This window comes from Gorilla gorilla, chromosome 9, assembly GCF_029281585.2.
Source record: "Gorilla gorilla gorilla isolate KB3781 chromosome 9, NHGRI_mGorGor1-v2.1_pri, whole genome shotgun sequence".
Lineage (NCBI taxonomy): Eukaryota > Metazoa > Chordata > Mammalia > Primates > Hominidae > Gorilla > Gorilla gorilla.
This window is the reverse complement of record NC_073233.2, coordinates 125926403-126210305: the sequence shown is the minus strand read 5'-3', so window position 1 is coordinate 126210305 and position 283903 is coordinate 125926403. Positions and strand designations below refer to the sequence as shown.

The following is a 283903-nucleotide window of genomic DNA, read 5'->3' as shown; positions in this document are numbered from 1 at the left end:
CACAGCTGGTCTGCATTTGGGGCCACCTCTGTTTTCTGAGTTCCAACACAATGGATTTTTGTGGTTGTCTACCTGTTTTTGCTCCATGCCCATGTCATCTTTCTCCTGTTGCTTTCTGTTTTCTGCACTTCTGCATTCTCCTCTCTTTTGGTAGAATTTTCTCTTTTCTTCCCTCTTTATGATGTTTTATTTTTTTCTACTCAGCCTGCCGCCTTCTCTTGTTCCTGCCACCCTTTCTGCTCTGGATTCAGCTAGAAGATTTTATGAGTGACTGAAGAGTTTCTAGACTGCTAATCCAGGGATAAACGCTATCTGTCTTTTTCCAGGGTTAGATTCCCAGCCCAGCCTACTTCTTAACTGCATGTGTAATCTTCATCCCCCTCCTACCGATGTTTCTGTGCCGCTTCATTAATCTGTAACGATGACCCACCCTCTTTCCAGACAAGGAGGCATCTTTTCTCGTTTAGATTCCTCAGCTCTTTAGACTTCTCAGTCATTTTGCTATTCAAAAAATGACAGATGAAATCCGAGGCACAACAAAGTTATCATGAAAACCTTTTCCTTGAGAGCCCCATGTCTGATTGTTCATATTAGCTGTTATTTGGTGGAAAGAACACTAGATTTTTAAGAAAAGTTCTGGTTTTGCCACATGGTAGCTGTGCAACCTTGGGCAAATCATTTACCTTCCTCGGGTTCTTAGCGTCCTCACTGGTAGAATGGGAGTGCTTCACAGGGGCGTTATGGAGATGAAACAATCAGCAGGAGAGCACTTTGTAGATTGCACTCGGATGGCAGGGTGAATGAGCAGGGATGGTGTCCTGATTTGTTTTTAAATTCTTCAAAGGTAAACGATTGTTAAGCGTGGAGATTTGATTTGGTTTGTTTCTGCCAGGTCTCCTGGAAAGCTACAAACTAGAAGAAGTGCAGGAATCCTTGTGGTAACAAGGGTATCAGTTTTTGTCCACAGAGGGTCCTAAGGAATTCCGACTCCCGTTTTGAAATTGTATCCAATCCAGTCCCAAGTGAATGTGGCCCTGGGGTGGTGCTTTGAGAAGTGGAATCACTGCAGGACAGTTTCAACATTCACTTCCCAGGCAAGCCTAAAGCCTGTTTTAAAAGGGCGTGTGGGGGCCAAACCCATAACAGTCTGGGACATTTCAGACTGGCACCACCTCCTCTAGCTGTTTCCGAGGCCATCTAGAGGCCAGAGCCCAGTCAGATTAACTGAAAGTAAAGAGAGGACTGCGGGAGTTTGGGACCTTTGTGCAGACGTGCTCGTGCTCATTCGTGTAGAGGGCGGGAGAGAGGAAAGGAAGGAGGGCATTGGGAGCTGAGGCCCCACCTTTCATTTCAGAAAAGTGCACAGGCAGAGCGGGCTGAGTCACAGGCACAGGTGAGGAACTCAACTCAAACTCCTCTCTCTGGGAAAACGCGGTGCTTGCTCCTCCCGGAGTGGCCTTGGCAGGGTGTTGGAGCCCTCGGTCTGCCCGGTCTGGTCTCTGGGGCCAAGGCTGGGTTTCCCTCATGTATGGCAAGAGCTCTACTCGTGCGGTGCTTCTTCTCCTTGGCATACAGCTCACAGGTAAGAGCCGGCGGGCTTCCCTCAGCGTTTCCTCCTTCACTGCTCACCCTATAAAGTTAGCTAATTGTCTTAGAAGTTGCAAGACTTTTGTTTGGGAGCCTGAGCCACAGATACAGTTTGTTTTACTTTGGGTTTTACTGAAACCAAAGTTGGTGGACTGTTTTTGGAGAACTGCTCTCGGACAAACAGGTTTAGGTGTGTTCAGCTGCCAGTGATTCAGGCACAGAGAGGGCTTTCTAATCTCAGGTTACATGCCATTTTTTTGTGTGTGGCTGTTCTCAACCTCCCACTGCTGGCAGGACTTGGCATTTGGATTTCTGTGTGTGGGTCTTGTCTGTGACTCTCAGCAACACCAGGAAAGTGGAGATTGTTAGAGAGAGACCTACTGTGATTTTGAAAGTGCCCCAACACACACATTCTAAATGTAAATATCAAGGTTAAAAAAATGCCACGTGGTACAAAGGTTCTAGGGGTGCAGGCAAACATAAGCTGTCTGGAGTTGATTAATTCAGTTTCTGTAATAGACTAGTAACAGTACGAAATCCACATAAGGACCCATCTGGAAAACTTACCTGCTAGGAGACCACTTTACATACAACACATAACGCTTAACCTTAATACATAATATAATGTCTAATCAATGTTATGATTCATTTTAATTTTTTGTTTATGCTTTCAATTCTATTTGCGGATGTTTGTAGTTTGTTATAACAGTTTTGAAGTCAGTACCACGAGGGGAGGCTATCATGCTGTGGAGAAAGTAAAAGCACTACGAAGGCTTGCTGTGTGGTAGTTTAGTTGTCACATGGAATGGGAGGGTCCAGGCTGCATACAGGTAGGAGTATGTAGATTCTGTGTGAAGTAAGTTTGGGAGATGGGGCATCTCAGTTTCACTTTACTTTAAGTCCTACTCAGATATTTATTTTGGAAGTGTCAGCAGAAGTTCTCACAATACTACATCCCCTGTTAACCCTTCTTTTTCTTCTTTTTCATTGCAGCTCTTTGGCCTATAGCAGCTGTGGAAATTTATACCTCCCGGGTGCTGGAGGCTGTTAATGGGACAGATGCTCGGTTAAAATGCACTTTCTCCAGCTTTGCCCCTGTGGGTGATGCTCTAACAGTGACCTGGAATTTTCGTCCTCTAGATGGGGGACCTGAGCAGTTTGTAAGTAGATTATCATCATTTTCCAGGGTACTCTTGTTTAGGGAAATAATAAGCCAGTCCATTTCTCCTTTCCCTTCCAGTATTTTTCTTAGCAGCAAGCACAAGGTTAAGCTCGGAAACAATTCTTGGGACAGAGACTGAGAGGCCGTTGAAGGGGAAAGCAAGTGACAGAGCCGCAGACAGGACAGTTGGGTTTGCTGGTGTTTCACTTCCACTCCCACCATCTTGGCCTCCTTGCCTGGGTGCTGAGTAAGACCTTTTGCCATTTCCCCTCTCTAGGTATTCTACTACCACATAGATCCCTTCCAACCCATGAGTGGGCGGTTTAAGGACCGGGTGTCTTGGGATGGGAATCCGGAGCGGTACGATGCCTCCATCCTTCTCTGGAAACTGCAGTTCGACGACAATGGGACATACACCTGCCAGGTGAAGAACCCACCTGATGTTGATGGGGTGATAGGGGAGATCCGGCTCAGCGTCGTGCACACTGGTAGGTTATGCAGGGAACAGTGGTTTTGGAAAGGATGAGAGCTTGTAGAAAAGAAAGGGGCAATCTTTGTTAAGGCTGAGAGAGAGGGACAATCTTTTGTGATGGATAGAGAGAGGGACTAGCCCTTCAGAACTGGGAGCCTCAGAGGGAGACCGAAGAGTTCTGGGGTAAAAAGAGAAAGGCTTTGTTTGGCTGTGGAAAGAAACAGAAAGTAAAGCAAAGGAACTCAGAGAATCCGTTACAAAAATGGCATTGAGATTGTGAAAGGGAGAGGGAGCAATTCTTTGAGGAAAGGCTTACAACAGGTCTGTTCACTCACTTATTTATTCGAGATGCTTATTGAGTACCTACTCTAATGCTAGGCACCGTCAAAAGTGCATGACATACACTATCTCATTGAATCCCCACACCACTCTAGGAGGCAGGTACTAATGATGGGAGCTAACACTTACTGAGTACTTCCCAAATGTCAGGGGCTTTACATGACACATTTTATTTAATCTTTACATATCTCATCAGTTTATTGTGCATTTAATGCCTCCCATCTTGCCAATGAGGAAATGAGGCTCACAGAGGTTAAGTCATTTGCCGTGAGTCACGTAGCTGATAAATGGAGTAACTTAGGACTCAAACCCAATCAACTTTGAATCTAAAACTGTGCTCTAAATTGGTGCATTGTATTGTCTGCATCCCTATAAAGGATAATCTGGAAAACCATGCCAGGCTACAAAGAGCAAAGTACATGAAACTTATGAGTCGTAGATCTGGGTTTGAGTCATTGCTACCATTTACCAACTATCAATAAGTCTTATTTTCCTCATCTGTAAAGTGAGAATAACACAGTGAGGATCATGGTGAGGATAAAATGAGATAATAAACGTGAATATGTCCCAACCTCTGAATTGTACTTAACAGCTACCATACATTGAGTGTTTATTTTGTACAGGCACAGCAAGGAACAACTTACATGAATTATTTTATTTTTTATTAAGAACTCAAGAAATGAATATCATTATCTCTGTTTATACATGAGGAAACTGAGGCTCAAAGAAGTTAATTACTTCAAATCACACAGCTAAGTATTTCAACCTAGTGCTCTCTGGTGTGTGCTCTTAACCAACACTACTCCAAACATATAAGCCTATGCAGTGGTACGATTTCCTTTCATTCATAGTACAGTTTAAAACCATTTCTCAACGCCCCACCAATAGAGGGCTGTGTGACCTTGCAGAAGTCATTTGAGTATTGAAAGAAATAATGTAATGGTTTTGGGCCTCAGTTTCTTCATCTGCACAATGAACAGGTTAAACAAACAAAAAATCAGTGGTTCTTAAACATATGTGGGTAATTATTCTTTGAGAATCAAATAAAAGCCTTGGCCCTGCTTCCCATAAAACAGTGGAGACATACAAAATGAGACATGGATTCTGTGGGCTTGCAGACTACCTTCCATCTTCTTCCCCATCCTCCTTCATGGAGTCAAGGCTGGGAATCCTGGGCTAGACATTCTCTAATGTCCTTTCTGGCTCTGAGGGCTTATGGAAGTATCATCAGAAATAAAGCTAAAGGACAAGAAAACCAGGGTTCACAGACTCTAGTGTGGCTTAGGGGACCTTCCCTCTGGTTTCCCTTTTCCATCATTTATCCACTAGACTGTAGCTTCTGATTTACTTTCCTATCCTCTCAGTGGCATGAGCTCCTCGAAGGTGATGTCTTTTTTGGCTCAGCATTTCTATCACAGTGCCAGGAATGTAGTAGGCCCCTAATAAATCTGAATAAATAACTGACTGAGTGAAAGTGGTGAGAAGTCAGGGAGAAATGGGTTGGGCACTACGTTTGATGAGGTTAGCAAAAACCTTACCCCGTAAGTAGTTCAACCCACCCAGTGGTTTTCAAAGCTGCATCAGAATCACCTGGAGGACCTGTTAAAACACAGATTGCTCAGCCGCACCTCTAGTGTTTCTGATTCAGTAGGTCTGGGGTGGGGCCTAAGATTTCCATGTTCTCCAGTGATATTGTTGCTGTTACTTCGAAGACCACACTTTGAGAACCATTAAAGTATGTGTATGGTTTTCCTATTGCTAGTAGGATTTACAAGGTAATATATTATTTTATGCATAAAGGTAGGATAAAGGAAGATTCTATCTATTGATTAAATGCATCCCTATTATGTCATTAGATTTCATTGTAGTCCTCTTCTTTTTAGAATCCTAATTTAATCTTTTTCTCCTTACAGTACGCTTCTCTGAGATCCACTTCCTGGCTCTGGCCATTGGCTCTGCCTGTGCACTGATGATCATAATAGTAATTGTAGTGGTCCTCTTCCAGCATTACCGGAAAAAGCGATGGGCCGAAAGAGCTCATAAAGTGGTGGAGATAAAATCGTAAGGCTGGGCAGTTCTGGGAAAGTTCTAACACTCTTATGGCGACTCTTGGTATTTTGCAGTGGGCTAAATAGTTGCTGAACAGATGTTTTTCCCTTTAAGTAAATCCTATATAAAAGAATTCACATTTGCAGGACAGATAAATTAGGTATGAACTAGTAACTTTACAAAAGCTTTCTTAATTTTACAAAATATTTCCTTATGGGATTTCTTTACTATGTGGGGGCGTTGATTTTATAAAAATCTGCTATGTAAAGCTTTCTAAAAAATCCCTTATGTTTAAAGTGAAGCATACATTTGTAAAAACCACTGGGCTAGGCAGTCAGCAGGGCCACTATGAGTCAGGGCTTAGGAAAGTCTGTTGTGCTGATAGCAGGTGTTCATTAAATGTATTTTAAAATTGAGATAAAATTTACCCACCATAAAATTTACCCTTTTCATTTTCACAAAGTTGTGCAGCAATCATCACTAATTGCAGAACTTTTTAAGCTCCCTCCCGTAAAGAAACCCCATATCCCTAGCTATCACTCCCTATTATCCCCTCCTACCAGCCCCTGACAACTACTCATCTACTTTCTGTCTCTATGGATTTGCTTATTCTGGACATTTCATTTAAATAGAATCATACAATATGTGGTCTTTTGTGCCCAGCTTCTTTCACTTAGCATAATGCTTTCAAGGCTCATCCTTGTTGTAGTATGTATTAGTATTTCTTTCCTTTTTATGACTGCATAATATTCCATTGTATGACTATACCACATATTGTTTGTCCATTCAATTGATGGGCATTTAGGTTTTTTCTACTTGTTGGCTATTGTGACTAATGCTGCTATAAACATTCATTTACAAGCTTTTGTGTAGATCATATGTTTTTAATTCTCCTAAAAGTGGAATTGTTGGGTCTTATGGTAACTCTGTTTAGTTTTTGGAGGAATTGCCAGACTGTCTCTAAACAGCTGGACTATTTTGCATTCCTGTCAGCAATATATGAGGGTTCTGATTTCTCCCCATCCTCCTCAACACTCATTGTCTTTTTTTTTTATCATAACCATGTATTAGGCCGTTCTTGCGTTGCTATATAAAAAAACCCTAAGACTGGGTAATTTATAAAGAGATTTAATTGGCTCACGGTTCTGTGGATGTACAAGCATGGCGCCGATGTTGGTTGGCTCCTGAGGAGGCCTCAGGGAGCTTTTACCGATGGCAGAAGGCACAATGGTAGCAGGCATTTCGCATGGTGAGAGCAGGAGAAAGTGAGAGAGTTGGTGGGAGGTGCTACATAGTTTTATATGACCAGATTTTGTGAGAACTCACTCACTATTGAAGACAGCACCAAGCCATGAGAGATCTGCTCCCATGACCCAAACACCCTCCACCAGGCCCCACCTCTAGCAATGGAGATTACAATTCAACATGAGATTTGGGTGGGGACAAATACCCAAACTATATGAAGCCATCTAGTGGATGTGAAGTGGTATCTCATTGGGGTTTTGATTTGCATTTTTCTAATGACTTGATGTTGAGCATCTTCCCATGTTCTTATTGTCCATTTGTATATCTTATTTGGAGATGCATACATTCAGAGTTTGCCCATTTTAATATGGGGTACATTATTTCACTTATTCTTGTTGAACTGTAAGAGTTATTTAAGGGATACTAGTTCCTTATCAGATATACAACTTGCAATTTTTTTTCCCATTCTGTGGGTTGTCTTTTCATGTTCTTCATAGTGTCCTTTGAAGAACAAAAGTTAAATTTTGATGAAGTCCAGTTTATTTTTTCTCTTTTGCTGCTAGTGCTTTTGTGTCTTATCTAAAAAACCACTGCCTAATCCCCAAGATCATGAAGATTTATGGCTATGTTTTCTTCTAAGAGTTTTATAGTCTTAATTTTTACATTTAGATCTTTGATTTGAGTTCGTTTTCGTATACGGCTGAGGCAGAAGTCCAAATTCACTCTTTTGCATGTGGATATCTAGTTGTTCCAGCACCATGTATCTCATTTCCTTAATAAATATTTAATGAAATAAACAGACCTTTTTTTTTTTTTTTTGAGACAGACTTTCACTCTGGTTGCCCAGGCTGGAGTGCAATGGCACAATCTCAGCTCACTGCAACCTCCGCCTCCTGGGTTCAAGCGATTCTCTTGCCTCAGCTTCCCAAGTAGCTAGGATTACAGGCATGTACCACCATGCCCAGCTAATTTTGTATTTTTAGTAGAGATGGGGTTTCACCATGTTGGTCAGGCTGGCCTTGAACTCCTGATCTCAAGTGATGTACTTGCCTTGGCCTTCCAAAGTGTTGGGATTACAGCGTGAGCCACCACGCCTGGCCAAACAGAACTAATTTTAAGAAGCCTAACAAACCCAACTCTGAGGTTCTAGTTTGAATAGAACCAATAAAGATGACTTAGGTCAACACAAAACTTTTTATTTTTTTTTGAATAACAAATATAAATTAGAGGTGGGATACTAATGGTAAAATAAGGTGCCTGCTTTAAAACTCTGGAGTTCCCGAATCAGAACCCAAACTGTATTCCCTTACATTCTGAAAAGTCTCTAAGTTCAGAGGTGTGAATATTATTAATTAGATGGCACCAGTTTAGCTCTGTGTAAACTTCAATCTACTCCCAAGTGCATGTAATTCTTCCAAAAATATGGGGGAAAGATACCTTACCTGAAGCTTCTGTGGGATTTGCCTACTTGCTTCTTGTCTTGTTCACCTGACATTTGGTTTCTGCTTGTTACAGAAAAGAAGAGGAAAGGCTCAACCAAGAGAAAAAGGTCTCTGTTTATTTAGAAGACACAGACTAACAATTTTAGATGGTAAGGTTCACAAATAGGTTGATTTCTTTCTTCAGCTTTCTGACATGTCCAGCCCATCTCTAATGAGGACTCCCAGATCATCACTTTATGGCTGTTAGGTGTTTCCCATATGAAATTAGAGGAGCTGGGTCAGGGAGACAAAAGTCTTCTATTAGTCTTATGGATAGCTCCTCCTTGAGTGTATTTTGTGCAAAAGATTAAGAAGCTGGACTCTACTGCCATTAAAGCTGAGAGAATCCTAAGTTTATTTGTGGCTTCGGGGTTATATTTATTACTACTACTAATAATAAATATTCAACAAGTAAATAAATCTTTTTTAAATCAAAAGATTAGTATCTGCTTATTCTTTTTTTTTAATTGTAAACCAATTATGGTATTAAGAGAGTGACTCAATAGACATATCTGGTAGTTTTTACAGGAGAGCTTTTGTACTATTTGGAATTGATTTCAACTCCTCTCATTTAGTTATTGGCACTAATAACTACATGAAATGAATCCAGTTTTAGTAGTGTATAATTTTATTTTTCCAGTTTTCAGGTTCATCAGGCTTAAAAAGTAGGATAATTTATTTTTCTTGTCTTTGTTTTTGAGACAGGGTCTCAACCTGTTGCCCAGGCTAGGGTGTAGTGGTGCGATCTCGGGTCACTGCAACTTCTCCCTCCCAAGCTCAAGTGATCCTCCTACCTCAGCCTCCCAAGTAGCTGGGACCACAGGTGCGCGCCACTACACTCAGCTAATTTTTGTACTTTTTGTAGAGACGGGGTTTCGCCATGTTGCCTAGGCTGGTCTCACCTGAGCTCAAGCAATCCACCTGCCTCAGCCTCCCAAAGTGTTGGGATTACAGGCATAAGCCACTGCGCCGGGCCAATTTATTTTTCATATGCTCAGAATTTCTCCCATTCTCTGAAATAGGTCCACACATTTAATTTCTAGATGTTATAAATCCGGACATGCAAACTTAAATTTTACGCTCATAAGAAAGTTCTTGATATTAATGACTTTATCCTGTAAAACTCTGGCTCTGTTACACGGGAGAAAATTTTTTATAGACCCTTATTAGTTGCAAAGAGGGTCACATTTTTATAGGCTAAAGCTCCAGTGAAAGACCTCAAGGATTTATAAAATAGAATATGGAGAAAAATGATTGTATTGTAAAACCAGAAAACCAAAATTAACATCAGGGAGTTTTTTACCAACCAACAGCTATTGTCTTTTTAAAGTTAAGGGGATTATCTAACAACTTGGGGTCATGGAAAATAAATATGGGAGATGTTTTAGATCAAAAGAAACTTAAGAGATGAACACAATCAAAGTGCAGTGTGTGATCCCCAACTGGATGAATAATAGTGTGAACAAGCTAGTTGTAAAAACAAGCTTGGAGGGGCAATTGGGAAAGTCTTGAATATGAAAATGTTAAATATATGGATAATATTAGGGAATTATTGTTAGTTTGTATTAGGTATAGTGATGGTATTGTAGTTATAAAGAAAATGTACCTATTTTGAAAAATTCTTACTGGAGTATTAGGGGTAAATGTCAGCAATTTACTTTAAAAGCATAGGAAAAAAGCAAATAAAACAAAAAAGGCTTCAGAATTAGGTGATGGGGGAGATGAGGGGAGAAAAGAAAAGAATGAATTAATGAATTTAAGGGATGGGTAAATTCCACATACTCTGTTCTCTACTTTTCTATATGTCTGATTTTGTTTGTAATGAGAGTGAGAAGTGGGGAGAATATGGAACGTATGTGTGTGAACAAGTTGTGGGTCATCATGCAAGGTACTTAGAGGCTATGATTTAAGGATACTAACTCTGAAAATTATGTAATAAGGATTAGGAAACTTCTTTTAAAAATTAAATTGGGGGAGAATATGAATACTTTCCCTCAGAATATTTTCCTTCTAATAACATAGATGTAATTCATAATGCCAAGTATTCCTATTGTACTCTTCTCAAATATATTATCCATTTAAACTTTTGTTTTGTGTTTTAGGAAGCTGAGATGATTTCCAAGAACAAGAACCCTAGTATTTCTTGAAGTTAATGGAAACTTTTCTTTGGCTTTTCCAGTTGTGACCCGTTTTCCAACCAGTTCTGCAGCATATTAGATTCTAGACAAGCAACACCCCTCTGGAGCCAGCACAGTGCTCCTCCATATCACCAGTCATACACAGCCTCATTAAGGTCTTATTTAATTTCAGAGTGTAAAGTTTTTCAAGTTCTCATTAGGTTTTATAAACAAGAAGCTACATTTTGGCCCTTAAGACACTACTTACAGTGTTATGACTTGTATACACATATATTGGTATCAAAGGGGATAAAAGCCAATTTGTCTGTTACATTTCCTTTCACGTATTTCTTTTAGCAGCACTTCTGCTACTAAAGTTAATGTGTTTACTCTCTTTCCTTCCCACATTCTCAATTAAAAGGTGAGCTAAGCCTCCTTGGTGTTTCTGCTTAACAGTAAATCCTAAATTCAAACTGTTAAATGACATTTTTATTTTTATGTCTCTCCTTAACTATGAGACACATCTTGTTTTATTGAATTTCTTTCAATATTCCAGGTGATAGATTTTTGTTGTTTTGTTAATTAATCCAAGATTTACAATAGCACAACGCTAAATCACACAGTAACTACAGAAGGTTACATAGATATGAAAAGATTGGCAGATGCCATTGCAGGATGAATCACTTGTCACTTTTCTTCTGTGCTGGGAAAAATAATCAACAATGTGGGTCTTTCATGAGCAGTGACGGATAGTTTAGCTTACTATGTTTCCCCCTCAATTCAATGATCTATAACAAGAGAGCAAAATCTATGCTCATTTGCAGATTGGAATCATTAAGTAATTTAATAAAAAGATTGTGAAACAGCATATTACAAGTTTGAAAATTCAGGGCTGGTGAAAAAAAATCAACTCTAAATGATGATAATTTTGTACAGTTTTATATAAAACTGAGAACTAGAAGAAATTATTAACTTTTTTTCTTTTTTAATTCTAATTCACTTGTTTATTTTGGGGGAGGAAGACTTTGGTATGGAGCAAAGAAATACCAAAACTACTTTAAATGGAATAAAACCAACTTTATTCTTTTTTTCCCCCATACTGGTAGATAAAGCAAACTTTATAAGTGGGCTACTGAAAGAAAAGTTACAAGCTTAAGATACAGAAGCATTTGTTCAAAGGATAGAATACATCTAAAAGTTTAGGCTCAAGATCAATCTTTACAGATTGATATTTTCAGTTTTTAATCGACTGGACTGCAGATGTTATTTCTTTTAACAAACTGGAATTTTCAAACAGATTATCTGCATTTAAATGTATAGACCTTGATATTTTTCCAATACTATTTTTTAAAAAATTGTATGATTTACATATGAACCTCAATTCTGAAATTCATTACATATCTGTCTCATTCTGCCTTTTATACTGTCTAAAAAAGCAAAGTTTTAAAGTGCAATTTTAAAACTGTAAATTACATCTGAAGGCTATATATATCCTTTAATCACATTTTATATTTTTTCTTCACAATTCTAACCTTTGAAAATATTATAACTGGATATTTCTTCAAACAGATGTCCTGGATGATGGTCCGTAAGAATAATGAAGAAGTAGTTAAAAATGTATGGACAGTTTTTCTGGCAAAATTTGTAGCTTATGTCTTGGCTAAATAGTCAAGGGGTAATATGGACCTGTTGTTTAGTGTCTCCTTCCTAAAGAGCACTTTTGTATTGTAATTTATTTTTTATTATGCTTTAAACACTATGTAAATAAACCTTTAGTAATAAAGAATTATCAATTATATAATTTGTGTATATACATATCTAGAAGTTCTACATTGCAGGGAAAACAGATGGATATATATTTGATCTTTACCAAAAAGTTTTCTTAGTAGAGACAACCTGCAAGTCAATAATGGATACAGTTAGTTTCTAATGGGTAAACAGAAGTATACGGATTTCCACAGAATTTTCACACTGTTTTGGATAGCCGGGAATTGGGCATAACAACACTACTTAGTTTGAGGGCTCTTTCAAAGAAAAGTATCAAAGATTCTATTTAGTACTTTGCATTACACTTTTAATAGGGAAAACTACTGGCTTTCAAGTCTAGTAAAGGAATGGAAATTGAAAAATGGAAACTTATTAATTCTTCCCCAAAGCGAAAGCATACTTTTATTCTCCTCCTGCTTTCATTGACATGTGGCAATTTCCAGGGAAGAGGCTTGCTGATTATTAAAGCAGTGTACTTATTGTACCATCTCTTTTTCAGAAGTATGTGACGCCATCTCACTTCAAGTACTGTGATAACATAACTTTCTTACTTTTCCAACCAAAGACACAGAAATCCCAGTTCCTCTTTTCCTCTAATACGGGCTGTAATGATTTGATCATCATTGCCACTGCCAAAAGTAATTTAATAAACACCCAATTTTGGATGCTGCAATACTTACACTAAAAAGGACACCAACCAATGAGGCTTGTGGCACATATCACTACAAGCACCTGATATATATTTATCTATACTGTATGATCTCCCAGGTGTTTCTGAACTCTAAATTTACGGTAGTGTATTCTGAGAACCTTCAACTAAATCTCGAGACGTAAAAACGATGTCTGACATGCAGTCAGAGCATCAAAATTATTTAGTTCTGCAGAATTCCATAAAAACAAAATTGTAATTATTCCAAGTCCGTAGCCTACTTCATTTTCAAGCAAAAGAGAGCATTTAGCTCCCGCCTGAAAGTTAATAAATCTCTGGTCAGTGAAACCAGGTGTGGTTCTGGAAAGAAGCCAGGTTCCTATGGTAACTTCGGATCGCCATTTAAGTTGTCTCTCGGCCTCCTGCTCTGACGTCACTTCCGGTGTTACCTGTGTCGTTACTGGGAGCTGTAAACAAGGTGTGCAAGCATCTGAAGAGCTGCCGGGATGCAGCAGAGAGGAGCAGCTGGAAGCCGTGGCTGCGCTCTCTTCCCTCTGCTGGGCGTCCTGTTCTTCCAGGGTGAGTGCTCCGGCTGGCTACGCTCCACTTCCGGCCGGGGGGTTAGGGAAGATGGTCGCTTTTCCGGTTCCGGGTGGGGAGGGTCTCCAGAAAGCCCCCGCAGAGCTCTGGGAAGGAAGGAGGGAGGGAGCGGGACGTTGGGACGATGTCATCATCACCCCATTGAGGATAGTTGGTATTTTGTCAGTCCTTTCCTGAGCCTTGGGAGCTTTTTCACCTTGCGTGACCTGTCATTGTAGTTTGGTGATGGCATACTTGATGGAACCACAAAGAGCTCTGGCTTTGGGGGCACCCGGTGTTATTTTGTGGTGTTATTATCAGTGGTTGACCGCTGTGGTTTGGGCGCTGTATACCCTGATTAGAAAGAAAACAGTTCTAGCATTCAGTAGTTTGCCCCAGTAGTTTTGGGAAACAAAATCATGACAGTTGGTAATTTTATTTTTTGTAAGTGATTATTGTGGTCTATAAAATGAAGTATTTGTTAGTCACAGAAGGGATGTGATGTGATTCATTATAGAGAAGCATATCGATGAAAAAGCAACTGCTTTAGCATTTTCATAACTTTTTTTAATACAAGAAAGAGCGTATAAATTCTGTTAAAATTTATTAAGTAATATCAGAAGTAGGGTATTCACACTGACATTCACATCTTAAAATTAGGTGAGTTTTGCTTTCATATAATTTTCAAATTGCATAAATTTCAATCCAGCCTAATTACCTTCATCTTAAGATACAATTATTTCCTGGATTTTGTGTATGTGTGTCTTCCTGGGAAATAAAATATTAGTATATCTAGTATTAGAGTGAATTGCTAAATGTATAAAATTTCCTTGAGGGTAATGGGGATTTCTGAAAGAGATATTTAATATTATATAAATATAAAGACTTTAATGTAAAGACTTCAGATGTCCTAAATCTTAGCAGTTAAGGCTGGAAAGTTTTTAACTGGTGACTAATATTCATGTTGCCAGCACACCCCCGATCCCTCCCAGCTGCCTGTGTCATCATAAGTCTCCAGTTTTTTTTTTTTTTTTTTTTTTTTTTTTGAGACGGAGTCTCGCTGTCGCCCAGGTTGGAGTGCAGTGGCGCGATCTCGGCTCACTGCAGGCTCCGCCCCCCGGGGTTCACGCCATTCTCCTGCCTCAGCCTCCCGAGTAGCTGGGACTACAGGCGCCCGCCACCTCGCCCGGCTAATTTTTTGTATTTTTAGTAGAGACGGGGTTTCACCGTGTTAGCCAGGATGGTCTCGATCTCCTGACCTCGTGATCCACCCGCCTCGGCCTCCCAAAGTGCTGGGATTACAGGCGTGAGCCACCGCGCCCGGCCAAGTCTCCAGTTTTTAAGCTAAATTACTTTGCAGTATGATATTTAGGCTGGCCTACTGTCACTCCTAATAAACCCAGTCCTCTCTCTCTCTCTCTCTCACACACACACACACACACACACACACACACACGAGAAATATTCAGATATTGTCTTATTGAGAAAAAAAATCTGGAAATGGTGTTTTCTTAAATCTAATGTCATTTTGCTTTGAAGAGCATCTGTCAAGTCCAGCAGACCATATAATTCAATCAAACATTAAAAGTTGATTTTACAATCTCTATGTACTTGTGGAATAGATTTTTTGCCTTTTTAAAAATAACTGGTGGCAGGGTGCGGTGGTTCTTGCCTGTAATCCCAGCACTTTGGGAGACCGAGGCAGCTGGATCACCTGAGGTCAGGAGTTCGAGACCAGGCTGACCAACATAGTGAAACTCCGTCTCTACTAAAAAATACAAAAAAATTAGCCAGGCATGGTGGCGGGCGCCTGTAATCCCAGCTACTCGGGAGGCTGAGACAGGAGAATCGCTTGAACCCAGGAGGCAGAGGTTGCAGTGAGCTGAGATCTCGCCATTGCACTCTAGCCTGGGCGACAAGAGCGAAACTCCGTCTCAAAAAACAAAAACAAAAACAAACAAAAAAGAAACAACTGGTTTATCATATTATTCACATGCCATACAATTTACTGTCTTAAAGGGCATAATTGAATGGTTTTTAGTATATTCACAGTTATGCAATAATTACCACTATCAATTTTAGAACATTTTCATCACCCCAAAGAGAAACTTGATACCCATTAACAATCACTCCTCATTCTCCATTTCCCTTAGCCCCTGGCAAGCACCAGTCTAATTTTTGTATCTATTGATTTGCCTATTCTGGACATTTCATATAAATAGAATAATATCTGTAATCCCAGTACTTTGGGAGGCCGAGGTGGGTGGATCATTTGAGGTCAGAAGTTTGAGACCAGCCTGGCCAACGTGGTAAAACCCCATCTCTACCAAAAAATACAAAAAAAAAAAAAAATTAGCCAGGTGTGGTGACATGCCCCTGTTATCCCAGATTCTTGAGAGGCTGAGGCAGAAGAATCACTTGAACCTGGGAGGTGGGAGTTGCAGTGATCTGGGATTGCACCACTGCACTTCAGCCTGAGCGATGGAATGAGATCCTGCCTCAATAAATAAATAAATAAATAAATAAATAAAAATAAAGTAAATGGAATTACACAATATGTGCTTTTGGTAACTGGCTTTTTTCACTTTGCACGTTTTCAAGGTTCATCCATTTGTTTGGTGTTTTAAATCTTATGCGGTTGAGTTTGGTTTCATGTCAGTGTTTATTTGCCTTTTGTTTTCAAAGATAAGACCACTTAAATTATTAGATTATTTGAATTCTCCTTAAGTTATAAGTCTGGTCCTGCTATATCAGTTATCTAAGTATTTAGAAATGGTAGACTAGGGGACCTAGGTTTCTTAAACTTTTCTCTCTTTTACTTAGGTGTGCAATATGAATAAAATATCAGTAGATTTGTATTTTAGAAAATGGGGCATACAAGATTGGGGGCTTTATTGACACATTTAATTCTTTCATGTGTAAAATTACTTATGTGAAAATGTGATTTTCTTGTTTTTTCCCCAGACTAAAAAGTTTGTGTTAATTATTATGAGTATTTCTATAGTTGGCTGTTTTTTCCTGGCAAGAATGCTTTTCTGCTCAGATGAAGAGATAAAGGCATTAGGCCCGGGATGGACATTTCTGAGTGAATTAATGTTGGATTGGTATTTTTTTTATGAGTGGAAGAGACAAACTATCTTACATCCATTGGTTTTAAAACATTTTTAAATTTCAGTATATATATGTAGAGAAAAGTACACATGTCATAAGCCTATACAGCTCAATGAATTTTAAGAAACTGAACACACATGGGTAACTAGCACCCAAATCAGGATATATAAAATGTTCCTTGCATTCCAAAAGCCTTCTTTTGTGCTTCTTTCCAGTCATTATCCTTTCTCCCCAAAAAGGAGTCAACACCCTGATGTCTAACAGTATAGAATAGTTTAGTTCATCCATGGATGCAGTGAGCCAAGATCACGCCACTGCACTCCAGCCTGGGTGACAGAGTGAGACTCTGTCTCAAAAAACAAACAAACAAAGAAACAAAAAACAAACCTAAAATATTAGTCTGTAAAGATTGATCTTGAGCCTAAACTTTTAGATGTTTTCTATCCTTTGAACAAATGCTTCTGTATCTTAAGCTTGGAAGGACACTGGGAAACTAAACACTTTTAAAAGGCACTTTTCTTTCAATAGTCCACTTATAAAGTTTGCTTTATCTACCAGTACGGGGGAAAAAAAGAATAAAGTTGGTTTTATTACAGTTAAAGTAGTTTTGGTATTTCTTTGCTCCATACCAAAGTCTTCCTCATTCAAAATAAACAAGTGAATTAGAACCAAAAAAAATCAAGAAAAAGAAAAAAGTTAATAATTTCTTCTAGTTCTCAGAGTTTTATATAAGACTGTACAAAATTATCGTCATTTAGAGTTTTTTTTTCACCAGCCCTGAATTTTAGTTCATCCATGGATAAACTATTACTTTTCTTATTTTTCTTTAACTATACAATTAAGACCCCACATATCCAGTATTTAGATTTCAACAAAATGACTTTAAATGTTTATAACTTTTTGGCAAAATCATGCTCATAAATATGGAGTTCAGATATATTAACAAGGAAAAAATTGGTAGGTAGGTGGGTTTATTGATGGTGTACTTACTATAATTTAGCAAACAAAATTTGGTTTAGTAACCAAAATTTACTATAATTTAGTCACCAGAATGTGTAATTTTAATGCTTATTTTGTAATAATTTTTGTTTTATAAAAAGGAAACTGGGCTGGGCGCGGTGGCTCACGCCTGTAATCCCAGCTCTTTGGGAGGCCGAGGCGGGTGGATCACGAGGTCAGGAGTTCAAGACCATCCTGGCCAATATGGTGAAACCCTGTCTCTACTAAAAATACAGAAGAATCATTTGAACCCGGGTGGAGGATGCAGTGAGCCAAGATCGCGCCACTGCACTGCAGCCTGGGCAACAGAGTGAGACTCCGTCTCAAAAACAAAAACAAAAACAAAAAAAAAAAAGAGGAAACTGTTGGTTTGGTCTAGTTGAATAAATATTACTATACTAAACATCCACAATATGCTAGGCTCTGTTTTGGTGGGATCAGGATCTATTGGAGAAGACACAAGTCAACAGATGATTTTAGAGTCTGATACTAAGAGGGAAATGCATTAGAAACCATGAGGATGGAGAGAGATGCTTTGATCTGGCATGAGAATAAAGGAAAGATTTCCTGGAGGTGAAGTTAAATCGTGAAAGAGGAATAAGTTTGTTAGAGATAGGGAGTGAAGAAAATATTAGATATAGAGAGGAGCATAAACAAGGCATGGAGGACTGGGCATGGTGGCTCATGACTGTAATCTTAGCACTTTGGGAGGCCAAGATGGGAGGATCACTTGAGCCAAGGAATTCAAGACCAGCCTGGACAACATAGTGAGACCCCATCTCAAAAAAAACAAAAAATAAACAAGGCGGGTGTGGGGTGGGGGGCATTAAATAACTTTCCAAGCAGGTTTTCTGAAACTCGCTTTGATTGGATTAGCTTAGATCACATATTGACCTATCTTTATGATTGGGAGGATGTGATTGGCTCTCAAGAGCCAATTAAGTATTAATACACCTCTTCCTATGTCAGCATTAGGGACTTAACCTGTGTAGCTTGAAATTGACCATGGTAGGAGTATTTGCACCACAGAAATTGTCCAACCCTATGTATGTGGACCTCTTATTTTTTGTAAAAATGTTTTGCTGTTTACCAGGACACCACTAGATGTAATGATTGGTTTAGGTAAATCTGAGTCAGCCTCAGCTGGCAGTAAAGTCAGTTGCTGTTTACTTTTAGTTTTCTCCCCTCCCACCAGACTCATTCTTTTCTCTACTCTACTCTTTGGAAAGCTAACTGTATAGAGTACATCATTCAGGCTCTCTTCCTCTGGTTTCCAGTTAGATTTGGCCAACGGGAGGCATTGGCAGGAGATTGGAGGGCAGGAGAGAGATCAGGATATTTATTTCCTGCTCCCTCCCTCTCTTGGTGCCATGATCTGTAGTACCTGTATCCCTCTAACAACAACCCCTGTCAGGTTGCCCACAGCTCCCACTCTTACCAGGATCTAGTAACACCATTTCCTCCCTTTGCCCTTCAGACCTGGGGATGGTAAAAGCTTTGTGCTGCTGTCAGCTTCCTTAAACTTGGGAAAAGTCCCTTCGAAAAGTGGCCTAGGCTGAGCATGGTGGCTCACGCCTGTAATCCCAGCACTTTGGGAGGTTGAGATGGGAGGATTGCCTGAGTTCAGGAGTTTGAGTCCAGCCTAGGCAACATGGGAAAACCCCGTCTCTACCAAAAATACAAAAAATTAGCCAGGTGTGGTGGCACATGCCTGTGGTCTCAGCTATTTGGGAAGCTGAGGTGGGAGGATCACTTGAACCTGGGAGGCAGAAGTTGCAATGAACTGAGATCGCGCCACTGCACTGTAGCCTGAGCAACAGAGTGATGCCCCGTCTCAAAAAAAAAAAAAAAAAAAGAAAAAAGAAAAGTGGCCCATACACTTTTCGCAATCTCAGCTGATTGTGCCTTCCATTTCCTGCCTGGATCCTGACTGATAGTGTCATTTCCTCCTAGCTCATAGGCTGTGTGGGAAAAGGTAGGTATCAAAAAAAAAAAAAAAAAGGGTATTATTAGGAGATCAGGGGAAATGGATGTTGAGCTGGCAACAAACAAATGTTTACCACATTTGATTTGAGGTCCTGTGGGGGTGATATTCAAGAGAGTATATCTGGTAACACTTGAACACTCAGAGGCAGGTCATAGCTAGTAATATAGATTGGGAAATCATTATCCTGTTAGTGGTTGTTAAATCTACAAGTGAATAGGATTGTCCAAGGAAAGCATGTTGAATGACTGTATATTCAGGCTGGAGCTCTAAGGAACACCAGTGTTTAAAGGACGGTTAAGAAAAGAACAGCCTTAGATATTTGATACATACTGTCAGAGATGTGGGGAGACAGAGAGAGAGTGAGTACGTGTGTGTGTATGTGTAACACAGTCAGTGGTAGAGTTGGTTGGAAGGAAACTAAAGAGATTCTGATCTTAAATTGTAACCCATATCTCTTTGTTCTAAACCAAGGGTTGACAAACATTTTCTGTAAAGGGCCAGAGAGTATTTTAGACTTTGTGGGCTACATGGTCTCTGGGGGCAACTATTCAATTCTGCAAAAAATGCAGCCACAGATAATACATCAACAAATGAACATGGCTGTGTTCTAATAAAACTTTGTTTTAAAAGACATTGTAAATTTTTTTTAGCTGTTTACCAAAAGACCACTGGATGTCATAATTGATTTAGGCCAATCTGGTCACACCCAGAGCTAGCAGTAAGGTCAGTTGCTAGTTGTTTTTAGTTTGTTCCCTTTCCACTAGATCCATTTGCTTCCATTTAGCTTATGGGCCATAATTTGCTCACCTTTGCCCTAAACCAACTGCTCCCTTGACATTATCCCTTGGGTATCTCAGAAGCACCTTAAATGCATCCAGAATCAAACTCCTGTTCCCCTGCCAAGCCTAGTACTTTTCTAGTCTTCCTGTCTCAGTGAATGACATCAGCAAGTCAGAAACCTGACAGTCATCCTTGATACCTCCCTTTCCCTAGCATTCCACAGCCATACTTAGTTCAAACTTCCCTTCTTTCTTAATTGACTATCGTAGTAGCCTCCTCAGTAATTTCCCCATATTCACTCATTCACTTTTTCTTTTTTTTCTTTAAGAGACGAAGTCTTGCTCTATTGTCCAGGCTGGAGTGCAGTGGTGCGATCTTGGCTCACCGCAACCTCTGCCTCCCACCACCACGCCTGGCTAATTTTTCATTTTTAGTAGAGACGGGGTTTCGCCATGTTGGCCAGGCTGGTCTCGAACTCCTGACCTCAGGTGATCCACCCACCTCGGCCTGCTAACATGCTGAATTTACCCATATTCACTCTTGATTCCTTGTAAGTGTCTTCTCTAAAGTGATCTTTTTTTTCTTCTTTTTTTGAGATGGAGTCTTGCTTTGTTGCCCAGGCTGGAGTGTAGTGGTATGATTTCGGCTCACGGCAAGCTCTGCCTCCTAGGTTTAAGCCATTATCCTGCCTCAGCCTCCTGAGTAGCTGGGATTACAGGCACCTGCCACCATGCCCCACTAATTTTTTGTAGTTTTAGTAGAGATGGGGTTTCACCGTGTTAGCCAGGATGGTCTCGATCTACTGACCTCGTGATCCACCTGCCTCAGCCTCCCAAAGTGCTGGGATTACAGGCGTGAGCCACGGCGCCCGGCCTAAAGTGATCTTTTAAGAATGCAGATTTCATCAGATCTCTTCTTGCCCAGTCCCACAGTTAAGTACTTTCCATGGCTTCCTATTACACTAAGGATGAGGACCCAAATCTGTAAGGTCCTGCCTGGTCTGTTTTTTGTTTACCTCCCAGCCACATCTCATTCTGTTTTCTCTCCCTTTTGTGTTTTTTGTGTTGCAGTCATACTCCTTTTCAGCTCCTTGACTGACTGAGCTCCTTCCTGGTGCAGGACCTTTGCATGTGCTGTGTCCTCTGCCTAGAATGCCCTCCCTCTCCTCACCTTGTTACCTTTTTCTTCAGATCTTAGCTCAAGAGTAACTTCCAGGGAAGCTTTCATTAACCACTCTCCTCTCCCCCATCATAACAGGGGCCGTACCCATAGCCACTTTCTTTTTCCTTCCTTCATAGTAGTTATCCAAGTTTGTTAATTACGCATTTGTCTTTATGATTACTTAATTAATGTATCAAACTTCTGCTGTATTTCAAGTATACAAGGGAGTGTATTTATTTTGCTTGCATTTAATTCCAAACCCAGAGGATGGCACAAAACAGATGCTCAAGAAATGTATGTTTGAAGAATGAGTGAATGAATGAATGAAAGCATTGTCATACAAACTTTGGGATAGAGAAGTTCAAGAAGCAATGAGTCACTGGTAGAGGACCCAGTAAAATAAGTATAGAAAGGTGTCTACTGGGGTTTTTATCCCTCAGATTTTACAATTTTAAGATATACGATGCCTTTTACCAGAAGTGGTAGTGGAGTTCAGTTGTACCATAAGGTCCATAAGTGAATGGGAAGAAGGAAATGGAGACCTCAAGTGTAGACCACTCTTTCACAGACTTGGCTTAGAAAGGAGAGAAAGGGCAGTAGTTGGTAACTAGAGTAATATTACAGCGTTAAAGAAAGATTTTTTAAAATTGCTATTTGTTTTTAAGGATGGGAGAAACCTGTGTATTTAGAGGCTGAAGGGGAGGGGTTGAAGGCAGTAGAAAGGTTTTTTTTTTTTTTTGAGACAGAGTCTCGTTCAGTCACCCAGGCTGGAGTGCAGTGATGTGATCTCAGCTCACTGCAACCTCTGCTTCCCAGGTTCAAGCGATTCTCCTGCCTCGGCCTCCTGAGTAGCTGGGACTACAGGCATGTGGCACCATGCCCCGCTAATTTCTTTTGTATTTTTAGTAGAGACAGGGTTTTGCCATGTTGCCCTGGCTGCTCTTGAACTCCTGGCCTCATGTGATCCGCCTGCCTCGGCCTCCCAAAGTGCTGGGATTATAGGCATGAGCCACCACACCTGGCCTAGAGAGGTTTTTCTGCTAAAGCAGGGAATGGAGGGGATGAATCCAGGCAGAGCAGAGGACCTGGCCTCGCATAGGAAAAGGGACACCACATCCTTTCAGGTTGGAAGTAAGGATGGGAGCAGATGCAGGAATGTGTGTGCCTGGGCCATTTATGTGGCCTCGAGTTTCATGACGATGTAAGAGGTAACACTTTCTTCTGAGAATGAGGGGTTTGGAGGTTGCATGGAGGACTAAGGGAGAATGACAAGGGCTTGAGGAATCATGGAATGGGAAGCTAAGCAAGGCCAGTTAAAGGTTTGCCAGGCCTCGTTGAGGACTCAGCTGTGGGAGATATTCACGCATTTCTTATGGTAATTGTCCAGTCGTGTGATTTTTCTTGTTCACAACTAGCCTTGTCTGGTCGTCTAGAGCTGAGCTTTTTCTGAAAGGGTGCAATGGAAAGATAAGAGTGTAGGGGAGTTAAGAGTATTGAATGTACTATAAAAAAGGTGATAGGAATAAAGTGGGTGATTTACAAGCATGCTTTGTTCCTATACTAGAATTTCTGGTGACCTGTCCACCTGTTTCTCTCAGTGTCCCTCTGCCTGCTCCCCTCCCTCTGAATTTTTGCCCTGAAGGTGCTGACATTTAATAGAGGAATAGCCTTTGTAACTAGGTGCAATCGATGGCATCTGTGCCTGTGCAGGATTATGTACCTAGTGTTAGGAGGAGAAAGGGCGATGAACCGCATCAGGGAATTTGGGAAGGCACCGCAAAGGGGGCCGATATTTGAGCTGGAATTTGAAGGTGTGTGAATGTTGGGATATGGTGTGGTGGGGAACAACCCAGGCAGGATTATTAGAGGTGGGGAGAGCCTTTCAGACAGAGACCTGTTCAAAGAAAGGCTCAGTGGCATGAAAGGACACAGTACATGTGGGACATGGCAGGACATTCAAGTAATGATGGAGGGATTGGGAAGGTAGATGGGATGCAGTGACAGAAGTTTAGGGCTAGATTGCCACTGTCTGAATTTTATTTTGTAGTCCAATAGGAAATTACTGAAAGTTTTTGAATATGTTTGGTGTTCATTTTAATAATAATAGCTAATGTTTATTAAAGTTATTATTCCAGATGCTGTGCCAAGCGTTTCATGTTGTGAAATGAACAACACGATCATAATGAAGAATTATCTTTTTTGATTGTAGTGGCTCTTCAGAGTGATCCAGTGAAGTAGATCTTGTTATTATTCCCATTTTCCAAGTGAAGACATTGAAGCTTGAACTGGTTAGGTAACCGAGATCACGGTCTCACAACCAGAAAGTAGCTGAGCTAGAACTCAAGTCCAGCTTTGGCTAATTCTAAATCTGTATTTCAAATCTCTATATTATACTTATGTTTTAGGATAAAGGAATGGACATGGGGAGAGTGTAGATTGTCCATTCATTTCCACCTTCCAGTTTTTAGAGCTAGATCTTGAGTGATGAATAAGGATTTTCTTACAGTGATGGGTCAGGATTGAGGGCCTAAGAAAGTGGGGACTGAGGGATAAAAGCTTTCCAGCAGACGGACCACATTTGCAAAGGCACAGAAGGCAGGGCAGGTTCAGCATGGCAAAGTCGGAAAGGGTGCCATAGGCAGACCAGAAGTAATCTTCATCTTTGGGAGGGTCAGATTCTTATGAGTTCTTATTAGTGGGTTCAGTTTTGGTCTCCTCCTTTTAAAAGGAATGTCAACAGACTGGATTGTCTAGAGAGGAGCAAGAAAAATGATTCAAAGCTGGCAGAGGTAAAGGCAGTGGAACTGATGACTCATAACTGTGACAGGAAAGGTTGAGAGTGTGTGGGCAGGACTGAAGAGGTGGCAATAATGACAATGACACTGTCTAACACGCACTGAGCACTTACTCTGGTTTGGGTAGGCTTCTTAGTGTTGTATGTGTTTTAACTCTTTTAATCCTCACAGTGGCCTTCTGAGGTAAGTACTGTTATTATCATTCCCATGAGGCTGAGAAGACTGAAGAAGTACGGTAACTTACTAAGGCTGCAGAGCCGGCAGGTGACAGGGCCGGGATTCGAACCCAGACCCTCTGGCGTAGGAGCCGTGGCCTGCGTGCTCAATCACAACACCATTCTGCCTGTACCAGAAGCACTGCTGATTTTCAGGACAGCGTGTGGGTTTGCACTTTTCTGAAATCTTGCTGCTCTGTTTATCTTGGCCACCAGAAGATTCATGGCTTCTTGAGGTAGATAAGGAAGCAGGAAGAACAAAGTACTGGCAATGTCATTTCCTAAAATATGCCCCTGTAGGGAAAGATAAGTTTTCGTTCTCTGAAAGCAGAAGGAACTGGTTAGAACAAAGTGCCAGCCCTTTTCAGGGAGATGAAGTGTCAGAGTTGGATAAATGAGTGGTTTTGGAAGATGTAAGTCTCTAGTGGGTTTTAAAATGGTACCTTATTTTTACTTGCTAGAATGCATTTACCTATTCTGTTTTCTTCTCCATGATTTACTTTTAATGGATGTGTGATTCCTCACCCAGCTTTAAGAAAAAGGGAAAAACTAGATAGTACCTTGGGGGCAGTTTTAGAAAATTATTTGAAATAAATTCTCCCATTCTTACTTCCTATTCTCATTTTGCTGTTGATGAGGCAATGGTAGCTTCATGATGCAACCATGCTATACTTGGGGTAAGTCCCTTAGACCACAAAAGCTGCCATATTCCCAGAGTGTGTGTGTGTGTGTGTGTGTGTGTGTGTGTGTGTGTGTGTCTGCAGGGGATGGAAGGGGATGGGTGATGTTGCCTTTTAGCCAGCCATGGGCAGACCCATTGTTTGTACTTAATTGAACCACAAGCCTGTATTCGGGAAAACGCTGGTGTGACCAGATTTTAAATTTTTACACAAGCATTCAGTTGTGATTTAAGATTAGAAAATGATTGAAAAATGCTATCTTTGATTAATGCAGATATCAACTCCTTGTCCCTTGTGGGCTTGCCTGAGAAGATAGTTGTTAATATTTATTGCTCTGGCTTTTTGATGAGGGCTCTAAAAATAATTGTTCACTCACATCTGTATATTCCACCCACATGAATGCATTTTAAGTGTTTGGGTTTGCTTTGATTAGGTGTTTATATCGTCTTTTCCTTGGAGATTCGTGCAGATGCCCATGTCCGAGGCTATGTTGGAGAAAAGATCAAGTTGAAATGCACTTTCAAGTCAACTTCAGATGTCACTGACAAGCTTACTATAGACTGGACATATCGCCCTCCCAGCAGCAGCCGCACAGTATCAGTAAGTGTGTACTTTTTCGGAATGTTCCTTTGGTCAACAGTTTTGGAATTGTTTTACTGCAAATCATAGGCATGCCTGAGGCCATCTCATCTTAGAGTAGAAGATGGGCTTCTACTTTAATAGAGATAGATGAACTTTTATCCTATATGACATTCATTTGGTCACGCAGGACCCCACGTAAGAATTCTGTAAATAAGCTGCAGGAAAAAAGCTGTCAGAAACTCAGAGGAAATGTGGTTTAATTTTGTTTCCTCTTTGTTGTTTCTTTTTGCATTATTTCATAGCTTCATTTTCAGATTTAATGTACTAAAAAGGGTACCTTCAGGACTATTGAATAGAAAAATTCTATGGGTCCAGTCTTGGACATCCTTTCTCTTAAGGCTGCTCATTTTCTGTCATATTAAGTTGTCTCAGTGGGTGTATCTGTTTGCATATTTGCGCTTTGTGGAGTTATCTTGGCACTTTCTCCCAGTGTATAAACATCTGCATTGATTTATATGGCTACCTTTGAAGGAAATGGTGGCACCTCGTGTTGGTGACAGATGTTGGTGACAGATGGTCTTGCAATATTGGAAGCAATATACCTTATTGAGGTATATTAGTCACACATATAAAACACATTTATGGTCCAAGTTTCATTGTAGGTGTCTAATTGAAGATTAAAATGCTATAAAATTTTTTTCTCTTTAAGCTTCCAGCAGTATCCTTAGCTCAGGATAGATGTTATTCAAGAATGTGAATGTCGTAGCTGTATGGAAGATTGTATTTAAGTATTGTTAATTTATTTATCCCATTTCCTTCACTGGAAAAATGTCCTCTTTGACTTTCATGTATAAATAAGCTTTGCATTCTGTGTTAGGAGCCATTATAGAATGCCACGTAGCTTGAGGCTAGGTAGGGGACTCCAGTGAAAGAAACTAGGCTGTATTCATGCTCCCCTCCCACTTTTTTTTCAGACTTGAAATAGTTCACTTGATTCTGAGTGGTCAGGAAACTGTGGCTGGCCTTATTTGGCTCTGCCTCCTTGGTAAAAAGTAGGACAGAGCAAGCAATAGGGAGCTTCCTGGGTCAGAAACAGCAGCTCTCTTCTAGTGCTGCTCTCTGCAAGGCTGGTCAGAAAATCAACAAACTCATACAAGTTGGAATTAAAGTTACATAACATGATGTTGCAGTCATGGGGTTAGTCAATCAGGATTGTGTCAGATTAATCAATTTGCAAGGGATATGAGTTTCATGAACTTAACATTGAATTTATGGGCTAGACTAATCTCGAGGATACACAGTGGGCTGTGTTTTGTCAATAAGGAGTTTCAAACTCTTTTACACTGATGCTGATAATTAGTGGTAGGGATTCCTTACCTCCCTCTTTGAAATGTTCAACACACTTATTATTTCTCGTTATCTGTCTTTATCACTAAAATGTAAGTTCCGTGAGAGTAGGGACTATGCCTGCATGGCTCCCACCATATTCTTTTGCTTAACAATGCCTAGCACATTAGAGGTCTGCACCAAATATTTGTTGAATAAATGCATGGACAAATGAATGAATAAGTGAGTCAGCATCTTTTCTGGGAAGTTGCTTTTCAAAATTGGGCAATTCAGTGGTTGTAAACACCCCGGTTCCTAAATGGGAAGGTACCAAGTAACAAAGAAAGAGGAAAGCCTGTATTTTGCATAAGCCATATTGCATAAGTCATATTATATTGTAATACCTGCCTGGCCTGCCCCAGGTATAATTAGGCTTTTGGTGATGAAGTGTCTAATCAAGGCTTTTGGTAAGTGTCTGATAATTAGGCTTTTGGTGATGAAGTGTCTGATCAAGTCCTAGGCAGCATTATTTTAATTCAACATATATTCACTGAGTACTTATCAGGTATTAGACTTAGGGATTATATTAATTGTCAAGATAGATAACTTGAGAGAGGCTGAATTATATTACAACCTCCTTGTGATTTTGAGAATAAGCAAAAATCTCCCTTTTGTCACTTACTAGTTGTATACCGTAGAGCAACTCACTTAGTCTTTTGTTTGGCTTTGTTTTCTTTCTTTCCTTTTTTTTCTTTTTTTTTTTTGAGGCGGAGTCTAGCTCCGTTGCCGAGGCTGGAGTGCAGTGGCACAATCTCAGCTCACTGCAATCTCCGCCTCCTGGGTTCAAGCAATTTTCCTGTTTCAGCCTCCCAAGTAGCTGGGATTATAGGTGTATGCCACCACACCTGGCTAATTTTTGTATTTTTAGTAGAGATGGGGTTTCACTATGTTGGCCAGGCTGGTCCTGAACTCCTGAGTTCAAGTAATGCGCTCACCTCGGCCTCCCGAAGTGCTGGAATTACAGGCGTGAGCCACCATGACCAGCCTGTTTCCCTTTTTATACATTTGGAATAATTATACCTGCCTCATGTAGTTCAGTGTAGTCATGAGGCTCAAGTAAGTAAATGTGTGGAAATTATTTGCAAACTGTAGAGTGCTATTCAAATACGAGATGCTACTTTAGAACAAAGTTTCCCAACTTTGGCACTGTTGACATTTTGAGCCAGATAATTCTTTGCTGTGGGTGCTGTCCTGTGCATGGTAGGATGTTTAGTAGCATTCCCGGCCCCTACCTACTAGATGCCAGTAGCATCTCCCCAGTTGTGACAATCAAAAATGTCTTCAGATATTGCCAATATCTCTTGGAGGGTGAAATTGCCTCTGGTTGAGAACTATTATTTTAGGGTTCCAGGGAGAATTTAGAAGAGATTCAAGGGTTAGGATCCCAGAAGTCTCTCATCGGGCCTTTTTCTGATCAGTTTTATTAACCTATAGGATGGAGGTTAAAAAAGCATAAAAAGTTGCCCAACTGAAAAAAAACACACCATTATACAGTTGTATTTTATTTTGGACCTACTGAGCTTTATATTTTCATTGCATTTTCCAAGTTAACTTTTTCTCTCATGGTGTTGCTTTCTTAGATATTTCATTATCAGTCTTTCCAGTACCCAACCACAGCAGGCACATTTCGGGATCGGATTTCCTGGGTTGGAAATGTATACAAAGGGGATGCATCTATAAGTATAAGCAACCCTACCATAAAGGACAATGGGACATTCAGCTGTGCTGTGAAGAATCCCCCAGATGTGCACCATAATATTCCCATGACAGAGCTAACAGTCACAGAAAGGGGTAAGCTCATTGCCACCAACCTTCTTCTGCAGTGCTCTGTGACTGCTGTGGTGCTTTCTGGAGAGCTCGATGATAAACAAAGCTGTCTATCTTTGTAAGCCAGTTGGGTCATTAAATCATTGAATCGAAATAATTTTTCTGCCATCCCAATATGTATGTTGGGGTGAATTTTTAATCTTTATTTTGAAAACTGAATTTTCTCTCCAAATTTTGTCATAGTGTCTCCATTACCCTTTTTTAAATTTTAACTTTAGGTGACCAAAGTTCTTGTGGAATGCACGGAAAACCCCTGAGTAAATATAGGGTTGTTATCTCTGTGAACTAGAAGTCATTCCAGTTTTCCTAGCATGTTCATACTCCCAGTTATGACATAGTGTTCTTGCCTGTGTCTTGAAAGGGTAGCCCCTCTAACGTTGAGAGGTAGTGCTTTTCTTTATGCTGCAAAGAACAGTAGTTTCCCTTTAGTGTGAAACAGGAGGAGAGTAGATTAAGGACTGATTTTTTTTTCTATGTTATTCCCTGATGACGATTAAGTGGTCATGCTAGTCCTTAATTGGATTTGAGCCAAAGATTTAGAGGTACATTATGGGTCATTATAGATTCGTCATCATTTCTCAAGTCTTTCTCAAGTTTCTCTCCCTTGCTCTTTTCCTCCTTCTCTCCCTCCCTTCCTTCCTTCTTCCTTCTCATCTTCCCTTCCTTTCTCCTTCCCTTCCTCTCTCCCTGTCTCATTTCTTCCTTCTCTTTCTCTTTCTTGCTTTCTGTCTCTCTCTTTCTTTTTTCTTTTAAAGGTAATAACTTGTAGGTTTCAAAGAGGAGCACATTCATACTGCTGGCAGAAGAAGAAAATGATACGGTTTTGCTGGAAAGCAGTTGGGTAGTATGAATTAGTGCCTTAAAAATATAGGCCCTTTGATCTAGTAATTCCATTGTAAATTTCATCTTAAGGAATTAGAGCTAAAGATGAAGATTTATGTACAAGCCTGGCTATCCTAATGTGACTTGTAGATTCTAAGAATTCGAACCAACTTGAATGTCCAGCATTAGAGGATTAGTTCTATAAATTATTCAATATGATAGAATGCTATGCAGTGATTACACATCACATCTGGAAGGAATTGTTAAATATTTATCATATTATAAGTAAAAAAGGAGGTTAAAATAATATATAATATATGATCCATACTTAAAAATACATATGCCCTCCTTGCACCCCATACCCAATATCCCTAGAAGAAGATTAAATGGGTAGATACCAAAGTGTTCTTCCTAGGTAGTGGGATTATCGGTACATTTTTATCCTTCATTGTACTTTTGTGTATTTTCTACCTTTCACACAATGATTTATTACTTTTGTAATCAGAAGAAATATAAGAGCAAAAGTAGAACCTAGTTGCTCATGTCGCAGGAGGCATATTTGCACGTCCCTGTGTTTTACCTTCTCTTTCTCCACCTCTAGGTTTTGGCACAATGCTTTCCTCTGTGGCCCTTCTTTCCATCCTTGTCTTTGTGCCCTCGGCCTTGGTGGTTGCTCTGCTGCTGGTGAGAATGGGGAGGAAGGCTGCTGGGCTGAAGAAGAGGAGCAGGTCTGGCTATAAGAAGTCATCTATTGAGGTTTCCGATGAGTAAGTCCAGCAGGAGCCCTGGGCAGCAAGCCTGTTTCCTCCTTAGCGCCCTACCCAGACCCCCACATCCACACCTTCCTTTCTTCTGGACCAAGTTTAGTTCTGCTGGTGAACTTTCTTTTCGAAGAGAATAGTTCTGCTAAGGGGCGCCAAAAGGAAGGTTGAAAGTGATGTGTGTGAATATTAATTTGGAGAGAGATGGGGGAGTTGATATATGGTCCTAGTCTTCTGCTTTGGAAATCAGATTGTACAGTGCCATGGTCTGAATAAATTCTGAAGTCGATGTTTCATTCTTTCAATTCCAGGTCAATTATTTTTCCTTCACCTTGTGTTTGGCACTGAGCTGATGATGTCTCCTGACAGAAAATGCCTGAGCAATGAGAGAGGCTTTAAGAATAGCTGTGGAGGGCAAAAGCGATTTGAATAAGCGAGATCTTTTCTTGGTCAGCATATGTTCTGAAGGGAGGGGCTACATGGATCGTGGTTATTAAAAAGATTTATTAAACATTATTCTGCCAGTAAGCAGGCATGATCTAGTATATTCCCTAAAAATAAATGTAGTAAAAGGAAATCAAAACAAAAATCTACGTAAAACCCCTTCTCTCCATTATCTATGTCAGGGGAGGGGAGTCTTACATTGAGAAGGTCCAAAATGCAATCTCTGTGTGTGTGTGTGTGTGTGTGTGTGTGTATGTGTGTGTGTGTGCATTTATTTAATGATAAGACAGCACCCTGTGCCATTTCCAAGGAATCTGTGGCTCAAAAAAGACAAAGAACTCTTGGTAAAAATGCTAATGTCTATTTCTAAGCCTGGTATCCAAAACCCCTTATGATTTTACTCTAAGTCACATTGTTCCCTGACATCTCCCCACGTCCCAGCTGCCATGAACTTATTTATGTGCCCTAACATACTATACTTCATTCGTATATTTTTCCTAACTCTTTCTCATCCTCTAAGACCCCTCCTTTTGACTTGCCGGGAATGCCCTCTTTCCTTCTCTTGTTTGCCTGGAAACTCTTTCTTATCCTCGAAGACCCAGCTGAAATAGCCCCTTCTCTTGAGTTTCCCTGAGACCTCAGGGGACAATTAGTCACTCCTTACTCTTTGCTGCTGCAGCAGTTTGATGTTAACTCTATTAAAACACTTATCACACTGCATTATAACATATTTGTTAAGTTTTAACAGGTCTCTCACCCCCATCATGAGCCCTTCACAGGCTCAAGTTTTATTTATCTTTTTACCTCTAGGCTAGCACAATGCTCAGACTTTGTCAGTGCTCAGTACACTTCTGAATGAGGGATAATTTATTGAGCATTTATTATGTGCCAGGCACTATGGTATGTGTTTCACATGTATTTATTTTTTATTTATTCCTAACAACTGTGCTTTAAGGGTGGGAGGTAATATGTGCATTTTTTGTTTGTTTGCTTTTTGATATGGGAGTCTCACTCACTCTGTCACCCAGGCTGGAGTGCAGTGGTGTAATCTTGGCTCACTGCAACCTCTGCCTTCTGGGTTCAAGTGATTCCCCATCTTAGCCTCCTGAGTAAGTGGGATTACAGGTGTGTGCCACAACGCCCAGCTAATTTTTGTATTTTTAGTAGAGACGGGGTTTTGTCATGTTGGCCAGGCTGGTCTCGAACTCCTGACTTCAGGTGATCCACCCACCTCATCCTCCCAAAGTGCTGGGATTACAGGCATGAGCCACTGCGCCTGGCCAATATGTGCATTTTATAGATGAGGAAACAGGCTTCTGGGGCTTAAACAATTTGCCCAGTCACCCAGCTAGTGAGTGGAAGAACTGGAATCTGAAACCAGACCTGTCTGATTTCAACACCTGTACTTTCAACTGCTCTACTCTATTGAGGATAGTGGTGATTCAGATTTGGTTTGTCCTCTTTTTACAGCACTGATCAGGAGGAGGAAGAGGCGTGCATGGCGAGGCTTTGTGTCCGTTGCGCTGAGTGCCTGGTAAGTGCATGCCATTCCTTCTGCTTACTGTTGATGTCCCACTTTCCTGCTTACTGTTGATGTCCCACTTTCCTGCTTACCTAAGAGGATCCATCCTATGCCCTCAGAGGCAGCAGAGGATATGCAGGTAGGTCCAAGCAAGATATGAACCAGCATCTTTCCACAAAGCATTTTGGACTCAGGGGACCCCTACCAATTCTAACCAAGATTTTGTTTCCTGTCTCATGGGCGTAGAGCAGTGGTCTTAGGTTAGGGAAGGGGGCCACGTAGAGTAGTTTCTGCTGACTGACAGAAAATCCCAAAACAGGAGTGTCCTATGCCACTGAATTCATACTAGGAGACTTCCACTGGCTGGACTCGACCCTGAATTTAACTTTTCTACTGAGCTGTAGTATTTTTCAGGGAGTTAGGGTGATATAACCTTTTAGGTAACTTGATGTCTTTTATCAATAAGAAATACCACCCTGGAAGGCCCAAGTTTTGATTTAAATGTCAAAAGGCTGTCATCCCTCCTGCTTTGAGTACTCACTGTGACTAATGACAGAATCAGAGAGTCCAGTTAGGAGGCTGGGGTGGGTATCCTAGGATCCCAGCAGGAGGGAAGACTCTCTGATGTGGTGCAGTTGGAAACAGGTCACAAATAACTTCTGATCTCATATGATACATACCTGTCATTGCCTCCTGTTTACTTATTGCCAGGCTCACACTTGGCTCGATGATTAATGGTGGTGTTTTTTGTTTTTCTTTGTCTCATGCACTTGAGTATCATAGGGAAGATGAGAGAAAGGTTGGTAATGCCAGTGCAGAGGACCTAATACCAACTTTTGGAGGCTCGGATATTTTTAAGAACGCAAAATAAGTTAATGTTCATACGGTTATTATCCACATTTCAGATATTAATCCATTCAACAGTGATTTGTTGAGCATCTGTCACGTGCCATATGTACTGTTCTAGGTGCTTAGGAACCAGCAGTGAACAAAACTGAGAAAAATTCCTACCCTCCAAGAACTGAATGTTCTTTGCCTGGAAAACTTTCTCATCCTCTAAGACTCTGTTGAATTGGGGTACAAATACTCACAAAGTTTTTAAAAATAAGTAAAATATATAGTATATGAGATGGTACTTAATGATATGGAGAAAAAAGCAGAAAAGGGGGATGGGATGGCTGGATGGGGGTGTGACATTAAATAGGTTAGGGACAACCTCAGTGAGAAGATACTCAAGCAAACACCTAAGAGAAGCAAGCCATATGGCTATTGTGGAGGAGCGTTTCAGGCAGAAGAAGTGACTGGTGCAAAGGCTCTGAGGAGGGGCCATGATTGGCATATTCTTGGAGTAGCAAGGGGGCAGTATGGCAGAAATGAAGACAGCAAGGCGAAGAATAGTATTTGTTGACATCAGAGAAGTAACGCAGCAGCTAGATCTTACAGAACCTTATAGATGATTTTGATGACCTGGACTTCTACTCAATGAAATGGAATCCATTGGAGGGTTTGGGAAGAGAAGCAGTATCAACTTATGTCTGTTTAAAAAGTATTACTCTGGCTTTTGTGTTGAGAATGGGTGGTAACGAGCAATGACAGAATCAGAGAGTCCAAGTAGGAGGCATTTGCATTAATCCAGGTAGCTGAAGATGCTGGTAGTTTGGACCAGGGTGGTGGTGGTGGAGGTGGTGAGGAGTGGTTGTATTCTGATTATAGTTTGAAGGTAAAGCCAGAAGGATTTACTGCTTCTGCATTTATATATGAAAAAATGAGAGGACTCAAGGATAGTTCCAAGATTCTTGACTTGAGCAACTGGTAGAATAGAGTTACCATTTGCTAATATGTGGAAGTCTGTGGGTGAATCAAATTTTAGGAGGAAGAACAGAAGTTGGGTTTGGACATATTAAGTTTGAAATACTTATTAAACTTCCAAGTGGAGATGTGGAGTAGGCAGTTGTGGGTGTGGAGTTGAGAAGAGAGGTCTAGACTGGAGATAGAGATTTAGGAGCCATTAGCAGATAGAGACTGATACAGACATTTCCTCCAGGGAAATGAATGTAAATAGGGAAGGGGTCAGAGGACAGAACCTGGGCCCTCCAAGATTTCTAGGATGGGGAGATGAAGAGGAATTATTAGTAAAGAGGCTAAGAAAGAGCGGCTAGTGAGGTAGGAAGAAAACCAGGAGATTTTGGTATCCTGGGAGTCAAGTGGAGAATTATTTCTAGGAAAAGAGAGTGATCAACTGTGTCATTTGCTGTGGAGTCAGGTGAAGTAAAATGAGAGCTGATAATTGATTATTGGATGATTTGGGAATATGGAGGTCATTGGTGACCTTGGCAAAAGGATCTTCAGTGGAATAGTGGGAATGAAAACTTGTCTGGGGTGGGGTCAAGAAAGATTGCAGAAAGATGCGTTGGAGGAAGTGGGTATAAACACCTCTTTCAAGGAGTTGTGCTGTGAAGGGATGCAGAGAGACAGGCAATATGTGGAGGGCAATGTCACTGGTGGCTTTTCTTTTTAAGATGGGAGAAAATGAACACATTTGTATGCAGATGGGAATTATGTAGTAGAGAAGGAAAAAATTGATGCTGCAAGACAGAGAGGAGAGGATTGCTGGTGTAATGCCAGGATCTAGTGCATAAGTGGAGTGGAGATGTTGACCTTAGATAAAGTAAGACAGGGAGAGTGTATAAGAACAATAGGGAAGGCCAAATAGATAGATCCAGATGTAGATGAGTGGCCACATGTGATGGAGCTTGTGGAAATTCCCTACTAATTGCTTCTCTAGTCCCAATCATGGGAGAAAGCAAGGCTGTCAGCTGAGAATGATGGGAAGTGCAGGTGTTGGAAGTTTGGGGAAAGAGGGAAGGGTATGAAATAGTCATCAAGGAGAATAAATAGACTAGAGAAGTGCGGTATGCCAGATAGTGCTAATGGCCCACTTGAAGTTAGAAGTAATGAATATGAGTATGAATAATAATAATGGTAACAGGAGCTAGTCTTGAATGAGTGCTTATGAAGTGCCAGGCAGTGCTAAGTAATTTACATATATTGCCTCATTCAATTCTCATAACAGTTCTATGAGGTGTATTTTTATTATCCCCATTTTACAGATGAGGAAACTGAGGCTTAGAGAAGTTAATAACTTTATCCAAGGTCACACAGCCACAAGAGGTGGAACTCAGTGGTAGACTGACACTTAGTCTAAATTCCTAACCACAATTTTGCACATTTCTGCAAGAGAGTGAGGAGAGGATCGCTGGGGTGATTCCACTGACACTTGTTTTGCTAAGAAAGGGTGCGGTAGACGGGCATCTTTTCTTGTGTGTTGAGGTTTTAAAAAATATTCACCAAGGGAAAGGAAACCACTACGGCTTCAAAGCACAAATTAGCCCAGTAGACACCAATTATATTGAGGTCCTGTGAAGCTCCGTGGGAATTTAGGTGTATTGAGTCAGTGGCATTTCACTGTGGCTGTCTCCCCAAGCCAGGTTCCATTTGGAGGATCCTAACATGTGGTCTTTGCCTAAATTCCAACTCTGGAATTGTGTTTCACACCTGCTGTTTTTGTCCCTCCAGGATTCAGACTATGAAGAGACATATTGATGAAAGTCTGTATGACACAAGAAGAGTCACCTAAAGACAGGAAACATCCCATTCCACTGGCAGCTAAAGCCTGTCAGAGAAAGTGGAGCTGGCCTGGACCATAGCGATGGACAATCCTGGAGATCATCAGTAAAGACTTTAGGAACCACTTATTTATTGAATAAATGTTCTTGTTGTATTTATAAACTGTTCAGGAACTCTCATAAGAGACTCATGACTTCCCCTTTCAATGAATTATGCTGTAATTGAATGAAGAAATTCTTTTCCTGAGCAAAAAGATACTTTTTGATTCGTCTTTGCTCTGGAATGTATTACATGTTTTCTTCCAACTGTTTGAAGGAGAATTTTGAATGTTTGCCACACTGCTGATACCCAAATAATTTTTTAAATGAAGTGGAGCTTGTGGCTTCCTGATGTGTCACCAGACAAAATATTCGCTTGGTATATGTATTCTTTGTTTTTTGCTCCATGTACACTTTCAGCTGTGAGTTAGTATAGGGCGTAAACTTACAGGTTTAATGACCTCAACCTCAGTTGTGTTTGGATAACTTAGGGTATATACCCTTAGTTTCCTTAGAGTTGGTAGGATCAAGTCATTGGTTTGCTTTGACTGGGTTTTTAAAGTATTAAGTACAGTGTCATCAATTTACAGTTAAGGAAAGGAATCATGAAGTAGAAAAATTATTTTCTTTAGTCTTGCTGGTACAATTTGGGCTAAGGAGTCTTTGTTATTTTCTGTCTTGCTTTTTTTTTTTTTTGAGGCAGAGTCTCACTCTGTCGCCAGGCTGGAGTGCAGTGGTGTGATCTTGGCTCACTGCAACCTCTGCCTCCTGGGTTCAAGCAATTCTTGTGCCTCAGCCTCTTGAGTAGCTGGGATTACAGGCATGCGCCACCACACCCAGATAATTTTTGTGTTTTTAGTAGAGACGGGGTTTCACCATTTTGGCCAGGATGGTCTCAATCCCCTGACCTCGTGATCCACCTGCCTCGGCCTCCCAAAATGTTGGGATTACAGGCATGAGCCACTGTGCTTGGCCTGTTATTTTATTTTCTTATAACTACAACTTTTCTTCTTGAATTTTCAGGTCAGAGGCAAGAAAAACTCTTTACAGGTTTTTAGTGGGGGACTTATGGAGTATTTCAGGAGTTCTTTGCAATTAAATCGTCTTTTCACTTGTATTGTTTTTCAAAACTTTGTTGATTTCTAAAATGTGCCAACTGTGAGTAAACTATGGTATTTGCAAGTGGTTTTTACATAATATTTGAGATGAGGAAGTGAGATTGTGCATGACATACTTCTCCTTTGTATTCTCTCAGTGCCTTATAGCAGGTTACTCCATTCTGCTATGACAACTTGTTTCAAATGTTAATTTACATAGGATTTTTTATAAGCCATTAAGGCATATGTATAGCATATCAGTAAAGATGGATGGTGCATATATAAATAGTCTTCTGTAATAGTGATTGGATTTACTTCTCAATTATGAGAGACAAAAATTATCCCCTCACCTGTCTCTATTCTTTCAACAGGTTTATCCCTTTTCATGATTTTTCATTAGGTGGTTCAGGAAGTTTCCATATTACAGCACTTCAGACTGTATATGTTAGTTTAAAAATCACTTTTCTCTCTCTCAATTTCTTTCTTTTTTTTTGAAGACTTAATTTAAAAAATTTGGGTTGTTAGATCTGTATCATAGATTTGGCCTGGCCTCTTCTGTTAACCTAGTCCACAGATGAGCGAATCTGGTTAGTTGAAGGACATTGTGATTTGACTCTGGTCACGCGAGGAAGTAGAAGAGGCAAAGACAGGACCGGCAGTTTACATTTCCAGTGGTTAAACCTCACGGTACTTTGGGACTGCTTGTGAACTTTTGTGGTTGTCTGAGGCCAATCTAACGTGACCATTTCTGACACCTCAACAGAGAGAGGAAAGCAACATGAGCAATGAGAGTAAATAACTTGGGCTCTCAGAGATTTGAAGATAGAGATCTCATTGTGAGGGGGACTATTTTGCAGGTCCTCATTTCTCAAGAAAGAGATGGTGTTACAGGAACCCACTGAAAGCCATATCCCATTAAATGAGGAACCAATTTTGGCTGGGCCTTCTTGTAATGTCCTTGCAGGTGTGTTGTGAAGATTAATGCAGGGTAGTATGTTTGTAGATTGACACCTAGTCTAAACTTGAGGTAATTGGTGCTCTGTGAATACTCAGTCGTGTTCTTTTATAGCCTTAATCATGATTTGAACTAGTCCCTTGCTTTTTAAATGACTGAATGAAGTCCTTCGTGGTAAGGGAGTATGTTGATAACTTAGTTTACTATATGGGTTTGTGGTCGCATCCCAGTCATCAGCTGCTATCATTTTCCTTCTTCATCCCTTATACTGAGATTTGGGTTACAGCTTTTTATTCTTCGAAGGATCACAAAGCAGTGTACAGACACCTGCCTTCTTTAAGGATGAAAGGAAGATAAAGTGGTTTTTTTTTGTTTACTTATTTGTTTCACCTCTTGTTTGAGTAACTTCTAAGGTGCTATTCTCTCTCTCTTTTTGCTACCCCATGAGCTCTTGTCACAGCCATGGAAACCAGCCTCGTTTAGAAAGGGAACTTAGTTCAGAAGGGGTTAAAAGCCTTCCAGAATTTTTCTTTAGCTGCTGAAGTTTTTACTTGTGGTTACATGACTTTAAGTTTTATGCATTACGCTCTTAATTCTATTACAAAATGTGGACTCACCAATTGCTTTGTGTTTTCCATGTGACCTGTTACTTCAGGCTACTTGGGGAACATCTTAGTCCTCTGCAGCTCCTGAACCCAGCACTGGTGCTTCAAGAGAGAAGGTAGCACGTCTTTGTTCAAAACAAAACAAAACGACACTTCTGGAGGCCACATCCTGAATATGAGTGTTCTACTAAGTCACTCAGTTATGGTTCTAAAGGGAAACTGTAAGAAGACCCACAAGGAGTGGACCAAGACTATTATTTAATTGCACAACTTGAAACTTTGCTGCCAGAAGAGGCAGCTCCATTCCTTTGACTCCAGTGTTGGGCTGTTAACTGCTGCACCTCATTGCCTTTTTTTGTTTTTGTTTTTGTTTTGTAGGAGGGTAGGCACTGTTAGGCCATATGCACAAATATTGTAACTCTTGGTATCTTTACTGCATCATAGTCAATAAACTTCTTTGCACCCTTTGGCTACCTTTTGGTGTGTGCATATCTACATAAAAGGTGGGAGTTGTCATGTGAAAAAGATGGGGGTTTGTGGTATTAAAAGCTGAATTAAATTTAAAAGAGTTTAATTGAGCACAGAATGATTCATGAATCAGGCAGTCTCCTGAGCCAGAGTGGACTCAGAGACTCCAGCGCAGCCACGTGGTGGAAGATTTATGGACAGCAAAAGGAAAGTCATGTACAGAAAACAGAAGTGAGGTACAGAAATAGCCGGATTGGTTACAGCTCGGTGTTTGCCTTATTTGAATAGTTTGAATCATTGGCCATCTTCGATTGGCCAAACTCAGTGACTGGCACAAGAGTAGACTAGAGTCCGTATACTATTCCATTTACGTTATAGTTCATGATGTACAGAGAAACCTTTAGGCCAAACTTAAAATATGTAAGGAGGCAGTTTTAGGCTAAACTTGATTTAACAGTGGTTTTCAGCATCGTGCAACCAGTCATGTCGGAGCTGTACCCCCGCAAGAACCTGCAGAGATTCCGTGGTGTGCTGGAACCAGCTTACATAGCAAGAGCTGATTACAGGCTGAGTATCCCTAATCTGAAAATACAAAAGAGTGGGTGCTATTTCAACTCCAAAATCTGTAACTTTGAGTGCCAACATGATGCTCCAAAGAAATGCTTATTGGAACATTTTGGATTTTCAGACTAGGGACGTTCAACTTGTATGTATTCGGCAAATATTCTAAAATCTGAAAAAAATATGAAATCTGAAACATTTCTGGTCCCAAGCATATTGGATAAGGGATACTCAACCTGTATTAAGTTTTTTAGGAATTTTGCAAGCCAGTTGTTAAACTGTTGGTAGCTTGAAATAGGCTATGATGGGAATATTTATGCTGTGGAGATTGCTGGCTCTCTAGCACATCACTTCTCAAGGACCATGCAGCGTAGTGCTTGGGAGCAAACGTTCAACAGCTTTTCAGATGATACAGGACAAGTTCCATGAGTCTGCCCATGCCTAGGTCAAGCCAATCTAGCCGAGGTTGAAGGTGCGTACATTGAGAACACCTATTTTGAAGTGGTGACTAAGACTGAGAGGTATCTTGAAATGAAGAAACCTTGAGTTCTAATCTAGGATGTCCAAGTCACCCAAGAGGTTCTCTATGGGAATCAATGGCTGCCTGTATTCTGGAAATGCTGATATCACATGGCCAGAGGAAACTTTCATGTCTACGTGGTGAGTTGGAGGACTGGGCAGGCGTATCTTTGGAAGCAGGGATTGGGTGATTGCCTGGCGAGGTTGCACCTCTGTTTTGAGAGGAAAAATAAAAGAGGTTGCTGTATCTTTAACACAGAAGGTTTTGTGTTAATATTACATTTATTGTATTTTGTTTGCATGAAATGGATTTCTTTCTCAGCACCTATTTGCCTGGTGCCATTCAAGCTCCTACCCTCAGAGGGCTTGTCATCTAAAAGGGGAGATGGCACCTGAAGAGGTCTGAGTGTGAGGTTCACCTCAGTAGGTTGAATTTGTCACCTCTTTTTAGAATGAAAGTATACATAACAATTGGGTAATGGGCCAGATGACTGAAATGAGAACCTTGATTTAGAGGTTCCTGTTTGCATCTCTGCAACCACTTCAGAAGGCACGTGTTTGGTTTGCTCTGAGCCTAACCTAGAGTGCTCGCAGCAGTCTTTCAGTTGAGCTTGGGGACTGCAGCTGTGGGGAGATTTCAGTGCATTGCCTCCCCTGGGTACTCTTCATCTTGGGTAAGCAGTTGCTTTGAATTTCTTAAGCCATTTTTTGAACTTTTCTCACACAGAAGTGTGCCAGTCCTGAAGGCTGGTTGAATTGGTAGTCTCTCAGGATTGTGAAGCTGCGATTGCAGAACTCTTGATCTCTGCAGGGGGATGTCATAAAGTAGTCTAATGGGTGCTGTTTCAGTTACTGTCGTGTAGAGTAACTTAGGTGAATCTCCTCAGCAAAAAGAGGAGCAAAGTTTCATCATAATAAGAGTATGTGACAATGAGGATGACAAGGCTTCAGCTTTTAAGTCACCCGTGGGTTTAGGTGGAGCTGTGACTGGCTGTTCTTGAGCTCACAGCAGAGCTCTTTCTTCACTGTTTTTCTTTTTAGAAGACAGTTTTTAATTTTATTTTTAAACAAATTTTATTGTGTATATTTAAGGTATACAACATGATGTTGTGGGATGCATGTAGATAGTAAAAAGTTTACTATGGTGAAGCAGATTAATATATCCATCATTTTACATAGTTATACCACTGTTTTTCTTCTCCCCATTATAGACAAGCCAATATTTAACCTTTAGAAGCCCGAGACTTAAATCTCCCAAGAAAGCTAGGCTACTGTCCATACTTGTTACACCCTCAGCACAGCCCTGACCTTGGGAAAGGCTGTTGCAGGATGGTTTAGGTATAACCTACTCTGAAGAAGGGAGCAGGAGTAAGGACCTCCAGGGTCCCATTCACGTAGACCATTAACCGATGTGACCTAGACTGTGTTACAGAAGCCACGTGACCTACCAGTCTGTATTCAATGGCTTAACAATGGAAAATGAGGGCATATTTTAAGAGGCATAGCTTAGAGTGGTTATATGGACTTGTAGACCTAAAAACATCTGAGAGCCTAGAAGTGCACAGCAGTGTGCAGATAGATTGAGAGGACTTGGCTCTGCAGGTGGACAACACTCTGTGAGTAAAAGAAGGCTGTGCAGTTGTCCGTTTGCTCAGTGGTTAGTTGTCCTTACTAGGGACAAACACTGAGAGACAGCAGCTCTCCCTTATTTTGTCTCATGATATTGTAATTTGGGGGGTAACTTTCACATCTTGTATGGTAGTCTCATTGTAGCATGTCTCTTTTCTGAAGATGTCTTTTCTGTAGTAACTGCCAAGGAGAATAACTCCCCTACACTGTTTAGTAACTTTAAAAAATTGACACATAATAATTACACACATTTATGGGGTGCACAGGGGTGTTGTGATACATACAATGTATAGTGATAGGATCAGGCTAATTAGCGTATCCATCATCTCAAACTTTTTTTCATTTATTTGTGTTAGGAACACTCACTATCCTCCTTCTACCTCTTTGAAACTATATATCATTGTTAACCATAGCCATCTTAAAGTGGTATAGGACACTAGAACTTATTCTTCCTATCTAGCTGTAATTTCGTTTCCTTTGACAAATCTCTCCCTATGTCCCTTCCCCTCTAGTATCCTCTGTTCTACTTTTTACTTCTATGAGATCAATGTTTTTAGCTTCCACGTATGAGTGAGTACATTCAGTGTTTAAGTTTCTGTTCCTGGCTTATCTCACTTTACAGAATGTCTTCCAGTGTCCATCTATGTTACTGTGACTCACAGGATTTCATTCTTTTTAATGCCCAAATAATATTTCATTGTGTACATATATCACATTTTCTTTACCCATTTATCTATTGTTGGACATCTAGATTGATTCTATGTCTTGGCTATTGTAATAAGTGCTGCAGTAAACATGGGAGTGCAGATGTCTCTTCAATATACTGATTTCCTTTTCTTTGGATAAATGCCCAGTGGTGGGATTGCTAGATCATATAGTAGTTTTATTTGTAGTTTTTTGAGGAACTTTCATATTGTCTTGGGTGGCGACTAGCCAGGGCTGGTGTCATGGGTGGTAAAGGTATTTATCAAGACAGTCATAAGTAAAGAAAGGCAGATTTATTACAGAAGGTGTGAAAATACATTGCAAGGTTGCTGGCAGAACAGCAGGGAAAGGGCTGTCTGCAAAGAGGCAGGGACTAGACAGAAGTTTTATAGGGTCATGCTGGAGGGGGCTATCTGTGGAACGAGGTCACTGTGCCCACAGAGGTCACTGTGCCCTTGGGTTGTTTGATTAGCTATCTCTCAAAACAATCGTTCATTGTTCTTCCCCACCCCCCCAACCCTCCCCAACTTGGGGCCCCTTCCTCATTGTTGCTTACTTATCAGGACTCTACATTCCACCCCTGGCAGAACAACAATGACAAATCTTTGGCATTGGGCAGAGGTCTCATCTTCCAACTGCTTCCTGCTGACCAGGGGCATAGAGTTCTCCCTACCTAGGATTGTTGATCTGTCAAGAGATCCATCATGGATTGTGGGACCTAGGATATTGGATTTTGCTGGAGGAAGGGTCTCGTCAGAGAGGGGGAGCATGTCAAGGCAAAACTGGTGTCCAACTGAATTCTGGGGAGACTCGTAAAGGTAGCAGGCATCATTGTGGAGAGACTGATATCCCATTCACAGCATCATTTGAAGGTGAAACTGCTGAATTCTAGTAGACACAATTTTATTTCTTAAGCCAGTTACTGAAAAGATGAAGAAAAACCTTTTGCAGTCTGACTATTTTTCCTTATTGAAAGCCCATTTAGATAACCTGGAAGTTACTTGATGAAAAAGTGTTTGAATTTAAACACAGCATAGGGAACCAATTTTAGACAGACTATTATACCTTAATTACATACAACATTCCTTTTATAAATTTCTTTCATGAATTTTCTCATGACTTACACCGGTCATGACTATCTATGATAGGCTTGGACTTTCTGACTTGTCCTAAACTTCCCTCTTTCTTAACAATCAGTCATTTTACTTTATGACAAGAATTTACCACACAAGATCCGTTCTTATATAAAATTTCTTTCCTTATAACTCTCGTTATCAAAAATACCTCTTCACCTTTATAACTTTCTTCTTCTTTTTTGTTTTCTTATTTTTATTTTTATTTTTTTGAGACAGGGTCTCATTCTATCGCCCAGGCTGGAGTGCAGTGGTGCGATCTTGGCTCACTGTAACCTCTGCTTCCCGAGTTCAAGTGATTCTTGTGCCTCAGCCTCCCAAGTAGCTGGGACTACAGGCACATGCCACTATGCCTGGCTAATGTTTGTATTTTTAGTAGAGATGGAGTTTCACCCTGTTGGCCAGGCTGGTCTTGAACTCCTGACCTCAAGTGATCCACCACCTTGGCCTCCCAAAGTGCTAAGATTACAGGCATGAGCCACCACACCTGGCCTTCACCTTTATAACCTTCTTTATGTCCCTCTTATTTCCTCATTCCTTTTACCTTGTTTTATATATAGCCTTTTTTTTTTTTTTGAGATGGAATCTCACTGTATCATCCAGGCTGGAGTGCAGTGGCAAAATCTTGGCTGGCTACAGTCTCCACCTCGTGGGTTCAAGCGATTCTCCTGCCTCAGCCTCCCAAGTAGGTGGGACTACAGGTGTGTGCCACCACACCCAGCTAATTTTTGTATTTTTTTAGTAGAGACAGGGCTTTGACATGTTGGCTGGGCTGATCTTGAACTCCTGAACCACAGGTGATCTGCATGCCTTGGCCTTCCAAAGTGCTGGGATTACAGGCGTGAGTTACCACGTCCGGCGTATATGTAACCTTTAAATAACCTTTGAATTAGACAAAAAATGTTTTCCTTTTGTTAGGAAGTTAAGGGTTATACTGCATGTTGCTGTGCGAGTTCTGTGAAGGGGCCACATATGAGGAGGTTATCCCCCCTCAAGAGATTGGTAGGTTAAATTTCTTGCTAGGGTGTGTCTGTATAAGTGTGGGCTACTTTTAAACCCCCAAGATAGGACTATCTAGGTTGAAGCTATTGGTTAAAGATTTAGGTAGCTTTCCTGGGAGAAACAGGGGTATTAGAGGGAAAGATGAATTCACAAGTTGGGTAAACATTAAGTAGGCACCCATCTTGGAAAGGTATTTTTGCCCTAAAGGGGTGTGGGGTATTTGTATATTACCAGGGACTGGTGGGAGATTGGTAATTGGTCCCTTAAATAATATAAAGGGGTATGGATTTTTTGGAGGGAGGGGGTGCCACTTGTTCTCATTACCCAACAGGATATGGAGGAGAGTTGCTCAGAGAAGATTAGTATAGAGTCACTACAAGTCATTTATGTAGCCAAAATGATAACTCCAAAATTTCTAAAAGGCAAAAATCTTTACTTGCTGATAGAGGGGAGAGTCAACTTTCCAAGCAGGTCGCAATAAAGACAGCATGATGCCAACTGAATCTATCTCCTCTCTCCTCCTTTTTCTGTTGTTTATTAAAAGGTAAACAAAAATCTCTCATTTTAAAATATTATGCAAAAATCTTGTTTATGAGAGAAAGCAAAATTTCACCTTTGCATTAGTATATTATTAATGTTAAATCCAATTCTTAATAAAACCTTATAAACAAATCTATACAATCATAGTTTGACCATAAGGTAAAACGTCCACAAACCTCTCATAATTCTTTACAATTTTCTGTTAAACAAATAAATTCTCTAGAAAACCATTATTCAGACACATGGGCCCGGATTCTGGCCCTATATCAGTGTGCTTTTATTTCAGTGTTCGACCTATGGAAAAACAAAGTAATCCCCTTTAAATCTTAGCCAACCTGCTTATACCCACAGAACTGTTCACAAGATTAACCCTTCACAAACCCTTTTCAACTTGCTTAAACCATCAGTTTTGTCACATTACTCTTTTTTTTTTTGAGACAGAGTCTCACTCTGTCACCTAGGCTGGCATGCAGTGGCACAATCTCAACTCTCTGCAACCTCCGCCTCCCGAGTTCAAGTGATTCTCCTGCCTCAGCCTCCCAAGTAGCTGGGATTACAGGTGCTCACCACCACACCTGATTAATTTTTGTATTTTTAGTAGAGACAGGGTTTTGCCATGTTGGCCAGGCTGGTCTGGAACTCCTAACCTCAAGTGATCTCCCCACCTCAGCCTCCCAAAGTTCTGGGATGACAGGCGTGAGCCACCATGCCCAGCTGTCCCATTACTCTTTTAGGTGAGGCCAATAGTTAAAACCCTCTGAGCTAGACAAAATTACGTTCTCTTTAACAGAAACCATATTCACACGCCTTCTTATAACCTCCCACCAAAACACATTCTTTACTTACACTGTCTTTATTTTTTATGTTATTTACACTGTCTTTATTTTTAAAAATCATTAGAGTCACGTGACCTGAAAGAGATTAAAGTTTCAATTTTTTCTGATAAAATGTTTGATTTTAGTTTCTTTAAGCCAATTAATTAGAGCTCTTTTACATAAATACTATACATACAACACATATAAATACACAGACAGACAGAAATGGAAAATCAAGACAAAATTCCATTGACTGAGAAGTTCTTAGAGGGAAAGCAGGGGCTTTTTGTTTGTTTAGATGGAGTCTTGCTCTGTCGCCAGGTTGGAATGCAGTGGTGCGATCACAACTCGCTGCAGCCTCAGCCTCCTGGGCTCAAGTGATCCTCCCACTTCAGCCTCCTGAGTAGCTAGGACTACAGGTGCCTGCCACTACATCCAGCTAATTTTTGTATTTTTTTTTTTGCACAGATGGGGTTTCACCAAGTTGCTCAGGCCGGTCTCAAATTCCTGGGCTCAAGCGATCTGTCCACCTTGGCCTCTCAAAGTGCTAGGATTATAGGCATGAGCCACTGTGCCTGGCCAGCAGGGGCTTTTAAAACAATATCTGTATACATACAGCCCAAATATCATCTTTAATTAAGTTGATTTCTGACTATGGAGTTCTCAAAATAAAAATCCTATAAAAATCTTTTATTACCAGATTTTAGCCAGGACAAATGGCCAATATTTCTGGCTTTTGAATCTTTACCTAAAGGTAACCTCCTATGTGAAATTAATAAACCTTAAGTAAGGGGATAACTTAAACAGGGACACAAAAGGTGTCTCCAAAGAGATGGTAAGCAATTTACAAGATCTAGAATTGCCCCAAAGGTAACTCAGAGAAAAGAAAATTTCAAGACAGGAAATTAGGAGCTGTCCATGGAGGGGAAAAGAATCAATAAATGATTAAACCACAAAAGACTCACTTTTGGAGCCAGGAATTGAACCCAGGGCACCACTGTGAGAGGGCAAAGCTTTAGCAGTTGAGCTACAGCAGGGGTCCCCAACCCCTGGGCAGTAGACTGGCACTGGTCCATGGCCTGTTAGGAACTGAACCACTCAGCAGGAGGTAAGTGGGGGGCAGACAAGCAAGCATTACTGCCTGAGCTCTGCCTCCTTTCAGATCAGCGAGGGTATTAGATTCTCATGGGAGCATGAACCCTATTGTGAACTGCACATGCGAGGGATCTAGGTTTCATGCTTCTTAGGAGAATCTAATGCCTGGTGATCTGGAACAGTTTCATCCCCAAATCATCACCCACCCTCCCTGGTCTGTGGAAAAATTGTCTTCCATGAAAAAATTGTTTTCCATGGGGAAAAATTGTCCCCGGTGCCAAAAAGATTGGGGACCAGTGAACTATAGTGCAAGGTGACTGCTGTTGTTTTTTTCCGGGAGGAGTTTAGAGCATTTGCAAGCTTGCACAGGATTTTAACTGCTCAAGAGAACTTTCTAGGACTAGTCATGTTATTATTACGCATGCTTCTTTTAATTTAGCCTTTTCCTTTTAATGGTGTACTCAGTTCCAATGGTGACTGAATCTAAAAGCCTGTTAAACTCCAGATAGTGATTTTCCAGATTTTTACCATATAAGCAAAAGGTATTTCCAGAAAGGGGTAGAGGAGGCATCTCTATGACAGGCAGCTCTTGAACTCAAGGGGAAATGGATAATTTTACTTGCCACCTCCAGAGTCACCCTTGGCTTTGTTTTGCTGTGATTTGGAATTCAGCGGGGTCAGAGAGCCCACTTCAGTTTAAGGCCATCAGGGGCTAGAATTCTGTCCTCAGGGCCTTTCAGCCCTCAGGACAGTCCCATTTTCAGCAGCTGAGCTTGTGGCAGAGGGTACAAGCTGCGTGGGGCTTTTCCCCATGTATCCCATTGGGGCAGTTTGCCTTCCAGTGGACTGGCCATCTGCACTGAGGGCACTTACCTGGAGAAGTGTCCTTAGGGCAACCTGGAGGGAGCTGAGGGCTTCTAAATCAGCCAACAATTGAGCCTGCCTTTTGTCCCTGCATTTTTCTTTCTCCTTAGCCCTGTCCTCCTCATTCTGCTCTTGGTTATAAAAGACCGAGGAGGCTAAATTGAGGATTTTTTTTTTGCATAGGGACCACGCTGTATTACCCAAGAAAGGTAGATGTTTCTTTTTGAGAGTCTGAGGGTTAAATTTGTCTCAATGTTTTAGGATGCAATGCAGAGGTGAGTCTGAAGGAACAGATGGGATTTGTCCCATGGTGGGACTGGAAAATGATGAGCCAACCTCTGGGGGCTAATGTCCGCTGGGGACACAAACTGCTTTCTCTTGAGGCTTCTCGCTGAGGAAAAGCGTTCCACTCACATCCACTGATGGACTTGGGTGCACTTTCTAAAGGGCATCCCAGCTATCAGAAAGACTTCTCTGCACTGGGGCCTTGCACTGGATGATCGGTTCAGGTATGAGGAGAGGGGAGGGGAATGGGGAGACTCACTGTTCTGAGGTTGCTTAAGCTCACCTAGTTTGGGAACATCCAGAGCAGGAGGTTTGCCTGTCTTCATGGGGAGAATTTAGAGTGAGAAAGAGGTGGGTCTGAGTTCCCCAAACCATGCGTGCCAATTGTGACACATAGAGGGACTTTTGACCAGAAAATGTAGGAGAGGGTTTTCCTCTCTCCGGGGCAAGGCAGACAAAACTCTTCAGCCCCTGGCCTTCAGGCCACACCAGGAAGTGGCCCTGGTCAGTTGTCATAAGTCACCAGAGGGATACTAGAGTTTGTTTCAGTTGAAAACTGAAAAGGAAAGCAAACTCTGATTGGGTGGTGACTTCTCACCAGGACCTTCTGGTCCACAGGGAGCAGCCCTGGCCAGGACCTTCAGCTGTCTCCAAACTTGGATGCTGTTCACTGAGATAGTGGAGTTGGAGGAGAGGCAAGGGAGAGAGTAGGGGAGAGGTCCCCAAGCAATCCCCTTTTGGATCACCAAAATGTTGTGGGTAGTGACTAGCTAGGGCTGATGTCACCGGCAGCAAATGTATTTACCAAGACAGTCATAGGAAAGAAAGGCAGATTTATTAGAGAAGGTATGAAAACATGTTGCAAGGTTGTAATGGGCAGCACAGCAGAGAAGGCACTGTCTGCAAAGAGGCAGGGGCTGAAGGGAAGTTTTATAGGGTGGTGCTGGAGGGGGCTACCTGTGAAAGAAGTCATTGTGCCCATAGAAGTCATTGTGCCCTCAGGTTGCTTGATTAGCTATGTCTCAGAACAGTTGTTCATTGTTCTTCCTCACCTGGGTCCTCCCCAGCTGGGACCCCTCCTCATTGTTGCTTACTTAACAGGACTACACACATACTGTTCTCCATAGTGGCTGTACTAGTTTGCATTCCTACCAATAATGTATAAGAGTCCCCTTTTCTCTGCATCCTCACCAGCATTTGTTATTTTTTTGTCTTTTTGATAATAACCACCCTAACTGGTATGAGATGATAACTCATTGTGGGTTTGATTTGCATTTCCATGATTACTGATATTGAAAATTTGTTTTCATATATGTGTTGGCCATTTGTATGTCTTCTTTTGAGAAATGTCTGTTCAGATCATTTGCCCATTTTTAACCCCCCTACACTATTAGTAATAGAAAAGAAGATCCTGATAGTTATAACCCCCTAGAAGGACAGAAGGTATTTGCCAGAATTTATACTGTGAAAGAACCATGAGCTCAGGTCAAAATATTTGGCCAACAGATGAAATAACTTACTATGAAGAATTATCTCCAAACATCTGCTGAGGAGATAAATCAGTATCTGGAAAGAGAAGGAAGCAGGGTAGAAGTTGTGAATGTCAATGGTGTCTATTATCAAGGTGCTTAAGGTGCTTCTGAATGCTTTTGCTGGATTTTTTTTAAAACTGAAATTCATTTTATTCATCTACATATGAAATCAGAATTTTGTTATTCAGCTAAATATGTATACATAAAATTCAGAATGTGTGTGTGTTGGTGAATATATAGATAGGAATTTGCAAATATCTGTCAACTCACTAGGAAATTCAAACTTGAATAGTGTTCTTGGTAAATGTCCAAGGTGTTATGAACTCATTTGACAAGTAGTTACTGAGGATGTCCCCATACCTCACACTATGCTGGCACTGGAAGTGTGGTGGCTCATGGGCATGGCTCTTGGCTTCATGGAGCTTATAGTCTTGGGGGTGGAGGTAGAGAGCAGGGTCTTAATTAAATGAGCACACAAATAAATAGATAATTAGACATAGTGGCCCACGCCCTAAAGGAAAGGTAGAGGTACTATTAAGACATGTGGCTGCTGGGCATAGCAGCTCATGCCTGTAGTCCCAGCCCTTTGGTAGGCTGAAGTGGGTGGATCACCTGAGGTGGGGAGTTCGAGACCAGCCTGGCCAACATGGTGAAACCCTGTCTCTACTAAAAGTACAAAATTAGCCAGGCGTGGTGGCTCATGCCTGTAATCCCAGCTACTCAGGAGGCTGAGGCAGGAGAATCACTTGAACCCGAGAGGCGGAGGTTGTGGTGAGCTAAGATCGTGCCATTGCACTCCAGCCTAGGCAACAAGACTGAAACTCCATCTCAAAATAAAAAAAAAGACATGTGGCTTGGGGACCCGTCCTGAGATGAGTGGTTGAAGAGAGGTTTCCCGAGGAAATGATATTTAACTTGAGATGTGAGCGAGGAGCAGGTGTTAACTGGGTGAAGGCCTGAGCAAGGTGGATTGGAAAACCATTCAGTCAGGAGGAGCAGATTAATCTTGTTTAGACAAATAAAGTTCAGAAAAGCTTTGCTCTAAAATATTGATTACTTTCTCAAATGTGGAGGAAGAGCATAGTGTGGCAAAGACACAGGCTCGGATCCAGGATGCCTGGGTTTGAATCCTCGCTCTGCCACTTGCTCTGTGTTCTTAGGCAAGTCACATTGTCATTCTCTGCCTCATTTCCTCATCTGTAAAACCTCATGGGGTTGTTGTGAGGATTAAATGAGTTAATGTGTAAAGCACCCAGGGCCTGGCATTAACCTTCTCTGCTTTATTACATATCAACTACTGATTTCTAGTGTGCTGCTCTATTAAGAAAAAGGTCTGATCTTTTAATATTGAAAACAAGGCCCTGTGATTTTCCCAAAGATCAAAGAGTTGGTTAAAGGAAGATCTGAGCCCAGAAGAGCATTTAAAAAAACTTTTAGTAATTTTTCCGCTAAAATCATTGCTTCTCTCTTCACTGAGTTCTAGAGGTGCATCCGAGTACGTAGAACTGACAATGAGCGTCTTCGATTCATGATACTCATGTTTCTTAGCATTTGTTTGAAGATGGTTTGGGTGTGGCTCTGAGTTACTCGGCTTCAGTGCCAAGATTCAGAATCTTTTTAGAGTCGCTGGCTTCCTCTTAGAATAGAGTGGAGCGGGGACTGCTGCAAGATGCCTTTAAGTTGATTTCAACTTAATGGTCACATTGTCAGCTATGAGCATTTATCCAGTATATGCCAGGCATTTTACCGGTGCTGCCCCACGGTAACAGGACACACATCTAAATAAGGCACGTATGGTGCTGCCTTTTAGAGTCTGCAGACTTGAGTTGGTGGCAGACATATAAATTAGTCATTACTCCTCCATGCGGTTGGTGAGCTGCAGGGGGAATGTCCCACTGCTAAGTGCTGTTTTCTGGGTAGAGGAGGGAGCACAACCAACTCTCTGGGGAAGGCAACAGATGTCCCAGATGTGATGAACTTATGTTAGAACATACCATAAAGGAATCCCCTTATGACCTTCATCCATGTGTGTATGGGGCAAGGTGGGTGGCATGGAGCAGGAATGGGGTTTTGGTTATGTTGAGAGAGGTCTGTGTTTTCATTAGAGGTTCTTTTGTTTAGGGGAAACTATGTGACTCCTGGTATATCTGGCTCAGTGTAATTATTATCCCCATTGTTACAACAAGGTTCAAAAATGGAAACTTAAGTTTCCTGTTCATTCGGACTCATCATTTGCCATTCTTAGAAAGGTAGAAGCTCAGAACCTGAAATCTCCCCTAAAGCTACAAACTCTGTTTCTGACTCTTATCTGTATAAAGAATCTTCCATGGTAATGCTTCCTATTTTCAAAGCACTGTTATCTACGTTATACTATTAGATCCTTTCATTATCAATCCCTTTTAAAGGCAAGCAAACAGGTTCAGCAAGATCAGCTGACTTCTCTGTGTAAGTGAGACCTAAGGTAGGAACCTCCTTGAATAGCTTGACTCTGATTTTCCAGGTAGAGGATTTTGTTGATTGGAAAATACGATTAAGGAATGTCTTAAGTAATCAATTTTTTTTTTTTTTTTTTTTTTTTTTTTGAGACAGAGTCTCGCTCTGTCGCCCAGCCTGGGGTGCAGTGGCGTGATCTCGGCTCACTGCAAGCTCCGCCTACCAGGTTCACGCCATTCTCCTGTCTCAGCCTCCCGTAGCTGGGATTACAGGCGCCCGCCACCATGCCCGGCTAATTTTTTGTATTTTTAGTAGAGATGGGGTTTCACCGTGTTAGCCAGGATGGTCTCGATCTCCTGACCTCGTTATCCGCCCCCCTTGGCCTCCCAAAGTGCTGGGATTACAGGTGTGAGCCACCACGCCCGGCCAAGTAATAAATGTTTATTAATTAAAATGGCTACCGTATGTGCCAGATGTCCCAGCAGAGCTGGGTGGGGTACCTTGCTGTTAATGCAAAAAACATATCTTTCCTCTTAGCAGATTCTGAGGTGGAATCTCCCCAGCGGCAGGGTGGCCAGAGGTAAAGACCACGGCTGAGGCCAGGAGCAGTAGCAGGTGGGAACTCAAGACTGGTTGCACTGTAACTCCTGAGAGTCAGGGTTCTTCTGTTTAGCTAAGAAAATTTGGGGGTGTTTGGTAGAACCGTGAATCATTTTCCAGGGGCTGGTGAATGCAATGAAATGAATACTACAGAGATAACATGCATATCAAACACATACTTTTGTCCAATGCACAGCCCAACTGTCATTCTAGCCACACTGCCCTGCCTTTAAAAAGTTAAAAAAAAATAAGATAAAAAGTTCACCATGGGCCAGGTGCAGTGGCCCATGCCTGTAATCCCAACACTTTGAGAGGTTGAGGTGGAGGATCACTGGAGCCCAGGAGTTTGAGACCAGCTTGGGTAACACAGTGAGACCTCTCTACTACTTAAAAAAAAAAAAAAAAAAAGTAGCAAGTGTGGTGTAGCATGCCTGTAGTCTCGGCTACTCAGGAGGCTGAGACAGGAAGGTTGCTTGAGCCCTGGAGATCACGTCACTGCACCCCAGCCTGGGCAACAGAGTGAGACTCTGTTCCCTCCCCCAACCTCTTCCTCCCAAAAAAGTAGTAATTCTAATTTAGGTGGAGAGATGGGGAAAAATTTCAGGCCGGATATCCTATAATTTTTTGTTTGTGTGAAACACACAGGTAGTGGAAAATCTAGGGTTGTCATCTCAAGGGCATCCTGCAATCATTTGCTTTTTTTCTCTTGAAAAGCAACTTTCATCTAATCTTCCCTTATGGCCAATCTAAAGCAGCCCCCAAGTGACTCTTCAAACACTACTCTGTTTTGTTTCATCATAGCACTTATTGACATCTGGTATTTTCTTATTCATTCATTCATTTATTTGCTTCTTTTTTCTCCACCTCCCGCTGCATACAAACTGCAAATGAGCTGGGACCTCGTCTGTTTTTCTTGTTCGATGCTGCATACCAGTGTCTCAAACAGAGGCTGCTCCATATAGTCCTTCACTATTGGTTTTTTAAATTAATGAGCTTCTCTTGACATGATTTTCTGATTTTTGTTCTTTTATCTTAAGATTTGAAAGTTGAGAGCAGCATGTTTTGCCCACTGAAACTCATCCTGCTGCCAGTGTTACTGGGTAAGTAGAAGCTAAGGGACTCCGTGGGGTATTTGATTTCTCCTGAGTTCTGTGCATTATTAAAAGCCAATTTTACATATTTTCGATTCCCTTGGGTTTGATGAAGATGGAAACCCTAATGTGGAACTTCACAGTTTTGTTGAAGCAGCTGTTTTTGAAGCCAGCTAGCTTATGGTTTCTTGGGAAGCTGAAGCTTCCTGTTTCCATTAGAAAGAGAATGCATTTGGGTCCTAAAGGGTGTTCTGGGACCCTCTTACGTGACAAAGGGAAAGTTTCTCTGTGGTATTCCTGCACTTTAGATTGTTATCTTTAAAACCACAGTTCGCCTTGAATCAGGAACTGAAATTACCAAAGAGAGACCCAGAGCTGTTTTTCATACTATGGCCGTATCAGCCTTCTTGTGGTTCCTCAAATGGACTGAGCTCTTTCCCAATTTATGGTGGTTTCCTTTGCCTGGAACCTTCCTCCCAGCACTTCATCCTAGCAAGCCCGCCCGATGCTTCCTTACCCTTCAGGTTTCCCCTTATGCTCCACTTCCTTCTGAGGAGCCTGACCTGGCCATCTCCTCAGACCAGATTGGTCTCCTGTTTATGCCTCCACCTAAGTGCTGAGCTTCTCGTTGCTCATCTCCACTGGTTTGTAGGTTTTCATCCTTTTCCCCCATGCCTTTTTCTTTATCCCATGGGTGTAGTTCTGGAAGGAAAAGAAATTAATCAGGTGCTTTGCTCTCATAGCCTTTTCTTTTTCTCTTTATTGTTATTTTTTGAACTTTGGACAGTGATTTAAACCCTGACTCAGCAAAGTATACAACAGGGTTGCCTTTGCTCCTATTCCAGGCAATCCAGAGCGTGTACAAACATGCACACAGGCACGCACACCAAAATGGTGTTCATTAGATACTTTTTCTCAAAGAAGCAGGGTTATAATCATCTCAGAAGGTATTTAGACATTTTCCCAGAGGTCTGTGGAGCAGCCTGCAGGTTTTTGCCTTCTGATCCAGAGAGCTACCAGTCCAACCCCTGTATGTGGTGACTTGGTGGCACTGGGGGTTTTGTAGTTTTTTGCGGAGAGGTTTTCCTTTCTTGCAGAAAATCTCATCTTCTTCAGCTGTTTCTCTACCAAGATTGCCCTTCAAACATCAGTTTCTCTTTGCTTTGGTTGCTGTTGTTGCTTCCTAGCAGTCCTTCATTTAATTCTACACACAGTGTTCTTAATATTAAATTCGCTTATTACACTTTCAATCACACATGGAGCAGCTCAATTCTTCCTTACAGGAAAATTCCAAATATTTGTTGGAGCTAATTTTGATTTCTTTCAAAATAATTCCCTCTGAAGGGTTTAGAGTTGATGTTTTCTTTTGTGTCCTCCCTGCTGTGTGAGCCTGCTGTTGGGGCAGGAAGTTAACTGTCTTCTCTCAGGGAAACAGCTTGGATGAAAAGACTGGCACATTTTCTGTTCATTCCCATCACTTGGCTCTTCTCTGATTTGAACTGGGCAGCATCTAAATGTATCTTTCTTGATTTTGTTGTCTCTTTGCATAGAGCATATCTTGTGAAAACAGAAATATCCATGTAATGGTTTTTTCTTGTAGTGACCGCTCGAAATTGCTTGAGCAACATAGAGATAATGGGCAGGGGTCCCTGTGTGAAGCACCTAGAGGCTGGAAAGCCGATGGCAAAGCTGGAGGGGTGAGGCAGGGAGAGGACAAACACAGTGGAAATGCAGGAGGAAAGCTGTGCTCTGTGGTGGCCTAATTACAAGGACCTGCCCTACAGCCAGAATCAGCCAGCAAATGCTTTTGTAAAGGAACTAAAAGAAAGGGAAAAGAGGAAGTAAACAAAAGGTCCCTTTTCAGAGAGGGAACCAGTGGGAGACTTAAGAGCAAGGAACAACCCATTTCGTCGTTATGGTAAGTGGAGGTGAGTTTCTAAATTGATGATCAGAAAGGAGAGACTTTTGGGGTTTCCCTTATTTCTTTAGAAAGGTTGGGAGGAAGAATTGCAGAAAAGTGTAAGGGGCTAGATAGGAGGAGGGAGCCAGAGAGCATTTATTGTAGTATGAAGATTGCAGAATCCTTCTGATGAGCCATATAGGTAACTAGAGGACAGGGATGCCATGCTGCCTTTGAACATGCCTCCGAGGACTTTGTCTATGTTGGATCATCCAGGGAGAGGGGTGTTTAGTACTCCATGATTGAAACTGATTTTTGTTGTTGAGAGTATTTGTCTAAATGATGTGTCCTCTTGCCTTTGACTTCTCTAGATTATTCCTTGGGCCTGAATGACTTGAATGTTTCCCCGCCTGAGCTAACAGTCCATGTGGGTGATTCAGCTCTGATGGGATGTGTTTTCCAGAGCACAGAAGACAAATGTATATTCAAGATAGACTGGACTCTGTCACCAGGAGAGCACGCCAAGGTAACGTGGGGGAAACATCACTATGTAATAGAAGCCCCTGACTGCTGGTGTCAGGACAGAGTGGTGTAAGAGTCAGGCATCAGATGCCACCAGGAGGTGTTGCAAGAGCCAGGGCTTTGGAGATTATCAGAACTGGGCCTCGTCCTAGCTCAGGAACTTGGTTATGTTATCAGCTGGGTAAGTAAGTTACTCAACCTTGCTGATCTTAGCTTCCTGAGCTGTGAAGAGGAAGGCAATTACAATAATGGTAATGCTTACCTTTCAAGTAGTTAAGGGGCTGATGGGAGACACAAACATGAAATGAGAGGTTCCTTGTTCTTGCACATGAAATTCTTTAGTTTCCTTCCTTTATCTCTACCCTTTGTTAAGTAGCAGAAGCTGGTGAGAGGGGTAAATTCCTAGGTTCTAGAAAGGAGAGCTCTGACCTAGGCATAAGAACTATAGCACAATGACCTTTTTTGGGGTGGGGAGGAGGACAGATTCTTTCAGTGTTTCACTGCTCCATGTATGTGCTGGGGAATCATCATTTTCTCCTTTGTGGCTGCTTAAAGTGTTGGGATTAGCAGATGCAGCATGGTGGGCGAGGTTCTTTCATGGAGCTCTTTGGAATGAGGAACAGTGCATTAAGCCTCATCAGACAGTCTGTATGGATACTCGTATATCAGGATCATTTGTGAAAAACATCCCAAGTAGTTTGTTACTAACAATAAAGTCCTAATGTTTGCAAACAAAATATTGTTTTTGTAGCTCAGAGCACATTCCCTGTTGTCCCTATAATGCTACTCTCACTCAAATTTTTATTGGCCTTTATTTTTATACGAGGGATAAACCCATGGTGTAAGTAGAAATAAGAATTTCTGCCGGGTGTGGTAACTCATGCCTGTAATCCCAGCACTTTGGGAGGCTGAGGCGGGGTGATCACTTGAGCTCAAGAGTTCGAGACCAGCCTGGGCAACATGGCAAAACCCCATCTCTATAAAAAAACAAACACAAAAATTAGCTGGCTGCAGTGGCATGTACCTGTAGTCCCAGCTACTTGGGAGACTGAGGTGGGAGGATCACCTGAGCCTAGGAGGTGAAGGCTGCAGTGAGCTGTGATTGTGCCACTGCACTCCAGCCTGGGTGACAGAAGAAAACAATACAGAACCAAAACCAAAAACAAAAGAATTCCCCAGGGCCCAGCCTGGAACCATTCCCTGTGGATGACTCCTTTTGTGTTACGATACTGCTGCCGGGAGGAGGGTAGAAATGAGAAAAGTGGCAGCCAGCCGGCCATGCCTGGAATTCTTACGCCAAACCACCCACAGCACTAGTGAAAATAGATCATGCATTTGAATGCCATCTAATCCGGGGCCGTGGCAGAAAATAGGGTGAAAATGAGAGATGGTTTTCCAAAGTTGTAAGTTAAAAACTGTAGAGTGATCTTCAGAGTGGGTGCTATATTTTACCTTAAACTGTAAGAAATAAAATGTGGACTGCATTTCTCCATTTGTCTTTGTAGAAAGGGAGTCGCAGAGCTTGTGCAAGTTAGACTGTTGCCTGGCACATTATTTTTATTAACTGGGTACCAAATGCTTTTGGATCATGATCATGATGATAGCTCTGCTGCCCCCACATAACAGAGTCTTTGGGATGCAGGCTCCTCGGTCTGGCACCTCTTTTGATTGTCTCCAACACTGTTTTGCCCTTCAGGACGAATATGTGCTATACTATTACTCCAATCTCAGTGTGCCTATTGGGCGCTTCCAGAACCGCGTACACTTGATGGGGGACATCTTATGCAATGATGGCTCTCTCCTGCTCCAAGATGTGCAAGAGGCTGACCAGGGAACCTATATCTGTGAAATCCGCCTCAAAGGGGAGAGCCAGGTGTTCAAGAAGGCGGTGGTACTGCATGTGCTTCCAGAGGAGCCCAAAGGTATGCAAATACTTACTTAAAGAGGGCCCAAGAGGCAAGAGATTTCATGTGCAAGAGGCAAGGAAACTGATTATCTTGAGTAAATGCCAGCCTTTGGGCTAAGTACTTACCACAGAGTGAATCTTCAAAAAAATGATCATAATTATTTCAGTCAATAAAAAGAGTTATTTTATTAAATAAAATATTGATAATTATTGTATTATTACTTTAAACACTTTTCCCCCTCACAAAAGCCCTGTGAAGGATGTTTTGTTCGCATATATGTCCAAATATATTTTGGACACATATTCAATGGAATAAATAGTACTTGAACCCTGGCACCTCTGACAACAAAGTCCATGTTCTTTTTACTATGCCCTAATACCTTTCATCAGTTATCCACATTGATGCTATATCTGTATTTTATAGGTACCCTATGTTAGGTGTTCTGGGGGATAGAAAAGAAATAAGCAGGCCAGGCTCAGTGGCTCATGCCTGTAATCCTAGCATTTTGGGAGGCTGAGGCAGAAGAATTGCCTGAGCCCCAGGGTTCAAGACTGCAGTGAGCTATGATGGCACCACTGCATTCTAGCCTGGGTGACAGAGCAAGACTCTGTCTAAAATAAAAAAAAAGAAAAGAAAAGAAAAGAAAAAAAAAGAAAAAGTCTGGGTGTGATGGCTCATGCCTGTAATCCTAGCACTTTGGGAGCCCGAGGTGGGAGGATCACTTGAAGCCAGTTTGAGACTAGCTTGGGCAACATGGTGAGACCCTATGTCTTAAAAAAAAAAAAAAAATAATAATAATAGCTGAGCATGATGGCCCATGACTGTGGTGGTCTCAGGTACTGGGGAAACTGAGGTGAGAGGATCACTTGAGCCCAGGAGGTGGAGGTTGCAGTGAGCTGTGATCGCACCACTGCACTCCAGCCTGGGTGACAGAGCTGAGACCCTGTCTCTTAAAATAGAAAAAAGAAGAAAGGGCCGGGCGCGGAATGGTGTGAACCTGGGAGGCGGAGCTTGCAGTGAGCTGAGATTGCGCCACTGCACTCCAGCCTGGGCGACAGAGCCAGACTCCGTCTCAAAAAAAAAAAAAAAAAAAGAAGAAAGGAGCAGATCTTTCTAACTCTTCTTTGCACTTTATTTTTCCATTTATAAGTGGAAGGAGTAGGTGGTTTTAAAATTTGTGCTCTGTAGAACCTTAAGCTCCAAAGAACATGAAGGGTAAGAGCGGGGCAGGGATAGGACCCTAGGCTCCCACCTGCATTGCAACCAAAGTCCTTTTCCTTTTCCCTGTTGTATTCATTGGGCTGCCAGGTAAGATTTGGTCTGAATAAGGATTCTGCTGCTTGCAAGCAGTTTGAAAGGGAGAGTATAAGCTGTGGTGGCCCGAGTCATTTAGAAAGTTTTTTTTGCCTCTTTGACTGGGTATTAGTTGAAAGGAATGCAGCTGAGACTGTAACCAAAGGAGGCATTATGCTTCCAGACAAATCTCAGAAGTATTGCAAGCAACTGTAGAAGCTGTTGTATTAGGCTCTAAAGGAAAGGGTGGAGAGATTCAACCAGTTAGCCCAAAAACTGGAGATAAAATTCTTCCCCCAGAATCTAGAATATGGAGGCACCAAAGTAGTTCTGGACGACAGGGATAATTTCTTATTTAGAAATGGTGGCATTCTTGGAAAGTATATCTACCGAAATAAATCACTATTGAAAAAGCCTCATGTGAAGCCACTCATTCCACTGGAGTTCTGAAATCTTTCATTGTGTAAATAATTTCCATGTCTCTCTTTTATAATAAACTAATGATATCCAAACTAACGTCAGCCAGTGTCTCTAAAATTTAGTTTTGCTTATTGATATAAAACTTACAAATAAAAATACATAAATGAAAGTAAAAGTTTGCAAGCCACAGAACTAGATGCATTCTTTAAGAGTGTGGAATAGAAGGAACAGTCTGTGACCCCAGGAGAGCTTGCAGTGTAGTTAGGGAACTAGAATCTGGGACCATTTCCCGCCTGCAGCTAGCTTAGGTCCTTAGCCTCCCAGCTTTATTAATGAGCTCCTCTGGTGCACCCTGCCTTCCTCTCTTATGACACTCATCACACCTATTCACTTGTGTCTTCCCTGCTTGCCTGGGCGTAGCCCCTGGCACAGAGTAAGCAATTAATAAGCATTTGTGGAATGAATGAAATTATTGAGTTAGCATCCCTTACTTGAATCTGATTTCTAAAAAATGGAGTTGTAGTAGGTGGCCTCTGGCCCCTCTCCTAATTATCCTACTTTTTTTTTCATTGTCATTTTTCTCTTAATTCCAAAGCTCTTGTTCTCCAGGAAGAAGAAGCAAATCAGATGCCTGTGCCCAAGGATTCTCTCTCTCTCTCTCTTTTTTTTTTAGGTGGGGTCTTGCTCTGTCACCCAGGCTCTGGAGTTGCAGTGGTATGATCATGGCTCACTGTAGCCTTGAACTCCTGGGCTCAAGTGATCCTTCTGCCTCAACCCCCCGAGTAGCTAGGTCCATAGGTGTGCATCACCATGCCTGGCTTTGTTTGTTTGTTTAAGTAGAGACGGGGTCTCCCTACGTTGCCCAGGCTGGTCTCAAACTCCTGGGCTCAAGTGATCCTCCTGTCTCAGCCTCTCCAAATTGCTGGTATTACAAAGGATTCTCTTTTTGCTTCCTTTTTCTGCCTTTGGTCTCTAATGCCATGTCTGAACACTTGTCCATGCAAGCATAGCCTGTTCCTGCTTAGAAGGGACACAGAGGGAACCACAAGGAGTCAATTTCAAGAGCTGAGGAATCCATGGAAACAGGCTAGGGCAATGTTAGAGATAGTCAGATATTCCCCCAGTGGCTAGTGGAGCAAGCTGTATTTTTTTTTTCTTCCAGCTAGAATGGGAATAGATCCAACCCCTAACAATTTTGCCTAGTGGACCGTGCTCCAACTTGCTTTATGTAAGTTGCCTCCACCAACATGGCAACTCCATTTTTTGCAGTCATCTATAATTTTCTCTACAAAGTTTACCCTTCAGTTGTTAGTCTCTCTATGATTCTACCACTTCAATTCTTTTTTTCATAGTTCTTAATTTAAATACTATAGATGAAAATAATAATTAGATTAATGGCCTCTGCTTTTGCTCTAGAATCAGCCATCCTTCTACTTATGTGGGGTGCCACAGTAGAGTGAGTGAGAAAACTCGGGCTTTCCTTTCACTCAGACCTGGGCTTAAATGTTGGCTTTACCTTTCCTGGCCATGTGGCATTGGGTTCCTTTACTTTCCTTCTCTGTAAAATGGGAGAATAGTCACACAAACCTCAAAATATTGTAATGACTAACTAATCTACTGTGTATAGGGTGTCTAGCACATGGTGGTGCACTGAAAGGACTCAGAATGTTCAGTTTTTATTATTGCATTTTAAAAATAGAGTTTAATTCTTAATGTGCTGATAGATTTAAAGGGAGTTTGCTTCCTTACTGGTATTCTTTGGAGTAACTTTTTTATCGCTTTCAAAATAATTCCTTCCATAGATTTTAGAGTTCATAATATTTTCTTTTGCTTTCCTCCTATTGTGCATTTCTCCTGCTGGGCAGGAAGTTACTCTTCTCCCAGGGAAATAGTTTGGATGAAAGGGTGGCTTTTGCAATCTGTTCCCTCGTGATCTTTGCTTAACACTCTTTTGAAGGAACTCTGTGCACTTAAGACCTAGACTTGTGTCTTCCTTATACACCACCTTGACTTTCATTGCTTAATCAACTTTGTGGTTGATTTGTATAGAGCATTACTGAAAAATCAGAAATGTCTTTCTACTTCTTTTCTTTTTCATGGGCCACTTAAAATGACTTATGTAATAAACATATGGTGGGTCAGCTGCTTGTACAATAGGCAGAAGGAAGAGCCTAGGAGTTGGAAAGCCAGGAGCAGGGGAAGTCGGGAGGGTGGGGGCAGGAGAGAGCAGGATTAAAACAGAAAGAAAAGTCAAGGAGAAAGCTGTCTTTTGTCTTGGCCTAATTAGCAAGGAGTCCTGTGACTTGTACCAAGGCCAGAACTAGGTCCTAGAATAAAAGAAAAATAATAAAAGAAGTTGAAGAAAGTTATCCCTGGTTCATTTTTTCAGTTGGGAGAGTCAGTGGGTTAAATATAAGAATGAGAGTTTTATAACTTTCCACTTCCTGTTTATGCTAAGCAGATGTTGGTGTCTAAGATGATGAATATAAAGTGGGGGCTTTGAGATTTTCCATACTTCCTTTAGTACAAACTTGATGTGAAATTAGAGTTCATGGGAGGAATTCTGGAAAAGGGGAAAGAGAAAGGAATTAAAGAGGACCAGAAAGTGTTTATGGTGATATGGAGACAGCAGAAACCCTCAGGCTTGGTACATGTGGGCAGCTAGAGGGTATTCTCATCTTGGGGATGATGCTGTGCTGGTCTGAGGGAGGAGGCTCTGAGTACTTTGCCCACGTGGGATCATCTGGATCACCTACAGAGGGAATACGTACAGTGTTTGGTGGTGACAGCAATTTTTGCTGCTGAGGGTCTTTGGCTAAACATGATCTCTTCTAGAAATTCTTTGACTTCTATAGATTATAACTTGAGTCTGACTTGATTTACTGTTTTATCCTCAGAGCTCATGGTCCATGTGGGTGGATTGATTCAGATGGGATGTGTTTTCCAGAGCACAGAAGTGAAACACGTGACCAAGGTAGAATGGATATTTTCAGGACGGCGCGCAAAGGTAACAAGGAGGAAACATCACTGTGTTAGAGAAGGCTCTGGCTGATGGTATCAGGACAGAGGTAGAATCAGGCACATGAGGAGGTGTTGCAAGAGCCTGGGCTTTGGTGCTTATCAGAACTGGACCTTCTCCTAGCAATTTCAGCTTTCTGGTGGGAAAGATAACTCCAATGAAGAACAAGAACAAGAAGATGATGATGATGCTTAACTTTTTGGATGCCGATATGAGATTGTACATGTAAAGCATTTTGTATAAGACTTGGCCCCTGCATTTTAGTTTCCTTCTTTCTCCCTTTTCCTTCATATAGAGTCCATGGGAGAATGAGGGAGATGATTTTTGTGGCCCAGCCAAGAAAGCAATGGGCTAGGCATAAAAGTGATTACACTTTTATTCTTACTGGGGTTAGTTCTGTGAGTTTTCATCTGTGCCCCATTGCCCCATTTATGTGATGGAGGGAATTATCATGGGTACTTCACGTGTTGGGATTGATTGATCCTGGGGGCCAGGGTGAGGGGTATTTTACGGGAACTCTATAAAGCAGGAAAAAGCAAGTTTATTCTTTAGACCAGTGGATCTCAACCACGATGTGGTCGTATATTTATGGGTCAACATGTGCTGTGGGGATATCCCCAGTAACTTGTTATTAATAAAAGTTAAGTTGCAAAATTTATTAAAGACTAACTTTTATAAATTAAAACATATTCCAGGTCATCTCTCTAACAAAGTCATTTGCACTTGATTCCTCTATGCTATCTGAGTGGGTCACAGTGGGTGACATCATGATGGAGTATGGGGAATTACATCTGGTCCCAGGTTCACCTCTGAGAGCTTGCCATACATTTAAATGTCATCCATTGAGTGATTCACAGGAGAAAATAGGATGAGAATTGACATTTTGAGGTTGTGAATTTGAATCACGAGAGACAAAATGTTAGGGGCCAGGTCACTTCATTCATGTTTGTGTCTACACACCCATTAACTTTTCTTAAAAGCTTTAAAAAAGCAATCTACGTGGCTTTTTTTTTAATGCCAATATTCATTTAACAAGTTATTTTTAAAGCATCTGCTATATGAAGAATACTTAAAGCCCCAGTCCTGATGGGAAACTTACAACCAAGATGGAGGAGATACATGTAAAATAATAAAGAAGTATATAATACATCAGGCAATAGTAAGAGCCTACGGGGAACAATAAAGCAGGACTTTGTGGGTTTTGTTATGTGAGTGCTTGGGGAGCCCTCACTGAGATGACATTTGAGGAGAGGGAGTGAACCCTGCATATGTGTAGGGGGAAGAGTGTTCTTGCAGTCATAGACAGTAGCAAGTGCAAAGGCCCTGCAGCCAGTATGCAAGGAGCAGCCAAGAGGTCCATGTGCCTGGAGTGCAGTGACCCAAGTAGGTGAGGGAAGAGCAAGTAGAAGTTGAAGTCAGAGGAAAAGGGAGATGGGCTGGGTCATGCAGGGCCTTGCATTTTAGTAGAAATGGGAGTGGGGGCCATGAAGGGTTTTGAGCACAGGAGTAACATGATTTGACTTACATTTTTAAAGGCTCATCTGCTGAAAATAGATTGTCATAGAGAATAAGCAGGGAGATAAGTAAGAAAGCTGTTGCGGGAATCCAGGTGAGAGATGAGCTGGACCAGAATGGTATCAGTGGAGGAGGTGAGGACTGGCTGGATTGGGGATATATTTTGAAGGTAGAGGTGATAGGATTTGCTGAGGGATTCGATGTGATTTGTTCCAGAAAGACAGAAATTAAGGATGACTCCGGGATTTTTAGCCTGAGTATCTGGAGGAAAGCATTGCCATGTACCAAAATGGGATGGACTGGAAAGAATTGGTTTGGGGGAAAGATGAAGAGTTCAGTTTTAGACATGTTTCAGGTTCCTATTGGAAATCCAACTAGAAATGTCATCAAGAATAAAAGTATACTTTTGCTTTTTTTTTATTGGAAAGGTGCACAAAATGAAAGTCCTCCTTTTCTTATTCCTCCATTCAGATGGAAAAACTGTTCATGGCTTGGTGATGTCCTTCACAAGTACACACGCATGCACATGTGTGTGTACACGACTTTGTGTTATTTAATGCTTTCTGATAATACCCTTACTGCCTTCACCTAGCAGGGCCTTGGAGTCCTGAGATCTTCCCTCCCCCATTTTCTCTGCTCCCCGCTCCACTCCAGTCCTCACAATATCATACTTTTTGCCTTTCACTTCTAGGAGGAGATTGTATTTCGTTACTACCACAAACTCAGGATGTCTGCGGAGTACTCCCAGAGCTGGGGCCACTTCCAGAATCGTGTGAACCTGGTGGGAGACATTTTCCACAATGACGGTTCCATCATGCTTCAAGGAGTGAGGGAGTCAGATGGAGGAAACTACACCTGCAGTATCCACCTAGGGAACCTGGTGTTCAAGAAAACCATTGTGCTGCATGTCAGCCCGGAAGAGCCTCGAAGTATCTAACATTTGGCTGGGGAGCATTGAGGGACCTCCTGGCTGGTGCATGGGGCCGGGACTAGAGTGAGGCCGGAGAGGTTCCTAGGATGCAAAATTGAAGGAGGCATCCCTCTCAGGTGCTGACTCTCGCCTTGCACAACCCTGAGAATGATGCCTCCTTAGTGGTGGCTCCTCAGGTGCCTGGCTTGCCTCACCCTAGTTCTGGCCCTGCTGCTAGGCCAAGGAGAGGGGAGCTAATTTAGTGAATACCAATCCTCTGACAGACCCCACTCATTGCCAGGGTCATCTACTGATGTAAAGATACAGAAGCTCAGGGAAGGATCGGAGTTGATGTCCAAAGTCAGCATACTTGGTTTCAAGGGAGGTGCTGTATGTGTTAGAGTGGAGCAGGAAATGATCCTAAGCTAGTGAGAGACAGCCAGGAACAGAGAGGAACATGCAGGCACCAGAACCAAAAATGGAGGGGTTTTCTGATCAGAGGTTCTGGATTCTGGCAAACAGTGTGCATCAAGGCCAGTGCTGTGTAGGAGAGGAAAGACTTGATTGTGCTGACAGAGAGAGGTTGATAAGTGAGGGGTTAAAGTTAAACCATAACCCAGTTAGCAATCAGGATGTGGCCTGTGGACTTTGCCTGTCGCTAGGGCCTTCAGGAGTTGGCTGTGGTTGGCTGGGGGCAGGGAAGATGGGGTGAGGATGGAACATGCCTCATACCTCAGGCCAGAGACCTAAGTCTGTGGAGGCACCTTGTCTCCAGCTGGAGAGGGGAGCACGGCAGATCTGTGTGCTTCCTTCTCAGAAGTCCAATTCACAGAGAAAATCGAGCCATTATGGGGGCTCATGCAGCTTCTCCACCCACAAACATATCTATGTCTCCCCCATTCTTATCTCTGCCCTGCCATCCTGAGGCAGAGGAAGGTCCCTTCTGCTCTGGGCTTATCTGGCCCCCTGTGCCCAGGTGGTATCCTTCTCAGGAACCTTACAACATGGCTCTTTGAGCTCACTTTCTGTTGGTTTCTACCATTCAATGGATACATTTGCTCAATTCTACTACTTCATTACTCCAGCTCCATTCTATGTCTTTTTTTCTTCAGCTCCATTCTGTGTCTTTCTTTTTCTTAAGATTGCTTTCCTGAGATACAATTCACATACCATACAATTTGCCCATTTAAAGCGTTCAGCTCAATGGTTTTAGTACATTCAGAGTTGTACAACCACAACCACAATCATGTGTTTCTTTCTCAACATAGCCAAATAGCTTGCTAAAGGTCTGTGTTTGGTATCTTACTGTCTCATCTCCCATTAACTCCTCAGTGCACTGCATTCTGGCTTATTCTACCTCTACTCCAGCTTAGATCACCAATGGCACTGCAATTATCCATCCTCAGCCTTCTCTCCTTCAGTAGCATTTATATGCACTCTATGTTGGACACAGTTCCACACACACCCATGGATATACTTAGTCAACTCTACACAAGTTTTCCACAAATCCTTCATATGCAACATGTCTAACCTACCCTTGCACACCCCTCCTCAGCCCATCTCCCCAACCTCAGTTGTCTAACTAGATGCCTGGGGGTGTGCTTGATTCTTTCCCTTTCCTGGACCCCTGATCTAACAGGTCAGGTCAACAAGTCCTTGACTCCTACTACAGACTCTTGAAGTTGTCTTCCTTGCAGTCTGTCACTGCCGCCTTAGTTCTGGCTGTCTTCATCTCTGTCTTGAACTGTAGGCCTCTAACCAGTCTCTGCTTTCTCTCTCAGCCACTGCTCCTCATTCTTCACGCGGCTCTTGGTGCCATCTTTCTAAATCACATTAAGAACTTTCTCTTCCACTGCTAATAATCTTTCAATGTTTTTTTCATTGCCTGCAGAAAAATGCCAGATTCTTGGTTGAGATAGTCAAGGTCCTTCCTGACTTGGACCCTGTCATCTCTCCAGCGAAATTCTCCAGCACACCCACAGATGCCACTTTTGTGTCAGACCCATTGAACTCTTTCTAGTTTCTAAAATCATCATCCTGTCAGGCCTCCAGATCTCATGCAGAACATCCCCTCTTGTCCTTCTCCATATTGTCTGCCCAACAAACTGGATGTTTCCTGTAAGTCTTAGGTTAAACTTTAGAAATTTTGCTGGCAAATTCTCACTTGCTGCATATAAAATTGGACACCCTTTTTTCTGCGCCCCTCTGTTCCCCATACACACTTCTGTTGTAGCGCCTACAGCAGCCTGTAGTTTTCTGTTGACGTGTTTGTCTTCTTGCTTGGAAGCAGGGACCACACATCATCATTCATCTCTGAATCCCCTGTACCTAGTGCTGTCTGGCCCTGAGGAGGTGTTTGCTTTATGTATTTAGAAAGAACCATGCAGATGAGTAGAAGGTTCCATATGGGCAGAAGTACCTCCGGAGGCTTTACTTGGTATCATCACTGTGGGGCTGAGTCTTGCGGCATGAGTTCTTTTGAAGACAACCACTTGCCCTAAGGAAGATCAGCAGCCTCTAAAATGCCTGTTATTTCTGGGTCACTTGTTAAGCCAAATTTTAGAATAGAATTGTTGATGTGAAAGGAAACTTTACTAGAGGTGAACTGCTAGCCTCTTCTCCCACCCACCTTAATCTACATCTTAGGGTAAACGAGGGGGTTAGACTTTGGTTCTCAATCTCATGGAGACAGTGTCCCTAGTGTCCAGATATGGGGTGGAGTCTGGCCTTCCCCTCTGCTTCCTGGCCTGGCTGGTGCTACTTGGTATAGGGCTGTGGGGCTCTCAGCTCTTTGCTAAAGTATTGAGACCCTCTCCTTGCTTTTCTACTTTCCCAAGCACTGGTGACCCCGATAGCCCTGAGGCCTCTGGTCTTGGGTGGTAATCAGCTGGTGATCATCGTGGGAATTGTCTGTGCCACAATCCTGCTGCTCCCTGTTCTGATATTGATCGTGAAGAAGACCTGTGGAAATAGGAGGTACAGGGCTGCCCCCACCCCTTGGATTGGGAGGCTGGGGGTGCAAGGCTGCCTCTACCCCAAAGTAGAACAGGGTGATAGGGCCCTACTTATGCCATTCTCACAGAAGGGGGTATTTTTAAATGGAGTCATCTGTGGTAACCCTGCCCACTTTGCTTACTGTGCCCGGGAAAAGAATTTAATATTCCTATGCTCTCCTCATTCACTTTGTTATTATGCAAAGACTACAAACTCCCTTAGAAATGGGGGTCTCAGTAGGGCATAATTCAGAGCATAAATCCTACACAAGAACTATCATGGTACCATTCACTGCCTAAAAGATGATTTTTAAATTATCCATACTGTACGTTCCACATAGAAGCTAAGATCTTAAGGGTTGCCAGTGGTTTTATCTAAAAGACCACATTCTAATTATGAGATACGATCTTTGAATGGGTGCCCTCAGGTTCTAAATGAATTATTATTAAAAGGTGCTTTTGGCCGGGTGCGGTGGCTCATGCCTGTAATCCCAGCACTTTGAGAGGCCAAGGCGGGCGGATCACGAGGCCAGGAGATCGAGACCATCCTTGCTAACACAGTGAAAAGCTGTCTTTACTAAAAATGCAAAAAATTAGCTGGACGTGGTGTCATGTGCCTGCAGTCCCAGCTACTTGGGAGGCTGAGGCAGGAGAATGGTGTGAACCTGGGAGGTGGAGCTTGCAGTGAGCCGAGATCACGCCACTGCACTCCAGCCTGGGTGACAGAGCGAGACTCTGTCTCAAAAATAAATAAATAAATAAAATAGTAATAATAATAATAATAATGTGCTTTTAAAGGCCTGAATTTCATCGGTAGTTCTCCCAGGGTCTCAGAAGTGCCCAGATGCTCCAACAGGGACACTTGTGTTCCACTGGCTGTTGGCAGATCCATGTCCCTCGGTTTATCCAACTATCGATGGAGTATGCTTGTAGTGCAGATTGACTCCCTTGTTGAAATAGTGTCAGTGGGAAAGGGCCTCATGAATAATCCTGACTTTTGAGTGTTCTTTCCCAGTGGGTCTTGGATCCTGCAGAAAACACTTGTGCCTGCTAAGTTTTCACTTGCACTCCCTAGGGCTTCCTGATTTGGTTTTGAACTTGGCTGGCCTCTCTAAAGGTCTTTGCTCTGGGCATGCTCGGAGCACTGAGCTAGACAACCTGGATTCCACTCTCAGCTTACTTCCCCTGTCGGGACCTCAGTTTCCCGCCAAAGGAAAGGTAGCACTTCCATGTCTAGTTGTTTATTCTAAAGAAATAATTAAATGGATATGCTGAGATTTGTGCAAAACTGCAGTCTTGCTTATAATTAAAAATATGGATAATTGCCAGTGTCTGTCAGAAAGGCAACGATTCAGTGAACCAGTGTTTCACTCAATGAAACACTCCAGATCCCTCTACGTAATGACATGGAAAGATATACAAGGGGTAAAAATACAGAATTTATGGTATGACCTCATTTTTATAAAAGGGAAAATAATATGATGCTCACTCCAGCAGCATATGTACTAAATACATTTTATGTGAGCTTATGCTTACACTGAGAGAGGCTTGGAAGGACAGTTGTAAAATGTGGGTAATTGTGTGGAATTTGAAATGAAGGAGAAGGTGGATCCCATGGGGTGAGGGGTTGCAGGGAACTTCCACTTCCAACTGTCTACGTTTCTGTATTATCTGAATTATTTTACAATGAGAAGATACAACTTTAAAAGCAGAAAATACAATGAAAATATTTCCACTGAGACCAAAACATATGGTTTCATTTCTAGCTTGAACCTTGAATTTTTTTTTTTTTTTTTTTTAGTTCTGCCTTAGGCCAAAATAGAAAAAAAGAAAGTATGTTCAGAAGGCAAATGGTCATGAGATCAAAGGCCAAGGGACCCCGACAGGGCAGGCGCAGAGCTCCAGGCTTGGGGCTTGGGTGGGGTGTTTGTGGGGGTTATTCTGCTCCGCCCCCCGGAAAGGCCAGGAGCCCTTCGGATTGGCGTCTTGGTGAGCTCCTGCTGCCCCCTGCTGGTTCCGCGGCACTCCCTGGTCCTCAGAAATGTAGACAGGATGGTCAAATGGAATCCCATCTCCCCTCTCTTCATTCACTTAAAATTACCTCACCCATACGGACTGAAAGTGGCTTGAGTGATAATAGAGAAGTTGAAGCTGTTTTTCAGCCTAAATTATCTCCAGAACGGCTTCTTGTTCTTCATTAGAAGAGATGCGCTTCTCAGGTTTCCAGGTGAGCCGGGTAGCCCTGGCTGTAGGAGTCCAGAGAGAATAGTTCCTTCTCTGGTGTCTCTCTCTTCACAAAGCCAAGAGGGGATCTCATGTAGGGACCCTTGAATAAACCATGCCCGCTGGTTAATTCCACATGCTTTTCATGTCTTGCAGTTCAGTGAATTCTACAGTCTTGGTGAAGAACACGAAGAAGACTAATCCAGAGATAAAAGAAAAACCCTGCGATTTTGAAAGATGTGAAGGGGAGGTGAACACACGCTTCAGCCTAAAACACTAAGTAGATGCAGGCCTGGGCCGTTCTCATTCCCCCGGGAACCATATCTTACCCATTGTATGTCGCAGCTTGCAGGCCAGTGCTTGGCACAGAGCGGGGACTCAGGAAGCCTTTGTCACTAAAGTAAGAGCCTCTGCGGAGTACAGTGCATGGGGCCGGCTGGGCCAGCCCCGGGCAGCAGATCTTGGTATTGGGCTGAGGAAAGAGCACTGCGCTTGGAGTCGGAAAGATCTGCCACCTCCCTGAGTCTCATCAGCAAAATGAGGATAAGGATAAAGATATTATAGTTGCCCAGCCTGCTTGACAGGGTTGTTGTAAGGTTCACATAAGATGATGATATGCAAATGCTTTGTAACCTAGGAGGTGCTATTTGTCTAAAGTCTAATGGAGAATTATAATACATTCAGGAGTTAAGGAGTTCTAATGTTTAAAATGAAATAGTCTAAGATCTTAGCAAGAAAGGATTAAGAAGGACTTTTCTCTCCATATTGATTTTGTAATGGATTTATAAATAATTGCTTCTAGAGACTGAGAAATGGATTGGTTTTCTTTAACTCCTATTCTTTCTTTTCTTTCTTTAATTTTTAAAAGACTCTTTGAATAGTTACCTTTCTCTATTTTGGGCTGTTTTTGTCCCAAGAGTAGGATTTTCTCCCAGTAGAGTGCAGTGGTCCAAGAATGGGCCACTGGATGATACTGCTTTACCAACGAATGACAGGACCATGAACCTCACAGTTGTGAGGTTCAATGAGGGCTGGCCCTGCCACATAAATCCTCTGAGGGAGATGATGACAATTCACTGCTGATTAATGCCATTCTGCCTTTACTGTAATTAGAAGGAAATAACCCCAGAATACAAGGAATTTAGCAAGATAAGGAACCCCTGCTGCTACCTAAACATCCATCTAAACAAAGATGTTTGGCTTTTGAAGCAAAGTTTGGTTCTTAAGACTGTGTTCTTTGACAGTTAATTTTCAGGAAGACTGAAGACTGAATTATCATTGTTGAGAATTCTCTAGGTCTCAGTAACCCTCTGAACCAGCAGTTTGGGTGGTCAATGCCCAGCAAATAGGAGTGGGTGGCCTTTTCTCTGGTGTATAAGATTCATCTAATTTTTAGGAATTTTTGTACCATTTTCCCCCTCTAGAAACACATTTACTCCCCAATAATTGTACGGGAGGTGATCGAGGAAGAAGAACCAAGTGAAAAATCAGAGGCCACCTACATGACCATGGTGAGAATGATTCTGGCCCCAGCCGAGCCAGGTGTCAGAGGCTCAGGTGGTGGTGGTGGTGGGCGTGGCTGGGTTGCCCAAGGGAGGCTGCTGAGGGCCGTGATTTTTCTAAGTAGCAGAAAAGTCTGAGAAACTGAAGTTCTGCTGGATAGAAGAGTGATATCAAACTTTCTTACCCAAGCTCAAGGATTAAAGGTTATCACCAGAGATTATTTATGTTAGTGGTGAAAAGAAGTGAAGAGTGGCCTTTACTGGGGGCAGGGAGGATGTCTTTTGCCTCATCAGTTCAATCTAATAAAGAAAACACAGCTGGGTGTGGTGGCTCATGCCTGAAATCCCAGCACTTTGGGAGGCCGAGGTGGGCGGATTGCTTGAGGCCAGGAGTTCAAGACCAGCCTGGCCAATGTGGCAAAACCCCATCTCTACTAAAAATACAAAAATTAGCCAGGTGTGGAGATGCGTGCTGATAATCCCAGCTACTTGGGAGGCTGAGGCATGAGAATTGCTTGGACCTGGGAGGCGGTGGTTACATGAGCCGAGATCCACCAATACACTCCAGCCTGGGAGACAGAGTAAGACTCTGTCTCAAAAAAAAAAAAAAAAAAAAAAAGGCCGAGCATGGTGGCTCACACCTGTAATCCTAGCACTTTGGGAGGCTGAGGCAGGTGGATCACTTGAGGTCAGGAGTTCGAGACCAGCCTGGCCAACATGGTGAAACCCTGTCTTACTAAAAATACAAAAAAATTAGCCAGGCATGGTGGCGGGCACCTGTAATGCCAGCTACTTGGGAGGCTGAGGCAGGAGAATTGCTTGAACCTGGGAGGTGGAGGTTGCAGTGAGCTAAGATCGCGCCACTGCACTCCAGCCTGGGAAACGGAGCGAGACTCCTGTCTCAAAACAACAACAACAACAAAGAAAATAGGATAAATAGGATAAGATCCTTGGGCAAGTATTGTGTTGCTGTGAGTCATTTTCCTTGCTATCAAAAGGTCAAAGTAGGGTTCCTTCCAATGCTTAGATTTTGTTTCTTAACTTTGTGACTTATTATACCTTCTCATAATCTAACTGCCAGCCAGGCTACATGCTGGATCTCATACAATATTTTGGAGTCTGATTCCTAATTTCCCTTTGCTTAGACTTCTGTAGCCCCTTAGAGAACTACAGTGCCTGGAAAAGGCACCTCGGGGCGTGCAGTGAGTGGGGGTAGGGACAAAAGGAGTGAGCTGGCGATGAGCACGGTGCTATTTGTAGACTAATTATAGGCACCCAGCCTATTAAGGAGCAGTGTTCTGTGGGTTTGGGAAGGCTGGCCTCCTCTGCTTGTGGAATGATGGGCTTTGTTTGTTCCTGTCGCACCAGCCCTGAGGACACATGACTCCCAGCTGATTGCAGCAGAGAGAGGTCTGCCAGGGAAGTGTGAGATCAGAGGCCTGGCCTGGATCCACTGAGTGAAACATTAACTCCACCCTGAAGTTGCAGCTGAATGGAATCATTTTCCCCCTGTATCTTTCTCCCATACTGTTATGTGATGCTGCAGTAACTTGCGAGGCCTCATACTGGCTCCTGGAGACCTGCTGATACAGCTGCCTTGTGGCTACTGCTGAGTGGGTCACCAACCAGGGTGGCACTGTTTGCAGAACGTCTCCGAGGTGGAGATGATGCAGGAGGAACAATTGTCTTCACAGCTAACTTCCCCAGGTTTAATGCTAGGCGATTATAGTTTTGATTCTGTTGAAAACACCATTCCTGTCCTCTTGATCTAGATCCAATAGAGTAAGAGGAGAGGCCTGGGCTGCAAACTCAAAGGCTGGCAGGGGCCAGTCAAGTTATTTTAAAATATGATGTGCCAAGTTAAATAAGGCTGTTGGTGAATTTGGTACTGCAGGCCACTTATTTGAGACTGCATTTGTAAAGGTGTTCTCTGATAGGGAGCAGGGGTAACAAAGAGCCTTTGTTTTTTGTTGTTGAATTGATGAAATTCATGTAAATGTAGTGGCACCTTGCTGTTTTCCCTTTCTGAGGCTGTACACACAGAGGTTAAGATCACAAGCTGTGGAGTTAGACGGACCTGGGTCCAAATTCTAACTCTGTGTTGCAGCCAGATGGTCTTGGGCAGGTAACTTGGCCTGTCTGAGCCTCAGTTTCCTTATCCTTAGAAAGGCAATAATAATACCTACCTCCTGGTGGTAAGGATCACATGAGATAATGCATATGAAATTCATTACTGGGCCGGGCTCATGAGAAGAGCTCAATGAACAGCAGCTGCTATGATTATGGAACTACTTCTTACAAGCATGTTTTGTTTCTTTCTGCCCTTCCCCCACAGCACCCAGTTTGGCCTTCTCTGAGGTCAGATCAGAACAACTCACTTGAAAAAAAGTCAGGTGGGGGAATGCCAAAAACACAGTAAGCCTTTTGAGAAGAATGGAGAGTCCCTTCATCTCAGCAGCGGTGGAGACTCTCTCCTGTGTGTGTCCTGGGCCACTCTACCAGTGATTTCAGACTCCCACTCTCCCAGCTGTCCTCCTGTCTCGTTGTTTGGTCAATACACTGAAGATGGAGAATTTGGAGCCTGGCAGAGAGACTGGACAGCTCTGGAGGAACAGGCCTGCTGAGGGGAGGGGAGCATGGACTTGGCCTCTGGAGTGGGACACTGGCCCTGGGAACCAGGCTGAGCTGAGTGGTCTCAAACCCCCCGTTGGATCAGACCCTCCTGTGGGCAGTGTTCTTAGTGGATGAGTTACTGGGAAGAATCAGAGATAAAAACCAACCCAAATCATTCCTCTGACACATTATTTCTAAATAAGTGTTGTTTGTGGAAATCGTCTTATTTTTATGCCTCGGTTGAGGGGGCAAGTAAAGTCCTGGTGAGGAATTTACAGTTAGAAACTTTTGGAAAAACTGAAGTTCCTGGAGGAAAGCCAAACCATGCTAACACACTAGAGGCTGGTTTTGGTCCTGGGAAAGGTTTGGGGTGAATGGGTTGGAAGTAGGGTATGAATACAGCTTTGGGATTTAACTCAGTGGTTCTTCATTCCTGCTGGTGGCTCCTTGCGGGGCCTCACCACATGCCTCCTAATTTGAAGTTTCTGGGTGAAGTTTAGGCATTTGTCTTTCTCGATACTCATGGGTTGCCACAGTGGACAGCCACTGATTTAATTCTTGGTCTGAAATGTGCGGTTCCTATACTTTTGGTTGCTATTGTAAGATTTGATAAGGTTAGTCTTAAAAATCCTTTGGCAGGGGGCATCCAAATTGGTAATGAGGAAGTCAAACTGTCTCTGTTTGCTGATGACATAATCATAAACCTTGAAAACCCTAAAGACTCATCCAAAAAGCTCCTAGAACTGGTAAATGAATTCAGCAAAGCTTCAGGATACATAATTAATGTATACAAATCAGTAGCTTTGCTGTACACCAATAGCAACCAAGCTGAGAATCAAATCAATAACTCAATCTCTTTTATAATAGCTGCAAAAAAAATTAAAATACTTAGGAATATACTTAACCAAGGAGGTGAAAGACCTCTACAATGAAAACTACAAAATACTGCTGAAAGAAATCATAGACAGCACAAATGGAAACACATCCCATGCTCACGCATGGGTAGAATCAATATTGTGAAAATGACCATACTGCCTGTATTTAGTTTGTTTTCATGCTCCTGATAAAGACATACCCGAGACTGGGAAGAAAAAGAGGTTTAATTGGACTTACAGTTCCACATGGCTGGGGAGGTCTCAGAATCATGGCGGGAAGTGAAAGGCACTTCTTATATGGTGGTGGCAAGAGAAAATGAGGAAGATGCAAAAGTAGAAACCCCTGATAAAACCATCAAATCTCGTGAGACTTATTCACTACCATGAGAACAGTATGGGGGAACCACCTCAATGATTCAAATTATCTCCCACTGGGCCCCTCCCACAATATTTGGGAATTATGGGCGTATAATTTAAGATGGGCTGGGCACAGTGGCTCCCGCCTGTAATCCCAGCACTTTGGGAGGCCGAGGCAGGCGGATCACAAGGTCAGGAGATCGAGACTATGGTGAAACCCCATCTCTACTAAAAAAAATACAAAAAATTAGCCGGGTATGGTGGCGGGTGCCTGTAGTCCCAGCTACTCGGGAGGCTGAGGCAGGAGAATGGCATGAACCCGGGAGGCAGAGCTTGCAGTGAGCTGAGATTGTACCACTGCACTCCAGACTGGGCAACAGAGCGAGACTCCATCTCAAAATAATGATAATAATAATAATAATAATAATAATAATAATAATAATAATTTAAGATGATATTTGGGTGGGGACACAGAACTAAACCATATCATTCCACCTCTGGCCCTTCCAAATCTCATGTCCTCACATTTCAAAACAAATCATGCCTTCCCAACAGCCCCCAAAAGTCTTAACTCATTTCAGCATTAACCCAAAAGTCTACAGTCCAAAGTCTCATCTGAGACAAGGCAAGTCCCTTCCACCTATGAGCCTGTGAAATCAAAAGCAAGCTGGTTACTTCCAACATACAATGGGGGTAAAAGGTATTGGGTAAATACACCCATTCCAAATGGGAGAAATTGGCCAAAACAAAGTGGTTACAGGGCCCATGCAAGTCTGAAATCCAGCAAGGCAGTCAAAATTTAGAGCTTCAAAAATGATCTCCTTTGACTCCAGGTCTCACATCCAGGTCACACTGATGCAAGAAGTGGGTTCCCATGGTCTTGGGCAGCTCCGCCCTGTGGCTTTGCAGGGTACAGCCTCCTTCCTGGCTGTTTTCATGGGCTGGCAGTGAGTGTCTGCAGCTTTTCCAGGTGAACGGTGCAAGCTGTTGGTGGATCTACCATTCCGGGGTCTGGAGGATGGTAGCCCTCTTCTCACAGCTCCACTAGGCAGTGCCCCAGTAGGGGCTCTGTGTGGGGGCTCTGATCTCATATTTCCCTTCTGCACTGCCCTAGCAGAGGTTCTCCATGAGGGCCCCGCCCCTGTAGCAAACTTTTGCCTGGGCATCCAGGCATTTCCACACATCTTCTAAAATCTAGGCAGAGGTTCCCAAACCCCAGTTCTTGACTTCTGCGCACTCGCAGGCTCAACACCACATGGAAGCTGCCAAAGCTTGGGACTTGCACCCTCTGAAGTCATGGCCTGAGCTCTATGTTGGCCCCTTTCAGCCATGGCTGGAGTGGCTGGGATGCAGGGCACCAAGTCCCTAGGCTGCACACAGCACGGGGACACTGGGCCTGGCCCATGAAACCATTTTCTCCTAGGCCTCCTGGCCTGTGATGGGAGGGGCTGCCATGAAGACCTCTGACATGCCCTGGAGACATTTTCCCCATTGTCTTAGGGATTAACATTCAGCTCCTTGTTACTTATGTAAATTTCTGCAGCCAGCTTAAATTTCTTCTCAGAAAATGGGTTTTTCTTTTCTATCACATTATCAGGCTGCAAATTTTCCGAACTTTTATGCTCTGCTTCCCTTATAAAACTGAATGCCTTTAGCAGCACCCAAGTCACCTCTTGAATGCTTTGCTGCTTAGAAATTTCTTCTGCCAGATACCCTAAATCACCTCTCTTCAGTTCAAAGTTCCACAAATCTCTAGGGCAGGGGCAAAATGCCACCAGTCTGTTTGCTAAAACATAAGAAGAGTCACCTTTGCTCCGGTTCCCAACAAGTTCCTCATCTCCATCTGAGACCACCTCAGCCTGGACCTTATTGTCTATATTGTTATCAGGCTTTTGGTCAAAGCCATTCAGCAAGTCTCTAGGAAGTTCCAAACCTTCCCACATTTTCCTGTCTTCTTCTGAGCCCTCCAAACTGTTGCCACCTCTGCCTGTTACTCAGTTCCAAAGTACCTTCCGCATTTTCAGGTATCTTTTCAGCAATGCCCCACTCAATGGGTACCAGCTTACTGTATTAGTTGGTTTTCTTTTTTCTTTTTTTTTTTTTGAGATGGAGTCTCGCTCTGTCACCCAGGCTGGAGTGCAGTAGCGTGATCTCGGCTCACCGCAAGCTCCGCCTCCTGGGTTCATGTCATTCTCCTGCCTCAGCCTCCCAAGTAGGTGGGACTACAGGTGTGTGCCACCATGCCTGGCTAACTTTTTGTATTTTTAGTAGACACGGGCTTTCACCACATAAGCCAGGTTGGACTTGATCTCCTGACCTTGTGATCCACCCTCCTTGGCCTCCCAAAGTGCTGGGATTACAGGCGTGAGCCACCGTGCCCTGCCATTAGTTCGTTTTCACACTGCTGATAAAGACATACCCGAGACTGGGAAGAAAAATTGGACCTACAGTTCCACACGGCTGGGGAGGCCTCTGAATCATGATGGGAGGCAAAAGGCACTTCTTACATGGGGGCAGCAAGAGAAAATGAGGAAGACGCAAGAGCAGAAACCCCTGATAAAACCATCAGATCTCATGAAACTTATTCACTACCATGAGAAGAGTATGGGGGAAATCGCCCCCACGATTCAAATCGTCTTTCACTGGGTCCCTCATGCAACATGTGGGAATTATGGGAGTACAATTCAAGATGAGATTTGGGTGGGACACAGAGTCAAACAGTACCACTGCCAAAAGCAATCTACAAATTCAATGCAACTCCCATCAAAATACCTCCACCATTCTTCACAGAAATAGAAAAAACTATCTCAAAATTCAAATGGAACCAAAAAACAGCTTGCATAGCCAAAGCAAGATTAAGCAAAAAGAGCAAGTCTGGAGGCATTACATTCCCCAACTTCAAACTATACTATAAAGCCAGTCATCAAAACAGCATGGTACTGGTATAAAAATAGGCATATAGACCAATGGAACAGAATAGAGAACCCAGAAATATAGCCAAATACTTACAAGTCAACTGATGTGTGATAAAGCAAACAAAAATATAAAGTGGGGAAAGGACACCCTATTCAACAAACGGTGCTGGGATAAATGGCAAGCCACATGTAGAAGAATGAAACTGGATCCTCATCTCTCTCCTATACAAAAATCAACTTCAGATAGATCAAAGACTTAAATCTAAGACCTGGCTCCATAAAAATTCTAGGAGATAACATTAGAAAAACCCTTCTAGACATTGGGTTAGGCAAAGACTTCATGACCAAGAACCCAAAAGCAAATGCAACAAAAACAAAGATAAATAGATGGGATTTAATTAAACTAAAAAGCTTTTGCACAGCAAAAGAAATAATCAGCAGAGTAAACAGACAACCCACAGAGTGGGAGAAAATCTTTGCAATCTGTATATCCAACAAAGGACTATTATAATATCCAGAATCTACAAGGAACTCAAATAAATCAGCAAGAATAAAACAAACAAACCCATAAATTAGTGGGCTAAGGACATGAATAGACAATTCTCAAAAGAAGATATACAAATGGCCAAGAAACATACGAAAAAATGGTCAACATCACTAATTATCAGGAAATGCAAATCAAAACCACTATGCCACACCACCTCACTCCTGCAAGAACAGTCATAATAAAAAAATTTTTTTTAAATTTTAAATTTTAGATGTTGGCATGGATGTGGTGAAAAGGGAACACTTTTACAAGGTTGGTGGGAATGTCAACTAGTACAACCATGATGGAACAGTGTGGAGATTCCTTAAAGAACTAAAAATAGATCTACCATTTGATCCAGCAATCCCACTACTGGGTATTTGCCCAGAGGAAAAGAAGTCATTATATGAAAAAGATAGGCTGGGCATGGTGGCTCACGTCTGTAATCTCAGCATTTTGGGAGGCCAAGGCAGGTGGATCACGAGGTCAGGAGTTCCAGACCAGCCTTGCCAACATGGTGAAACCCTGTCTCTACCAAAAATACAAAAATTAGCTGGGTGTGGTGGCACATGTCTGTAATCCCAGCTGCTTGAGAGGCTGAGGCAGGAGAATTGATTGAACCTGGGAGATGGAGGTTGTGATCTGAGATCGCACCACTGCACTCCAGCCTGGGTGACAGAGCAAGACTCTGTCTTGAAAAAAAGAAGAAAAAAGATGCCTCCACATGCATGTTTATAGCAGCACAATTCGCAATTGCAAAAATATGGAATCAGCCCAATTGCCCATCAATCAATGAGTGGATAAAGAAAATAAATATGGTATATATATATACACCATGGAATACTACTCAGCCATAAAAAGGAATGAAATAATGCCATTTGCAGCAACCTGGATGGAACTGGAGAACATTATTCTAAGTCAAGTAACTCAGGAATGGAAAATCAAACATCGTATGTTCTCACTTATAAGTGGGAGCTAAGCTATGAGGATGCAAAGGCATAAGAATGATACAAATAAACTCTGAGGACTCAGAAAGGGTGGGGAGGTAAGGGATAAAAGACTACACACTGGGTACAGTGTACACTGCTCAGGTGATGGGTGCATCAATATCTCAGAAATCACCACTGAAGAACTTACTCATGTAACCAAACACCACCTGTTCCCCAAAAACCTATTGAAAAAAAAAATCCTTTGGGGTTGGGTGCAGTGTCTCATGCTTGTAATCCCAGCACTTTGGGAGGCTGAGGGGGAGGATCACTTGAGGCCAGGAGTTCAAGACCAGTCTGGGCAACATGGTGAGACCCTCATCTCAATAAAATAAAGTAAAATAAAATAAAATAAAATAAATAAAATTGATTAGCTAGGTGTGGAGATGCATGCCTTTGGTCCCAGCTACTCAGGAGGCTAAGGTAGGAAGATCACTCAAGCCCAGGAGTTAGAAGCTGCAGTGAGATATGATTGCGCCACTGCACTCCACTCCAGCCTGGGCAACAGGCTGAGATCCTGTCTCAAAATAAGAAAGAAGAAAGGAAGGGAAAGGGAAGAGGAAGGAAAAGAAGAAACTAAAGAATATCCTTTGGTTCTGAACAACTTCCAGCCTCTGCGGATCAGCCTGGGTTCAGCTCTGGTCTCATTTCCTTGACTGCCACAGACTCTTATTCTCTGTAACCCTTTCTTCATATTTAGCCATGCAGGGCCAGATAAAGAGGAGGTCTTTTCTGTTTTTCTGATTTCTGATCCAGTGTTAAATGGGGCTACACTTTTTTTTCCTTTTTTGAGACGGAGTCTCGCTCTGTCACCCAGGCTGGAGTGCAATGGCGCTATTACGGCTCACTGCAACCTCTGCCTCCCAGGTTCAAGTGATTCTCTTGTCTCAGCCTCCCAAGTATTACAGGCAATTACAGGGATTACAGGCGCACACTGCCACGCCCGGCTAATTTTTTCTATTTTTAGTAGAGACAGGGTTTCACCATGCTTCCCAGGCTGGTCTTGAACTCCCAAGCTCAGGCAAGCCACCCGCCTCGGCCTCCCAAAGTGCTAGGATTACAGGTATGAACCACTGTGGCTGGTGGGGCTACATTTTTAATGATTTCCCCCAACTCTCCAAACATTAGGATCCTCTCATAACACACCGGTTATGTTCTAGTTTAGACATGGATAAGCATCATTAAATTCTTCCTTCCTATCTGCCAGCTCTCGATGAGGAGTTATGTCAGGGTTTTCCATATGGGTATTGAAGGCAGTATCCTGTCCCAGACATACCAGGGACACATATTGGTGAGACAAGTAGAGGGGGAAGAGGACTTTCTTATATCTGGAGTATTCATGGAGAGGAAGTGGTTTCATTTCTGGGCTATTAAGTAACTTCTCTCCTGGAATGAGGGACCCTTTTCCACTTCCTCAAATATTGTGTGCATTGGAAGATGGCCTTCAGGATACAGAGTTAGGTGGGTGGATGGTGATTTTACATCTGTTGCTCAGGGTCTAAGAAAATAATTAGGATAAGAGCAGGAGGATGGGCCGGACAGCTTAGCCACATGATCCTCAGCAGGCACTTGGACCGTGAAAGTGTAGGTGTGCCCAAATTCAAATTTGATTCATTCAGAGATTGGCTTCCATTCTGGGTTTGGCAGTTGTGACTGAGGGGGAGGAAGAGGAAGCCCACATCTCTGCTCCAAGCCTTCTTCCCTACAAACCTTCTTCTTATCCACAGGCATGGAGCCAAGGTTGAGGGTGGAAGTCCACAGTTGTCAAACACTAATTTCGCCTAAAGCCAAAGCAGCCCTACAGGGGACTGGGAAAGAGACCGGCTTCTCTCTCAGCCCTTCTGCTAGAGGTGGTTTGTCCATTACACCCAGGAACATGAAGGGAAATTGTGTAGGGAATGGGCTTCAAGATCAAATAGTCCTGGTTCAAATCCTGGCTGCCTCTTCCTCTTCAATATTGCAAAGTGTGTTTAAATCCTTTGAGGCTGTTTTCCCTATATGTAAAATGGAGACTCACAGAAGTTTGTTAGTTTGTTTGTTTTGCAAGGACTGAATGAGGTAGTATAGAGGATAGTGCCTGGCCTGAGCCCTCCCTTTCCTTCATATGTGTTTTTCCAGGTAGATGTATCTTCTTAACGTCACTCGGAAATGAAGAACCCACTCAGAAATAGGTTATTTTATCTTCTATTTAATGCTAGTCAATCTTTGCTATTCAATCTTAATAACACAATTAACAATAGGGATGGACAATATCTTCTGGTGATTCAGTGCCCATCTCTTAATTTTGATTTCTATGGACAAAAAGCGCTTTACCAAAATCTGTAAATCCCTCTTCCTATCCAAAGAAAGACCGAGTTAGGAAGCTGAACTTAGGCCAAGGCTTTGTGTAGCTCTGAGGAGACAGATTTTGAAGGACTGGAAATCTACTGAAGATCCCTGTAGTAGAGCCTTTGGAAAGCAGTTTTGTTACCTGAATTTGTGCAGTATTTTAGATCCCTGGAACATCAGATGCTCTCATATTTTAAGGTTTGCAGAAGTACACAGGCCTTTGCCAACAGAAAGCAGCCCCAAGGCTGGAGGGAGTGGAGCTACTCATGAATAATGGAGAACCTAGCAGCTTCAGAATTTGGCTATCACAACTGAAAACAGTTCTGCCTGTCCACTGGGGATCGGTAGAAGATGAGCTGAGTCTCCTTCAAAAGGCTGCAGCCTTTTGTCGGCCAGGCGTGGTGGCTCACGCCTGTAATCCCAGCATTTTGGGAGGCCAAGGCGGGCGGATCACCTGAGGTTGGGAGTTTGAGACCAGCCTGACCAACATGGAGAAACCCTGTCTCTACTAAAAATACAAAATTAGCTGGGTGTGGTGGCACATGCCTGTAATCCCAGCTACTCAGGAGGCTGAGGCGAAGAATTGCTTTAACTCTGGAGGTGGAGGTTGCAGTGAGCCGAGATTGCGCCATTGCACTCCAGCCTGGGCAACGAGCGAAACTCAGTCACACACACACACACACACACACACACACACACACAAAAGGCTGCAGCATCCTGCCAGCCCTTTAGTTGTCTCTTCCTGGTTGCCCCCCACCAGTGTCCTTTTCTCCCTTTTGACTAGTCGGTATGCTCACCTGTCTGTTGGTAATGGGCCATTTTCCTTCATAAAACACTAGCTCTGTTTGTGTGTGGTTGGAGGGAGCCACTGAGTTAGCTCAGTTATTTACAGCTGCAGAGCCTTAGGTTGCAGTTATCCTCTTAATTCAGCATAAACAAAGTTTCCCAGGACCACTGACCTTCTGTCCTGGCCAGCTAGTTTGCAGATGTGGTCTAGGGAGGTCAGGCAATCTGTGACCACTTCTGTAAAACCCAACTACCAGAACATCTCTTCTTCAAAAAATAAGGGAACTTAAAGTTTTCTCAGAAAGCTGAGAACTTTCTCATTTCGTAGATGGTGCGAGCCATAGTGATTTACCTGTCTGAGATCTTTCAAAGCTGTGTGAACTCTGTCTTGTATGTTCATGGCCTTCTGTGTGCTGGTGCCATCTTGTCTGCCCATCTATACTTCATTAAAAAAAAAATAGTTTTAGGCCAGGTGCAGTGGCTCATGCCTGTAATCCCAGCACTTTGGGAAGCCCAGGCTGGTGGATCACCTGAGGTAAGGAGTTCGAGACCAGCCTGGCCAACATGGAGAAACCCCCCATCTCTACTAAAAATACAAAAAATTAGCCGGGCATGGTGGTGAGCCTCTGTAATCCCAGCTACTCAGGAGACTGAGGCAGGAGAGTTGCTTGAACCTGGGAGGCAGAGGTTGCAGTGAGCCGAGGTCATGCCATTGTACTCCAGCCTGGGCAACAAGAGTGAAACTCCATCTCAAAAAAAAAAAAAAAGTTTTAATGGTATTTTTTTTATTTCAATAGTTTTTGTAGAACAGGTGGTTTTTGGTTACATGGATAAGTTCTTTAGTGGTGATTTCCGAGATTTTAGTGCACCCATCACCTGAGCAGTGTACACTGTACTCAATATGTAGTCTTTTATCCTCAGCCTCCTCACAGCCTCCCTCCAGAGTGCCCAAAGTCCATTACATCACTCTTACACCTTTGAGTTCTCATAGCTTAGCTCACACTTATAAGTGAGAGCATACCATATTTGGTTTTCCATTCCTGAGTTACTTCACTTAGAATAACGGCCTCCAGCTCCATCCAAGTTGCTGCAAAAGACATTACTTCATCCCTTTCTGTGGCCAAGTAGTATTCCATGGTGTATATATACACCACATTTTCTTTATCCACTCATTGGTGGATGGGCACTTCTGTTGGTTCCATATCTTTGCAGTTGTGAATTGTGCTACTATAAACATACACATGCATGTGTCTTTTCCATATAATGACTTCCTTTCCTTTGGGTAGATACCCAGTAGTGGGATTGCTGGATTGAATGGTAGTTCTACTTTTAGTTCTCTTTTTTTTTGAGATGGAGTTTTACTCTTGTCACCCAGACTGAAGTGCAGTGGCGTGATCTTGACTCACTGTAACCTCTGCCTCCTGGGTTCAAGCAATTCTCCTGCCTCACCCTCCTGAGTAGCTGGGATTACAGGTGCCTGCCACCACGCTCAGCTAATTTTTTGTATTTTTAGTAGAAATGGGATTTTGCCATGTTGGGCAGGCTGGTCTTGAACTCTTGACCCCAGGTGATCCACATGCCTCGGCCTCCCAAAGTGCTGGGATTACAGGTGTGAGCCACCACACCCGGCCTACTTTTAGTTCTTTAAGGAATCTCCACACTGTTTTCTATAGTGGTTGTACTAATTTACATTCCCATCAGCAGTGTAAAAGTGTTCCCTTTTCACTGCATCCACACCAATATCTACTGTTTTTTAAGTATTTAATTATGGCCATTCTTGCAGGAGTAAGGTGGTATCTCATTGTGGTTTTAATTTGCATTTCCCTGGTGATTAGTGATGTTGCATGCCTCATTTTTTTTTTCACAACAGGAACCCTCTGCTCCATGCATTGTTGTCTTTCCTGCTGTTGGTGTACTTTTGCCTGGGATGACACTTTCCTTTCCTTCTTGCCTCCCCACATCAACATTCCTTCAATGCCCTGCTTTAGATCACTCGCCTGGGTGATCTCCTGCTTCTCACCTCTTCCTAGATGTCTCTGCACTTGATCTACTTTTGTCTTTCCTTGTCTTCTAATTGTTTCATGGGTGTGATACTTTATTTTCTCTTAGAGATCTCAAACTCTTAGAAATTCTGCTTTAGGCCAGGCACGGTGGCTCATGCCTGTAATCCCAACACTTTGGGAGGCCGAGGCGGGTGGATCACTTGAGGCCAGGAGATTGAGAACAGCCTGGCCAACATGGTGAAACCCTGTCTCCACTAAAAATATAAAAATTAGCCAGGTGTGGTGGCACAGAGCTGTAGTCTCAGCTACCCTGGAGGCTGAGGCACAAGAATCGCTTGAGCCTGGGAGGTGAAGGTTGCAGTGAACCCTGATCTTGCCACTGCACTCCAGCCTGGGCGAAGTTTGAGGACAAAAAAAAAATCTGCTTTAGGTCTTTTCTGTGACCCTTGTAGCATTTGACCCCAAGGGGGACAATCCCTTGTCGAGTAAAATTCCTAGGGAGTGGAGGGGAACAGCATGCACAGATTGCAGCTGGACCTGGCTCCCATTCCCAATTCTACCACACCTTGACTGGGGAGGTCAGGCTGATGGAATTTCTGCCCCTTCTCCAGATGCAAAGTAGATATTCACTCATTTTCATCTGCTCAAGGACCAGTAGAGGCCCAGTGCATGCTCAGAATAAGACACAATCTCAGTACTTAAAGAACTACAGTCTAGCTGGGGAGGTCAGATGGGTAAGTAACTAATAAAAATACTCTTTGACTCCTGTTAGTTCAATATAAGGTGTCCCTGGGTTCCTATGTCTCCGGGAGATGGGACTGCACTCACCGTGCTGTATTGTGAGTGTATGCATTTATCTCCCTATCTAGAATGTGAGCTCTCCAAGGGCGAGCTGTATCTCATTCATTTCTTGGTCTCTAGCTCCTAGCTGAGTGTCTAGCACATACGGGCTGTTCCATAGATATTTGAGTTTGTTCTATGAGAGATCTGATTGATAAATGAGTGAATGTACCCAGGATCACAGGAGCAGAGAGAAGAGGTATTTAGAGCAGGAGTAGGTGACTTTGGAGCACATTTTTGAAGAAAGACCATGAGCTTGATGAGCAGGCAAGAGACAAAGGGCATTCCTACAAGGGAAAACGGCGAAGGCAAAGACAGAGATGTGAAGCTGCATGCGGGGTTAGAGAAACCTTGCCTGGTAAGGAAGGGCTTCAGAAGCGTGTGGGGCAGAGAAGAGAGGCATCCCTACCTCGTGGCTCATGAACAGACTGCTATGTGCTCTGCAGATCACCAGAGGCCAGCATTTCATCTGAGGCTTGTTCCTGCTTCCTATTCCCCTCTCCCTGAACCCCCAAACCTGGCTTCTAATGGCCCCTTGCTCAGGGTGTGCAAACCTCTTGATATTGGCTGAAGGCAGTGCTTCTCAAGCTTTAATATGCTCAAGAATCACCTGGAGATCTTGTTAAAAATGCAGATTCGGACCAGGCATAGTGGCTCACACCTGTAATCCCAGCACTTTGGGAGGCTGAGGCGGGTGGATCACAAGGTCAGGAGATCGAGACCATCCTGGTAACATGGTGAAACCCCGTCTCTACTAAAAATACAAAAAAATTAGCCGGGTGTGGTGGCAGGCGCCTGTAGTCCCAGCTACCCAGGATGCTGAGGCAAGAGAATGGCATGAACCCAGAAGGCAGAGCTCACGGTGAGCCAAGATTGCGCCACTGCACTCCAGCCTGGGCAACAGAGTGAGACTCTGTCTCACAAAAAAAAAAAAAAAAAAAAAAAAATGCAGATTTGGATTCCTTGGGACTGGGGTGGGGCCTGTAGCACTGCCTTTCTCACAGACTCCCATGTGACACCCATGATGCTGGCCTGGGGACCACACTTTGAAAAGTGAGGCTGTAAGGTAAATAACTAGGGAGGCTCTCTATAGCCTCAACGAGGCATTTCAAAGGTAAAAAGGAAACTACCTTCCTTTGAATTATTTGTAACACTGCTTCTCCCAGCAGGGTAGGTAATTGAGAGCTGTCTAGTAAAACCTTCACTGATAAATAACCCTGGGCACAAATGCCAAAACCACAGGGCTTCACTCCTAAAAAAGCACATCTTTGACACTGGTGTCTTCATTCGGCAAAACACCTCTTAGAGCTGCTGCTTCCCAGACTTTCACTGGCTCCTGAGGAAGGCTTACTCTTTCGGAGCAGATGGGTGTCTGGAGGCCCAAGTGGGTTGTGGGGAAGTTCCGGGGTAGCTCTCCCCCTCTCTCCCCTTGGCTCTGCCTGCTACTGCCCCTCACCCTTGATCTAGCTCCTCCTGACCCTTGGTCCTGGGGGCTGAGTTGGATGAAGACTGTTCTAAGTCTGGATATGTAGTTTCTCTTCGCTGAATTCTGGATAGAAACAGATCTTCTGGATCCACTTCTTGCCTCAGATGCCCCAAAATAGAAGCTTCTGGACCTAATGTGAGACCAAGTGAGACAGGCAAGCAGCTTCCTTCAGTTTCTGGGCCTCACGGGCACCCTCAGCTGCATTAAGAAAAAAAGAGGAGGCCGGCTACGTCAAACCAAAAATCTCTGGCAACGGGGCAGAGCTGACATGTGTCTGCGGCAGCATGGATGGCTGTGCTGCAGAGTGGGACTTGGCAGTGCACGCCTAAGCGGGAGCTGAGGCCCGGCTTGTGCCAGTGCACCCCTCGGGCACAGCTGTGAGCTGCTGACAGCGGGGTAGACCTCAGGGCCGGAGGGCACTGGGGATGGGGCCAGGCATGGCCTCTGAAGGAGACTTTTCTTCCCAGGCTGCCCCACCTCTCCTTCCCTGCAATTCTGCCCTGTGGGCCCTCTGTTTTGTGAATGGGCCAGCCAGAGCCAGACCCTAGGGATGGGACAGAGGCACTTGGGGACAGAGTTTGTGTGTGATCTGGGCAGGGACAACCACAAAGGGCTCTTAGACTACCCACCCTTCTGCCTTCTGGCAACTCTGCCTCAAATCCCTGGCCCCCTTTCTCCTCCCCAGCCCGGAACAGCTTGAGAGGCCTTGGAAGGATTTCATTTCCTCCACAGTGTCTCCTTTCCTCCCTTACCTCTCCAGATTCATTAATTCATTCAGGTGTGCCCCTGTACAGTCATTCACCTCCTGCTGATGAAGTTTCTGCCCTGAGCCAGGCACTGTGCTGGATTCTCACTGTTTCTCCATAGCCTGCCTCTTAGCCCTTGCTTTTATGTCACCTGCAGGGGCTAATTGCTTCATGTGTCTTGTTGGTCTTCTCTTCCCTGTGCCTTTCTAGACAACCTGGAGGTACCTCCATTTATCCTTCCCTTGGTGCTAAGCAATGTGGAATGCTGGAGACACCCAGAGTTTCACGAAGACCTTAGTCTGAATCCTGACTCTGCCCTTAAACTCTCATATGTAAACTTGGGTGGGTTGAGCCCCATGAACCTCTGTTTCCTCATTTGCCATTAGAAAAAGAATAGGCCAGGCGCAGTGGCTTATGCCTGTAATCCTAGCACTTTCGGAGGCCAAGGTGGGCAGAGCACCTGAGATCAGGAGTTCGAGACCAGCCTGGCCAACATGGTGAAACCCTGTCTCTACTAAAAATACAAAAATTAGCCAGGCATGATGATGGGTGCCTGTAATCCCAGCTACTTAGGAGGCTGAGAAGGGAAAATTGCTTGAACCTGGGAGACGCTGGTTGCAGTGAGCCGAGATCACACCACTGCACCTCAGCCTAAGCAGCTGAGTGAGACTCCGTCTTAAAAAAAAAAAAAAAAAAAAAAAGAATAAAGGCCAGGTGCAGCGACTCACGCCTATAATCCCAGCACTTGGGGAGGCCAAGGCGGGAAGATCACTTGAATCCAGGAGTTCGAGACCAGCTTGGCCAACATAGCGAAACCCCGTCTGCACTAAAAATACAAAAATTAGCTGGGCGTGGTGGCAGGAGCCTGTAATCCCAGCTACTTATGAGGCTGAGGCAGGAGAATCACGTGAACTTGGGAGGTGGAGGTTGCAGTGAGCCAAGATCGTGCCACTGCACTCCAGCCTGGGCCACAGAGTAAGCCTCTGTCTGAACAACAACAACAAAAGAATAAAAAGAAAAAGAAAAAAGAAATTATGGTGGCGGGAACCTGTAATCCCAGCTACTCAGGAGGCTGAGGCAGGAGAATCACTTGAACCCGGGAAGTGGAGGTTGCAGTGAGCCAAGATCATGCCACTGCACTTCAGCCTGGGCCACAGAGTGGGACTCCATCTCAAAATAATAATAATAATAATAATAATAATAATAATAATAATAATAAATAAATTTAAAAAAAAAGAAAAAGGAAAAAGGAAAAAGAAATCACCTATCCCAGGGTTAAGATTAAACTGACAGGGTGGGGCATGGTGGCTCACACCTGTAATCCCAGCACTTTGGGAGGCCAAGGTTGGTGGATCACGAGGTCAGGAGTTCAAGACTAGCCTGGACAAGATGGTGTCTCTACTAAAAATACAAAAATTAGCCAGGCATGGTGGCAGGCACCTGTAATCCCAGCTACTTGGGAGGCTGAGGCAGGAGAATTGCTTGAACCCGGGAGGTGGAGGTTGCAGTGAGCCGAGATTGCGCCACTGCACTCCAGCCTGGGCGACAGAGAGGGACTCCATCTCAAAAAAAAGAGAAAAGATTAAACTGAGATATCACAGGCTGGGCATGGTGGCTCATGCTTGTACTCCCAGCACTTTGGGAGGCTGATGCAGGTGGAACACTTGAGGTCAGGAGTTTGAGACCAGCCTGGCCAAGGTGGTGAAACCCTGTCTCTACTAAAAATACAAAAAAATTAGCTGGGGGTGGTGGCACGTGCATGTAGTTCCAGCTACTCTGGAGGCTGAGACACAGGAATTGCTTGAACCCAGAAGGCAGAGGTTGCAGTGAGCTGAGATTGCACCACTGCACTCCAGCCGGGGTGACAGAACGAGACCCTGTCTAAAAAAAAATAAAATAAAATAAAAAAATAAAAAATTGAGATATCACATGTAAAGTGCTTGGCACAGAGTTTATGCTCAAAAATATTAGTTGCTCCCTGTTTGGTACACAAAGGGCCCATCACAAATGCAGGTGACTGCTGCATGCGAATCTCTGCCCTACTTAACCATCTCCCCAGGAGTAGTGGGGTCACCTCTGCTTAGGACCACCTTGGACTCCACCCACCAAGTTCTCCTACTTATGACGTTAGCTTATTTTTTCTTCCTTCTTCAAAAGAAAAGTTTTAAACATACACAAAAGAAGAGAGAACTATATGACAAACCCTTTACACCCATCACCAGCTAGTTTCAATTATCAAGCAAAACATCTAGTCTCGCGTCACCTATTCTCCCAACTTTTTTTCTTTGAAATTTTTTTTTTTTTTTTTTTTTTTGGGGATGGAGTCTCACTCTGTGGCCCAGGCTGGGATGTAGCGGAGTGATCTCGACTCACTGCAACCTCCGCCTCCCAGGTTCAAGCAATTCTCCTGCCTCAGTCCCCCCAAGTAGCTGGGATTACAGGCACACGCCACCACACCCGGCTAACTTTTGTATTTGTAGTAGAGACAGGGTTTCACCATGTTAGGGAGGCTGGTCTCGAACTCCTGACCTCAGGTGATCCGCCTGCCTCGGTCTCCCAAAGTGCTGGGATTACAGGCATGAGCCACTGCGCCTGGCTTCTTTGAATATCTTAAAGCAAATCCAGTCATCATATTATTTCACCCATAAACACATCAATGTGTGTCTTTTTTTTTTTTTGAGACAGAGTCTCCCTCTGTTGCCCAGGCTGGAGTGCAGTGACATGTTCTTGGCTCACTGCAACCTCTGCCTCCCCGCGGTCAAGCAATTCTTCTACCTCAGCCTCCCACGTAGCTGAGATTACAGGCACGCGCCACCGTGCCTGGCTAATTTTTGTATTTTTAATAGAGACGCGGTTTCACCATGCTGGCCAGGCTGGTCTCGAACTCCTGACCTCGTGATCTGTCCGCCTCGGCCTCCCAAAGTGCTGGGATTACAGGTGTGAGCCACCCCGCCCGGCCACCCATGTGTGTCTTTAACAGATAGAGATGTTAAAGGACAAAACCACATTTTATCAGACCCAACAAAATTAAGAATGATTCATTAATACAATCTACTATGTAGTTCATATTTAACTTTTCCCAATTGTCTCAAAAACTTTTCTTTCCTGTTGATTTGTTTGAATCAGGTTTATCCAAAGGCCTGTGTTACATTCAATTGTAAGATCTCTTGGGTATTTTTCTATCAGCCTGCTTCAACAGGTTCTGTTTTCAGAGGAAACGCTAGAATGAGGAAATCGTTACCCCTTGAAAGTCTCTCTAACTCACTTTCCTGAACCCTTTTGAACAACACAAAAACAAGCATCTCCTTTTTTTTTTAGGGTTTTTTTTTTTTCCTTTGGAGGCAGGGCCCAGGCTGGAGTGTGGTGCAGTAGCTGGGACTACAGGCGTGCGACATTATGCCTGGCTAAATTTTGTATTTTTAGTAGAGATGGGTTTTGCCATGTTGCCCAGGCTGGTCTTGAACTCCTGGACTCAAGCGATCCATCCGGCCTCCCAAAGTGCTGAGATTACAGGTGTGAGCCACTGCGCCAGCCTGGGGGTGTTTTTAAATGATAAAAGGTGTTTCCCTTTCCAGAATCTTTAAAATAAATGGATTCCTCTGATAGCTTTCAAAATCCAACAATCATCCCAGTGAAGTCAAAAAGCAGGGTTTGTATTATTTCTTGTTTTAGAGGGTAAAAATTTCTGGGATTTTGTTCTTTTCAAAATGACTTTTTTATGCCCTCCCACCTGCTTTTTGAAATCCACCAACCACAATATTTACCCCATCCCCCTTTTCTCTCCCCCCCATCTCTCTCTCTCTCCTTTACACACTCCCTCTCTCTCTCTTTTTAGCAGCAACATACAAGCCGGCCATATTAGAGAGATGGAAATAAAGCTTCCTTAATGTTGTATATGTCTTTGAAGTACATCCGTGCATTTTTTTTTAGCATCCAACCATTCCTCCCTTGTAGTCCTCGCCCCCTCAAATCACCCTCTCCCGTAGCCCACCCGACTAACATCTCAGTCTCTGAAAATGCACAGAGATGCCTGGCTACCTCGCCCTGCCTTCAGCCTCACGGGGCTCAGTCTCTTTTTCTCTTTGGGTAAGTTAGACTCACATCTGCATGCTCCCGAGGGTTCAGAAGTATAGCCGCAATGTGAAGAGGATGGGGGCAGGGGATAGGAAAGAAGACATTGCTAGCGCTTTCCCTCTGTGTCCTTGGGAGGGGAGGTGCTGGGGATTGGAAGGGACGTTGCTGGGGAGTGCAGAACCCTGGGACTACTTAGTCACAGAAATGTTGGGTCAGGGGATCTGAGTGTTGCTGGGGGCTGACAATTGTCAAGGGAGGTGAATCTTCTCTGGATTTCCCCTAAGTGGACCTACGTGGGGGTGGGGCAGAGAGTGGATTGACCTGCAGTCTCTTCAGGGATTATTTTTTGGAGTTGCCGCACATGTGGGGTCCTGGGACTTAATGCTCCCTTAAGGGGCTTCTTTTCGGAAGCTTGATCCTGGTGGATTTAGGGTATTAGGAGAGTGTGCAGGGGAGCTGGTGGCAGAAAGTTGAGTCTGGGTCTGGCTTCCTGGCACTCGGTCTCACTGATCTGTTGGAACGTGTGTGGGAGTAGGTGGGAAGCGGGCTTGGGGAATGATGTCTGGGTTGGGAGGAGACCTGCTGAGGCACGCACTGATGGAGAAGGCACCTTTGGCTTGGGCTGGATGGAGTAGAGGAAGGGCCAGGTGTAGAGATTCAGGAAAAAAATGGAACCCACAGGCTGAGCGAGGTTGCAGCCCTTTAAATCCAGCCTCAGAACTGCCCAGCCCAGTCTTGCAGACTGTCCTGTCAAGTGGCCCCAAATATTAATTTTGTATTTGACCACTCAGAGACTTCCTGGTGGGGAAGTGGGCTAGAAAGTTATTTGCAAGCCTGCTTTGTAGAGTTTCATTCTTGCTCCTAAACTTACTTATTGCTGGAGCAGCAACTGAGAGTCAAGTCCAAGGACTGTTAATGGAACTATTCCCCACCACAAAGGCTCTCTCTCTTTCTGTGGTGTGATGTGCTGGGTTTGGAGTAGGAGTGCTAAACACAGACAGTGCAGAGGCCCTGCCAGCCTGCTTTGCTGAGTTACTTGGCATATTAACATCACAGCAGGAATGCTATGGAATCTCTGGCAGGACCTGGGTTTCAAGCCACCTTTGTCATTTACGTAATGATCACAGGCAAGTTACTCAACCCCTCTGAGCTTCAGTTCCCTCCCGGGTAAACTAAAGAATGCCTACTGCCTGACGTGTTTGTGATTTGGTGCATGGCAGGAACTCAACGATGGCTAACTTAAGAATGCTTTTCGTGAGCCTAGGCACTGTGTATCTTGTTTAGCTCTCACAGCAATCGGAGGTAGATTCTATTATACTCAGGTTACAGGGAGGAAACATATGACTATGGTAACGGGAGCTGAGATTTGAACTCCCTGTGTCTGACTTCAGCACATTCTCTTAAACGTTGGATTCCACTGCCCCCAATGTTCAAGAAATGGCACTGCTATATTAACAGTACCTAATTGATCAGAGTCTCAGGACAGGCTGAAAGAAGGGGAGTTGGGTGAGTGGCCTGTTGTAAGGAGGCCCAACTGGAGGACAGGACCCTTTCCTCAGGAGTTAGGAAGCACTTCGTGCAGGAGAGAAGCCACCTGGTGAGAGCCATGGCTAAGTAAAGATGGAAAGGGGGCTCAGTGACCAGGACCCAGAGCTCTGGGCTAGGGCGAGGAAGAGGGAGTCTGGGATGAAGAGGTCTGAGTGTTGGGGGTGGGGAGATGGTAGTGGGAGGAAGCTAAAGCTTCTGCAAAGCTGAGTGGGAGAGGATGCAGGAATGGGGACCTTGAACTTGAACTTGATTGGTGCTGTAATGAGGCATGTCCCTGGCACTCCAATGCTGAGGGCCAAGTTGACAATGGAACTTTGGTGGTGTTGCAGTAGCATCGATCCCCAGGATGGAGGATGCCACAAGTGACGAGGGAGGGGACTCTGTCGGGGCTGGGCTTGTGGGGATGACTATGGAGGTGGCAAAGAGAAAGGGCAGGTGGGCAACCAGCTCTACCCACGACAGAAGCATATGAGGCTAGTTTTAGCCAGAAACAATTCAAATGACTGGGCTTCCCTCAAGTTTTTCTTGAGATCGTTGACTCCACAGTCACTGGCCTGCTTACCAATGTATGGATTATGTTAGCGGAGGCATAGAAAGTGGAGTCTGGGCTGAGCACGGTGGCTCACGCCTGTATCCCAGTGCTTTGGGAGGCCAAGGTGGGAGGATCGCTTGAGGCCAGGAATTGGAGACCAGCCTGGACAACATAGCAAGACCCTGTCTCTACAAAAAAAAAAAAAAAAAAAAGAAAAGAAAAATAAGCCAGGCATGGTGGCATGTACCTGTAGTCCTAACTGTTCCAGGAGGCTGAAGTAGGAGTATCAAGAGTTCCAGGCTGCAGTGAGCCGTGATCATGCCACTGTACTCCAGCGTGGGCAACAGAGCCAAACCCTGTCTCTTAAAAAAAGAAATAAAGAAAGAAAGTGAAGTCTAGTCCTCACTCTAGCCCACTGCACATATCTGCTGCTTGTGGTGGCGGGGACCCAGACATGGAGAGAAAGCTGTCTCTTCTTCCTTTAGTAGACTTGATTGAGTCCCCACTCTGCCACACACTGTCCTGGGTGCCAGGGATACCAAGATGAATAGGAGTCAGTTCCCCGGAGCCTCTTGAGGGAAACAGGCCCATGAACAAATAATAACAAGACAACATCATATGTATGGCAACAATAATAGCAATAATGCTCATCATAGTCGCAGCTGACTTTTGTCCAGGCCATGTGCTAGGCACTGTGCTGAGCTTCATACAGGTAGTAAGTCATTTAATCCTTCGACAGCCCTATGAAGTTGGGCTTATTGTCCCCTATATTACAGATGAGGAAACTGAGGCACTTGGAGGTTAACTATCCTGCCATTCTGCCCTCAAGTCATGTGGAAGAGATAGGAACAGGGCTGGGGTGAGGACAAGGACACTGGGGAAACAGTCACCGAGGCTAATGCCCTGTAAACTGGGACCTGAAGGATAAGTAGGAGGTGCCCAGGGGCAGGAGGGCAAATGAGCTTCTCAACCTGAAGCAAAAATAGGTGCAAAGGCATGGAGAAGGGAAGGAAGGTGGTGTTTTCAGAAAAAATCAGAACTGGGGTCACTGGAGTGAAGGAGACCTGGGGGGATGGGGGCTGGCAGGGGATGAAGCTAGGGTATAGGTTGGTCCCAGTTGGCAAAGGGCTTGGAAGCTGTGCCCAGGAGCCTGGACTTGATCTTGAAAGCAGTGGGTAGCCGTTGGAGGTTTGGAGGTGAGGAGTGATGAGGGTGAGTTGCTCCTGGCTGCACGGGGATGGACTGGAGTGGCCGGGGTTGGGGAGGCCCTTGAGGAGGAAGGGTCTGGATGGTAAGGCAGTGCAGGTGCGGAGATACGGGCTGGATGCCACACTCACCTGGGAGGCAGGGGCTGCCCCGGGAGACAGTTCATCTGTTTAGACACTTAAAAAAAAAAAAAAACCAAGAAGACAATAATTACCTCATAGGTTGCTGTAGGGTGGAAAGAGGAGTGAAGAGATTAACTTCCAGTCTCTGCAAAAGACAGCATTTGGCAGATGAGCAAATTTTTATAGTCTCTGCAAGATGGGCTAGTTAGAACAGTGGATGACACGAGGCCTGAGGGCCCAGATGTGCCTTGGAGACAGCGGGTGGCCCGCCACTGCTGAGGTTTTGGATCTAAGATCAGAAGCCACATCCCGTTGATGATCTTTTCCCTTCTGTGAGTTGAAAATCAGGAGACACAGGCCCCAGACCTGGTCTCAAATGGGACAACCAGGAAGACTGTGGGCCCCCCTTGTATGGAGGTTCCTTTAAATGGGACCATTCCCTGCTGGCGGGCCTGCCTGGAGTTGGACCTGCCATATAGTCGGCAAGAGATCGGATGCCTTGGAATGGGGCTCACTTCCCCACTCAGCTTCAATGCCTCAACCCAGTCTGGAGCCAGGCAGGCTGGCTTCAGATTCTAGCTTCGCCTCTTACTAGCCGTGAACTTGGGCTCGTCTCTTAACTTCTTTGTGCTCCATCTTCCTCATCCGGAATGTGGGAATGATAACAGGTTTTGTTAGTATTAAATGAGGTGATGTATGTAGAGTACGTAGACAGTGCCTGGCTCGTTGTAAGCATTTTGTAAGGGTTTGTGGCTGTGATGAAGTCCTTTCTGTGGCCTTGGCCATGCATTCGGGTGCTTTCCCGAAGCAGGAGAGTTAATCAAGAGACCAGAGTTTTGCTCACAGCTCTGACCTTGTTGAGCCATGGTCCCCTCGTCTTTAATGAGGGCCCGGACTGGCGGGAGGTCTGAGGCCAGCACCCTAGAGCTGCTGGGATTCTGGTGAGGCCACAGGCTCAGGTGGAGATCTTGGATTAGGGGCTAGGAACCATGATTCTGGCCTCAGCTTGTCCCTATTCTCTGTGTGTGGCTCTCATGGCCTTTCCTCACCGGTAAAACAATGGGGCTAGATCTACGGTTTCTGATCTCAGCTCCAGCTGTGGCTCCGGATCCCATGCTCGCTCCGCAGGATGGAACTTGACGTTTGACTCTGTGACCACTAGAGGGCACGCGTGTTCCGCCCGGTACCTTCTGCAGTGCCCCGCTGCAGGGTGGGGAGGGGGAGCCCGCATTGCACCTCTCCGGCTGCCCCAGTCCTGCCGGCCAGAAAAGGCGCCCCCGCACTCCTCTCTACCCTGCCCTCCCCCACGGCAGGGTGCTAGCTCCTTCGAGATGGTGGGGTTCAAGTTCTAATCTGGAGCACTGCCTTGGGCTTGGTGGGGGGCAGAGGCCCGCGCAGGGTCCGCCGGGCTTCGCAGAACGCAGACTTTTTGGTCTGGGGAGCCCCTGGGAAGATGATCGACCTTCCAAGGGAAGAGCTAGAGGGGTAGGACATTCCTGGGATGGGAGGTAAGCTCAGGACAAGCACTGTCAATGCCTTCCCTCAGAGCTCTGGGCCTCTGCAGATGAAGATGCTGTTGGCATTTTCTGCACACCTCCTCCTTGGCTGGTGCGCTGCCAGATGCTTTCAGAAGGGCGATGAAAGTGCAGGAGATGGAATTGGGCTTTGTTCTTCCTGGCAGGGGCCCACTCAGCCTCCCCAGTCCTTATTCCCCTAATGAGCACTTCAGCTCACACCTGGAATCCTCGGCCCTGGACTCCTCTTCTAGAAAACGCAGATGGTGACACCTGTCTCCCAGCTTGGAGAACAGATGAGGTCCCCATGCCTACCCCTCCATCCAGGGCTGCTGCCAGTTCAGAGAATCTCTGGTTCTTAAGTCCTGCCATTTGCCCTGGTCACTCGGGCCAGGGGCGGGGTTGGCAGAAGGGTGCTCCAGGCAGATGTTGATTTCCCTGCAGGCTGCAGGGCGGCTGCTTCTATGGCTTTGTGCAGAAAAAAAAAAAAAGTTTGAAAAATAGGAGCCCTGCAGGCCTGGGCTGTTCGCCAATTCCTACGGACTGGCTGGAGGGGGGCAGTCTCCAAGGTGCCCTCAGGCCAGGCCAGAGGCTCCCCTAGAAGCCCTTCCTGTTTGCAAGGCAGAACTTGGGGAGAATTGAGGATAATAGCAGCTACCATTTGCTGAATACTTACTGCTTCTTTTCATTATCAAAACAACCCTGGGAGATTGGTGTCACCAACTGCGTTTTACAAAGGAGTAGCCCCCACTCTTCCAGCTTCTGATGCTGGAGCTGGGATTGAACCCAAGTCTAGTCGCATCCCCTTGTCTACATGATTCCCACATCAGCCTCTATCGGGCTCACCTGGACAGCCTCCCAGCAGCCCCCACACTCCCCAACCCTGCAGGGACCTCCTACCACACTCCAAAGAGGAAACTCCTAATTCCATATCCTAGCCCACAAAGCCTTTGTGAGCTGGTCCCTGCCTAACTCTTGGACCTCAGGTCTCACCATGCACCCCCTCGGTCATGCTGCTCCCTCTGCCTCAGGCACACGAAACTCCTTCCAGCCACTGGGACTTGGCCCCTGGGAGTACACTTGCCTGGGAACTCGACTCGCTCAAAACTTCAACGGGCTCACTCTCTCACTTCAGGTGGTGGGCGCTGCCTGTGTGTCCCCCTCAGAGCAGTCTTCCCTGCCCACCCGACATCAGACAATGCCCGTCTACCTTGCCGAGTGTCTCTACCTACAACTGCATGATTTTTTTCCTTGTTGATGTCTATCCTTCTCCCCAGAATATAAGCTTCATGATGCAGTGACTCTGCCGGTCCTGTTCACAGCAGTAAACCCCAGGGCCTAGACTAAGCGCCTGGCACACAGTAGGTGATTTATAAATATTTGGTAAATGAGTGAATGAATGATGCTGAACACTGCTGTTTATCCTCCATAAAGAAAAGGAATCTTCTGAGATAAGGTTCTTGAGGATACAGGCAGAGCATCTTGGAATGAAGGCCAGGGCTCAGGTGAGTCCAGTGAGGTGCCTAGGGCATGACATTTAAGGATGTATTTCCATGACCAGACAGTGGATGCTCCTTAAGTGTCTTGCCCCAGGCCCCTCGCTCGCCTCCCTGTAGGCTCTGTCCTGCTTAGAATGTCGGAGTGGGACAGGCCTTTCTCAGCGCCAGCACCAAAGTCTCCTGGCCTCAGTCTGGTGTTCCTAATAGGACTCTGCAGAACCAGCAGCTCCCACCGTGCCTGCCTGTAGCAGCTCCTTGCTGTGGTGTCTCCAGGTTGACATCTTCAAGAGGGACTCCTGTCCCTGCAGACCCATCAGCTGGTCCTTGGAATGGTGCCTCACCTTCTGGGGCACCTCTTCCCTCCCACAGCTTGTCTGCCCTCTTTCTTGTCTGTCACAAGCCTGAGGAAGGTAGGGGGCTGGGCTGGGCTGGGACACAGCTTTGCTCTGTCCCTGGGATATGGAGAGCGAGGCCTTCCAAATCTCCAGCTGTTCTTAGTCTGCTGTCCTGAGAACAGAACGGCAGGGGAGCCCTGCAGTTTCAGCTGGAAGGGCTTTGGCCCAGCAAAGCTGGTTAGAAGTGGTGAGAATAAGGGGGAAACTGAGGCAAGCATAGTGAAGCCCCTTGTCTGTGGTCTTCTGCTAGCATGTGACAGAACTGGGGCAAGTGTGGTGGGGGCAGGGGTGCCTAACAGTGGTTCTAGAAAAGGCTTGGGGCCATTTGGCTGCCCCTGGCTTGACAGATATAAATGATGTGATGATTTGGTTTCTCTCCTCCCCTACCTGCTCTGTGGCCCCACTTTGCCCCAAAGACCACCTCTGGTGCCCCATATGTGCCTGCCCTTTCCAGGAGTATGGACTGGGGAGGCTGAGTGGGCCCCTGCCAGGAAGAACGAAGTCCAATTCCATGCCGCTTGCACCTGTACTCCCAGCTACTTGGGAGGCTGAGGTGAGACGATCACCTGAGCCCAGCAGGTCTAGGCTGCAGTGAGTCATGATTGCACCACTGCACTCCAGCTTGGGCAACAGAGACCCTGTTGCAAATAACAGTAACTCCCACCTCCTGATTAACTGGAGCTGTCAGGGACCCAGTCCCCTCCCTGTGGCTCTGCTCTGCCTCATCCCCCAACACCCTCAGGCACAGAGGGCTTGCCCCTCCCCAGCCCTTTCAGCCAGACTCCTCAACAGCTTGTGGCTTCATCTGCAGTGCCACCAGGACGGAGCATGGAGGTCACAGTACCTGCCACCCTCAACGTCCTCAATGGCTCTGACGCCCGCCTGCCCTGCACCTTCAACTCCTGCTATACAGTGAACCACAAACAGTTCTCCCTGAACTGGACTTACCAGGAGTGCAACAACTGCTCTGAGGAGATGGTGAGTCCTGGGCTGAAGGCAGGGGTAGGGGAGGAGGTAGGAGCCCCGCGGCATGAAGCCCCTGGTCCCACCACCGGCCCCGGCACTGCGCTAGGGCCCCAGAGGACCCTGGGTGGGCTGCGTGCTCTGGAGGCTTTGAAACAAGGTGTGCTGCGCGCCCAGGCGCCTCACAGAGGTAACTGCCTCTCTTCCCCAGGAAAAGGGTGGATGGGAAGAGGGGGCATCCTCACTGTCCTTGTAGTTCCTTGCTCATCCAGCCACCCATCCTGTCCCTTGCTCCAACCCCAGTTCCTCCAGTTCCGCATGAAGATCATTAACCTGAAGCTGGAGCGGTTTCAAGACCGCGTGGAGTTCTCGGGGAACCCCAGCAAGTACGACGTGTCGGTGATGCTGAGAAACGTGCAGCCGGAGGATGAGGGGATTTACAACTGCTACATCATGAACCCCCCTGACCGCCACCGTGGCCATGGCAAGATCCATCTGCAGGTCCTCATGGAAGGTGAAGGCTGGGGTGCCAGCTGCGGGGCCCTGACCTTTCCCGCCCACCTACTCTCTGCAGCATTTGCTCAGGGCACTTTGGGGAGACCAGGCCCTCCTGAGGGTGGGAGCAACCGTTTGTGCTGCATAGAAGGAATCCATTTTCTTCCCTCTAGTCCTCAAGAACCTGGGAACATGTCCCAGAGAGTCCTGGTAATGATACAGACTATAATCCCAGTCTTAATAATGGGGCTTGGTGTGATGGCTCCCACCTGTAATCACAGCGCTTTGGAAGGCTGAGGCAAGCAGATAGCTTGAGCTCAGGAGCTCGAGACCAGCCTGGGCAACATGGCAAAACTCCATCTCTACAGAAAATGCAAAAATTAGCTGGGCATGGTGGCTTGCACCTATACTCCCAGCTACTTGGGAGGCTGAGGTGAGAGGATCATCTGAGCCCAGCAGGTAGAGGCTGCAGTGAATCATGATTGCGCCACTGCACTCCAGCTTGGGCAACAGAGCAAGACCCTGTTTCAAATGACAACAACAGCAATAATAATGACGGTGATGATGGCAGCTTTCATTTATTGGGCACCTCTATGTCTCAGTCATAGGGCTAAGCTCTGTTTATGCATTATCTCATCCTCATGAAAACCTTTGAGAGAGGTACTATTATTAAGACGATTTTACACGTTAGAAAACTGAGGTTAGAGAGGATAAGTCACTTAAGGTCACGCAATTCGTAAGTTGTACAATTAGGACTCAAATTTGGGTCTGTTTGATCTTAAAGTTCATGCTCTTAAATACTTCATCACACTAGCTCCTCTGGGGGCTTTGGGTGTCCTGGGATTTGGAGGTGGGGGTGCTTCAGGGTCAGTCACTGGATTGCTTTTTGGCTTTGCTAAAGTCCTGTCTGTGGAGGAGAGTAAAGTCAGGATGGTTCCATGCATGCCACGGGTAGTGGGGTGGTGGGGGAGGCCCCTTTCCCAGCCCTGGTGCTCAGTGGCTCTGCTTCCTTTCCAGAGCCCCCTGAGCGGGACTCCACGGTGGCTGTGATTGTGGGTGCCTCTGTCGGGGGCTTCCTGGCTGTGGTCATCTTGGTGCTGATGGTGGTCAAGTGTGTGAGGAGAAAAAAAGAGCAGAAGCTGAGCACAGATGACCTGAAGACCGAGGAGGAGGGCAAGACGGACGGTGAAGGCAACCCGGATGATGGCGCCAAGTAGTGGGTGGCCGGCCCTGCAGCCTCCCGTGTCCCATCTCCTCCCCTCTCTGCCCTGTACAGTGACCCTGCCTGCTCGCTCTTGGTGTGCTTCCCGTGACCTAGGACCCCAGGGCCCACCTGGGGCCTCCTGAACCCCTGACTTCGTATCTCCCACCCTGCACCAAGAGTGACCCACTCTCTTCCATCAGAGAAACCTGCCATGCTCTGGGACGTGTGGGCCCTGGGGAGAGGAGAGAAAGGGCTCCCACCTGCCAGTCCCTGGGGGGTGGCAGGAGGCACATGTGAGGGTCCCCAGAGAGAAGGGAGTGGGTGGGCAGGGGTAGAGGAGGGGGCCGCTGTCCACCTGCCCAGTGCTTGCCCTGGCAGTGGCTTCAGAGAGGACCTGGTGGGGAGGGAGGGCTTTCCTGTGCTGACAGAGCTCCCTCAGGAGGGCCTTGGCCTGGCACGGCTGTGCTCCTCCCCTGCTCCCAGCCCAGAGCAGCCATCAGGCTGGAGGTGACGAAGAGTTCCTGAAACTTGGAGGGGCATGTTAAAGGGATGACTGTGCATTCCAGGGCACCGATGGAAAGCCAGGGCTGCAGGCAAAGCTGGACATGTGCCCTGGCCCAGGAGGCCATGTTGGGCCCTCGTTTCCATTGCTAGTGGCCTCCTTGGGGCTCCCGTTGGCTCCTAATCCCTTAGGACTGTGGATGAGGCCAGACTGGAAGAGCAGCTCCAGGTAGGGGGCCATGTTTCCCAGCGGGGACCCACCAACAGAGGCCAGTTTCAAAGTCAGCTGAGGGGCTGAGGGGTGGGGCTCCATGGTGAATGCAGGTTGCTGCAGGCTCTGCCTTCTCCATGGGGTAACCACCCTCGCCTGGGCAGGGGCAGCCAAGGTTGGGAAATGAGGAGGCCATGCACAGGGTGGGGCAGCTTTCTTTGGGGCTTCAGTGAGAACTCTCCCAGTTGCCCTCGGTGGGGTTTCCACCTGGCTTTTGGCTACACAGAGGGAAGGGAAAGCCTGAGGCCGGCATGAGGGGAGGCCTTGGAACCTGAGCCGCCAATGCCAGCCCTGTCCCATCTGCGGCCACGCTACTCGCTCCTCTCCCAATAACTCCCTTCATGGGGACAAAAGTGACAATTGTAGGCCAGGCACAGTGGCTCACGCCTGTAATCCCAGCACTTTGGGAGGCCAAGGCGGGTGGATTACCTCCATCTGTTTAGTAGAAATGGGCAAAACCCCATCTCTACTAAAAATACAAGAATTAGCTGGGCGTGGTGGCGTGTGCCTGTAATCCCAGCTATTTGGGAGGCTGAGGCAGGAGAATCGCTTGAGCCCGGGAAGCGGAGGTTGCAGTGAACTGAGATAGTGATAGTGCCACTGCAATTCAGCCTGGGTGACATAGAGAGACTCCATCTCTAAAAAAAAAAAAAAAAAGGCAATTGTGGGGAGCCAACCATCACTGCCATTACACTCACATTCAATGGAAATTGATTAGGCCTGAGAGAAGGAGCAAGAGGCAGAAACACTGACTCTGAGACCACGACCTTGGAAGATCCTCAGAGATCAACTAGCCAAGTCACTCACTTAAAATGGGGAAACTGAGGTTCCAACTGACAGAAACTGAGGGTCCTGCCCTCTTCTCTGGCTCCTCAGTCTCCAGTTTGAAGCAACAGAGCCATCATTTTCCCAGTGGGAGGGGCCTCTGTGGCCTGGTCCATGATGGGGCGAGTTGGAGGGGTGGGCTCCTCTAGCCCTGCCCCTCTCCCAGGAGCCCAGCCCCTCTGGCCAGGACTGAGGAGGAGTGGTGGGAAGCAGGGAGGGAGGGAGCAAGTGTGAAGGGCACAGCTGCTGGCAAATGCCCCATTCCCTGTCCCAGCACTTCCCAGCCTTTCCAGGAGCTCTGCCCCACCCCTGCTCAAGGAGTCAGGTGCCCAGGGTAGGGAATAAGTCTAGGAAAGGGGGTGGAGACAGGACCGTGACAGTCTCAGGGACCAATCCCTGCCTCTGCCCATCAGATTGCCAATTTGGGGAGAGAGCAATATCATCTGGGAGATTCCGCTTAATTTGCTTCAATTCAGCAACCATTTATTGAGCATCTATTATGTGCCAGGCACTGTGCTGGGCACCGGGGATATACACAAAGCCATAAGCACTGGGGACTGCCAGGTTGGCACTGTAGGGACCAAGATTAACTTTTTGGTGCATCTAATTCCACCTCTGCAAGACACTGCTTCCAAGGCTACAGTTGGGGAAGATGAAGAGATTCTAGAATCTGGGCCCTGGGAAAGGAGAAACAGCAGGGAAGAGGGGCAATACAACAGGGTCAAGGGTGCAGAGGCCAGGCAGAGTGGGTGCAGAGTGGGGGATGGGCAACCAGCCTGGTAACACCTGGGTGAGGTGAGCGAGTCAAGCCCATCTGGAAATGCTAAACTCATCAGCTCAGTACCTAACTGCCAATCAACACACTGCCAATGCGGGTGGGCTAAGCCGCCAGGATGCCTGCAGCAGATGGATGCTGCCCATCCTCGAGCCAGCCAGCTGGGGGCAGAGATGTGGGTGGCGGGCACCTCATGCCAGCTGAGACCAAGAGTGGTTGTGTACATTTCTGCAGCTTGCAGATTTCATTTTTTTGGTCACCCTTTAAGTGTCCTTCTCTCCCAGGATGAGTGAGGAGCTGTGCTGATGTTGGGAACTTATCTTTTTCCAGGATCCATAACATTTAGGGGAATTATTTGCGGGCTTTCCTAGTGTATTCTAAGAAGTTCTAACTCTCCATCAAGAAGCCCAAGATTCCTGGAGTCTTTTTTTCCTCTGCCCTGATCAACTGGGGCCCAGGAAAAACAATGTCTCTTCACGGGCCTCAGGGCCGCAGCAGATGGGGCTGGGTCAGGAACCATCTCTGTCCCAGGTGCTCAGCCCTCATATGCATTTTCTTCTGGAGCCTCTTAGAATCTCCTCCAGAGGACTCATAGAGCTGCCTCCCCCAGGATGGTGAAGTTGGGAGCAAAATGGGGCTTCTGTAAGTAGAGGTGGAAAACCAGAGAGATGTTTCCACAGCGGCCATTTCTCTACCCTGTTTCCTAACTTATGCTGACAAGTTCTTCCTCTTCCTACCGTGGGGTTCGAGCCCCACTTCTGGTTGCATGTTCCCACCACCTCGCTCTGCTGGTTTCAGTCGGCTGACTTTCTCAACTGCCCCAGCCTCTCCTGCTCTCTCAGAACCTCCCCCTGCCCCCACCCCCCATCTGTCTCTTCCTCCTAATTAAGGGCCACTGCAAAGAGAGACGGGCTGGCTAACCCATGGGATTTAGCTTATAAGAACAAAGCACAGTTTTTCAGGACTGAAGTGCTTTGAGGTGCCTTGGAACTGGCTTTGGAAATAGCTATCTGCCCCCTAGTTATGGACTCTTCACAGTTATTTCCAGTTTATAAAAAGGAAAAGCTGATCGGATCCATGTTTCTCTCTGTGAGTCTCCTTGGGGAGGTTGGGCTGGTAAATATTTGCAAGGTCAGGTTAAGCAGACAGACAATTGAAAATACTGGGCAGGTCCAAAAGGATAGTTCCAGGCCATAGGAATGGTGGCTTGGTGCAGTTAACGGGTGATGAAGCAAGAAATCTTCCTTCCTACTTATGTCTTAAAGATGGACAGCCTGTGTCTCTTGCTGTGCCTCTTGCTGGCGTCTTCCTTTATTGAAGCTTGCTGATGCACTGTACATAGTCTCTCTCTCTAGGTATAGATATATTATATATACAAATATCAAACATCTCACCACACCCACCCCAAAAGTTACACTGTGTGTGTGTGGGGAGGTGTAATAACTTCTCAGTGTTTTGAGTTGATTCACCAAAGGCAAATTTTGGAATGTTCTTGCGCTTTGTGCACTTGGAGGGGAAAACCCAACTACATATGCACTTTCTCGGTTGTGTGTGCTATAGAGAGGTTGGAAGGGGTGGTTGGAAGGGGAGAGAAACTGAGATGGCCCTCTGTGACTCGACTGCTGGGATGTATCTGCTTTTGGGAGCAGACTGAGTTTCTTTTGCAATTTGTCTTATTGTTTGGGTCTACTGGCGACAATAAACTATCTCCCCTGAAAATCCCTCAAGTGTGGCTTTATTCAGGGGTTCAGGGCAGGGTAGGCTGATGCTTTGCCAGGATCTTAACTGGAACCCTAGGTGCTCCTTTCCTGGTGATCCCATTGGCGCTGCCAGATCTCCAGCATCTGAGGGCCTCAGTGCCCCTGCCTCACAAGGGGAAGGTTGTATACCCTACACTTGTGCCCCCACAGATGTTTCATCCCTTTGCCTTCCCCAACCCCATGGGGACTCCACTCACCCTGGAACAGAGTGGCTGGACACCTACTTCTTGGAGGGCTCTCGATTATTTTGGGGATGAAGACAACCCTGGAAGCTCCCAAGGCTGACTGTCATGCGGATGTTGCCTGTCCTTTGCATGGGCAGACAGGCCATCCTTCCTGCTCTGTTCCCCAAAGGTGTTGGATTAGACATTTCTTTTGCCTCCTCTGGACTCAGAAAGAATAGATGACAGCTGGTCAGAGTCTGCCCTCATGCAGTTCATGGAGAAGGGTGGCTGTGGGAAGGTTCAGGTGGCTCATGTCCCATCTACATACTGCTGGATCCTATTTATATGTGCCAAAGCATCCCTAAGAAGTTTAGGACCAAAGGCAACCTCCTGGCTAGGGGCTCCACTGTCCCAGACAGGCCTTTTTTTCTCCCTTGCTCTTCATCCTTCCGTCTCTTTGCATCTCTCCCTCTCTCCCTTGCACCGCTGTCTCTCTCTCTGTCTCTCTCTCTATCTCTCTCTCTCTCTCTCTCTCTCTGTCTCTCTCTCTCTCACCTAGGAGGCTTACCAGGCTTACCTTCCTCTTCCTACTCTGGGGTTCGAGCCCCACTTCTGGCTGCATGCTCCGCCACCACGCTCTGGTGGTTTCAGTCTGCTGACTTTCTCAACTGCTCCAGCCTCTCCTGCTCTCTCAGAACCTCACCCTGCCACCACCCCCATCTGTGTCTTCCTCCTAACTAAGGACCACTGCAAAGAGAGACGGGCTGGCTAACCCTTTTCAGCAAGAAAAACCTCAACTTGCTGAATGGCAAGGACATACTTAGGTAGTTGGTTCCTACTTTTCTCTTGGTTTCTGTCTCATTCCTGTCTGCTCCCTGGTGACCCAGAGACCCTCACCAGTGGTTAGTAGTTAGGAATACGCCAAGAGGACCTTGATATTTGTGGTTCTAATGGCTTAAAGGATGACAGCTGCCACTTGGGAGAGAAGTCAGACTGGAGGTGGCAGTGTTAAACAAAGGTGGCTGGTATTCAACAGAGCCAAAGTTCCCTTGGTTTAAAAGGATGTCTATCCCTGGAGCCTGAGTCCTTCCAAGAATGGGGTGTTGGGGAGGATGCTTCTCTACTTAACAGATAGGAACATTTGGGCGAGGGACACGGACTGAGCAGCAGAAGGCACCAGGGATTCTGGCTGGTTCCTTCCAGGATGGACACAGGCCCCTGATATTCAGCCAGGCCAGCAGCATCTTCCTCACTGGGCTTCTCCCCCAAACACTTGGTTTTGGGGACCAGGTGGCAAAGGGATTAAGGAACAGTTTGCCCCAACAGATTGAGAGTTCTTCCTATGGGCAAAGAAAAGGGAGCAAGGCCCTGGGGAAGAGGGCCTTGGTAGTCACGAACTGGGCCTGGCTTCTGGGAAGGCTGGATTTGGTTCAGGCATCTCCCCTAAATTTGGGTTCTATGGCCCAGCCTGCCTGGGGCGGGGTGGATTAATTTCGATTGCAGAACAAGCTGCCTTGGTGGGGGAAGGGATAGTTGCCACCCTGGTGCTCAAAATTATTGGTCTCCTGTGCCCCTCAGTTGAGGTGGAGGTACCTGTACAAGAGCTTCCCTGTTCCCACTGGACACCCCAGGCATGGGGTATCCCAGTGGGATAGCCATCGGCCTGCCCATGGATGGTTGCTAGGGAATAGGAATCTGGGCCAAAAGGATTAGGGGTGACGGAGTAGACCTTTACAACAGCAGAGATGGGAGGGCCCCCAGGAATACCTGTCAAGGCTCCTCGTTGTTCTAAAGGGGAAACTAAAGACCAGAACAGAGAAGTGACATGCTTAAGGCGACATGATGAGTCAACTACAGACAGAGTCTGGCATCAGGCTCCAAGTCCGCTCTTCTTCCTGTAGTCCACAGGTGCTGGGTCTAGTGCTTGACACAGCAGCATGCACCAGCCCAGACCCCTCCCCTGCCCTCCCCAGCTTGGCCTGAGTTGGTGCAGAAGAGGCACTCATGCTTCCTTAAGGGCCCAGTTTTCAAAGCTGAGGTTCAGAGAGGGAACGTGATTTGCCCAAAGTCATACAGTTGGCTAATGACAGAGCCTGGGATAGAACCCGAGTCTCTCTTCCCCCAGTAAAGGCCTTCCCTAGGCTGAGCTGATGTCCCTGGGCAAACAGGCTCATGTCCATTGGCACTAGTTCCCAGAGTCCTGTTCCCACCCCTCATCAGCATGACGTGACTCATGTCAGTTTTCATATGGGTCCCTCTTAGGCTACTTATCTCCCTCCCATCTTGCAAGGGTGGAACGTAGTATCAAATCATCTTCAGGTGACAGCAGCCTGGGATAGTGTCTGATGGGGTGCAGGCTGGGCAACTGGACACAGAACTGGACACAGAACAACTGGCAGGACCCTACTAGGTCTCCTGGCCTTCTTCATTGGTTCTTTGGGGGCTCAGAAGGTCCGCACAGGAAGGGCTCTGCAGGAACTCTTCTCAGAAAGTCCTGGTAGCACTGCTGCCCCCGACTCTTCCTACAGAATCACACCCCAAAACCCACCATGTTTTAGTCATTCCTGGCTGCCTGCTACCAAGCTGATGTCCAGAGTGCCAGCTACCCCTTAGGACAGGCTCCAGCAGCCCAGTGGATGAGGGCTCCGGAGGGCCTGGGGAAGGAAGCCCCGCTGAGAACCACATCCTGGCATCCTGACACGGCACATGGTCAGTGGGGGGCGGTCAGTGGAGCCTAGCCTAGGAGAAAAGGGAGCAAGGCCCCGGGGAAGAGGTGATGGGAATAGATGAGTTGGGATGGGGGACTCGGTGGCCTGGTATGGCAACTTTGTCTTTTCTCTGGCAATAATGACCTTCAGGTCTAGGAGGTGCTGGGGAAGGAAGGGCAAGTGGGTGCCAGGCATTCAGCTTGGCTACTTTGGATCCCATGGGAGGGGCTTTCCCCTATGGCCCTGGCAAAGTCACCTCTATCCCAACCACAGTTGTCTCTGCTTCTCAAGTGGGACACATTCCCAGTAAACAGGTGGCAAAGGGACTAGAAACGGTTAGCCCCAACAGATTCAGAGCTCTTCCTGTGGGCAAATGGGCAGAAGAGGAGGGTGTGTTCAGCCAGGAGGGGAAGTTGACCGATAGAGTGGCCCAGGCTGTAGCCTCAGGGACAGGGATTAGACTTGTCCCATTCTGTCCCAAGGCAAGACATTAGGACTGGCAGGGAGAGACAGATATTGATCCAGTGTAGATCAGAGCTGTGCAGAGGGTCGAGTTTTTGAGGTAATGAAATCCCCATCCCAGAAGGTATTTAAGCATAACTTAGGGGTGTTGTTGAGAAAGTTCCTATATCAGGGCATACTTTTAGATAGCCTTTAAGTCTACTGATAATGGCCCTCTGCAGTCTTCTTTTTAGGACTCAAATCATAGAAGTGGGATAAAAGTCTTGCTTGCCTGAAGATAAGTATAACACATACACTGGCAAACATGCACACGTGTCTGGCCCTCTGCCTTCTTACTCAATTGTGGTCTTCCCCAGGCCCCCTCTATACCCCTGTACCACTTTACCTGGTTCTTCTGTATCTGATCTATCAGTGGTGGGGATGTGGGGGTGTGGGCGAACCTCTATGTACAGTGAGAAATACGCTGGGAGAGAGTGGGAAATTTGAAGCCAGGTGACCTTGGGGAGCTTCTTTCCAAAAATGAGGCCAAGTCTGGCTTGCCTTCCTAGGCCCACCAGCCAGGTCAGAAACTCCTGTCTTTCCAGTCAAGACTGTAGATGGAAGATACAAGTCCTCCCTGCCTCCCTATCCCTGAGTGCTCCCAGCTTTGCCAAATCTGTCAACATCTCCCTCAACTCCGTCCATAGCATGCTCATACCCGTGCAGGCTGTCCACTGGAGCTGAGCCTGCTGGAAGGGCTAAGGGGTGGATTTCATGGCCATCTTGAACTTGAAGGGCATTGAAGGAGGAAGGTATGGGACTCTTGGCTAGATCAATAAGAAGAGCCACTGTTTACTGAGTACCTACTCTGTGCCTGGTGCTGATCTAGGTATTTGATGTATATCAGCTTACTTCATCCTCAGGGCAAGGCCCTGTCCAAATGCATTCTTTTCTCATTTTTACACATAAGGAAACAAAGTTCTGCAGTATTATAAGTACGTGTACAAACAAGGTGGCACAGCTAGGAAACAGCAGAGCCAAATTCACCCTCAGGGCCTGGTGAACCAAAGCCATCACATGACACCAGGAGAAAGGACAGTGAACTGGGCTCTCGCAGACCGAACACTTGTGGGTGGGGGAAGGGTGGCTTGGAACCAACCCTAAAATGACCATGGACAACAACATAAGGGCAAAAGTGTGAGCAGAGGCCACGCTTTCCTGGTGGGCCCCTCCTGCCCACCCCTACATGGCCTGGCCCTTGGCCCCACAGCTCTGTGCAAACAGCTGCAGCATCTGCTGGCCACCTTCTCCTCCCCTGGCTTCTCGCTCCACTCCCTTCCTGCCAAAAGCCTGTGTATCCTCTGCTTCACCTACTAGACAATTGTCTCCCTGTCCCCACCCATCCCCTTCAGCCTGAGCCACATTCCAACTTTAAGTTGCCCTCGACTCAGGAAGACTCTCCTCTGCTCCCAGGCCTCCTCTCTTCCTCTCCTCTGCCCCCCACCTTCTCTGCCGCATTTCCTCTCCAGGTCCACATCCTCCCTCTCCCCTCACTTTGCAAGACCCACTGCTCCCACATTAAAATGCTCCTAATGCATGAAACCAGAGCATCTGGGGAGTCCTGCCGGGTACTCCACGCTATGCTGTGCTTCTGGCTTGGCCAGTCTGTCTCAGGTGCCCATTTCAGAGCCAGCCCAGGAGGGCATCTGACTATTCAGCTGACAAGGCAGTCCTGTGAGAGGCAGGCTGCAATGAATGACAAACCTTCCCAAAGCCTCCAGTTCCCAGCCCTCCTGAGCCACCATCCTCCCTTGATGGGCAGGCAGGGGGCCATGGTGATCCATGAAGCAGAGAGAGAAATATAGCTCTGGGGTGCTGGGTAGGGTGGTTGACACCCTGCCCGGGGGCTTCAAACCCCACCCCAATGTGGCCTATAGTAAAGAGATGTCCAGGACTCACCCCATCTCGGAGCTACTGCAAGGGCAGCACATACCTGCTCCCGGAAGTGGGCACACACCCTCTCCAGCTCAGGACTGACCGGTGAGCATCCCTCTGGTCAGGATATTTCAGCTCCCTCCTCCCTCTGCCCTCCTCCTTCCAATGAGCTCATCTGTCTGGGCCTCCCTACCCATCTTAGCCTGAAAGGATGTTTGGACAGAACCTGGCAGAAAACAGAAACAGAGGAAGGGAGGGATTGAGGAGGTGGCTGCCTACCTGCCTCTGCCCAGAGCCCCTAGAAAGCAGAGAGGAGTGAGAAGAAGCGATCGACTCTCCTTGGGAGAAGGGTTCAGAAAGAGTTTATCTTTACTCCAACTCGCTGGTGTGAGGTGGACTCTGTGCGGTGTTCCTTGCTGGACCGCTAAGCCGCGTGCCTGCGGGTTGGTTTGGTACATGCTGTCCTGTTAACCCCCTCAGCACCTGCCGAACTTCAGTGGACGCTGAGGCTCTGGCTAGGGGCAAGCCAGTGCTCTGAGCTGGAGGAAGGGAGTGGTGAGTAGGGAGGGGTAGAGAGAAGACCTCAGTGCAGCAGGAGGAAGCTCCTAAAAGTTTGTCCAGGTAGCGTCCACTCAATCCCTACCCAAGTGGCAGAAGTGTTTGTGGACATTTAACTTTAAGTTAGTGCAAGTAGAGAATCTCCTGCCTGCAGTTTCCCCATCCTGAGACCAGGGCTCTGGTTACCACGAGGGGGTAGCTCGGGGAAGGCGAGATGCACCTCTTGGTGTTGTTCTGGGGAGGAGCTGTGAGGTGGGTGTGTGTGGGGGGAGGCGGGCTCCCTGCAGAGCCCGTTGTCCTCCAGCTCCAAAAGCCGAGTCAGCGCTGCGCTGAGCTCCCTCTGTTACCTGCAGTGCCACGGCAGGAGCGCGAGGGTTTATGGGGGAAGAGGAGGGAGAGGGAGGCAGGCGGGGAAGGGCAACAGGGGAGCCAGAGTGGGAGGAGGCTCCCTGCCAGGCTCTTGTTACTTAGGAGGAACTCCTGTCAAAATAGCGCTGGAGACCTCCTTGGAGCTCTTGGAGCTCTTGGAGCTCTCTATTGCCCTTCCTCCTCTGCACAGGGTCTCGATGGCTTTCTGAGAACTGACAGGGGAGGAAGCATTCCATGTACCCACCCTGATCATCTGTACAAGGTGATCCTGCTCCAGGGGGTGAATGCCTTCCAGTGTAAGAGCGGCTCTGGAGGCTGGCAGCTGGAGCTCAGCCCATTCCTGCCCACCCGACTTCCCCTGGGGCATGCTGATTCCTCTCTAGGCTGGCCCCTCCTAGAAAGCAGGCACCCACCCTCCTTCCTAGCTCAGATCCAGCTCCCTAGGAGGGCAGGGGAGGAGGAGACCAACTGAGTCAGTTGCTTGGTCCCTGGGGATTTTTGTTGGGCTGACTGCTTCAAAGAACCCTACACGAATCCCCAAGGAAACAATCTCCTTCCCCTTAAATCTAGGCCTTGTCTCTTGCAGCCTGAGAGCGGGCAGTTCTCTGACAACTCTGTGGCACAGGGCCCAATCCGCCTCTGCATCTTTGAAAACTGGCTCTTCAATGTATTTCTGAGCTAGGCCACCCAAGAGCTGCGTGTGCATTACCCCATCACCAGGAATCGGGCTCGTCCGACCATGGCTGGGGACTGTGTCCCCAGATACCACCCCTGCCCTCCCCCAAGGGACTTCCAGCAGAAAGGACAGAAGCCAAGGTGTGGTGTCTGTTTCTTCCTGTCCCTATCCAGTGTGACTGGGGACTCTTGAGCTGGGTGAAGAGGTGCTAAATCAGGGAGGGCCCCTAGAAAAGATAGTTTTGAAAAGGTAAGAGAGAAGGAGCTCTGACCTTTTGACACCCTCTCCCCTGGCATCCTCAGTAGCAGCCTCTGAGTTAGATCGATGGGCTAGGGTTTTGAGAATTTTTGAGGAAAGTGCTCTATAAATGTAAAATCCTCTAGCCCTTAAGCTAATGCATTTCCCAAGCACTCTGTCTGCCCAGCTGCGAAGCCCTCCTGGAGTTCTTTAGAGGAAAGCTGGGGGTGTGGATTGGGGAAATCAAGTAATGGGGGAGGTTCTAACGCTGACTTTAACAGTAACTGTGTAGGTGACCTCGGGTTACACATTCTACCTCTCTGAGCCTCTTTCTTCATCCCTAAGGCATGAGGGTTTCCTATGGACCCTTCAAACTCTATGAATTGGTGAGGTAGCAGTGAGGTAGCAGGGAAGGTGGGGAGAGGACACTGAGGACACTGGCCACCTTTTCCTGTCACCAGGATCTAAAGATATCCCTGCAGCTCTGTCCTTCTCCTCCCCCTGCTCTGGGCAGGGGTCACTTTCCTTCCCTTTGGCTCACCTCCTCTCTCACCTCAGTCTAGGGTTCTGAGAAACATGACCCCTGCTGTAAAAATAAAGTGGTCAGTTTGTATGCCTGGCCCTGCTGATCTAGTGCAAGGACCTCCTGGGGGAAGGACAGGGTAAGCCTGCGGACCTGGAGACAGACCGGGAGGCTTAGCCTCAGGGCCCACAGACCTCTTTAAGTTCAAATGTACTGAGTGTTTATCCTGTGCCTAGCTGTCTGCTAAGCACTTTTACATGCAATAATATCTCATTCCCTCTTTACAGCTAGGTCCACTTTTGATGTTGCAAGGCCTGGAGCAAAGGTACAAATGGAAATTATACATATGTCTAAATATTAATCAGGATAACAAAGTGTTAAGATTGATGTTTTATCCTCTGCCTTTAATTACCTTTCCTTCAGGATAACCTGGAAAACCATGTCCAAAATGAAATTTTCAGGCCATTCTCTGGTACACGCTCTTCTCTGGTCCTGTAGTGAGAGGGGCTCTTGTGCATGCCTGGGGTGTATGTCAAGTTTCATGCATTCCCCATCACCTGCATACAGCTGTCCCTTGCCCACTGCTCTAGCCCTTGAGTGTACACCTGATATGGTCAGCCCATGAAAGGACAGATCTGGGGAATAGGGAATTCCAGAGTTCCTGATACCTGGAGTACAGTCTAGAAGGGGAGGAGGTGCATGCCCCCGCCTGCCCTGCCCCCTTGGTCCCATGGACTCATTCTCCAGTGAGGGGCATGGCCAGAGGAGGGCCAGAATGAGGGCCTTTAAAACCAGAAATCCAGGGCTGAGGCTCCTGTTGCCCAGGTCCAGGGGTAACATTGCTCTTAATAAGCCTAGGAGGCAAATATCATTGCATTCACCATTTTATAGGTGAGGAGCAGAGGCTCCCCCAGAAGACCATGTAACTTGCTCAAAGGCATACAGTCATAAATGGTGGCGCTGCCAGAGTCTCTGTGCCACTATAGGGAAGGCAGCGACCCTTTCTCCTGGAAAAGCAAACAGACATTCAGCACTTTGCCTGCAACCTCAAGGGGTCCGTGATCACGCCGAAGTCCACCCAGAGACCCCTCGTTAAGAAGGCGGTGCGTTGGTGTGCCTGCAGCAGAAGTCAGACCATGAAGTGGGAGCGGGCTTCCCAGTCCGGACCAGTCCTAGACAGTAAAGAGGGCCTGTGATGCAGGGAGGGTCTTGGATGGTTGGAAAGGTGCTGAGGAGGAGATCGACTCATTTACAGAACCACCACCCCAAGTAGCACCGCTCAGGTGAAACTCTTTCACTTGGGCCTGTCTGGGAAAAGGCTTACTCGTTCACAGCCTCGCCTCAGCCCTCTGACCTGGTTGTCACCCTGGACTCCTCCACCCCTACCCCAAAAGGGAGGCCGAGGGAGTCTGCCGTTCCGAAGAAAACAGGAGAGTTGGAGGAGGGCGAAAAGGCAGAGTCTGAGGGGGACGGCCTAGGTAGGAAAAATGAGAAGCAGGGGTGCAGCGGGAGGGTGAAATGGGGCGCAGGACACAGATCAGGCGCGGACCAACCTGCTCCCTAACCTGGAGCATGGTGATTTCCAAGGGGTCCATGGAGAAATGTGGGGCGGGGTGGCGTGGGGGTGGGGGAAGGGAGGGCCGGGGCAGTTTGCAATTGGAAAGCTCTGTTCCGGGCTTCCTAAAACAACCGCCGGAGTTGCTGAGCGATGGGGCAGAAGGTGGCGGGAGCGGGTCCCGAGGCTGCACGCGCGCCAAGTCGCACGGCCACCGAGGAGGCGCAAGCTGCAGTGGGCAAGCCCGCACACGCCCACCCGTTGCGGCAGCGTCTGCTGCGGACTTTAAAGCGGTCCCTTGGCGGTCCTGGGAGAGGGAGCCGCTAACCTTCCCGTGTTCCCCCAAGCAAAGCAAAACAGCCTTCCAACAACCGAAAAGCTCCACCTCTACTCCCCCCGAACTATGCTCCTAATTGGCAGCTTAGCGCATGGGATGATGCGGGTGGCTGCAGGCCGGCCCCTGCAGTGCCAGCCGCAGCAGCCCAGCCCCACTGGAGAGGGAGTTGGGGGCACGGCGTGGTCCCGGGGCTCCGGGACCGCGAGGCCGGGCGCGGCAGGCAGGGTGCGCAGCGGGCGGGGGTTCCCCGGCCTCCGCCGCGGCCACCGCCCCTCCTGCGGCTGGAGCGCTTCCAGAGCAGAGGCGCAGTCTCGCTCGCCGCTGCGCTCGCTCCGTCTTCCTCCCGCTCCTGCTCCGGCTCCTCCTCCTCCTTCCCTCCCGCCGTTGCTCCAGCAGCCGGCTCTCAGCAGCGGGCGAGCGCGCCTCCCCCTCCGCTCCATCCCTCCCCCTCCTCTCGCTCTCTGCCCGCTAACTTTCCCGAGCCCCGACCGGCGGCGCAGAGCTCCGGGGTAGCTTCGTGGCCGAACGCCGACCTCGGGCGGAGAGCGCGGCTGTGCCCAGTATCCCATCCCCGAGACCCCCGCGCGCTCCGGAGAGAACAGGACTATGCCCGGGGCTGGGGACGGAGGCAAAGCCCCGGCGAGATGGCTGGGCACTGGGTTTTTGGGTAAGGCAGCCCCAGCTTGGTCTCTTCTCTTGCCTCCCCCCACCCCCAAAGAAGGGGACACTCGAGAAGGAAGATGCCTTGGATGGGGTGGGCCTTGGAGTGCGGCACGGAATGAGGATGGTGGCCGCCGGCTTCCTGCCTGGTTCCCGCCTGGTTCATAGGCTGTGCTCCCTGGGGACCGTGTGCGTCCCTCTCTACCCCATCAGCCCGCCAGTCTCAGGATTAGTTTCTTTGCTGTCTCTGGCACCTTCGGCTCCAGGTATTTGGAGCTGGATCTTGGGGCTGCAGCGCGGGTCTCCAGAGTTCAGAGGTTCAGGATGCTGGAGGAGGGGGTCCGTGCCTTGAGTGCAGGGGATAGCAGGTGGGTTGCACGTGTGACTGTTGGGATGGTGGTTTCCATCCCGGCCCAGAGCCGTTTGCTTGTTTCCCAGGCACCAGGCATGCACCAGTTGGGGGTGGGGGAGTCCCCTTCTTCCTGGGCCCTTTTCTTGCTTTGCTCCTCTGCCTTGTACCTCCCTCAGGAGCCACTGCCTTCCCTACAGCAGCACCTGAAAGCTGGAAGAGGCTGGAGGGGCTTGCGGGATCATTCAAGGCCCTTTAGGAACAGCCTTGTCTCTCTTCCTACAAAGAGATTCCGTAGGGAAGACCTGTTTGACCTGCTCCTGGCTCTTCATTTTTGAAGTGAATATGGAGACAGAGAAGACATGTCCAGAGGACACGGAGGAAGAAGCATTATTAATATCTATTAATATGCACATGAGAGTTTTGAGTGTCAAACTCCAAGAGATTAGGGAATGATATTTATTCATCCAGGATGTAATCTCCTCATAAATCATAGCCAGACTTTAATGTAAGCCGACTCCATCTCTGGCAACGGCATCTCTTCCTGTTTATATTGGTCAGATTTGGCTTTTGGCAGCTCCCTGCATTGGGTAAGACACACGGTGTAGGTATTTGTGCTGAAAACAGGGAGACAGAAGCCTATAAGGGAAGTGGCTACTGTTTCTGCGAATGTAAACTGTGTGCAGATCTAGCAGGTTGGTGCCTGGTGGTGAAGAGGGGAGAGAGTATTTCTTGTACTTGGGATGTTTATTTACCTCTGTACCGCTAGATGGAAGACACCCTTGTTTTCTCCTGTACCTTGGCACAGATGTCATGCTGGTTTCACAGTGACCTTAATGAAGTGGGCCTCAGCGACTCCTGAGGCTCCTTTTCACAGGGTGGGCACAGCGCCATTCCATGCTACTTCCCCTCATCCCATCTCAGATCAGCCCAGGTCCCCATGGTGGCAATGGCAGGGGTAAAGGATCACTGAGGAATTCAAACTCAGCCAGTCACTAAACTACCCCACTTCACACCTCTGGCTTACCTTCCTGGGTGGTGGGATGCCAGTCCCTTGTTTGTTAGAATACTCATAGAACCAGGCCTCTGTGGGCAACCAAGAGGGCCCTGAAAATGATGTGTGTGTGTGTGTGTGTGTGTGCACATGTGTAAGGGGGATTGTGGGCACAGTCTTGGTACATTGCTCCAGGTGGAAGCCCCACCTTCTCCAAGGACTGTTCAGCTGTATAGACCAGGTAGGGGCTAAGGCCTATTGATGTAGGTTTAGATGAATTTCTGAGCTACACTTTGGGAGCCCAGGAGAAAGCAGAGTGACGTGTAGGTGGGAGACCTGCAGGCCCCAGGACTGGCCTCATCTGCTCTGTCCCCTGCCCCTCTGGTCTGCAGAGGGACTCCAACCAAAGTCCCTTTGGCCCTTGACCAGGTAATACTGACTGAGCCCTCACAGGGGCATTGGTCTGAGCTTGGGACATAGATGACATCCTTGCTTCTCAGTCCAGTGGGGGAGATACAGAGACGACTGGACAGCCAACTGGAGGTGTTCCCTGGGAACATCAGAGTTGGCAGGAACTCTGGGAAGCAGAGCACAGAACTCTCCTAGGGATGAGGAAGTCATGGTCCAGAGAGGGATGGTGACTTGTCTAGGGGCGCATGGCCAATTGATGGCCAAGTGGGACAGAATCTAAGTTTCTTGGGCTCTGTCACACCACGCTGCTTCCCACTTAACTCAAGTCTGGTGAGGGAGAAGGTAAATAGTGATTGTGCTTAGGGCTGAAGAATAAGTGAGGCTCTGGGGCATGGGTGTGGAAGGATAAAGACTTGAGGGGCCTAGAGCGGCTGTTTTCACAGCTTTGGAGACTGGGTACAGAGCAGTGAACTCCCAGGAGTCCTCTTCCCCTCTCCCCGTATCAAACCCAGTCTCACAGACTGAGACCAAAGTGATTTTTGATAACCTAACAAAATACCCTTTTCTTAAACTGAGAAGCAGTTTCCAAGGCTATATTATTGCCATTGAGGTTTATGTGCTTTCCAATCTCTTCCTAAGCATGTAACTGGTAATATCTCTGTCCTGCCCACTCCTTCCTTGTCCCCCCATTTACTTAATTGCTGTGATCTGTGTTTAATTATCACTTGTGAGGGTGCTCTGTTGAACAACCCTGTTTCCCCTGGTGTGTATTTATTAAGGGCTTGTTTAATGAGAATGCAATTAAGGAGAGGGTGCTCAGTCCCACTCAGAGGAAGAAAAAGGAAAGAAGAAGCAAGGAGACTGTGGAGAAGAGAGGAAAGGGGAGAAGTGGAGGGAGTTTGAATCTGGAATCCTGGGTTTGAATCTGGAAAACATACTTAGTTCTCCTTCTGAACCTGCTGGAGGTGCAAGCCTGTGAGAGAGAAGCTGGAGTCCCAAAGCTCTTATGACTGGCCCCCTTCTGGTGGGATCAGCATGAGAGGGAGACTGGGCACAGCAGACCACCTTGCCCTGCTGCCAGTCCTCAAGGAGGTGTAGGGATCTCTGCATAAGCCAGGGGTGGGCCGTGCCAACACAACCTGCTCTCTGGCCTGTAAGAGGAGGGACAGGCATGCTGCTGGGACTTGTTTGCAAAGCTGGTTTCATTGAGTATCCCATGCTGTCTCAGGGGCATGCTTTCATACCAGCAAAGCTCCTGGGGATGGGCAGGAAGCAGGTAGGTTGCCTAGGGAGAGAAAGCTGAAATCTTTCCTTTGTCTCTGGGCCCAGGGGCCTTACCCGGCCCAGCCCTGCCTCCCAAAGCCCCCAGGGCCTGCACCCCAGGAGGGGTCCTGTCCTGCTGGCCTCGGCCCACTTTCTGCCCCCCAGCTCTAACTTTGAGCCTTTCTAACTCTCCCTGGGCCAGAGTGTATCAGCCTCCCTATTAAAGTCAGCCGTGTGTCCACTTGCCATGCCAGCAAGCCCTCAGAGCTATATTTAGAGTGGGTACCAGCCTGCCCCTCTTTCCTCCCTGCATCCTGGGGTGGCTGTGAGTGATCCCTGGATGTGGGAAAAGGTGGTGGAATGTTTTCTGCCTTCACATTTGCCTTGGGATATGTGGTAGCTGCCATAAGATTCCTGCTGGTGTGAATATTTAATAATATGATTTGCATGTGCTGAATACTTTTCCATTTTAACAAAAGTGATCCTGAGTCAGTCCTCAGACAAAACCCCAGATGAGGATGGCAGGAGGCCAGGAGTTCAGAGAAGGCAAAGAAAATGGCTGCTCTGAGAGTGGCTTTTTAGTGAGGAAAAGCAAGATTTTGGGGTTCAGGATGGAATTCCACGGGATCAGGACTGGGAAGAGTTGTTCCTCAATTCCACAATGCCGGAAAGAGGCCCCCCACTCTCTCACACACACACACACACACACGTACACTTTAACATTCTAGAATTAACTTTAGAAAACAGCAAAGCAAGGCTTTCTTTACTCCGGGGAAACGGCCACATGGAAATAAGCCAAGAAGTGGTAGAGGGTGAAAATACAGATCAATGTGGGAATGGCCTGGAGACATTCTTGGCTGACACTGGTTATTCAGGGAAGCTAGGGGTGCCCTGGTTACCTGTGATGAGGGACACCCTTGTCCCCTGCTCCCCTTTCAAATACCACCCTCCTCTACCTGCAGGGTGCCCACTCACGGCGGCCCCTCTTGTGTTTTATAATCTCCTGTTCTGGCTTCACACCAAGCTTGAGAAGTAGGAAAGAGGCATCCCTGCCCTGGCTTGGGGATATGCACACTGGATGTGGCACCTCTGACTTTCTCAAGGTCAGCTGGCAGAGTGGGGCCTGCCTTGCGCATGCTCACCAGTCCTCTCTGGACTTGGTCATCCTGAAGCAGCCCTCCGGTGGCCTTTGTGGACCAACACCTGCCCCTGGTTCCCCCCTCTCCCCCAGAGCAGCCTCATAGGAGACACTGAGTTCAATGGGAGGCAGGCCCCTCGGCTTTCTTGTGCATGACCCTCCCAGACATAACTGGCAGGACTGCATGACTCCCGACTGGGAGGGCTGTGCACTGAAGAAGCCAGGCTTGCCCACCCTCTCTGATGCTTTCACTCGGGCAGGGCTCTGGACTCTGTGAAACCATTTCTGCCAGTTTTCATTTTCCCCTCCCAGCTACTGAGGAAATGGCAATGCTTCACTTGCAGAGTCCTGAGTGTATTGCAGTTAAGTCATCCACATAGGTGCACACAAACCAGGCAGAAATGTGTACTGTGTCATGAGCCAGACCTTAAAGATACAGTGTTCTCCTCTCTTCTGGACCCATCTTTTGGTCGTTTTTGCTTCTATTTAAAGCAACCAATAAGATTTCCTTTTCGCACGCATCTTTTGTGCTCTTGAGTATCTCTTTCTGGCTAGGGTTGAGGTGGGGAGATTTGGGCACTGATTTGAGTTCCCCCATCTCCTCCAGGACCCTGATTCCTGGACCGGTATGCTGATGAGGAGGAGCTGCCACACTCCTTGGTGCCCTGAGGGAGGCCATTAGCTATCAGGAAGCTGCCTTGTCTGACAGCTTCCCTGTCCACTGCTCTGCATTCACTTCCTGTTTGTGGGGGCTATGGAGGGTGGGAAGCAGAGTTGGTGTCTCCCACCAGAAGGTTCTAGTGCTGGCTGCAGACTAGAGAGTGGGATCTTGTGTCTGGCTTCTGTCCCTAGACCTCTGGGGGAGATGGGGCGGAGGAGGGCAGAAGTAAACAGAAAGGCAGGAGTTCTATGGAGTGCTAAGCCCTGATAGCAGTGTTTTTCTTGGAGAGTGTGGTTGGTCACAGAGTGGTGGAAAGGGGCTAATATCTGAACGCTGCTTATTCCACTCACTGGGTGTGTGGCCATGAGCAAGGTAATCTCTTTAAGCCTGTTTCCTCATTTGTTTATTGGGAATAAAAATAGTAACTTATAGGATTATGATGAGGGTTAAATGAGACAGTGTATATAAAATACCTCTCCTATCCTATAGTAACTGCTCAGTCTCAAATTCACCATTTACTCTGTGGCCCTGGGCCAGTCAACTCTCTGAGCCTCAATTTCATCATATATAAAATGGGAACATTATACCTGCCTTTGAGCATTCTAATAAAAGTCGTAGTTAGTATGCACAAATCCTCTCGCACCGTGGTTCTCAAAGTGTGGTCCCTGCGCACAGCATTCCCTGGGAACTTTCTAGAAATGTAAAAGCTCAGGCGCCACTCCAGACCTGAATCAGAACTCCAGGGGCTGGGCGGAGCCAGCCGTAACTGTTCTCCAGGGGATTCTGATGTGCTCTCAAGTTTGAAAACCATGGCTCTAGAACAAATCCTGGTTGGCCACAAATCCTAGGAGCTGGCCAAAAATGAAGGCTAATTGAAATAACTTCCCAGCACTAATTGGAGCCCTGGTGGGTAGATCTGGGTCTCTTAGGCAAGTTACATAACCTCTCTAGGCTCAGTTGTCTCACCTACAATGTGGACCTATAATAGTACGTGACTCATAGGACAGGCCGTGAGGATGAAATGTGCCTGGCACATAGTAGATGCTCAGTTAATATCAGCTAGTACTATTGTTATCGACAGTGGCCGAATCACGATGGGGTTACTGGACCACGGGGTGTGATTTTAGGGCTGGGGGCTATAAGCACTTCACTTTGTCATCAGAAGCTAAGGGCACAGGAAGAAGCTGAGCGAGCAGGGCTGCCTGCTCTCCTTGGAGATCCTTTTCTGTCATTTGAAAAGCATTGCTCAGACGCATTATCATCCGGTGGGGGCAAAACAAGAGGTTTATGATGCAGAACAGGGAATTAAGTTAGACAACAGAGGGCCTTCCTGAGAGTGGGGGTGGAAGGTGCCAGTGTCCTCTAGGGAGGAGGTGAGGCAGGCATCCACTTCCAGACACCCTCCCCGCCCCCGCCTCCACCGACCTTGAGGCGAGTGGGGTTTCCTTGAGGCATCTGCAGGACTGGGGGTGGGTGTGTGTGTGGGGCGGGGTGGCGGGGAACCAGGCCCCCTTACAAGGACTCCGGAGCGGGAGTTTGGAGGCCGTGAGTGGAGAGGCCTAGTCCCAGCGGAGGGGGCCGCATCGGAGTGCTGGGGCGGAGGTTCGAAGCGTGAGAATGAAGCCTGGGGGCGCTCGGGGACGAGGGGGCGGAGTGTGGCGAGAAGGCCGGGCTGCCGGGCTCAGGAGGGGACCGCGGGTCCAGCGCCCTCCCCGTCCCGCCCCCGCGCGCGTGCACTCGGGCTGGCCCGGAATCCCTCCCCAGGGTGTCTTCTGCCACTGACTTTCCCACCCTGGCTGCGCCCGCGCGCCCCCGCGGCTGCCAAGCTCCAAGCCCCGCGTCGGTCCCCACCCCCGCCGTGTTCCCCCCTGCCAGGCCGTCTTCCTGCGGTTCCCAGGGTCCCGTTTGGCGGCCAGAGGGCGTCGGACTCGGCTGGCCCAGCGAGGTCCAGCCCGAACGTGTCCTTCTGCCTCTCTGCCCCTGGGGACCAGGGAGGAGCCTCCAGGGCGGGGGAACGAGAGGTTACTGGACGGCGGCCCGGGACTGCGGCAGCCGCGTTTCTCTTCTTCACCTTACGGGACCCGGCTCTTCCCCCTCCTCGACCGCCCCGCCCGTCAGTCCTGAAAACCTGGCGAGAGGCGCGCACTGTCCTAGGGGAATTCCCCTGCAAACAGAAGGGAGCCCGCCCTGCGCGTCCTGGAGTGGGTGCGGCAGGAGCGCTTCCAGGCACTGCGTCCCCAGGTGAGGGGCGGAGCGGGGGCGCGGCTCGCGGCAGTGGCCAGGCCTTTGTTTCCTTGGGTTGGGGTGACCCCTGGTGGTCATCCAGAGCGCAACAAGGGCTACTCCCTGGTCCAGAATTCAGTCCTTTCCAGGGGAGAAATGGAGAATGATGGAGGGTGGCCCAGGCGGTGCTGATTGGAGTAGACAGCCATCCTCCCGAAGTTGGCACTGAGGGTGATAGAGACCTACCTGCCTGGCCAAGCTACTCCGCCCTGCCTAAGCATCCCCTTCCAGAGCTCCAGGCTGTTTTGGTGGGGTTTTATTAAGGGAGGCGGTGCTCCTTACACAGGCCTCTTCCTGCTCCCCGTAACCCTGTCGCTGGAGGTGTCTGTGGGAAAGGCCACCGACATCTACGCTGTCAATGGCACGGAGATCCTGCTGCCCTGCACCTTCTCCAGCTGCTTTGGCTTCGAGGACCTCCACTTCCGGTGGACCTACAACAGCAGTGACGCATTCAAGATTGTAAGTATTTGGAGGAAGGACAGTACAGCCCAGCCTCCCTCACCCATGCCTCGCCTCCTACGCTCTGGTCCCTTCTGGACTGAGACCCACTGCGATGGTCCCCAGAACCCACCTTTTGCCACCCTTTCTCCCAGTATTCTTTTCAGAGCCTGCCAGGAGGGATGTAACTGGGAGAGATGCTTAGATCGTGTTGCCAGAATTCGGGGACTGTTGGAATTCTTGGCTAGAGTCCTCTTTCTGGTCTTAAGAAACAACCGGAGCTTGGATTGCTTGTCTAAAAATCAATAGTTTAGTCTAACAAACAGGAGAGAGAAAGGCCTTGGAAAGCTTGGAGAGAGGGAATGAGAAGAGTCTGAATGAGGGAAGGGCTGAGAAGCTGGACTGGCAGGGAAAGGAGAGAGGAAGAGAGGGAGAGCTGCAGGAGCATTGGCGCGGCTGCGGTGGGGGTGGGAGTGAACTCACTAGATTGTACTCACTCTACAATCTAGTGGGGGATCCAACCTGAGACTTTCACAGGGAAGCCACAAGAGACCAACTCTGGTTATAATTAAATGCTGACCTCAGAGGGTGCTGACGGGCAGAGCTGTGGGATTGATCCAGGTCTTGACAGGGGGCCAAAATTCAGTTGGGCAGGTGACATGGTGTCAGCAAAGGCTGGGTGGGAGGTGACAGAGGGAGATGAGTGCGGTGCTTGCAGGAGTCATTACGTAAAAGGCTTTTATGAAGAGAGCAGTAAGAGCTGTGCTGCATTCCAGGGAGACCTTAATAAAAGGAAATGGGTTTAGCCTGAAACGAGTAAAATTCAGGTTAGACAGGCAGAGCTATTGACGCTGGAAGAGGAAACCATGGGGGAAGGAGCAGGGTGTGACTACAGGCTCTTCCTGGTCCTGGACAGGGGAGGCATCCAAGGAGTGGGCTGGTGTGATGTCATGACCCTTGAGGACCCCGATTCTTTCTTGGCTACTTTCTCGGCTACTTTCTCACCCCAACCCCCTTCCTCCACCAGCTCATAGAAGGGACTGTGAAGAATGAGAAGTCTGACCCCAAGGTGACGTTGAAAGACGATGACCGCATCACTCTGGTAGGCTCTACTAAGGAGAAGATGAACAACATTTCCATTGTGCTGAGGGACCTGGAGTTCAGCGACACGGGCAAATACACCTGCCATGTGAAGAACCCCAAGGAGAATAATCTCCAGCACCACGCCACCATCTTCCTCCAAGTCGTTGATAGACGTATGCAGTAGGGGCTGGCACAGGGCAGTGGCGTGGGAAGGACTTGGGAGGCACCCAACTCAGCATCACAGTGAAATGGCAAAATGGACCGTGTTGGTGTTTTCTTTTGCTTTACACTTTCCAGAGCTGCTGGAGTTACATCTAAAAGCTAGAAGAGCTCAGCTTGAACACTTATTCTGCTACCAAATAGCTTATGAAATACTCTTAGCCTCTCTAAGCCTCGTTTTCCTCATTTGTAAAATGGGAATATGGCTTCATTTTCCTAGAGTTGTGGTTAGAGAAGCTACCTGGTAGTGTTTTGTGGCTAGTAGGGTTTTCTCCGTATATACTGATTATTAATACCACTGGGTATTCCATTAGCAAAAATTGATTGAATGTCAGGCATTGGACTAAACAGTGCTATGAGTGATACATCACATTCTTCCTTGAGGAATTCACAGTACAAGGTAGGACAGAAGATAAATAAATAGCTAGAATGGGCAGAACATGATGCATACATCTGTCAGTAGAGGTGAAAACAACAGAGATGGAGTAAGACATGGCCCTTGTCCTCTGGGGGCTTACATCCTACCTAGGATTCCAGTCTGACACAGGAGGACAAATCATACAAGGAGGGTGCATATGAAAAGGAGCCAGGTGGTCTCTGACCAGACCTGGTGTGGTTAGAGAAGGAGGATATGATAACCAGGGCTGGAGAAGTGAGGCACGGCCCCACCGAGGGGAGGGGCCTGGAAGACTAGGGAAGTGCAGAAGCAGAGAGAAAAAGGGAAGGGGACTTGCTCAAGGATCCTGACTCTGCTGCATTTTGTGTGTACTGGGGATTTGCTGCTCTCCTGGATGACACTGAGTCCCTGGGGAGGGAGACTCCCCTGAGTTCAATCTTGAGTATGCAAGGGCGGAGCCAGAGGTTATCCAATCAGCTTTTCTGAGCCTGGAGTCATAGGTCTGCCTATGGTGTCACCTCTTCCTTTCTGTCTGGGCTCCTGTCACCCAGCTTGTACTCAGCCTTTTCAGAAGGAAGAGAACGGGCATTTGTGGAGCATTTTCTGGGTGCCAGATCCCGAGTTAGGTGCTGTCATTGACTTTAGCTCCTTTGCTCCTCACCAGCTCCCTTGAGGTGGATCATCTCTCCATCTGTATGGATTCATTCATCCATCTGTTCAACAAATATTTACTGAGCACCTTGTATGGGGCAGACGTTATTCTAGATTCCGAGGATGTGATATGAACAAGATAGACAAATTCCTGCCTTTATGGAGATTACCTTCCTCCTCTTCTGTGTATGGAGATACACAATAGAAAATAAAGAAGAAAAATGATATTGTAAAAGAGAACATGGCTAGTGTTAAGAAGAAAAAATAAAGCAGGAAAGAAAGATGGGGTGCCAGCAGGGTGAATAGGGAAGGGCTCTCTGGAAAAGGCGATAGAGTGGGGATATTTGAAGGAGGTGAGAGAGGAGCCATGAGGGCATCTTTGGGAAGATAGGGAGAGAACAGTGAGTGCAAAGACCTTGAGGCAGATGCGTGAAGAATCACAGCAGGCTAGTGCTGGAGCAGGGCAAGGAGTGAGAGATGAGTCAGGTCAAGCCAGATTGTGTAATCACCCTGCTGGAAGGGTGAGTGAGGTGGGAGCCACTGGGAGCAGAGGAGTTAGGGCCTGAACAGGTTCACTCAGGCCCCTATGCCAAGAATAGATGATAGAGGGAGGAGATCAGTTAGGAAGCTATTGCAGACATCCATGCAAGAGGTGGCTTGGGCCAGGGCCAGGGAGATTGTGAGCCATCAGATTCTGGAATATTTTAAAGTTAGAGCTGTCAGGATTCTCAGGTAGCTTGGATAAAGCATTTGAATAAAAGGCATCAAAGAAGACTCCAAGGATTGTGGTTATAGCAATTGGGAGGATAAAGTTGTTCTCAGTGGAGAGGAGGAAGACTGTGGCTGGAGAAAGTTCGGGAAGCAGTCAGGAGTTCAGTTTTCAGATGAAGAAACCGAGGCTAAGACGGTTCAATGACCTGCCTAACATTGCCAGCTAGTTAGTGACAGTTAAATCCCATACTAAAAATTCAGACTATCTGACTCCAAAGTCTTCTCACCATCTAAGAGGTATCATAGGGAGGTTCTTAATTTTTTCTGTGTGAGCAAAGGGGTCTAGAAAGAGGCAATGAAATTTTCGCCTGGCAATTTGGGGATCAAGTCACCACTCAAACTTGAGTGTTATGGGCTCCAATTCTGATTTATTCCAGAACTTGTGTGAGTGCATCTGTGGGAGGGCATGTGCAGGGTGGGGGAGAGGGCCCCTTGTGTGTGCCCTAGCCTGATAGATGCCATGCTCTGCCTCTCCAGCTTCCTGCTGCAGGCCTGGGGAGGGCTGGGGGTCTGGGAGTGGATGTGCCCCAGATGCCAGGGGGTGGAGGCTACATGGCCCTTGCACTGCCACAGTTCTCGGCTCCAGGTTGACTCTTGCTCCCTTTGTGACTTCCCTTTCCTCCCTACTCGGGCCACACAGTGGAAGAAGTGGACAACACAGTGACACTCATCATCCTGGCTGTCGTGGGCGGGGTCATCGGGCTCCTCATCCTCGTCCTGCTGATCAAGAAACTCATCATCTTCATCCTGAAGAAGACTCAGGAGAAGAAGTGAGTTGATCTGGAGCACACTCCTGTCCTCCCAGCAGCCCACCACCCTCTCATCTACCCCCACCAGCTTTCAGCCTTCCACCTGCCTCCTCCTTCCCCCCATTCCCATTCCTACTGCTCTCTGTTCTATCCCTGCCACCCCCTCCCCATCTCTCAGCCCCTTCCTCATTGCTTTCCCTCTTCCCCATCCTCCCAATATGTATTTATTGAATACGTTCATTGAATACACAAACGCCAGCCACCTGCTCTTCCTCAGCCCACTGTCTTCCTTCCCGTCCCATTAGCCTCTCTTTCCATTTGTACCACCCAACCGAGAGCCTTACCAAAGGACTTAAGGAGCCTTTGAAAAAATCAGTGAAAATGTAAGATTCCATGTACAGAGGCTCTAAAATGAGAAAACCCTTCTAGGGAGATGGGAGCAAAATTCTTCTGTTAGGAATTTCTGAAAATTCAGATGGAGGTGATGTTTTAAACGTTTGAAAAGGCAGATATGGCCTCCCAGGGAGCCCTAGGATAAGTTCAGGTATAAAAATAGACATCTATAAGGGGAAGGGGAGGGAAGATGGGGGAGGTACGGAGGGTGCAACCCTCAGGCCCCGAATTTTTGGAACAGTATCAGACAGGCTCCAGAGCAGCAGCAAAACTAGAGCAGGGAAAAGGCATTTGAAAGTTGTGTTCTGAGCAAGACAGATGCGACGAGATGGCTTCCCATTGGAACAGAGAGGGTGATGGTAACCACGAGATGCAGAGAATGGAGAACTTCTCTGCCCCTGTTTGCTGAAACATTCTGCTCTGCTGAGAAGAGGGAATTCTGCTGGAAAGGGAAGAACTTACTGTAGAAAGAGGGGATGGAAGTTGGAGGTAGGGAGGGGCCATACAGGTAGCAGCGTTGGGGCTGGGGAGCAGGGGAGGACCCCAGAACTGGGTTGTCGATGAAGAGCTCAAGGGTTGTCTGCCTGCCTTGTGGCCAGAGGCTGTGAGGGTTTTGGTGATCGTGAGAGGGGCTAAAAGTGTGGAGCTTAATTAGGTTCTGTTTTTCATAACCAGTCTTGCTATCAATGGATGGAGAACAAGTTTGTCAATATATGGTTTAAAAGCACTTAGAAAAGACAACGGTGGTCCTTCAGAGCCACAGTGGGTTTATCAAAAACAAGACATGCTAAGCTGGATGTGTGTGCCTGAAGTCCCAGCTCCCTGGGGGGCTGAGGCAGGAGGATGCTTTGAGCCCAGGAGTTTGAGTCCAGCCTGGGCAACTTAGCAAGAGCTCGTCTCTTAAAAAAAAAAAAAAAAAAAAAAGGAATGCTAGATGTCTTCCTGATAGGGCACTGGCAGAACAGGAGATTGCTCTGGAAAATACCACTTTCTGTCATTCATCAAATGCCTACCATATGTTAGGAATTCCACCAGGCAATTTTATACACTACCCATAATTATTATTTTACAATTGAGCAAAGTGAGGCTCAGAGTAGTGAAGTGACTTGCCCAAGGCCACACAGCTAGTAAGTGATAGAGCTGGGATTTGAACTCTGACTAATTTGGCTTCAAAGCTTAAACCACTGCCAGGATGTTCTACTGACTCACTGGGCATATCTAGAGTTCATTCATTTATCTGTTCATTTTGTGGCTGTTTTTGAGGCACTGTGTGCAAGGCACTGTGCCAGATGCTATAGGAAATTATGGAAGGAATGAGATTCTGCCTTTAACTAAACAAGGCAACTAAACTTTAACAAGATACAAATAAATGTGTATACAAATAAATGTAATACAAGGTAGAGGGGATCAGTGCCAGCAAAGAGGTTTGATACGATGCTGCTGTGGGGGTTCAGGGCAGGGTGAAATTCTGGGAAGGATTTCTGGCTGAATGGGTGTTTGTGGCAGGCCTTGCAAGATGAATATAACTTAAGCCCTGGGGAGAGTGAAGGGAAGATTCTTCCAGATGGAGGCACCACTGAGAGCCAAGGCAGAGAGTCTGGGAAGTGGGCTTGTGTCTGGAGAACAAGCCTTTTGTTTGTTGAGAGAGCTGGGTATGGTGAGGTGGTGGGGAGGAGAAAAAAAGCCTGCAGAAGGGGTTGGGGACAGACACTTGGGGACCTGGGAGTCGAGGCTGTGATTCACTTCCGACTGCAGGGGAGCTGGCGAGGGCTTGCAGGGCCCTGGCACGATCAGAGAGCACAGAATAAAGGATCTGGCCATGGTGGGCGGAGGGATTGGGTGGAAGAGCCTGGGGGCAGGGGACAGGCTGTAGGGAAGCCTGAGGGGGTCCTTGGAGTGGCGGGGAATGCCTGCATTACAGCAGAGACAGTGGCTTCTCAAGAACAGGGAGGTACTGGACAGCATCTCACCATTGATTCTGAAACGTGGGTGCTGTTTCCTCTGTCTGGAATTTACCCTCTCTCTTTTCCTGCTCATCTTTTGTGGTTTCAAAGAAGCTTGGAAGTTTAAGGTATACTTCCAAAAAGCTTCCCTGACTCCTACGAGGAGGCTTCCTAGGTTGGGTCCCTCCTTCCTACATCCCCCATCCTGTTATTTACCACAGTGTGTCACAATCACTTGTTTAATGTCACATGCCCTAGGAGAGTGCACGTTTCCAACACAGTGCCTGGTACCCAGTAGGTTCTCAGTAGAAAATTATGGACTGCGTGGAATACAGTTAGGTGGGTCATAATTGGCTGGGTTAACTATGCCTTAGGTACAGAGACAGAAGGAAAGAAAGAAAGAGAGAGAGAGAGAGAGAGAAAGAGAGAGAGAGAGATGGATCCATCCGGATAGAGGTCTTTAGTGTATTCCACAGGGCTCCATCTGTTCATTGTTATTATTAACATTTGAAGTACACTAGGGATGTTATATTTATCAAACTTCCAGAAGCCTAGTAATTATGTTGGAAGAAAAAGGGATCTAGGAAGATCTTGATAGGCTGGAGCTAGGAACTAGGTATTGCAAGATGAAATTAATGAGGACAAAATATTCACTCCTTCCCAAAGGCTTCAAACCCAGCTGCCCAAGCCCAGGGTGAGGGTAGGATGTAGTTTGGCTGTAGCAGCTGTGAAAAACTTGGCCATTTTCATGAGCAGAAAGCTCAGAGGGATGCAGGTGCTACCTGGGGAGTTCTGTGTGCCCAGCCTGGGCGCTGCTGTGGAGGAGGGATACACTGAAGTTGGAGCATGTCCAGCTCAGAGCGGTCAGGGTGGAACGCCTCCCGGGAGGTGTCTTCCCATCTCACCATCTCTCCTTCCTCCTGTCTTCTGCTCCGTCCCACCAAACTCTGCCTAGACCTGTCACCCTTGAAGCCAAACCCACTGCCTGCTCTGCCCCTTCCATGGACTCTGTTCTTCCCTTAATACCTCTAGTCACAGAGAGCTCAGGGAGGAAGGCCTGGGGGGCCCTGGGGAGAGGGACTCTGTGTCCTCAGCGTACTCCTTGCTGGCCTGGACCCCTCCCCCTGGCATGGCACAGCCTGGGAACTGACCCCTGGGAACAGCACCTGGTGCCCTTTGCTTCCTGCCATGTTGAGACAACTAGGTGACAGCTAAGCTTTATTGAGAACTTTCTTTTTTTCTTTGTTTGAGACAGAGTCTCGCTCTGTTACCCAGGCTGGAGTGCAGTGGCACGATCTCAGCTCACTGCAACCTCCGCCTCCCAGGTTCAAGCGATTCTCCTGCCTCAGCCTCCCTAGTAGCTGGGACTATAGGCGCCTGCCACCATGCCTGGCTAATTTTTGTATTTTTAGTAGAGATGGGGTTTTGCCATGTTGGCCAGGTTGGTCTCGAACTCCTGACCTCACGTGATCCGCCTGCCTTGGCCTCCCAAAGTGCTGGGATTACAGGCGTGAGCCACCGCACCTGGCCAGTTGAGAACTTTCTACATGGCAGGCACTGTTCTAAGTGCTCATTTCTCCTTCCAGCAACCCCACGCAGAAGGTCATCCCTACATCTATTTCACAAATGAGGGAACTGAGGTACAGAGAGGTTAGGTGACATGGCCTCTGGCTACCTTAGCTCTGTAGAAGGCCAGGGAGAGGCACAGGGCTGGGTGCAGGGCCCACGGCTCCTGCCACAATTCTCCCCCTACTCTTGCTCCTCTCCTCATCACTGTCCCTTCTCTCTCCCTCTCCAGGAAGGAGTGTCTCGTGAGCTCCTCGGGGAATGACAACACGGAGAACGGCTTGCCTGGCTCCAAGGCAGAGGAGAAACCACCTTCAAAAGTGTGAGCCCTGCTTCGGGCTGAGCAGCTGCAGGGAGCCCCCTTTCTGATGATGAAACTGATGCTTAAGCCCCGACCGTAGAACCCACGTGCCTGAGACATCTGCTGCTTGGCTCAAACTGTAGTCTTTCCGGGCACAAGAAACCGGAGTCCTGCCCAGCCTGCCCATCCCCTTCCCAGTCAGGGCTCCCCAGGGACAAGGGATGGCCAGGGGAGGGGGTCTGTGGAAGATTCAGGAGAAAGAAAGGAGAGGCTAGGGTGGTGTGGAGGGGCTGGTCCCCTGACACCTGGGCAGATGGGGTCTCCTTCAGTCTCCCTACCCTGCACAAGCAGGGCCTTGGTTTTCCTCCAGGCTTCTCTTCACAAGAGACTGGGAGGATCCGTAAGGGATGTCCTAAGAGCTGCGCCCTGGAGATGAGGTGTAGGAAGAAGTGGCTTCCTTTGGAGGTGGGAGTGGGCTGGAGGCCTCTGGAGAAGACCTGGGGTGTGGGCTGATGGGGGCAGGCCCACAGTGAGAGACTGCCTCGGCTTCATCGATACCAGATCCCCCACAGTCTTCCAAGTAGGAAACTTCCTTTCCCCTGCCCTGAGACCCTATCTGCCTATCCCCTCCCCTGCTCAGAGTTTTTAAGCCCTCTCAACCAGGGCTGGCCACCCTGGTCTTGAGGGTTCCTGGCCACCTAGCCTGCTCCTCTGCTCTCTGGGTTACTGAGGGGCTCAGGAAGGGGCCCCTCGAGCCTTCCTGGAGCACCCGAGTGCTCCCTATGCCTTTCCAAGCATTTCTGCTTGGGGAATTGGGCCACAGAGGTAGTGAGCCAGTGTCCTGGGCCTCTGGGATGCCCGCCCCATTGCTGCCAATGCTGGCAGCCCCTCCCCTGGCATGGCAGGACCATTGCCACTCTGGGCACTCCTGAGCCCAGCTCTCCCCTGCTTCTCCCCCTCCTACCTGAGAGGCTGCACCCTCCAACCTCCCATTGGCTCGCTCCCCCCATGCCCTCCATCACACCCTGCACCCAGGGTGGTTCATTTCCCAGCCCTGGGTCAAGGGTCTGCCTTCGCCTCAGGGACTCTCTTCCTTTGGATGAGGGGGTCCTTGGGTTTCCCAGCTGCTTCCTGCTCAGCTGGGCCACCCCCTCCCACCATGGGGTTGGGGAGGAGCAGGGAGTGGGTGCCCACAGTTTTCCTTTGCTTCTCCCAGAGCTGGTTTGCACAGCCCTTGTGTGTGGGGCTAGAATGTGCCTTAGTCCTGAATCCTAGCCCTTACCCCCATCCTCTCTAGATGGTATGTCCTGACATAACAGCAGAGTCTGGTGTGGTGCTGGTGAGGGTTCGCCAGCCCTCCCCTCCCCAGGGTCATAGAGGGGGCCATGAGGCTGGAATTGGCCAGTGACTGAATCTTGGAGATGTCGGCCAGGTGCTCCCGTTGGGGTTTCTAGCCTGCTCTAGGGGGAGGTGGTGATGTTGGGAGTGGGATCTCCTGATGGAGCCCATTGTGTGAGTCCTTGTTGGGCAGAATTGGTGAGGCCAGGGATGGCAGGGAAAAGTGGTAACAAGCCTCTCTGCCCATCTACTTCCCATCCCTCTCTCCGTTAACTGATTTTTTGATGCCCTGTCTTCTGGGCCCCTAGGAGGGATGAGAGAGGAGTAGCCCCCTTTTTCAGAGAGTTTGGGGTCTACCTCAGAGCTCTCCCTGTCAAAAAGCAGCTGCAAGCCTCGCAAGGGTGGAGGCGGGGGAGACTGAGGACCAGTAGTACCTGCAGGGTGCCCGTGGCTGTGGCCAGTGTCCCTTAGCCAACCTGCTGGGCTCACCAGTTCCCCGTCTGATCTGCCTGTGTGCCTCCCATTCTTCTCTACCCAGAACCTGTCATGGGCTGGGGCTCAGATTTTCCTGGCTTTGGGAGCAGACAGACCAGAGCCACCAGCCATTCAGAAAACTTCTTATAGCTACCTTCATGCAAAACTGCTTTCTTCTTCCTTCTCAATGGTGACATTTGAAGAGGCAGAGCACCTTGGGGCTTCTCCTCCTGTCTTAAGAGAAAGCCAAGGATGGAGAAGAAGGGCACCATCCTCTCTTTCCTCCCCAGGGTCTACTGCTGATTTCTAGATGGATCATGCAGCTTCTCTCAGCTCAGCTCTTTCCATCTACCAAATGGGTGTAATAATACTTACCTACCTCACAGGACTGTTGTGAGGCTTGGCAAGTTTTGTCTAAAAACATCTTTTTGGCTTGGAAAGGGATCTGGGAAGCCAGGTATTAATTGCAGGGATAGTTCCAAGTCTGTCCTGTCTTCATCTCTGTGTCCCATCTCTACAACCCACATACAGACACACACACTCTCTCTCTCTTTCTTTCCATCCCATCCCCCTTGGAATTATTTAGTCTTTGCAGTATTAGAAACCCTGACTCTGATGCTTAAAGCTTCTTGTCCATGGCTTTTGTTTGATGGCTTTCAATAGAGGTGACTGAGATCGTAGGGGGGGCATTTTTGGTTGCCCCCATGCGTGGGGGCACTACTAAGAATGCTAAACTTAGTCCCCACAACAAAGAATCATCCTGTCCCATGTCAACATTATACCCATGGAGAAACACTGGCATGGATTTGCACTAGGATGTATATGGGCAAAGCTATCTTCCCCAAGTGGAACCTCAGTGCATGCAAATCTCTGATGGTGGCTTCCAGGGCTTGTGGGCTAGAGAGAGCCACTTACAAAGTCGATCTTGAGAGACCTGGGCACATGCAGCTGCGCTGAGTGATGTCAGCAAGACTAAAGACAAAGTTCTGAGCTCCTCATCGACTACAAAATATGAAATCAGCATTCCAGGTTCTGGACTTCTCCTCATGTCGTAATTGAACAGAAGGCAGCCCGAATAAACCCCTGATGTTAGAGAGGCCTGGGGAGAGCAGCCGATGGGGCTCAGACTACATATGGCAGGCCGATCAGAGCTCTTGTGGAGCGAGGGCTTGAGAGCATGCTTGTGAGATGGCAGGAGGTGGGGTGTGCTTGTGTGGAGTGTGCATGTGCAGGCAGTGTGGGTGCATGGCAGCGTAACTGTGGAGTGGATGGGCTCTGCATGTAAGGGGTGATGTGTGATGGGCAGATGCTGGACATTTGAGGAGCTGTCTTTCTTGGCCTGAGCTGTGCCTGTTGAGGCATCTGGAGACTGAGAAAGAATCAAAGGCAGAGAAGACCAGCCGTGCCCCTGCATTCCGTCACTCCATGACTTCATCTCAGTATTACAGACAGCTGCCATCAGAGGGCTGGCGGTAGGGAGTTCCAGGAGCGGGGACTTCTCGGGAAAATCCTATAACTTGCTTTACTTTACTTTGTCCCAGGTTGGAGTCCCTGCCCTCCCACCTCCCACCTGATATGCAGTGCTTTTGACTATCTTATGCATGGTTTATTCCTCTGGCTTGGATGACAACAATACCCATAGTCAATTTTCCTATGTAACTATAGATCAAATGATGCAACAACAGGCCTTGGGAGAACTCCGGTGTGCGAGTGCCTCTGGGAGGCGCAGATGCCCACACAGCCAGCACTGACTTGTGTTCGAGCACAGAACGGATATAATCAGTCTGGCCTTTACAACAAGTTTTGCATTGTAGAATTGTATTTAGCTTTGCCTTGGATGAAATAAAAATTATGTTTAATAATTTGGGATTTGGGGGCTTTCATTTTTGACTGGTTGGGAGTTGGGTTCCAGTTTTATTTCTTGCCAGCTGTGCTTAGGACAAGTTTCTTTACCTTCTCTGAGCCTCAATCTGTTTGTGTCTAAAATGTTACCTGCCTAGGTGAAATAACACAGGCAAACTGCCTAAGAACATCTGGCACATTCACAGGTGTTTGGGTCGTTTTCATTCCTATACCTTCTCTGGAGAAGTTGGCAACGTGGCTCTTTAATGCTGGAATCATTGCCAGGGCCCTCCTGGTATGGATGACCTTGGTCGTGACCCTGGCACCACAAATATCACAACAGCTCCTCCCCCCGGGCTCTGTCTCTCCTTCCCTTCCCCGGGTTAGTTAGGTCCAGGTAAAATCCGCTTCACATGAACGCCTACCTTCCAAAGAGTTTCCGGGTGCTGGGCATAAGGCCAGCGCCTGGGAAGGAACTGGGGATATGTACCAATGTGTAGGTGTTTGCTTATATTCTTGGACTTTCTCATACCACAATTTCTTACCATACCGTATTCCTCTCTTCAATGGATTCACCTCACACTGCATTTCAGTGTGAGGTACTCAGTACTTCAGTGTGAGGTACTCAGTACCTCAGTACTCAGAAGAGCTTGTTGAAAGACCCTCTCTTCTCCGTCAAGGACTCCAGGTACGCAGAATCAGTTTCGGCAGATGTCCCTGCCAGCTCTGCTTCCTCCAGCCCTCAGCTATAGAGACTGTGCGCCGCGCTTCTGCCCTGAATGGATTCACCACCCGGGTTCCCCACGCAGCCACTTTCCTGTCTTCAGGTACTTCCTGCTGCCTGGGACCTCCTGCTACCTTCCCATCTGCAATACACCGGTTGGATATTGGGGTTTCCTGGGGCAAGCCTGGGTTTGGAACGCTTGGGATGCTATGCATTGAACTTGCAGTTACCCCTGTAAGGATCAGTCCCCAGGTCTGATTAGGTCTCTGTCATTGCTCTGTTTCATCCCTACTTCCTTTCCCCACCCAATAGCCATTATAACTGACAGATGGCCCAATGTCTCAAAACCACATTAGGAACTGGGACTGTCCTGGGCAAACCTGGATATAGGGTCACTCCCTGTTAAGCTCCATGCCAGCCCCATGCTGACTCAATGGGGACTAACATACACACAAATTAAGGGTCCTTAATTTGGGCTGGTGGCAGGCACGCAGATCAGATTGACTTTAGGAGGTCTGTACACCTAAAAATAAAGGTGAAAGTGAATGCATGTGCTTAGGGAATCTTTCAGAAGGGCCTTGGTACAAAAGCTGGGAATTATCTTCTACTCCCCCGCATTGGTGTTAGGAAAGAAGCTGGTTGCACTTTCCTCCCCTTCCTCCCCAAGCATGTCGTCTTCTCTGTTGCTTTCATAAGAGAGAGGGGAGCTTTGCTGACCCCAAGGGCTAGGCCTTTGCATTAAAGGAACAGAAAAGATTTCTTTTGATAGACCCTTTTGTCTTTTGGCCTTTGGGCCTTTGGGCCTAATTTCTTTCTAAATCCTGTCTTTGGCCAACTCTCCTCCCTCCCTTGCATTCTGCAACCTCCAGATTGGGTCGATTGACTCCCGGTGGAGAACAACCCTTTAACTCCCTATGTTCAGCTTTCCAGGAGGCTGGGGGGTATCCATGCCTCCTAACAGAGGAGGCAATAGCACAGGTGCATCTACTCCAAAATGGTAGACAGTTACCAAAAAGAAGTCTGGACCTTAGGAGTAAGAAATCTCTCAGACTGTGGGGAAGGTGGCTCATCTAGATCACGGGAAGGGGGAATGCTGGTCTCTGACATTCAGGGGCTAATTGGAGGAAAAGGAGGCCAAGAAGGGGACTGATGAGGAAGCACCCAAGGGCAAGGCAGAGTGATGTCTTTGAGGCCAATATAGAAACAGTGTTAATAACAGGGTGACCATCGCTAAGTTAAGGATCAATCCTTGCCCCTTGGTCATTGGTGACCTCAGTGAACCCAGCAAAGTGAAATGGGTCAGCCAGATGGGGGGAGATGGCAGAAGCTTGATTCCAGTATGTGGAAGAGTCAGTGGGAGGTGGAAAATGGCCCTGGTGCGTAGGTTACAATTTCAGTTAACTTAGCTGTGACAGGCATTGGCCCTGGTAAGGAAGGAGGGTAGATGGTTTTCTTTTAAAGATGGAAGAAATAAAAACAAGTTAAATGCACCTGAGGAAGAGACAGTGGAGCCAGACAGCCTGCAGTAGTTGAGAGAGAGGAAAGAAAGTGTCATTTGGGTGGACCCAAGGGGATAGGATCCAGTGGCCAGATAGAATGATTGGCCTTAAGACAGATCAGGTCACACCTCTGGCACCAAGACAGGGGAAAGGGTGCCAAGGGGAAATGAATGCAGGAAAATCTGCAGAGGGGGCAGAGCAAGACATGGAGAGACTTTGCTTTACAATCTTTGGTTCCTATGGTGTTATCAAGTCATTTGGAGAGCAGACTTAAGGTTGAAGCCGGAGAAAGATGAAGACCCTCCCAATTCAGGAGCTCCAGGGCTCCCACTCCCTCAGGCAGATGGCCAGCCCTTCCACTGGCATTCTAATTGGACCTGTGCACACTGTAGCAGTAGAGCGCACACAGCAGGAGGGGAGATGTTCTCTCATAGCTCATTGCTTAAACAAAGCCACCCGCAGTGCTAACAGGAAAGATGTAGGGTCCCCTTCCATGGCCTGCAAGCAGATATAGAAAAGAACAATCCTGGACTTAGAATCCAGGAATCTGGGTTCAAGTTCTCACTCTGTTACCTACCAGTGAAACGGCCTTGGGAAAGCCACTTCATCTCTCCAAGCCTCAGTTCCCTAACCTGCAAAATGGGGATGATGACATCTACTGCATGGTACTCTTGTGAGATTAAATGAATCAACAGGCATGAAATTTTTTTTTTTTTTTGAGACAGAGTCTGGCTCTGTTGCCCAGGCTGGAGTACAGTGGCACGATCTCAGCTCACTGCAACCTCCACCTCCTGGGTTCAAGCAATTCTCCTGCCTCAGCCTCCCAAGTAGCTGGGATTACAGGCGTGTGCCACCATGCCCAGCTAATTTTTTATATTTTTAGTAGAGACGGGGTTTTGCCACGTTGGCCAGGCTGGTCTTGAACTTCTGACCTCAAGTGATCTGCTCGCCTCAGCCTCCCAAACTGCTGGGATTACAGGCATGAGCCACCATGCTTGGACTGAAATACTTAAAAACTACAAAGTGCAGACCATGTAAATGTTAAGTAGTTTGTAAGCTGAGCCAACATTACAGGAGGAAAACCCAGGTGTGGCCAGCACTGAGCTCACACCCTCCTGTTCCTGGTCAGGAGGGGCTGTCAGCTGAGTGGGTGAGGGCTGGGAGGGGAGTGACCAGCCCTTCCTGGCTTCCTGGCAGACTTGGTTATGTCAACTGCCGAAAACCAAACTCATGATCTCACCTCAATCTGACCCCAAATCTGCTCCTCCCCACGTTTCCTCATTCATCCAGTCATCAGGCCAAAAATTTTAGAGTCTACCATGACTCCTTATTTTGTCTCCGACCTGAAACCTTTTTGTCAGCAAATCCCATTAACTCTTATGTTCAAAATATATCATCACCTCAACTACCTCTGGCTACCACCATCCCTACAGTCCTTGCCCAGGCTGCCCTGGCTCTCCCCTGGAGTATTGCAGTAGCTTTCTCACTGGTCTTCCTGCTTTTACCCTTGGTCCTCTTTAATCTAGTTTCCAGGGTGGTTCTTTTAAAACAGGATTAGATGATGTCATCTCTAGCTCTGGCCAAGGTGGAGGCATAGGGACCATTTACCCTTGCACCTCAAACAACTAAAAAAATTGGAAAGCACATATGATACAATGGTTTTCAGACCCTGGACAATAGGCAGCGGAGAACTGTCATTCCTGAGAGGGAGAAACGCATGAGATGAGCTTTACTATTGCTCCAGTTTACTGCCTGGAGATCGTTTGTAGGCTGTAGTGCCTGGAAGGCCGGGGAGAGGGCCCCAGGCTAAGCCTAGCATTCTCTCTGAGTTGTGGAGAGGTGCTAAGAATCTGGGGGAGGTTAGGATCGTAAGAGTTTGCAGGACCAGAGAACCTTGGAGGGTCCTCCCAAGTTTTCAGCTGAGCGCTGATAGTGCAGTTGTGTGAGGAAACTACCTAAGGCAAGGGAAGGAGCCTCTGGAAAGGATGAGGAAGGAAAATCCCTGGAGCTCACATAGGGCAGCCTTTAATCCAGGGCTGACCTCACCCCACTACTGAGGCAATGCCCTTTGAATACTCTTCCTCATCTCTCATGAATTAGGAAGTTTTGCCATTTTAGTTGGCTGCAATGTGAACTACTCTTGGCCCTGCGTGAGCTCCAGGGATTGCTTCCTCTAACCTTTTCTGGTGGTTCTTTCTCAGCCTCCGGTGTGCCTGGATCAGCAGCTGAAGGCTCACGGGGACCGTTTGCAGATCTCTGGAGCACTGTCTCTGTGAAGCTGTCTCTTCTCTGAGATACTGCCCAGTGAGTCCTATCCACAGGACTCCTGACTCCATCTCCTTGATTCTGGGAGGTTGCCAGACTCTGCCTGAGTCCCCTTTCCTGGTGCTGTAGCAATTGGAGGGCTCCCTCATTTGGTTCTCCTCTCTCAGGAATCACTGACCTGTGCTGCCTGATGCCCTGTGTCTGAAAGCCATTTCGTGCATTTTTCCCCCAGCGTTTTAGTTGTTTCAGATGGGAAAGTAATTGCATTTTTTGTTACTGCATTCTTGTCAGAAGAAATTCATGAAAATTTACGTTCACTGAAAAACCCGTACAGAGTTGCTTCTAGAGGTTTTGCCATTGCCAAAACAAATAAATAACCTAAATCTCCTTTGACTGGTGAGTAGATAAAACAAACTGTGTCTAGCCATACAATACAATGGAATATTCCACAAAATCCCATGCACTATGGGATTCTCAAATGCAGTATGCTAAGTGAAAGCACTGGATGAATCTCAAATGCAGTATGCTAGGTGAAATAATTCAGACTCAGAAAGGTACCTGCGTTATCATCTGTGACCCATGTACCACTCTGGTGGGGGTGTTGATGATAATGAGGGACACTCCTGCATGTGTGGAGGCAGGGAGTATATATGAAATCTCTTTACCTTCTGCTCAGTTTTGCTGTGAAACTAAAACTGCTCTAAAAAAAAAATTAAGTGTTGGGTTGGTTGCGGTGGCTCATGCCTGTAATTTCAGCTTTGGGAGGCTGAGGTGTAAGGATCCCTTGAGGCCAGGAGTTCAAGACCAGCCTGGGCAACATAGTGAGACCCTGTCTCTCCCAAAACATAAATAAATCAATAAAATAAAAATTAACAATAAAATAAAAAGTGAAGTATTAAGAAAGCCTAAGTCCAGGCGTGGTGGCTCACGCCTGTAATCCCAGCATTTTGGGAGGCTGAGGATGGTGGATCACTTGAGGTCAGGAGTTTGAGACCAGCCTGGCCAACATGGTGAAATCCCGTCTCTACTAAAAATACAAAAATTATCCGGGCATGGTGGCAGGTGCCTGTAATCCCAGCTACTCGGGAGGCTGAGGTGTGAGAATTGCTTGAAATCAGGAAGCAGAGGGTATAGGAAGCCAAGATCGTACCACTGCACTCCAGCCTGGGCTGGACTCAGTATCAAAAAAAAAAAAAAAAAAAGAAAGCCTAAAGCCTCAAAAACAAACAAAAAGATACTTACTATATGGTTCCATTTATATTACATTCTGGAAAAAGCAAACTATAGGGACAGCAAACAAAACAGTGGTTGTAAGGCGCTATAGGTTGGGGACGGGTTGTCTATAAAGGGCAAGCGAGGCTTTTTGTGGGTGATGGAGCTATGGTGGTAGTTGCTTACTTGTGTACATTTGTCAAAATTGGCAGAATTCTACACTAAAAATGAATTTTACTGTATGTAAATTACACTTTAAAAAAATTACAATGAGATGATGTCACTCTTTCTTGCTCAGAACGAGTGTCTATCTTATTCAGTCCTCATAGCAGCCCAGAAGGCCCTATTGTTCGGGCCCCCATGGACTCTTGGATATCTTCTTTTTTTTTTTTTTTTTTTGATACGAGGCCTTGCTCTGCTGCCCAGGTTGGACTGCAGTGGTGCAAGCTTGGCTCATTGCAGACTTGATCTCCTGGGTCCAAGTGATCCTTCTACCTCAGCCTCTTGAGTAGTTGGGACTACAGGTACATGCCACCACACCAGGCTAATTTTCATATTTTTAGTAGAGATGGGGTTTCACCATGTCACTTAGGCTGGTCTCAAACTCCCGTGCTTAGGCCATCCGCCTGCCTCAGCCTCCCAAAGTGCCACCATGCCCGGTCTAACTTTTTAAACCTTTAGTATTGTTTGAATTTTTATAACTATGCAATACATTTGTAATCAACACACACACACACACACACACACACACACACACGGGCCCACCATTTTGAGTCAGTCTCCCTGCCTCTAATGCCCAGATTTTTTTCTCTTCACTACAGTGTGCTCCCACATCGCTCCTTTCAAATTCCCTTTCTGTTTTTCTCTCCCACACTAAACTCTCCCTGTTCTCTGGACATAGGGCTTCTTGGTACCTGTTCCTTTGTACGTGCTGAGCCCTCTAGCTGGAAACGCCTCCCTGGAATGGGTATGTGCCTGTTTGCTGCGGTGACACATGCCTCTATTGCAGTGCTTTCCCACTTTGTATGAAAAGTCTTTGCTCTGCTTCCCCCCAGAAACTAATGGGCTGGGGCTGGAGTTTTCTCTACTTCCTGCTCCAGCACCTGGCCAAGGTTTGCACTCACCCTCCATCATGGTCCTGTAATGGCTTGCAGGGAGGGTGGGGGCACCTTCTTGTGGAGGCAGCTCTGGGCCACAGTTGGGAGAACCAGGCCCATGCTCTGTTTTCGGGCATCACCTCTCTAGGATTTAGTCTTCTTCCTTCCTTGTGAAAAAGGGGAGGATCTTCTCTACCCACCATCCTCCTCTCCACATCCTCCCTTCCAAAGACAGTGAGGATTTGCCATGTTAGTCAAGTCATAACTTCCTGGTTCCCTCTTGACCTCCCCAGCAGAATCACTTGTGCTCTGAGTGTAACGTGCAAAGGTAGGTGCATCTCAGTCCAAGTCCAGATCAGGAAAGAGCACAAGCATTTCAAGGTTAGCTGCTAAATGTCACACTGAGACATTCCATGAATGTACATATGTGTGTGTGTGTATATATATATGTGTGTGTGTGTTTGTGTGTGTGTGTTTTTGTGTGTGTGTGTCTGCATATGTATATAATATATATTTTTTTCATTATCATTCTAGTTAGGTAAATTTTTGTTTATAATTTCTCCTTTGACCTATGAATAATTTAGAAGTTTTTTTTAAAGCATGTATGTATTTTATATTTTAAAAATTATTGTTTGCGGGCTGGGTGTGGTGGTTTACTTGAACTGGAGTTGGAGACCAGCTTGGGCCACATAGTGAGACCTCATCTCTACAAAAAGTAAAAAAAATTAGCTGGGCATAGTGGTGTGTGCTTGTAGTGCCAGCTACTTGGGAGGCTGAGGGAGGAGGATTGCTTGAGCTTGGGAGGTTGAGACTACAGTGAACAGAGATTGTGCCACTGCACTCCAGCCAGTGTGATGGAGTGAGATCCTGTGTCTAAAAACAACAACAACAACAACAACAACAACAACACCACAATTAAAAAACAAGCAAACAAACAAAATTATGGTTTGCTATTGCCTTAGAACTTAATAACATTATAATCAAAGAGCTACATCTGTTTGATAGTCTTAGCCCAGGTTTCTCAGAAAACTTAAGTTTTCTACATTAAATTCATATCTTAACACTTTATTTGGGGGTTCAATCCCAGGGAAATGGGCATAAGGGGGACAGGGGCTGTAAGGCAGGGAATGAGAGAAAGCAAACACAGGTGATCAGGTGATGTGTGTGCCGAGCTGACCGTAGCTCCATCAGCGGTACAGCTGGTTGCTGAATCACAAGACCTGTCCCTGGGGAGTTACAGCTTCTCTGAATAGTTCTATCCTAGGCAAGAACGATAAGCCATTTATCTGCTGGCTCCTTCCTGTCTCCCATTTTCCATTATTCAACATTTACCCCACAGACAATCATTTCCATGTTTTGTTACTCAGCCTTTCCCGGAAGCCCTGGGGAAGTCAGAGCTCTCTGGGTGCAGTCAGCCAGTCTGAGAGCTGGGGCTGCTGTGGCTGTCTCCGTGGTGCATGCAACGAAGGCCACCCAACCCAAAGCCCAGCTCTGGTCCTGGTCCAGGGCAGGGGAAGACCAGTGGTGGTGTTAGGAGAGGAGGTGGTGGCAGTGGCCAGAGCTTTACAACTGCAGGAATGGAAGGGGCAGGAGCTGGGCCCATTCAAAGAAGTAAGCAGGCAAGTGACTAAAGCCTAGAGGCGGGAAGATGGGGGATGCTGGGGAGGCTGAGCGGAAATTGAAGGGAGCAAAGCTAGGCCTGGTGCTCACGTTACTTTTGAAATTTGTTGATATTACTTCTTGGACTAGTATGTAGTCAATTTTCACCAAAGTGCTTGAGAAGAATGCTTTTTTGCTAAGTATGGAGAGTATATGTCTGTTAATCAGGCATGTAAATGGTATTGTTTAATCTTCCATTCTTTACTATTCACCTGCTTGACATATCAATAATTGAGAGAAGTGTGCTTAATCTTCCACTTCATATGATGGTGGATTTGTCAATTTCTTCTTATAGTTCTATCAGTTTTCAAGTCTATTTTATATTGTGTTTATATAAGTTTTAAAAAATTGAGAAAATTTTCAAATATACAGAAAAGTAAAAATAATAATAAAAGTCTATTCCCTAGATTTCACACTCATTGACATTTTACCATATCTGCTTCAACAGTTTTTTTTCCTCCTGAAGTGTTTTTGTTTGTTTGTTTGTTTTGTTTTGTTTTTTGTTGAGATGGAGTCTCGCTCTGTTGCCAGGCTGGAGTGCAGCGGCGCCATCTCGACTCACCGCAACCTCCGCCTCCCGGGTTCGAGCAATTCTCCTGCCTCAGCCTCCCAAGTAGGTGGGACTACAGGCACGCGCCACCACACCCAGCTAATATTTGTATTTTTAGTGGAGACAGGGTTTCAACAAGTTGGCCAGGATGGTCTTGATTTCTTGACCTGGTGATCTGCCCCACTCGGCCTCCCAATGTGCTGGGATTACAGGCATGAGCCACCATGCCTGGCCCCTCCTGAAGTATTTTTAATTACAACTTTGCATCATTTTACCCCAAATACTTCTGTATGCATCTCTAAAAGTTAAGAATATCTTTCTTACTTAACTATATCATTGTCACACATAATGAAATTAACAATTCCTTATTATCATCTAATACTGAGATCATATTCACATTTCCCAATTACCCCTTTGCCCAAATGCCTTTTGCTGCTAATTTGTTCAACTCAGGATCTGGTCAAAGCCCATGCCTTACATTTGATTGTTATGTCTCTTAAGGCATAACAGTAATTGGCTGGGCACGGTGGCTCACCCCTGTAATCCCAGCACTTTGGGAGGCTGAGGCGGGCGGATCACGAGGTCAGGAGATCAAGACCATCCTGGCTAACAAGGTGAAACCCTGTCTCTACTAAAAATACAAAAAAAAATTAGCCAGGCGTAGTGGCGGGCACCTGTAGTCCCAGCTACTTGGGAGGCTAAGGCAAGAGAATGGCATGAACCCAGGAGGCGGAGCTCGCAGTGAGCCGAGATGGTGCCACTGCACTGCACTCCAGCCTGGGTGACAGTGCAAGACTCTGTCTCAAAAAAAAAGACATAACAGTAATTACATGACATTGATTTGTTGAAGAGATGGGAATGTCCTGTGGTGGAACGTCCCACCTTCTGGATTTGTCTTTTAGTGGTGTCATTTAATTTGTTCTTCTAATTCTTGTGTTTTGTTCCTCTAATTCTTGTATTTCCTGTACACTGGAAATTAGATCTAAAAGATTTATGTTAAACATTTTTGGGAAGATGCCTTTAGATGAGGCAACATGAAGGTGTACTTCGTATTCACGTTGGGAGGAACATAGTGTCTGCTGATTCCACTGTTAGTGGGTGAGGTGATGATAGCCTGATCCCTTCATTTTGAAGTTAGATTTCTTATTGAGATTAGCAAGGGATCCGTGGGATGATATGAGGGTATTATGTAACTGTGCAGTTCTCCGTGGTCTTAGTCCATTCATGCTGCTCTAAAAAAATACCTTAGACTGGGTAATTTATAAACAACAGAAATTTATTGCTCACAGTTCTGGAGACTGGGAGGTCCAAGATCAAGGTTGCCAGCAGATTCGGTGTCTGGTGAGAGCTCATTCTCTGCTTCCATACATAGTGTCTTGTTGCTATGTCCTCACATGGCAGAAGGGGCAAAGAGGCTCCTTCAAGCCTCTTTTGTAAGGGGCACTAATCCCATTCATGAACAGGGCGCTCTCCTGACCTAATCAGCCCCCAAAGTCCCACCTCTTACTACCATCACCTTGGGGGTTAGGATTTAACATACAAATTTTGGGGGACACAAGCATTCAGACAATAGCATCCATTGATGATCCTTGCCTGAATCAATGATTTCATTAGAAATTGCCAATGATGGCTTCCTATCATTCATCTATATTGATTAGCTATACTTTCCCTCACCACCTGGAGCCACCCTGTTACCTGGAAGTAGATTTCTATGGCAAAGCAGAATAGTGCTAATTTTTCCTCTTTAAATATTATTTCAGAGTAAGAGCCTGGTGTGATTGCCAACTCCAGTGGTGACAAAAGGATGGTGTTTTTTTGTTTTCTATTTTCTTCTCTTTGTTTGCAAGTTTTCACTTATTATAGCTTACTGGTGAATTGAAACTTTCGTGATTATGTAGTGACCCTCTTTATCCAAAAGTCAGTTTTGTCTTTTTGTCCTAAATCCTTATTTAGAAAAATATTATATAGCTACCCCAGCTTAAATTTGATTAAATGCTTGCTGTCTGTACCTTTCTCCACTTTTTCAGTTTTAATGGTTCTGTAACCTGGTGTTTTGTGTATATCTGTTACAAATAACATATAGCTTGATCTTACATTTTTATCCAATTTGCCTATCTCTGTATATTATTTGGTGAGTTTAATATTTATTGCGATTATTAGTACTTTTTTCACTATCCTACTTTGTATATTCTATTTGTTCCATTTTTCTGTGCTTTTCCCTCCTGAGTGCTCTTCCTTCCCCTCCTCTCTCTTTTGTACTTGCTTGATGTTTTTTGTTTTTTATTCATCAATTGCTACTTTCAATTGTTTTGGAAGTGACACACTTTTATTTCCATTCTTTTGGTGATTACTCTTTTAACTAACCATCTAGAACATAGTACAAACATTTTATGTAATGTAACATTAATATTTAACCTTCCTTTTGAACAATTTAAGAACTTTAGAATATTTTAACTCCAGCTATCCCCTTTAATTTACATGCTGCATGCTGTTGTTACTCCATATTTCAGTTAGGCCTTTAAAAATTAACCCACAATGGAAACCTCTTGGTCAAATTTTAACTAGCTAGTATTATATTTATATACAGGGTCTTTTTTCTTTACTGATGTATTTTTCTACTCGTAGCCAACCAATAAATTCAATATCTGTTTCAAAAAAAATTAACCCACAAAATAAATATTATTGTTATTTTAATAATATGTAGACACGCCTGGAATCCCAGTACTTTGGGAGGCCGAGGCGGGGGGATCACTTGAGGTCAGGAGTTTGAGACCAGCCTGGCCAACACAGTGAAACCCCATCTCTACTAAAAATTCAAAAATTAGCCGGATATGGTGGCATGTGCATGTAATCCCAGCTACTCGGGAGGCTGAGGCAGAAGAATCACTTGAACCTGGGAGGTGGAGGTAGCAGTCAGCCAAGATCCTGCCACTGCACTCCAGTCTGGGTGACAGGGCAAGACTCAGTCTCAAAATAATAATAATAATAAGAAGAAGAAGAAGTAGACAGAGTGTGTTTAGACTTACCTACATTTTCACAATTGCCTCACTATTGCTACTTGCTTCTTGGTTCTTCCTTTTAGGATCATTTTCCTTCTTCCTAAAGTAAATGCTTTATATATTCTTTTAGAGAAGGTTTGTTGATGGTAAAGTCTGTTTTTGTTTTCTTGAAAATGCCTTTATTCTGGAAAGATAGTTTTGTAGGGTTCACAATCCCTGATTGATTGTTATCTTTTGGCATGCTGGAGATATACTTCCACTGACTTCTAGCTCCTTTATTGCTGTGGGAAAGCCTGTTGTCAGTCTAATTGTGGTAGATTTGTGGTACTGTGGGTGGTCTGGGTTTTCTCTCTGCTGCTATAAGGAGTTTCTTTTTGTCTTTGGTGTTCTGCAGTTTCATTATAATGTACATAGTTGTGGATTTATTCTAATTTTTCCACCTTGGTTGTATGTGTGTACACTATGGTGGTGTATGTCTGTGGATTCACACCTTTTATCAGTTCTGGAACATTCTCAGCTCTTATCTCTTTGGTATTGTCTCTCTCTCATCGTCTTGATTCTCTCTTTCTGGGATTCTGGATATGTTAGAATTTACCATTCTAGGCTTCATTGCTCCTGGCCTTGTTTTCATATTTTTAATCTCCTTATCTCTGTCTGCTGTTAAGCCTAGTCACTTCTTCAATTTATCTTCCAGTTCATTTGTTCTCTCTTAACAAATTGGTGTTTTAATTGTTATTTACCCCATCCACTTAATTTTTTATTTTTGTAATTATAGTTTTTATTTCTAAAAGCTGTATTCAGTTCTTTTTCAAATCTGCCTGTTATTTTTGCTTGATTATTAAGATATCCATTTTTAACAGAAGATAACAAGTGTTAGGGGGGAATATGGAGAAATAGTAACTCCTGCAAACTGTTGATGGGAATGTAAAATGGTGCAGTCTCTATGGAAAGCAATATATCAGTTCCTCAAAAAATTCAAAATAGAATTACCATATGATCCAGCAATTCCACTTCTGGGAATATACCCAAGAGAATTGAAAGCAGGGCCTCAAAGAGATACTTGTACACCCATGTTCACAGCAGCATAATTCACAATAGCCAAAAGATAGAAGTAACCTGAATGTTTGTATAAACAATAGAATATTATTTAGTCTAAAAAGGGAGGAAATTCTGACACATGCTACAACATGGGTGAAACTTGAAGACACAATGTGAAGTGAAATAAAACAAGTACAAAAAGACCAATACTGCATGACTTCACTTAAATGAGGTACCCAGAGTAATCCAGTTCACAGAGACTGAAAGCACAATGGTGGTTGCCAGAGATTGGGAGGAGGGGGAAGTGGAGAGTTGTTTGATGGGTACTGAGTTTCTGTTCTGGAGATGGATGGTGGTGATGACTGCACAATAGTGTGAATGTACATAACACCACTGAACTATACACCTAAAAATGGTTAAGATGGCAACTTGTGTTACGTGCATTTGACCACAGTTAAACACGATTTTAAAATGTGGAACTAGTATTCATTTTTTATTCAAATATTTTATAAATTATCATATTGGAGGCCCTATAGTGTGGTAGTTTACAGCATGAACTCTGTATTCCAAGTGCTCATGTTCAACTTACAGTCTATAATCTCAGGCAAGGAGCTTAACCCCTTTGTGCCTTAGTTTTTTTAATCCATAGAGTGAGGATAAGAATAATACCCATCTCATAGATTTCTGTGAGTATTAAATGAATCAGTACATCATGAAGCACTTACAATAGTGTCTGGCACATACAAATACTCTGCAAATATTGCTTATTATCATAAGTCTCTAATATTCTGACATCTGAAGCCTTTGGGGTCCTAAATTAGCTGTTTTTTATGCTGCCCACTTAAGGTGTTTTTTATTTTTCAACGTCTCTGATCTTTGATTGTGAGCTCATATTTGGAGGATCTTTGGGAATCCTGAGGCTCTAAATTTGGGAAATTTTCCTCCAGACCATCTGCAATTTGAGACCACATTTACTGCCATCAGTTATCCCTGCTTCATGTAGGAGCCCTGGTTCAGCTCCCTTGTCTGCAGCGTGTCCAGGTTTAGCTCCACTGCCAGCCTTCATATAGGTCTCGACCCAAGATTTTAGTGTATTGGTCCCAGATCATCACCTTAGTTTTCACTCACCGTTCTGATGGTTTTGTTTTATTTTGTTTTGTTTTCTGGGTTTCTATTTTCTTTGTTTTTGGCATTTGAGGAATTCTGTTGTTTCCTAAGAACCTAGTACAGTATGAACAAGTATATTTCATCTAGGATCTGACTTAACTATAGCAAGAGAGTCCTCAGAAAACCCAAGCTTTCATACAGATGCCAAAAAAGTCCATGGGGTTTAATTCTTTGACCATTTTGAGTGCAGGGACTTATTCATGCTTACATCCTCACCACTCAGCTTGGGGACTGCCTCATACCTGGCAGCTGATCCTTTTTGTTTTTTAAATGTAAGAAGCCACACTGAGGGCTCTCCAGGTGGAAAAAGTTAGGACACAGGACCAGCATTTCTTTCCAGCCACTTGTGGATCCCTGATTGAATGTCACCCTTGACTGCCTAACTCGTCTCCTTCCCAAGTCATAGGTTATCCCTGGCTCCTGGCTGATTATCACAGGCAGGGACGGAGGGAAAGAGGCAAAGGGAGAAGGCCCTGTGTGGGAATCAAACTTGCTCACCCTGGTTTCTGTAATCTGCAGCTCACTCTTGCTGCCACTCAGCAGATCTGGTCTCCCTAACTCTTTTTTCCCCTGCCTCTACTTTGAGACTCAATTGCTTCCCCAGGACTTTTTTTCTTCCCAAGCCAAAGAATGAAAGTTCAATCATCCCAGCTCAGTTCTTATCAAGCATTCCAGCTAGCCTATGCCAGAGATGTTACACAGCTCTTTAATAATAGTGGCCATAGCTGTAATAACAATAACAGTAGGCAACGGTAGTCATACCAACAGTAGGGCAGTGCATTTTATATTACAACTGGTTTCTTGCTCTAGTAGGCTTGGGGATGGGTGAAGACGGACAGGGCTGGTGCAGACCCTTTCCTTCTCCTCTCCAGCCCACAGTGATCTGGGCTTTTACAAGACAGCCTGCTTCCATTCAGTAGTGTGGGAAAGTTCCTTCTTGGCTTAGCAATACCCCTGAGACCTTGGCCTGCAGGCTGGCTTGTTCAGTGGGCTGTGTCTCTCCCTGGGATGCTGGGAGCACCAAGCGTGGCTGAGCTAGGGCTGCTGACTTCCTCTGGGCGCCTCTGGGCTGCGAGGGTCTCTTACAGGAATTGAGGCCCTTTGCTGCTCCGAGAAATGCTGAGGCTGTGGGCAGACGGGTGTACCCAAGGGGACTCTTGCTCTGTGTCTGACTTTGGGGGATCCCCAGGTGGGCAGGGCAGGAAGGAAGCGGCTCCCAGCACTGCAAAGGGGCAGCAGCATTACAGCTCAGCCTAGAATAAGAGAGACCGATGAAGAGAAAGTCAGATTATCTGAAACTGGACAAAGTGGTGACATGTGTAACGTGAGTCTTCCTTTTCTGAAACATTTTGCTTCTCTCCCTACCCTGCAGAGGGCCAGGAGGTCTCATGAGCCTTTCCACTCTCTTCCTTATCAGAATCTTCTCTCTAGAAAGGATCTGATAGTCTCATTCTGTCAGAAAAGAGAAAGAAAGGCTTGGTGTGTTCTATTCCCTAAGGTATTTGCATTTATCAGAAATCTCTGGCCTAAGGAATTTCAGCCTTAATAGTGCAATCTCAGGCTGTCCCTTGCTTGGAGGGAAAGTTATTTGGGATGTAAAGAGTTGTCAGAGCCATTTAAATCAAACCTAAGGATGGATTGGCACCTCCCATGTAGAGGACTGGAGGGAAGGCACAGTGGGTAGGGCAAAGGTGCCTTACCTTCCAGACATTGTAGATCCAGTTGAGATAGGCTGAGACCTTGGTGTACACTCCTGGGGTGCTCGGGCCCCCGCAGCCATAGCCCCAGCTAACGATGCCCACCACATGCCACTGGTCAGATTGGTACATCAGGGGCCCACCACTATCACCCTGTGAGAGACCAGAACAGAGACTGCTGGGGAGGGCAGGTGAGGTGGGGGGGCTTCTCCTTCTCTGCTCCCTGAACTGGCCTATCTGTTCCCCTGCACTCCCTGCTGCTCTCCAATGTTCCACCCTCACCCTCTTTGCTCATTAGCACCCTGGAATGGTCTTCTCTTCTGGGGCAGAAAGGCTTGTCTGTGGACAAGTAAGTTGCAAGCATGCCGTTAGCCTTCTCTCAGAGATTCACAACTTACATTAGCAAATTAAAGGCTCTGAGTGATGCCTTAAAAAAGCCTGGTTGTTGGCCAGGAGTGGTGGCTCACACCTGTAATCCCAGCACCTTGGGAGGCTGAGGCGGGTGAATCACTTGAGGTCAGGAGTTCAAGACCAGCCTGGCCAACATGGTGAAACCCATCTCTACTAAAAATACAAAAATTAGCTGGGCATAGTGGCAGGCACCTGTAATCCCAGCTACTCAGGAGGCTGAGGTGGAGAATCATTCGAACCCAGAGGCGGAGGCTGCAGTGAGCCGAGATCAAACCACTGCACTCTAGCCTGGGCAACAGAGTGAGACTCAGTCTCAAAAAAAAAAAAAAGCCTGGTTATCATTGTTTAACCTAGTCGTTCCAAAATTTATGTAATCACTTATAGAGTGCCTATTTTGTGCCAGGTAGTGTTCTAAGCAATTGGGATCCAACTGATAAAAAAACAAAGATCCCTGCCCTCAGAAAGCTTAGGATAAAATGGGGTGAGAGACAGTGAACAAGCAAATAACAAAACAAGAAAATGCCAGATAGTGAAAAGTGCACTTATCTGGGAGTCCTTATCAGCTGTTTTAGCCCCTGGGGCTTCCTCCCTCTGAACCCAAAACTATAGCTTAAATGTCTGTTTAATGCCCCCCTTTCCCCCAACCACTGTGAGCTCCCTGAGGGGTCTCCAAAGACTACCATGTTCATGGCACACATGCGATGACTAAGAGATGCCTCTTAAATGAACGAATTTAATGACTGGAAATGGAGGTGAGAGTAGGGCAGGGGTTTTAATGAAAATGGTTCAGGCCAAGCACGATGGCTCATGCCTGTAATCCCAGCATTTTGGAAAGCTGAGGTGGGAGAATCCCTTGAACCCAGGAGTCTGAGACCAGACTGGGCAACATAGTGACCCTGTCTCTATTAAAAAACATAAAAGAAAAAATAAAAAAGGAAAATAGTTCAGAAGATCCTCTGGAAGTATGGGGGAGGAAGAAGGTCTACAGGGATTGCTAAGCAGTCCTGGTGGCCAATGAGGCTGGGGTGAGGGGCACACACAGGTGTGCTTCCAGCATTCTGCAGGTGGTAATTCTTTCCTAGCGTAGTTCAGCAGCTTGGGGAGAGTCACAGAGAAAATAGACCTGGGATTCCTGACCTCAAGGGGCTAATCATTCTGTAGCTAGTGAGAATGGTGGGTGGGGTGGATGAGTAATGTCATCTTTGTTGTTGTTGTTGTTTTCAGATGGAGTCTTGCTGGGTCACCCAGGCTGGAGTGCAGTGGCGCAATCTCAGCTCACTGCAACCTCTGCCTCCTGGGTTCAAGCAATTCTCCTGCCTCAGCCTCCCAAGTAGCTGGGATTACAGGCACGTGCCACCATGCCCAGCTAATTTTTGTATTCTTTTTAGTAGAGATGGGATTTCACCATGTTGGCCAGGCTGGTCTTGAATTCCTGACCTCAAATCACCTGCCCGCCTCAGCCTCCCAAAGTGCTGGGATTACAAGCGTGAGCCACCATGCCCAGCCAGTAACATCATCTTTGAATGTGAAAGAGACATTTGAAATCTCTCTGCTTGTCTGCATCCATCCATCCACCCACTTATCTATTGGTACACTTTTATCTGACTGTATCCTTTCCTTCCCTCCCTCTCTTCCTCCCATCATCACACATTGAGTGCCCATGATATGCAAGGCTTCCTGTGGGGCATGCAGCCTCTGGGTTTTCTCATCTCTCTAGGACCTAAACCCTATTCTTAGAACTCCCCATGATTCTTGGAGGCCCCACCTGGCAGGTGTCCACACCCCCTTCCGGGATGCCCGCACACATCATCTTCTCGGTGACTTCCCCCTGGTACGCATCGTCTGCATTGCACCGTGTGCTGTCAATGACCTGGACTGACGCCTGCAGCAGTATGTCAGACATCTTCCCTGGGAGGGTAAAAACACTCACATTCCCATCCTTGCCTTCTATCCCCCAGCCCTGGATTGCCAAATCACTTTGCTTTCTGCCTGGCGCCTTGGTGCTTGGTCCTCCAGGATGGGTTTCTCTGAAGGGTGGTCCTCCTTCCCATTACTTCTGGAAGCTGCTCCCTCATACAAGGGCATCTCCTGCCCTGTGGTCCTGCACCCAGGACTTACCTCCATTCTGCTTCGTAGAGCCCCATCCAATGATCCAGAGTGGGGTGGCTGGAGTGAGCTCCTCATCAAAGAAGGGCAGACAGATGGGCCTGACCGTGCCTGCCAGGAGCACAGAGGAAGAAGGAGATCTTTTATTCATCCTAAGTGTTAATTTTCTGTAAATTATGATGCTTTATGATTATGGGGATCTTGCTGGTCTGGGAGAGACTGAGTTAGCTAATTCCTGCAGATAGTAAACAACTTGGCTTTGGGCACGCCTTTAATAGGCAAACCAGCCAACCCAAAGCCCATATCCCCAACCACTTCCTTTATCTGACTCTCAGACACCAAGCCAATATTTTCCCTGCCCTAAATCACCCCAGGGACAGATACTAGACAACCAGAGGCTGACATCTATAGCCTAGAGAATTGTCCACACTATCCAATCCTGAGCATGCTCAATCTTGCCTACCCTACCTTGGCCAGACCTGCCCATGGAAGCCACAGGTGGCTCTGGGCCATGCCTTCCCCTCACTCCTGCCTCCTGGTGGACCCAGCTGCTTCCCCGGGTGTCCCTGTGTTGGGGGGTGGGGTATGTCTCTTCCTCTCAGGAATTATAAATAATAAACTCTTCTTTCAAAGATAGCTGTGTCTGTATCTGTCACCTTACCATACCTGATTAAAACAATTCCCAGGCACAAATCTTGAAACACACACCAGGGCTCAGGAGAGCCTGGCAGTTAAGCTCTCTGAAAGGGGTCACACCAGGGTCTCTAGAACACTTGTTCTATGGGATGCTAATAGAAGTAGCATGAAAAAAGGATTCTGTGGTCAAATAAATTTAGAAAATGTAGGTTAAACGCAATAAAACAGATTATTTTAAAAACTTCTCCTACCTTTAATAAACTAATGTGTTCCAAGAAGGGAGCTGTAGTATGAAAATGTTTCCCAAACTTATTTGACAATGGAATCCTCTCTTCTCCAAGGGGCCAGTGTCTTGTGGACCCCACAGTTGGGAATCCTGATCTAAATACATTTCAATATAAGCACAAGGCATCCAACAGAGCTGTTCAAAGACTCTGCGGGCTGCCTCACAGGTAACGGGTTCCCTGCTCCTGGAGGAGAGCAAACAGGGGCACAATGACTCCTTGGCAGGGATACTGAGCAGGCTCTTGGGTCTTGGTCAGTGGTGGGGAATTAGCTTGATAATCTTTTTAAAAGGTCTCCTAAAACTCCAAGATTGGATGAAACTCCAGTTCTCACTCGAGGGGCTCCACATAGAGAAGACAGGCCTTGGAAGAATCTCTGGCAGGGAATGGAGTGGAGGTGTTAGCTGACAGCTTGAGGAGGCCTCATGGCATCAGTGATGTTAGGCTGACGTATTAGAGTCAAACGGGGCAAGCTGAGGTCTTGAGAGGAGACATTATGTGCCAAGGGCGGTCAGTGAGCTAATAGCAGAGTGCACGTGAAAACTGGTGTAAGGGGCTTGAGTGGCCTTGGGCCCTGCTTCTCACCTGAGAAAGTGAGCGGGAACTGCAGCTTCATGAGGGCGATGTCATTGTCTTTGGGGTACATGGGGTTGAATTCAATGATGATGATCTTGGCCACAGCCAGGGATGGGAAGCTGCCCAGTTTGTTTGAGCCGGCCCGCACCTTCCAGTTGAACACATCGGTATGTTTCCTGGGGGTAGAGACAGCTGGGTTCAGGCCTGATCCAAGCCTGAGGAGACTTTGCCAAAGGCTGGGTCCCCAGGGCCCTAGGGATCGGGATGCTGGATGTCACTGCCTTGGGAGGAAAGATGATGGTGAGGCAGGGATGGTGGAGAAGGGGCAGTCTTCTGGCACTTACAAGAAGCCAAATTCAAAAAAGGGATTTGACCCTTTTTCCTCAGTGAAACCGGCCCAACGAAACCTCAAGGAGGGCTGGGGAAGGGGCTCCTCTAATGCCTGAGTTCTGAGGTCCTGGCGCTCTCTCCTCCAACCTTTCTCACTGTGTTACTCATGCTGTCAGTTACACTATGTGCTTTCTTTTTCCCAATGCCAGGCACAGCTTAGTGTGCAGGGATGTTTTTCCAGGAAAGAATTTATAGCTCTCACCAGAATCTCAAAAAAAAAAAGTGGTTAAAAAACACTGACCTAGATCATGAGTGCCTTGAAGGCAGCGGTGGGGTCTAATGCACTTGGGCGCATCATCTGGTGTTTGGTACCTGGTAGGTGCTCATTAGATATTGAATGAATGAATAAATAAAAGCAAAGGGGGTGCCAGATGCCCTGGCTCACGCCTGTAATCCCAGCACTTTGGGAGGCTGAGGTGGGCAGATCACTTGAGGTCAGGAGTTAGAGATCAGCCTGGCCAACATGGTGAAACCCTGTCTCTACTAAAAATACAAAAATTAGCCGGGCATGGTGGCCCATGCCTATAGTCCCAGCTACTTGGGAAACTGAGGCAGGAGAATTGCTTGAACCCGGGAGGCGGAGGTTGCAGTGAGCCAAGATCATGCTGCTGCGCTCCAGCCTAAGCAACAGAGCAAGACTCTGTCTCAAAAAAAAAAAAAAAAAAAAGTGAAGGGGGTTTGGGAGTAGCCCTTCCCTGAGGTAAGGCCAGGCTTCTCTGTGGACTGAAAGGAACCTATGCTCTTTAATTTTTTTAAAGTTTCCAGACATAATGAGGACGTGGCTATGACTCTAGACCCTGGAACAACTTCCTGGAAACAAGCAAAAAGAGAGTGAGTTCTTGGAAGTTGAGGCAGGTGGGAAGAGCTTTTGTAGTTTGAATGATATGGGGCTGGGGTGAGGACTCTGGGTATCTGCTGGTGTCCCACTGGGAAGAGGCCATGCTTGGTGACCAGCACCCTCTGCTCAGACACCCAAAAGCCTAACAAAGGGCATCATGGCCATTGTCTCACTGGGGCCACCACACCCTGGCAAACGTATCTAGTGGGAGAGTGAAGAGAAGGAGGGTGCCAGGAGACAGGACCCCAAGCTCTCTGGTCCCTGACTGACCTTGGTCCCCAGAGACCTCCTTACAGCTGGGGTCTTACCTGAAGCAGTGGGCTGCCGTGAGGACCCAGTGGGGGTCCAGGATGCTCCCTCCACAGACGTGCTGTTTGTCATACTGGATGCTGACCTGCCAAGGCCAAGAATCTACAGAGGCCTCCTCCCCACCCACCACACGGGGGGTCTTCAGGCTCTCCCCACAGGCTGGATGCAGGCAGAGGCAGGGAGGAGGCAGGGAGGAGGCAAGAAGTCAGGCTCTTGGGGATGAGGCTGCCTCCCCTCAGCACCCAACATCTGCTCTAAGCAGGGCCCTTATGGCTGGGGCCAGAGTGGGGAGAGGACCAGCCCAATATGAGATATTCATGGGAGGTATTGAGTGTCCCAGACCATAGGCTTTCCTCAAACCTCCCTCTCCTTTTTCTTTGTTTCTTTCTTTTTTTTTATTTTGGTTTAAGATGTGTTTAGGAGTTCAGACTATGAACATGGGTGTGTCTGTTGTGCTGGGAATCTGTGACCTTCACAAGTGATGCAGAATTACGAAAGCCCTGCCCAGGTGGCGTGTCCCCAGCCACTCCCACTGAGTAACAGTAAACAGACACCCACAAGCTATTTTGTGACTCGGAAGTGGACTGTCTCATCCAAAACTCCCCCTTCTCCAAGTCTATTCCCCCGGCCAGGGGAGTCTCTCAATCTGACATCCTGTCTTCCTACTGACTGACCTGGCTTTCACACCCTCACCACCCCCGGAACTCCTGTAAGCCATCAGGTCCCCCCTCTCCACCCATGCTCTGCCTTTCCAATTCTTCTGGCAGCCACCACCACGGTTGTGGAGCCATGCACAGATGGTAGAAGGGCCATTCTAAGGGGAAGGGCTGGGCTTTTCAAACACCACCTGATTTCAAACACCGCTTTCTTCATGCCACCTTGCCCACTCCTGCAAAGCCCTTCGGGATCTCCCTTGAGGGCAAAGTAGAGTTTCCACTCCTCCTAGCAGCCTCCTGCTGTTTCATATAAAGTCTCTGTCTAGCCAAATTGATCTGCTTGTAGTTCTCTAAAAAGTTATTCTGTTTTTGATCCAAAAAGATGCCCTTCCCATTGAAATGCTGTCTCATCTCCTAGTTCTCTAAATCAGGGATCCCCAAACCCTAACCCCTGGACCTCAAACCAGTACTGGTCCGTGGCCTGTTAGGAACCTGGCTGCACATTAGGAAGTGAGTGGCAGGGACAAGCGAGCATGACCACCTGAGCTTCACCTCCTGTCAGATCAGAGGTGGCGTTAGATTCTTGTAGGAGCACAAACCTTATTGTGAACTGCACATGTCAGGGATCTATGCTGTACATTCCTTATGAGAATCTAGGCTGGGTGCGGCAGCTCATGCCTGTAATCCCAGCAGTTTGGGAGGCTCAGGTGGGCAGATCACCTGAGGTCAGGAGTTCGAGACCAGCCTGGCCAACATGGTGAAACGCCGTCTCTACTAAAAATACAAAAATTAGCTGGGCATGGTGGCACATGCCTATAGTCCCAGCTGGGCTGGTGATGGGTGCCTGTAATCCCAGCTATTTAGGGGGCTGAGGCAGGAGAATCGCTTGAATCCAGGAGGCGGAGGTTGCAGTGAGCCGAGATCGTAACACTTTACTCCAGGCTGAGTGACAAGAGCCAGACTTGGTCTCAAAAAAAAAAAAAAAAAAAAAAGAGAATCTAATGCTCTCTATCCCCCTCCTGGTTTGCGGAAAAATTGTCTTCCATGCAACCAGCCTCTTGTGCCAAAAAGGTTGGGGACCACTGAACTCTAAATCATTCATTAATCTAACCAACTTGTGTCAAGTGCCCTCTGTCTTGGGGCAGTGCTGGGTGCTGGGAGAGAGTGGTGGGCAAGACAGACAGACGTGGACTTTTCCTCCTTGAGCCTACAGATGTATTTTTCAGTGTTTAGCCTGGGCCCCCAGTCCCTGGGAATTTCCCTTTCTCTGGAATTCCCACAGGCTGTCCTGGGTATTGGCTACCCTTTCAGTGTTGTTGAGCTCAGGTCTTGGCTTCTTGGTAAAACAGAGGCCCCTCAAGGGAGGACCTGTCACTTATGCTGCTTCATGCCTTCAGGGCTACTCAGTGCAGAACCTCAGATGGTGTGACCATTCATTCATTCATTCATTGACCAGCCACCACGTGTCAGATCCCACACACTAGGTATTGTGGGGTCGGGGTGGTGGGCATACGATAATGAATGAAACTCTCAACATCCTGCAGGGAAGCATATACACTCCTAAACTGCAGAGGCAGCGTTGTGACCTTCTTCCCTTAGGCGTTCTAATTTCTGGCTATGCTTCCAGGCCAGTCTCAGTTCTCTATGAAGCTGGTAGGATGAGCTGAGCCACATTGCTTGTTTTCTTTTCTGATCTCCTCTGTTAGAGCTAGAAGGGTCCCTAAAGATCCTTGATGGGCAGTTGGACTAAACAACTTCTTGGGAAAATGAACTTCAGGAGGTCAGGTGAATGACTCGAGGCCACGCTGGAAATGAACAGGACTGGTGCCCAGGTCTTCTGACCCCCGGCCAGCTCTCTCTGCAGCATGTCAACTGTGACTGCTACTCAGTTTGGCATTTTGCACATGTTGTCTTGAATCTCTCTCTTACTTAGTCATCAGCTACCAAGGATAGTGGCCAATTATTTCACTCATCTGGTGCTTTCTACTTCTAGCCAGCAACTGACAGAGTGAGACATATTCTAACTGTTCAATGAATAGTTGCTCAAATAATGAATGTGGGTAATCTGATCTTGGATACCTGAGCTGATTGTGACAAAGAAGGCTATGTGGGCCTTGACCAGGGATGGGAGGCAGTGGAGGCCCCGTCCTGCCCTTTTTGGTCTTCCTAACACTCTCTCCCAGGTCTCCACTTAGGTTGTGGAGCCATGCACAGATGGTAGAAGGGGGAAACTGAGGCTTGGAAAGACCCAGAAAAAGAATGTGACCTGCCCAAGGCCACCAACAACTCTAGGGGGCATTGATCTACAAGCCCAAGGGCTGTAGACCAAGGCAGAATGAAACTTGGAGTCCCAGAAATTTAGGAGTGAAGATGAAGGTCTTCCTCCCTGCTCATTGCTGGCCCAGGCCCCAAACCCTCAGAGATTGGGGGTACTCACCAAGACAGTGCAGGGAGACCAGGGAGCCTGAGAGACAGGGCCTGGAAGACAGACACAGCGCCCTGTGATTTAAGCTTCTTCCTCAGCTGGAAGGCAGGGACTCAGGCCTCCCGATGCTGTTAATTCAAGTCCCCTCCCAATACCTCGGGAATGTGGAAGCTGCACAGTGGGGAACATTTGGAGACTGCATTGACATCCATTGCACTTCCTGCATTGACACTTCCGTTTGATTGGATTCAACACCCCCACTGCTGAGTACCTACTGTGCGCTGGGCCCTGCCTGCTTCAAAGACCAGCCTGGGCTCCTGGGACCCAAGAGGGAAGAGGGCAGAGCCCGGAACAGAGTCTGTGGCACTGTGGGCTTTCCAAATGGAAGAATGGGATTTTGATAGAATTTTAGGTAAAGGATCATTCTGCTACCAGCCCTGTCCTTTTCAAGATTTATTTTCGGTGAATAAACGGCCCTCAGCAACATCCCTGAATGCTAGGAAGCCAGCCTCCTCTCTGAGCCACTTTGCCACAGTGTGACAGATATCATCTGGATGCTCTGCTCTAACACAGGGTGGCGAGGCCCAGGAACAGGCCACCCACAAGGGCCACGGAGCCTCTTCCCTGGAGCATCAAGAAGGTGGGGAGCTCTGGCTGGGTAAGTGGTAGGGAAGGACAAAGTGACTTTGGAATCTTGCCTATTGGGCAATTTATTAGAAAACCTACAGCAGTAGCAACAACTGTTTACTATCCAGATTGATGGAAAGGTCACATTATCCATCCCTCTGGCTTTGAGTAGGACAACACACTTTGTCCAGCTGTCCGTTGTATTAAAAACAAGTCAACACAGAAAACCTCTCCAAAATGTGTCTATAGCTCTTGGCATTGAATGATCTGTCTGGCTAGGAGTTCTTCCTGATGTCTGCTTACATTCCCCTGGCTGCTTGGAGTTCCAGGTGAGCTGGTTGCAACCTGAAGAGCAGCGTCCATGTGGGGGGCCTTCTGTAGGCCAGAAGGTGTCCCCTCACTTACCCACTTGAGTTCCGCATGTGAAGCTCCTGGCTGTTTTCTGTGATTTCAACAACATCCAGATCCTGGTCTGGGCCAATCTCCACAGCTCTGAAAGTGGGTTTGCTGCTTACATCAAGAGGGAGAGAGAGTGGTGAGCTGGGGCAGGGGGTTAGAACAAGATGGTAGAGTTGGCCCCCACTCTCAGGAGAAAGAGTGGCAGAGAATGCTTGGTGGGGAGTGGCCAGGGAGTGGAGATGGTCTTAGTCAGTGAGGATGGGGCCTGCTTTGCTATACAATAAAGAACCGACCCTTGGCATCCCAGGACTCAACCCTCAGTGCATTGCTGATGTAACTTACTTTCTTGGGCAGGGAATCCAAATCCAGAACCCAGAGCCCTGGAGAAATGTTAGGGGTCTCCTTTCCATATTCCCAGCTCTGTCCCTATTTCAAATATCCCAGCAATGTCTTCTGGTTCACAGCAGGGAAACAAAGAGGCATAGGGGCTCAGGTTAGCTCCCTTCTCACCTGGGAGGGAGTTGGAATGTGGATATTTGGTTCTCCAAACAAAGCATCTGGTCCGACTTTGATAGTGGGGGTATGTTTTTGGCCTCCTTAGAGATATTTAATAGAACAGGACTAGATCTGTCTTCATATGAATCCAGACAAACATTTCTCTCAACTGGACCACCCTCCCTCTTTCTCCCTGCTAATCCATGCTTGCTGCTTTCAAACCTTGGGTTGAAGTTTTTCCTCCTCCAGGAAGCCTTCCTTGATTAATTCCATCTCTCTGATTGTTCCTTTACTGAATCTGCCTCTTCTAAATCTTTTCCTTCCATCCCTAACTATGCTAGTAATGTTAGTAGAAGCTCTCCATGGAGGGCTGAGTCATTGGCAATACTGGTGGATTGGCACATTCTCAGGCAGGAATGCTGGCACTTCCTGGAAGGACCCAAGTCTCGGACCTGGGAGGACTAGAGTCCATTTTAAGAGTCCTCATGATCTAGGTTCTGTCCCTGGCTCTGGCACTAGTTTGATGTGTGGCCTTGGGCAGGTCATATTCTTTTTCTGGGTCTCTCCAAGCCTCAGTTTCCCCCTCTATAAAAAGATGCATGGGGCTGGGTGCAGTGGCTCATGCCTGTAATCCCATCACTTTGGGAGGCCGAGGTGGGTGGATCACCTGAGGTCAGGAGTTCAAGACCAGCCTGGCCAACATGGTGAAACTCCGTCTCTACAAAAATACAAAAATTAGCTGGGCATGATGGTGCGTGCCTGTAATCCCAGCTACTTGGGAGGCTGAGGCGAAAGAATCACTTGAACCTGGCAGGTGGAGGTTGCAGTAAGCAGAGATGGTGCCATTGCACTCCAGCCTGGGTGACAGAGTGAGACTCTGTCAAAAAAAAAAAAAAAAAAAAGATGCGTGGACTAGATGATCCCTAGGGTCTCCCACATCTTGAAATGCCTATGGTTCTAGGACAAGAAGGGCCTCCGATCTAGAGAGAGGAAAGAAAGTAGAGAAGTCTGAGACCTAGAAGGACGGAATATGGTGGAAATGGACATTCCCAGGAAAGTTAACTTCTGTTCACCAATTCCATCCCAATGAATGATTCTGATGAACTTTGATTTTGTGAAGCACAAGACTCAGGTGGTTTGGTGCCTTACTGAGCTCCAAAAGGACAGAAATTCCAGGATCCTATCATCTTAAGAACCCCTGGAGACACCCAGGTTTCATAAACAAGCCTCAGCCTGCTGTGCCAGGTACGGCTGATGCAGCAGTTGACTGGACTACAGTGGGGAGGCAGGGCTGGCTGCAGCGAGGCTGGGCTCCGTGGCTGCAGGAAGAGGGGAGAATAGCAGGTGCTGGGCATGACTTCCTCACTCTCCTTGAAATGAAGGTGGTGGGGTGTGCTTTCTAGAGGGTAATGGAAGTTGCCCCCTATGGAAAGTAGAGAGCAGCAGAAGCCCGTTGAGCAGAGAAGAGAAAGGCAAATAATTCTGATTGATTTGTAAAGGCTGCCTGGAGCATTTAGTGAAAAGGACTTTGAGGCTGCATTAGGGATCCATGGGAGAGAGTTCTGTGATTGGTTGGTGATGTCTGCCTAGTAGAGTTTTTTTGTTTGTTTGTTTGTTTGTTTGGCCTAGTCTCTGGGTCCAGTCTGTCAGAATCCTGAAGAAATCTGAGGCCTGCCAGAGATAGGCTATCTCAATCTGCAACTGAATGTATGGGTTCTTTTCCATCCTCTCCAGCTAAACTCTCTGAGTGATCAACCATCTCATCAGCCCCTTCCTTTATAGATGATGTCCTACATGAGAATAAAGAATTACTCAGTCTAGAAACAGAAACAATATGGGAACTCCTAATGCGCAAGAATTAGGGGTCTTGGGCTCAAATTCTAGCCGTCTACCTCCCAGCTACTACCCTAGCAAGTTACTTACTTTGTTTGAGCCTATTTATGAAATAGATATAATATATATCTATATATGATATAATAACTATCTTTTTGGTTTTCTGCCAAAATCAAGTGAGTATAAATATATAGAATGCAAATTACTCTTACTATCATCTTATACCTTTTCATCCACTCCAGATTTGGAACTGCTTTTGAAATTTGCAGAGAGAGCTGGGATTGCTGAAGATGGGGCCCCACTGAAACTAGGCTCACTTAAGCTAAATCTTAACTAACGAAACTTTGAATAAGTTAACTTAGCTTTTGTATTACTGGGCAGGAACAGTTTCCTGCAAAGTCAGCACAAAGGAGTGAAGGTTGAGGAGTAAAGGAAAGGAGAGGACTGCATAGACGCTAGAAGTGTGTGTGTGTGTGTGTGTGTGTGTGTGTGTGTGTGTGTGTGTTGGAGGGCAGCACACATTCTCTCACTGGCATTCCAAAACTATCCTATGAGGTTGGCATTAGTTCCCCCAATTAACTCCTGAGGAACCTGAGGCTTAGGAAATTTAACTTCACGTTGCTTATAAGTGAAACGCTGGGATTCAAAAGCCATTCTGCCTGGCTCCAACACCCGTATTTTTTAGGAAAGAGAGAAGAAGGGAGGAAGGAAAGGAGGAAGAGGAGGAAAGAGGAAGGAGGGAAAAAGGAGAGAGGCCCAGGTTGGTTACCTGCTGTAGCCCATCTGCCTACAGGCTGTCTCAGCGAGAGCTTCTGTGAAGTTGTCGAAACAGGCAGAGAACCAGTTCCCTGTGGCCGAGTCCAGCACCTGCAGCGTGGATCGGTCCTTGGAGAGGCGGACTGGGAGGAAAGGAACCTGAGTTAGATGGAACGGGGGGCCCAACTGGCCCATCCCCCTCAGAACTCATAATGAGACCAGCCCAAGCTCCCCCAACCTAGAACTGGGGGTGCCACAGAGCCCCAACACTTTCAATGTCAAGGGAATTTCTTCCATTTGGCTTTGTCTATTTGGGCCCCATTTTGACAGTAGCTAGTGTGACCAGAAGTCCCAGGGTAGGTCTCCATTTTGACCTATTGCCCTGACCCAATGGTTAATCGTGCCCCCTTTTGCTCTTACAGGTATCAGTTTTGATGATCAATTATGTGGTCACTCTACCCAGCGACCATATACAACTCGTTTAAATTGTATGGACTACATACCCATCCATGGTCCATACAACTTGCCCAGCCTGGGGAAATGTCTGAGAGAGGGACCTAAGTCCCTCTCCAAGTAAGGTCAGAGGGGAAGGTTGAGTGAGAAGTCCTATTGGCAGTAGGATGACAGGTGCCTGTGGGCATTTGACTTCTGATAAAGAAAGAGCAAATACACAGAAAGTCACTCAGCCCTGCCCTCAGAAGCACCATCACTCATCTCCTACCTATCTTTTTTTCTTCGGAGCCCAAGCACCAGGGGGAAGAAGGTAGAAGAGCCCAGCCCAAGAGAGAACGTGGATTTTATGCTCAAAACATCTCCTATCCATTGAAAGGACCTGGCTCAGTCCTGTCACATAGCGTGTCTCAGCAAACACTAATGAATAGAAGGACCAATAGCTGGCGAAGTGGCTGAGAAGTCTCTTTTCTAGTCTCCTTGAAATAACAAATTTCATAGAAAGGAGGAATGCCCCAAGGTCACCCAGTCTAGCCCTCTGCCTGAAATCCACCCAGGCGCAGCACGCATGGGGCAGCCTCAGTTACAATTTCCTGTCCTTTCTGGCTCACATTTGTTCATCAAATAGTTACTGTTTGCTGTGTGTTAAGTACTAGGATTTAAAGGTAGACAAGACAGGGTCCTGCTCTCAGGAAACTTACACAGCTGGGCACGGTGGCTCACGCCTGTAATCCCAGCACTTTGGGAGGCTGAGGCGGGCGGATCACCTGAGGTCAGGAGTTCAAGACCAGCCTGACCAATGTGGCAAAACCCCGTCTCTACTAAAAATATAAAAATTAGCCAGGCGTGGTGGCTGGCACCTGTAATCCCAGCTACTCATGAGGCTGAGGCAGAAGAATCACTTGAAACTGGGAGGCAGAGGTTGCAGTGAGCCGAGACCAAGACACTGCACTCCATCTTGGGCCACAGAGCACTCTGCCTCAAAACAACAACAACAAACAAAAAAACAAACAAAGAACCTTATACAACAAGGATGAAAAGTGACAAGTAGGGGGCAGATACTATGCAGTGGGCCATGGGGGCCTGAGCAGACCTCCTGCTGGGCCCACTTCTCTTGTCCCTCAGACCCTGCACTCACCTGCCACTGCAGGCCCTTCGGGGAAGCTCTTGACACAGTGCTCCTCGTCCTCCCCCAAGGGACAGTCCAGCTCCCCGTCACACAGCTGCTTCCTCGGGATGAAGTGGAGAGGCTGCCCGCAGAGGAAGTAGTATTTATCCAGAATCACCTTGACTGGAAGGCAAGCGCAGGGAGGGGCAGAGAGGGCTGAGGGTCAGGCTTGAGCAGGGAGAGGCTGGGTTTTCCTGGCAATAGTGCTGGGCTCTCAGACACGCATGTGTGAGTTCCAGGCTCAGTTTTACTACTTGGTAGCACATAGACTTGGGCCTGAGCCTCAGCTTCCTTGTCTGTAAAGTGGAGATAGTAACACTGGCCCCACCCCCACAAGATGTCTGAGGAGTCAAGAGAGGTCACGTGTGTGGGAGAAACAGGCTGGTACCTGCCTCTTACCCTCCAGTGCTGGCTCAGTATGTTCTGGTAAAAGAGGAGGAACCCGGAGTCTGAAGACCCATTTCTGAGTCCTAGCTCTGCCACCTACTGTGGAACTTAACTTTTTTCTTTTTTTTGAGACCGAGTCTCACTCTGTCATCCAGGCTGGAGTGCAGTGGCGGGATCTTGGCTCACTGTAGCCTCCGCCCCCCAAGTTTAAGTGAGTCTCCTGCCTCAGCCTCCCGAGTAGCTGGGATTACAGGCACATGCCACCACACTCGGCTAATTTTTTGTATTTTTAGTAGAGACGGGGTTTCACCATGTTGGCCGGGCTGCTCTCGAACTCCTGACCTCAGGTGATCCACCCGCCTTGGCCTCCCAAAGTGCTGGGATTACAGGCGTGAGCCACCGCACTCAGCCTTACTGTGCAACTTTATATGGATCGCTTTCCCTTCTTAGTTCTCAGTTTCCTCATCTGTACAATGGGATGATAATATCTATAATATCTGCCTTGCAGGGCTGTTGAGAGCATGTGGTATGATGGTAGTCATGAAAATGTCTCGTAACTATCAAGTATAGTTCTAGAATTGGGTGCTTTTACCTGGGTGAAAGAACTGTTAAATGGTAAGAACACATGGACACGTGCAGGGGGATCAACACACACTGGGGCCTGTCAGGGGGAGGTGGGAGGAGGGAGAGCATCAGGAAATATAGCTAATGGTTGCTGGGCTTTATACCTCAGTGAAGGGTTGATCAGTGCAGCAAACCGCCATGGCACACGCTTACCTACGTAACAAACCTGCACATCCTGCACGTGTACCCCAGAACTTGGAATAAAAGTTGAAGAAAAAAATAATTAAAATATATAAGTAAAAAGAACTAAAATTAAGAAAAAAAGAGAAAGATCTGTGAAGGGGTTGGTCCTCGGTTTTGTTTTGTTTCTGCTTGCCGTCTTTAGATTCTGCCAGCTGCTTTCAAATTCTGTTGCTCTTTTGCCATCTTGGGATGATGGAAAGATGTTGAGTGTGTTTAATCCTTCAGGGAACTGATATTTTAACACTTTTTCTGGCCATGCATGGTAGTTCACACCTGTAATCCCAGCACTTTGGGATGCCAAGGCAGGAGGATCGTTTGAGCCCAGGAATTCAAGATCAGTCTCGGCAATATAGTGAGACCCTCGTCTATACGAAAAATTTAAAAAAAATTAGCCAGGCATGGTGGTGTGCCCCTGTGGTCCTAGCTACTTGGGATGCCAAGGCAGGAGGATCGTTTGAGCCCAGAAATTCAAGATCAGTCTCGGCAATATAGTGAGACCCTCGTCTATACGAAAAATTTAAAAAAAATTAGCCAGGCATGGTGGTGTGCCCCTGTGGTCCTAGCTACTTGGGAGGCTGAGGCAGGAGGATTGCTTGAGCCTAGAAGTTTGAGGCTGCAGTGAGGTGATCACAAGATTACACTCTAGCCTGGGAAAGAGAGCAAGACCTTGTCTCAAACAAACACACAAACAGACAGACAAACAAACAAACAAACTTTTCCTTAGTGAAGACCCACAGCCAAACACCCCGGCAGGAGGGAACTCCTCCTTCCTAACTGAATTCTTTCTTGGCCTGATGGGACCCTCTCCAGTCCAGTATCACCCTGGGCTGGTCTTAAGAGTAGTGGCATTAAATCTAATAATGGTCCCTGCTTGTCACCGTGTCAGGAGATTTCCATACATTTCCTCACGTAATCCTGATAACAGTCTTGGGAGGGAGGTGTTATTACTAACTCACATTACAAACAGGGACGTGGAGAATTGAAGGTCAGGCTTTATTTTCCCAGGGCACACAGTGCTTCCAGTGTAGAGCCAGGGCCCATCTAACTCTCTGGGGAAGCTTGAGATGTGATCTGCTGGCCCTGACACTCTTGGCTTGAGTGAAGCAAGGGAGAAGGAGGAGCTAGATATTACTTAGCTCTTTGGAGTTTGGTTTATGATCAGGAGCCAGGGTAAGGCAGAGTCACTCCAGCCTCCTGGGACAAATCCAGGAGACAGCATTGCCAGTTGAGACTCCAGAAGCCATAGGTTGAGGGAACCCGGCCTAGGATGGAGGACTGGGTAACAACCTCTGATTGCAGAATCTGGGGGCCCAGGATGTGGAAGCCACATGGGACCTTCTGGGACAGGGAGTGTCCAGCTCTAAATTATGCTTTAGTGCCTGCCTGGCTTTCCCTGGATAACTTTGGCCCCCTTTATCTCTGCTGTGGCAGGGTGTATGCTTATGGAAAGCAAGCTCGCTTTAACATTAGCCTGAATAGAACAGGATGGCAAGTCTGCCGTGGCACTGCAAACCTCCATCATGTGGGGAACCAAGGTCAAGGAGAAAGGGTTTGGGGTCATCTGCATCTCACACCATCCAGGGCTCCCAGGGCTTTTATTGGGCTTTATGTTGTGGCTCAGCATTTCCACCGCCACGAGATGGAAATGGACCTGTTCAATCAGGGGACTGGGGTTCTGTCCCAGCTTTGTCCCTGACTGCCACTCCTCCTCTCCGAGCCTCAGTGCTCATGTAGAATGAGGACCAGAGTCTCTCTCAGTGTCCTCCAACCAGGCAGTTGACTGCTACTGCTGGAAATGTCACCACAGTTACAAGTACAAATTCCTGAAAGGCCAGCTATTCCCTGGCTGCACAGGCAGTCCTGCCCCAATTAGCAAATGCATGTCCTGGGTCACATTTTGTCTGCTGCTGTGTGATGACACACTCTTTTGCAAAACTTGGTTTTTAGCTTGGTCCTTTACATGTGTTATCTCACTGGTGCTCATGATATCGCTCTGAGGGAGGAAGGACATTTTACAGGTGCGGAGACTGAGGGTATGAGGCAGTGAAGGACTCACTCAAGGTCACGCAGCAGCAAGAGGCAGAGCCAGAATCCCTGTCTCGGGTGTCCTGATTCCTAGTCTGGTCCCCAGTGCCCTACTTCTTGCTGTGAAAAGTTGTGGTCAGTAACCTGCTGTGCTCATGTGGATAACAAAGGCAATGACTCCATCATAGGATGTGGGAGCCAAAAAGGACCCACATCCCTGCTCCTTCAGTTGAATCTTCTTTATCACAGATAAGGGCCTGAGGCAGAGAGGCCTGCTCAAGACCACACTGGGCCTCAGGTACTGGCCATGGTGAAGGCCAAGCTGAAGGGGGCCAGGTGCCAACTGCCTGGGGGGTCTTCCCTGCTGCCTCCTCTTTCTCCCCTCCTCACAAGGAGAAACTCGCCCTGTTCTTCCAGCCGCTGCTCAGAGCCACTCAGCTTGCAATCTGCAGAAGATGGGAAGGAGGGGGCAGGGGGCGTGGCAGCCCTGCAAATTGCCTGTGTGGGTTAGGAACATATGCCACTGTGCTCTCCCTCTAGAAGAAGTCACCTGGGATAGAAGCCATCCGGAATAGATGGGGGCTGAGTTCATCTCCCCTTTCACTTTTAGAAGAAGTCTCTCCTCAAAGCAGGGGGTGGATACATGTCTGTCTTTCCTTTCTTTCTTTCTTTCTTTCTTTCTTTCTTTCTTTCTTTCTTTCTTTCTTTCTTTCTTTTTCTCTCTCTGTTTTTTTCTCCTCAAATTCCTTTTATTATACCAACGATTTTTTCTGCAAAGCTTTATGCAGATCACCTGCCCCTGACTGTGGGGGTGGGGGCTGCCACTTACTGAGGGGGTGAAGGACAAGTAGGGGCTGCCACTTACTGAGGTGATAATGGGAGGGGCGGGGCTGCCACTTACTGAGTGGGTGAGGGCAGGGGTGGGGGACTGTCACTTATTCAGGGGTGAGTGCGGGGGTGGGGGTTGGGCCCTGTCATTTACTTAGAGGGTGAAAGTCGGGTACGGGCTGTCACTTACTGAGGACAACCACAATGATGATACTCGCCAGGCTCAGTAGTGCTATGATGATGGGGATCCCCACCTTTCTGAAGGTCTCCATGGGGGTACGGGGTTTGCGCAGGGGTTTGACATCTGCAAGAAAATGGGAGGCAGAGGGGAAGAGCATGCAGTCAGCACTTGGTGATCCCTGAGCCAAACTCCACAGCCTCCTACCCTCTGGCCGGTGACAGATATGCCTTGAGCACAGTTTTGGTTAATGCTGGGGGGTTATTCCTGCAGACTAGGCTTAGCTTCATCAGCACATGGTTACCCTGCCTCTTCTTACTTATCCAGGCTCACCTATCTTTCCTGAGTGCCGCTCAAAGGAGCCCCCAGGTCAGGCCACCTCCCCCGTGTCTTGCCTGAGCCTGTCCTAGGACATTTCTGGGTTTTGTCTGACCCTCGCCTGCCCGAGGGAGGCCTGAGCCCCTGGGGCACGTACCCATTCACTGTGCCACCATTTATCCTTTTCCTGACCTCCTGACTTAGCTTTTGATTAAACATTAAGCTTCAGGGAGGCAGGGGCCTCCAGCACAGTGTGTGCTTAGTAGAGGCTTAATAAATACTTGTGAATCAATGCATCCTCAATCCCACAAACAGCAAGTCCCTAGCCTGGTCCTTGTCTTTAAAGAGATTACCATCTGGGGGAAGAGGCAGACACAGATGCCAGTCCAGCCAGGTGGAAGATAATATATGTTATAATAGAGACATCTTCAAAGATAAGCTGGTAAAAGCCTCCCTCAGCAGGTGGCACTTAAATGCAGTTCGGGAGGGAGGCACTGGCTCAGCTCCGTCGGAGGCATGGAGGGCGCCTGTAAGCTGCCTGGTGTGCCTGGGGTACCAGGGGAATAAAGGCAAGTTGGAAGGCAGGATGGGTGAAGGCAGCTGTGGAGACTCTTGAACATTATGCTAAGGAGCCTGGGTTTTATCCTGAAGGCAGTGAGGAGCCATTGAAAGTTTTTGAACAGTGGAGAGACAGGATCAAATTAATTTTAGGAAGATGGATCTGGTCCAGTGCGGTGGCTCATGCCTGTAATCCCAGCACTTTGGGAGGCCGAGGTGGGTGGATCACCTGAGGTCAGGAGTTCAAGACCAGCCTGGTCAACATGGTGAAACCCTGTCTCTACTAAACATACAAAAATTAGCCAGGCATGGTGGTGCATGCCTGTAATCCCAGCTACTTGGAAGACGGAGGCAGGAGAATCCCTTGAACCCAGGAGGCGGAGGTTGCAGTGAGCTGAGATTGTGCCATTGTACTACAGCCTGGGCGACAAGAGCAAGACTCCACCTCAAAAAACAAAAAGAAAGATGGATCTTTCATCAGGGAGGAGGTGGATTGGAACAAAAGAGTCTGGGGTTAGGGAGACCAGGTAGGAGCTTATCACTGCCTAGAACAGAGGTGATAATAACTACATTGTCAATTGCACATGGTTATCCAAGGAGAAGGAACCTGGGAAAGGGAAAACATAGGCAAAGTTAATATCAGTATCAGAGATACATTCTTTTAAGTCCCCCACTCCTTGTGGGAAATAAGCTGGGGAGGTGTCATGGGGACTTCTGCCCTGGGGGAGATGGGGCAAAAATTCTGGAAACCCTGGAAAGCAACAGACTGGCTCTCCTACCCTCACCTCCACATGACTGGCTCCCTGTCCTCCTCCCAGTCTTTCTTCACTGTCACCTTCACAGTGAGGCCTTCCTGGATCTCCCTATTTAAAATTCAGCCTTCCAACCTTTTCTATCCTCCTTTCTTGTTTTTTTTTCTTCCAAAGCACGCATCACCTCTAACAAACTCTATATTTGACATATTTTGTATATTTTCTGTCTCCTCCCACCCCTCCATGAAATGAAGACTCGTTGAAGACAGAACTTGTCTGTTTTGTTCACTGCTAAATCCCTGTTGCCTAGAACAGTGCTTGGTACACAGCAATTGCTCAACAAGTATTTGTCACATGAACAGATGAATTGTTCTTGGCTCTGCTCTCTTAAGTACATCCCTTCTACTACCTCCTTTCCTTTCCTTTCTTTCCTTTTCTTTCTCTCTCTCTTTCTTTCTTTCCTTTCTTTCCTTCCTTCCTTTCTTTCTTTCTCTTTCTTTCTTTCCTTTCTCTCTCTTTCTTTCTTTCTCTTTCTTTCTTTCTTTCTTTTTCTTTTTTCTCTCCTCTCTCTCTCCCTTTCATTGATGGAATCTGCTGCCCAGGCTGGAGTGCAGTGGCAGTGGCATGATCTTGGTTCACTGCAACCTCCACCTCCTGGGCTCAAGCCATCCTTTTACCTTATCCTCCCAAGTAGCTGGGACTACAGGCATGTGCCACAACACCCAGTTAACGTTGGTATTTTTTGTAGAGATGGGGTTTTGCCATGTTACCCAGACAGGTCTCAAACTCCTGGGCTCAAGTGATCCACCCCCACCTTGGCCTCCCAAAGTGCTAGGATTACTGGCATGAGCCACCATGCCCAGCCCCTTCTACCTTTCTTACAGGTCACATTTTATTCTGCCTTGAATGATGGCTAATCATATGTCTGACTCTATTTCTTTCCTCAGCTCTTCCAAAGTGGAGAATGGCATCCTGCTAGAGATTGGCGCCCAATGAATGCTAGTATTAATGAATCTGTTAATAAAGGAAAGCTTAGGACACTTTGTGTTTCCCCAAAAGAAAGTTTTAACTTCAGACACAGAGGCCAGGCAGTGGGGATGTGGACTGGAATGGTATTGCCTGTAAACTATGACCTGGCACAAAGTAGCTTATCAGTAATGTTTGCCAATACTGTTTTTAAAGTTCCAGCAGCCAGTCTTCAGAATTGTCCTCTTTCCTGTGGCCATGGCCATGATGACATTTTGTTCATGAATTCATGCATGATTTATTTATTGAGCATCTACCTCTGGGAACATGAGATTTGTTTGTTTTCTCCAAGAGTGAGTGACCCATGGGGAGCCATGGGTTCCTGTGTCCAAGACCAGACATTCTCAGGGCGCATCTGCTTCCCCCATCAGGAAGGAAAGAGCTTTCATACCTAGTTTAAGTTAACGAACCCAGTGAGCTATGAACAGCCTCCTTGCCGGCTGTTGTTCCTCCCTCCATCCTGTCCTGCCCACTGCAGCTAGACAGAGCTTCCTAAAAGCTTGCTTTCATCCTGTCACTTCTTACTCGAGGGCCTACAAGAGACTTCCACATCTGGATTATGTCTTTCAAAGCCAGTGTAATTTGGCCTCTTTCTCTGAGCCAAATGGACTTCCACTGCTAGTCTTCACCAACCCCCGTTCTGCATAGTCACGTTCACTCCCTGGTCCTCGAGCAAATTCAGCTTGTTTTCTGGTTTGAGAGTTCTCAGGCTTGCTCAGGTGGCGGAGCAGTTGGCACCCTGGTGTTCCTTGGGGACACCATGGCCTACTCTTCTATTGAATTCCAAAGTATAAACTAGGCACCATTTTACTTGCTAAAGATTACTTCATTTGTGGTCATTATTAACTCATGACCCAGAACTGAGAAATAAATAGCCTGTCAAGCAGGATTGGCCATTTTCTTACTGATCTGTTCATATAAACGTGTTCCTTGCTCATTTGTTTTGCTGATCCAGCAGGCTATCAGGAGTAGATATTAATGGTTTAAGAAAATGTAATGGAAGAAAAATACCTCCTTAAATTTGGGATCATTCTATTTATTAACTTAGTTTTCTTCCCTTGGAAATCAGGCAAGCACTGCCATTTTTCATGAAAATGCCTCTGGCCAATGTGAACTCCATGACACCAGGGACTTCAGCTGTCTTAATTAGTGTTATAGCCCAGCATCCAGCCTAGGGCCTGGCACATGGCAGGTACGTACAGTTTTACTGAAAGGATAAGAGTGACTGAATGAATGAATTGGAGAATCATTGCTTTGGGGATTTTAGGTTTGTTGGTCCTGTTTCCCCAGAGTCCAGGCCTCCTACTTCTGGAATGAATCCTGGAATGTTTGCTGAGTGATGGATGGACGGGTGACTGGATGTCACTCATGGCACTTAGCACTTTGGTGGTGGTGGTGATGGCCAGGCGTGAGTGGCTTAGGATCTACTTGGTAGCTGAAACTCAGAGGCTAAGGTGAACAAATGAAAGCTGGACCTGAACTTACCGAGGCTGTTCAGAGGTTGATCACTGTCAGGATCCTGTAATTGAAGGAAAAACAGTCAGTGAGTTGAGGCAGGGAGCCTCTCAGGCTGGGGCTAGCAGCCTACGGGAGGTTCTTGGGTCTTGTCTACATTCCCTTCTCCCTGAGTCTACGTTGGGGGTCTCTGTGTTATCCAAATACCTGGTTCAACAGGAAACATTCAGTCATGCACCTATTTGATCTGTTTCAATTAGTTTACTTATTAGTTTACTTAACTAGTAGCAACTGGTTAGCAATTGTAGAAGCAACTGGCTGCTGGTTTTTGTGTAAATTGCTGAATTCCTCAAGATGATTCTGCTCTACTATCTGTTTTTGTCAATAATTTGTCTACGTTTACAGATACTATATTTCTGTAAAAACTCTGAATAGACATCTTACAAAAGGGAATACTCAACTGGCCAATAAGTACCAAACAATGCTTAATATCATTACTTATCAGGCAAATGCAAATTCAAACCACAATAAAATATCTCTACATAAATATTAAGTGGCTAAAATTTAAAAGACTAATAATACTGTGTTGATGATGATGTGGAGCAACAAGACCTCTCAGACCTTGCTGGTGGGAGTGTAAAGTGGTACAAATACTTTGGAAAATGGTTTGGCTGAATCCACTAATGCTAAACATACAACTATTTTATGATTCTCTGACCCAGCAATTCTGCTCCAGGATAGAGCCAAGAGAAACGAGTACAAATGTCCAGCAAAAAACCTGTGTGTGAAAGTTTATAGTCGCTTCATTAGTAATAGCTAAACATTGGAAAAACCCAAACGTCAGTCACTGGTAGAGTGGATAAACTGGTATTTTCATATAATAGAATATAATTCAGCAATAGACAAGAATAAACATTCTCAGTGCAATGACATGGATGAATTCCATGGACATAATGATGAAGGGAAGAAAATAGTCACAAAAAGTACGATTTCACTTATATAAAGTTTAAAAGGCAAGGTTAATCTATAGTGATAGAAGTCAGAATAGTGGTTACCATTGAGGGGGGGCAGTTAGTTATTGGAAGGAACACAGTGGAGTCTTCCGGAACATTGGAAAACTTCTGGATCTTGTTTTCGACATTGGTTACATAGGTGTTTATATGTGCAAAAATTCACTGGGTGGTAGACTTTAGACTTGAGTACTTTACTACATATATGCTACCAACATTATGATATTTCTGAGAGAGTGGTCTTAGGCTGCCGTCGACGCATGTACACAAATACACGCAAAGGCATTTCTACTTACACCACTTCATGTGTGCACTCAGCACGCACACAGCCACATAGAGTCACATGGAGGAGCCACTGACACAAAGGCTCACATACAAAAAAATGCAGGCCCTTTCTGCCAGGCAAAGGTTAAAAGGAGGATGCTGTCTGGGTTTATGCCCTCTGAACCCTGTGGTCTAGGTCTCCACCCAGGGACTCGCCTGCCCTATTGTGCTGAGGTCATGACCCACCTTGGTGGTGGTTGAAGGAGTCACAGGACCTTGTACATTTCTGGCTGGAAATTTTTTCCATTCCTCTTGGGAGTGAGAGGGTCTCTTTTAATCCCTGAGTGGGTGACCCAGATTAGATATGGAGGGAGGGTCCCTGGGTGTTGCTTGCTCCACGGCTAAGCATGGTGGACACAGCAATAGGAAGGAGCTCTTTCTTTCCCTCCCAAACGAGCCTGTAGTCTGATGGAGGGACATGCCTGGCCTTGCCCTTGGGTAACACTAGGCCATGGGTGGCCTTGTGATGTAGCACACAGCCTGGTTCTGCAGTCTGCAGGGGTCGAGTCAGAATACAAGACCAGCCTCCTGTTAACTGTGTGCTTTCAGGAAAGATCCTTCACCTCTCTGAGCTCCAGGCTTACCCTCTGTAGAGTGGAGACAATAAAACCTGCTTCAAAAGACTACTGTGAGGATTACATGAGTTGTCTGGTGGGAAATGCTGGGCTCTGACATGGGAACTCTCTTTCCTCTGCCCTCCCATTGAAACTGCCTTTGCAAAATGATGACTGAGACAGTGAAAGAGATCTAACTTAACCGACTCCATCTTGCTTCTAACCTCCAAACTGTCCTTGTTCATTCCTAGGGGTAGGCAGAACTAACTTTGGGAGAAACTTAGTTTATAGTTTAAACAAAGTTGGTAACAGCTCTTTCCCAGAGCAGACCCCCTTCTTGTCTGGGGACTAGACTAACGTTAGCCCCAAGATTAGAAATTATGGTTTAGGAGTCATGCAGCTGGAGGTTACAAGATTCTGACCCTCCCCAAACTGCTTCTAAGATCAGTGCTTGAGATATTTTGCAGGCCCTGCACCTGATGGATCAGCTGGCACCACCCAGATCAATAAACTGCCTCATCTGATCTGGCGGCCCCTGCCCAGGAACTGACTGAGCACAAGAAGACAGCTCCAACTCCATATGATTTCATCCCTGACCAATCAGCATTCCTGGCTCACTGACTTCCCCCCACCCACCAAGTTATCCTTAAAAACTCTGCTCCCTGAATGCTTGGGGAGATTGATTTGAGTACTAATAAAACTCCAGTCTCCCACACAGCTGGCTCTGAGTGAATTACTCTTTCTCTATTGCAATTCCCCTGTCTTGATGAATTGGTTTTGTCTAGGCAGCGGGGAAGGTGAACCCCTTGGGCAGTTACACCATCCTCTGCACTTCTGTAGCATTTGGTACAGGTGTTTATCACAGGGCTTCTCTCATAGGGTGGCCAGCGTTTCCTTTCCTTTTTTCTTTCTTTTTGGTTGCTTTTTTAAATTTAACATTTTATTTTTAATTAGCCACTCTTTGTCATTGCCTTTGTACCCTTGGTGTTTAGCACCAGGATAGTACCTAGTAAAAACTTAATAAATGACTGTGAACTGGACTGAACTTTGAGCTCTGCATTGTAGTTCATTCCCGGCCGTCTCTCCTCCACCATCACCAGGGCTGGATAGAGCAAACTCTTTCCAGGCTGAAGATGAGACCCAATTGGACGACTCTGCATTGTTGTGGCTAGAGTCAAGTTAGGATAACATCAACAGTAATTCACACCCAACTGGCATGTAACAGTTTACAAAGTCCTTTCATCTAACTCTTGTCTAGTCAAGTCGATATCAATTGTCTGCCAACCAGGATGGGCAGCATTAAAGAATTAATTATTAAACTAAACAAATGCTTGTAAAGCATCTACATTGTACCAGGCACTACTCCAGGAGGATTCAAAGACAGATGAAGAAATCATCCCAGCAAGATGGGGAAAATAGTGCCCAAACAAGACAGCCGAGGGTCTGTCCCCAAGAAGCTTGTTTCTTGGTGGAGAGGAGGGCTAGGGGAAGGGGGAGGACAGGCCATAAACAGATAAACCAGAAAAGATCAGAGAGGGGTAGGTGCTATGCAGGGAGTAATCCAGGGCGAGAGGAGACAGCGCCTGGATGCAGACTGAGAATGGGAGCTCTAGGGAGGGGCTCAGGATGGTTACGGAGGATCTTGCTGGTCTCCCTAGAGGAGGTGACAAGAAGGAGCCAAGTGGGAAGGAACAAGCTTGGGGGGTTGGAGGAACTGAATAGAGATGGGCATGGCTGGAGCAAGGCAAGGGCATAAGGAGAGAGGAGGTTGGTGGTAAAAAGACGCCAAATGTGTTTGGAAGATACAGGCAATAGGCCTCGCCGATGGATTGGGTGTGCTTGGGTTTTAGTTACGTGGGTGAGGGGGTGCTTGCTGAGCTGTGGGAGGCTATAAGAGTGGTTGGTGGAGCAGGGAAGTGGGCCCTTTCCTGTCAATTCATTCTTTTCCACTGAGTCTACCTGTGCATGCATGCCTGCATTCATTGAGGTAGGTAGGGCAAGTTTCTTTTGTTTATTGTTAATTTAACAAATATTGACTATACACCTTTGATGGACCCGGAATTGTGCTAGAAGCTGAGGCACAAAGGAGGCTTATATTCTGCACTTTCTGGGGCCTTGGATTCCTCATCACTGAACTGAACAGTGGCTAATTTTGTGTGTGTGTGTGTGTGTGTGATAGAGTGAGAGAGGAAGAAAGAGAGAGAGACAGAGTCTCATTCTGTCGCCCAGGCTGGAGTGCAATGTTGTGATTTCAGCTCACTGCAGCCTCCATCTCCTGCGCTCAAGTGCTCCTCCCACCTCAGTCTCCCGAGTAGCTAGGACTACAGGCATGCACCATCACGCCCAGCTATTTTTTATTTTTTCGTAGAGATGAGGTCTCACTGTATTGCCCAGGCTGGTCTCGAACTCCTGGACTCAAATGATCTGCCCACCACAGCCTCCCAAAGTTCTGGGATTACAGGTGTGAGCCACAATGCCTGGCTCTTAATATGTTTTCAATTGCTATTCACTGAGTAGTAGTTGTGGAAAAAAATTCTATCCCTGTTTGAAACCAAAAGAGAGAAAGAAAAAATAAACTAAAGCAAAACCGTAAGCTAGAATGACAGGGACTGCGACTATCTTGTTAACTGTGGCATCCCTGATGTCTCCTACAATGCACAGTACATAATGAGTGTTGAAAAAATATTTGTTGAATGAAAGAATTAATGAAAATATCTCAGTTTGAGGACTCAGCCTCAGCTCAGTCTTTACGAAGCTGACTGGTATATTTACACAGTGACATATTAGGTTGCAGTCAAAACAAATGAACTGTAGTGACACAAAATAATATGGATGGGGCCAGGTACGGTGGCTTACACCTGTAATCCCAGAACTTTGGGAGGCCGAGGTGGGTGGATCATGAGGTCAGGAGTTCGAGACCAGCCTGGCCAACATGGCGAAACCCCGTCTCTACTAAAAATACAAAAATTAGCCAGGTGTGGTGGCAGTCACCTGTAATCCCAGCTACTCAGAAGGCTGAGGCAGGAGAATCCCTTGAACCCGGGAGGGGAGGTTGCAGTGAGTGAGATGGTGCCACAGCACTCCAGCCTGGAGGACAGAGCAAGACTCCATCTCAAAATAATAATAAGGATGATATTAGAATGTAATATTAAGGGAAAAACTTAGTCCCAAAAGATTACATATAGCACAGAATCTTTTCCATAGAGAAGCAAGGGAATGATGAATATGGGGTTTGGGAAGAACTTACTTGGGCAGGGAGCTTGTAGCACAGTCCCTGCCTATCAAATATGTACAGCCAATATTTGTTGAATTAATAAACAAAAAACACTTGCCCTACCCACCTCAGGAGAGGGATGGATATGTGTGTGCAGGAGTGGGAACCTCATAGTTAGATGTAGGTTACTATTAAGTCCAGCTTTTGTTGGGGATGGTGGGTTTATGGAGGCTTATTACATTGTTAAATACAACTAACTAGCAAGTTACAAATGGGCCCTGCATGGACCAATAGTGAAAAAAGTCATGAAGCAAGGATTCTAGTTCCCTCAATGCTATGCACCCAAGGCTCAAGGAAAACATAAAAAAGCCATCACCTGGCTGTGCTGAGTGGCTTGAGGAGATCAAACTCATGTCCTCACCATGCTCTGCCCTTACTGTTGTGCTGCCTGAGTTTCCCCATGAGTGGCTCATTCTTTGGCTTTTCTTGAAGCTCTTTGGCAAACATCTGTGACACAGAGAGGTCAGAGCTGATGGACAGATACACCTTTGGAAGAGGAGCTGCAGAAGGTCACGAGTACTGGAGCTCATGGGCAGGGAGGTAGGTGCATTTTAGGCCTGTGAGTGTCAACTGGGGGCCATCAATGTTGATGACATCCCTGAGCAGGATAGAAATAGGGACTTATGGCCAGCTGCATCTCCTCTGAGCCCAGAAGCAACAATCCTGAGCTAAGGAAAGGAGAGAATGGGTCTGAGAGATGTGGGTACCAGGTAAAATTCAGCGATCCAGCCAGACCCCATCACCATGGTGGGTCCCTGCCATGATCAGAAGATGCAAAGCTGAAACAAGGCAACTTCCTTATTTTCAGATGAGAAAACAGAGGTCAGATAGAATTGTCTTAACCTGGAGTTAATAGAGGGAAGGAGGAAGTTGAGAGGTCACCAAACAACACATGTGCTTCCTTCTGCTTTGCTGGAGATGTATTTATTTACCCCCAGCTTGAACTCAGCTTCTGCCTACAACTGTTGCAGCCCCGGCCCAGCCCAGACTAAGCAAAGGCATTGGCCTTTCCCTTTCTGTTTGGGCCACTGGCTGGGCCAGGCCTGTCTTCTCTGTTGATTCAGTCTGCCGCAGAGCCCTGACTCATGGGTCCAGCCCAGCCAGTGTCTGACCTGGGGCTCATCCGGGATTGAAGCTCCTGCTGTGTGCAGTACAGTGGAAGGGCAAGAATGCCCAGGCCCCCAGGGCCCAGGTAGGGGGTGAGGTGGGGAGGTGGAAGTGGGTGGGTGTTCAATCACTGGAAAACCTGCCATTGCCTGATCAACTCAGAGAATCTTCTTTTCCTGCTTCTCGGTTTGTCACCAGCAGCAGGAAGACATTAATCCAAGACCCAAATATGGAGGCAGAACCATTAGTTATTGCAGTTGAGTATTATTATATAATTTACGATGTCTTTCTTTCATAAATGCTGTCCTATATAATCCATGGAACAACCCTGAGAAATTGTCCCCATTTTACAGAAAAGGCAGCTGCTATGGCTTTGGGGCAAGTAAGGAACAGATCTAGCCCTTCGGGCTGGGTTTCTGGACTTGGTGGACTGTTGATTTCATTTCCCCATGGTTTCAGGAACTCATTTCGGTAATAGTCATTAGCTGGTGCTGGGTCCTTTTGAATCACTCCTCCCTTGCAATGCAGCCTTGTTGGATATAACCAGCATGCAGTCATCATGCAGAGATTGCCCCCAGCATCTCTCCAGCTCTTCCTTGGTGTGAAGGTAGAGTGACTTTGCTCAGTTCTGGGCTCTGCCATATCATCCATGAATGTGGTCAAGAGACCTCAAAGAGCATGTTGGGAAAGGGGCCTATTGCAGGGCTTGGTTCCTAGGAGGGGCTTTATTGATATTAGCATTCGTTCTTCCCTTTCTTCCATTAAGTTCCCACCTTTCTCACCTGCCTCTTCTTCCTTTATTCCTATTCCCCACCCCTACCACTGTTTTAGATCATGGGGAACCTCCTGGTTGGGCTTAGCTCAGCTCCAAAAAGCAAACAGACATCTTAAGGTCAGCTTCCTTTCCAGCTCAGAGAGGATGAACCCAGATACAAGGCAGCTCTTGTTTTTAAATGGAGTGAAGCTTAAGTGGCTGCAGAGAAGCCACAAAGTGTGCTGCAGAGTAGCCACCAGCCTGGAGAGTATGAGTTCTCATCTTGCCTTGTCTTCTGACTTGCTGTGTGGCTTTGGGAACACTCCTCAATGTCTCTGAACCTCAAGATCCCTTTGGGTAATTGGGAACTGCCCTTCAGAGATGGGATGAAAGAGTTAATAACCTCATAATGAAACAGGCAAGTCCACCAGGCTAATAAGGAGAGGAAGAAGAGGCGGCAGCTCAAGGAGGCCAAAGGAACAGAAAGCTCGGCCAGCTCCTGTCTGCCTCCCTTGCCAAGCATCCTGTCCCTGGGGCCTGATTTCTCTCTTCCTCTCTGCAATGCTGACTTGGCATTGCCTTGCTCTGGAAAGAAGTCAGTAAGGGCAGAGCTGGAATGACTGGAGTGTGGACAAAGAGAGAAAAGTAGGGGCACACAAAAGGGGGCGACAGCTTCAGTCTTCCCTGGAGTCCAAGGCCCTGGCTTCCCATGGTCTCATAGGAAAACCTAGAGCCAGAGATGGTGCTGTTGCTAGGTGATGGGATAAACAGGTCCTTTGAGGCTTGGGCAGGTGGCAGTTAGGTTGCTGAGGCCAGTAACAAGCAGTGGGGAAAACCCAAGGGAGGGGGTGGGGAAAGTTCTTCGGGTAAGCCAAGAGACCCAGAGGTGCTTGCGGTCAGCTTGCAGAGTGGGGCCCGGCCACAGTGCTCCTCTGAGGGAGCCTCACTCTGCTCTCTGACCCCAGAACCTGCATCCCTCCCCAAAACCAACGGCAAGCAGCTGTGTCCTCTCCACTTGCAGCTGGAATAGGCAGTTTGATGCCTTTGCTGCGCTGGCAACAGGGCTCTCTCTCTTGGATGTCTCAGCCATGACAGGTAAGGAGAGGGTCACTGAGGGCTGGAAGATCATGGGGCAGGAGAGGAGGGAGTGAGTTTCCTGAGATGAGCCTGGTGGTGATGCAGCAGCCCAGAGTGCATGGGAGGTCCTCAGAGATGACTGATCATGCCGGCTTCCAAATATCCTGGGATCGCACCTGTTACTCTGTCTCTAGGCAGGTCGGCCACCAGCCCAGGCCATATGCCGCTGGGCATCTAAGCTCTCGTGCAGAAATTCAGGGAGCATCCTCACAAACACTGCCTTGCGTTGAGGCATTATTAGAGCAGCACTTTTTCCTTTGGGTCTAACCTCAGCCTTGGCTGCTACATTAGAAACCATTTTGCCTTGTTCTAAACCACATAGGTGCTGACCTATTGGCAATTTGAGCCGAGCACCTCATCCCCCATCTCAGCACATAATGGCTCCAGGGCAGGGCCTGGGGCAGAAGGGAGGAGTCAGGTAGCCTGCCATTATCCCCTGCCAGCCTGCTGTTCAGCTCCCATCATTTAAGAATCAGCTTTCGTGTTCGGGCATAGCTCTTAGGTTCAGATAGGGCTGGGGAGGCAGGGAAGATGTAACTATCCCTATTTCACAAATGGAGAAACTGAGGCACAGCACTTATGCTTTTTCCCCAGAGACAATGTGAAGGGCAGGAGTGAGGTATTTGTACATGCCCCTTGGGCTAAATTAAACTGAAGACAGACCTGGTTCCCACTGGAGGGCCCTGCTTCCAGGCGATGCTGCTGTTTACTGCAGTGCTTAGGAATCCCTCTGCGATCCTTCTCTTTGTCCTAGGGGAAGCAGCCCATTCTCTCCCACCTTTCTGAACTCTCAACAGCTCTACTTTGCTCAGCTTTCCCTCTGTTCCAGAGTGGTGGGTCCATCCGAGCCCACCTTCCCCTCCTGGAAGGGTCTGATAGGAAGGAAGGTGCCACCATCTTTGCACACCTGAGGACAATGCCTGGACAATGGCTGGAGGGGACTCGAGAGGGCCAGCAGGGGTCCCGCCACACAGTTCAGCCTTTCGGCCTGACAGGGACCCTCATGGGTTTGCCGTTGGGAAGGGCTGATGGATTTTAAAGCTTAGAGGGGTTCTCTCAACCTTGCAATTTACCTGAACTGAGGACCTGCCATCCATGGAGCAGTCTGACGTTAATTTAAAAAGGTTCAAAGACAGAGTTTATACCATCTTTCAAGAATTGTACTCACTTTTGCTTGTCCTGAGTTGTCCTTTAAATTTTAAGGGGGAGGGAAATGGCGGGGAGGGAAGTGGCAGGGAGGGAAAAGGAACTGACTGGGACTGACTCCAGCCAGGAGTTTGAGACCAGCCTGGCCAACATAGTGAAACCCCATCTCTACTAAAAATACAAAAGATTAGCTGGGCGTGGTGGCAGGCACCTGTAATCCCAGCTGCTCGGGAGGCTGAGGCAGGAGAATTGCTTGAACCCGGGAGGCGGAGGTTGCAGTGAGCCAAGATCATGCCACTGTACTCCAGCCAGGGCAACAGTGTTAGACTCTGTCTCAAAAAAAAAAAAAGAAGAAGAAGAAGAAGAAGAACTAGAAGAAGAAGATCTGACTCCTCCATCTGTAGAACAACTTTTGAGCAAGTCACTAAACAGCTCCTGGACCCAGTTTCCTTCTTTGGAATGTGGATACAATAAAAGCGACTTCACAAGATGATGGGGAGAAAGGTTCTGTAAGGTGCGCCACCTGCTCAGCACCGTGCACATTTTCAGCACCTTTGCAAGCCCCCGGGAGCCCCATCTGGTCTTTGCATGATTTTACAGACTTGCTCATAGCCCCCTAGGTTGGTCTTTGCAGTTTGAGGGGTCTCAGCTGCCTTGATCAGAAGGGGGTTTTCCCTTGATCCTGCTCCTCCTGAACTCTGAGGCAGGAACACTGGCCTGAATCCAGCTCTGCCTCTTCCCAGCCATGAAGTCTTGAGCAAGTTAATAAATTTTTCTGAGTCTCAGTTTTCTCATCTGTAAAATGGGGAGAATATGACTTAATTCACAGGGTTGTTGGTGAGAATTATTGATGACACATGTGATGTGCCTGGCTTGGTGCTTGAAACATAGAGGAGTTTAGCAAGTGAAAATTAGTGCTGTCTGCCCCAATTACCCTACAGGCATGGAGAGCAGAACTCCACACATGTTCAAGGAGGGTCTGTGCTGTGGTTCTGTGCAGGGGCAGGGATGAGGATTCTCGTTTGTTCTGGAGGCCCCAGTGATAACCAGCCTTGCTGGGCTGGTGTGGCTGCTTGCAGCCAATCTCCTGGCACAGGTTTTAGTGACTCCTAGATCTGTTTCCTGTGAACTCAGAGCTCAGGATCCTATAAACAGTGCTTTAATAGTGCTTCAGTGTCTTCTCTGCATCTCTGACTTTGCAGTTGCATAACCTGAAGTTCCTTTACTGCTTTCCTGCCCACTCACATAACTCGCCGAGTGCTTCATGAAGTTTTTCCTTGCTGAAATTTCATTTGCTAGGAGAGGTTGTGTTTTACAGTGCACAGAGCACAGGCCATGGAATCCTGCAGCCTGGGTCTGAATCCTATTTGCTCATTGGCCTGAGGCTTTAGCAAGTTATTGAACCACCAAGAACCTCAGTTTCATGTGTGTGTGAAAAAGAGGGAGAGAGAGAAAGAGAGATGCAGTAAGTCTCCCTCCTAAGGAGCCCCAGATATGCATAGCATATAGTACATTACCTGGTGCAAGGTAAGAGTACGATAATTGTTTTTTTGTTTGTTTGTTTTGTTTTGTTTTTGAGATGGAGTCTCGGTCTGTTGCCCAGGCTGGAGTGCAGTGGCGCTGTCTCGGCTCACTGCAACCGCCACCTCCCAGGTAAAAGCGATTCTCCTGCCTCAGCCTCCAGAGTAGCTGGGATTACAGGCGTCTGCCACCACGCTCAGCTAATTTTTTGTACTTTCACCATGTTGGCCAGGCTGGTCTTGAACTCCTGACCTCATGTGATCTGCCCTCTTCGGCCTCCCAAAGTGGGATTACAGGTGTGAGCCACTGCACCCAGCCAAGAGTACAGTAATTGTTAACTGTAATAATGATAACAACAACAATAATAGTTTACTCATTTAGTAAGGCACCTTTCTGGGCCCTGGAGACCTAGCAGTGAACCAGAGGTAAAGCTCTTTTGCCCATGGAGTATATTCTATTATTTTTTATTAATTATTAATAACAATATTAAAATAGAATCTGGGAAGTTCATGACATAGTAGATACTCATAGTCAAAAATTATTTATTATTAATGGGAAGGAGCTTCATAGAGGGCCTCTCATGTATGTAATAGGAACTGAGCAAAGAGCGACTTTTATGATTTCATGGGCCCCGGGGCTTGGCTTCAGCAGGGGACTCTGTGGACTAAGCGCATCTGGGGACAGTGACCAGGGCAGTCGGGACCGGAGGTGATGTCGTGTGACCTGTGTGAACTCTCTCGGAAGAGAGGGTGGAACACGCAGTTCAGAGAAGCAAGGACCAGTGGAAGCATGAAAGCTTCAAGTGTGTGTGGCCGTCTGAGAAAGGCAAAAGACAGTTCTAGGAGGAATGGGGAAAGTTACAGAAAGTCTTTTCTCCTGGCAAAGGAAAGATTGTTTTCAGCAACCGTAGCTTCTAGAAACAGATGTGTGAGCAAAAGCTGGATTGTGAAGGTTTCTGTGGCAGACGAGGGCCAGGGTCAGATAAAGGCTCTGAGCACCCCTGGGGGATTCGACCGAGCCCCGCAGCGGCGCAGCAGAGGAGAGGGAGGCAGGGCAGAAGTGGCGGGGGTGGGGGACAGTCCTTTCAAACACTGCAGCTCTGTTTTTCCCTCTGTGTCCCATATGAGGATTCTGCATTTGATTTCAGTGGAGCAAAAGGCTCTGAGGTCAAAGTGTGCTTGGGGAACCCACTCGCAGAGACCTCTAAGGTTTTTCCTTAGGGTCTGTGATTCTGAAGAGCTCACTCTCAACCTGAAATTTCTCTTGTCTCCTCCCACAGATAGGATTAGTCCTAGGCCTGATCCACTTATAATATTCTCTCTTTAAATCAATTTTCTATCGTTAATGGTCTCCCGGTAATTTGGGTTTTTTTTCCTTGAGCAGCATTGGGTATGAAACTTTAGTTTAGTCTTCTTGAAAGTCTAAGTTAATTATAGCTACTGGTTTTCCCTTTGCCCTTGGCTGAATGACCCTTTTCAAGTCATGAACCTCTTTGAGCCTCAATTTCTTTCTTTCTTTCTTTTTTTTGAGACCGAGTCTCACTCTGTTGCCCAGGCTGGAGTGCAGTGGTGTGATCTCGGCTTACTGCAACCTCTGCCTCCCGGGTTCAAGCGATTCTCGTGCCTCAGCTTCCCGAGTCGCTGGGATTACAGGCGTAAGCCACTGCGCTCCGCTAATGTTTATATCTTTAGTAGAGATGGGGTTTCACCATGTTGGCCAGGCTGGTCTTGAACTTCTGACCTCAGGTGATCCGCCCACCTAGGCCTCCCAAAGTGCTGGGATTACAGGCATGAGCCACCACACCCGGCTGAGCCTCAATTTCTTCATCTGTAGAATGAGGATTACAATATCTCAGAGAGTTGTATTAGACTGAAGGGAGATTTTGGATGTGAAAGTGCTTCTCGAAGCACAACATGGGGCCCTTGTTGCATTTGGATAGAGATGTGATACTGCCGCTGTAGCTATTATTCTCTTTAAGACCACCAGTGACTCCTACGTGTCCGGACAGGTTCTCCCAGCAGCCTGGCAAGACCCTCCTCTCTGGAGACTGGAGATGTGATCGTGAGTGATGTCAGGGTGGAGATGGGATGAAGGTGAGGGGGCTGACCTTGGCTCTACGGTTAGCCCCTTCTTGTGGATATCAGTGAGTGAGTGAGTGTCAGGCTTTGTCTGGAGTGTGGGAAAGCAGTCTCCCCTGCTCCTGTTCCATCTATGGAGTGCACAAAATTGAAGGCCCAGATTTTGCATATTCTCTGAATCTTCCATGGTATCTTGCCAGTACCTAGCACATAGTAGATGCTCAGGGAACACATGCTGAATGAATGAATGAATGAATGAATGAATGAATGCATACAGATTTAGAGGAAGAAACTGAGACAGCAGGATATGCTGAAAGCATTGGTTGGCTCAACTGCACCAGCGGGCGACGCCCAGCCAGACTGATGTGCAGGACATTTTGTGACAGGAGACTCAACTGCCACCCCTGGACAGGTGCCCACGCCTGGACAGGGGCCATCATGTCTCTCACCCTCTTCCTCAGGTGTTCCTTTCATCTGCTACCCTTCGAGAGTTTCTGGTTGCACGTGGATTATGCGAGGAAGCTGGAGGGTGCTCTGGGGGCCACGAGCAGGGGAGGACTGTTGCGGTTTTCCATCTTGTTTACCCATTTCTCAGCTGCCGACGTGCTGGTTAGTCAGAGTGGCAGGCTGGGAGGTGGCGTTAGACGTGTCACAGGGGGATTGCCACATTGGCTCTGCCCCACTCTTCCCCTTCCCTATCACCAGGGTTTCCGGGCAGGCTCAGACCTGTGCCTCCCTCACGCCCATCCGCCTCTGGGATAAAAACACTTTAGTAACCCCTCAGATAGATCTGGCATGTTTTCCAATTGGACTTGGGGTGAGCCTTGTTTTCAGTGTCAGATAAATCAGAAATTGGTTATAGGGGATTCCGTCTTTGATTATTTACCTGTCATCCATCAATCCACTCATTCATTCATTCATTCACATTTACTAAGTGCCTAGTCCATGCCATGGATGCCATGCCCTGTGCTAGGTTTGCGGCTAAAAACAGAAAGACACAGACCCTGTCCTCAAGAAGCTCCCATTCTGGTGACAACAGGTTTGTAAGAAAATGTGGTAGATGATTGCACTTTAGGTTTGGAGGAGTTCACTGTCCCAGGGAATCCTTGCTTGGGAACTTGAAGTGTTTTACTGAGGCTGATGTTTTCACCTGAGCAGGAAGGAAGGCTGAGGGCAGAAGAGGCACCTGGGAAGTCTGAGGCCATGGAGATTTTCAGGCCTGAGAGCATTTGTCTCCTGCTGCCCTGGGGCGTTTCTGGGGCTTTGGGAAGCTTGTCGGCAGTTCCCCAGCCCTGTTTTGGGTCTGTTTTTCTCATCTCTCCCTCTACCCACGACCCCCCTGAGCTGGTCTCTCCTCATTTCTTACATTCAGCTCCTCAGATCTCTTGGGCTTTGGCATGGGTCTGGGCTAGGGAGGTGGCTGCTGGGTTCTCAGCTGCACTGAGGGAAGACTGAGAGGAGGAGCGAGGCCTGGGGGCACGCAGGAGCACTGACATCTAAACCCCTTCTCCAGGGAAGGACCCAGCCACAGAGCTTGACCCCCAGGGTCAGGCTGGAAGCACCCTGGGAGATGGACAGGGCCTGGGGATGCAGCTTCCACCTCGGCAGGTGCAGCTCCCATGACCTGGAGTGCCAGAGTCTTTGCTTCAGCCACAGCACAAGAGCCTGTTGTCCATATACTACCACTCTTTCTTGCTGTTCACACATGCAGTCCCCTGTGTCTGGAGCTCCTTCCTGCTTTCCCTGCCTGGAGAGAGCCTGCTCATCCTTCAAAGTCCAATGCAAATAGTTTCTCTTCCAGGACAATTTCCCGACTTCCCTAGAGAGAATCTATTGCTTTTTCAGCTCCAGGGGTACCTTGTAACCACTGCTGGTGTTATACTTGTCACACTCTGTGTTGAGCACCTGCAGGGTGAAACCTAGGTATTGTGTCCTCCCAACCCCCAGCCCCATTTAGAGGCTGGCCAATGAAAGGGGCTGATTAAATGGTGTCTGGCTGGAGCTTCTTTTGGCGGGGGAGTGGTTACAGTGACACCAGGCCCCATCACCCAGGTGGCGAGGGATCCAGGAGAGCAGGCAAAGCAAGCAGCCCCTCCTTGCCTGTCTTGCCCTTTAGGACCTTCCCACTGCCCAGCTCAGTTTACCACCTCAGAGCCTAGGATGGCACTGCCAGGGCCGAGTGGGCTTCTGGATTCTGTGCCCCAGTCAGGGTGGACTCTGCAGTGCTCCCAGCACCCCGCTGCCCGCAGGCTGGCTCCTGACTGCCACATTTCTGAGCCCAGCCAAGCCCAGCCAAGCCCCTTGACTCTGTACCAGGATGGCACAGAAAACAGGAGGTGGGAGGGAGGACCAGCTTCCTCCAGAGCAGCCAGAAGCGTCAGGGGGTTGACCTCAGGTGTTAACACCCACGTCTGGTGGCTCAGGGTGTGGTTAGGTCTCCGGAACAGTAATGAGTCAAGGCCAGGATAGCCAGTCCCAGGGTCCCTGACTTCCCTCCAGGCCTCAGCTATGGAGTAGTTAGCATGGGACACATTTCCTTCGGGGACAGGGCTTGGGCTCTGACCTCTGCCTGGGCCTGAGTCCCTGCTCCAGCTCTCCCTAGGAATACCCAGCTTAATGGGTTCTGGGGAGAGCCGTCATTAAGACGCAGCAGCTCAAAGGACCCTGACTGTCACAGAAAGGGGCCTGTGGGGATGGAAGGAGGTAGGGAATGGAAGGGAAGGGAGGGCTGAGCCTGGGTGTGGAGATCCCATCGTCCCCTCAGGGCTGGGAGCTGTGGCTGTCTAGGGTTATAAAGCACAGGCTTAATGACAGGGTTATTAAGCACAGGCAGTATAATGGCTAGCTCCGGGGCTAGAAACTTCCTTGACCATACCGTGGAGATTGGCCATGCTGCTGCCTTGCCTTTGGGGCCCCAGGCCTGACCCGACCCCTCCACCAGTGTGCCCACCTGCCCTCCACCGCTCCTCCAGCAATGCCCAGCTCCTTCCCTGGTGGCAAAGGGTCTGTGCTGGGTGTACTACCCAGCTGTCATTTCCTAGCACAGACTCCTCTTTAGTCCTAAGTCCTTACATCTGTGCGGGGCTTCATGGTTTCCAGAACCTACTCACATGTATTAGCTGTGTAATCTCTGCGAACCCTGTGCATGTGCGTGGGGCTGTTGTGGGTCATATCGTTTCCATGGGCAGGGGAGAAGGTGAGTCTCAGGAAGATGAATGCCTCAAGACAGCACAGCTAATCAGGGAGCTGGCCTCAGCCTTCTGATTCTGCAGTTAGTGACCTGCCCTAGAAATGATTCCCTTCTCTGTTGCTCCCTCAAGAGACACCCCAGGTCTCCTCAGTGCCTGCCACCCAGAAGCAGCTCACAGCTAGGTAGAATCCATAGCTGCTCTCCTCTCCTGGGAGCCCCAGGGGATACAGCGTCTCTGCACACAGGCCAAACTTTGGGGCACCTCCTTGGATGGGAAAGCAGGAAGCTTGTGCTTTGATCCTGGCTCAAAGGGAAGCCCCTTCCCCTTTCTGATCATCAGCTACAACCGCACTAAGAATTGTTCTTGCCAGAATTTTCAGAAGAGTGTCGTGGGAAGTGCTCAGGTTGGGAATAGGAGACAATCACTCAAGGGGCCCCTGCAGGTCACACCCTTCCCCCTTGGACAGTGGCTTCTCCTTTCCTCTCTTCCCTTCCCTTTCACTTTGGTGGCTGGGCAATTGCTGCCTCTTGGCCAAGGATTGGAGAAGGAAGACCCCTGGGTTCCTCCTCAGACCCAGTTATTATCTCTTCCCCTCCCTGGCCCTCAGCTGTCCTCCTTGAAAGATGGGGTTGATTCTCTTTGCCCCAAGACAGCGAAGACGCTCCAGGTATTCAGAGGAGAAGGAGGAGAGAGGGTGAGGGCATGAAAAGAGACCAAGTAAAAGATGTCCACAAACACCCTAGATTGTTTGGAGGCATCTCTGCACTGTTTTCTTTTCTTTTCCTTCTTTCTTTCTTTTTTTTTTTTTTTTGAGACGGAGTTTCACTCTTGTTGCCCAGGTTGGAGTGCAATGGCACAATCTTGGCTCACCACAACCTCCGCCTCCCAAGTTCAAGCTATTCTCCTGCCTCAGCCTCCCAAGTAGCTGGGATTACAGGCACCTGCCACCACGCCTGGCTAATTTTTTGTATTTTTAGTATGGACGGGGTTTCACCATACTGGCCAGGCTGGTCTCAAACTCCTGACCTCTAGAGATCTGCCTGCCTTGGCCTCCCAAAGTGCTGGGATTACAGGCGTGAGCCACTGCACCCAGTCTACACTTTTCTTTAAAAAGAAAAGGAGTCAGTTTCCCCAGGGAGTGGCAGAGGGCAACCGTGGCATCAGAACAGCCCCCTGCCTTGGAAAAATAGTGCCAACCTCTAACCAACAGACCTGGAGACATTGGGCAAAAGAACATGCAGGATTCAGGAAAGAATAGTCGGGAAGGACAGCCCTGGCTCTGTGCTCAGCTTCTTAGGTGAGCTGGTCCAAGGACCATGGCAATGGAGGAAGAGAGGAAGGCAGGTGGGTATGAGACGTGTACCGGGCTGGGGTGTGAGGGGATTTGGGTGTGGCCTCTTTTTTTAACCTAGAAGGTGTCACAGAATTCTCAGCTGATGGACGCTCAGGCTGCTTGAAGGGCCTTACATGGGGAGACCTACCCTTCCTGTGTCTTGGGAGCAGAGGGCCCCCACACTCACCATGCTGGCTCCGTGATCCTCCCGGTCTCCCTGTAGCCTGGAGCTGAGATTGTCACTCAGCAGGAGGGCCTCCCCACACAGGTCCTGGCTGGCCAGCAGGTCAGAAGTCCCTGGTCAGCACTGGCTGGAGGAGGCCCGAGTGCAGGGCAGGCCTTGGTCCCTCACGCCCAGCATCCTTGTCCGCTTAGCAAGCTGCTGCTTCTCTCTGCTGTATTCCAGGAGTGATTGGGGGACTTTGGGCAGCTTGATTAAAACAGCCCTACAAGTGAAGTTGCCAAACTGGAATGATTATGTGTCTTGTAACCTGACACCTATTTTAGGGGCTGGAACAACGCCTGAAGTAATTCATGGGACCTTCGGCCTCAGAACAGGTGACACACCTAAGGCGTAACAAAAGCCTTCCCACCTGAATGACTTCCACCCAACTGGGTGTTGGCTGAGGGTGATGCCAGAAGTTTCCGCCCCCCCCCCCCCCACCTTCTAGGTGCATGACTTCTCACTGTGTGGGTGCTTTAGTTTGGGGTTGTGGGAAGTTGGAGTGGTCTGGGGGTTGGGCGACAGAGTTTGCAGCTCAGTACAAAGGGATCATTGCCAGGTGTGGAGCAATAGGATTGGAAAGTCCACAGAGAAGGAGGGAGTTTCTTCTCTTAGGGAGGTAAGATGTACCCCCTTTCCCTGGATCCCAGAAGTGAAGCTATCCTGCACAGAGCCAATGTACTAGTGCTTCCTGCCCCTGCCTCAGCAGCCGTTCAATATTCTGAAAATCACTATTGGTGCTCTGGCTAGAGCCCACGTCTCCTCGTCCACAGGGTAATTTCTTTCTTTCTTTCTTTCTTTTTTTCTTTTCTTTTTTTAAGACAGGGTCTCTCTCTGTCCCCCAGGCTGGAGTGCAGGGGCGCAATCTCAGCTCACTGCAACCTCCGCCTCCTAGGTTCAAGCAATTCTCGTGCTCCAGCCTCTCGAGTAGCTGGGACTACAGCCACCTGCCCCCACACCCAGCTAAGTTTTGTGTTTTTGTATTTCATTTTATTTTGAGACAGAGTCTCTGTTGCCCAGGCTGGAGTGCAGTGGCGCGATCTTGGCTCACTGCAACCTCCACCTCCCAGGTTCAAGTGATTCTCGTGCCTCAGCCTCCCAAGTAGCTGCTGGGATTACAGGTGTTGTGCGCCACCATGCCTGGCTAATTTGTATTTTTAGTAGAGATGGGGTTTTGCCATGTTGGCCAGGCTGGTCTCAAACACCTGGCTTCAACTGATCCACCTGCCTCGGCCTCCCAAAGTGCTGTGATTATGGCGTGAGCCACCGCACCCAGCCCCACAGGATCATTTCTGATTCACGTTCTGCCACATCCTGATAGCTGGAGCTGCCCCCCTGGCCAGGGGATGTGCAAGGTGAAACCTTACAGCCACAGACATTTTGCTGGGAGAGACTTGGATAATTGTCCACGTTGTTCCCCCATTCTGTGGGTGACAAAACTAAATTCCAGAGAGGCAAAGTCAATGACCCAAAGTCACATAATGAATTAGTGTCTGGTTCCATATGAATCCAGATCTCCTTCCATTTCTCAGACCTGACCCTCCCAGGAGACCAGCCTGGGTCAGACGCGTGTATTAGTCCTTCTGTTGATAACGTGCTTCTGTGTATCAGCCCTTTAATTCTCCAACATCAACAACCCCAATATTTTGTTCCCATTTGTCAGCTGAGGAAACTATAGCTCATGGACATGAAGTAGTTTCGGGCAAAGTTGGTGCTGGAACCTGGTTCTCTTACTGGTTCACACTGCCAGGCTTGTGAACAGGCTGAATGGAACACAAGTGTTTGAAAGCCCCAGGTTCATGGTTTGGGATAATATGGCCCATGGAGGACCCCAGTGATGTCTGAGCAGGAGGAATACTGGATCTGTGTAATGGATTATTGGCCAAATCTCAGCTGATGAATGCAGTGTGGCCTTGGACTTGTCTCTGAGCAGCAGAGATCTGAAGCTGGCCTGCAGGGCTCTGGAGCCAGCACAGCCCCAGCCCTTCCTTACTGATGGCTGGTGGCCTTGAGAGTTGGAAGTCTTGGGCAGAGGCAAGAGCCTGTGATCTCAGGTGACCTCAGGGTCAGGGCCGTGATGGTCCAGGCAGGCACCTCCCCAGCAGAAGGGCAGTGAGAAGCCAGTGGGCCACTGGGAGCCACGTTTTCAGTTGTCTTGGTTCCTCTATGTGCCAGGCTAAACATCTGGCCCACAGGTTTGCATTGCTTCACCTGGTGCTCAGGTGATGAACCAGGAAAGAGGCAGCTGTCTGGGCATGAAGGCTGCTGGGCATGGCTGGTTGGAGGGATGATGACTTAGCCCTCCTGGCTTCTGCTCCCATTTGGGTCTGGGAGTTTGTGGAGAGGTCCGGGAAGAAGGCACATAAGCAGAACTGGGCAGGGTGGCTGTGATGCCTGCAGGTGGGGGTGAAGGTTTACAGAGGGAGGCACAGTGGCCTGGAGACAACAGAGGCCCACCTCTCCCAGGTGCCAGGGAAAACCAGCTGGACCAGAACCCACATTCTTTTTTTTTTTTTTTTTTTCTGAGACAGGGTCCCCCTCTGTTGCCCAGGCTGGAGTGCAGTGGTGCAACCTCAGCTCACTGTAACCTCCACCTCCTGAGCTCAAGGGATTCCCCCGCCTCAGTCCCCCAAGTAGCTGGGATTACAGGTGTGAGCCACTATGCCTGGCTTATTTTTGTATTTTTTGTAGAGACAGGGTTTCACCATGTTGGCCAAGCTAGTCTCAAACCCCTGAGCTCAAGCGATCCACTCGCTTTGGTTTCCCAAAGTGCTGGGACTACAAGTGTGAGCCACCGCGCCCGGCCCAGAACCCCCATTCTCCTGGAGGAAGCCTCAGCTCTCCCTCAGCCCTGTCCTGCCTGCTTCTTTCTCTTGCCCATCCATCTCTTTAGATTCTCCTCCCGTTTTTCCTCCCTTCTTTCCCTCCCATTACTTCTCTTTTATCTCTTCCTCTTTATTTTTGACATTTTTTTCTCTTCCTTCTTCCCTTTCCTTATCTGTTTCCAGCATGTGTGTCAAGATCCGAGGCAGAGTTATCATGAAACTCCTGAAGCTGAAGCTTCAGAGCCCCTCACTTGCACGGTTCCTTCCAGGGCCCTGGGAAAGGGCCCGGCAATATGTTCACACAATCATACGTTTTTGTAAATTTTGCTGAATATTTCTTTGAAGTGCTTTTTCTTCAAGAAAGCCCCTCAAGAAGTGGCCTATCCCTGTGAGTGAAGGCCAGAGCCTTCCTCACCCAGGCTGGTCCCATACAGGTGACCTCAGTTTTAGGACCAACGGGTCTCGTCCAGCTGAGAGCTCTATGCACACCAGATTCTGAGAGGTGTCAGCAGCACTTTAAAAAACTTTGTTGTTTGTTTCCTATGAGGTTTCTGGACCATGGTCTGAGCTCAGACACGTTCTGCAGGAGAATATTATTTCTGTAAAGATGGTTATTCAACCCTCCTCCACCCCATCATGGCGGCGCTGCTGAGGGCTGACCCAGAGGCCAGGGGAACTCGCTGGTGTCCATGGGGGAGGTCCAAGGCCTATTGCCACAGCCCTCCCGCCTTGCACAGCACAGAGGCGGTCACCCCAGGGACAGGCAGGCACCGGGCTGCTCCTGTCGCCCTTCCTGGAGGAAGGGGCTGCCTCCTGTCCCTGCAACTTTCCTTATGGGCCAGCCTGACGCTCAGACTTGTTTGAAGCTGCACCGGCAGCTTTTTTGTCTCTTTTCGGCATTCACAACAGCCAGGGACTTGATCTGGATGTAGTTTAAACCACATTAAAGAGCCTGTTGCTTTTTGAAAAAAAACAAGCCCCTCAAAATGCATAAGCTTCAGGCCTCTCAAAACCTGAATCCTCCCTGGTCAAGAGCATGAGCTCTAGTGGCCTGGGGTCCTGCCTCCTAATCTCAGCCACTAATGATTTGTGTAACCATGGGCATCTTATTTAATCCTCTTGCACGCCACCTTCTTCATCTGTAAAGTGGGGATAACAATACTACTGACCTCATAGGGTTGTTATGAAGATTAAGAGATAATCCTGGCTGGGCGCAGTGGCTCATGCCTGTATTCCCAGCACTTTGGGAGGTCAAGGCAGGTGGATCACTTGAGGTCAGGAGTTTGAGACCAGCCTGGCCAACATGGCAAAACCTCTATTAAAAATACCAAACTACTCTACTAAAAATACCAAAAAAATTAGCTGGGCGTGGTGGAGGGTGCCTGTAATCCCAGCTACTCAGGAGGTTGAGGCAGAAGAATCACTTGAACCCAGGTGGAGGTTGCAGTGACCCAAGATCGTGCCACTGCACTCCAGCCTGGGTGACAGAGCGAGACTCCGTCTCAAAAACAACAACGAAAACACAAGACCTTCACTTCCATGTGAAGTGTTCGGTGCCTAAGAGAGATGTTGTAAATGGCACTGTTATCCGCATTCATTTCACAAAATGTGTGTTTATGGAGCTCATGCTAAGCCTACCTCTTGTGTTAGGCACTGTGGATTAGGAGATAAAACACAGGCTCTGAATACATACACCCTACAGTCTACTGAAGGAGACAGGAGACATCCACACATCACAGTAAGCTTAAAAAGATGTTCTAGTAGAGATAAAAAGAGAACACTTGGGGGTTTGGAAACCTTTTTTCATTTTTACAGCTCTCTCTGCTCCCTTCCTCCTTCCTCTCCTCCCTGCCTGATTTCCTTCTTTCTTCCTGCCTTCATTTTTCCCCTAGATATTTTTGCTTAGCTACAATAATTTGTAGGATGATATATCAATTGCCAGTTGTTTCTTTTTGAAGACAGAGTCTAGCTCTGTCACCCAGGTTGGAGTGCAATGGCACGATCTCTGCTCACTGCAACCTCTGCCTCCCAGGCTCAAGCAATTCTCCTGCCTCAGCCTCCGGAGTAGCTGGGATTACAGGTCTCTGCCATCACACCCAGCTAACTTTTTTATTTTAGTAGAGACGGGGTTTTGCCATGTTGGCCAGGCTGATCTCGAACTGCTGACCTCAGGTGCTCCACCCACCTTGGCCTCCCAAAGTGCTGGGATTACAGGTGTGAGCCACAGTGCCTGGCTGCCGGTTGTTTCTGATCGTGCATTTGATCTCAGTATCAGCAGTCACCCACTCATCCGTCTATATGTGCCTGGCCATCCATCCACCCATCCATCCAGCCAGCCAGCAAGTATTTTCTATGATGATATCAGACAATGTGGTTAGACACTGTGGTTGGGGAAAATAAAATATCTCCTGCCTGGAAGAGCTCAGTCTGCCCATATACTGCCCTTCCCTTCTAGGAGCTTCTGAAGGCAGCAAGCCCTGTAGATCCTTCCTGCTCAAGGTATGTGTGCCCATGGACCCAGCAATGCCACCAGTGCTGGAAACTGGTTAGAAGCACAGAATCTCAGCACGCCCCGCTCTTATTCAGTCAGAGTCTGCATTCCAAGATCCCCAGGTGATTTGAATTCACCTTAAAGTTTGAGCAATGCTGTTCTAGGTCTCTTCCCACACTCAGGAGTGGGTAGAGGCTGTTATTTCTGAAGTGAGCTGAATTCAGAGACTGGAGCTTGACATAGATGAACCCCTGAGGTTCCTTCCAGCCAGCAAAGCCTATGGTTCTTCCCTTTGAACCCAAGTAAATTGAGATCAGTTTCAGTGACTGGCTCGTTTGTTCACATCTCTTCCAAGAAATTAGGTAGAGAAGGGCGCAGTGGGTGGGCATGAGCTGGCAACAGCCCAGGCTCACTCATACCAAGCAGCTCTGGAATGCAGCGTGGAGGGAACCCAGTGTCTTTTTTACAGAGGCCAACAGGGGGCACCTTGGCTCACTGTGAGGGGATGCAAAGCAGGCTCCCTGTTGATTCACTAGCTTTCTAGAAAGGATTTCTACTGCTTAGCAATCCTTCTCCTAAGACATCATTTAGTCTCAGAGGCGGTTGAATTGAGCCTCAATTATCTGTACCAAAGAACCGAGGCAATTGAGAATCCCAAACCTGGATCCCAACCCTGAGCCCTAGTCACCTCTGTTCAGTGGGAGCTGACCTTCCTCTGGTCCCTGCCAGGATGAACAGGTGTTTCCTTCCACATGCCTGACTTGAGGGTGGGGGTGAGGGGAAGACAGGCATGAGTCTGACAGAATGGCAGGACACATTTGCTTCAAATAAACCACACACGGTAAGGAAATAGCTACCATATAATGTGCGCTCCCATGTGCCAGGCTCTTATGCCTGTGGAAAGAAGTCTCATTGTCTCATTTTGTCTTTGCAGCCACCCTATAACGTGGGTGCTGCTATTACCTCCATTTCACAAGGGAGTAAACTGAGGCTCAGGCAGGGTTGAGATCCAGGTCAGTGTAACCCAGGATGCCTAGACCTTTTGCCCTAGACCATGCATGGTGGGCCCTGCGTAGATCCTGGAGGGGGCCTACACTGGCTTCTGCAGCCCACCGGGGACCTCTGGGAAGGACTCAGGTTCCTGTAGCACCAGAGTCCTGCCTGGGTTTGCCTCGGTTCCGGTTTCCATATTGTCCGTGTAATTTGCCGGCAGTCTCAGTGAACATCCTGTTCACTCAGTCCTCTCCCCTTTAATTAGGCAAGGAACTAATTTCAGATTATTTGTGAGTCCATCCCGTTTCTTTTCATCTGTCTCTCCAGGATACTCTTAATTTCACCCTGGGGCAGCCCAAGGGTTAGAAGACACAGGAAGGACAGTGGAGCTGGGACATACTGCTTTCCATCCTACATGCACTATAAACTCCAGACCATGAACATACAGTGTTTGACAGTGTTTTTAATAAGAATCTGTCTAGAGGCTGGGCACGGTGGCTCACGGCTGTAATCCGAGCACTTTGGGAGGCCGAGGCAGATGGATCACCTGAGGTCAGGAGTTCGAGACCAGCCTGGCCAACAGGGTGAAACCCCGTCTCTACTAAAAATACAAAAATTAGCTGGGCGTGGTGGTGGGTGCCTGTAATCCCAGTTACTGGGGAGCCCGAGGCAGGAGAATTGCTTGAACCCGGGAGGCAGAGGCTGCAGTGAGCCGAGGTCGCACCATTGCACTCCAGCCTGGGCAATAAGAGTGAAACTCCATCTCAAAAAAAAGAAAAGAAAAAAAAAGAATCTGGCTAGAAAGTAAATGGTATAGATTTACTTTATCCCATTTATTTTTCTCAGTATCCAGATAATGAACAACATATACTTGGAATGACCTCCGTGCATAGCTTTAAATCTTAGCTCTGTTGCCTCCCAGCTGTATTGCCTTGGTGAATGGCGTGATCTCGACTCACTGCAACTTCCGCCTTCCTGGTTTGTGTGATTCTCCTGCCTCAACCTCCCGAGTGGCTGGGATTACAGGTGCCTGCCACCACCCCTGGCTAATTTTGTATTTTTAGTAGAGACGGGGTTTTGCCATGTTGACCAGGCTAGTCTTGAACTCCTGACCTCAGGTGATCCACCCACCTCGGCTTTCCAAAGTGTTGGGATTACAGGCACGAGCCACGGTGCCTGGCCTTGTATGAACTTCTTTCTATCCTTTTATAGGGAACCAGCTCCCAAGATAACAGAATAATACATTCACTGTGCCCTCATGGCCTAATACCTTTTCCTTAGGCCCTACCTCCCAACACTATTGCATTGGAGATTAAGTTTCCAACACATGCTTTTGGGGACACACACTGAAGCCATGGCAGTATTCTAACTAAAACAGTCTCTAAAGCGTATATGAAGACCCTGTACTGAGCTCCCTGGGAGATCTCTCCTTTATTTATACCTGTGGCACCAGCACAGTGACTGGCAAACGAAAGGTGTGTAAATGTTGGGAGAGTGACTTTGGTTTAAAACATAACTCCTGCCGCAGAGGAAGATAATTCTGGCAGTAGTGTGGGGGCGAGGCAGGGAGAGGGGGTTAGAGACAGTGCCAATAGTTCAGGCAAGAGATGGAGAAGATCTTAATTAAAGCCTGGTCTACCGGCATGAAGACGAAGAAAAGGAAGACGAATATTATTTACTGACATTCTACTCTGTGTTGTGCATGTATAAGATATCTAATAACCTTGCAAACAAAGTCTTAATGTTCCCATCTTACAGATGAGGGAACTGAGGGGGTGGCCCGATACCTCACAGCCTGTACTTGGCAGGCAGACCCAGAGCACAGGTGCAGTGTGGGATGCTGGGGTGTTGGTATTCACAGATGCTGCTGATGCAGAATCGAGAGGACTGGCGGGGGGAAGACCTGGGGATGATTCAGTTTTCCATGAGGGTGATGAGTCAATGGTGGTCCATTAACAAATGAGTTCTTTGGGTTGAACCCGTTGGAAGAGAGAAAGCTTTTAGATCGTCGTGGTTAGGCCTTGCCAAATCCCACGGATGATAATGTATTGATAATGCTGGTGCCTCTGGCTTGACTGAGTGCTTTTGGCCACGGAGTGATGCGTGGGGAGAGACCACGGCTCCTGGATGCCGCTGGGCCTCTGTGGGGTGGCCGAGAATGCAGACACAGCGCCGCCAGGTGGTGGAAGCTCACTCCGCTACCCCGGGTTTCTCGCTTTTCCCAATAGACCTCATCTGCAGCCTGAAAGGCCAGCAGGGAACAGCGCTGTGAGGTTCCACATGCAGGTACCATCCTGACTCACCCTCCCTCGGCCTCCCTCCTTCATTCTCGCCCCAGCTCATTCCCCAGGCTGCCTGCAGAGGGGTGGGTTCAGGCTGAGAATGAAAGTTCTTGAAACTGAAATCCTTGCGCCCAGACTGTCTCTTGGCCTCACCCCCGTCTCTGTAAAAGCCTCTCCTTCATCCAACGTTTACGAGCGCCTCTAGTGTGCTGGACACTGAGGACACACAGATGAATAAGGCGCTGTCCGCAGCTCTTTCACAGGCCGGGAGGGAGACTCGACACAGAGATCGTGCTGTCATCCTGTTGGCAAACTCTAAGAGGAAAGAGCACACAGAGCCGGAAGGCTCCCTCCCCAAGGAGGGAGCATTTGGATTGAGCTTACGGGGAGGAGCAGGACTTTGTCAGGTGGAAAACCAGGGGTGCAATGGGAGGAAGAGCATCCAGTCCAGAGAGGAGATTGTGTGCGCTGGGGAAATGGTGACTGACCCACAGATACTGAGCATCCTTTCTGTGGCTGCTTGGTGCTGGGGCCGGGGAGATGAATCATACGTGGCTCCAGTTATGAGAAACTCTTGCAATAGACATTTTCTTTTGAAGGATCTGTACACAAGTAAGGAATTTGGACACAGACCTTATGTACTGGAAGCCCCTAGAGTTCTTGTACCCAGAAATTATGCAAGACAAACCATTGGGATAGAGAAAAAATAGAGAAACTTCTATTTCTGTGTATTTCTTAACTAAAAACAAAGCAACTAAACTTTTCATATATATATATATATATATATGTTTGTTGTTGTTTTGTTGTTGTTTTTTGAGATGGAGTTTCACTCTTGTTGCCCAAGCTGGAGTGCAATGGCGTGATCTTGGCTCACTGCAACCTCCATCTCCTGGGTTCAAGCAATTCTCCCACCTCAGCCTCCCGAGAAGTTGAACTATAGGCGCGCCACCACACCTGGCTAATTTTTTGTATTTTTAGTAGAGACGGGGTTTCACCATCTTGGCCAGGCTGGTCTTGAACTCCTGACCTCAGGTGATCCGCCTGCCTTGGCCTCCCAAAGTGCTGGGATTACAAGCATGAGTCACTGCGCCCAGCCAATTTTTTTTTAAGAGACAGGGTCTCGCTATGCTGCCCAGGCTGGAGTGCAGTGGCTATTCACAGGCATGATCCTACTACTGATCAGCATGGGAGTTTTGAGGTGCTCCATTTCCCACCTGGGCCAGTTCACCCTACCTTAGGCAACCAGGTGGTCCCCTGCTCCTAAGAGGTCACCATATTGATGCTGAACTCAGTGTGGACACCTGATGAGCATAGCAAAGCGAGGCCCAGAACTCAAGTGAGGACTCTAGTGATCTTCCTGCCTCAGCCTCCCGAGTAGCTGTGACTACAGGCACGTGCCACCGCACCTGGTGCATTTCTAATATTTAATGTACAGGTTGGCCTCGTGTCTGAACTTGGTCCCTGTGTCAATGGCCCACATGTTGTGCGCATCTGCGAGGGTCTGAGGGGGTTAGCATATTGTGACATGTTTACATGTGGTCTGTGAAGTGGATTTCTCGGTGATCTCATCTGGTTTTAACTAAATTAATCCTCACACAACGGACAAGGTATTTAGCAAATTTCCTGAAAAGATATCAGGGATTAAGAGAAGGATGCAGGCAAGCACAAGCAAATGGCCAGGCTCTTGCTCCCCTACTCGGAATGGGCTCCCATTATCTTTCTATCTTGAGTGTAAAATTGTAACAATCTCATTTTACTTGATAGAAACTGGCAAAAAATAAAAAATCCAGAATTATCAAGATAATGTTTTGATTTTTTTTTTTTTAAGTCAAGGTCTCACTCTGTCACCCAGGCTGGAGTGCAGTGGCAGGATCACGACTCACTGCAGTCTTGATCTCCTGGGTTCAAGTGATCCTTTTGCCTCCTGAGTAGCTGGGACTCAGGCATGCCACCATGCCCGGCTAAGATAATTTGAAATATAGTCTCAAGTCTCCTGATGTTAGTACTACTCTGTCTCTCAGGGCGTATTATGCCTTCAGATATTGGCTAGTGATGGTAATGTATGTAAATGTAATTTATACATAAATACATATATTAGAGATGTGTGCTAAAATTTTTTTGTTACTGACAGAGATCAAAGAACTTTGGAGACCACAGCTCTAGGCAATAAGGAGCCAGTAGGAGTTGTTTAAACAGGAGGATGACTTGTTTGTTTTTGTTTTATTTTGAAAGATCACTCTGGTAGCTGTGTGGATGGAGAGCCTGGGGTAGAGAGAATAGTAGGGAACTCATGCAGCGGTCCAGGTGAGAGATGAGATCCCAAACCCAGGGTAGGGCAGCCAGGAGGGCAGAGCAATTTCACATGCACGTTGGACTTGGTGACTGACTAGACTTGGAAAACAAGGGCGAAGAGATCCAATCCCGGGGTATTTCCAGGTGTCTGGGGGGATTAGGCAAATAATAGTACCACCTACCAAGGTGGCAAACAGAGGTGGGTTTGGGGAGAAAGGTGAAGAGTCTGGGACTGAACAGTTTGAGTCAGAGGTGCCAGGGAGAGCCCTGGGTGGAGGTCGTACGACCGGGGGTCCTGTGGCTGGTTTGGGGCTGCAGCCCCCTCTTCCCCAGCAGGGCCCAGGTGAGCGAGCGGGCTGGGTCATGGTCATGATGAGTAAATCAGGCAGTAATGGTGTCCTCTGTCCAGACCTCCTGATTCTAGCCTGGTCACTGGGTGCTGCATCCCAGGTATCAGACCCTGATTGTTACCAGTGGAGGGTGTCCTGATTCTTTGTGCTTCGAACAAAGAATTGGACAAAATGCACAAACAAAGCAAGAAAATAATGAAGCAACAAAAGCAGAGATTTAATGAAAACAAAAGCACACTCCACAGGGTGGGAGTGGGCTGAACAAGAAGCTCAAGGGACTGGGTACAGAATTTTCTGGGGCTTAAATACCCTCTAGAGGTTTCCCATTGATTACTTAGTGTACACCCTATGTAAATGAAATAGAGGACCACAATCAGTCTGATCGGGAGGACTACAATCAGTCTGATTGGTTGTGGAGACAGACCAATCAGAGATTGAAGTGAAGTTACAAAGTTACACCCTATGCAAATGTCTGATTTGCCCGTGGAAAGTGACCAGAGGCTAAAGTGAAGTTACAAAGTTATACTCCTATGCAAAAGAAAACTTGGCCAGCGACTGAAGGTGTGAAAGTTGGGGTTTTCCTTTTGATTTAGTTCTAGGAAGTCAGCATGAATTGGCCTTAGGTTCCCTGCCTCCAGGCCCTATTCTCCTGCCTCATGATCACTCTCTATATTTCACTTTTGCAAAACCACTCAAAATGCAGGTACCCTGTCTTCCTCCTCCTGTGAGCCATCATGGACGTGACAAGGCTACTTCTTCATGGTGCTCTAGGCCAAAGCATTGGGAAAGCCAGATTAGGCTGGGAGTGTCCTTGCTGTAATCGGATGCTGAGATAAGCAAAGTGAAATGCAGTGGAGAAGCAGGTGGGGCAGGGCAGGTTTGGGCGCTGTGCAGCTGCCTAGGCTGGGGAGGGATGGGTGTTTGACCACGCAGAAGGGCTCTACAGGGCCACGCTTTAGGACAGGAATATGCATTCTGGCCTTATCTGGTCATTTCTGAGTTGGGATATCTGGATCACTCCAGGGCAGGGTGTGCTTGACTCAGAGCCCACTCGGGGCTTGACCCAGAGAAGGCTAGCATTTAATATTAGTGATGAAGGCTGGGCATGGTGGCTCACGCCTGTAATCCCAGCACAATTCCACCAGGCGGGCATATCACTTGAGTCTAGAAATATGAGACCAGCTTGGGTGATATAGCGAAACCCTATCTCTACTAAAAATTACAAAAATTAGCCAGGCGTGGTGGCACATGCCTGTAGTCCCAGCTACTTGGGAGGCTGAGGTAGGAGGATGGCTCGGACCCAGGAAGTAGAGGTTGCAGTGAGCCAAGATCTTGCCACTGCACTCCAGCCTAGGCAACAAAGTGAGACCCTGTCTCAATAATAATAATAATAATAATAATAATAATAATAATAATAGTGATGAAAAAAACAACAAAAAATCTCCACCCCTGAAAAAACAGACAAATAACAATAACAAAAGCCAGGCACGATGGCACATGCCTGTAGTCCCAGCTACTCAGGAGGCTGAGGGAAGAGGATCTCCTGAGCCCAGGAATTTGAAGCCAGCCTGGGCAACATAGGGAGATTTCTTCTCTTAAAAAGAAAACAAACAAAACCCTTTAGTATTAGTGATGACTCTGAGGATGACACCCAGAACAGCCAACCTGAACCTCCGGTGGGACCTTGGGGTCCATGTGGATGGGGAACACAGTGTGTGAAATCAATGGCAGATTGGTGCCTATCTGATCTCCCATTTAAAATTTTTTCTTTGCAAGAGAAAAGAAGAGTGATATAGATTGGTGTGTTAGGAAAAAACTCAAACTCAATTTTCCCCTTGGTTCTCATGCCACAATCATCAACGCAATAGACTTCTGTGACCAAATGCCTGGGGGTTCTCCCCACACACCAGTAAGCAATCATTTCTGCAGCAGACACTGGCTGACACTTCGAGTCAACTCAATTCCCACACTATCTACCAGATAGCAACAGATCCTATGGTTGATGAGGGCTCAGTGCCACAAGACCGCAACTCCCTTCCCACCAGTTACAAACCTAGGCCTCTGGACCTTCTACCCAATTGTTCTTCATTTGGGGTTCCCACAACTCCCTCATTTGCTGGAGTGACTCAGAGAACTTAGGAGAACACTTACCTTTACAGGTTTACTATAAAGGATATTACGAATGATACAGACGAAGAGATACGTAGGGTGAGATATGGGGTAAGGGACACGGGGCTTTCATGCCCTCCCTAGTCGCGTCCCCTTCTGGAAACCTCCACCTGTTCAGCTACCTGTCCTTTTTTAGGCTTTTATGGAGGCTTCGTTACATAAGCATGATTGATTAAGCCACGGGACATTGGTGATCAACTTACCCTCCAGCCCCTCTCCAGTCCCGTAAGTTTAGGGGTGGGGCTTAAAACCCAACCTTCTAATCCTGCCTTGGGCTTTCTGGTGATCAGCCCCTGATCTACCTGAAGCCACCTAGGCCCTTCCAGGCCTCAGTCAGCTCATTAGCACACAAAAAGACAACCTTTGGAGTTTCCAAGGACTTTAGGAGTTATATGCCAGGAAATGGGGCTGAGGACCAAATATATTTACCACAATAGGCAAAAAGATTCAACATGAAGAGGGTAAAGAAGATTTAGAAATAAAGACAGAAAAATGGAGACGAGAGAGACAGTAAACAGAGTAGAAAGGTAAGCAGAAAATCATCAACTGAAAGAAACAGAAAGAAGAGTAGAAGTGTTACAGGAAAGGGGTCCCCATCCAGACCCCAAGAGGGGGTTCTTGAATCTCACCCAAGAAAGAATTCAGGGCAAGTCTGCGGTGCAAAGGGAAAGCAAGTTTATTAAGAAACTAAAGGAATAAAAGAATGGCTACTCCATAGACAGAGCAGCCCCGAGGGCTGCTGGTTGCCCATTTTTATGGTTATTTCTTGATGATATGCTAAACAAGGGGTGGATTATTCATGTCTCCTCTTTTTAGACCAAATAGGATACCTTCCTGACTTTGCCATGGCATTTGTAAACCGTCTTGGCGCTGGTCGGAGTGCAGTAGTGAGGACGACCAGAGGTCACTCTCGTCGCCATCTTGGTCTTGGTGGGTTTTGGCCGGCTCCTTTACTGCAACCTGTTTTATCAGCAAGGTCTTTATGACCTGTATCATGTGTTGACCTCCCATCTCTTCCTGTGACTTAGAATACCTTAACTGTCTGGGAATGCAGCCCACTAGGTTTCAGCCTCATTTTACCCAGCTCCTATTCAAGCTGGAATTGCTGTGATTCACATGCCTCTGACAGAATTAAGAGAGAGAGAAAATAAAAGAGGCAACAGAAAAACAGATGGAAGTCAACAAAGAGGCAGAAACTCAGAGACACAAAGAAGGCAAGGGTGCAGGGGTGTGGAGGGAGGGCCAGGAGAGGGTTGGGAGGGATGAAGCCCTTGTCCTGGGTTCCTTCTTTCCCCATCCACATGCCCTGTTCTCCGTTGCAAATGGAAGAAGCCAGAGCCCAAGTGAACCACCTGTCTCCATTGCTGACTCCCAGCTGGTCTTTGGGAAGCATCAGAGGCAGTTGTCACCTTTGCTTTGGCCAGGAAGGAGCCTTCCAGCAGGGTCTGGAGAGGAGCTGGGCTGGCCTGTGGTCTTGGCCCCTGCGAACTGAAGGGAAGCCTGACTTGATGTATTAGCTCAGGGGTGCCTCTCTTGACCCACTTTTGTTTGTTTGTTTTTGAGATGGAGTCTCGCTCTGTTGCCCAGGCTGGAGTGCAATGGCACAGTCTTGGCTCACTGCAACCTCCACCACCCGGGTTCAAGTGATTCTCCTGCCTCGGCCTCCCAAGTAGTTGGGATTACAGGCACCCACCACCACGCCCAGCTAATTTTTGTATTTTTGGTAGAGATGGGATTTCGCCATGTTCGCCAAGCTGGTCTTGAACTCCTAACCTCAGGTGATCCACCTGCCTTGGCCTCCTAAAGGGATGAGATTACAGGGATGAGCCACTGCGCCTGGCCCCACTTTCATTTTTGATGAAACAAAATTGGAAGCTTAGTTGGTGGGAGGTCAAGGACCTTCCAATTCCAAGGGGAGACTGAATTGTAATGAACTTGGACCGAGGCAGTTGGTGGGGTTCTGCCCCGTGTGGTGGGTGGCATTGTTACTTACACGCCAATGCTTTTGCTGTGGGCTGCAAAAGTGGGAATCCCTTGAGCAGGGAGGGTTGGTTTTGTGAAGTCAACTCATAATGGGGACAGAGGCTTGATGCTGGCTTAGTCAGTGACACCCACATATCTAGCGAAAGAGTCACCAAAGAGGGGTCCTGGGTGCAGAGGAAATGGGTCCCGTAGATCCAAGCTAATCAGTGTCCAGCAGCCCAGGTCGCAGGAAGGGCTGTGGGGAACACAAGCAGGTTCTGCTTAACAGAGGTTGCCTCTGTGGAGGCCAGCAGGATCTGTGAGGTTTTCCCAGGGCTCAGGTGAAGTATCCCCCACCCCTCCCACTTCCTTTGATCCGATGGTGTTCGTCTGGTAACTTAGTTACTGATTCTGCTTCCCTGGAGCACTGATGCCAAGAAGAAGGTAGCTCCAGCTGGGGACCTGCCACTCTAGTCCCTGAAATAATTTACTACTTAAAAAATGTAATACATTGGCATAAAAGTAGCTAGAAATGCCACTTATTGAGGGAGAACTTGCTAAATGCCTTCTGTGAATCGATCATCCAATCTTTTCAATCTTGTGAGGTGGGCATTATTTTCTCCATTTCACCTACAGGGAAACACTCTCAGAACTGGGGTTTGAAGCTGGGTCTCTCTGCAGCTGAAGCTTGGGGTCTTAACCACCTCCCTTCTTGGAGGAGACAGGGTTGAAAATGATGCTGGGCTTACGCCTTGGCCTGTCTATAGCCTCTCAGTCACTCCCACTGTGGGTGTCATGTGTCTGTCATGAGTGGCAGTGCAAGGTGTCCCGTTTTGGAACAAGCAGGGCCACGACCATATGCTAGAATGGGTGACTCAGCAGAAGTGGTGCCTCTGGGAGCCTCTGCTGGCCTGAACGCCTCCCACTGGAGTTCCTCAACCTGCAACCAGGACACTGTGATGTGAGGTCACAGGGCTGGAGAGGGGCAGCCTGGAAGTGCTTTCTCTGTCCCTCTCTTACTTATAGATCAAAAAAGGAAAATTAAAAGGGGGCCAGGGTGGGTGTCTGCCTGGGGATCCAAAGGATGAGGGCAGCCATGTGGGAGGGATGATGGGAGTACCCATGTCTGGCTGGCTAAGAGAGACTTGGAAGCCAGATTAGAACCAGCATTCCAGGGAACCTGGAGCTGGCAGGGAATTAGAGGAAGGGGTGGCGAGGGGAACAGCCAGAGGGACACCCTGGACTCTGTAGAAGGGGGTCCCAGACAGCTATTTGCAGTTGCTCTCCCAGACCCCCGGGGGTCCAGAGGAACACAGGATGCTAAGCCTAGAAGGGAAAGGCTGTCAAGGAGTCTCCCAGGTGAGCATGGCAGCCGTCCCTGGGTTTCCACCACTAAGGCTTCCCAGGGCTGCCTGGCCCCTGTCCTGCCCTTGCTGCCGGCCTGGGAAGAAAAGACTGAATCGAAACAGACTACAGCAAAACCCTGACTCATGCCTTCCGATGCCAGTAGACCTGATTTTGTATTTCCCAGCACTTTCATTAGCACCAAGAGCTATTATAATTGCAAAAGGTGTGTGGGGAGGTGGGAGTGGGTGCTCACACTCACAGCATGGGAAGTGGGGCTGAGACTCTTGTCAGGGGAGAAAGACCTCAGCCTCCTACCCCATCCCCGTTCACCCGAGAGGTGGTGGGATGGGGAGTGGTCTGGGCTCTGGGCAGAGACTCTAGGCAGGCCACATGGGTGGGGGACCTGGAGGAGAGGCATGTGAGTAGATACGACTTGAGGGAGCCCCTAGAGTGCGGGAATTGGGTTGCGATAAGGGGACTGGGCTTGGGCACAGCCCTGGCTGCCTCCTGGCACCCCACTCAGACTCCTCTCCTCCTGGGCCCTCACAGGTGGGTCTGCAGGTGTGTCTGCCAGGGCAGTGCAGCCTCCACTCTCTCCCAGGCTCAAGGCTATGAGATAAAATGCCAATCATTCCCTGCCTGTAGGTTCCTAGCTTGCTTGGGTACTTACCTTCCCTGTCACAGAGGGAGTGGGAGGCCTCTGATCCCTAGGCCGGCGTGGGAGCTGGAATTCTAGACAAGTTTATCCAGTAGGATTGAGCACCTCACCCTGTGTCTCAGATATGGTGGTTTGTAATAGCAGTTTGGGGTTTCATCTGGGCTCAGAGTGAGGCAGGGCTCTGGGATTCCAGGCTGCTTTTCCAGGTAAGGCGGCAAATGAATGGAGGTAGAGCTACGTGGGAAGACCTGCTGAAACTGAAGGATCCTGACGGACCCCAGGGCACCCCAAGGCCTACCAGTTAGTTGCTTGCTTGGGCCCCAAGCCCCTGTTGCGTGTTGCGTGCTCTTGGGTTTTTAACAACAGCAGCCAACTTGTGTGTCATGCTTCACAGTTGGCAGAGACCTTCCACACATTCTGCACTCTGAGATGTGTCTATGAGGCTGCTCATGTTTCAAGTAAGAGGTGAGCCCTCGGTGAGTGGCAGAGCCCAGACCCCTGCAAGGCTGTGGGCTCCATGCTGGGTGCTCTTCCCTCCTCTCAGCACCTGTGTGAGGAGTGAGGGGCACCACTTCCCCTCCCAGACTGAGAACTGCCCCCGCCCCCATGCCTGGGCATCACAGGTGACAGCGTTCTTCACGTGACCTTACCTCTTCTAGAGACTTCTCACATCGGAGCAGTGTCATGGGATGATATTTACTGTGAATAGGAAGTCCCACGCCCCCCAGGTTATAACTCCTCTACAGGATGGCTGGGAGCTTGAAGATGTTCTCAATCACACACTCTGGCCTCTGCAGACCCTAATGTTGGTGTAGGTGCTGGCAGTGCCTGGTGACTCACACTGAGGCTGTGTGCAGACGCCAGTGTGGGACAAACCCAAGTGTGGAGGAACTGGGATGGTCCCTGTCTCTGGACAAGACCCTGGCCTGGTGGGAGGCCTCCCCCAGCTCTGTCACCACGCTTTGGGGACGTTTCTGATGCATTTGTCGCTTGCCCCTCTTGCCCTTTTTGACCTCTCTCCTGCTTCTCTGTAGTTACCAGCAAAGCCTCAGAAGCACTTGCTGCTTTAGGAATAGGAAGGTGGGGAGAGGCTCTGAAGCTATGGCTTCCTGTTCTGCAGAAGGACAGCTCCCACCCCATTTCTTCCCCAGGCCCCCCGAGCTGGGCTCTTGGTCACCTCCCAGAGCAGTGTGGCCTGGAGGCAGGACGTGCTCTGCGCCGCAGCCCTCGGGTCCTGGGTGGACCCAGATGGGTGCCCTGGGTTTTTGGTTCCCAGTCTGCACTGCCCCTCCTTTGATAGAGAGGCACCTGCCCTGAGTTCCCTGAGGTTCTGATTTTTCTCTTGTGCTTACAACTGGATTTCTGGTTTCGCTTCTACTCCAAGCCTGGTCCCTGGCACGTGCCTCTCACCCTGTGGTTTCGCACCCCATTCCTTGCCCCGTCATTTCTTCTTGTGCCCAGGCTGCAGCTGCTTGCTGGTCCCTCATCCAAAGCTGCCCACCTGCCCAGGCCTGCGCCCCTCCCACCTTGGGTCCATGTGCAGCTCTAGCCCCTTCCCCACACTCCTGGCCCTGGGGTGAATACTGAACCTGAGACTGGGATAGGAGGAGAGAAAGCTCAGTGCAAGGAGGGGTGAGCCCAGGAAGAGGAGACAGCCAATTACCGTGGGGGCTGCAGGGAAGTTCTGAGAGGTGTGTGGCAGCCAATGCATGCTCCGCTTCAGGGACCCTGCTCTCCTGGCCCAGCAGAACAGTCCCACAACAGGGTGACCAGCCCCCAGGCCACGGGGACCTGAGACAAATTTTTAAAACAATTACAAAACTTGCTCTAATTAGGCAGGACAATTAATTAGCTGTCAGTATGACCCTATGTCAACTAGGTCACAGGGTCAACAGAGTTTAATCCCCTGCCTGCGGTTACCCTACCCTGCAGCCAGGTATCAAATTATAGGCTTGGATGAACTGGAGATGAATATCATCGTTTACTTTGAACGATAATGTCTGTTTGTGTTTCATTCCACAAAAATTGCCTCTTGGCATCATCAAGCTCAGTCTCTGGTCAGTCATCCTCCAGTCCTGCACTGCCATCCTTCCAGCCTTTCCACCCTCGTGCCTGCATTCCGCCTGCTGTCTGCCTCATAAAGAATCCCAGCTCCCGACACCTCCGATTTCTCTCATTTCATCAGCTCCTTCCTGGAGCTTTCAGCCCCCGAGGCGAATCCCCTCAACATACCACTCACTTGCAAATATAATACCTTCATCCTTGTTCTTCTCCCACACCTGGCCAGCAACACTGCAGCCCTGGGGCAGGCCAGCCATCCACCCACACCACCCCTGCACCTGGGTGCTGAAAAGTCCTTTGGCCACAGAGCAGTGACCACAGCAACGGCACTGCCTCCAGCGCCCAGCAGAGTCTCCCACCCCCAGCAGTGTGTCGTCTAGAGGCCCACAGTCAGTTCTTTCCCCACAGTGGCTCTGTTCGTGTTTCAGAGTCCTCTTCAACGTCCCCATCAGGCCTCCCCTCCCCCAATGCTCTCATCAGATGCTCTGACCTCCTACTGCACAGAGGAAGCAGAGGTCCTCAGATAGGAATGCCTCATGTCTTGCCTCTTCTTATCCTTCCCACTCCCATACACATAACTACACCCAGACCCTTCCTGAGTGCACTTCGGTTTCCAGGAAGGTTAGTCTCTATCCCTTCAAAGCCTTCTGAACTCTATTCCTCCTTCTTAAGAGAGCACCAGTTGGCAGTTCCTTCTGCGCCTTCAGTGCCGCCCTTTCTCCAGCAGGTAGCTATGCCCACATCTCCCTTCTTCCAATGCACCGCTCTCCCTTGAGGCTACCGGCTGCTCTCGCTCTGTGGCCAGACCTCCTTCCTTCCCCTCACCACTCAGCTTGGGGAGTGAGCGGCCAACCTTTGTCACCTCCAGTTCTCATGGAAATCTGTGGCCTGGCTATTTTTCTCCTTCTTCACCACCTCCTTGCACCTCCATCCACTCTACACCCCTCGGTGGTCTGGCCTCTGCTCCCTTCATTTCACTGGAACTGTGTTTGCAGAGGCCACTGATGACCTCCGTTGTTACTTCTGCAAATGTTGTTAAATGATCTCGCTTGCCTTCTCTGCAGAATTGGCCTGTCTTCCTGGAGCCTTTCTCACACCGTGATTGTCCTTCCCTGTCTGGATCTTCTCCGTCATCTCCACTTTGTATGTCGGTGTTCCTGAGGGGTTCCTCTGTGGCCCTCTCTTTTTCTTGCTTTTATTCTCCTCCTGGGGATTTCATCCCCTTCTGCAATTACACCTATCACCTGGGTGCTGATATCTCCCAAATTCAGCTTTCTGGTCCAGGGGACCCTCCTGAGCTCTAAACCTACATCTCTATTGCCCCATGGACATCTCCTCGTGGGGTCTGGCAGGTACCTTGAGCTCAACAGGACGGTGGAACTGCCTTCCTGCATGTCCCCATTTTGATCAGTGGCATTGCCATCCACCCTGTTGCCTAATCAACACCCAGGAGTCACCAGGCCTCCCCTCTCTCCCTAACTTACTACCTCCAATTGATCCCCAGTTCTGCTGACCCTCCCTTCCTGATGTCCTATCCACCTCTCCCCTGTCCCTTGCCCTGGGTCAGGCTCCCATCATCTCTCCAGGATGACCCTTCTGGCTGCCTGGAGGGCCGCCTTAGCCTGGGCTCGCTACTCCCAGCATGTCCCAACCCTGGCCCAAGTGAGCCTCTCAGGGGCCAATAGAATCCCGCCTCTCCTTGAGAAGCGGCAAGACCTCCATGATCTGCCCCATCCACCACTTGATCGTCGGCCACTACCTGGCCACATGGAACCTTAAGGGAACCGTGATCTCTCCTGCCTGTCCACCTTCAGCCTAGAGTCCCTTCTTCCTTCACCACCTCCTCTGCTTGGCAACTGACTACTGACCACCCTTCACAATTAATCACAGACCTCACATAGTCCAGGGATGCTTCCTTGGCATCACCCTCAAATCTGGGTTTTGGGCTCTCCCCTAGTGCTCTCCAAGCCCCCACGTTTACCTCTTATAGCACAGATTACCTGTCACTGTGTGCTATCTCAGCTCCTCTTTCTCTCCACCAGAGGTCTGCAGCTCTTTCTGCCATTTCCAGATGCCTGGCCTATGTAGGAAAAGAATAGTATATGATTATCGAATCAATAACCAAGGAGGACTTCCTAGAAGAAGCAGCTATTAGGTGGTGTTTTGTAGGCAGACATGAGCTGGTGTGAAGAGGAGGATGAGAATGAATTGCATAGAGTCGAGTCTCTGACTCAGAGTCCTTCAAGAGCCAGGGGAAACTAAGGGAAATGACTAGACATATTTAACAAGTAGTGGGGGACCCCAGCAGAAGACATGCCCCACCAAAAGACATCACATTCAGGTATGAATTCAGCACTGCAGAGGCCAAAAAAGCACAAACAAAGCATGTCTTGGTTGGAGGTGGCAGGGCCGGGGTGGTGGTGGCAGGTGTGGCATAGAGTGAGTAAGGCTGTTGAAATGGAACAGCTGGTGGGGTCCTTAGGAAACCAGGAATAGCGCATGACTTCCTGCAAGATGGGGTCTCTATAGTTCATCCTGACCCTGGCAGAAAATCCGCGTATCTTGGAGGCCCTGGAATTTGAGGGATCCACTCAGAGGCTGCCAAACTGGCCTTGGCAGCCACAAACAGGAATGTCATACCAGAGACATAGGAGGCAGGGATGGCCTTCCCTTTTTGGAGCTGATCATAATTCCAAAAGACACAATCCTGAATGTTGAAATCCTGAAAGTTCAAAATCTCAAAAATTAGGCCAGGCGCAGTGGCTCACGCCTGTAACCCCAACACTTTGGGGGGCTGAGGCAGATGTATCATTTGAGGTCAGGAATTTGAGTCCAGCCCGATCAACTTGGTGAAATCCTGCCTCTACCAAAAAATACAAAAATTAGCCAGGCATGGTGGCACGCACCTGTAATCCCAGCTTCTCAGGAGGCTGAGGTAGGAGAATTGCTTGAACCCGGGAGGTGGAGGTTGTAGTGAGCAGAGATCACGCCACTGCACTCCAGCCTGGGTAACAGAACAAAGCTCTGTCTCAAAAAAAAAAAAAAAAAAAAAATCCTGGAAATATAATTCTGGAAAAAATAATGAAAACATTCATTAAAACATATTTATTTACATTTCAAAGGGGAATTATATTGGAAACATATAAAAACACAACAGGACACTTTATAGTGTACATTACACAATAAAATAGGCAGTGATAACATACATATTTTTGCACGCATAAACACTCAGGTAATGACGGTCGCATGGGTATAAGAGTTATGAGCAGATGAACCATGTTCATAAAGAAATAGGTCAAAAAGGGCAAGATGTAAATCCATGGCACCGTGGTTGTTACTTGTGTGCACCCAGCTTTATAACTGGTCATCTGAAACAACAGCATGAGCAACCAAAGTCTTTGGATGAGTTTGATCAAAAACTTCGATGGATCATCACCAAAAATGCAGCTGTCTATCCATGGAGCTGCATTCCAAGCTGCATGGAGCTGAGATTCCAAGAAAATTTAACTTCACAAAGGCAGATGTACAGAAAGGACATCTCTTTATCTAATGAGAAAATGTCAATGTTTTTCTGTACATGCACAATGCATCCACACAAAGTTGACATGGTGATAATGCACTTTCAGGGAGCCAAATTTGAAAACAAGCCAACAAACAAACAAAAAAACAAGAACAAACAAAAAAACAAAACAAAAAAACCCAAAAACCCCCAAAACCCTGCATAAAACAAATTAGAACTCTCTAAAAGTCTATATAACTTATACCTCCAGTCTTGCAAATGATGTAAAGATGAAATACCTAGCATAGGGAATTGTAAAAAATAATGCTGAAAATTTAAAATAGTGAAAAAGGAAGGAAAAAAACAACAAAAAACGATCCTGTGATTGTGATTTTTGGGATTTTAGACGTTAGGGGTTTAGACTTTAGAGATTACAATCTTTCAGGATTTTAACATTTGAGGTTACAGTGTTTGCGATTGTGTCTTGGTTCAACTCCTCTTTTTCCTCTCTGAGACCTCGTAGGCAGATGTGGAGACCACATCACTGTCAGAGGAACAGGGGCTGGGGTGGGGGTCTTTGGGACCTTGAATGAGATGAGTTCTCAAAGCTTCCAGGCTAAAGAATAACATAAATGGTAGGACTTGAGCCTCCAAGTGAATAAGAGCCTTGTAAACACATTGCTTTAGGGAAGTAAAGAGCTATGCTGGATGTCCAAGGAAGGCCCCACCCGTTGCCTCTAGTTCTTGGGGGAAGGCACCATTTTAGCCACCAGAGGGCGTTCAGGTTGCAGGAATGGTTTCTCAGGACTGCTGCTTGGAGGAGTTGAATAAGGAATCTAAGGAAGGGTTGCCAGAGCATGGGAGCCATGCAGGTGGGACTCCAGGACTGAAGTCCGACCTTTTCAGTCACTCTGCCGTTGTCCCTGGCTGAGGCCATCAATTAATTCATTTATTCAAGGAATATTTGCCCTGTACCTGGGAGCCCTGAGCTAGTAAGCTCTGTGTGTGTGTGTGTGTGTGTGTGTATGTGTGTGTGTGTGTGTGTGTGTTTTATAGAGAGTCTTGCTCTGTCACCCAGGCTGGAGTGCAACGGCATGATCTCAGCTCACTGCAACCTCTGCCTCCTTGGTTCAAGCGATTCTCTGGCCTCAGCCTCCGGAGTAGCTGGGATTATAGGCGCCCTGCCAACATGCCTGGCTAAATTTTGTATTTTTAGTCGAGATGGGGGTTTCACCATGTTGGCCAGGCTGGTCTTGAACTCCTGACCTCAGGTAATCCACCCGTCATGGCCTCCCTAAGTGCTGGGATTCCGGGTGTGAGCCACCGGACCCGGCTGTGAGCTAGTAGGCTTTGGAGACACAGAATCAGATAAGCCTGCCTGGACCCTGGAGGAACCACAGCCTAGGCTGGGAGGTGGACCTTCAACACTGCAGTCCCCTGTGGGGTATTTGTGCTATGACAGAGGGACATGCTGAGCGTGGTGGCAGCACCCAGGATGAAGTGTTGATTCTGTCTGGGACCTGGGGGAAGGCTTCCTATTGTTGGAAGTATTTGCTGTGGGTCTCAGAGGGTGAGCAGGAGTGCCCCAGGCTGAGAGGTTCCAGGAGAGGCAGGCAGGGGCACATTATAAGCCAATGCCTATGTTTGGCTGGACAGAGAAATGCCCAGGTGGGGGTCGTGGGATGTGGCTGGAAGGAAGGGGGCGTAGGCGATCACGTTAGGGAAGAGCTAGGGGCTTATCTCAGAGGAGAGAAGCATTCTATGTGGGAGCCAGGGCAGACTCAGGTTCTGTGGGGGCCTGAGGCTTACATAGTTTTGAGGCTTTCTTAGATGAAGAATACAAAATTATAAATACAAACTTAGGAAGAGGGGCTTGGAAGGGTCCGTACAAGTGAGCGGCTTGAAGCTTAGCTTGTTGGCCTCCTGGCAAATCCTCCTCTGCGTGGGAGACACATCTTCCACAATCTCCCTGCTTCCCTGCAGGGCCCCAGCCTGCCCTCAGCAGCTCCCCGCTTGCAGCAAACCAGTTCCCTCTCACCCCTGCCTCTTGCCCTTCTTTTGTCCCCTGGAGTCCTGAGCAGCTGTAGAAGGCCAGACGTGGGAAACTGGAGTCTGAGTTTCCCTCTGGGGAAGGGGAGGCAGAGCTGCACAGCTATTGGGGGACGTGGGTGGGGATGACCTTTTCTATGGTGTTTACGCAAAGAGCACCCGCTACCCGCATTGTTCCAAGAGTTGCCTTTGAATCTGGCCAGCAACTCTTATTCGCGCTTTAAACAATGCACAGTGTGTAAGAGTTCCCGCTCTTTGCCAGGCACTTTCACACCTCTCATGTCATCAGCGCCATGTTCTAGGGAGGCAGGCAGTACTGTTCCCTCTGCAGAAGCTTCATGATTCAGACACCTGGCAGGTGGGACCTCACACCTAGCACTCTCCCTGCGTCACCCGTGTCTCTTGTTCACAATCAACCCAAGAGTATTAGTATTAGTATAGTATTAGTATTAGTATTAGTATTAGTATTAGTATTAGTATTAGTATTAGTATTAGTATTAGTATCAACCTAAACTAAGATTGCCCTGCTGGGGCACCAGTGCAGGAAATTGTGTCACCATAGAGGTGAAACCACAGATGACATGGCTGGCTTTGTTATTCTCCCCTTCCTGTGGTGTGTTTTGATGGTAAGGGTGTGCACAGGTGGGGTGGAGCTGGCAGCCCTTGTTACACTGTCTGCACTGTAGTGAGAGTTCTCACCCTTACCCCCTTCTTGGGCTGTTGGGAGAGCTCTCGCCTGGGTTTAACCTCAATTTCAGGCTATCACCAATGCAATGGATCGCTGAGACTCAGCACTGATTTGCAAGATCTGCTGGGTGTTCAATATGAGGGTCTCATCCAGGGCATGGGGAGGAGAGAGGTGGCTGCTAATTTCAGTAGCCTTTAATCAAACAAAGAGAACTGAGCATCCAGCTGTGTTAGACTGTGCTAGGATAGTGCCGAATCAGGCATGGCCTTGTCCTTGTGGCTCACTTCAGCATCCACGAATGGCTCCTGTGTGCCAGGCAGTGAGCTGGCCTGTGGGAGACCCAGGGGTGGGTGAGCAAGCTGTGTGCCTGAGTGTGAGAAACTCCCATCTGTTTCAGGATGTCAGCCTTTGTTATAAATCCACAGAGAACAATACAAGGCATAGCATCGCCTGTACAAAACTGGATAGGATAGTTTCTCTGCTTCTTGTGCCACCAATTAGAATAAAAGACAATGCCTCCGATATCCACTGGTCCTTTCTTGGCTCTGCATACAGACAGACATGAGCCTGCCTCTACCTCCCTCACACATCTTCACAAAAGCCCAGAGCAATCCCTTCTGTCTCTCCTGCTTTACTAAAGGATGAGAATCAGAAGTAGGGGAATGGAATGAATCAAAGCATCTTCCCTGCCCCCAGATAAGCTCTTTTGCAGATGGGGTGGGGATGGATTGGGGGAGATCACTGGAGCCATTTTCTACAAAGGATGCTCAAAGGTTTGGAAGTCCTGGGTCTGGGATTCAAGATGCATCCCTGTGGCAGAGGTGACAAAGGAGAGAGGAATCATCCAAGTATTTAGGTGTTTCAATGCTTCGGGCAGATCTGCAAAACCCCAAAGCCTCTGAACTTGCACCAATCAAAGCAACCCTGATTTATCCTATTTTCTGCAACATGCATGCATCGGCCGGCACTTATGGTGAGGAAGCAAGGGTGGGGGCTAGAAGAGTGAGTGAAATGGAGGCTTTGAGGCAGGAGGACTGCGGGGGTGCTCAGGATGGGTGACCGCCACTTCGTATGTGTCAGTTGTTTCTGCTCCCCACCTTCTTGCCCAAGGTCTGGTGGGGATAAATGGAGAACCAAAGCTGCCTTGGGTCTGCAGATGGCAGGGGCAGCTGATGGTTGGTGTCAGTGGCTGGGTGCTAGTGCCCAGCTCACCTGGGCTGTGCATGACTTGGCCCACTTGAGCCAGACTTGGCTTTGTCTGGGCAGGCGCCTTGGCCTAGGTTCCCCCAGCTGGCACCCCGTCTTTACAGACCTGGGAGCCCAGGAGGCCTGTAGGGCAACCTGTGCCTGGGATGCTGCCTGGGTGAAGGAAGATGTTTTGTGATTCCCCAAAGCCCTTTTCGTCTTCCATTACTTCATGTGACTCTCACAGCAATAGCACGAGGTATACATCACTCACCAGCCTCTTCATTTTATGGAAGACAACCTGGCAGGTCAGAGTGGCTCACCTGAGATTGTGCAACTGGTGTGTCCCAGGGCTGGGGCTCCAGCACACGCTCCTCTGAAGGCAAGCCCTGTGCTCATTCCAGTACTGAGAGACTTCAAAGAGCCTCTCTATATCCGCTCCCCACAAGGATTCTGGGCCCCTTGGTACCTTCTAGGCCCCAGCGGCTCCACTTCAGCATGAGGTGGTTTGAACTCAGTGGCACGGGTCTCCACAACACCTCCCTGACTATCCTCCCTCAGCATCTAGTGTGGGAGGCACAGTTTGCGCGGCGGACACATTGACGGCAATCCAACGCAGGAGTAGTTAGTGAGGAACGTGAACTTACCCTTGCCAGACTCTTTAGATCACACCTCCCATCAATAAACAATTTTGCGCATGCACTCTGATATTTATGTATTTATAAAGTATATTTGTATTTATACTCAAACATATATGACCACTAAAAAGCACACATGCAAAAATTAAATTAAAAACATTAAGGATGGGCCGGGTGCGGTGGCTCATGCCTGTAATCCCAGCACTTTGGGAGGCCGAGGTGGGTGGGTCACCTGAGGTCAGGAGTTCGAGACCAGCCTGGCCAACATGGCAAAACCCCGTCTCTACTAAAAATACAAAAATTAGCCGGGCGTGGTGGTGTGTGCCTGTAATCCCAGCTACTCAGGAGGCTGAGGCAGGAGAATTGCTTGAACCCAGGAGGTGGAGGTTGCAGTGAGCAGAGATCGTGCCACTGCACTCCAGCCTGGGTGACAGAGCAAGGCTCTGTCTCAAAAAAAAAAAAAAAAAAAAAATTAAGGGTGGAACAAACATGCGAGAATTGCAGCTTCCCTTCAAATCACTCACAGACGGTTCTGGGGTCCCCAGCCAGTGTCTCAAATTCAATGTTTGGACCAGCCTCCCGGCCACTCTTGGCAGGGGCCATTGCCCCTCTCTGGCTCTGTGTGGCATTGTCTCCTGTGGTCCCTGGTGCCAGGGCAGTGGCTACCCTGTGGAGGCCTGGAAAAGAGCCCTGGCCCCTGCCCACCCCTGATGTTGCTGCTAAAGCTGCTAAAGCTCATGCTGGCAACGTCCCTGGGAAGTTTAGTGAAATAGCGCTCTTACTTAAAAAAATATATTTTTGGTTGCAAAAGTAGTACATTATGATTATTGGCAAAATCATCGTCGTTTTCACTTGCTCTTTTTTTTTTTTTTTTTTTTTTTTTTTTTTTGCAGCTCTTCAGCCTAGGCCATAGGCATGAGGCTGCCGGAGGAAGGAAAGCTGAAGGGCAGGTTTTCCCCTTCCCCATCCTGGCCCAGGACCTGTGACACACTTCACTCCTTTAGGTCATGTCCTTTCCAGAAAGCACCTCCATCTCTTCCGGGATGGCCTGCTGTTTGGCTATTACTCATGTGTTTAATCTAGAGCCGTGTTTTTTGTTTTTTGTTTTCTGTTGTTTTTTCCCCCCATACTTTATGACTTTGGCGTGATTCCTGAGCCAGCTGTACCATTATTTACTTAATTTCTTTCTTTCTTTCTTTCTCTCTTTCTCTCTCTCTCTCCTTCCTTGCTTGCTTCCTTCCTTCCTTCCTTCTTTTTTTCTTCCTTTCTTTCTTATTGAGATGGAGTCTCGCTCTGTCATCCAGGCTGGAGTGCAGTGGTGCAATCTCGGCTCGCTGCAACTTCCACTGCCCAGCTTCAGGTGATTCTCGTGTCTCAGCCTCCTGAGTAGCTGGGACTACAGGAGCACGCCAGCAGGTCCAGCTAATTTTTTTTGTATTTTTAGTAGAGACTGGGTTTCGCCATATTGGCCAGGCTGGACTCAAACTCCTGACCTCAGGTGATCTGACCGCCTCAGCCTCCCAAAGTGCTGGGATTACAAGTGTGAGCCACCGTGTCCTGCCTAATATTTTTCTTAAATCTGACTCACTTTTTTAAATTAATTACTTCCTTTAACCTTGTTCTAAGACATAAAATCCACAAAGTCAAGATTTGATATGCTAGTTATGTCTCTTCTTAAAAATGTGAAAATAAATGCATAGCTATTAAAACAATAAATGGCTCCTGGGTACCACTATGATCACCTCCCATGTTACCAACGGATGCACCCCCACTCTGGGGGCAGTGATGGGGAGGCACGCAGAGAGAGGCCTTGGCGAGGTTCCGTCTGAGCCCCAGAGACACCTCCTAAGAGACTGTCAACAAGCCCCTTGAAACGCTCTGGGCTGCTGTCTGCATCTCCTTCTTCCCAAGACACAGACCTTGCCTAGCAAAGCTTAGGCACTCAAGCCAGTACCCTGGGACAAATGTGGAGGGTCACAGAGGTCCCCAGCCCACAGAAGGCATTTGCTTAGACTGCTGTAAAGGAAGCTTTGCCTTGACTCCCCCCAAGGTGAGTGGCCATAGCTCATACTCAAAGTCTCAGTTTGGCTGCTGAAATAACTTATTTGCTTCTCTGTCCGTGGGGCTTCTCCATCCACTAAATCCTTCAAACAGAAGCACTGTTTTCTCCATCTCTCCCAGCCCTCAGTCTCTGGACAGGACAGTCTAAGGTCTGGGATCCTCTGAGATGGCTGTGGCTGGCTGTGGGTGTATTGCCCATGACTGCTCCTAGATGACATCTTGGCTGTCCCGAGCCACCACCAAGATTCTGTTGAGGAAGAGTCAGGGCAGAAGAGCTGAGCTTCAGGGTGTCATCTGTCAAGAATGCCCCAGAATGCCAACCTCCAAAGCCCCGACTGGAGCCAGGGCTCATTCTTTGGATATTTTCTCTGTCTCCATCTCTCTCCCTTTCTCTCTGTTTTCAGACACACAACAAGTGTATGCATTCTAGAATCCTTGTTAATTGGTTAATTTAGTTAAAAACAGATGAGATCGCCAATAAATCCATGTCACAGACCATGTGTAAACATGTCACAATATGCTAACCCCCTTAGACCCTCGCAGATGCACACAACATGTGGCCACTGACACAAGGACAAAGTGTGTGTCATTTCTCCCAAGGTCACCGCATTGGGGTGGTGGCTGACTCTCAGCAGCCGGTTTACTCCTAAAACTCAGTCAGTGGTAGGGAAGCTCACTTCTATTCCTTGACTTTATCTTGCTTAGGGAAGTAATAAAACTAAGTATTCTTGGGACTGGCTTCTACAAAGAAATTTAAAATGTTTATTTATCTTAAACTCCTTTACTCAAAACAATACATTTTCAAATCTAAACATCCTTCTCTCTAAACTTAAGTATATTCAGTATGACTCTCACTTTCTTCCTCCTCAATGTGAGATAACCAGAACTAATTACTTTGGGAAACTCCCTATACCGACTCTCATATGAATAGACTTTGATGGACCTGTTCCTCTGTCCTCCAGACTCAAACGGTGTCAGTCTGGCTGTGAAAGAATCCCCTGGGGAGCTTATTGAAAATTACAAATTCCTGGGCCCACCTCTGGAGAGTTTCCTTGGATAGGTCTGGAGTGGGTCCCAGGTACTCCATTCTTTGAAAGATCCGTAGGGAACTCTGAAGAATTTGGGAACAGCTGCTCTACACCTGCCCTGACTTGCCTTAATTGGAGGGACAACTTGGCTCAGACTTAAGGCAAGGTTCTTGATATCCAGGCGTCTGTTGAGGTTGAGGGCTAAGCAGGCAGGAAACTACCTGATGTTAAGACTGCATTTCTGACACAGCCAGGCACCAGGACTTACAGTTTTTTGAGGCCTCCTGGTTCTTCATAAACCCTATCATCAGTGCAAAGGTTGATGCCAATCTTCCTGTGTGCTTGGTAGGAGATCACACATCCATCTAATCTAATGTGGTATCAGACCAATGCAGCATCATCACTTAAAGATAAAGGGGCCCCACTCTGAGCCTTGTTTTATGTCATAGGAAATTGTGATCTGTCAGGGGCTGTTTCTGTCCACCTCATTGTTGCATTAGAGATCAAAGGCAGACTTTTGGTCATCAGTAGGTGGAGATCTCTATGGGCTCATGTAACTTGGTGCCTAACTGATCTCTATCCAGAGGAGGACAAAGGCTACCGATAAATTATTGAAGAGCTGCCAACACTCTATGCTGTTCTAGAAAATTTCACTCTAAGTGAAGGAAAATAACTTATTGAATATCTACCATGTGTCAGGAGCCATATAACTCTCCTTTCACATACACGTCTCACTTAATCTTCACATTAACCTTGTGAAGTTAATATTTTAATCCCCATTTCAACATAAGAGAGGATTAAAACTCAATCTTGCCCAGAGTAATGATATTTTAGCTTCCAGACGGCCTGGCCGCAAGTCTTTTTCCATCATCACACATTGCTAAAGCAAATATCCCGATGGTCAAGAGTTAAAAAGATCTGCCTGAAATCTGCTGTCTGTTCATTCATTATACTGGGTTGAAAGATTCAGAGCTGTACATTATCAGAGAGAGAGTGAGGGTAAAGTTTAGAGAGCAGTAAACAAACCAATGGGTCTAGTTTCAAACAGGAGATACTTGATTTTTTATTGTTGTTATGTGATTGTTTGTTTTCTTCAGCAATATTCTTCATCACACGAATATTTCTATTGCAAAAGATGACAATCGTGAAATTGATGATACCTGTTTTTGACCTTTAAAAATGACAATTTTATATGGTTCAAGCTAATACTAAGGCAAAACTTGAAAGGCTCTTTTTACTTCTACTCCCTACCCCACTCCCCTGGTTCTTCATAAACCCTTTCATCACCTGCTTTACACCTGCCCTGACTTGCCTTAATCATAGGGAGAACCACAACTTGGTGACAGCCTCTCTCTCTCTAGTGTGTGTGTGTGTGTGTGTGTGTGCATGTGTGTATACCATAACTAGAATTATGTGATATCTATTCTTCTGCAACTTGAACTGATCTTTAAAATGTGGAATCGATGAGCAACAGATGAGCAACAAAGGAGGAATTCTTGATTCCAGCTGGAGAAAAGTGTAGGCTCCATAAAACCTGATGTATTGAGGGTGAGGGGGCCTAGAAGCCAATGGAGATGAAAATGTTCCGTTTTTCTTGCCAAACCTGGACCTTGGGCAATATCATCTCCACATCTGCCTCCACCATTGATCCTAATAGTAAAGCCTACGGCCTCCCACTAGGGTCTGTTGTACTTAGGTTTTGAGTTTTAGAACTTCCTTCTGATTTTGTTTGATGTGTTGCTAATCTTCCAGGGGGTTGTGCTGCTTGCTTGTTCATTTTTTGTTTTGTTTTGTTTTAAAGTTGCTTGTCAGTATAATCTAAAAGCTAGAGAGGTCCAATCACCTGCTGGAGGCTTCTTCTAAGTGATCAAACTAGGAGGTTTTGTTTTTTTTTTTGGTAGAATGAACTTTTTGTTTTTGTTTTTTTTTTTTGGAGATGGAGTCTCACTCTTGCCCAGGCTAAAGTACAGTGGTGCAGTCTTGGCTTACTGCAACCTCTGCCTCATGGGTTCAAGCAACTCTCCTGCCTCAGCCTCCGGAGTAGCTGGAATTACAGGTGCCCACCACCACGCCTGGCTAATTTTTGTATTTTTAGTAGAGACAGGGTTTCACTGACCTCAAGTGATCTGCCCACCCTCAGCCTCCCAAAATGCTGGGATTACAGGCATGAATCACCGCGCCCATCCTAGAAGGAACTTTAAATGGGAGTTGGAGGGGCATCTGGAGAGAAATCATGATTTAGATGGGCGGTGGGATGACCATTTGCAAGATCTCCTGGCTTTAGGTCAGTTCGTCCAAATGGCTTGGTAAATAGTAAGGTGCATAATGCCACCATTACCTTCATGCTGCTTGGCATGTACTCACGGCTGCATTTTTTTTTCAATTCTGCCAGACTTCTCAGTGACTAAGATTTGGTTTCTGGAATATGAGTAGATGGATAGATAAGTACAATTAGGGTAGATTCTGACCTAAGTGTAAGGATCTTGATACCTCTGCTTTTTGCATGGGTTTTGAGTGTTACATATCTGCAGGAAACCTGGGTTATAGAAAATGCATTTCAATGCACTTCTTCAAGTTTAAGGATTTAGGAACTCCTTCTCTCCAGGGGATAATTTAGACAGAGATAAATATAGGTTGGCATTTTATCGCTTTTTTAACAGCTTTGTTTAGATATAATTCACATAACATACAATTCTCCCATTAGAAGTATATAATTTAATGTTTTTAATATATTCATGCATATCTGCAGCCGCCATTACAGTCAATTTTAGAACATTTTCATCACCTAAAAAAAACCCCATACCCTTTAGCTAAGATAACCCCCTCCTTTTCTCCCCACTTCCCCTCGCCCCCCATAATCTACTTTCTTTTTCTTTTCCTTTTTTTTTTTGAGATGGAGTCTCGCTCTGTCGCCCAGGCTGGAATGAAGTGGTGCGATCTTGGCTCACTCCACCTCCCGGGTTCAAGCGATTCTCCTGCCTCAGCCTCCCGAGTAGCTGGGACTACAGGCGCTCACCACTATGCCCAGTTAATTTTTTGTATTTTTAGTAGAGACAGGGTTTCACTGTGTTAGCCAGGGTGGTCTTGAACTCCTGACCTCGTGATCGGCCGGCCTCAGCCTCCCAAAGTGCTGGAATTACAGGTGTGAGTCACTGCGCCCAGCCTCTACTTTCTTTCTCTATAGATTTTCCTCTATAGATTTTCTGGATATTTCGTATAAATAGAATCATATAATATGTGGACTTCTGTGACTGGCTTTTTTCACTTAGCATAATGTTTTTGAGGTTCATTCAAGTAGCATGTATCAATACTTCATTTCTTTATACGACCGAATATTCTGTTATATGGATATACCACATTCTGTTTATACATTTGTCTGTGGATTCCTTAAGATTTTCTTTTAAAAAAAAAAATGTTTTACCAAATACCCAGACTTCAAGGAGGAGGATTTTCCATATATAAGACTGTGTTATCTGTGAACAGAGATATTTTCATTTCTTCCTTTCCAATCTGGATACCTTCTATTGCTTTTTCTTGACTATTTCCCTGGCTAGAACCTCCAGTACAATGTTGAACAGAAGTGGTGAGACCAGACATCTTCGTCGTGTTACTGATCCTAGGAAGAAAACATCTGCCTTTTACCATTTAGTATGATTGCTGTGGGTTTCTCATAAAGGCTCTTTGTCAGGTTGAGGAAGTTCTCTTCTGTTCCTAGTTTGTTGAGTGTTTTTATCATGAAAGAGTGTTTGATTTTGTCAAATGCTTCTTCTGCATCTATTGAGATCATCATGTGATTTAAAAAATTCTACTGGTATGATGTGTTACAAGAATTGATTTTCAGATGCTGAACTAATCTTGCGCTCGAGGGAGAAATCCAGCTTGGTTATGATGTATACTTATTTTTAGATACTGCTGGAATTGGTTTGCTAGTATTTTGTTGAGGATTCTTTATTCTTTTTCCACATACAATCATTCCCAATTGTTGAGGATTTTTGCGTCCATATTCATAAGAGATATTTTTTCTCTGGTTTTCTTTTCTTGTGATGTCCTTGTCTGGTTTTGACATCAGGGTAATATTTGCCTTATAAAATGAGTTGGGAAGTGTTTAGCCTCTTCTATTTTTTGGAAGAGTTTGTGAATAACTGATATTAATTCTTCTTTAAATGTTTGGCAGAATCAGTGGGAAAGCTAATTAGGCTTGGGTTTTTCTTGTGGGTATTATTTTTTATTGCTAGTTGAGTCTCTTTATTTGTTACACTTATTCAGATCATCTGTTTCTTCTTGAGTCAGTTTTGGTGGTTTGTGTATTTCTAGGAATCTGTCTATTTCATCTAAGTTATCTATTTTGTTGGTGTACAACTGTTCATTGTTATTTCTTTATTATTATTTTTGTTTCTGTAATGTTGACAACAATGTCCCCTCTTTCATTTCTGTTTCTAGTAATTTGAGTCTTTTTTTTTCTTGGTTAACTTAGCTAAAGTTTTGTCAGTTTTGTTGATCTTATGCCAATTTTTTGTTTGTTAGTGTTCTCTATTGTTTGTTTTCTATTTTATTAGTTTCTACTCTAAGCTTTATTATTTCCTTTCTTCTGCTTGCTCTAGTTGAGTTTGTCTTTCTTTCTCTCTCTCTCTCTCTCTTTTTTTTTTTTTTTTCATTTGTGACAGAGTCTCACTCTGTTGCCCAGGCTGGAGTGCAGTGGTGCGATCTTGGCTCACTGCAAGCTCCACCTCCCAGGTTCAAGCTATTCTCCTGCTTCAGCCTCCCAAGTAGCTAGGATTACAAGCATCTGCCACCATGCCCAGCTAATTTTTGTATTTTTAGTAGAGACAGGGTTTCACCATGTTGGCCAGGCTGGTCTCAAACTCCCAACCTCAAGTGATCCACCGACTTCGGCCTCCCAAAGTGCTGGGGTTACAGGCATGAGCCACTGTGCCCGGCCTGTCTTTCTTTTTCTAGCGTCTTAGAAGATTAACTGGAAGATTAGGCCATTGATGTGAGATCTTCCTTCATTCCTAAAGTAGCATTTACAAATATAAATTTTTCTCTGATCATTGCATCCCACAAGTTTTGGTGTACCGGGTCTTTATTTTCATTCATCTCCAAGTTTTTTAAATTTCCCTTTTGATTTATTCCTTGATCCATTGGTTATAGGTCGTATTTAGGAGTGTGTTGTTTAATTTCCACATATTTGTAGAATTATTCACATTTATTTTGCTATTGATTTCTAATTTTATTTCATTGTGGTCAGAGAATATACTTTGTATTATTTTTATTCTTTAAATTTTATTAAGGTTTGTTTTATGGCTTGGCATATGGTCTATCCAGGGGATGTTTTATGTACACTTGAATGCATATTTTGTTGTTGAGTGGAGTGTTTTACAGATGTCTGTTAGGTGTAGTTGGTCTGTAGTGTTGTTCAAATCTTCTGTTTCCTTGATCTTCTATTGAGTTATTCTATCCAATATTAAAAGTGGAATTTTGAAGCTTTCACTTATTATTGTTGAGTTTTCTATTTCTCCCTTCATTTCTGCCAGTTTTTGCTTCATGTATTTTGATGCTTAATGTTTTAATTATTTGTTCACTATTTTTAAGCGGTTACTCTAGGATTTACCATGTACATCTTAGCTTACCAGAGGTCACTTCAGATAGCTTAATACCAGTGATGTATAGAAATATTACTCCTATGTAGCTCTAGTCTCTTCTCCTCTTTTGTGTACTATTGTTATATATGGTATACATTATATATTATTATATATGCAATATATTTTTGTTATACATATGTCACATCTATTAATGTTACAAACTCAGCAATATATTGTTACAATTATTACTTTATCAACTACAGTCATGTCCTTTGCTTATACTGCTTTGCTCCCATCCACCCCTTAGTGCTATTATTAACAAAAATATTACATTTGCATATGTTATAGGCCTAACATTACATTATGTATTTTACATATATATAATTTTGTATGATTGCTTTTTAAATCAGTTATCAGAAATATGCACTTATACATTAAAAAAATTGTTGCTAGTCGCCTTTGTTTTTTTGTGTGTATGTATTCAAATTAGCATGAGATCGTTTGCTTTTAGCCTGATGGATGTCCTTTGGTATTTCTTGTAAGGTGAGTCTGCTAGCAACAAATTCCATCAGCATTTGTTTATCTGGGAAAGTCTTTAGTTTGCCTTCGTTTTTGAAAGATGGCTTTGCTAAACGTAGGACTTTTGGTTGACAGTTCTTTCTCTTTGCGCATCACTCTCTGTGACCTGTATGTTTTTGCTCTAAAGCCAAGTGCTAATCTCATGAAGGTCCTCTTACAAGTTCCCAATGCATTGTTTTTCTCTTGCTGCCTTCAAGGTATTCTCCTTGTCTTTTACTTTCAGCATTTTTTACTATTAAGTGTCTGTTTGCAAATCTCTTTTAGTTTTTCTTACTTGGAGATCATTTAGCTTCTGGATGTGGAGGTCATTTACTTATTTTTTTCTAAGACAGAGTCTTGCCCTGTTGCCCAGGCTGGAGTGCAGTGGCATGATCTCGGCTCACTGCAACCTCTGCCTCCTGGGTTTAAGCGATTCTCGTGCCTCAGCTTTCCAAGTAGCTGGGATTACAGGTGTGCACCATCATGCCCGGCTGATTTTTTTTTTTTTTTTTTTTTTTTGAGAGAAGGTCTTGCTTTATTACCCAGGCTAGAGTACAGTGGTGCAATCTCAGCTCACTGCAACCTCCATCTCCCTGGTTCAAGCGATCCTACCACCTCAGCCTCACTAGTAGCTGGGACTACAGGCCTGTGCTACCACACCCGGCTAATTTTTGTATTTTTAGTAGAGACGGGGCTTCACCATGTTGGCCGGGCTGGTCTCAAACTCCTTTTTTCAAGTCCTGACTCGTCCTCCCAAATTGCTGGGATTACAGATGTGAGCCACTGCGCCTGGCCAGGTTATTGTTTCTCAATAAATTTGATAAGTTTTCTGCCATTATTATTATTATTTTGAGACAGGGTCTCGCTCTGTCACCCAGGCTGGAGTGCAGTGGTGTGATCATGGCTCACTGCCTCCTTGACCTCCTGGGCTCAAGTAATCCTCCCGCCTCAGCTTCCCAAGTAGCTGGGGCCACATGTGTGCACCACCACACCCGGCTAATTTTTGTATTTTTTGTAGAGATGGAGTTTTGCCATGTTTCCCAGGCTGGTCTTGAACTCCTGGGCTCAAATGATCTACCCACCTCAGCCTTCCAAAGTGCTGGGATTACAGGAGTGAGCCACCGTGCCAGGCCACTAGCTCCTCTATTCTTGTACAGCCTTAAAGAGGCCATTACAGAACTCCTGGTCCAGGGCAATAAAAATCTGTGTAGGTCTGATCCAGTTTCCTAATTAACTGAATATAAGCCTTAATGTTATATGTCTCCCACCAAAGCTACCTGTTGAGATAACTGGGTATTTGGTACTTATTCCATGTATTCCATGACAGAGACAGTAATTCCTCAAGGTTAAGTCACCACCTTCTCTTGCCTCCCAGTTGGTCTTTCTCCCTTCATTTTTGCTCTGCTCTAATTTATTCTACACATGGCAGCCAGAGTTGTTTTAGAAAGGGCACATTTGGTCATGACGTTATACTGCTTCAATACTTGAGTGGTCTTCCATTTTTCTTATTATAAAGCCCCAAATCCCTAAAATGGATAAGACCCTGTTTATCTCTCCTGCTTCTTCTCATGCCCCATTCTCTCTGTGCCCCACTCTCTGCTCCACCCCCTCTCCTCACTCCACACCTTGCATCCTTGCATGTACTCCAGCCACACATGAATCTTTCAAATTTTTATTGTCTAAGTATCACGCTCTACCCTGTTTTGAGCCCTTTGCACATGTTGTTTGCTTTGCCTAAAATGTTATTATTGTTTTCTTTTCTGATTCCTATCATCTTTCAGGTCTTGCTTAAATGTGAGATTCAGGAAAGGCTTTCCTAACCTCTCAGAGTAGTTCAGGTCCCCTTTTTTTTTGTTTTTTTTTTTTTTTTTTGCTTTCTGTTATGAAAACAAAACAAATGCCCCAGGAGAAGGGTCCATGATTACCAGAAACATCAAAGAGTGCTTTCTACCATTTTTATTCTGTTGTGTTGAGGCCAACATTGCAATAAACAAGCTAAAACTACTTACATTGGACTCATTTGCAGTAACCGGCATTTACAGGAATATACTAGAAATGGCACTAAAAATTTTAAGAAAAGTTATGGCAAACTTGCTTGCACATCATATAGAAAAGTAACATTTTAAATATAAAAAAGAAAAACTTCCTGGAATTGTTAAGCCAGTATTAAAGAACAGCGCTACACTGGATGTGACAAATTCTTTACGTGGGTGTTATTCTTTCCCAAAGACTGTCAAAGGTGTGAGTGCTGCAAAAGAACAAAAATGAAAACAAACACAAAAGAAAACGTGTCTTATAGTTTATAAGCAGGACGACACTGACCAACACAAAGAGGAGTCTGGAGTTCAGTTCACGCCTGAAGCCTGCCCCCTCGGCCTCCAGGGGTCATTCAGAGCATTCTCAAATCCATTTCTGACACATGACTTGTGACTGCTCCTCTCCCCTTGAAAAAAGCATGTTAGAAACTGCCCTACAGGTCTGAGCAGTGGGACAATCTAATCGAATCACTGAAGCCTTTTAATACATAAGAAATGCACATGACCATCACCCTCAGCCCCACGGCAAGGGTGTTGAGGAAGTCATCAGTCCTCCACAACTCTGAAAAGAAACCAGAGTTGAAGTCTGGACAGAAAGCTTTAAAAAAGTGACAGCACCAATGCAGCCACTCAGTGTGCCCTAGGTGTGCTGTCAGGGTCAGCAGCTTCTTTCTAGATGAAAGGAGCAGAGCCAACAATGAAAGAGTACCCATTCTTCCTTCTGTTATTGGAGCAGGAGTACTAGGCGGACTAGGTACTGGCATTGGCGGTATTACAACCTCTACTCAATTCTACCACAAACTATCTCAAGACCTAAATGGTGACATGGAACAGGTCACCAACTCCCTGGTCACCTTGCAAGATCAACTTAACTCCTTAGCAGCAGTAGTCCTTCAAAATCGAAGAGCTTTAAACTTGCTAACCGCCGAAAGAGGGGGAACTTGTTTATCTTTAGGGGAAAGATGCTGTTATTATGTTAATCAATCCAGAATCGTCACTGAGAAGAAAGTTAAAAAAATTCGAGATCGCATACAACGTAGAGCAGCAGAGCTTCAAAACACCGGACCCTGGGGCCCCCTCAGCCAATGGATGCCCTGGATTCTCCTCTTCTTAGGACCTCTAGCAGCTATAATATTGTTACTCCTCTTTGGACCCTGTATCTTTAACCTCCTTGTTAAGTTTGTCTCTTCCAGAATCAAAGCTGTAAAGCTACAAATGGTTCTTCAAGTGGAGCCCCAGATGCAGTCCATGGACCCCTGGACCGGCCTGCTAGCCCATGCTCTGATGTTAATGACATCGAAGGCGCCCTCCTGAGAAAATCTCAACTGCACAACCCCTACTACACCCCAATTCAGCAGGAAGCAGTTAGAGTGGTCGTTGGCCAACCTTCCCAACAGCACTTGGGTTTTCCTGTTGAGAGGGGGGACTGAGAAACAGGACTAGCTGGATTTCCTAAGCCAACTAAGAATTCCTAAGCCTAGCTGGGAAGGTGACCACATCCACCTTTAAACATGGGGCTTGCAACTTAGCTCACACTCAACCAGTAAGGAGAGCTCACTAAAATGCTAATTAGGCAAAAACAGGAGGTAAAGAAATAGCCAATCATCTATTGCCTGAGAGCACAGCGGAAGAGACAATGATCGAGATATAAACCCAAGCATTCGAGCCAGCAATGGCTACCTTCTTTGGGTCCCCTCCCTTTGTATGGGAGCTCTGTTTTCACTCTATTAAATCTTGCAATTGCAAAAAGAAAAAAAAAGAAAAAAAGGAGCAGAGGCGAGCATGACACCACCATCGCAGAGAACCAGCCCAGATGGAAAGGCCCCATGATGCTCCAGCTACCCTCTGCCCCCACGGCCAGCTGCTTCCCTGATGGCTCACACAAGTGGCACCTCACTGCCCTGCAGCTGGAGGGGCACTCCAAGGAGTGCCCTTCTCCCCAGGCACCCCCAGCTTAGGGTGTATGCATCACCCAGCCCTGTGCTGGCAGCACGTTACCAATCAGGCTACATGAAGACCTGTCAGCTGTCAAGTGTGAATTCCTTAAATTCAGTTAAATAGTCCATTAAAGATGTGTTTAGAAAATACCTTTGTAAAACAAAGGTAACTTAAAAAAATGGAAACTTTCAAATCCATTTATATTTTTATTTTAAACAAAACTTAATTAAAAGTTTAACAAACTGGCTGAAAACTCACCAAGTGTCAGACTCACCAGCAATTAGAAAAATGGTAATTTACCAGAATTTCCTCGTCAGAGTTCTCTCTCTGGTAAGGGTATATCTAGATCTGTAAGGGTCAGTGGACTGTGAATCAATTTTATGGTTTTTTAAAAATCACCACGTATTGGCCAGGCATGGTGGCTCACGCCTGTAATCCCAGCACTTTGGGAGGCCGAGGCGGGTGGATCACTTGAGGTCAGGAGTTTGAGACCAGCCAGGCCAACATGGTGAAACCCCATCTCTACTAAAATACAAAAATTAGCCAGGCGTGGTGGCAGGTGCCTGTAATCCCAGCAACTTGGGAGGCTGAGACAGAAGAATCGCTGGAACCCAGGAGGCGGAGGTTGTAGTGAGCCGAGACTGTGCCACTGCACTCCAGCCTGGGCGACAGAGCGAGACTCGACTCTGTCAAACAAACAAACAAACAAACAAACCAAAACCCACCACATATTAGGATACTAATGATAGTCCCTATATCCATCCAGAAGTTCCAGAAGTGCTGGCATAAAGCACTGACCACCCAACGGCTGCACACTTAGCACCAGCCTGGAGGATCCCCCATGCTGAGGTCCAGGAGAATGCTTTGTTTCAGTCATTTCTGGGCTGTGACAACACGTGAGCAGGGAGCACTGTGTGAGTCTCCAGGAGGGAATCCTCCTGGGGCCCAGAGACTCCTCCACACCTGAGGAGGGCAGACTGGTTGGGGAGAGCCTGGCCAGGCCCCTAGAGACTGGCAGGGGCAGGCATGCCCCACCCACGCAGGTCCCTCTGTTCTGATGGCACCTGGACCCCCTGTACTTTTTCATAGAACATACGTTTTTGAGCAACCGATTATTCGGGTGCTGATCTGTTGAACATACCTCCTCATAGAACATGAGCTCCATGAAGGCAGGGCTCCTATGTGCCTTGACCACTCTGCCCAGTGTCTAGTACAGGGCCTGGCACATAGTAAGAACTCCATAAATCCTTGTTGAGTGTGGAAATTCATGCTCTTTGGGGCACAGAATTCAAGGGCTGGCATGAGAGATGGGCAGGGAGAAAGTCCTGGGGCTCTACTTAGAGCTAATGTGGAACTGGTGGAAAAGTTGTTTCAATTTCAGATGGGCACTTTGGGAGGCTGAGGCGGGTGGATCACTTGTGGTCAGGAGTTCAAAAACAGCCTGGTCAACATGGTGAAACTCTGTCTCTACTAAAAATACAAAAATTAGCTGGGCACAATGGCAGGTGCCTATGGTCCCAGCTACTCAGGAGGCGGAGGCACCAGAATTGCTTGAACCCGGGAGTTGGAGGTTGCAGTGAGCTGAGATTGTGCCACTGCACTCCAGCCTGGGTGACAGAGTGAAACTCTGTCAAAAAAAAAAAAAAAAATTCAGAAGGAAACTCCTCACCACTTGTATTCATAACCGCAATTTGGACTTACTAACTGGCAAGTCTAATGGACACATATTCCAAGGGGAGCTTCCCTGAGAGTTCCATCCTGGGCTGGTGTTATAATAAGGTGGTTGGCTCCTCGTCCCCCTTGTCATTCTTTGGGTGAATAGCTTGGTGCATATAGAAAGCAGCCATTTCCCTCCTACTTACACCCTTCACATTGTGGACACTGAGCCTGTTTGTTTGTTTTGAGACAGGATCTCACTCTGTCACCCATGCTGGAGTGCAGTGGCACAATCTCAGCTCACTGCAACCTCTGCCTCCCAGGCGATTCTCCAAGTAGCTGGGACTACAGATGTGAACCACCACGCCCAGCTAATTTTTGTATTTTTTGTAGAGATGGGGGTCTTGCCATGTTGCCCAGGCCGGTCTTGAACTCCTGAGCTCAAGCAATCTGCCTGCCTCGGCCTCCCAAAGTGCTGGGATTACAGGCATGAGCCACTGGGCTCAGCCCCCTAAGCTATTGTAACCCATAATTGGAATGGTGAGTTTTTGGAATATAAATTGAGACAGTGACAATTTTTTAAAAAAGTAATCAACAACTAATATTTATTAAGTGCTTTATTTGTAGTAGACATGTATTATTTTATTTTATTTCTTTTTTGTGTGTGTGTGAGATGGAGTCTCACTGTTATTGCCCAGCCTGGAGTGCAATGAATGGCACAATCTCAGATCACTGCAACCTCCATCTACTGGTTTCAAGTGATTCTCCTACCCCAGCCTCCTGAATAGCTGGGATTACAGGTGCTTGTCATCATGCCTGGGCTAATTTTTGTATTTTTAGTAGAGATGGGGTTTCACCATGTTGGCCAGGCTGGTCTTGAACTCCTGACCTCAGGTGATCTGCCCGCCTCGGCCTCCCAAAGTGTAGGGATTACAGGAGTGAGACACTGCGCCTGGCCTATTTTAAATAAATCTATGGTAATTCCGGGCGTTAGGGTACTTTTATCATTTCCATTTCATAGAAAAATGAAGTGGGTTTTGGAGAAATTAAGTATCTTGCTCATGGACACATTGTAAGTAACTGGTGAAACTGAGATTCAAGTTCACATCTGTTTGGCACAAGCACCCAAACACTTAACTTTTGTTCTATATTGCCAAAGGATTGTAGAATTCTATAAATGATTTCTTGCTGACTGATGGTCTTTTGAAATTTCATTTACACTTTCACCTGAAGTGCCTTTTGAAACTGTCATCTTGAAGTGCCCCCGAGGGAGGGAGGCACTTTTCTTTCGGTATCAGGAGATCACCGAAACCCAAAATCTGCGTTCACCATTCCATGTTTGAGTAAGTGCAGGCCTTGCCCTAAACTTTCTTGATTTTACAGGGACATTTTCTGGAAGCCAAAGCAACAACAACAACAACAACAACAGAAAAAACCCCTTGACTATACAGAGAAGGCAGTTTGTAAAGAAATAAGAAAAAAATTACACAGGAATTTATCGAATTTAAATTCTATTTAAACTGTGTTCAAAGGCTCTAAGTCTGATGCTTGTCAAAGGACTTTGACCAAAACAGAAAGGTAGATTTTAAAAAGTATTCCACATGGTAAGGTTTGGGTGAGAAAAAAGTCGTCAAAACGTAGACCTAAGTTAATAAACAAGAGGCTTTTCTCAGCTACATGGTCCTGACAAAACTGCTTTGAAGTCTGTCTATGTGTTCTAGAATCCTTGTTAATTGCTAATCAAGAACAATCCCTCATACAGATATTTAAATTAAAAAGCCTAAATTAAATAAAACACCTGGTAAAGACTTTCTGCTATCAAACTTGTTCAAAGCCTGACTTAATTGATGAGAGCTGATCCTTATTCACTTTTTGCCTTAACTGTAGAGAGAAAAATAAAAATTTCAATGCGTGTGCATGCAAATGTCTAACATTATTATGTATTAGTTTTTTGAATGTAAAAAAATAAGAAAAACAGAAGTGACACATAATTTCACTCTCCAGAAAACTCCTTTTTTTGTTGTTGTTTTTTGTTTTGAGACAGTCTCATTCTGTTGCCCAGGCTGAAGTGCAGTGGCATGGTATCGGCTCCCTGCAACCTCCACCTCCTGAGTTCAAGTGATTCTGGTGCCTCAGCCTCCTGAGTGGGTGGGACTACAGGCGCCTGCCACCACGCCTGGATAATTTTTGTATTTTTTGGTAGAGACGGGGTTTCACCATGTTGACCAGGCTGGTCTCAAACTCCTGACCGCAAGTGATCTCCACATCTCGGCGTCTCAAAGGCTGGGATTACAGGTGTGAGCCACCATGCCCGGCCTCCTGTATTTGTTTTTATTAGAGTAATACATGTACCTGGTAAAAAAATAAACTATGCAGGAAGATATAAAATGAAAAACAAAAGCTCTTTCCTACCACCACCCAGTTCCTCTCCCAGATCATCACATTACTTTTCTTCTGCATCTGTCCAGAAAAATAAGGTGTATATATACATTAAAATGCATATCATGAAATATATAGTCTTTTAAAAGAATTTTACTATTCCACTTAAACTTTGCTTTTTCATATATAATTATTCGTATTACTCTAGAATGTATTTCCTACAGACATTTCCCTACATAACCATGACACAGTGATCAAAATCAGAAAATTAATAACAATACACTGCTCCCATCTAATTCTCACATTACTCAAGTTTTGTCAGTTGCCCTGATAGTGGCTTTTACAGCAAAAGGATCCAGTTCAGAATCACAAGTTGCATTTAGTTGTCATGTCTTTTTATTCTGCTTCAATCTGGAGCATTTTCTCAATCTTCTCTTGAATGATCTTTATACTCAGGCTGGAGTACAGTGGTGTGATCTTGGCTCACTGCAATCTCTGTCTCCTGGGCTCAAACCATCCTCCCACCTCAGCCTCCCAAGTAGCTGGGACCACAGGCACGCACCACCACACCCAGCTAATTTTTTTTTTTTTTTGTATTTTTTTGTTAGAGATGGGGTTTCGCCATTTGCCCAGGCTGGTCTCGGACTCCTGGCCTCAAGAGATCCTCCTGTCTCAGCCTCCCAAAGCACTAGGATTACTGGCATGGGCCACCGTGCCTGGCCGATGCTGGTTTCTTCTCCTCGCCTCCCCTCAGGTGGTATGCCATTTCTGTTTGTCTCATTACTGATGAAGCTCACTCTGGTCACTTGATTAAGGTGGTGTTTGCCAAGCTTCCCATCTGTAAAGTTATTATTTTTTTCTCTTTGTAATTAATAAGTACTTTGTGGAGAGGAATTTGAAACTAAGTATGCCATTGTGCAGTAAACTTTTAATTAATTAATTAATGTCTTTTGGACTCATGGTTTCTCTTTTATTCAGTGGGTTGTTCCCGCCATCACTTATTTTGATACTCAAATATCAAATCAAATTTTGATACTCTCAGCTTCCCTTCAAAACTTAACAGCCATTGCTTTGTCCAATAGAAGCTAGCTTATATGTCATTTGACATGCTCCTATTGTTTTTTAGGACCTTCCTTATTGTTGCTGTGGCACAGAAAGATGATTCAAATTCATCTTTTACTTTCCCTGCTGGTACTGAAATCAGCCATTTCTCCAAGGGACCCTGGTTCCTTTGAGTGGAAAATGGCATTTAGAAGCCAAGATCTTAGTGGTAGATGTGTCTGTTGATATTGGGACATTGCTGCTTCAAGCTCTCTTAGTGGACAAAGCTACATACATCCATACAGGTCTATGTCCATTTCTATATCTATTTACATGTGTATTAAACTGTAGTTCACACCAATAACTTCAATTCCAATCTAACACCACAAAATTTATTCTAGGTGTCTCTCTTTTTGTATTTGTAACTCTTTTTTCCAACAGTGTGAAGTCTGGCTTCCATTAGTCTTAACATACTACTTAATTAATCCTTTTTTATGTAATCAACATCGATACTGATATTGATTGATCAGTATCAATCAATATCCAATCTCTGCTGCCATGTCCTCTCTAGCACTAATGCCTGTCTTCTTCTACTTGGGCTCTGATACTTTATGCTGGGCTGCACCATCATGGCCTTTCTTTTTGCCCTGTTGGGCTCTGACTCTACTTGGTGGGCCATAACCCCCAACACTGCCATGGATGCCCTCCTAATCCCATTCAGGCTTTGACTCCACATACCAGGCTATCCTCCACCTAGAACCCTCCTTATCCTGCTTTGGCTCTGATGCTCCAGGTTAGACTACCTCATTCCCTATGCCTTCCTCTTCCTTCTCAGCCCTGACTCCCCACACCAGGCTTCCCATCTTTATGGATACCCTCCTCCCCCAGCTTGGGATCAGGCATCTTGTGCTGAGCAGCCCTTCTCCATGGACCCCGCTTCACACTGCTCAGGACCACCATAGTGCCACTCCACCACCAATGGCGGCTGGGCCCAAGAAAGAACATGTAGCTATTCTATTCTTTAAGTTCTTTTATATTTGAAAATGTCTGTCTTTTATCTTTATATTTGAACATCTTGGGTTGTTAAAATATTTTTGGTTTTCACTTTTTTTCTCTTAGAACCTTGTAGATTGTGCTCTATTGTCCCCCAGCATTACGTTTCTGTGAAGAAGCCTGAGCCCAACATAAATTATGTTGCAAGTTGGGTGCGATGGCTCACACCTGTAATCCCAACACTTTGGGTGGCTGAGGCGGGTGGATCACTTGAGGTCAGGGGTTCAAAACCAGCCTGGCCAACATGGCGAAACCCCATCTCTATTAAAAATACAAAAATTAGCTGGGTGTGGTGACGCATGCCTGTAATCCCAGCTACTCGGGAGGCTGAGGTGGAAGAATCCCTTGAACCTGGGAGACAGAGTTTGCAGTGAGCCGAGATCAAGCCACTGCACTCCAGCCTGGGCGACAGAGTGAGACATTGTCTCAAAAAAAAAAAAAAGTTCTACCCCTGCCCATTCCCCAAGATATTTTCATATTTCTGCATGGATAACCAGGGTCTAGTTAGGAAACATAAGCCACAACAATCATTTTACCAGAGAGAATTTATTCTAGAGAGCAGTTAACTAGGTAACTGAAAAGACAGATAAAGAACACTTGGTGATGTGGAGGTAGCAATGCAGGAGGCAGATGCTAGCATTAAGACTGCGGAAACAAAGGGAAGAACTTGGAAGTATCAAAACATAGAGCCTGGGGGAGGACCTCAGACCTCTGGGAAAGGGGGCTTTGGCAGTCTGGTGCTGGTGTTTCTGGGGCAGAAGGTAGGGTGTAACGAGACTGGTTCCATGAATTTGGAAAAACTGCAAACTAGACCCAACTGATGCTAGAAGAAACTGCTGGGGTGAAAAAGAAACACTGGGTGATGCTGACAGTGATATGACAATAAGAAGCAGACAGGGGGTAAGTCCCCTCTTCATCCTCCAGCCTTGTAGCCTCTCTCTATTGCCTCCTATTGGCAGAACTCCCCCCAGCTGGCAAGAAGAAACTTTTGCAGAGTCCTCATTGTAACATCACAAAGCCAAATAGAGAGAGTGGGTTTGAAACTGAGAAACAATAGCTTAACTGGAACAACACTTTAACTAAACTATATCTTGGTCTTGAGTATTAAGCTGACCTCCCACCTCAGTCTCCTGAGTAGCTGGGGCTACATGCGTGTGCCACCATGCCTAGCTACTTTTTGTATTTTTGTAGAGATGGCGTTTCATTGGCCAGGCTGGTCTTGAATTCCTGACCTCAAGTAATCCGCCTGCCTCAGCCTCCCAAAGTGCTGAGATTATAGGTGTAAGCCACTGCCCTGGCCTCTTGAGTAACATTTTATTGTAGGTCAGATTCTTTGTCCCTCTTTTGCATTTGGTTTTATTTATTTATGCTATACTTCACGCGTGTGGTTGCTATGTCCTTTATTTGAGTGACTCAGTCCAGACATTCTGTTTGTCTGACATTGATGACAGACTATTCTCCTGTATCTTGATTCTATTTTCAAAAAGTGAAATTACTATTTTTACCCCAAACAACATAGCCACGAATTTCTCCTCCTCCTCTTCCTCTTATTTTTCCCCTCCTCCTCCTCCTGTCCTCCTTCCCCTCCTCCTTCTTCTCCCCCAACTTTTTTCTTCTTCTTCCTCCTCCTTTTTCTTCTCCTTTTCCCCTTCTACTTCTCCTCTTGTTTCTCCTTGTTTTTTCTCTTCCTCCTCCTCCTTTTGCTTCTCAGTTTCTCTTCTTCCATCTTCTTCCCCAACCTCCTAATTTACCCCTTGACCTTACTTTGTTTTTAGACTTTTTTCCTCTCCACCTTCTCCTCTTTCTTCCTCATCATTCTAAGTAAATTTTATGCCAATTTTCTTCTTTACGAACTGAAAACCCAAGTTTCCCATGTCAACATTTTATATACGAATAAGCATAGTTTTATTTGTAAAATCAATCTGTAAATTTTTTAAAAGTGGTTTTTATAGAATTAAGATAGTATTTTGGCCAGACCCAGGACTACTGGAATCCTGTCATCAACTACACAAAATCTCTAAGGGAGAGGCACATAAAGAAACAGGAGATAAATGTCAAAGAAAAAATGACATATCATAGGACTTATATCCCAAGTCCCCACAGGCCTGTCTTGTAAACTTGACTGGAGCAATGACCAAGGCTAAAGAGCCTTAGGGCATGTTTTTCTCCTCCTTAGCCCAACACCAAATCCTGAGTCTCACCACGCTTTGGTCCACAGGAGCAGGAAACTGTCATAATGAGCATGCCTGTATGTAAATGCAGGGAGATGATGTTGTCTACACTGACTCCCTACTGCTCCAGTCATATGGAAGGAGGCAATGGAATAGAAGGGCCATAGTTACGACCTCTGAATATATGTTGATCCTGCCCATCAGTAAACTTGGCCCAATTGGCATGACTCCAGAGGGACAGTGAAGCAGGGAGGAAAAGGGGATGTAAAGGGTCCTCTTGAATGCATCTCTTGCCCTAGAGCCCCGTGCTGCTTTCTGGGACCAGGACTAATAGAAGATCACAATTATATTGACTCTTCATGAGCCTTTGACTACATGGTTACAGATCCACATGCAACACTTGCATCTTAATGGTAAGAGTGGAGGCTGGGAGAAATGGCTCCCCCTAGGCCAAATACTACTGTGAGTGACACAAAACAGGACTCCGTTTTGAAGAGCCTCATTCTCTCAAACACCTTTGTGGTCTGAAACTGCTTTTGGATAATATGGATGGGTGCCTCCCTGCCACAGGTGTTGGAAGTGTGAGTACTTACGTAGGCTGATGGCAATGGGTGGATTGGATGAGGGGCGTCTTCAGGAATCAGTTGATATGGTTATCTAACTGCTAACATAAAGAAGCTCCACATAGGCTGCTCTAAAAGTTATAGCATAGTTCTGGAGATGCCTTTTAAAATTTGTTTATTTCTGTATAACTGTTTTATAGAACAAGTAATTTTAAGCAATAAAGAATAATGGAAAGGACATGGGTTTTGGTGCCAGAAAGAATTGAGTTCTCACTGTGGCTTTGGCATATACAGCTCTGTGAATTGGGTGATTACTTAACTATTAGGAGCTCTAATTATAGTTTCTTTAACTGCAAAATCATGGGCAATAATAATGTAGTCTAAAAAACTAAAAACTACCAAGCAAAAAAAAAAAGTGGTGGTGGTGGATTTTTAAAAAATTCACATAGCTGACAGCCTGTTGGAGAAACATCTGAGAATTTTCACCTGTAGCAACATCTGTGGGGCAAAAGTTTTATTGACCTTTTCTTAAATTTGGATTTTGTGAAGAGGAATATCAGTTTACCATAGATTCTTGGCTACCGAGACTTATATAAGACCTGCATTTTATATTTTTATTTTTTAAAAAAAGAAACAGGGTCTCACTGTGTTGCTCAGGCTGGTCTTAAATTCCTGGGCTCAAGCAATTCTCCTGCCTCAGTCTCCCAAAGTGCTGAGGATTACAGGCATGAGCCACCACGCCCAGCCTAAGACCTGCATCTTAATGAATGCAGAGTTGGTAGATGCATTATTTCCCTCTGTAAAATCCTAGGTAAGGATTCATGTGCCCATCTGATGTCCCAATTATTTTGGCCAGTAATTAGAATATATTAATTAATCAAGCAAGAAATTTATTCTGGCAAGATCACCAAGAGTGATTTTTCTAAAGCCAGATGTTCTAGGGGGAGCCCCAAGATAATATATCTGTTTGGAATATATTAGCCACAGAGAAATCATCTTTAATTATTCATATAGTAGAGATATCCTAGACCTATTTCTGAGAAAAACTCTGGCTGTGCCTGAAGATTGGCCCACCTCAGTATAGGCATTGCCCAGGAGAGAAAAAGGGTCAGGCTTCTCCATTTCTATTGAGGAAATACTCCCTCATCCCCAACTTTTTCATTTTCTATGTTTAGTTCTAAAATATGTGGCTTTACCACAGGCATCACATTACCCAACTTCAAACTATACTACAAGGCTACAGTAACCAAAACAGCATGGTACTGATACAAGGAGACACATTAGACCAATGGAACAGAATAGAGAACCCAGAAATAAAGCTGCACACCTACAACCATTGGATCTTTGACAAAGGCTACAATAATAAGAAATGGGGAAAGGAGTCCCTACTCAAAAAATGGTGCTGGGATAGCTGGCTAACCCTATGCAGAAGATTGAAACTGGACCCCTAACTTTCACCATATACAAAAGTTAACTCAAGATAAATTAAAGACTTAAATGTAAGACCTAAAACTGTAAAAATCCTAGAAGAAAAGCTAGAAAATACCATTCTGGACATTGGCCTTGGCAAAGAATTTATGACTAAGTTTCCAAAAGCAGTTACGACAAAAATAAAAACTGACAAATGGGACCTGATTAAACTAAAGGGCTTCTGCACAGCAAAAGAAACTATCAACAGAACAAACAGCCAACCTATAGAATGGGAGAAAATATTCACAAACTATGCATCCAACAAGGGTCTAATATCTAGAATCTATAAGGAACTTGGGCAATCTGACAAGCAAAGACCAAATAACCCCATTAAAAAGTGGGCAAAGGACATGAACAGACACTTCTCAAAAGAAGACATACAAGTGGCCAACAAACATGAAAAAATGCTCTCAACATCACTAATCATTGGAAAAATGCAAATCAAAACCACAGTGAGATACCATCTCATGCCAGCAAGGAAAACTACTATTAAGAAGTCAGAAAATAACAGATGTTGGCAAGGCTGCAGAGGAAAGGGAACGTTTACACACTGTTGGTCGAAATGTAAATTAAAATGTAAATGTAAAATGTAAAGTTCAGTCACTGTAGAAAGCAGTTTGGAGATTTTTCAAGGAACTCAAAACACAACTACCATTTGACTGCACAATCTTATTACTGGGTATATACCCAAAAGAAAATAAGCAGTTCTACCAAAAAGTCACATGCACTCATATGTTCATTGCAGCACTATTCACAACAGCAAAGACTTAGAGTCAACCTAGGTGCCCATCAACAGTGGAGTGGATGAAGAAAATGTGTACATATACACCATGAGATACTACACAGCCATAAGAAAGAACAAAATCTTCTCCTTTGCAGCAAAATTGATGAAGCTAGAGGTCATTATCCTACGTAGATTAACACCAGAACAGAAAACCAAATACCACATGTTTTCCATTACAAGTGAAAGCTTAACACTGGGTACATATGGACAGGGAAAAATAGACACTGGGGACCACTAGATGGGGGAGAGAGGGAGAGGAGCAAGGGTTGAAGAACTAACTATTGGTAATAGTAATGCTCACTACCTGGGTAATGGGATCATTTGTATCCCAAACCTCAGCATCATTCAATATACTCATTTAACAAACCTGTACATCTACTTCCTGAATCTAAAATAAAAGTTGAGGCTGGGCACGGTGGCTCATGTCTGTAATCCCAGCACTTTGAGAGGCTGAGGTGGGCAGATCACCTGAGGTCAGGAGTTCGACACCAGCCTGGTCAACATGGTGAAACCCCACCTCTACCAAAAATACAAAAATTAGCCAGGCATGGTGGCGGGCAGCTGTAATCCCAGCTACTTGGGAGGCTGAGACAGGAGAATTGTTTAAACCTGGGAGGTCGAGGTTGCAGTGAGCCGAGATCACACCATTGCACTCCAGCCTGGATAACAGAGCGAGACTCTGCCAAAAACAAAACAAAACAAAACAAAACTGGCCTCACCCTTTATAAGCAATACAGTGAACATGTAGCTCAGGACCTTACCAGACACCATACCCTTGACCTGTATATTTTCCAGCCTATACATATGGTTTAGTTAAAAAGAATGATTCTTACGGAGGGTCGGTTGAAAGGAAATGTAGTCTATTTCTTCCTAAGGATAGTTTAGGCCTTCCTTGATGTAATAAAAAAAGAGTTATGATATCAACCATGGGCACCAGAATTCCTCATAGGAAAAGAAATGTCTTGTTTGAACAAATAACTTGACAGGTTCTTCAAAATTGGAAAATTGTTGGCCATATCTCATCAAAATTTTTTTTTTCTGTTTTCCCTCGTTTTCTCCTTCAGGGAATCTAATTACACATATATTAGGTGGCTTGAAGTTGTCCTGCACCTCACTAATACTCTTTTCTTTCTTTCTTTTTTTTTTTTTTTGGAGACGGCATCTCGCTCTATCACCCAGGCTGAAGTGCAGTGCAACTTCCACCACCCAGGTTCAAGCATTCTCCTTCCTCAGTCTCCCGAGTTGCTGGTATTACAGGCACACGCCACCACACCTGGCTAATTTTTTTATATTTTTGGTAGAGATGGTGTTTCACTATTTTGGCCAGGCTCGTCTGGAACTCCTGACCTCAAGTGATCCATCCACCTTGGCCTCCCAAAGTGCTGGGATTACAGGCGTGAGCCACCACGCCCAGCTTTTTCATTTGTTTTATTACCTTTTTTCCCCCTCTATGTCTCATCTTGGATAGTTCCTATTGCTATGCCTTCAAGTGCACTACTTTTTTCTTCTGTAATGCCTAGTCTGCTGTTAATTCCATTCAATGTAATTTTCATCTCAGATGTTGTAGTTTTCATCCCTGGAAATAATTTGGGTCTTAAAAAATGGGGTCTTCTACACAAGAAGGGGAACATCACACTCTGGGGACTGTTGTCGGGTGGGGGGAGGGTGGAGGGATAGCATTAGGAGATATACCTAATGCTAACTGACAAGTTAATGGGTGCAGTACACCAGTATGGCACATGTATACATATGTAACTAACCTGCACATTGTGCACATGTACCGTAAAACTTAAAGTATAATAATAATAAAATAGAAAAAAAGGGTCTTTTATAATTTGAGACTTATTGAATCTCTCTTTCTCCCTCTCTTTTTCACACACACATGAAATTGAGGCTTTTGATGGTTAAATAACTTGCTGAAGGCCTCAGACTGATGAGTGAATAGGATTCAGACCCAGGCTGCAGGATTCCAAGGCCTGTGCTCTGTTGATTGTTCTGTTCATTATGGGTCATTCTGCTCTGCCTCTCTGAGTGCCTGGTAATATTTGACTGAATGAGGATATTGTGAATTTTACTTTGCTGAGTGGTAGATATTTTTGTTTGCCTATAAATATATTGGGAAGCAGTTAAGTTAGTTGGAAGCAGTTTGACCTTTTTGGGTCTTGGTTTTATGATTTGTTAGATGGGTTCAGAGCAGTAGACAAATCATAAAACCAAGACCCAGAGTAGTGGAAATAATTAGCCTTAGGCTGAACAGTCTAAGGCTAATTATTCTCACCACTAAGGCAAGAACTTCCTGAGTTCCCTATCCAACACCCTGTGAATTACGAGTTTTTCTAGTCTGGTTTATGGGAATAGGCACTGCTTCTAGCCCTATTTGAATGCTAGACACTGTTTCCCACGAATGCTTTCAGATGATTCTCTGGCCTCAGGTAGCTCCTTTATACACAGGCACTCATTACTTATTGAATACTTGAGGGGGTCCCTCTGCACATCGCTGGATTCTTTACCCGATGTAGCTCTTTCCTCTGTCTTGTGAACTTTAGCTGCCTTGGACTGTCTCCTCAACTTACATTTTTGATATGTTGTGTTTTCAATATCATTCAGATCTAAGTATTTTCTAATTTCCCTTGTGATATCTTCTTTTACCCAGGATGTTTTTAGAAGTGTGTTGTTTAATTTCCAAATATTGAGATGTTTTCCAGATATCTTTTTGTCTTTATTTTCCAATATAATTCTGTGGTCAGGGAACATATTGTGTATTATTTTAACTTTTAAAAATGTATTGAGATTTACTTACTAAGACTTATTGTTGGGCCAGGGGCGGTGGCTCATGCCTGTAATCCCAGCACTTTGGGAGGCCAAGGCAGGCGGATCATGAGGTCGAGAGATCAAGACCATCCTGGCCAACATGGTGAAACTCTGTCTCTACTAAAATTACAAAAATTATCTGGGCATGGTGGCAGGCACCTGTAGTCCCAGCTACTCGGGAGCCTGAGGCAGGAGAATCACTTGAACCTTACTTGAACCAGGGAGGTGGAGGTTGTTGTGAGCTGAGATTGCACCACTGCACTCCAGCCTGGTGACAGAGCAAAACTCCATCTCCATCTCAAAAAAAAAAAAAAAAAAAGACTTATTGTTTTATGGTTTAGCATATGATCTGTCTTGACGAATGCTCCATATATACTTGAGAACAATGTGTATTCCGCAGATGTTGGATGTAGTGTTCTGTAAATATCTACGAGGTCAAGTTAGCTGGCAGTGTTGTTTGTGTCCTCTATGTCCTTAGCTGATTTCCTGTTCTATCGGTTGCTGAGAGAGAAGAGTTGAATTCTCTAATAATAATTATGAATTTTTAAAGTTTGTCTTTCAGTTCTACTCATTTTTTCTTTTTATGTTTTAAAGCTATATAATGAAATGTCCTCTTGATGAATTGTCCCTCTTATCATTATGAAATGTCCTTCTTTATCCTTGGTAATATTTCTTGTTTTAAAATCGTTTTTGTCTGATATCCATAGAGCCACTTCAGCTTTCCTTTGATTAGTTTTTATATGGTATATCTTTATTTTCCCTTTTATATGTGACTGTGATACGTTAAAGATACATTTTATAAACCCTAGAGTAATGAATAAAAACTATAGGAAAGATGTATAGCAAATGATATAAAATTAGACATAACGGAAAAATTTAATAAATAATTGGAAATTATAAAAAGAATTAAGTTAAAATTATGGAAATGAAAAACACCATAACAAATTAAAACACTAAGGATGATTAATAGCAGATTAGACACAGCTGAAGAAAGAATTAGTCAGCTAGAAGACAGGTCCAGAAAAAAATATCTAAGACTGAAGTTTAGAGTGACAAAAGTAAGTAAAAAGAAAAAACAATTTTATTGTTAATGTCAAACTTTTAAACTGAATTTTCAGTAACATTCACAATAATTTCCGATGTTTTACCTCCTACAGAGTAAGCTTCTAAAAGCTTTACTTTGACTTCATGAGTTAGATGAAAACATTGAGCTAGTATTAAAATTAAATTAACTGTTACTCTTTTCTTATACCAGCCATAATTCTATAACTCATGTCCATCTTAATAAATAGTAAAAAAAAAAAAAACTTACCCTGTGAATTTGGAAACTAAAAACTCACTGCCAAATACCTCAAGGGTTAAAGAAGATATCCCAGTGGAAATTAAAAAACATTTAGATCAGACAAAGGTAAAAATATTACGTATCAAGTCTTATAAAATGAAGCTAAAGTGATGCTTAGGGGTAAATTTAGAGCATCAAATACATATATCAAGGTACATTATACTGGAAGTTCTAACCAATACAATTAGACAAGAAAAATAAATTGAGACATATAAGAACAGAAAGTAAGAAAGCAAACGGCCTTTATTTGCGGACAATATAATAGTCTACATATCCAAGGAAGACCAGAAGAAAATGATTAGAATGAGAGAATTCAGCAACACTATTACATGGAAAACCAATGTACACAAAACAAGCTCCTGTTCACACTTACAACAACATTATAAAGTACTGAGGAATAAATCTAGCAAGAAGAGTACCAAACCTTTAAGGGACAAATTATAAAACATATGACAGTCTATAAAAGATGACCCAAAATAAATGAAAACATTTGCCATACTTGTAAGTTTGAAGACTCAGTATCTCAAATATATAAGTTTTATCCAAATAAACCTATACATTTACTGTTATCTCAATCAAATTCTAATAGAGATTTTCACTGACCTTGAAAAACGAATTCCCAAATTCACAAGAAAGAGCAAAGTACTCAGAATAACTAACATGCTTATGAGGGAGGATAGAGTGGAGCGTTTATTTTACCAGCTATCAAGATTTATTTATATATTTATTTAGTTAGTTAGTTAGTTATGATGGAGTCTCGCTCTCTCGCCCAGGCTGGAGTGCACTAGTGCAATCTTGGCTCACTGCAACCTCTGCTGCCTGGGTTCAAGTGATTCTCCTGCCTTAGCCTCCCGAGTAGCTGGGATTACATTTGCCAACTACCACACCTGGCTAACTTTTGTATTTTTAGTAGAGATGGGGTTTCACCATGTTGACCAGGCTGGTCGTCTTGAACTCCTGACCTCAGTTGATCCGACAACCTCAGCCTCCCAAATGCTGGGATTACAGGCGTGAGACACCATGCCCAGCCGAGATTTATTATGAGGTCATAGTAATTAAGATAATGTAGCAGTGTTTGTCATTACATGTCTAGTGTCCAGTGACAGACACGTAGACCAATAGAATACAGTTGAAAGCCCAGAAAAAGAAGCAGGCACATCTGTATAACTTGATATATGAAAGCAGCAGCAATGAAGGGGAAAAGGATGGAAAATTAATTTCCATACAAAAATTATGGAGATAATGTATACAAAAATGAATTCCAGGTTGATTAAAGTCCGAAACCGTAAAAAACAAAACGTTAAAACTTTTAGAAAAAAAATAAGGAGTATGTCTTGGAGTAGAGATGGATGTCTTAAATAAGATTTTTAAAAAGCACAAATAGATAAATTTGATTAAAATATTAGTTAAAATTCTGCTCAAAAAAGACACTATAAGCAAACTTAAGAGGCAAGCCACAGCCAAAGACTTTGGGGGACCCCTTTGCAGATCTCTGAGAGTCCTTGTCTCTGTCCAGCTCCCTTCTCTCTGGTATTTTGTCCGTAAATTCTAGCTTCCTGGGCTTCCCTGAACTTAAATTCTGACTCCTCAATTTGACTGCTGGGCTCTTTCTGGGTTTTCTCTCCTGTGCTGGAACTCGGGGAACTCACCCAGGCAATAAGCCAGGCAATCCTAGAGAGCTCTTCATTTTACTTCCTTCCTTCAGGGATCACTATTCTGTACTACCTTTGCCCATTGTTTTAGATGGTTTGTTGGTTTTCTAGTTATTAAAGTAGGAGAGTAAACCTGGTCCCTATTATTCCACCATGGCCAGAAGTGGAAGTGGTCCTAATATAATTTTCATAAAGTTTGAAAACATGTAAAACAATGCTATATATCTCTATATCTACATAGATATATAGAATTTGTTAAAAATATGAAGTAATGGTATAAAAAAGGTGTATAGCAGAGATAAACACCAAATTTGGGAGGGTATTTACTTGGAGGGAGAGATAGGAGAGGACTACTCTGAAATTGAGCTACTTTATAAGTAAGAATGGCAGCATTTTAGAATTCTTTGAAAAATTACTAATAGGCACATGGCTGTTCTTCATGCTATTTTATGTACTTCTTGTATGCATGAAATATTTTATAATAAAAATTTAAAAGTATTAAAAAGAAGACTAAAGAATATTAGGTAAAGGAGCATCCCAGAAAGATCAAAAGGCAAAATAGAGTAATTGTTTCTGCAAGCTGCCTAAGTCAGAAGGCACTGTGTAGAAGACACAAAAAGGTAACAACGGAGACATAACATCTCCTTCCCTCACCTCAGGGTCTCTGGAAGGCCTGTGATTTCCCTGCTGGTGCTTTCCTACTGGTATTTCCTACTTTTGGACAGACTTTTCTTTGATGAAACCCTTCAAACCCCAGCTTCCACAAACACCACCAGTATCACTATGACGCTGTGTTGACATCTGTCCGTCCACCTGTGAGTCACTAACCCTTAGTTCTTGAAGATTTGAGCCCTTGGGTCACTGTCCCTCTCTCTGTCATCCACAGAGATGATCTTCTTTGACCTTGGCCTCTTAGTTCCTTGCACTCCTTTCCTCTAATTACTGTCTCTTGCTTGGATATTGCAGTAGCCTCCTGACTGGTCCCCCTTCTCCAGCATCATTCCCTACTTTGTCAATTCTTAACACAGTAGCCAGCCAGAGACATCCTTTTAAAACATTGGGTCATGTCCTTTATCTGCTCCAAGTCCTCAAGTGACTCCCCATCTCACTCAGAGGAAAAGCCAAGCTCCCCTCATTGTCTTCAGAGCACTACATTATTTGGCTCCTGGTACCTCCTCTCCTGCTGCCTTCCTGCTCATCACCCAGGGCTCCTGGATGCTTCTGGAACCTGCTAGGCATGCTCCTGCCTCATTTGTACCTACTGCTCCCTCTGCCTAGACATTTTCACTCTAGATACCTCTAAGGCTTGTTTCTTCTCTCACCTCCTGATATGGTTTGGCTGTGTCTTCACCCAGATCTCATCTTGAATTGTAGTTCCCATAATCCCCATGTGTTGTGGGAAGGACCTGGTGGGAGGTGATTTAATCATGGGGGTGGGTACCCTCTTGCTGTTCTCCTGGTAGTTAGTAAGTTCTCATGAGATTTGATGGTTTAATAAGGGACTTTCCCCGCTTTTGCTTGGCACTCTTCTCCTTCCTGCCGTCATGTGAAGAAGGACGTGTTTGTTTCCCCTTCCACCCTGACTGTAAGTTTCCTGAGGCCTCCCCAGCCATGCTGAACTGTGAGTCAATTAAACCTCTTTCCTTTATAAATTACCCAGTCTCAGGTACGTTTTTATTAGTAGTGTGAGAATAAACTAATACACCTCCTTTAGGTCTTCTCAATTGTCACATTGGTCATAAGACCTTCCTTGACCACTTTATTTAAAACTGCTCTCTCCCTTCGCAATGCTTTCTTTCTGCTTAATTTTTTTCTCTAGCATTTACCACCCTCTAATATGCTATATAATTCATTTCTTTATTTAGTTTATTGCCTGTCTCCCTTCACTGGAGAGGCTCTCTATGACTTCCCTGTCTCTCTTGTGGATACAGGAATCATTTGGTTACTCTCATGCCATGACAGCAACTCTTCAAGGTTGTGTGAGGCTCCATGTGGCAAGGCATCCATATGCAACTATTCTTATCTGGGCTCTTGCTGTCTTAGAGCTCAGCCCAGCTCTTGGATCCCACAACTCCATCTGGGAATTCTATTGCCTTCCCGGGGCTCGACTTTGGAGCAGGGAACAAGGTTGATCTCTCTGGGACCCATTGGCATCTTTGTAACCTGGCCTTTTTCTTTATCTCTTTCATCTCTCTGGGCTGGAGATTTTTTCCTAGTATGATGAGGAGGGTAATTCTTGTTCTGGCTCACTTCTTGTCTATGCTGTGAATTCTTACCCTTTCTCTAAGGGCCTGGGTTTTTGTAACTTAAAACTGAAAAGAGAGACCCCTTCCCTCTGCATTTGGCTGTCACATTCTGTTCACTGAGTAAATAACCTGGTTGCTAGTGAGAGGAAGGACCAAGGGGCGTAGCATGGGCATACCGTTTTTAATGGGAGAATTGTGAAATACTTAAAAAATACAGTTGCACCATTTGATAATACTAATGACAACAACAACAATAATGATATAATTTACATCTATTGAGCATTTAGTGTATGTCAGATCCTCTCCTAAGTGCTCTCTACATGTGGTATCTCTTTTAATTGTCACAACAATCTATGTGTATTTAATATTAGTCTTATTTTCCATCAGAGCAGTTGAAGTTCAGCAAGGTAAAGGGACTTGTGTGTGTCAGGGTCTCACAGCTTGCAAATAGTGGATCTAGGCTTCAGATGCTAGCCTGCACCTAAAGTCTGAGTTCAACCACTGCACCTCCTGGCCTCTTGGCAGTATCCCTGGAGCCTCAGGACACCAAATGGGGAATCACTCTATTCTTCCACACTCCTGGTACCTTATCGGGCAGGAGTGGGGCTGGCCTTCCTGATTCCCTGCCCTGGCAGAGGTGGGTTGTCCCTAGGGTGCCCCCACTGTCAGCCTCTTCCTCAGAACCTGGTTGTCCTTTCTGCTTCTACCATGGCCTATCTCATCTCCTGCAGGTTTCCAACCTCTCTCTCTCTCTCTCTTTCTTGGTTTGACCTTACAAATAAAATATAAATTTAGCTAAGAGCTCATACCACAAAAAGGGAAGAAGTGGTAAGTACAGGCAGCAAACAGAGCCCAAGGGTTAACACCCTGCTGCCACTGGGTGCATGGGCTTTGCAAAGGGGTGGAGGGACTGAGGGTCCCTGGTCTGTGTTCTTGGACCCTCCAGGTGGCCCCTGACCACCTGGCTCATGCTGAGGCTGGACCTCCCAGGCTCACCCCGACACAGGTAGAGCTTTTTCCAGGTAGAATATGCCTGTGGCTTCAAAAAGACCTCAAACAATCTCTACTATCAGAGGACTATTCCTTTGGATTAACAAGCTCCAAATACCGATAGGCTCACTCTAAAAATTCAGGTGTCAGACATTTTCATCTTAGTATAGCTGGGCTGAATCACTGGGCTCAGAGCAAGGCTCCCAGAGGCCAGTTATGTTGGTAGGCAGTGGGAAGGGAGGGGAACTTTGGAACATGGTGCAGGTGGGTTGATGCAGGGGGCTGTGGGAGGGTGCACAGCTGCATGTCTCTGCAGGTGAGGACTCCATCAGCACCTTGGGCCTGATCCTTGGCGTGGGGCTCTTGCTGCTGCTCGTGTCCATCCTCGGCTACAGCCTGGCCAAGTGGTACCAGCGCGGGTACTGCTGGGAGGGTGAGTGTGCACTGGGCCCTGTCGCCCCAGTTCTGCCCAGCTCCTCCTCTCCCATAGCAGTTGGCAATGCCTGGCAGGGCTGCAAACTCTTCAGCATGGTGGGATGCAAAAATATTTCCTGTGGTGGTTGCAGTGGTTGAAGACTTGAGTGGGTGGCTGAGCAGTTGAGGTGGTGAGGTGGGGCAATGGTACTTTTATCAAGAGAATGGGGGCTCCTCCCACCCCAGCAAGCAGCCAGCTTCCTCCTCCCTCAGAGCCCATAGAAGTCCATGCCAGGGGTCTCTGTGGGCCCCCAAGGCCAAGATCAATGGGCTAGACAGGCCAAGCTCCAACAGGCTCCTTGTGTGTCTCTGCCCCTGCCTGTGGGTCTTGGGGCCCTCTCCTAAGCTTGTGGAGGTATCAGCTTCACTGGGAGCCTCCTGGAATTTGCTGTGGTGTTCTCAACTCTGAGACATAGCTGCACTTTTCACTGGACTCTGGGAAAACTGGAAGGGTGTGCTGGAATGCCAAGGGGTAGAAACTATTTCCTAGATCTGCAGTTAACTTTAACAGAGTACATGGATATTTGTTGAGCACCTACTATGTGGCAATGCACTTTTGTTTAATATGATTTTCTTTAAAATTCCACATGAGGAAGACATTATTATAGCCTTCATTTTTATAGATGGGGACATGAGGCTAAAGTCGTGGAGTTAGAATGAGGTGGAGTCTGAATTCAAGCCGAGGTCTGGTTCTTTTGGGCTCCAGGCTAGGACTGCCTTCATCCCAGGATAATCAGGACCGTTAATGGGGGGCCCTGAAGGAGGCTGGGATGCTCCCACACCATCCTGAGGTTCAGCCCAGCCACCCTACTCCTCCAGACAGGCGTGAGGGAGCACCAGACGTTCTTAGAAGGGTGACGGACTGCTTCCCCTGGAGGTGCTAACCCTCTCTTTTTGGATTGTCTTCCTAGGGCCTAATTTTGTCTTCAACTTATATCAAATCCGGTGAGTAAATTCAGGGAATATCTGGGTGAGGTGGGGGTTGGGGATAGATATAATGGAAAAAGAATCAAAGATAGATTAAGAACTGACTGGTTCCCTTTCCTGTCTTCTGTTCATGCCCCTAAGAAAATAAAAGAAGAGCACGAGAATCCATTTAGAAAAGTCCCATGAATTAAAATTTGAACACAGACAGGACTATGTGAAACCCTGATGACAATGATCTCCTTAACACTCACCCTTAGGCAGGGAACATCCATCCACCCATCCATCCATCCATTCATCTATCCATCCATCCATCCATCCATCCATCTCTCCCCCAAGCAGACAGAGCTTGCCTTCCTTTCTTCCTTCCTTTCCTTTCCTTCCCTTCCCTTCCTTCCTTCCTTCCTTCCTTCTTTCCTCCTTATCATTTATTCAGAAAGATGCTATCATAACCACCACTACTGCCGTATTAGTTTCAAAGAGTACAAAGATGACTGGGCATAGTCTCTGTCTTCAAGCATTTCATGTCTCTGCTGGAGACAGGTCTGATTACAAATAATGTAATCTCAGGCACAAGATGGTATCAGAAAGAAGAGCATATCAGAAAATCAGGGATTCAGGGAGTGCGAGCCAGAAGTCCTCTTGGCGTTGGTCATCTCATCTACTTGCCACAGGCAGGGCTGTACCTCCTTTGGCCCTGAGAGATGATTATGGTAAGTGGCCCACTTCCTTTTCTGGAAGACAAGTCAGTGAGTTGGTGCCCTGGAGTCAAGGGAGATGGGGACCCAGGGAGAGGCTAGGTTATCAGCTCCAGTAGCCTGATTGGATCATCTTTTTCAGGAACCTGAAGGATCTGGAGATGGGTCCACCCTTCACCATCAGTGGTCACATCAGCAGCACAGATGGTGGCTACATGAAGTTCTCCAATGGGCTAGTCTGATGCAGAGACAGCAACTTGTGAAGCCCTGGGGAGGTGAGTTGGAGTTGGGAGAGCTGCCGAGTGAGCCTGATGTCCAAGTAAGGTCCTAAGAGGGTCCAGTCACCCAAGCCTCGCACCAAGGACCACTTGGAACCCAAAGAGATTATCTGGTTCATCCCCTGTCTTCTGGTGCCGATCTCAGGCTTGGGTCATGTTTTCCCCCACCCGCTTCTGGCACTGGGCCTGCCCTGTTTCCTCCTGTCCACCCAATCCATGCCCGGCCTTTCCTTCCTGGGAAGGTTCTGTTTGCATTCAAGGTGGAAGCTTCTAGAGCACAGCTTTTTATCTTAACTCTTGCTCTGAGATAAAATTTCCAGATGGCCAATATCTCCAAGAAGCATCACTCTAGCACTTCCGTTCTGAGCTTTCTGAGCCCAGGAGCCTCCCCTGCTTCATGGCCCGCCAACTCTTTGGCCACACGTTCCCTTGCCTGCCTTCAAGCCCATCCCTTCCCCACATCTCAGTTGCTTTTTCCCATTCAAACCATTTCTCCCTTGGGCAGTTCTTGCCCCTCCCAGGCTCCCCTGGACTGCCCTCATCCCCTCGGATCTTCAAGGCCTGGCCTGGCCCTTCATTGTGGAGAATGAGGGGGTCTCCTCTGGATACGCCACCAGGCTATGGTGTGGGAGTCCTGGGGAGTCAGGCCTCTGGGAATGGAATCTGGCTGGGCAGCAGCAGCTTTCTCTCAGAACTAAAAGAGGCCACCATTCCTCAGGAGGAATCTAGATCCCAGGAAGCCCCTGAGCCTGTAGGAGGGGTCACAGATGTCCTGGAGAACCAGCCCTGCCCAGTGCAGTCCAGTGTGGGCGAGGCCTCCAGACACCAGGGGGAGCTTCTTTATGTGGTATCTCCAGTTACCTGCCCTTGTAGGGTTGACCAGGGGCCAGAAAGCCAGTCATAGCTTCAATAAGCAAAGTTATACAGAGGTGATTCCAGACATGGTTTTAACATTCCCACCTGAGGCCAACTTCCCTGAAGCCTGAGCTGGGCCTCGACTCTGCCCTGCCCCCTCTGTACTTGATTCCAGCACTTTCAACCCTCCCCCTGCCCCATCCCCAATCTGGGCCTGTTCTCTTACTGCTCAAGGCCTCAGTGCCTCCCAAACATGGCCAACTCCCAATTTTGATGTGCAGTGCTGAGAACAGTCTAGAAACATGTTCTTGTCGCCTAGGCTCCTGCAATGGGGTGGGCACGGGGGAGTGGGTGAGTTCTACCTTACAGTGTTCTGCACTTCTTGTGCAAAGCCTGTCCTGTGGCAAAAGTGGGCCAGAAATGGTGGGAGTGTGAAGAGGAACCCAGGCGAGGCTGAACAAACCAGATAATGCACCAGGGAAACCAGGAATCCACTGTAGTTTGGTAGACAGCAGGGCAGTTCCCCTCGTGAGTCATCACTCCTTTCTCCGGTCTGTGCCCTGCAGGACTGGAGGCAGAGTGTGCACAGGACATCAGCTTAGAAGGTGCTTAGTGCAGATTTGTTCAAACCAGAGAGGCAGAGTCCTTGGGGCTCCTGTGGATGGAGTAGGGCAAGAGAAGGGAGCCTGTCACTGCTGAAACCTGCAGTTAGAACAGCCAGCTGCCAGCCTCTCTGCTAGCAGCCCAGCAACAGATGCAGGAGCCCAGTACAGCAAGTGGGAGGAGGAAGGAAGCTGTGTGATTTCTCTTCTTATGCTCCCTTTCCCAAAGCCTCATTTCTCATTTTGGGTTCTAGCAGATTGTAGAGGAAGGAAGGTGGGGAGCCTTACCAGCCCTTACCCCATTTTCTGCCAGGGTCTGGAGGCCATTCTCCCAGCATAGCCAGGCTTTGACTTAATTACCGAGTCTCTGGATTTGGAGGTCTTCAGCTGAGTCTTCTGCCCCTGAGTAAGTGGGAGTGAGGAAGGCCCCTTAGTGGTTCTGAGACTCCTCCCTTCCTTGAAGGCCTCTTGGAATAGCAGGGAGGGGAGATGAGTTGTCTTCGGCTTCCTTCCTTGGATTTCAATTCTGAGGACTGGGGCCTCTTTCCTAACCCCTGAGGTTTGGGCCCCAGTAAAACTTTCTTTCTTTCTTTTTTTGAGATGGAGTCTCGCCCTGTTGCCCAGGCTGGAGTGCAGTGTCGGGATCTTGGCTCACTGCAACCTCCGTCTCCCAGGTTCAAAGGATCCTCCTGCCTCAGCCTCCCAAGTAGCTGGGGTTACGGATGTGCGCCATCATGCCCCACTAACTTTTATATTTTTAGTACAGATGGGGTTTCACTATGTTGGCCAGGCTGGTCCCGAACTCCTAACCTCAAGTGAGCCACCCACCTCGGCCTCCCAAAGTGCTGGGATTATAGGTATAAGCTGCTGCACCTGGCCCGGCCCCAATAAAACTCTGTACCCGCACCCTGCCTAGCAGGGATCCTGGGTCTGCAGTCCATGCCCGGCCACCCTAGGCCCCCGGAAGTGCTCAGAACTCAGTAGCCTTGGGGAATCTTGAAAGGGAGGATGGAACCCAGGACCCAGGTGGCCCTGGCCCCAGGTCTGTGGCTTCAGGTGAGGAGACGGGGACAGCTGCCCGGGGCTGGGAGCACGGAGGGTATTTCCCATCCTCGGGAGCAGAACTGATACTGGGCGACTTCCTCTTTTAGGGCCCTCTGACGCACCCTCTGTCCCCTCAGCCTCCCCCTCTTTTCCTTACTTCCGCAGGCTACTGGCGAGCACAGCTTTCTTCACCCTTGGGGCCTGGGCCTTACCCCTGGACTTTGCGTGTTTCTGTTGAGGTCTCTAAAGGGCAGATTCCAGCTTGTTTAGAAACGATTCGGGAGCAGATGCCTAGAAACCCAGCCACAGGTTTGGCTGAGCCAGGCACTGGCTGGGACCCAGACCATGGCAGTGCCAGGGCCTCTCCCAACACCTTCCCGCTACCTTTTTACGGCTCTTCTTTCCACTGGCTCTAAGAGCCCAGAGACAGTCACGGGGGCTGGGGGTCCAAGGGCTGGCTGGTCCTGGTTCCTCTGCCACCCTTTGGTGCCTTCTCTGGGGCTATTCTCCAGCCTGGGTGGCCTCTTGTCCCCGCAGCCCCTCCCCTCCTGGCCATATCTAGTCTCTGTGAGATGGCTCAAGTCCATCTTTGCTGTGACTTTGCTCAGGGCTCGAGACTTGATACCACCCATTTTGATCTGAATTGCAGGTGGCCACATTTCCTCCATTTGTGCTGTTCCTCAACCAGGCTGAACCCTCTGCCAACAAAGTTATGTCCCATAGGTCTTTAGTAACTCCTAAAACTGGAGCGTGCTGGAGGAGGTCAGTAACTACTTGCCGAGTAGAGAAGAGACACCCACTGTAGCCACAGAAGGCTGCTTTGTCCTAGAAAATTGATCAAAATCATGATGAGGCTGGGAGGCGAAGAGGGAGCTTTTCTCTCCTCTAAGTTCTCCTTGAAGTCTTAATGATCTCGTCCCATGCCAGTGGCATTGGAGGGGGCCAGGTGCCAGGAGCCAGGAGGGCAGTGTCTCTGGTGCCCCTCTGTCTGCTTCAGGAGTCTGAGAAACTCAAAGTAGGAGCAGATGGGAGGATCATTATTATCTTTTTAAAGACTGCTTAGTGATCAAAAGGAGGAGCAGAGACTGTTTGCACAGTCCACAGTCCACAGAACACAAAGCCTTTTCTTGCATGGTACTGCATTTTGAGCCTTATGTCAAGCTTGAGACACAGGGATTATTCTTGGTCCCGTTTTACATATGGGGGCACTTGGGTCAGAAAAGCAGCGTGCTTTACCCAAGTTCCACAACTGGCTACTGGCTGCACCAGAGCTGAGCAGAGTCTGCACCCTCATGGATGTAGCTGACATCAGGGCGTAAGGATGAGAACTGAATGTAGTATAAGGTCTGGTTCTGACCCTGCCCTGATGTGCTGTGTGGTCATGGGCTACTTACTCCACCTCTTTGGACATCTATTTCAGCATCTGGAATCAAAAGATTGGACTGTTTTTCCAAGGCTTCTCCTGGTTCTCACCTGTAGGAGAGCAAAGACCTCATCTACTTTTTTTTTTTTTTAAAGCGTCTGCATTCTCAGTTCTTAGCATATAGCCTGGTCCATAGTAGGTGCTCAGTAAACAATTAAAAGATGCAAGTACAAAGTGTCAATATATCTTTCTAATTTAGGAGATGGCAGTTGAAAGGTGATGGCTGCAGTTCCCTAGTGGTCTAGGATTCTAAGCATTACTTAGCCTTTCCTTGACTCTGCATGTGTCTGACCAGGTTCCAAGTCTGGCCCATTCCCAACCAAATCGTTCTTTACCTGTAGGGTGAAACGCTAACATTTGCTGAGCACATCAGTGCAGGGCAGAGGCTTATGATGCACGTCTTCATCCTCACAGCCTCACAGGTGAGGGAACAGAGGCCCAGAGTGCTGTGAAGTGATTTGTTCAAGGCCAAGCAAGAATCTATTTTCTTTATAATCCTTTGTCACCCACTTCTAGCCTCAGTCCAAACTGGCAGCTATCCTAACATCCTTGGCCCCCAAGAACATACTCCTCCCTCCAGATGGTCTCTAATCTCTTTTTGGGGTCTCCTTGTGTGGTGAGAAGGGTGCTCAGGAGCTCATTCCTCCCGAGGCCCCATCCTCAGCTCTGAGCTTCCCACTGACCCACGCCTCTTTCTTCCTTTTGTTTTTTTAGAACTTCCTTGACCTCCAAATCACCAAATTCTGCCCATTCTTCATGCCAGCTCAAATTTCCCTTCTCCAGGGAGACTTCTGTAAGACCCATGGATCTTGTGCTCTGCTGATTTTAAATACAGATAGTCTCAGGCCCCCATAACTTTATTATTGATTATTTCTTTGCATTCATTTATTCACGCTGCTTCCATAACATGCCAGGAACTATGCTAGGCACCATGGGGGCATGCAGTCTCCCTGAAATTAACCTTGCTTTCTCCTATTTGATGGGCATTTCTTGCAGGCAGAATCAGGTTTTAAACTTCTTCTGAGTTCTCCATGGTACTTTGCATGGCTCTGGCCATAGCCAGGAACTTCTCAGGAAATTGTGTTGAAACCTCTCTTCAGAACATCTTGGGCATTGCTTCATCCCTGGTGCAATCCTAGGTGCTCTGAAAACCAAAACTTTTGATCTCTCCCCATCCTTGACTACATTCAACCTTGTGCTCATGATCAGTTACATTTCTGAGAGAGAGCACACACATGACGATTTTTCTATCTTAAAGGATAACCTAAGGAATGATCAAAACCGTGACAAGGCTGGCAGGTGAAGAGGGAGCTTTTCTCTCCTCTAGGCTCTTCTTCAAGTCTTAATGGTCTTGTCCCATGCCAGTGGCATTGGAGGGGGCCTGGTGCCAGGAGCCAGGAGGCCAGAGTCTATGGTGCCCCACTCTCTGCTCCAGGGGTCTGAGAAACTCAAAGTGGGAGCAGATGGGAGGATCATCATTATATTTCTAAAAACTGCTTAGTGATCTAAAACCATCTAGAAGCCGTGATATTTAAACAGATCTGGTACAAAACAGGAAGCCAGTGGCCTGGTGAATTCTCACACTTGGAGACCAGAAGTGAAAATGTTCTGCCTGCCCAGAGTAGCAGCAGGCCAGCAAAACAACAGGTGTGGCTGGGCACGGTGGCTCACGCCTGTAATCCTAGCAATTTGGGAAGCCAAGGCGGGTGGATCACTTGAGGTCAGGAGTTCAAGATCAGCCTGGCCAACATGGTGAAAACCCATCTCTGCTAAAACTACAAAAATTAGCCGAGCGTGGTGGCTCGTGCCTATAATCCCAGCTACTAGGGAGGCTGAGGCAAGGGAATTGCTTGAATCTGGGAGGCAGATGTTGCAGTGAGCTGAGATTGTGCCACTGGACTCCAGCCTGGAGACAGAGCAAGACTCTCAAAAGAAAAAAGAAAAAAAAAAAAAAAGAAAGAAAGAAAGAGAAAAACAAACCAAGAAAAAAACAGGTTGGGCAGTGCTGGAGGTGAGTTTTTATCTGCAGAGCTATTGGGCTGGTCTACTCCTCCCTAATCAGGAGGATGCGGTTTCTCATGATAAGCAGAGAACCACCGGGGGGATGATGGTGAGCAGTATAAGAAGTCACATCTTCGGCCAGGCACAGTGGCTCACACCTATAATCCCAGCACTTTGGGAGGCCAAGGCAGGCGGATCACAAGGTCAAGAGTTTGAGACCATCCTGGCCAACATGGTGAAACCCTGTCTCTACTAAAAATACAAAAGTTAGCTGGGCATGGTGGTGCCTGACTGTAGCCCCCACTATTTGGGAGGCTGAGGCAGGGGAATCTCTTGAACCCAGGAGGCGGAGGTTGCAGTGAGCCAAGACTGCACCACTGCACTCCAGCCTGGCAACAGAGCGAGTCTCAGTCTCAAAAAAAAAAAGAAGTTACATCTTCTATTCTAGTCCCATTTCCTCCCCTTGTAGCTGGTGAGTGCAAGCTCTCTGAGCCCCTGATGCTGTGCTTGTTTGTATAAGGCTGCCATTGGACCTGAGGACTCTGAGGTCCCTTCCAGCTGGGAGGCTATTTCAGAGCTCAGGTAACTCTGAATAATCCTTTTTCACCCACTTCTAGCCTCAGTCCAAACTGGCAGCTACTCTGACATCTTTGGCCCCCAAGAACCTACTTCTCCCTCCAGATGGACTCTAATCAGTTCCACAGTGCTGGGTGGGGGTGGGGAGTGGAGAAGGAGGTGGGTGGAGACACCCCTGTGTGTGTGTGCGTGTGTGTGTGCGTGTGTATGTACTACACAACTGAGCCAAGAAGGAGAAGGATCATGTCTGATTGCCTTTTGTATTTCCAGAGGGCCTGCCCATGACAGAGGCTCAGTGAATGTTTGCCCAAAGAGTGAATGCATGTTGAATGTTTTCATGGTCCTTTGCCTTGTCTCTTGACCACATCCCCTTGCCTTCCCATTTGGTCTATAGCCCTGAGTTCCTACTACACCCAAGAGTTGTAGGGTGAAAATAGCAGGGAAGGGACCCAGCATGGTATAATATGACTCAGCTAGGAAGATGACAAGCCTGAAGATAAAATTTAAAATCATAGATATATACAGCCTGCTTTTCTTTAGGCTCAGTCTAAGTGCCTCCCAAGTATCTGTGCAGCCACAAGCTACCATCACCACTGTTGCCTTCTCATGTTTGGATACTATGCTTCTTCAAGTTCCTTCCCACGAATGGAAGAAATTCATTCATCCATGCATTCATTTATTCATCAAAATTTATTGAGTATTGAGCACCCATTGCGATGTGTTAGGCATTGATTGGGTGCAAAGGACACAGACAGAAATCAGAGGGGTTTTTGCTGCCCAGGAGCCTACAGTCAGTACTGCATGTAGCACACTCAGGGATAGCAATGTGCCCAGGGCACTAATTAAAGAAGTCAACTTGAAGACTACTGTGTCCATTTCACAGATGAGAAGACTGAGGCCCAGAACTGACATGATAGTTTCATGTGGAGAGAACAGAAAGTGGCTGAGCATTCTTTCTACTCCCTGGGGCTGTTGCCTCTTCCTGTTTGCCTTTGGAGCATTTCCAGACCAACAAGCTTGCTGCAGCAGTCCATCCGACCATTCGCATATTATAGCATACCATGTGCGGGGTGTCCCTGGAGCTGTCAGTGCTGCAGAAGCAGTTGGAAGTGGAGTCAGTGAGTCTTTCAATTCTTTCAAAATGTTGATTGTGAAAGATGGGAGAGAAGGTGGTGCTGGCCAGTAAGTTTTCAGAACCTTTGGCTGTCTTCCCCAAGGAGGCCTCCCAGAAAGCGCCAGCTGGGCCAAATGCCCGCTCTCCACACGCCGTCGACCCCTGTGCACATCCCCATGACAGCCCGTACAGTCAGTGCCTCCCGTCCTCCTGGCCTGACAAAGTCTCGTCTGCAGTGCCCACTGCCTGCCATCTGCTTACTGCCCAGCTCCTCCAGTTCTGGGGGAGCCCATGCAGCTCTGTGCACTGCATCAGGAGGACTGCGGTATAGAGATTAGACTGAGGGAGCAGGAGTGGATGCAGAGGAGCAGGACAGAGCCTCATGGTGGTCCAGGGGAGAGGTGAAGACGAATTTGACCAGATGACAGTGGGAGGTGGTGACAAGTGATTGGATTCACCATCTATCTGGAAGGTAGAGCTGATAGGACTTACTAAGGAGTTTGATGGGGCAGAAAGGGCTGACTCCTGGATTTTTGGCCTGAACTAGGGGAAAGATGGTGCCATTTATCAGGTGGGGAAGACTAGGGGAGGAAGGAGTGTCGGGGGAATCATGAGCTCTGTTGTAGACACTATAATTTTGAGATGTATGCTAGACGGAGCTGCTGATGAGGCAGCTGGATAGAGTTCTGGAGAGAAACCCTGTTTGGGCATTTGGAAGCCACCAGCATCCAGATAACACTTAAAGGTGTGGACTGGGTGATAACAAGTAGGGGGCAGTGAGGAGAAAAAGGACTGATTTTAATAGAACAAGCAGCGAATCAACAGGTTGTTCCTTAAAGAGGTGACTCAGTGTGTGCTGGAATCACCTGCAATGTGGTCACTATAAGTTGTTTCCCTAGCAGGTCCTTGGGAACCGGTTTTCAGAAATTCTGGGCCTTGGGGAGCAGCTTAGGAAGACAAATACTCCCATGTAATTCTGATAGAGGCAATCTTCTGAGAAACTCTGCCTTAGGGGACAGGTAGAGGGGATGTGGGGAGGTGGAGGGCAAGGGTCACTTCCAGGGCTGGGGTGACCAGATAGTAGGATTCTGAAGAAAGTTCCTGTTCTCTCCAGGGTCACTGTGAGGTCTTAATCTCCACCATGCCCTTCTGCCCCATGTGGGTAGAGGTAGACAGGTGTGGCACCCTACACCCAGGCCTTTGCAGATCATGTACTAGTCTGTACCCCTCCCTGAGCCTCTCAGCTCTACAGATTAGACAACTTACTAAAGGGAGCCCTCAGCTGCACCCTTGATGGGCTTTGATTGACCAAGGAGCCCCAGTGAGGCTCCTGGCTGGGCTCTGCAAGACAGATACTAAACACAGCCGTGGCTCCTGTGACTTGACGAGTTGAAGGGATGGCAGCCTGCTTTTCCTCAAGGCAGGAAGTCATCGCGTGAATATTCTAACTGCGTATTGGCTGCAGGGGTTTGGGGATCTTCTCCAAGCCGGCGTCCTTACCTTCACACTAAGGGCTATGAGCTCATTCACTCTCACATGGGAATCCCTAGCCCTGAGCCTCACAGATCCAGGCCAGCCTTGCCAATTGCTGAAAGACCTTTTCTTGGATGACTTGTCATTATTAAGCCAGAACTCATCATCTCCCCTCTCCCTCCACACCTGTGTCTCCCTTCCATGTCCATATTTCGCTTTTCTCATCATCGGGTTCAGGTGTGACTAGCACTTCTGAGACCTCCTTCTTTCACTCCAGCCTGTTGTCCCATCTTGATAATTCTTCCTTTAAAATGTCTTTGAGTCTGTCCCTTTCTCTCTGTTCCCACTGCCCCTGCTCAATACTGTCATTTGATTAGACTATTGTATAAGCCTCTCTTATGAACTGAATATTTTTGTCTTCCCCAAATTCATGTTGAAGCTCTCACTCCCAATGTGACGGTATTTGGAGGTAAAGCCTCTGGGAGGTAATTGGTTTAGATGAGGTCATGAGGATGGGGCCTCCAAGACGGGATTAGTGCCCTTGTAAGAAAGTGGAAGAGAGACCAGAGCTCTTTATCTCCACCGTGTAAGGCCACAGCAAGAAGGAGGCCGTCTCTAAGCCAGGAAGAGAGCCCTCCCAGGGAACTCACTCAGCTGGCACCTTGATCCTGCACTTCCCCACCTCCAGAACTGTGAGAGATAAATGTCTGTTGTTTAAGCCACCCAGTCCATGGTGCTTTGTTATAGTAGCCCAGCTTAAGACAGCCTCATACCCTGTTTCTCTGCCTCGTGCCTCATCCTTCATGTGGAATACTAGTTTCTTTCACATCACTTATCACTGATTGTAGTAATACATTTGTTGTGTTTCTTTGCTTGGTGTTTATCTTCATAACCAGATGACAGGCTCCATGAAGCCATGCTTGTTTGGTTCACCACTCTGTACCCAGGGCTGCACACCATGTCCAACACATAACAAGTGCTTCATAATGTTTTTGACAAAATGAAATGCTGACTACAATAAAAGTCTCCAGCCAGGTCTCTTTGCCTCCTTCCCCATCCTTTCTGATTCATTCTGATGCTTTGGTTAGAGCCATATTCTTAAAACACAAGTTTTATCCTACCCAGTCCTTCTTCGGCAGAGTGTTTATTGGGTCCCACAACCCTTTTTGGAGGTTTATGGGAAATTAAGTGAAGTTAGGATCGAGATGATAGTGGGAAAATGTGCTGTGTGTCATTAATAACAATGCATTTAATTTTAAATTGGGGTTTACTTCAAACCCAAAACTGTGGGTTTGCTTTTTTAACCCATGAGCACAACAGGAAACGAATGAGTCAAGCTTCCTAGTATCTAGGGTCCTCTAGGTTGAGGCTTGATCAAATCAGCCCTGACTGCCCGGACCTGCCACTTAGGCAGCAGACCTGTCAGTGGTCCCAGGTGGTCACAGCCTACAGCTTCCCTTGCTGTGCTGTTCCCACGTGGGGCTCAGAGACCTTCCACCCAGCAGAGCAGCATGGGCTCTGGGGGTGGGACCCAGCTTCCTAGGGACTGTGTGTCTTCTGTGAAAGTGTGAACACTGAGGCGGGGGGATGAATATATGCTGGGTAGACAAGGCACACCCTGACTATAGCTATTTACAAAGTTGGGAAAACACAGTTTATTGAATTTCCTCTTCACTCAACGGTGGCCCATTTACCCCCTCTCTGTACTAAGAGGAAGTTCCATTAGCTCACACAAAGACAGCATTACGCATTCCTCAGCTTGGAAAAGCCCTTGAAGGAGATTGCTCAGTTGAAGAACAGCCGGGGCCTTCTGTTGGGGACTGTAGTCCAAATTCCCAAGAAATCTGCAAGTGTCTCATCAGCCCCGGCTGCTTGGAAGGACTCGCTCAGTTTCTCCCAAGGGCCTGTCTGTGGTGAGTGGTTACAGAGCAGCCTCAAAGCAGAGATGAACCAGCGCAAACTCCTACTCATTCCACAGAAACGGAGCAGGCAGGGCCTGCACCAAGGGCTGCGTCTTCTGACTTCCTTCTGTCCTGCAAGCTGCTCTTTGATCTGTCGTATCCAACCAAACTGGCTGCAGTTCCTTGAATGTAATTCCTTTTACTCTCTGAATCTTTCTATTTAGACCTTAGGGGCCTTTTCCATGGGGAATAAGCCATCGCTAACACCTCATTTCCAGGAGAAAGTGACCAACACTACTTTTCTTTCCAATATTGACAAGGAGGGCTCTAGGGCAAAAGCCTGAGCAGGTCTGAAATGGCGTGATATTAGTCAAGTTCTCTGAAGATGATAGGATCAGCACTTCCTCAGAACTAGTTATTTTCTCAGAATGAACAGGGTGAGGCAAGATTGGAGATGACACAGGGGAAAAGAGGTGAGGTGTCCCCAGTCACCTTCTAGGGGATTCAGGTAGGACGAAGAGAAAAGCACGCCCAGGAAGCTCAGGCCGCAGGCCTGGGTTTGTTCTACCCACTGGGCTGAGCACGGGGAGAAATTCAAACCCACATGGGGTTTTTCATGGAGGGAGCAGGCTGCTTCTAGAATAGAGTGCGGATGGCTTCCGCACTTAGGAGAACCACCGCTGGGACACGCCTCCTGGGCAAGGGGAGCCAGGGACAGGGCTCTGGGAACAGAGCTCCAGGGAGGTCCGGTTTGCTGTCTTCCTGGAAAGGAGGGGTTTCCAGGTTCTTCTCTCCACATTGTCAGAACTCACATCCAAAACGTTGCGTTGTGCTTTCCACCTCTTCCTTTTCTGTCTTCTGAAAGAGTCCCGCTGCACACTCCTTATCGCTTTCATTTTCACTTGTTTCCAAGAAAAGCTGTCCATTTCTCTTTACAGCCTCAACAGCCAATGACAGCTAGTGGCACATAGTACCACATGCCCGGCATCATGTTAAACTTTTTATGTGCAATTTCATTTACACCTCACAACATCCTCATGGGGAGTTGTCAACTCCACGTGACAGGTGGGGAAATTAAAACTTGGAGAGGATAAGTAATGGGCCCAAGGTCACAATACAGGTAGCATAAGGACTCCCTGGGTCTGTCAGATTTAAGCCTGAGTCCTCAGCCCTGTTTCCTTAAAGTGACATCACACATCCCACACATTGTTACCCTCCTCATTATCAACAACCGAGTCCTCCATGAGCCAATGTGCCATCAGCAATCTGACTGGTTTCACACGATTCCTGTGGTCTTGACAATTTATTGGAATAAAAAACATGTATCACTCATTGACAGAGCTTTGTGTTCAAGGCACATTCATACCCATTTCCTCAGCAGAACCTCACATCCCTATGAATTAGACAAGTCAGTCATTATTCTGCAGATGAGGAAACTGAGGCTCCAAGAGGATAAGTGACTTCTCCAAGGTCATACCACTGGAAACAGCAAAGTCAGAGCTAGAACTTCGGGGCTCCTGAGGTATCCAGAATTCTTTCACTGTGCAATGCTGCCTCTCCAATAAATAAATGAACAAAATAAATAAATAAAGCTTTCAAGGGAACCCTGAGGAATCCTCCCTCAAGCCTGCCTCCAGAGGGAGTTCAGTTACCAGACTGGCACTTAAGAGTACTTTGGCAGAGGGGTGGGGGTCATGGCTGGATTCCCTGGGCCAGAATATCTGTTTTCAGAATGCTCCAGAGAAAGGCAGGGCTGAGATGACTCTGGATGGCACGCACAGGCCTGTCCCCTCACAGCTTCCATGCCTGTGGACTGAACTGCCTTTGTTTGAAGGCAGAGTCCAAATGGCCTATGGTGAGGCAGGGCCCATAATGCCCCCTTCTGGGGCTGTGTCTGATACTGTCTTGGCATGACACCATGGACTCCCATTGGATCTGTTAGCCTCTGGCATAAGAAACAAGCCAGCTTGGTAGTCCACGGACAGTATCTGCATTCTCCCAGGACCAGCTTGGCTAATACCCAGCAAACATGGAGGGTCCCCTAAAGGTGGAGTCCTTATTTCACAGATGGGAGATTGAGGCCCTCTGACAAGTGGCTAGTCCAAAATCACACAGCTGAACACCAACAAGGCAGGGACCCCAGCCCAGTGCCCAGTGGCTTATCCTCTGGGTCTGTAGCTGGATATTAGCAGCAAACACAAGCACAGGCCTCCAACCCTGACCCTCTGGGGCTGGCATGAGCTGGTGCCCAAGCCCAGAGGCCGCCCAAAGGGCTGAGTTATGACCAATACAAAAAACCATGGCTTCTCTGGAAGTTGTCAGCAAGATGGTGGGGCAGCAAGGTGAGGATGTGAGTGGCTTGGCCTCAGCCAGTGCCCCAGGGGGATGCTACTCCATTTGTTGGAGAGAGGGAGATATTTGCAGATGGGCGCCAGAGGTACCCACCAGAGGGATGGGTTCTGAGCTGGAAGCCCCATCCAGGGTCTCAGTTCCCTTTGTCTCCCCCCAGTGAATCCATTATGATGCGTTTGAGTGTCCAGAAAATATATACCTTAAGATCTTCCAGTGACAAGCTTCCTGCCTCAGAGGCCCGATGAGGGGAGGTTCCCCATGTGACCATCCCAGAGATCAAACTCAGCCTTCATATCCTCCCTTTTCCCCTAAAAATGACCCCAGCAGCAAGGCCCTGAAGCTTCCATTCCTACAGCCCTTCCTCCTGCTGGAAGCTCTGATGCTCGAGTGGCCTAAGCAGGGAGGTCTGGGTCTGAGCTGACTTCAGCCTGGTGGCCTCACCACAACTCCAGAAAGCCCCGTGGTTCCCGTGAGCAAATAATCCTTTATGATACAGGAAAGAGTTCCAAGGAGGGAGAAGGTCCCTGCCCTTCTCAGCTCTGCCAGAGTCTGCAGGGCCCCAGTCAACAGAACAGGTCAGTGCCACCCACATACCCTGCACTAGTTCAGTGAGTTGGCCTCCTCCTGCCCCAGGCACCCTGACCAGCCCTGCAGGGCCTGGCTGGGGCCCGCCCCAGTGGACTTGCAGAAAAGTGCCCAGACTGCCTTGTGCCTTACTTCTACCCCGGGGACCCTCCTCCTGGTCCAGGCAGAGGTGCAGGCATGACTAAAATCAAAAGCAGCCTCTCAGCCTGAGTCACTCACTTGACTGCAGGCTAGAGATGAGGGGCAGGGTGACCAGGTCTGAGTTAAAGCTGCCCAGGAGACCACCTGGGGCTGCCACACAGCCTAGAGGGGCAAGGTCATGGGCAAAGCTCCAGTCAGATATTCCCAGGTCACTGCAGCTGCTCAAGGCCAGGAGTGACCATTCCTCAGTGGGCTGGTTCCACTGTCCAGTTGGGGCCCCTGAGGAAGCCAGAGTCATTTCTAGAGGATCCTGTTTCAAATAGCCCTTGGCCAGGGCTGGTGGATGCAAGCCTGCCTCATCAACCGGGCATCTCCCGAATTTGGGGCCAAGGCCATCTGTCAAGGGCGATTCTTCCTCCAGGCAGCCTGTCTTGGTTGCCTTCTCTTCAGCACATCTGGTCTGCCTCAGGTAGCCCTGGAATGCCACAGCAGCTGGGTCTTCTTCCCCAGGCACCTTAGGCTCTGGGGGACTGTGGTGGCCCAAGGCTGAGCCACCCGGTGTGTCCCCAGCCCGGCCCTCAGAGTTTTGAACTAGGCCAATGCCACTGTCATCCTGGCCCCTGCTGTTGCTCCCCACCTGTTGCTCCCAGGTGGGCCCTGTGCTGGGGCTCAGGCTGGGCTCCTGCAGGCAGATCCCGCTGTCCGTGCTATTGCTGCTGCCACTACTGCAGCTGTCCCCCAGCAGAGGGGGCTCCCCGTTTCCCAGCGTTCTGTCAGCCTTGGGGTGAGGGTCAGGGAGGAGGAACTGGGGCTCTTCAGTCTGCAGGGATGGCTTGGTGCTGCCAAAGCCACTGTCTGTGCTGCCGTGCAGGTCCAAGTTCTTCAGCTCTGGGGACACCTTCAGAAAGGCCTCCGCATCAAGCGGGTGGATGGTGTCTTGGGTCTCTGGGGAGGGACGCTGGCTGATGAAGATGAAGGGGCTGGGCTTCTTGAAGAGCTGGGGAAGAGAGGGCAGAGTGAGAGAAGCAGGAGTCACCTTCCAGCACCCATCCCAGTGCTGCCGGGGAAGGCCAGGCCCAGGAGGAGAGCTCAGTGGAGGGGACTACGGTCTAAATTACACTGCAATGTATTCTGTTTTGTTTTCGAATCCAGCTTTCCTCCTAATGCAATTCCCAGTTTGGCTCAGGCCAGATACACATGAAACTTGTATTCTCAGGCCCAGATGTAGTAACAGGCAGAACCAGAGTCTGCTGAGCATGGTGAAAACTCTCAGGTGGCTCCATCCACAGTGCTTTTCAAACCTGAAAGCAGGCTAGACCCATCTAGAAGCATGTTTCAAACTTTTTTGACTATGACTCAAAATCAGAAATAAGTTGCATAATGACTTGTATATATAACCCGTATGTAAATAACTGAAACCAGTTTCACAAAATAATACTCATCATTATGAGCTGTGACACGATATATCTGCAGTTCTTATTCTATTGTATCCCAGTCTACGCCCTCCTGCCCATTTCATTTTCTAAAGTTCTGGATGTAAGACACCAAATTAAGTTTTCTATTCCCTGAGTAGTGACTCACACGAACATGGTGGCTGCAGCGTGGGGCACTGGCACAAGTGTGGAACTCACAGTGAAGGGGCTGCCCTCTGTTAATTGCCAAGGGTTTTAAGGAAGCCACATAACCCCTCTGCCCTAGCCACACTGGTGTTCTTTCTGTCCCAGAACACATCAAGCACCGTGCTGCCTCAGGGCCTTTGCACACACTCTCCCTCCTGCTTGAAATGCTCTCGGCCCTTTATATGGCTGTGTCCTGTTCATGGTTTAGGTCTCAGCTCAGATGTCACTTCTTCAGCAAAGCCTTCCTGAATACCTTGCCTAAAGCAGTACTCCTGCCACTCTCTCCACATTAACCCTGTTACTTCTTCCTAGCACTTTGTTCCTAGAATTATTTTACTTGTTTGTTTTCTGTCTCTCACCATACACACACTCACTTACTCCACATTCCCAAAAGAACACAAACTCCTTGAGGGCAGGAACTGTCTAGTGTTGTTTACTACCCTGTCTCCAGAGTCTAAACTGAGCTGGCGCACAGTAGGCCCTCCTAAGGTCTGCCGACTGACTCACTGACTCACTGTTGCACGTCTGCCCTCATTTCCTTGGTACATGATGATTCAAATGCAGCTCTTATTGGTTGAGTCCCTATTCCTATCACATTGCTTGGTGATTTAGGATGTGTCCTCTAGAGCCAGACTTCCTGGGTTCAAATCCCAGCTCTGACTCTTACCAGCTTTGTCACCCTGACCAAATTACTTACCCTCTCTGTGCTTTAGTTCCTCATCTGTAACATGGAAATAATGACAGTACCTGCCTCCTCATGTTGTAATGTGTCTACAGTGCTTAGAACAAAGTGTGGTACATAGAAGGTGCTCAATAAATATATGTTGAATTGAACTTTACCCTCCAATAATTCTGTAAGAGAAGTATTATTACCTCTATTTCCTAGAGGAGAAAACTGAAGCTCAGAGAAGTTAAATGACTTGCACAAAGTGGCACAACAGTAAAGAACACATCTGGAATTCATCCTCAACTGTCCTGATTTGAAATCCCTTCCTTGTCCAATAATACTTACCTTGATGAACTGTTGAAAGATCAAATCAAACAAGCTAATGAATGAGAACAAACTAATGAATGTGTCAGTGCTCTGTGCATTATAATTTATTCATGTGGTAATGACTACGATCATCAGATGAAGGGATTGAGCTATATTTATCCTGAAGAGAAAAAACCCTCAAGGACAAGTCAGTTCTGTGATCCAAAAGTACAGAAGGGGCAGGGTGCGGTGGCTCATGCCTATAATCCTAGCACTTTGGGAGGCTGAGGTGGGCATATCACCGGAGGTCAGGAGTTCGAGACCAGCCTGGTCAACACCCCGTCTCTACTAAAAATACAAAAATTAGCCAGGCATGGTGGCAGATGCCTGTAATCCCAGCTACTCGGGAGGCTAAGGCAGGAGAATCACTGGAACCTGGGAGGGTGAGGCTGCAAGTGAGCTGAGATTGCGCCACTGCACTTGTCTCTCGTCTCGTTTTCCCTAGAGATCCCAGGATCCCTCTGGAGATTCCCCTTCCAGTTGTGGGGCCCCTGCCTTGCAGACGGAGCTGGTTCCTTCCCAGCTGATCCCTCAGCCATCATGCAATAGTGCCAGCTATGGAGGCTATGGTGGGCAATCTTCAATGCGGCCTGAACTCCAGGCCAGAGACCAGGCCAAGGTTTGGAAAATGCTGCCCAATCTTTGCAAGCTGAGTTTTGGACACTGGCTTGCCACAAATGTATCATTTGTCAGTACAATGTAGCAAGAGGACACACCCCGGGAGGGGAGGAGGGCTTGGCCTCCTCCATGAGCCCCTCCCTGTCCCCCGCCAGCATCCCCTCTCCAGTGGCCCAGCATCCCCACCACCCCCCAGTGTCCTCTCTCCTCTGGCCCACTCTGGCAGCAGCCCGAGGACCAGCACTTCTGGCCTTTCCTTCTTTCTCCCTTGTGGAACACCCATGGCTACTAGCAGTAGGAAAGTGGGTTCCCTCCCTGACTCTTCCTGGCTGTGTGGCCCTCTGTGTGTAACAATCTCTCTGTGCCTCAGTTTCCTCACTTATGAAATGGGGATAATAACTGTGCCTCATAATCAGAGATGCAATGCACAGGGGCTAGTCCATGGCCAACTACTCGTAGATCATATCAAAATGGCTCGTGGTCATTGAGATTTGTGATTCCATGTGTCTCATCTGAGCTACTGGATGGCAACATTCTCGGTACTGGGCTTCATGCTCACTTCCTCCCTCTGTCCCCGCAGTGCTTGATGAAGGTATCTCCCAATCACATCAGGGCTGAGAGCAGAGGCAAGCTAAGGCAATGGACTGGCTGGGAGGAAAAGAGCTCCCTGCCCTCCTGGAAGCTCGGGTGTGGCTGAGAAGGACGGGGCAGTGACCTCCTTGCAAGACTCACCAGGACACTGGGCAGCTTCTTTCGGCGCCGCACATACAGCTGGAGGGCCAGGCAGTAGGCGAGGGCTCCGGAGAGCAGCAGGACAAAGGCAAAGAAGATGATGACGTTGGTCACGGTGAAATCTGCAGGCCCAGAGAGATGTGTTTGTGGCCTGTCACCATGGGGCATGGTGATTCTGGTCATAGGACTCTGGTCCCATGAAATCCATTGCCCACTGTCAGGAACCATTCAGTGAGTGGCCCAAGGCAAACTACAGGCCACAACTCTAGATGTGTCTAGGTTTCTGCGAATCCCTACCTGGCCTTCCAAACCATGCCCTGAAGGATTCCCTTAGGAGATGCGCTAACTGCTTCCAGCTCTCTGCACATGACTCCCATCACAGCAAACAGAACAGTGAGGCAGGATGGTACAGCAGGTAAGAATCGAGGCTCCAGGGGCTGCTAGATCTGGGTTCAAGTCCCAGCTTCACCACTTACTAGCTGTGCAATTGTGGACAAATTAATTACTCTGTCAGAGCCACTGACCTCATAAGGTAGTTGTGAAGTACACAGCACTGACCATGTACCAATACCATCAGATTCTTTTAACTTTTATACTTATAGGAGGTAAATACTATCATCAGCCCCATTTTTACATATTAGGATCCTGAAGCACATAGAAGTTAAGTAATTTGCCCAAAGTCATATACCTCAAAAGTTGTAAAGCTGAGATTTGGAACTATTTCATGTATCAGTGAATGAATGTATGAAAAACTCTTAAGACTGCCTGATGCCCACTTAGTGCCTTCCTCTGCATTGAGACTTAAATGACACTGAGCTGCTGAGTGTCCTTCATAAACTGAAATTTGTTGCAGATCTAGCAGGAGTCACTTTCACCTTTGCCAGACTCTGCCCACACTGGACTGGGCCCTCCCAGAGCACTTACTGTTGGCATGTTTCATTGGGCACTGGACATCTCATCTGCTGTCCAATAAGAGTTGCTTGTTACAGTCTCCTCTGTGCACACTCTATCTCCCCAGCCAGGATGCAAGATCCTCCTAGGCAGGACCGTGGCCTCCATGTCCTCTATTATCTCCCTCCCCCTACAGCCCCGGCACCTGACTGACAGCCTGGAGCAGTATTTGCTGACTTTAGCAGCTCTGGCGAGGAGCACAGCAGAGTAGGGGAAGTAAGGAGAAGCCCTTTGTATCCCTGGCTCTGAGGAAGAACAGCAGAAGACCATAACAACAGGAACTAGCACAGCTCACTGAAGATGGCCCCGGGGGAGGGGGATGTTGTTGGGAAACACCGCTGTGCCCCAGTGGGAGGATCCTAGATCCAAGAGACCTGGTTCTGCCACCAAGTCCTAGCTGTGCAACCCTAGGAAGTTGCTAATACGGAGCCTCAGTTCCCTCATCTCTAAAATGAGGACAGTAGGACCTCTCTCCTATTAAGGATGCAGAGCTATGTGAAGCAGCACCTAACACAGTGGCTGGCACCAGCATCCCAGGTGCACACGTTTTGGATTGCACCAGGCCCTCCCAGTCTCCCTCCCCATGCTGAGAGCAGCCCAGCTGACTCACACTGCCTGGTGAGGGAGACGCACTCCTCTTTAGACCACATCCCCTTGTTACTTCGGGAAGCGACAGATGGTTTCACCTGGACACAGAACTCTCCCACTTCTCCAGAGGTTAGGAGGCTGAAGTTTTCATGTTTTACTTTCTTGTGTGTGAACTGAAACAAAAATGATAGCAATTAACAAAATCCTTTTATTTCATGGCACACGGACACTGAGAGCTGGTGGGCCTTTAGAGGTGATTTCAGCCAACCCCCTTCAGTATCCTTTGTCTAAGATGACAAACCCCACAATTACCAATGCAGCACATGATCTCTGTAATGACCACAATTTTATTTTGTATTTTAAAAGAAAAAGCGGTGTTTTATAGATGCTGAAGATCTTCCCAGAAGGGGCTGGAATCAACAGTGGTGAAGAGGAGAGAGGGTGGATTTTGCAGATGCCAGCTCTCCCATAACAGGTGCGCCCTCTGGTAGGTCACACAGCCTCACAGAGCCTTATTGCTTCTTCTAGAAGGGCTCTGGGATGCCCAATTGCCCTAGTAGGCAATTCCTTTGAGGAGCATCTCACAAGAGCACAGCTCTGAGGGCTGAGGTGGTTTCACTCCCTCCTCTGCCCACCCACCATCCCAGACCCTCTCTTTAGTCCACAAGCAAAGTTACCACTGGCACACAAGGGTGCTTCCAGCCCAGGGGACAGGGAAGCCAAGGGAGTTCTGGCCCTGGGGCCTTGGGGAACCCCATACCGTGAAGTTTCCCGGCACCTTGCGAATGGCAATCTCATACTCTCGGAAGTGACTGAAGATGCTTTCATATGTGTCATTTGCGGGGGCCATCTTGGGCCTGGGTAGCTGAATCTTCCCGAGGATGAAGCCATTGTGGATCTCTAGGTTCACACTGCCAACTGTCAGAGTCACTAAATGGAGTGGGGGTGTGGGGGGGAATACCATGAGACTTGAGGGCTGAGGAGGGCCTGGGTGTCCCCCCCAAGACTTTGCCTCCAGAATTAAGCTTAATTAGAACCTAGGCCTAAAACTTGGCCACAGGTTTGTCAATGCAGCAGAATGTAAGGACTTCTTGGGGAGCACATTAAAAATACATATACCCTAAAATCAGATGCATCAACCAATGGAATATGATGGAGAGCCCAGAAATAAACCCACAATTGATTTTCAACAAACGGGCCAAGAACACACAATGGGAAAAGAACAGTCTCTTCAACAAATGGTGTTGGGAAAACTGGATATTCACAAACAGAACAATGAAAATAGATCTTTGTCTCACCTCTTACACAACAATCAACACAAAATGGATTAAAGACAAATGTAACACCTGAAACTATAAAAACCACCAGAAGAAAACCTGGGGCAAAGTTCTAAGACTTTGGTCTGGGCAAAGATTTCTTGGATACGATCCCTAAAGCACAGGCAACAAAAGCAAAAATAGACAAATGGGATTGCATCACACTAAAGAGCTTCTGCACAGCAAAAGAAACAACTACTAGAGTGAGGACACAATCTATGAATGGGTGGAAAATATTTACAAATGTTCATTGAATAAGGGGTTAATATCCAAAATATACAAGGAACTCATACTACTTAATAACAAGAAAATGAATAAACCTGTTTTTAAAATGGGTAAAGGACTTGAATAGACAGTTAAAAGAAGACATACAAATGACCAACAGATACATGAAAAAATGGTCAACATCTCTAATCATCAGAGAAATGCAAATTAAAACCACAATGAGATACCACTCCACACCTGTTAGATTAGCTATTATCCAAAAGATGGAAGTAACAAGCGTTGGCAAGGATGTGGTGAAAAGGGAAACCCTTGCACATCGCTGGTGGTGAATTTCTCAGCCATTATGGAAAACAGTATGGATGTTCCTCAAAAATCTAAAAATAGAGCTACCATGTGATCCAGCAATTCCCACTACTGGGTATATATCGAAAGATATTGAAATTAGTGTATTGAAGAGATACCTGTATCCCCTGTTCATTGCAGTATTATTCATAACAGCCAAGATATGGAAATGCCCACCAATGGATGAATGGGTTTTTTAAATGTGGTATGTATATACAACAGAATCCTATTCAGCCTTGAAAAATAGGAAACTGAGGCCCGGCCCAGTGGCTCACGCCTGTAATCCTAGCACTTTGGGAGGCTTAGGCGGGTGGATCATTTGAGGTCAGGAGTCCGAGACCAGCCTGGCCAACATGGTGAAACCCCATCTCTACTAAAAATACAAAAATTAGCCGGGCGTGGTGGCACGTGCCTGTAATCCCAGCTACTCAGGAGGCTGAGGCAGGAGAATCTCTTGAACTCGGGAGGCGGAGGTTGAAGTGAGATGAGATCAAGACATTGCACTGCAGCCTGGGTGACAGAGCAAGACTTTGTCTCAAATTGAAAAAAAAGGAAACTCTCATTTGGGACAACACAGATGGACCTAGAGGACATCATGAGCGAAATAAGCCAGGTGCAAAGAGATAAATGCCATAAGATCTCACTTATGTATAGAATCTAAGTAGAATTCTTTTAGAATTCAATTCATAGAAGTAGAGAGTAGAAGGGGTTACCAGAGGCTGGAAGGAGGCAGGTGGGAGAAGTGGATAGGGAAGAAGGAGAGGGGTACCAAGTTACAGTGAGACAGGAGGAATAAGTTCTGGTGCCTATTGCATGGCAAGGTGACTGTAGTAATAATAATGGACTGTATATTTCAAAATAGCTGAAAGATAATATTTTAAATGTTTTTGGCACAAAGAAATGCTAAATATTTGAGGTGATAGATATTCTAATTACCTTGATTTGATCATTCCACAAGGTATACATGTATTATGTATACATAACACTGTACCTCATAAACATGTAGAATTATTACTTGTCAATTAAAAGAAAAACTTTTTTATAAAACGTTTTCAACACTTTACTGTTTTTTGTTTATTTGTTTGTTTTTTTGAGACAGAGTCTCACTCTGTCACCCAGACTGGAGTGCAATGGCTTGATCTTGGCTCACTGCAACCTCTGCCTCCTAAGTTCAAGTGATTCTCCTGCCTCAGCCTCCCTGAGTAGCTGAGACTACAGGTGCACGCCACCACGCCCGGCTAATTTTTGTATTTTTAGTAGAGATGGGGTTTCACCTTGTCAGCCAGGCTGGTCTCAAACTCCTGACCTCAGGTGATCCACCCACCTTGGCCTCCCAAAGTGCTGGGATTACAGCCGTGAGCCACTGAGCCCAGCCCAACACTTTACTGTTAAGCATAATATTTATGGTAGATATGTGTAGATAGATACCTTTCTACAGGTTAGGACATTTTCTTTCTACTTTAACTTTGCTTAGTTTCTTTTTAAATGTTGTTTTCTTTTTTAAATGGTTAATGTGATAAATTGCATTGATTATATTTTTATGTAGAAATTTCCAATAGACACAAAAGTAGAAGAGAATATAATGATTTCCAAAGTCCCAGCTTTAGTAATTGCAAACACTAGGCCAATTTTGAAGTAATTGGTGGCAGGGGAGGGTCATCAATATCCCCCCATGAAATTTACTTTAGCATTTTAAAGAAAATCCCAAGCACTGTATTACTTAATTCCTAATTACTTAAGTATGTATCTCTCACATATCACACCTTTGTAAATATAACTACCATGCTGTTACCACATGTAACAAACAAATACCTAGTAATATGCCCTAAAAACCATTTCATATACAAATATGGTGATTTCCTCAAAAATGTCTTTTTATAATTGCCTTGCTCAAATCAAAATACAAAGAAGAACAAAATGTTAAAAAAAAATACAGATGCCCTGGGCCCATTCAAGACACAGTTAGTCTGAATTTCTGAGGCTGGGCCCTGGAAATAGATATTTTAAACACACTTGCTGGGAAACATTTCTGCACCAGCTGAGCAGTGGCCTGTGGGCAGGCATTTGGAAGCCAATGACCTCCTAGACCATCGGCTCTAACTCTGAATCCTACAGAGCGAGGTCTCCACGCACACAAAACTTTCTCAATCCCAACTGGTGGGATGAAAAATCCCATTGAGTTGGGGGCTTATCCTTTCCTCTTACCTCTCCAGAGAGGGATCCATAACTTCTCTTTAGTAGCACTTCTCATTTCAAACGGATGACCCCTGGGTGTTCATCCCTAAAGGAGCGGGGGGTTCACCCAAATTCTGCCTACTGCTTGCTGCCCTATGCTGAGTGTTCATGGATTCGCTTCCTCTCCCTGAACCCTCCCTGAAAAAACAAGTTCACAGGCCTGGACCTCGTGACTCAGCTGCCCCAACCCACCCCAAGACCTCTCTTCTATAGGATAAACAACTCCAGTTCCCTTTTAAATCTCAAACAACTTGGGCTATTTTTATCCAACATTCTCCAAAGTCCTGCCCTGTTTCGGCAACTAGTTCTCCGGCCAGGGAGGCTGGCAGACATGGTGAGCTATGGTAATAGACAGAAAAGCTCTAGACTAGAGTTCCTGGCTGGAAGGGACTTCAGAGCCATGTTCTAAGTCAAGGGAGGAAAAGTACCTTCATCCACAGAGAAGCGGGTGTTGGTGACGGTCCAGTTGGAGTGCCGGCTGCCGTCCACAGCCCGCACTCTGGCCCGGTAGCCATTGCTGTGGTACAGGTCTAAGGTCACTGCGGTAAGGTCATAGGACAGGGTCTGGCTACAGTTGGAGATGGAGTTCCAGGACTCTATTCCATACCTGAGGAGATACCAGGTTAGGCACTGGAAACGAGCTTGTGCTCAATCCTACCTCCTTTAAGGGAGACGCAAGAGGCCAGGAAGAGAGCTCCCACAGTGGGAGAAACTGGGACAGCCCTCAGGCTATATCCTCTAGTCCACGGCAGCTCATTGTGAGGGGTCTCCCTTGGTCTTGGGACCTCGTACCAATTTCCATGCGGTCTAGAAGATTTTTAGATAGGAATACGAGTAGTTCCAGCTCTTCCAGAAATTCTTTCTGGCTCCTACAGCACAGCCTGGTCTCTCCCTTCTCCCCACTGCCTTTGCAGTCATTAGTGTTCCCCTGTTGTCTGGCTATACTGTGGATGCTTCTCCTTTTCCAGTAAGATAGAAAAGCCTTGGAGGCCGGAGGTGATGGCTCACGCCAGGAATCCCAGCCCTTTGGGAGGCTGAGGCGGGTGGATTACCTGAAGTCAGGAGTTCGAGACCAGCCTGGCCAACATGGTGAAACCCCGTCTCTACTAAAAATGCAAACATTAGCCAGGCATGGTGGCGGACCCCTGTAATCCCAGCTACTTGGGAGGCTGAGGTGGGAGAATTGCTTGAACCCAGGAGGCAGAGGCTGCAGTGAGCTGAGATTGCGCCACTGCACTCCAGCCTGGGTGACAGAGCGAGAAGCTGTCTCAACGAAACAAAACAAAACAAAAGAAAAAAGAGAAAAGCCTTGGCACAAAGGCTTTTCTTACTCTGGAGTGAGCAAAGGCTCTGGCCTTTTCACCCAGAGCTCCCGGCACACTGCTCAGCAAGGGAGTCTCAGTCAGTACTTGTCAACTGCTGGCTATGTGTTAGGGGCCCTCAGGCACTCACTTCATTAACAAGGCAGGTATCTTCCCATGCTCGGAGAGTAGGGGGCAAGGCGGGGATTCACTCCTCCCTCCCCCTCCCTCTTCCCTTTTCCTCACCTCAGGAGCGCCACTTCATAGCAGGTACTTTCAGACTGATTTAGGATGGGTGTCCAGTGGAGGATGTGGTGGAAAAATTCTGCTTCAAACCACACAGACGGAGGGCTGGGCAGCTCTGTCCCTGGGGAGAAGAGTGTCAGTACCACAGCTGGGAGGGGGGGGGCAGGCATTGATGACCCCAATTTTACCAAAGAAGAAAGGGAGGTTCAGAGAGGCTATGACTCGCCTGAGGCCAGTGGAGCCCGTAAGGGGCAGAGTGGGCACATGAATCCACATGTGTCTGATTCTAGAGCTAGTGTGTCTCCCTAAATCACTGCCCTGTGCTGTCTGTGATCAGAAGCTGCAGTGGGGGCTGAGAAGAGCCAAGCTGAGTCTGATGCCTACCAGGGAAGAAGGCAGGGGCCAAGGGCTAAGCAAGCTGGCAATGAGCTCTCAGATGTGTTAGTCCCTGGCTCTGCCCAATCCCTGTCCCTGCTCTAGCACTATTCCTAGGCTTGGCCCCATCCACACACCTGGTCCCCACCCTGGCTTGGCCCAGGCTCCAGCTCAAAGCCACCTCACTAAGTACACAGACAGCCTGCTTGCTGACATCTGCCTCCTTCTCTTCATAGGTCTCCTGGGCTCCCCAAGCTAAGTGCTTGCCTCATTCCCTAGTTTCTAGGAGGGCTTTGCCTATAGCCAGATGCCCAACCTCTGGCTGGGCAAGGACAGATGGAATAAATCAGCTCTGGCTCTACACATGGCTGAGGACATCCCCACAAGAGCCGGCATCTGTAGCTCCGAGGCGAGATACTCAATACCAATTCCTAGCTCTACTCTCCCTTTACCCCCAGTATGCACCATTCACCATGGGAAACACTGCTGAAGGCATTGTCTTCTTTGTAAGAATGCAACAAACATTTCTACTTTAAGAGTCTTGTTGCTCAAGCAGACTGAAGTATGTGCAAGGCCAAAGGCTGGTTGGTTCCCTTTCTCTCCTCCTTGATCCCCTAAGTTCTCTCCGTTTGACAGCGACTCTGCTCCCGCTCCCTAGTTTTCTAACTTCTCTACATCTCTCTAATCATGCACCTGTTTTTTATTTATTTTTGGGGGGGGGAGGACTCTGTCATCTGTCTCTTGCTTTCTTTCTTATACCGTCTTTGATCTTCACGTCAGTGCCTTGATTTCGAAACATTAGACGGAAAGTGAAAAATGCAGCGAGTCGTTGTGGTATTTGGGCTGCACATCTCCGACTCAGCTCTCGATCACGTGAATGGCTGACTGCATGTTTTACTTTGTATTTTGGTGTCATGAAGAAGCAGTTTCGGTCCTTGCTCTCTGTCTCTGCTCTTGGTCCTTCCAACTCCCGGCTCTTTCATTCTGTCTCTGGGGTTTACTTTTCTTAGTTGCAGAAACCTTGCCGGAGAACTGTCTGGGTTAGGAGCCTGAACTGGGTTAGAAGCCTGAACTGGCTGGGTTAGGAGGAGAGAGGCAGGGGGCAGTGGGAGTGAGTTGGGGGCTACAGGTGGAGCAAGGGGGATCAGATCGGGGTGATCAGTGAGGGATGAAGGTGAGATGGGAGAAGGACAGACAGAAGTTAGTTGAAGGACTAAGAGAAGGGAGAGTCAGGAGATCAAAATTATTCCCCAAGGGGACAAGAAGTCCCATCATTTGAACCTAAACAGCAAAAAACCTAGAGCTAAACTTACAGCTCATCTAGAAGTGGGTGGATGATGAGGTTTGCGGGTTGGGGGTTTGGCCTTGCGCATACTTCTCTATCCTTCCCAATCCGTCAGTTCCTGTCAATCTCAGCCTCTTCCACTTCCACAACAGGTGAGCCTGAGATCCAGGTTTGCCAGAGTAAGGGAGCACCCGGGCACCGCTGTGCCAGAGGGCCAGCCAGCCAGGGCTCTCCACTGGATGGAGAACTTTAATGGAGCGGGCGCGGAGAGAGCAGGGCAGGGAAGGGCCGCGTCCCGGAGCCTTACCATGAGCGTCTGAGCCAAGACGGAGGCTGAGGAGCGCCGCCAGCAGCACTATGAGGCACGGCAGCATCCTGGGCGCGCCGCATCGTCCGGGGCCGGAGCCGAGCCGGCCTGCGCGCCTCCAGCTACCCTTGGGCTGGGACTGACAGCTCCGCCGCCCGCTCCGCCAGCGCCCCGCAGGGCTGACGTCAGCGGGGCGTGGCCTACAGACGCCCCGCCCCCGAGGCCGCGGACCGGGAACCGCTGTCCCACAGGGCTACCGCCTGGGGCAACCCGAGGCTGTGCTGGGGCGGAAGCGGGCTCCGGCCACCCCTCCCTTTCCTTCCCTCTGGGCCTCCAGTGCCTTCGGATCAAAGTGGTCCGGGTAGCCCGGCCGGCCGTGTGTACGTGTGTGTCTGTGTGTGTGCGCGCGCGCGCGTGTGTGCCTGTGTTGGGAAGCAGGTGGCCAGGCACAGCCGCGGCCCTGAGTGCGGAAGGTGGGGTGAGGGCGTCGGAGCCGCTTTTGCCTGGCGTGCCGGCTTGGCGTTAAGGATGTGGCCGCGGCCGCTCCGAATGGGGAGGAGGTAGTTGCAGGCGCTTGAGGGCAAAGGCGCCAGGACGCGGGTGTGAGTCTTGGCGTTGCCCCAGGGCCTCCCCGTCTGGGGGTCTGAGGACACCGATGGATGAGTACTGAGTAGTCCCCTACCTAATTGTTGGAGGGGGGTCTACAACTAAGCAGTTTATGCAGACCTGCCCCCAAAGTCCCAGGAAGCTGAGAGACCCAAGAAAGAGGCTTTTAACCAGCAGCTTAGCAGCTGAGCCTTAAACCGCGATTTTAAAAATTTTTTTATCTATTTTTTTTTTTTTACAGTCCCGCTCTGTCGCCCAAGCTGGAGTGCAGTGGCGTGATCTCGGATCACTGCAACCTTCGTCTCCCAGGTTCAAGCGATTCTCCTGCCTCAGCCTTCCGAGTAGCTGGCATTACAGGCATGTGCCACCACGCCTGGGCTAATTTTTGTATTTTTAGTAGAGACGGGGTTTCACCATGTTGGCCAGGCTGGTCTCGAACTCCCAACCTCAGGTGATCCACCCGCCTCGGCCTCCCAAAGTGCTGGGATTACAGGGGTGAGCCACCGCGCCCAGCCTTAAACCGTGTTTTAAACTTAGTTTCTCTTCTTTCCTTTTTTCTCTTCCTCCTCTGGGCCTCAAGATATAATTTTGAGACAAACTGCATGTATGTTACCTCTCATCTTAAAACACAGCCTCACGACGTGCTATGAACCTCCACTCCCTTTCCTGTCCCATACTGTACTCCCATGCCT

General features: G+C 46.8%; 8 protein-coding genes across 14 annotated transcripts; 6 read left to right on the top strand and 2 right to left on the bottom strand.

Moving 5' to 3' along the window:
* The first annotated feature begins 33 nt into the window (after positions 1-33).
* Positions 34-12253, top strand: MPZL2 (myelin protein zero like 2). The gene is made up of 6 exons (XM_004052213.5): positions 34-1582; positions 2581-2747; positions 3027-3237; positions 5474-5621; positions 8370-8445; positions 10438-12253. The coding sequence occupies exons 1-5, from the start codon at positions 1525-1527 to the stop codon at positions 8431-8433; spliced, it is 648 nt and encodes a 215-aa protein (XP_004052261.1). The 5' UTR covers positions 34-1524; the 3' UTR covers positions 8434-8445; positions 10438-12253.
* On the top strand, positions 12253-39314 carry MPZL3 (myelin protein zero like 3). Of its 2 annotated transcripts, XR_008669510.2 has the most exons (7): positions 12253-13447; positions 25609-25775; positions 28724-28934; positions 30394-30559; positions 32468-32531; positions 36096-36563; positions 38892-39300. XR_008669510.2 is itself a non-coding variant. In XM_004052210.5 (6 exons), the coding sequence occupies exons 1-6, from the start codon at positions 13375-13377 to the stop codon at positions 36120-36122; spliced, it is 708 nt and encodes a 235-aa protein (XP_004052258.1). In that variant the 5' UTR covers positions 12253-13374; the 3' UTR covers positions 36123-39314. The 2 variants fall into 2 exon arrangements, 1 of the variants encoding a protein (XP_004052258.1); XM_004052210.5 differs by having other exon boundaries at positions 36096-39314.
* A 1670-nt stretch (positions 39315-40984) lies between these two features.
* Positions 40985-76128, top strand: JAML (junction adhesion molecule like). Of its 4 annotated transcripts, XM_019037661.3 has the most exons (10): positions 40985-41063; positions 54060-54122; positions 56385-56539; positions 58232-58457; positions 63053-63162; positions 65381-65618; positions 68437-68575; positions 70972-71065; positions 72240-72326; positions 74653-76128. In XM_019037661.3, exons 2-10 carry the CDS (start codon positions 54080-54082, stop codon positions 74734-74736), a joined length of 1176 nt encoding a protein of 391 aa, XP_018893206.3. In that variant the 5' UTR covers positions 40985-41063; positions 54060-54079; the 3' UTR covers positions 74737-76128. The 4 variants fall into 4 exon arrangements, with proteins under 4 accessions (XP_018893206.3, XP_004052257.4, XP_018893208.3 ...); XM_004052209.4 differs by lacking the exons at positions 40985-41063; positions 54060-54122 and adding an exon at positions 55580-56041 and having other exon boundaries at positions 74653-76127; XM_019037663.3 differs by lacking the exons at positions 40985-41063; positions 54060-54122 and adding an exon at positions 55582-56031 and having other exon boundaries at positions 74653-76127.
* Positions 76129-92580: 16452 nt separating this feature from the next.
* On the top strand, positions 92581-103732 carry SCN2B (sodium voltage-gated channel beta subunit 2). Its single transcript, XM_004052208.5, has 4 exons — positions 92581-92864; positions 100480-100646; positions 100935-101145; positions 102144-103732. Exons 1-4 carry the CDS (start codon positions 92795-92797, stop codon positions 102341-102343), a joined length of 648 nt encoding a protein of 215 aa, XP_004052256.3. The 5' UTR covers positions 92581-92794; the 3' UTR covers positions 102344-103732.
* Positions 103733-116105: 12373 nt separating this feature from the next.
* Positions 116106-135909, top strand: SCN4B (sodium voltage-gated channel beta subunit 4). 2 transcript variants are annotated; one of them, XM_004052206.4, is made up of 5 exons: positions 116106-116632; positions 124011-124183; positions 125190-125418; positions 127924-128053; positions 132167-135909. In XM_004052206.4, exons 1-5 carry the CDS (start codon positions 116572-116574, stop codon positions 132258-132260), a joined length of 687 nt encoding a protein of 228 aa, XP_004052254.1. In that variant the 5' UTR covers positions 116106-116571; the 3' UTR covers positions 132261-135909. The 2 variants fall into 2 exon arrangements, with proteins under 2 accessions (XP_004052254.1, XP_018893151.1); XM_019037606.3 differs by lacking the exon at positions 116106-116632 and adding an exon at positions 122918-123682.
* Positions 135910-147351: 11442 nt separating this feature from the next.
* Positions 147352-192360, bottom strand: TMPRSS4 (transmembrane serine protease 4). Its single transcript, XM_019037725.4, has 13 exons — positions 192106-192360; positions 174520-174553; positions 170393-170506; positions 166126-166278; positions 164551-164680; positions 161460-161561; positions 160440-160480; positions 157346-157505; positions 155819-155985; positions 154326-154424; positions 153973-154115; positions 151800-151949; positions 147352-151352 (listed from the first exon to the last, which is right to left on the bottom strand). Exons 1-13 carry the CDS (start codon positions 192106-192108, stop codon positions 151341-151343), a joined length of 1308 nt encoding a protein of 435 aa, XP_018893270.4. The 5' UTR covers positions 192109-192360; the 3' UTR covers positions 147352-151340.
* On the top strand, positions 182395-265489 carry SMIM35 (small integral membrane protein 35). 2 transcript variants are annotated; one of them, XM_055355021.2, is made up of 5 exons: positions 182395-182607; positions 253308-253424; positions 254377-254410; positions 255230-255362; positions 262750-265489. In XM_055355021.2, exons 1-4 carry the CDS (start codon positions 182601-182603, stop codon positions 255327-255329), a joined length of 258 nt encoding a protein of 85 aa, XP_055210996.1. In that variant the 5' UTR covers positions 182395-182600; the 3' UTR covers positions 255330-255362; positions 262750-265489. The 2 variants fall into 2 exon arrangements, with proteins under 2 accessions (XP_055210996.1, XP_055210997.1); XM_055355022.2 differs by lacking the exon at positions 253308-253424.
* Positions 265490-267633: 2144 nt separating this feature from the next.
* On the bottom strand, positions 267634-282780 carry IL10RA (interleukin 10 receptor subunit alpha). The gene is made up of 7 exons (XM_019037658.4): positions 282606-282780; positions 280639-280759; positions 279520-279698; positions 275734-275903; positions 274996-275146; positions 273435-273556; positions 267634-270429 (listed from the first exon to the last, which is right to left on the bottom strand). The coding sequence occupies exons 1-7, from the start codon at positions 282670-282672 to the stop codon at positions 269503-269505; spliced, it is 1737 nt and encodes a 578-aa protein (XP_018893203.4). The 5' UTR covers positions 282673-282780; the 3' UTR covers positions 267634-269502.
* Positions 282781-283903: the final 1123 nt, after the last annotated feature.

Coding starts and splice junctions, on each gene's coding strand:
- MPZL2 (XM_004052213.5), top strand. CDS start 1,525: ATGTATGGCAAGAGCTCTACTCGTGCGGTGCTTCTTCTCCTTGGCATA. Junction 1,583..2,580: donor CCTTGGCATACAGCTCACAG/GTAAGAGCCGGC, acceptor TTTTCATTGCAG/CTCTTTGGCCTATAGCAGCT. Junction 3,238..5,473: donor GCTCAGCGTCGTGCACACTG/GTAGGTTATGCA, acceptor TTCTCCTTACAG/TACGCTTCTCTGAGATCCAC.
- MPZL3 (XM_004052210.5), top strand. CDS start 13,375: ATGCAGCAGAGAGGAGCAGCTGGAAGCCGTGGCTGCGCTCTCTTCCCT. Junction 13,448..25,608: donor GGGCGTCCTGTTCTTCCAGG/GTGAGTGCTCCG, acceptor TGCTTTGATTAG/GTGTTTATATCGTCTTTTCC. Junction 30,560..32,467: donor TCTATTGAGGTTTCCGATGA/GTAAGTCCAGCA, acceptor CTCTTTTTACAG/CACTGATCAGGAGGAGGAAG.
- JAML (XM_019037661.3), top strand. CDS start 54,080: ATGTTTTGCCCACTGAAACTCATCCTGCTGCCAGTGTTACTGG. Junction 68,576..70,971: donor AAGACCTGTGGAAATAGGAG/GTACAGGGCTGC, acceptor CATGTCTTGCAG/TTCAGTGAATTCTACAGTCT. Junction 71,066..72,239: donor TTGAAAGATGTGAAGGGGAG/GTGAACACACGC, acceptor TTCCCCCTCTAG/AAACACATTTACTCCCCAAT.
- SCN2B (XM_004052208.5), top strand. CDS start 92,795: ATGCACAGAGATGCCTGGCTACCTCGCCCTGCCTTCAGCCTCACGGGG. Junction 92,865..100,479: donor CAGTCTCTTTTTCTCTTTGG/GTAAGTTAGACT, acceptor CTTCATCTGCAG/TGCCACCAGGACGGAGCATG. Junction 100,647..100,934: donor ACAACTGCTCTGAGGAGATG/GTGAGTCCTGGG, acceptor CTCCAACCCCAG/TTCCTCCAGTTCCGCATGAA.
- SCN4B (XM_004052206.4), top strand. CDS start 116,572: ATGCCCGGGGCTGGGGACGGAGGCAAAGCCCCGGCGAGATGGCTGGGC. Junction 116,633..124,010: donor GCTGGGCACTGGGTTTTTGG/GTAAGGCAGCCC, acceptor CTCCTTACACAG/GCCTCTTCCTGCTCCCCGTA. Junction 128,054..132,166: donor AAGAAGACTCAGGAGAAGAA/GTGAGTTGATCT, acceptor CTCCCTCTCCAG/GAAGGAGTGTCTCGTGAGCT.
- SMIM35 (XM_055355021.2), top strand. Junction 253,425..254,376: donor GCGCGGGTACTGCTGGGAGG/GTGAGTGTGCAC, acceptor TTGTCTTCCTAG/GGCCTAATTTTGTCTTCAAC. Junction 254,411..255,229: donor TTCAACTTATATCAAATCCG/GTGAGTAAATTC, acceptor CATCTTTTTCAG/GAACCTGAAGGATCTGGAGA.
- TMPRSS4 (XM_019037725.4), bottom strand. Junction 170,507..174,519: donor TCAACCTCTGAACAGCCTCG/GTAAGTTCAGGT, acceptor ATTTTCTTGCAG/ATGTCAAACCCCTGCGCAAA. Junction 155,986..157,345: donor ACGGCAGCCCACTGCTTCAG/GTAAGACCCCAG, acceptor CTCTACCCCCAG/GAAACATACCGATGTGTTCA.
- IL10RA (XM_019037658.4), bottom strand. CDS start 282,672: ATGCTGCCGTGCCTCATAGTGCTGCTGGCGGCGCTCCTCAGCCTCCGT. Junction 275,147..275,733: donor AGGTGCCGGGAAACTTCACG/GTATGGGGTTCC, acceptor TTTTTGTTTCAG/TTCACACACAAGAAAGTAAA. Junction 270,430..273,434: donor AGAAGCTGCCCAGTGTCCTG/GTGAGTCTTGCA, acceptor TCTCTTCCCCAG/CTCTTCAAGAAGCCCAGCCC.